The sequence below is a fragment of the Muscardinus avellanarius genome (genome assembly GCF_963383645.1).
Source record: "Muscardinus avellanarius genome assembly, chromosome: 19".
NCBI lineage: Eukaryota > Metazoa > Chordata > Mammalia > Rodentia > Gliridae > Muscardinus > Muscardinus avellanarius.
The window spans coordinates 13,602,566-13,862,658 of NC_137805.1; the positions used below are offsets into that span (position 1 = coordinate 13,602,566).

Sequence of the window (260,093 nt, forward strand, 5' to 3'; positions counted from 1 at the left end):
CGAGGCACGCCTACCTCCCTCGCTCGCTCGGGCAGGACTACGACCCGCGGCCCGGCAGCGCTCATCGCGAGAGGTCGCGAGCTAGGGCTCGCAGTGCGCAGCCGCAGCGCCCTGCACGTGACGCAGTGGCTAATCGCTCGTGGGCAGTTCTCTGGAGCCGGCTCATTGGTCGGGGCCGGCCTTCGCCCCGCCCCCCGGCCGACCAATGGGTGGAGGCGGGGGCGTGCCGTGGGGCGGGCGGCCGCGGCGCGGGGCTCCTTTCCTCGTGCTCCGCGTTGATCCCCGGCTGTCGTCGCCGCCGCCGCCGCCGCCTCCACCGCTGCCGCCGCCGCGGCGATCACCTCTGTCCGACTCGGCCAGGGGTGTGCCCGCAAGGTGAGATCGTCCCTCCTCGCACCGTCTCCAGGTTCCGCCCTGATCACCGACATTGCGCTGCCTGTCGGATTCCTGTCCTAGACAGCCGGTGCGGAGACCCACACGCCGCGCTAGGAGGGCTGGGGCAGGGGGCTTCGTGTCCGAGCCGGGCCTGGAGGACCCCTCAGGACCTGAGTGCGGAGATTCAGGCGCTGGGGTCGCGGTGGCCGTCGTTAGCCGGTGGAGCAAGTGTGTTTTCCGCGGGCGCTGTCGCGGGGCAGTGACAGTGAGGGCGGGGGAGGGATGGGGGTCGGCGTCGTTTCCCGCCAGCCCGCCGCTGTCGCACCGTCTCGCAGGATGACCTTGGACGAGAAGCCTTTCTGAGCCTCGGGCGTCTCAGCACCCTCGGGGAGGAGGGCGGCGATGTCTGGGAGTGCGGGCTGGGGAGACTCCTGCGTCAGCTGACAGCCGAGGTGAACGATGCGACGCGCCAGGCTGCCTTGTCTCCCAAGACGAGGAGAAGGGGTGGGAATGAGGGTGCCACACCCACGGGAATGGCGGCAGGCAAGGATACAGGATCCCACACCTGGGACCCTCTTGCCTCTGGCAAACAGCAAGAGTGATTTGATGTAGGTTCCGGACCGACGTTCCTCTTAGCGAGCAGAGCCCTGTTGGACTGACAAGAGCGCTCAGCTTGTCTTTCCTCTTGGATCTTGGCTTTGGGAAGTGGGGCTAGAGCATTATTCTGTTCCAGAGAATGGAGCTGAGCTGCTTCTAGAAGGTCGGGCAACTGTCACCCCTAAATGCAGACTGGCCTCTGCTGGGGCTTCTTGGTCTCCAGGGCTGGGCGTGAGTGGCGCAGACAATCTGAAGGCCAGAAGCACCCTCTATGGGAGAGAGGGGAGAAGATGCTGGGCAAAGGAGGGGGGCATTTGCTGGGGAGATGAGGGATGGTGGGGTCCTTTCCCCGGTGCAACCTCCTCCCACTGCTTGTGAGAGGCAAAACACCCATATTCATGCTTGTACCTTTGGCCTGCTGCGGGGAGGAAGAAATGAAGTCAGGTCAGTGCTGAGGGATAGGAGGCTGCGCCCTCACCTGACCTCCGGCCTGGACTTGCGCTAAGTACCTGTAAGTACCTGGCCCTGCGGGGTGCTCAGTCCCGTGTCAGGTGCTGGGAGGTAGGTGGCCCCAGTAGGTGTTCCTTGTACTGGTTTGATCTTGAGTGGAAGGCTAGACAGTGATTCTTTTGGACCGAGTGCCTGCTTGATCCAGGACCCAGCCCAGGACGGATGTCGGGGAGGAAGAGGGGAAGGTTATTTGGCCTGCCGGAAAGGCCTTGGGCCAGTTTGGGGATGGGGGTTGAAGAGCAGTTGCGAAGCAAGCGCCCAAGGAAGAGGTTTGGGATATGTCGCCAGCTGCACAACAAAGGTCCAGCTTGAGCTGGTCCTGTGATGCCTGGGGGTTAGGGGAGCGGCCTCTGAGACAGAACTGGTGTGGCTTGGGGGAAGCGGGTGGCAGGTCAGAGCTCCCCGTGGCTGTGCTTCGGCTGACTTTGGCCCTTTCTCCTGTTTGAGCTTGGGCGTGGCGTGGGGCAGCTTGGAGTATCGGCCAGCATTCTGGGGGGCAGGACTGGGATGCTGACAACCTGGGTTCCTGGGTAGCCATCCAGCTGCCCAGCAAAGTAGGTTCAAAGCAGCCTCCCTCTCCAAAGCCAAGAAGAACGTGGGCTGGCAGCTCTCTGTTCCCCAGAGGGAAGGGTTCCCCCAGTCTCCCTGAGAACAAGCAGGAGCCAAAGAAGCCCCCCAGGCTCTTGCCCCAGCTTTTCAACTCCGCCTATTCTGTGACTGCTCGGGGCTCAGCCCTGACTTGTTGACAGCTACCGAAGTGGGGGTGTCATTGATTTTTTATTTTGCCAAAGGAGGGGGGCAGATACACATTCACCACATCTTTCTGAGCCCCTCTGGTTGGAGGGGGCAGGCAGAGAGGTGGTTCCCAGCACTGTGCTCTGTGGGGCCCGGCTGCCCTGGGACCGAGAAGCCGCAGCCCCTGGGGTCCACTCGGAGGGGTTGACCTGAAACGTGCCGCTCTTCCCGTGAAACTGTTGCTTTAGAAACGAGGTCCTCGGGGGTTCGCTTCCGCAGAGGTCCAGGGTGGGAGGGTACATTTCCACAGAGCTTTGCGCACCACCGCAGCAGGCCGCTGCTTATTCCAGTGTGTCAGAGAGCCCAGTGTCTCTCCCATGCGGCCCGCAAGGGCAGAACCTGAATTTGACCCAGCACTGCCACCTCCGGGGGCCAAGTGGCCTGGGGCCACGGTGATTTGGCTGGAGGTGCAGCCAGGCTAGGGTTTACAAGGCGGCCTCGAGGTTCTCCTGGGCACGGCTGCAGTGGGGCGGGGGGTGCTGACGCCCTCATTTCCTGCTTCTAATGAGAATTTATGTGGATGAGAGGCGAGCTCCCAGAGGACAGCCTCTGACAGGTTCTGTGCTGGGAGAGGTCTGGTTTCCCAGCCTCCTCTGGGCCCTGCGGTCTCGCCTTCCGCTCTGCGTTCTCACGGAGGGTAACCGGAGCAGTTGCCGAGTGACTGCTCGGTCCTGAGGCCTGCCACTGCGGGAGGCAGGTGCGGTCCTGCCCTCAGCTGCCTTCCCTTCTCAGGTAGGCGTGGGCAGCTCACTGATGGCGGGAGGGAGGCTGCCATGGCTGGGGAGTGCCCTCCAGGGCAGGCTTGACTGAGAGCCGCTGGCCCTGACCCCCACGTCTGCCTGAAGGGTGCTGCCTAGGCCCAAGCTTGAGTTCCCCTTAGGGTGGCCGTTCATTCATTCGGCAGATATAAACCGCATACAGCTGCTTTCTGCCAGGTGCTGGCAGAGTGCTTAGATCACAGAGACGGGCACAATCACAATTGCTGCCCTTTTTCTCTTTCCTTTCCTTGTGCTGGGGATTGAACCCAGGGACCTTACACTTCTGGACTATACTCCCAGCTCTATTGTGGAGGGCCTCATTAAGTTGCTGAGGCTGGTGGCAAACCTGTAATCCTCTTGTCTCAGCCTCCCAAGTACTGTGATTACAGGAGTGTGCCACCACACCCAGTTTATGTGGTGTGTGTGTGTTATATTTGTGTGTGGGGGGTGCCGGGGCTTGAGCCCAGGGGCAGTCTACCTCTGAGCTATACTCCCAGCCCTGTTTTTTTTTTTTCTTCTATTTTGAAGCAGAGTCTTGCTAGGTTAGTCTCACTACTACTTGAAGCTGGCCTTGAACCTGTGATCCTCCTGTTCAGACTCCCAAGTACTGAGATTAAAAGTATGCACCTCCATGCTCAGCTATTATTTTTATTTATTTATTTATTTATTTTCATGGTATTGGGGATGGAACCCAGGGCCATTCTACCTCCGAGCTACACCCTTAGCCCTATTTTTTATTTCTTATTTTGAAACAAGGTCTTGCTAAGTTGCAGAGGGCCTCACTAAGTAGCTGAGACTCCATGAACCTGGATCCTCCTGTTTCAGCCTCCCAAGTACTGGAATTACAAGTGTGCACCACCATGCCCGGCTCTATTTTTTATTTTTAATTCATTCCTTGTTACTGGAGATTGAACCCAGGGACATTCTGCCTGAGCTACAATCCCAGCCCTATTTTTTATTTCTGTTTTGAAGTAGGATCTTTCGAGATTGAGGAGTCTCACAACTTGCTGAGGCTGTCCTTGAACCCGTGATCCCATCTCAGCCTTCCAGGTACTAGGATTACAGGCATGTGCCACCATGCCTGGAGTTATTTTTATGTTTTTAAATTGGGGTGCTTTACCTCTGAGCTATACCTCCAGCCCTTTTTATTTCTTATTTATTTATTTATTTGTTTGTTTGTTTGTTTTGAAACAGTCTTGCTAGGTTGCTGAGGCTGAACTTGAACCTGTAATCTTCCTGTCTCAGCCCCCCACATACTGGGATTACAAGCATGTGCCTCCACACCCAGCTCAGTTGCTGCCCTTTTAAGGTGGGGGAGATAGATAATAATCCCAGAAATGAGAAAGGGGATCCTGTAAAGAGTTCCAGGCCTATCCTGGGATGTGTGGTAGGCGGGGATGCTGAGGCTGAAACCCTGGTGAAGGTGTAGATGGGGGACTGTCCCCAGACATAGGCAGCCAGGGGCAGGCAGTGGGGTGGGAAGACGGGGAGGCTCCCACAACTGGGTGTAGATGTTTTGTAGAAAGGGGCCCCAAGAGGCTTTGCTCAGCGGCCACTGCTGAGTTTCAGCTGGGCATCTGGAATGCTTCCAGGGAGGGGTGTGTGTGTGTGCCTTGCTGACCCTGGGCTCACTGCTCCGTGGCTGGAACAGCCTTTGCCAGGATGAAACACCTTCTGTTTGGCCTTGATCTCATGCTGAGTCCAGTTTCAGGAGTGGCTGGAAGTAGATGGGTTGGGGGCGACTTCTTCCAAGGCCAGGTGTCCTGGGACCAGCCGGCCCTGAGCAGCCTGGCCGGAGGTGAGCGGGGAGGGTTGCCTCCCTGTGTGCTGGGGCCCAGGACCTGGCCTCCAAGGAAGGGCCGGGCTGGCTCTTCATGCTCCGGCCTGTCCTGCATTCCACAGGCCTCCCGGGACCCAGCTGTGAACACCCTTCCCGGGAGGCCCGGCTTGGGTCTGGGTGGACTTGTCTGACATCAGGAAGTAGGGAGGGAGGTACAGTCACCTCTGTCCCCAAGGCTACTCGAAGGACTCTGCGGTCGTGCCGTCCAGCCCGTCCCCGACCTTGAGGCCAACAGGACTGGCCAAGGTCACTCGTGGTTACTCACCTGCAAACACCTCATTGTGTTTCTCTGAACAAGTAAGGGCAGATTTATCCATGTGGTACAGTTCCATTATGTCCACTAACAAGGGCCGCTCATTTCTTAGTGTCCACTGTCCTGGCCACCCACCCTCCAGTTATCTGCTAAATGTGTCTTGTTCTAGGGCGTCACCCCGCTCCCTTTTCTCTGTTAGCTGCCGGGGTAAGAGCCCAGGGCAGTTGGTCCTGTAGATGTCCTTGCCTTCTTGGTCCGCTGGTGTGAGCTAGTCTAGAGCAGGGGTTAGCCAACGCTCCCTGAGGCTAGATGGTGAATGTTTTAGACTTCGCAGGCCATATGGTCTCTGTCACAACTACTCAAAGTAGTTTTGTTGGGTACAAAAGCTGTCACAGACAACATGTAAATAAACAAGAGTGGCTGTGTTCCAGGAAAGCTTTATTTACAGAAAGCGAGGTGGTGGCCCCAGAGGCTGTGATCTGCCGGTCCCCTAACTAGAACTATCCTTTTTTTTTTTTTTTCCTTGCACTTTAGAAAAAAAAATACAGGTCAGCTGTCCCATGGAAAACGCTGCCCTCTGGGTCTGTCTCAGTGCTTGCTCACAGCATCGTTTAATTTGTTCTTCCGTCCTCTGCGTTTTCAGTAAATGAGAAGTTGGAGCTAGAGCACGATTAGATCCAGGTTAAGCTTCTCCGGCAGGCCTCCTGTCGGCGATGCATGGCTTCTGGCAGCCCCACACCAGGCGGCATCAGCCTGTCAGGCTGCCCAGGGGGAGAGGGCGAAGGACCAGTGCGTGGCGCCTGGTCATGTCGCATCCCCCAAATTTGTGCTCTTCCCCGAGAGCACCGGGCCGTCGCCGGGGGCCTTGGGCACACGTGCGCATCTCCCCTGGTCCACCGTGCCCTCGCAGTTCACTCAGCGTCGCTGCCTCTGAGCGTTTGTTTCTTTAGGGGCTGCAGAATGACTTGGCGTTTCGCCATGCTTTGTTGTTTATTAGCAAGAAACCTCAGGAGAAGAAGAGCTTTCCATCAACCAGAGGACCGTTCACTCACAGATACGGCCAGGGGACAGGCTGATTGCTGCCCCGTGAGGGGCACTGCCTCCGTCAGTGGTGACACGTGAGGCTTTGGTCTGTTTGTCTGGCTTTCCTTCTCTTTTGTGGCCTCTGTGAATGCTCTGATTTTATGAATTCCATCTATTTCCACCAGCTGTGCTCATTCTTCTTCTTTTTTCAGTACTAGGAATGGAACCCAGGGCATCTACCTCTGAGCTTCACCCCATCGCTATTTTTCATTATTATTATTATTATTACTGAGGATAAAAACAAGGGCATTCTACCTTTGAGCTACATCCCCAGCCCTACTTTTTATTATTTATTTTGAAACAGGGTCTCACTAAGTTGCAAAGGGCCTCACTAAATAGCTGAGGCTGGCCACAAACCACAATCCTCCTGTCTCAGCCTCCCAAGTACTGGGATTACAAGTGTGCACCACCATGTCTAGCTGCTCATTTTTCTTTTCGATGCTTAGATGGGCCCAGCTTAGCCCATCAGAGGCTCCCAGGGGTACCTCACACTCCTGCTCTGTGGTGGCCCTTGGCGAGCTAAGCCGGGAGCCTCTGAGACTTGGGCCAGAGTCTGAATGTTGGGTTCAAACAGGGCAAATCCCCTCCCTTTGATACCTTCTGCATGGCTCTGACCCACCACCATCAGGGAGAGCTCCAAGGCTGTGTTCATCTTTTGTGGGCCTCTTCTTGTCCCCCTCCGAGCAGGCTGTTGACTGACCTGTACCCAGCAGTACTGGGTATGTGTCCTGAATGTTGTGGCCCAGGGGCCAGCAATGCCAGAACTGGCCCCTAAGAAATACTGACAAAGTGCCCCTTCCTTCAAGGGCGCCCTTCCTGCCAGTGTCATGGGCGGGGCAGATGAGGCCTATGCTGGCACTTTGGCACCCAGAAGCTTAGCACATGCTGTCAGGGCCCTGGGTCAGCAGGTGGCTGGCAGGAGCCCCAGTTGAGAATGCCAGCTCCACTGGGGCCGCCGGGAGCAGCAGGAGTTTGGGTCCTTCCTAAAGGGAGCCCCTTTCCTCTGCGCCAGCCACAGGCGCATGGGTGGTCCTGACCCTGACTCCCCATCCTCCACCCTCCAGGCTCCTGCTTGTGCCCCTGGAGCATGGGAGGCTGCTGAGCTGAGCTGCGGTGACGGCAGGAGCTGCGTGTCTCACCCCGTGGCAGGGAGGGCGTCCATGGCTGCAGCCAACAAGGGTGAGTGCCCCCTGGCTGGGGTTTGCCCAGGCTCTTCTGTTGCTTGGGGGGCCGCTCCAGCTGCTGTGTGCTGTGTGTGTGCATGTCACTTGAACCCCGCTGTGCCAGGTCCTGGGGGTCACCCTGCCATGGCAGGAGCCCGCTGGCTCCTTGGCTGGTCACTCTGTGAACGAGCATGCCCCTCTGTCTGTGCACCAGTCTCCCTGGTGCTCTGCTGGGGGTTGGGGCCATGTGGGGCTTGTGAGTACTGGGCCTGGGGTGATGGGCAGGGCCACAGACTATGAAAGGGAATCTGGATTTCACCGAGTGGAGAGGGGTATCAGAGGGTTCAGGCAAGGGAGACGCAGTAAGATCTCAGGGTCAGGCGCCTGGGGTGCAGCAGGGACTGTGGGTGTGCCAGGCTGGCCCCCAGGGCTTCTCCTGAGTCCCCAAGAACCCAGGCCGAAGGTCCTCCCACTAAAAGGACTCAAAGCCTCCCATTAAAAGCCTAGGGGCCATGGGTGCATGCCCTAGGTGCCCCCAGGGTGAGGTCTCTCCAGCCCACAGCCCGGCCTGGCTCAGCCCCCTCTCTGGCCTTGGAGCACTCGTCCCAGCTCAGGGACGGCTGAGGGCCTTGATGAGAGTGGGCAGAGGGGAAGAGCAGGGCTTGCAGGGCTGGCCTGGGGGGTCTGAAGGATTATTTTCCTATTGCTGGTGTCCTATCCAAGCAAGGGTCCTATCTGCGGGAGAGGGCCAGGCAGGGTGGCAGGCCTTAAGCCTAATGACCGCCAGCATCCACTTAATCTAGAAAGGAGCCTGGCCAGCGAGCACTGAGTGACGCAGAGGGAGCCGGGGTGGGAGGGAAGGAGAGGGCGTGGTTTTGCTGGGGGCAGGAGAAGCCAGCCGCCCCTGATCCCTCTCCCACTCAGGAAACAAACCCAGAGTCCGGAGTATCCGTTTCGCAGCAGGCCATGATGCCGAAGGCTCCCAGAGCCACGTCCACTTTGATGAGAAGCTGCACGACTCAGTGGTCATGGTCACCCAGGAGAGCGACTGCAGCTTTCTGGTCAAGGTACGTGCACACCTGCTCCATTATCAAGTCAACTCCCTTGGCCCCTCCGCCTGCCTGGCCAGCCAAAGTTCTGGCTGACTTAGACTCTTTGTTAGGGTGTTTAGTACCTCGTGTTTCCTTTGTTGGTGCTGGGGATCTAACTCATGGTCTTGTGCATGCTAAGCACACACTTGTCGGGCATGGTACGTGTGCGTACACGCACGCACACACACACATGCTCCACCGCTGAGCTACGCCCCTAGCCCTTCACCCGTGTTTTCCTCTTGGAGCGCTCCCTTCTCCTCGGGGCCGCACTCACACACCCGCCAGTGTGGCCGCTCAGCTTCTGGGCACTGTTGGTCTCCTGCCTACTTGGAAGGCGCAGGAGGGGCTCTGTTGGTGCTGGGTTGGGGAGGATGTTGACTGGGGCCGCCAGGCTGGTGGATGAGCCCAGGCCCAGAATTGAGCAGGAATGCCCAGGGTTGAGGGCAGAGGTCTGGTCCCTGGAGGCCTCCCTGAGGAGGGGCTTGCTGCTCTGCTCAGAAAGGAGCCCAGGTTTGAATCCATCTCTCTTCACCTCTGACATCTTTCTTTTTCCCCTATAGCTGACAATTTTCCCCAAGGGAAAAAATGGAATGAACCAAAACTTTTAAAAATAGTTCCTTCCCCTCATTGCAAAATCTGCTCATATGTATGAGAGAAAATTTAGAAGAGAGAGAAAAATACGAAGATCTGCTGGGGCGCTGCTTAGTAGTAGAACACCTGCTAGCATGCATGCGGCCCGGTTTCAACCCTAGCACTGCGATCAGTAAATAAATGGAAATTTAAAGGCCGTCACCAGAAATAACCGTGGTTGACATTTTGATACATGTCGTTCAGCTTCTAGTTTTTTTGTTTTTTTTTTTTAGCTTTGTTTCCAAAAATCAAAAAGCTTTTATCACAGTGGACACGCTGTCTTTGTTTGCTTCTGTTATGACCTGTCTCCGCCTGTGTTGGGAAACCGTTTTCTGCGAAATTTAACACCTGTTCCTTCAGGTGCCTTCTTATTGATTTGGCGGCTTCCCCGTCCCAGGCGTTTCGCTTGTTTCTGTTTTTCTGTTAAGTAGGGCACTCATGAATGTTGTTTTGCTGTATCTCAGAGTATTTTCCCTGGAGAATCCTGCAAGTGGTGCAGCTGGGCCACAGGGTCAGTGGAAGGTATAGTCAGAAAGCCCGCTTGAGTGTGGGCTCTCTGCCAGCACAGTGAGGGCTGCCAGCCTTGAGCTTTGCCATGCCGGGACATCAGGCTGGTCCCACAAGAGCTGAAAGCCCAGCAGCCACTCCCAAACTGCCCCATGGGCGGGGCTGTCCAGCCCCATAACTGAGGAGGGTACAGCATGCAGCCCTGTGCCTGCCGGACTAGCACTCCTATAAACCACCCTGCTCGGCAGCCGCCCCGGCTTCTGACCCTTCACACCACTGATTTCCAAGAATGGCTTCTGCCCCAGAGGGACGGTGTTGGTTGTGAAGCACTGTGTTTGGAAAACAGAAACCACTGGGTTCATGAACCGGGCTATTGGGTGTACTGAGCCCTTGAGTGGGCAGCAGGCATGTGTGATGGGTGCCAGTAGGGCAGGCGGGAGCCTGGGCTCTGTGGTTGGTGCCAGGCCTGTGAGCCACTTGTGGACCCACACAGCTGGTGTAGTGTCTGTTTGGTGCTAAGGATAAAACCCAGCGCTTCACCCGTGCAAGTACGAGCTGCACACCGACCTGCACGCCAGCCCCTAGTGCCCTCTATCTAATGCCACCACCCCTCTTCCCCTCTGTGTGTCGCCTGGCATCTCTGTGAGTGGCTGGAGACCAGTGGCCCTGGCCCTGGCGGGTGCCACACACAGTGGGAGTGGCCGAGCCTGGGGAGGCCTCCCTGGTCCCAGTGTGGTCTCCAGCCGGCCAACCCCTGGCCACCCTCCTCTGATCTGTAGTGGGCCTCTGGGGCCCTGAGGCCCTGAGACAGAGCTGAGGATCGTGCCGGTTGTCAGGGGACGCTGCCGTCAGAGGGCTTGGCGCATAGGGCTTGCATTACGGCCCACTTGAGCGCTGGAGGAGTTAGGTTCCTGGGGAAGCCAGTGCCCGGGCTGCAGGGTCATGGTGCACGTCCTGGGTGGACCCGGGGGAGCAGTGAGTGAGGCGCTTCACCCCTTCTGCTGCAGGTCGGCTTCCTGAAGATCCAGCACAGGTACGAGATCACCTTCACGCTCCCCCCGGCACGCAGGCTGAGCAAGGACATCCGTGAGGCGCCCGTCCCCAGCCTGCACCTCCGGCTCCTCAGCGTCCTGCCCAGCCCTGAAGGTGCGTCCCCTCCCGAGCGGGGTGCAGAGCCCTGCCTCCCCCAGAGGCTCCTGGGTGCGAGCGGGAGTGTTCCCAGTGAGGGGCGCGGTGCCTCTCTATGAGTTCCGGGGTGGCCTCCCTTCCTGGACAGGAGTCCATGAAGTACACTGCAGGCCCGCATCTGCCACTGCTCATGGCCCCCAGCCAGAGGTCACTGAGACGGAGGCCTCCAGCCCTCCCTCCTACCTGCCCCTCAAGAATCACGCGCACGCTTGTAATCCCAGTACCTGGGAGGCTGAGACAGAAGGATACACAGGTTCGAAGCCAGCCTCAGCTACTAGTGAGGCTGTCAGCAACTTAGTGAGACCCTGTTTCAAATAAAATATCGGTCTGGGAGTGTAGACCAGAGATAGCCCCTGGATTCCATTCCCAGTACCAAAAAAAAAAAAGTCACCTGTGGGAGCTGCAGGAACTCTGGGCTAGCTCTTGGCACCCCCGGTCCCTGGTCTCCATCCTCCTCCCACCCAGCTGACTTAAGGCCTGGCAGAGCCAGGGTGTCCATGTCATGGTGCTCTGCCCTGGAGCCGGCTTCAGCCCCAGGTCCCCACCCCACCTCTTCTCGACCTCGCCCTTCAGACCCTTGGGCCTCTGCCCCGCCTCCTGCCACCTGCTCAGCTCAGAGCCGCCCTGCCTGTTCTCCAGCATTCCATCTTCCTGGGTATGGAGCCAGCAGGCCCTTCTCTGAGAAGCCTGGGTTGCAGCCATGGTGTGTCCCGAAGGCAGAGGCACTGAGCTTGCTGGACAGGAAGCTCCCGGGCTGTGGGCCTCTGAGACACCGCATGGACACACTTATGAGAGCTGGGGATGGAGGGAGCTGTTGACCGCTCCGTGCCCTGCCTTGCACAGGTTACAGCGTCAAGTGCGAGTACTCAGCACACAAGGAGGGCGTTCTCAAAGAGGAGATGCTGCTGGCCTGCGAGGGCAACCCGGGTGCCTACGTGCGCGTGACGGTGCAGGCGCGTGTCATGGGTGAGTGGCGGGGGGCTTGCTCCTGGCCGGAGCCGGGAGGTGCAAGATGGCCTGGGGGATCCATGCCTGGCTCCCACCCTCGGGCAGGCAGGTCGGGACCTCCCGTCCCTTCACCTGGCCCCCGGGGGAAGGGGCCGCATGCGTGGCGACAGTGGGCACACCAGCCTGCACCCTGCCTTGCAGACCGGCACCACGGCACGCCCATGCTGCTGGACGGCGTCAAGTGTGTGGGCGCTGAGCTGGAGTACGATTCGGAGCACAGCGACTGGCATGGCTTTGACTGAGGCCACCTGCCCGGCCAGCCACGGCCCTCAGCCTTAACCCGCCTGGTGTCCCGACGTGGCTTCCTCGCCCTCCCGGGGCGGGTGTGCAGCGGGGCCCATGCCTCGAGGGCCAGGCCTGCGCCCTCCCCTGCCTTCACCCCCTGCGCCACCACCCACGCTCCTGCGCCCTCCTCCTCTCCGTGTGCCTCAGTCTCCTGCCGGAAGAAATGGGTTGAGCCCCCAAGGAGGCTATCTGAGGAGGGGAGCGGAGCGCCTGGGGTGGCTCCTGGCCCCTCGCCACCCCAAGTCCAGGGGCTCCAGCCAGGGAGAGGAGGGAGTGGGCCGACTCCAATGCCCCTTACACTGCTGCTTCTGCCTGGCCTCAGCCACCTCCCCGCCCTCCCTCTTCCCCACTGCCGGCCTGTGAGTAGGAGGGAGGCCGTCCCAGCCCCACTCCTCAGGTCTGTGTTACTTGGTTTTTAAATGACTGGTTGGGATAGAACCCTAAAAAAAAATAAAACTTTCAGTGAATGCTGCAGGCCAGTGAGTTTTCGTTCTTGGGCCGCAGGATGGCCAGTCCTTCACTGAGGGGCCAAGGAAGGACCTGGGTAAACTCATTCTTTCAGGAAGCAATAGCACCAAGCGGTTATTAGAGCATCAGGTTCCAGAAAGAGCTACACACACAAGCCCGGTGTGTCCTAGTCCCAGTACTTGGGAGGCTGAGACAGGAGGACCACGGGTTTGCAGCCAGCCTCAGCTACTTAGTGAGGCCTTCTGCAACTTAGTGAGGCCGTTTCAAAATAAAGAATAAAAAATAGGACTGGAGGTGTAACTGGGAGGTAGAATGCCCCTAAGTTCAATCCCCAGAGCTACACACAGCTGGTGGCATTTTAGGCCTGGGGCTAGTTGCCCAGACAATTAGCTGGTTGGGGAGGGGTCTCCTGCCCTGGCCAGAGGTCTTAAGGAATGGGGAGTTCTGTTTGGAATGCTTGACAGGGAGACAGCAGCACCCCCTTCTGGCCAGCCCCTGCCCTGTGTGCTGCTGGGAACTTGCCCTCCCGGTACCCAGGCCTCCTACAGGAGTCCCACCATGGAGGCCCAGCACGTGGCGCCAGCAGGCTGTGGCTTCTCTTCAAGCACAATGCTTTATTATAGTCACCTTAGGGTGGGCTGCTGCGTGTCACGGTTGGAGGGAGCTGCCCACATTTCACATTCGGGGTAAAGCCGAGGGTGGTCAGGGAAGGTCCTAATGGCAGTGGAGAGCTGAGCCCATCCCCACTGCTTCCTGCCCCAGCTGCCCTTCCGTGGCGGTGTGAGGGCAAGTGGGTCATTCGCAGGCTGCCCTCGGGGCTCCCCGCTGCCACCTGCACATCCCTTCAAAACTGCCTTCACCCCACCCTGTGCCCTCCCTCCATCAGCCATCCACCGCTGCAGAAGCTACAAGTGAGTCTGGGTAGCCAGCAGCTCCTGGACGGTGCCGCCACACCTGGCCCTCTGGTGTCCGCGCGCATATTCCTGCAGCCCAGGCTCGCTCTGCCCTGTGCCCCGTCTGCCGGAGCTCGTCAGTGAGTGAGCGCTGGTCCTTGCGGCCCAGGCCCTTGCACTACCGACCCCCCTCCCCCCCCCCCGCAGCCTGGCTTGCTTGGCCTCCTCCCCCCAACCACAGTCCAGGTCGGGGTTCACTCCTCCTTTCCATTCTCTTGGGGGTCGCACACCCGGGCGCCCTCCCGCAAGCCTCCCTTCCCCCCTCGGTTCTGGGCCAGGGCTCTGAGCCTCCAGCCAGCGGGCCAGTCCCAATCCCAAACCTGGCGGCCCCCACCCTCCATCCCAAGACCTCGCCCCGGCCCCGTGGGCGGGGCGCTGACGTCGGGGCGGGCGGTCCTCGCGCCCCCGCCCCCCACCAGAAGAGGGCGGGCCCGCGCGTCCTCAGTTGGAGAGGAAGTCGATGGCGGCGCGCACCGAGCGGTTGGTGCTGACGTCCACGGCGGTGACCTTGATCTCGGTGTCGCCGAACTGCATGGCGGCGCGGATCTCGCGGCGCCCGCCGTCGGGGCGGCCGTCGGCCGGCTCCAGCTCCAGGCTGAGCGCGCCGCACTTGCGCACGCCGGGGTCGGTGATGAAGCGCGCGTCCTCGGCGGCGCAGCAGTACAGGTTGATGAGCACGCGCCGCTGGCCGGGGCGCGCCGGGCAGTAGCTGCGCCGCACCTCCTCGCCCAGGGCCACCGACTGCTCCGCCGCCACGAAGCGCTCGAACACGTCGGTGCACCAGCGGCGGCCGTCGCGCACCAGCAGCTTGTCGGGCGGGTGGCGGCCGGCCACGAAGCGGTTGAGCACACCCACGCCGTAGGTGAGCGGCGAGCGCCGCACGCGCACCACGCCCGGCGCCTGGCCGAACAGCACGGCGCCCTTGAGGATGGTGAGCCCCACGTCGTGCGGGACCACCACGCGCAGCCCGCGGGCGCCCAGGGCCGCCTGCACCGCGTGCTGCAGCACCGCGGACTCGGCGAAGCCGCCCACCAGGAACAGCAGCTTCACGCCCTGCACCTCGGGCCGCGCCAGCAGCGCCTCTGCGGGGGACGGGAGAAAGAAAGGCGCTCAGGCCGCCGCCGCCCCCCTGTCCACCTGCACGGTGGGCACCTGGCAGTGGCCACCTGAGCTACATCGCGATGGGAACGGGGCGCCGAGGGCTCCCGGCAGTCCACACAGGCCAGCCTCCAGCGCTGCCTCCGCACCCTTGCCCCGCAGAGGCCGAGGGAGCAGGCCGCGCCGTCACGGGGGGATCAAATGTGCAGGAGTGTGCCCACGCTCTAGGCACTTTGGCGCATTTAATCCCCGGGACAGCGTTTGGGCAACTCAGTACTGTCACCCGCCTCATAAAAGGGGAAGCTGAGGCACCAGGGGCCCTCCCCCTAGCTCCTAAGCACGGCCATCCATTGGCTGGGGTGATACCCAGTGTCCAGAGGATGCTGGCGATCACCCCAGCCAATGGATGGGGCGGTTTCCAGGCACTGATGAGGCCGTGTGTGTGTGTGTGTGTGTGTGTGTGTGTGTGTGTGTGTAGTACTGGGGATGGAACCCAGGGGCTTTCTACCTCTGGGTTGCACTCCCAAACCTATTGTTTATATTTTATTTGGAAACAGGGTCTCATAAGCTGCTGAGAGCCTCACTAAATAGCTTGAGATTGGCTTTGAACCTGCGTGATGCTCCTGTCTCAGCCGCCCAAGTGTGCACCACCACGCCCAGCACGACCGATTATCTTTTAATCAGGGTGAATGGAAGAGCCGGGCCAGCACTCACCTATGTGTTGGATGATCCCACTGACTGTGGGCTGGAAGAGCTCATTCATGGCCTCACACGTCATCCGGAGCATCCCCTGTGAGGACCACTTGACGAAGTTCACACTGCGGGTGGTGAAGGGGACAAAGGCCCCCGAGTCAGGACCCAGCTGCTTGCCGCAGCTTGGTGCCCCTGGCCCTCACTTCCTGCTCCTGTCTCCAGGGACATGTGCCTGGGAGAGGCGCTGGCTGCAGGTTGCGTGTGAAGGCTGGACGCCCCCACCCCCACCCCCGTGGTCCCCACCCGGGTCCCAGGCATGAGGCCCCGGGAGAGGAGCTTCCCCTTGCCTGGTGCAGAGGAGCCAAGGAGCACTTGGGCGAGGCGGGATGGGGCAAGGACCCTCCCCACCTCCCACGGGTCGCCTGCCCGCGCCGTCGGGGCTGCGGATTCCCGGGTGGGCCTGTTATGCTGGGTACTCGCGCTCCTACCCTGATGACTCGCATCTGGCAGGATCTGTTGTGTGGTAGGGATCGTCCACCATCTCGTATGGTACCCTGGACGGTATTCATTCCCCAACAGCAAACCCTGCCCGAGCCAGGCTTACCCCCCCACCCCCACCCCCGCGCACCTGCTTCTGCGCAGGGCGGTCTCCACGTTGTGACCTCGCTGCTTCCGATAGAAGTCAATGAAGGAGAAGGGCAGCGAGATGTTGAGCGCCCCCGAGCGGTGAGGGCCTGCTGTGCGTTTGCGGGCTTCGAAGGCGATGGTCAGGTCCACCCAGGCTGCTGGCCGTTGCCTTTTGAAGGTGGCGATGAAGTCCTCGCCGAAGATGCGGCAGAGCAACTGCTCGAAGGCCAAGTCCACGCCCACTGCGCCGTAGGGCCCGCCTGCAGGGGGGCGCGGCGTGGCAGGGTGTCAGCCGCCCGGCCGCCAGGGGGCGCGGGCAGGGGCCGGCGCCCAGGGCCTGCTCAGTAGCAAGGGCGCTGCTGGCCACTCACCAGAGGCCTTGTACAGCTCCTTCAGGGTGCCGTGGGGCTGCTCCAGCTGGTGCACGGTCAGGTCCACAGTGCCGCCCCCACAGTCGGCCACCATGTAGCGGTCTCCTGTGGTAGCCATCGCAGCAAATACCCAGGCTTGCCTGGAACCCTCAGCCCTGCCCCTCCCCGAGTCTCCAACCCTGCCCAAGGTCCCAAGCCCTGCCTGCAGGGGGTGGAGAGGGGCGTAAAGTGTGGGAGAGAAACAGTTCCAGAGGCTTTGCCATCCACCCGCGCAGCTGCACGGAATCCTTTAAAGGAGTGGGGGTCGGGGGCGCGACTTGGAGTGCGTGGGGGTGCAGGAGGCTGTGCGGGAACAAAGCGGGTGCTAGAGGAAGGTGCAGGCTAACAAGAGTGCTCTTCCCCCGTCCGTGCATGGTTCCCCAAAGGGGCCAAGAAATACCCCCAGTCTCTCCTGGCACCTGCTTGCATCTCTGCCCACAGCTCTCCCACGCCGGACTCCACCAGGAACGTGCGGCTGTGGCGGGACCTTCGCAGCTGCTCTCGGGCTGGGGTTGGGGGCAGCAGGAGAGAGAGATCAGGAGCTACGTGGTTGCCCTGCCCGCTAAGGCCCCCAGAGCACCTGGAGCCAGTGCTTCTGAAACTCCCACCCTGCTCACTGGGGGGGGGCAGCGTGGGGCCCCACACCTAAGCTCTTGTGTGTAGCACTTGTGTTACTTCTGAACACAGGACGCTCACTTAACCCAGGCTGGATAAGCCTCCCCCATAACTAACTCCACTAGGGCCCCCTCAGGTGGCTTCCTCTCCTGTCCTGGACACAGCTGAACTTCTGGCCATGGTGACCCTCTGGCACCAGCATCCCTGGGGCGGCTCACCCTGCCGGAAGCTGGAGTCGATGGAGCGGCGCTCCCCCAGGCGCCCGCCGCCCGGGGTCCGGCCACTCAGGTCCATGAGCTGGTGCAGACGCAGCTTCCGGCAGTACACAGAGGCGGCCTCGGGTTCCAGGGCGATGAGAAGCTGTTCTGCGTTCTCACGGGACACCAAGCCAGCCTGGGGCAGGACCAGGCAGCACCATGGATGCACAGCTAAGATGGCAGGCAGCTGGGGCCCACCTCCTCCCCAGCGCGCCCCGCTCTGGGACTCTTCATGCTGCACAAATTCCGAGCTGCTTTAAAGGTGGATGCCACGGCCAGGCTGGAGAGGGGGCCCCGGCCACAGCCAAGGGTTTGCCCAGCAGGAAGATGGCGGAGCTGCAGCAAGACTCCCCGCACAGGCGCGGCCAGTGCCGGGCTGGGGTGTTAGCAGAGACGCCCAGCACAGAGCACATGTGGGAGGTGGCGGATCAGAGGAGGTGGTGGGGGCCCTCCTGGGCTCACCAGGCTGGTGTCAGACACGCCACAGGCTGCCCAACTCCCATGAGAACGCTGTTCCCAGGTCACCTGCTACAGCAGGAAGCAAACAGTGGAATCCCAGGCACCAGGGCCGGCCAGCGGGGGACAGACATGCTTGAGAACAACGGCTTCCTGCATCCTGCCAGGGATGCCTTTGGCGTGGACTTCGGGACTTGTAAGGTTACCCGGATTCTGGCCAGGTGGGGGAAGGGCGGGGCAGACTTCCTGCCCAGGCCAGCCTTTCCTGAGCTGGCCACAGAACTGGTGAATGGGCAGGGGGTGCCAGGGACACTTGCTTCCATTTGATCCCTGCGGGGGGGACGCCCACTATGCCCCAGATTAGCTCCTTCCTGTGACCTGGGTATAGGTACCTACAGACCTGGTCCCTGGGTCATGCCTGGCCACAGGTGTGGAGAGGTGGGGGCACTGGTATCTCCAGGTGGTTCACATCCAGGCTTGAGAGCCCTTTTGGGTATCCCAGGGTCTGTCCCTCAAGACCCCGGGGACAGGGACAAGCAGTGAGTTTTGTCTGAGTTTTGCTCCCTCCCAGCACCCGTGGGGCCTGAGCCCCCTGCCCCTCTTTCTCCAGACCTGCACCATCTCTGCAGTAGGAAGACCAGCACGCACTGGCCGGAATCCCCTCCCTTAGTTTCCTAGTTCTTTCCCTGCTCAAGCACCTACGACGCTGGGGGTAGAGATGTGAGGTTCCTGACAGAACTGATGTTGGCTGAAGTGGAGGTTCTCTTTTCTTTTTCTGATATTGGGATCAAACCCAAGAGTGACTAGCTACCATCTAGCTCCATCGTAGCCCTTTCATTGTTTTTTCTTTAAGTTTTGAGACAGGGCTGTGCTAAGTTGCCCAGGTGGCCTGGAATTTGCAACCATCCTGCCCCAGCCGCCGGAGCGGTACAGGCGTGCACGGCGCCTGGCTGAAGTGGACGTTCTCCGGGCCCTGCCTGCCTCTGTGACTGTCGGCTGCTGCACAGCACAGCCGCTGCTCTTCTGGATGGGAGGTGACATGGGCAGGTGTCCCTCCTCCGCCCCAGCAGCCAATGACAGACCCATGCAGACCCTTGGCCCGCCCAGTGCTACAACTGTCCCTCTGGAGGTCCTGGAGGACGAGGCTGTGGCCGGCTCCAGAGAGACAGCCCCTTGATCAGTTCTCCTGACCCACTTCCTCCCTCCTCGTTTCTGAGAGCCCATCTTCAATAGACCATGCTCACAAGAGGCCACCTTGGGCTCTGCTTCCAGGAAACCTGACTTAAGACACTGTCTCCACTGGCCCGGGCTGTGTGCCTGTGGTCCGTCTGCTCCGTTCTGCAGGTTCTCCTGCGGGCAACAGCGCTCCAAAATTCCCACAGGGAAGGTGGGGGTGTTTCCAGCGCCTCTGCGGCCGGGGTGGCACAATCCGGCCTCCTGCAGTCCTTACCAGGTAGGCGGCCTCACGCATGAACTGCTTGGCCGGCTGTTTCCAGATGGCAGGCACCGTCAGCACCCAGCGCACCGCGTCCTTCTCCGGCAGCGACGGGCACTGCTCCCTCAGCTCCTGGAGCAGGAGGGGGCGGTGAGGGCGACAGCGGGCTTGGGGGCATCTTCAGCCCTCTGCGGGAGCTGGAGGAACTAAGCCGATCTCAGGGAGGACTGAGACCCTGAGCTGAGGTGGAAGACCCTCCCCCCGCACCTGGGTGGCCTGGGCGGGTGCTGACAGAATGGCGGGAACTAGAGAAGGTGACCTGTGATCTCGACGAGACCCTCCTCCACCGCGGGACGGGGGCAGAGGGAGGGAGCAGGGGCCTGGGAGTCCTGGCCCCAGTACACAGGGATGGGGACTCAGCACACCTGCAGGGCATGCTCCTTGAAGAAGCGAAGGGCGTGGGCGAACACTTCCAGGGCGGGCATCTTCTTCCCATTTACCGCCTCTAGCTGCGTCTTCAAGGTGAGATCCTGGCAGGGGCACAGGGCGGCTCTGCAGGAGGCCATTGCTCCGCCCTCATTTCTGGAAGATCCCTTCCCAGCCCCGCCCCCACGACGCGAGCCCCGCCCACCGCCCGGCCCCCACTCTGGCCCCGCCCCCTCGGGTTCTTTAAATGGCGCCCCGGCCTCCACTGACCCCGCCCTCTCCCGCCCCGGCCTCGCCCCGGGCCAGAACCCGGCCCCGAGCCTGATGGAGGCTCACAGTGGCGCTGTGGATTTTCATCTTGAATTTCTCGAAGTAGAGCCAGTCCCGCGCCTCCTCGGGGTCTATGTCGTGGTAGTAATCTCGGGCCGTGTAGCCGAAACTGTGAAAGGCGCCCTCTGGGGTCAGCAGCAGGCAGGTGGGGGTCTTCTGGTGGGCCACACCCGGGTCCCCACCCTCCCATTTCCTGTGGGGGCACAGGGCGGTCAGTGGGGTTGGCGGCGACCCTCCCTTCGTGGGATTAGGTGCCGGCTCTGTGACTCTGGGCAGGACACAGCCTTCCTGAGCCTCAGCCTTTCCCTCTATAAAACGGGAATGATAATACCTCTGGGTTCCAGAGGAGAGCAAATGAGGGAAGATGGGTTCTTGTGAAGAATCAATGCACTCAAGTCTCCACAAATGCTACCCACGGGCTCTTCCCTGCCCATGGGGCCACTAGTCGCATCTGACTCCCGTTCCTTCTCCTAACCCGTGTTCTTTCAATCGAAAGCCACCTGACTGCTCCTCATCCCCTAGCAAGCAGAAGCAAATCGTCCCTGGTCTGTGTCTGCCCCCCACCCCCACCCCATGTGCCTCTCTGGGAGCCCCGCAGAAGCCTCTGACCAGCGTCCTTCTCCGGACGCTATGCCTGAGCAGAGCCGGGCGTGGTGGCACATGCCCGTGATCCCAGCATTCGGGAGGCAGAGACAGGAGGATCGCAGTTTGCAGACAAGCCTCAGCTACTTAGTGAGGCCCTCTGCAACTCAGTGAGACCCGGTTTCCCATTGCTTTCCTCCAAGCCGTCTCCCAAGGCCGAGCCCCTTCAAGGTCCTTCCAGGCTCCCATGACCACTTCTAGTGGCTGCAACTCCATAGCCACATCCTACCTCAGCCAAAAACCTGACCTTCGCTTACAGAAGCCCGCCCACTGGTTGCCTGGCAAGTCCTTCCCTGCCCCTTCCTCTTCCTTCTCTGATGCCCTGACCCTTCAAGCCAAGGTCAGCACTGCAGCCCTTAGGGAAGGAACTAGGAATCCAGGCAGAGGGAAGAGTGTAAGAAAAGGCTAGAGGAGTCTGGGCATGGTGGCGCACACCTGTAATCTCAGTACGTTTCCACGTAGGAAGGCTGAAACAGGAGGATCACAGGGTTGAAGCCAGGGTCAGCAATTTAGCAAGAGCCTGTTTTCAGATTAAAAAAGAAATCCGGCTGGGGGTACAGCCTGGAGGTAGAAGGCCCCTGGGTTCCAATCCTAGTACCACAAAAACAAACAGAAAAGGCAAGAGGTGTGAAGAGCTGGAGGCGCCAGCTCTAGGCTGGCTGAGCCCCAGGAGAAAACCAGGGATGCTAAGATGAGGCAATGAAGAGCGTCCAGCGCGTGCTGGGATTCTATACAGTGGATTCTAAGTGGAGGAGTGAAGAGGTGAGACCACGTTTGCCTTTGGAAAGTGAGGTCGCTGGTCCCTGTAGACAGAGGGGAGAGAGGGTGGAGAAAGTACACCAGGAGGGAGGCATCGGGCAGCGAGAAGCTGGGCTGTACTCGGGCAGGAGTGGCGGCTATGGAGAAGTGCGTGGGTATTTCAGAGATATTGGGGGGGACGGAAATGCCTGAGCAGAGCCGGGCGTGGTGACACATGCCCCTAATCCCAGCATTCGGGAGGCCGAGACAGGAGGATTGCGGTTTGCAGACAAGCCTCAGCTACTTAGTGAGGCCCTCTGCAACTCAGTGAGACCCTGTTTCAAAATAAAGAATAAACAATAGGGCTGGGGATGTCGCTCAGAGGTAGAATGCCCCTGGGTTCCATCCCCAGTACCGCCAAAACAAACAAACAAACAAACAAACAAACAAACAACCGTGATCATCACGTTCATAGGACAGACATCGTCCCTTCCTGAGTCCTGTGTGCCTGCATGGCCTCAGCTCTGTGTGCTGGTCGCTCTGCAGCTGTGAGTGTCGGAGCCTTTGCGGCCCCCCCCCCCCCCCCCGCCACATGAGGGAGTGGAGGAATGGGAAAATCCGGCCAGGTTCCGGAAGCTCAGATCCCACGTATCTTTGGGTTGTGAGCTTTGTCTGGCAATCCTTTCATTCCCCCGTCAAGCCTTGTGAAGCCCCACCTGCCGCACATCTCCCACCCTGGTCTGCGTTGAGAGCTTTGGAGCTTTGCCTACTGGCTGCAGCCCCAGTTATGAACATTTGAGGGGTCAGGGTCGTGTGGTCCGGAGGGGAGTTGCTATGGATAGGGACTGAAAGTCCCGCAGGGCTTCTTGTATTGAAACTTAAGCCCCATCGTGAGACGCTAAGAGGGCGGAAACTTGATCCGTTTTTGTGTCTAGTGGTGAGGCTTTTAGGAAGTGATTAGGATTAAAATAAGGTCATTAGGGTGAAGCCTCCATGGTTGAATCCTGGCAGCCTTCTAGGGAGAGTGAGTCCAGACAGAAACATGTACACACACATATATATATATACTCCCTGAATACTCCCATGTCATGTCCTGTACCACCTTGGGATTCTGCCCCAAGGAAGACATCCCTAGACGCCTTGTGGCTCCAGAACCAGTACTCAAAGCAAATCTTTTTTTTTTTTGGTAGATACTAGGGATTGAACCCAGGGGCATTCTACCTTTTATTTTTTTATTTTATTTATTTTTAAATTATTTTAGTGGTACTGGAGGTGGAATCCAGGGGCTTTTCTACCTCCAGGCTATACTCCCAGACCTATTCTATATTTTATTTGGAAACAGGGTCTCACTAAGTTGCCGAGAGCCTCACTAAGTAGCTGAGGCTGGCTGCAGACCTGTGCGATCCTCCTGTCTCAGCCTCCCAAGTACTGGGATTACAGGCACACACCACCATGTCCAGCACAGCAAACTTCTTTTCTTCACAAAGCAGCTATTTCACTAAAGTAATAAAAAACAGAGGAACGCAGGGACATTTAAACAAAACTCAACAACCTCGGAATGGATTTTTTCAAACATCTCTTTCCTATCGCTGTGTGACCAGTCAACCACTGGGCCTTTGTTTCCTTATTTTGTGTTTGACATTTGGACCTAAGAATCTGCTCTGGACAATCCCCAGAGGCCCCACGCAGCTTTCAAAGGAGGACATCCATGGCAGCACTTTTTGTAATAGTGAAAAACGAGAGGGAAAAAAAAAGGCCAAGGCTCTCGAGGGGAACAGATAAATCACAGCACATTAGTACTCTAGCGAAGGGTGCGGCTGTTTGAAGAAAATGGTAGATCTGTTTGTACCGACCCTCAACATCTACAGAATAGTGTCACAAGTTTAAAATAAAGCAAGTTGCAGGCTCGATCTGGCAGCACACGTAGGAATGATAGAGAGAAGCCGGGCTTCTACACAGGATGACACACAAGTCTGCAAAGCATTCTATACTTTAAAAAATAAAGCAAGTTTTGTGATAGCATATTATTATCATTATTGTCACCATTATTATTGTTACTGGTAAAGAAGGTTGAACCAGAGGTATTGTACCTCTGAGCTATACCCTTATCCCTATTTTACTTGTTTTTATTTTATTTTATTTTATTGAGGTACTGGGGGTTAACGCAGGGGTATCCTAACTCCGAGCTATACCCCCAGTCTTATTTCTTTATTTTGAAACAAGGTCTCTCTAAGTTTTGGAGGGCCTCACTAAGTAGCTAAGGCTGGCCTTGAACCTGTGATCTTCCTGTCTCAGGCTCCCAAGTGCTGGAATTACATCCCCGGTGCCTTTCTTTCTTTGTTTGGAATACTGAGAATTGAACCCAGGGCGCTCTACCACTGAGCTACCCGCCCATCAGCCCTTTTTATTTTTTATTTTAAGACAGGATCTGGCCGCAGACTGGCCTCGAACTTGCCTCCTGCCTCAGCCTCCCGAGTAGCTGGGATTGATTACCTGCCTGGCTGTCCTGTATTTCTTTCCTTTTTCTTTTTGGTGCTGGAGACTGAACCCATGGGCATTCTACCTCCGAGCTATACCTCTAGCTCTTTCTATTTTTTAGAATTTTTTTTTTTTTTTTTTTGGTGGTACTGGGGATGGGACCCAGGGGCCTTCTACCTCTGGGCTATACTACCAGACCTATTTTATATTTTATTTGGAAACAGGGTCTCTTAAATCAGGTGAGGCTGGCTTTGAACCTACGCGATCCTCCTGTCTCAGCCTCCCAAGCACGGGGATTACAAGCGTGCGCCACCATGCCCAGCTATTTTTTAGATTTTTTTGTCTTGAAATATTGTTTAGCAAAACTACTGAGGGCCTTGCTAAGTTGCTGAGGCTGGCCTTAGACCTGCAGGCCTCCTGTCCTGGCCTCCCAAGTACTGGGATTACAGGTGTGCACTACCACACCTGGCTCCATCGTTTCTTTTTTTCTGATACTGGAGATCGAACCCAGAGGCATTCTACCTTTAAGTTATACCCTCAGCATGATTTTTATTTCTTATTTGGAAACAGACTGGTTTTGAACCTGTGATCCTTCTGTCTCAGCCTCCCAGGTACTGGAATTACACGTGTGTACCACCATGCCGGGATTCACTTTTATTTTATTTATTTATTTAGGTGGTACTGGGGTTCCTGGAAGCCCTTCTACCTCCGGGCCACACTCCCAGACCTATTTTATACTTTTTTATTTTTGGAAACAGGGTCTCTTAAGCCAGCGCGGCTGGCTTCGAACCTGCGCGATCCTCCTGTCTCCGCCTCACAAGCGCGGGGATGACAAGCGTGCGCCACCACGCCCGGCTTCACTTTTATTTTTAAGACAAATATATGTGCATATATATGTGTGTATGAGTGTTTGCGCATAACCCCATCAAAAGGCTTGTGTATTTTATGGTCTGTTTGTTATATCTTAATAAAAAGTTTAAAATTAAAAATAAAGCTCCAGGCTGGGTGTGTCGCTCGGTGGACCTTATCTAGCGTGTGTAAAGCCCTGGTTCCATCCCCAACAGTGCTGAGTAAATAAATTTACAAAATAAAAAATAAAGGCCCAAGCCGGGCGTGGTGGCGCACACTTGTAATCTCAGCACTTGGGAGGCTGAGACAGGAGGATCCAGGTTCGCGGCCAGCCTCAGCTACTTAGTGGGACCCTCCGCAACTTAGTGAGACCCTGTTTCACAATAAAGAATAAAAAAAGTGTAGCGTGGAGATAGAATGCCCCTGGGTCCAATCCCCAGTACCATACCAAAAATAAAAAATAAAAAAAGGCCCGCATTCCTGCAGAAGCTCAGCGTCCAGACCTTCAGCCCACTCTCCGAGCCTTTGTCCCAGTGGGGAGACAAGACTGGGTAGAGGGGGCCTGAGAAAACTCCCCGTCTTAGCGAAGCTTTCTTTTTTTTTTTTTTTTGGTGGCACTGGGGTTCCTGGAAGCCCTTCTACCTCCGGGCTACACTCCCAGACCTATTTTTACATTTTTATTTGGAAACAGGGTCTCACTAAGTTGCTGAGAGCCTCACTCTGTAGCTGAGGCTGGCTTCGAACCAGTGTGATCCTCCTGTCTCAGCCTCCCACACGCTGGGATTACAAGCCTGCGCCACCACGCCCGGCCAGCCCTATTTATTCTTTATTATTATTATTATTTTTATTTTATTTATTTATTTTTGCGGGTCTGGGAATGGAACCCAGGGACATTTGACCTCCGAGCTACACCCCGTGCCCTATTTTTATTCTTTATTTTGAAACCGGGTCTCACTGAGTTGCAGAGGGCCTCACTAAGTAGCTGAGGCTGTCCGCGAACCGTGATTCTCCTGTCTCAGCCTCCTGAATGTTGGGATTACAAGTGTGTACCAACACGCCCGGCACTTTTAGTTTTTATCTTGAGATAGGGTCTCGTTAAGTTGCCCGGGCTGGCACAAAACGTGCCATCCTCCTGCCACGGCATTCTGAATTTCAGAGATTGTGGGTGCACTAGACACCTGATTCAGTGGCTGTCTCTAGACCAGGCCCATCCAGAGGTTTCAGGCCGTCCCTGCCCCCCCCCGCACCCCCCCCCCCTGCCCACAGCCCTCCCTCTATCACCTCATCATGTGGATGGACTCAGGGTCGCTGGCGAAGCTGAAGGCATAGCCGCTGGACGTGGTGCCGAAGTCAATGGCCACCACCACGGAGAAGGGGGCCGGCTGGGGGGACCGGGCCTCTGGCTTCTGCAAGTTCAAGACCCAGCGTCAGCACGCAGCCATCAGGGCCCAGCCCCACTGCCCCCTGGCCTGGCTCCCTTCTGAGTCCTGGAAGTGCCACCTGCTCAGAGGGCAGGTAGCCGGCCCGCCGCTGTGGGCTCCAGGGCTGCCCTCCCAGGTCTGGTTCTCCACCCCTGGATGCTGCCCCCCCACCTCCTCGGCGGCACCTGCAGCCTGGCCAGCTGGGAGCAATTTTGCGCCTGGGGCCGCTTTGCAGCCCTCTTGCTCTTTGTACGGCTATAGTAACACAAACCAGACCCTGTCTGATTTTGTGGCAGAGAAGAGGGGCCCCGGGCCCATGCCGAGTTGTCCTCACCTTCTCCCAGAACAGCCTTGGGGGCCCTGAGGTACCAGGCCAGCTCACCAGGCCAAGACCTTGATGAAAACATCAAACTAGTAGCTTCCAAACTATTTTTTGGCAACACCCCTCCTCTCTTCCAGCTGTGGCGTGCTAAGGCAGGGCTGTGGTCAGCAGGAGGGGGAGGCCCAGTGCTCTGAGGACCTAGGAGACCCCTGCACATGCCTGCGCCCTCCCCACACCTGCCCCAGCCAGGCCAGCCACCGTGGCCCCTGCGGGTCAGCTCAGGGGAACTGACACCCCATTTGGCCCAAGGCCACCCAAGGCTGGCCCTCTGGGTGTGCGCCTGGCATGTGCAGGGGCAGGGCCAAGGTGGCACGTTCCCTCCACCCTCCTCCGTGGCAGCCAGACCACCCCCAACCCCAGTCCCAGAGCTGGGCTTACTGGAGACTGCGAGGGCGTGAGGGGGGCAATGCTGCAGCTCTCCTGGGTCCTCGGGGAGCCCGGCGGGCTGGGCACTGGGAACCGCTCTGGGCTGGAGCCTGCAGGGAAGAGAGAAAGGGCAGTCACCCTGAGTAGTCAGGACAGCGGGCCGAGCCTGGCACCCAGCAGGAGCTTCTCCATCAGTCCTGCTGGGGAAGGGGGCCACAGAGGGCTAGAAGGAAGGACTGCATGGCGCTGCGGGCCTGCAGTCAGCTAGAGGCAGCCTCTCCCCGGAGGGGGACCTGCGTGCCTCCTGGGCTCACTGACTCCTCGCAGCAGGGGAGTTGAGGGGCCAGAGGTGCTCTGTGTGGGGAGCACGGTGTGGCAGCAGAGATGGGCGGGCAAGCTCCTGGGGCAGCAGGGAGGGTGGAGACTGAGGCCGAGAGGTGGTGTGACGCTCCCCTCCGCCCTCAGGTTGGGCCACATGGTTTTAATAAGGACTGGAGGGAGCTCCCCCGCCTCTCTCCCCACAAGGGCCAGCCCCAGCTGTCTGTCTGGGGAGGACCAAGAGGGGAGGGCAGCACCTCCCCCAGCCCTTCCCAAGCCTAGGGATGGCCACAGCACTAGGGAGTCCGATTACCCACCCCCAACACACACACACACACACACACACACACACACACACACGCATGCACGCACGCACACAGCCCAGCTGCACTGGGGGCAGGAGGCCTCGCTGAGACCCTCTTGCAGGCTCAGAACTGGGCTGGGTCTTAAGGATCGAGAGAAAGTGGGGCAGCTCTTGGATGCAGCCCACAGCCGGCCTTGAGGGACCAGGCAGCCGTGGGCTGGACATCCCAGGTGCGGGCTGGTGGCTGGTCACCCCACCCTGGGCTTTGCTAAGGCCCCACCAGCAGTACTGGGGCTGCCCTGAGGTGGGGACAGGGGGGGCTCAGAAAGGCAGAGTGGTCTTTGGTATGAAGACCCATGGACGAATGGCAGGTCTCTCAGGCTGCACTCTGAGCCGAGCAGGGGCCTGTGACCCCTCAGCCACAGCCTGGATGCAGGACTCTAGACAAGTCCCAGCCTTTGCTGGCCTTGGGATAACCCAAGAACACATGTCAGGACCAGGAATGAATGGGACCTGAGAAGTGCCAGACAGGACTGCAGTGTGTCTGGGCGCCAGAGGGGCAGGGCAGGGTAGTCACAGTCAGAGGGCTCTCCTTCCTCGGCCCTGACACCAGCCCTAGCACAAGAGAGCCAAGCTGCTGCTGCTGCAGGAGCCTGGGAAGGGAGGCAGGAAGGAAGGGCCCAGCCCGCCAGGTCTTTGTGAATGGATTTCCTGAGGAGTGTCCCTCCTGCCTGCCTGCCTCCCACCCCTGCAGAGAGCCCAGAGTATGCTCCCAGACTAGGTCAGAGGCACACACACAGCTCCTGCGCACAGAGACCTACCCGAAGGCACACACTACCACATACACTCACACCAGGTCCGGTGCACACACACCTACATAAAGTCACACATGCTCATACAGTTTGTTTGTTTGTTTTTCAGTACTGGGGATGGAAGCCAGGGGCATTCTACTTCTGAGCTACACCCCTAGCATTATTTTTTATTCTTTATTTTTAAACAGGGTCTCATTAAGTTGCAGAAGGCCTCACTAAGTAGCTGAGGTTAGTTTCAAACCTGCGATCCTCCTATCTCAGCCTCCCAACCACTGGGATTACAAGCGTGTGCCATCATGCCTGGCTGTGCATACAGTTCTGTACACCCCCAACACCCATATACACACAGGGGTCCTGTGATCAGATCTGCCCTGTATACACGCCCCCCCCCACACTCACACTTGTGCACCTAGCCCTCTCTCGCATACGCACACACTCACATTCAGTCTTGTGTACCACACCGCACACACACGCATCCACAGATCGGTGCTCAGGACCTGCTCAAGAGCAGGCGTCTGCGCAGGCGCCACAGCCGGGTGAGTGGGGGTGGTCAGGGCAGCGTGGTGGGGTCTTACCAATGTACAGCCCCTGCAGACCCATCTCCGGGACAGCCAGCATCCTTGTCGGCCCTGGAGCTGTGGACAGGGACAGACGAGGAGAATGGGTTACTTGTTCCCTCACTAAATACCCACTTATCTTATTTATTTACTTTCAGCTGGAGTCCTTTGAAGCAAATTCCAGACATCATGTTTCACCTATAAACACCTCAACATATCCCCCAATGGATAAAGACATTCTGGAAAACACACATCACAACACCATGATCATGTCTGATTGAAATTACAGCCATCCCTTCTTCCCGTCTGAAGCCCAGCCCCGCGGCCCAGCTGTGCTCCCGAGAGGCTCTGCTGTGTAGGAATTGGGATCCTCCTCAACGTGTTCTGGTGCCCGCTATGTGCTGGCTGCTGAGGGACACCAGTGATGCCGAAAGGCACGTTCCCTGCCCTGGGGACTCACAGGCTGGTGGGAGACACAACTGTGATCAGATAATAAAACAAGTGATGTGTGTGTGTGTGTGTGGGGGGGTGCTGGGGATGGAACCCAGGGGCATTCTACCTCTGAGCTACACCTCCAGCCCTATTTTTTATTCATTATTTTGAAACAGGGTCTCACTAAGTTGCGAGGGGCCTCCCTTAAGGAGCTGAGGCTGGCCGCAAACTGCGATCCTCCTGTCTCAGCCTCCCAAGTACCGGGATTGCAAGGGTGCCCACCACGCCCGGCAAGCAAGTGCTTCTGAGATTATAAACAATAACAAGGGCTGTGAAGGGGGCAGCTCGATACAATGAGAGAGAAGGGCTGACCTGGGCTCTCAGGCAGCCCCTGGGGCGCAGATTTAGATTTGCTTTTGTATGAAGAGCGACAGCAAATCGTGGAGGCGTTGCACGGCAGGGTGAAGGTGGAGCACGCTCCGCGGCATGTTGAGATACTCCTCTGGCTACCTGGAGAGGTGGGCTGCAGAGAGCGGCACCACGGGAGCCCGGCGGGGCCACTGCAGTTCTCCCGGCTATGGGGGATGCTGGGAGACGGGCTCAGCTGGGAGGCAGAGAGGTTGAGAAGGAGCAGGCTGGCAGGGGATAGGAGGGTCAGAGTCAGGGCTGTGGTTTGACACTAAGAGAACACGCCAAGATCACACGTGTCCTGGAGGGCGGGAGAATTGAATTGGAGATGTACACTGGGGAATCGCTGCCCTGGGTGGCTTGGCAGGGAGTGGGGGGGGGGGGAGCGTGACTTAGGCTGGAGGGGATGGTGGTCATGGAACTGAGACGCCTCCTGTAGTTTCATGAAGATTACAAGAAGAAAGGGGTTTGAGCCGGGCGTGGTGGCGCACGCTTGTAATCCCAGCATTGTGGAGGCTGAGACAGGAGGATGGCGGTTCACGGACAGCCTCAGCTACTTAGTGAGGCCCTCTGCAACTCAGTGAGACCCTGTTTCAAAATAAAGAATGAAAAATAGGGCTGGGGGTGTAGCTCGGAGGTAGAATATCCCTGGGTTCCATCCCTAAAACAGAGAAGAAGAAAGAGAAGGAAAAGGAGGAGGTGGAGGAAGAAGAGGAGGAGGAGGAGGAGGAGAAGGAGAAGGGGAGTGACAGTAGTTCCCTTTAAAAGGTCCTTAGACAAAACCACAGACGTGTGTGTGTGTGTGTGTGTGTGTGTGTGTGTGTGTGTAGTACTGGGGATTGAACCCAGCGGCATTCTACCTCAGAACTATATACCTCTAGCCCTGTTTTATTTACAGGGTCTCATTAGGTTGATGAGAATCTCACTACTTGCTGATATTGTCCTCGAACCTGCGATCCTCCCGTCAGCCTCTCAAGTCCTGGGATTACAAGTGTGTGCCACCACGCCCAGCTTGCAAACACCTATTTTTGTTGTTGTAGTATAGGGGATTGAGCCCAGGGGCCTCCCACTTCTGAGCTACACCCCCAGTCCTATTTTATTCTTTTTGTGTGTGTGTGTGGTACTGAGGATGGAGCCCAGAGGCTTTCTACCTCTAGGCTACACTCTCAGACCTATTTTACATTTTATTTGGAAACAGAGTCTCACTAAATTGCTGATAGCCTCACTAAGTAGCTGAGGCTGGTCTTGAACTTTAGATCCTCCTCAGCCTCCCAAGTACTGGGATTACAAGTGTGTGCCACCATGCCCAGCCTCTATTTTTTATTCTTTATTTTGAAACAGGTTCTCACTAAGTTGTGGAGGGCCTCACTAAATAGCTAAGGCTAGTGCAAACCTGTGATCCTCCTGTCTCAGCCTCCCAAGTGTTGGGATTACAAGCGTGTACCACCACGCCCAGTTTACAGGCTGATTTTACTTCTTAAACTAGAGGAATTGGAGCTTGTGTCTCTGAAGCTCTGGGGGCCAGCTACGGGCAGGAGCCTCCAAACCCTCTATAGCGTTGCTTCTCAAAGCCTGGTCTCAGGCCTGGCAGCTACAGCATCACCCTGGACTCCCCGGGGGCGTTAGACATGCAGGACATCAGCCAGGTGTGGTGGTCACACCTGTAATCCCAGTACTTGGGCGGCTAAGACAGGAGGATCACAGGTTTGCAGCCAGACTTAATGAGTCCTCCGCAACTTGGACCCTGTTTCTGGTGTGCGTGTGTGCGCGTGTGCGTGTGCGTGTGTGTTACTAGGGGTTGAACTCAGGTGCATTTTACCTCTGAGCTACACCCTCAGCCCTATTTTTTATTCTTTATTTTGAAACAGGATCTCAGTAAGTTCAGAGGGTCTCACTAAGTAGGTGAGGCTGGCTATGAACCTACGACCCTCTGTCTCAGCCTCCTAAGTATTGGGATTACAAGCATCTTCCACCATGGCAAGTGAACCCCTGTTTAAAAATAAAATATAGACTAGAGCTGCCGCTGGTGTAGCTCAGAAATAGAATGTTCCTGGGTTTAATCTCCAGGACCCCCCTAACACACACAGGGGAGAGTCACAGGTAATTCAGATATACATTAAAGTGCTATTCGAGTGTCCCTGCAGCAGCCTCAGCTACTTAAGAGGACCTCTGAAACTTAGTGAGACCCTGTTTTTTTTTTTTTTTTGGTTTTTTTTTTTTTTTTTGGTGGTACTGGGGGTGGAACCCAGAGGCTCTCTACCTCCGGGCTATACTCCCAGACAATTTTATATTTTATTTGGAAACAGGGTCTCACTAAGTAGCTGAGAGCCTCACTAAGTAGCTGAGGCTGGCTTCAAACCTGTGCCATCCTCCTGTCTCAGCCTCCCAAGCGCGGGGATTACAAGCGTGTGCCACCACGCCCGGCCTGACCCTGTTTCAAATAAAATAACAGAAAACAGAGCCAGGCGCCGTGGTGCACGCTTGTAATCCCAGCATTTGGGAGGCTGAGACCGGAGGATCGCGGTTTGCGAACAGCCTCAGCTACTTAGTGAGGCCCTCCAGAACTCAGTGAGACCCGGTTTCAAAATAAAGAATAAAAAAATAGGGCAGGGGGTGTAGCTCAGAGGTCAAATATCCCTGGGTTCCATCCCCAGACCCGTTTAAAAAAAAAACAACCCCAAACCAAAACAAAACAACTGGGCTAAGGGTGTGGCTCAAAGGTATAATGCCCCTGAGTTCAATCCCCAGTACCACCCCCCCCAAAAAAAAAGTGTCTCTGCAGCTCAAGAGTCCGCAGACCTCGGGTGCCACTGTCTGTCTCTGGGCCTGGTTGCCCCTAAAGCAAAGGTGGGGGCTCCCCGGGCCGCACCCTTTCTGTAACCAGTAGCCGGATCAGGAAGTTTTGCTAAGGGAACACAAGCAGACACAGAACTGCGCCGGCATGCCCATATACACATGCACTCACCCGTGCTCACGAGAGGTTCACCCAATTCCAGCCCCATCGTGGACAGACCCCCAGACCCCCACACACTCCTGTCCATCTAGGACACCCCTGCATGGCCGGCACCATGGTGATTCCTGTCTCTGCAGTATTGCTGTGCTCCAGGTGACTGGAGCTGGATACCCAGGAACCCGAGTTAGGGGAAGGATGGGCTGGCTGTGGGTATTCGTAGCAGAGCCAGCTGATGCCAAGGGCAAGTAAGAAGGGGAAGGTTGTTGGGACCCTGCGCGCCAGAGACAAGAGCCCAGCTCGGGGTGACGAGTGGTGTGCCGAAGCTGGGCTCTCGCGTCCCTAGTCTGAATTCACTGCCCTCATGGGAGCCTGAGATCGGCCATGGTGGGAGTATTTACACCACGGAAATTGGCAAATACTACAAAGTTAGGTGTTCCCCCTCTCAGAGAGTTGACTCTAACACCTTTAGCAGCGTTCCACTGAATCAAAGTCCTGAGAGAGGGGCTGGCAGCTCTGTTTGTACGTTTTGACTCTTTGGCAGACACATATTGGGCATTTCTTTGTGCCAACCTCTGTGCTAAATGCCGGGAACCACGTTGTTGAATGACCGAATGAATGAATGAATGAATGGACTTTTCTGGACTAAGGCTAATGGATCTGGAAGAGAAACAATTTAGAACTTCCAGGAAAAAGAGACTGAGTCATCACTCTGAGCTGGACTCCACGCCCCAGCCATGTGCCTCTGACCTCTCCAGTGCTCGCAGCGTGGTGTCACAGCTTGTCTTTGAGTGCGTGACACCCAGGGCGCCCCTACCCTGCATCCCAGGGATGGCAAGGTGCTATGATGGCACCTGGCATCACCTCCCTGCACCTCAGTATCTTTTCCTGTGAAATGGGCGGCACAGGGAACTTATGAGGCCCAAGTACTGAAGGTGTCCATGTACCGAAGGTGTTGATAAAAGCAGCCAGACACCTACTACAAGTTCTTTGGGAAGGAGGTAGGGACTGAACGAGATTCGTGTTAAAGGAGTCTCCCACTGATCTCCTGAGAGGTGGAGGCAGAAGGGGTGGCAGTCACGCACACATACACACATGCCCCATGTATCTTTGGGGTCCCTCGCCCTGCGTGCACCCAGAAACAGCTAAGGAGCATGCTGACCGCGGGGCTCAGGGCAATCTAACTCCAAAAGGGGGGTCAGAGCAGAGTCCGCAGCTGGAAATGGCGGAGGTCCCCATAACCCCGCACCCCAAGGGCCCACTCATTTCAGCCAGGGATTCCTATGAGTTTGAGAGTAATTGGATAGGACAGTTTGGTTTTCACAGAAAATAACTCCATTTCCTGTATGCAAACACGCCAAATTCTGGCCCTGGCCTGACCCTTCCCCACCCATAGACAAGACCCCAGCCTCTGCCCACGCGCTGACTCCTAATTCTTGGTCTCATCCTACCCCCAGTCTCCAGATTCACCCTGACCCTGGCCCTGGGCATGGCCAATCAGTCACTGGGGCCCAGGACAGGCTGTGGCCAAGGAGGGACTCACGCCAGACCCTTCCCAGGGTGCTCCTAGCCCATCAGAGAGAACTCCCCGAGGGCCCCTTCCTGGTGGAGCACCTGTGGCCCCTGCTCTGCAGACTGTGGGTTTGCTGGGTTCTGGAACCCCACAAGGCCCAGGAGGACAAAGGGTCCCTCGGCTTTTACATTTCTCCTCACTGTTGGGCGCAAAGTGCACTGCCTTTCCCGGATGGAGCAGGATACAGGCACTTGCATCCAGCCACAGACTGGCCAAGCAACCAGGGCCCAAGGTCAGGTGAGGAGGGTCTCTGGAGGGGAGCCCAAGGAGAGGGGTGCAGACAGACCCGTGGACTAAAGGGGCTGCCCCTGCTGGGCTGGGGTGGGGTGACAGAAATGGCCTCCGCAGCCCCTCCCTCAGCAGCTGTGCCGTCCATACATCCTGCCCCACGCCCTTGGGTCCTCATCCCGGCAGCAGCAGGTTCACAAACAACCTCTGTGCCGCAGGATCCAGCCTCCCCTCCCTGCCGCCGCCCATCACCCTCACTTTCCCTGGGTGGATCTCTCTCCGTGGTCTGGTTAAGAGCTCCTTCCCCCCCGCCTGGCCCCCACGCCAGCTTGCTCCGCAGACAGCTCCTGGCTCCTCTGGGGGCGCAGACCCCACCAACCTGCACCCAAGCTGGCCTCACAAGAAGCCCGAGGTCTCCCAACGCCACCAACCTGCACCCAAGCTGGCCTCACAAGAAGCCCGAGGTCTCCCAACGCCGCCATCCTGGCCGCCCCCTTGCACCCCCCGACCACAGGGCCTGCGGATTCCAGCACTTCCCAACACACACGTGCGTCCAGCCCGTCCCTCCCTCGGGCCCGGCCACCGCGTGCCCACCGCGGGCTGCCGGGCAAGGCCCCCGCCCCCAGGCCCCGCTCTCTGCAGCCCGAGCCTCGGGGCAGCGCGCGTGGGGCCCCACGGCCCGGGTAGGAGCCCGCGCCCGCCTCCAGGGCCTCAAAGCCTCGCGGCCCGCTGCAGGGCCGGGCTCGAGATCTGCCCTCACCGGGGTCAGGAGCGTTTCCCTGGGTCTCGCAGACAGCCCTCCGACGGCTCCCGGGTCCGGCCGCCCGGTCCGGAGCGCGGCCCTCGACGTGCGGCCTCGGCTCGCCCCTCCCCCGGCCGGATGGCCGCGCTCCCGGCCCAGATGTGCGAGGCCGGGCGGGGCCTGCGAGCCGCCTCCGAGGGGCCCAGCCCGGCCCTGGCCAGGGCCCCTCCCTGCGCCCCTCCGAGCCTCCCGCCCCGGCCGGGCGGCGCCTCCCGCTCCGCCTGCAGCCCGGGGGGTGGGAGGAGGCGGGGGAGGGGGAGCGGAATTCCAGACCCCACTCGGCCCCCCGCGGCCCCCGCCCGCCCCAGCCCACCCTGGGGCCCAGCCTCGGCCCGCCCCCTGCCTCCGCCCGGCCGCGGAGGGGGCCGGCAGACCCTCCAGGTCCCGGACCCAGAGCCCTCCCCGGCACCCGCCCCCGGCACACTCCCTAGCGGGGTCTGGGGTGTCAGACAGCAGAGGACAGGCCCCAGGCGCAGCGGGGCAGGGGTCCGCGGGCCGGGGCCCCTTCTGGCGGGGGAACACTCAGAACGGGCTCGAGGACCGCTCAGCCTTTCTCAAACGGGGACCGCAGGCTCGGAGTGGAGACCTGGCTCTGCCCGGCCCCTCCCGGCTCCCTCAGGGGTGCTGGCCCGTGCCCCCCTCCTGGATCTGCAGGCCGAGGCCCCGTGGACCCACCGAGGCTCTGGGCCTCTCCACCGGGCGCCTGGGGGCACCACACCTGCGCTCCCACCTCGCACCTTTGCAGGGCCAGCCCCCCTCCTGGACGGCCCTCCTTCCTCTTCCTCTGCCAGAAGCCCCCAGCTCTGGTCACCTCGCAGGCTGCCAGCCTGCTCATGGCCTCTAGGGACTCAACACAGGCCCATTCTACGTCCGAGCTGCCATTTCTTTCCTTCTTTTCTTTTCTTTCTGGTACTGGGAATGGAACCCAGGGGCATTCCTCCAAGCTACACCCCAGCCCTATTTTTTAGTCTTTATTTTGAAATAGGGTCTCACTGAGTTGCAAAGGGGCCCACTAAGTAGCTGAAGCTGACCGCTAACAGCGATCATTCCTGTCTCAGCCTCCTGAATGCTGGGATGACAAGTGTGCACCACCACGCCCAGCTTTAGCCTTTCTTATTTTTACTTTTTTTTTTTTTAATTTTGAAACAGGGAGCCAGGCGTGGTGGCATATGCTTGTAATCTCAGCATTTTGGAGACTGAGACAGGAGGATCGCAGCCTCAGCTACAGCTACTTACTGAGACCCCTGCTTCAAATAAAGAATAAAAAAAATAGGGCTTAAGGGTTTAGCTCAGAGGTAAAATGTCCCTAGGTTCCACCCCTAGTACTGCAAACAAAAAAGATTTTTTTTTTTTTTTTTTTTTGGTGGTACTGGGGTTCCTGGAAACCCTTCTACCTCCTGGCTACACTCCCAGACTCTTTTTTATATTATTTATTTATTTATTTGGAAACAGGGTCTCTTAAGCCAGCACGGCTGGCTTCGAACCTGTGGGATCCTCCTGTCTCGCCTCCCAAGCGCAGGGATTACAAGCGTGCTCCACCACACCCGGCTAAAAATATTTTTTTTAAACAAGGTCTCTGCTAAATTGCGGAGGCTGGCTTTGAACCTGTGATCCTCCTGACTCAGCCTCCCAAGTGCTGAGATTACAGGTGTGTGCCACCACGCTCTGATTTTCACTGTGCAGGAACTGAGTGCAAGGCTTCACACCTGCAAGGTGACACTTTACCACTGAGTGACAGTCTCAGCCTTCCTCCTTTATTTTTGAGACAGGGTCTTGCTAGGTTGCTTGGTTGGCCTTGAACTTGAGATCCTTCTGCCTCAGCCTCCCCAGTAGCTGGGCTTACAGGTCTGTGCCACCATGCCTAATCTGAGGGCTTTTTCCTCTCCCCCTCCTCTTTTTTTTTTTTTTTTTTTTTTTTACTGAACTGGGAATGGAACCCAGGGACATTCTACCTCTGAGCTACACCCCACCCTAGCCCCATCTTTATTCTTTTTTTTTTTTTTTTTTTTTGGTGGTACTGGGGTTCCTGGAAACCCTTCTACCTCCGGGCTACACTCCCAGACCTATTTTAACATTTTTATTTGGAAACAGGGTCTCCTAAGCCAGCGCGCACGGCTGTCTTCGAACCTGCGTGATCCTCCTGTCTCTGCCTCCCAAGCGCGGGGATTACAAGCATGCGCCACCACGCCCGGCGCCCCATCTTTATTCTTTATTTTGAAACAGGGTTTCAGAAAGTTGTAGAGGGCCTCACTAAGTAATTGAGGCTGGCTGAGAACCTGCAATCCTCCTGTCTCAGCCTCCCAAGTCTTGGGATTACAAGTGTGCGCCACCATGTCCGGCTTTTGAGGGCCTTTTAAATGAGACCAAACCTGGGCTTGCAATATACCAACAGTTCTGCCTGTCAGTGAACTGAAGCCAGCAAGGTGTCCATGGAATCAGCAGCCTCCACTGGCGGCCTTGAGTGGGTGCTGGTGTGTGTGTGTGTGTGTGTGTGTGTGTGTGTGTGTGTGTGTTATGTGTGTGTGTCACTGTGTCACGTGTCTGTGTGTGGCAAGGCTGAAGTGTGAGCCTGTGTGTGAGCAGAAGTGAAGGGCTCTCCCCACACCTCTTGTTTATCTTCTCCCATCCAGGCCCCAAAGCCTGGATGTCTCTGAGAGTGTCACCTTAAACTCCCAGCAAGGGTGTCCCGCTTGCTGCTCCCTTCTCCCCATCTGACTGGGGATGCAGGCTCCACTCTTGGCAGTGTCCAGTCTGACGCGGAGAAGGACCACAGATGATCCCAGGAAGCCCTCATCCACGTTAGAGGAAGTGCCATTCCATGCCCAAAGCCAGTTCACGTGCAGGGTGTGGACAGCGCCCCGCGGAGCCCCTGCCTCTGCCCTCAGTCTCCCTCCTCCTCCTCTCCAGCACCGTTGTGGGCCCACCCACTGATCTCACCAGCTTCCTGCTTCTCCCTGGGTGGGGAGCAGGAGGAAGGATCAGCCTCTGGGCATGTCCTCCCGGAGCAGCCTCCTGCCAGGCTGGACCTCCCTTCTCTGGGCCTCCATCCAGGGCCTTCCCCTTCCCAGGCTGCCCCTCCGTCTCTCTCTAGTGTGTAGCTGGAGAGAGAAATCTGGCTCCCCCACTCCTCCACTCCAGGGCGCCCCAGGGGCCTCCGGAGAAGATGCAAAGGGTTTGAGACGCAGTGGCGCTGGCAAAGCTCTCACAGCCCTTTTCCTTTTCAGCCTGCGGGCTCAGCCTGCCTTCGGGGCCGCAGGACCTTCGGTCTGCCTTGGCTGGTCCCCAGCCTGGGCCAGCCCCTGCCTGGACCTGCTTCTCAGTGTCCTTCCTTCCCTAGCGAGAAACTGGCCTCTTGTGCCCTATTGTGGGTGCTGTGTCTGCTTGGAGAGCCCCCAGCCCCAGGCACCATCAGGTGGGGGTCTAAGGAGACTCTGGAGCAGGGTGAGGTGGCGCAGGTCTATAATCTCGGTTCTTGGGAGACTAAGACAGGAGGAGTGCAGGTTTGAGGACAGCACATTGTAAATTAGCCAGACTGTGTTTCAAAATAAAAAACAAAGCTGGGCGTGGTGGCGCACACTTGTAATCCCAGCTTTTGGGAGGTAGAGACAGGAGGATTGCGGTTCACGGACAGCCTCAGCTACTTAGTGAGGCCCTTTGAAACTCAGAGAGATGCTGTTTCAAAATAAGGAATAAAAAATAGGGCTGGGGGTATAGCTCGGAGGTAGAATGCCTTTGAGTTCCATCCCCAGTACCGCAAAAAGTAAAATAAAATAATAAAAAACAAAAGTCTGAGGGTGTGGTTCACAGGTAGAACCCCTAGGTTCAATCCTCAGTACCACATGCCAAAAAAAAAGATGCCTCTTGGGTTTGGGAGACAGGGAGGAGCAGGATCCCCGCCCGATGCCCATGATGCGGCAGGGCAGCAGGCAGTTTCTGGGCAGAGGAGAAAGTATGTTTTAGTTTTCCCCACGTAAGTCTCTTAGTGATGAGGGGCTGTGAAGAATTTATTTATTTAATTTATTTATTTGCGGTACTGGGGATAGAACCCAGGGGCATTCTACCGCCAAGCTACACCCCAGCACTTTTTTTTTATCCTTTATTTTGAAACAGGGTCTCACTAAGTTGCAGAGGGCCTCACTAAGTAGCTGAGCCTGTCCGAGAACCTCAACCCTCCTGTATCAGCCTCCCAAAAGCTGGGATTACAAGTGTACGCAAACTTGGATCCTCCCGTCTCAGCCTCCCAAGGACTGGGATTACAGGTGTGCCCGGCTCTGTGGAGAGAAGTTTGCGGTCTCCCTTCAACCTCCTGCGTGAGGCTGTGTCCCAGAGCTTGGGGTGCAGGCGCGTGCACACACACACGGGTGCACACTCACAGCCTCGTGTGGAAAGCGTGTTCTTCATCAGCTGACCCTGTCAACTGAACCTCAGGGTGTGTTGGGGCCCGCTGGGGACCCCTCTGCTGCCCCAGTAACCTTTCCTCACTCATCCTTTATGCAAGAGAAAGCTGCACCGGAGAAGTGGGGTGCTGTCCATCCTGACTGGGGCCCCCCGTGGGGCTCTTGCCTGTGTGGTTGCAGGGGGCTGGTGATGAGGGTGGGACCCTAGCACACCTCACTCAGAGGCCCTCTCCTGTTTGGCCCTGCCTGCCTGCTCCTGGGGACGGGAGGTGGGCAGCTCCTGGAACAGAGACCTCTAGAATGTTTCTCTACCAGATTCCTGAGGTGTGAGCTTCCTTCCAGGAATTACTGCGCTTGCCCCGCCCACAGGGACTTCCTCTCCATTGCTCAGGGCCTGATTCTTCTCACTGGAGACTGGAGCAGGAGGAGCCACCCCCTCCCTGCTGCCCGCAGGAGCAGGTGGCCGGGAGCTCCAGCCCTGCCAGGTGGCCCCTGCTGGCACTACTCTCTTGGCAGCTGGTACCTTCTGATTCATAAAAAGAAGCCAGGCAGAGCAGGGCATGCTGGCGCTCACGTGTAATCTCAGCATTGGGAGGCTGAGACAGGAGGATTGCTGTTCGCGAACAGCCTCAGCTACTTAGTGAGGCCCTTTGCATCTCAGTGAGACCCTGTTTCAAAATAAGGAATAAAAAATAGGGCTGGGGGTGTAGCTCGGAGGTAGAATGCCGCTGGGTTCCATACTCAGTACCGCAAAAAGAGAGAACGAGAAGAGAGAGAGAGAGAGAGAGAGAGAGAGAGAGAGAGAGAGAGAGGAAGAAGAAGAAGAAGAAGAAGAAGAAGAAGAAGGAGGAGGAGGAGGAGGAGGAGGAAAGAAGAGGAAGGAGAAGGAGGAGGAGGAGGAGGAGGAGGAGGAGAAGAAGAAGAAGAAGAAGAAGAAGAAGAAGAAGAAGAAGAAGAAGAAGAAGAAGAAGAAGAAGAAGAAGAAGTAGAAGCCGCCACCTCCAGGAATGATGATGGCACATGTCTGCAATGCTAGCAACTTGGGAAACTGAGACAAGAGGATTGCAGGTTGGAGGTCAGCCGCAGTTACTTAGTGAGGCTCTTGGCACTTAGCAAGGCCTGGTTTCAAAAATATATATATAGGGGTAGAAATGTGGCTCAGAAATAGAACTCCCCTGAGTTCAATTCCCAGTAAAACACACACACACACACACACACACACACACACACACACACACAACACACAACACACACACACACAGAAATAAAAAATTAAGAACCAGACATGGTGGCACATGTCGATAATGCCAGTACTTGGGAATCGGAGACAAGAGGGTCACAGGTTCGAGGACAGCTTCAGCAATATAGTAAGATTCTCAGCAGCCGAGTGAGACCCTGTTTCAAATACAAAAATAGAGCCGGGCTTGGTGGCGCACGCTTGTAATCACAGCAATCCGGAGGCTGACACGGGAGGATGGCGGTTCCTGGCCAGCCTCAGCTACTTGGTGAGGCCCTCCCCAACTTAGTGAGACCCTGTTTCAAAATAAAGAATATTAAAATTAAATAAGGCAGGGGGGGAGGTAGAATGCCCCTGGATTCCATCCCCAGACCACCCCCACCAAAAAAAAAAAAAAATAAAGGGCTGGGGGTTTGGCTCAGAGATAGAATGTCTCTGGGTTAAATCCCCAGGCCCCCCCCCCACACAAAAGAATAAATAAAAATTAAACAAACAAACAACAACAACAACAACAAAAAGGTAAATGAAAGACTTGGGTCCCGCTTTCCAGCCGAGCTTCCCCAAGACCTAGAGTACCGTGACTGGGCCCACCTCCAGAAGCCTGTGCTGACCCCTCCCACTCGCAGCCCCCCTCTCAGCGAGGTACTAGGGCTTTGCTTCAGGGGCACAGAGAAGGTTTCTTGGAAGAGGCAGGCCCTGATCCGGGGCCTGAAGTGCGACAGAGTGGGGACCACGCGGAGAAATGCGAAAGGTATCTATTTGGGGTGCAGGAGGTCTGGGCGTGGTGGGCGGGGCCGAGGGTGGGTGGGCGGGGCCGAGGGTGGGTGGGCGGGGCCTGCTTAACGCCGAAAAAAGGCTTGATGGGAGCCCTTTTCTCCCGGTCCCTGCGGCTTTCAATTACAGACCTACCCTGTGTCCTACCCCGCAGGCGTTCCGGTTCTTTGCCCAGGAACCCTGAACCCCGCTGGGTGTCTTATGTTTGAGATCCTCTGTCTGGATTCCTGCCCCGGGAGTTCCGCTTCATTGCCTTGGTCTTTCCCTTTGCTTGGGCGAAGGGCAAAGAAAACGCTGGGGAAGACGAGCTTTCCAGCAGGGCGTGATGGCACGTGCCAGTAATCCTAGTACTTGGGAGGATCGCAGGTTTGAGGTCAGCCTCAGCAATTTAGCGAGACCCTGTTTCAGAAATAAGAAATAGTGTTTGGAAGGCAGAGACAGGAGGATCGCAGATTCAAGCCAGACTCAGAAACTTAGTGAGACCCTGGCTTTTCGATACTGGGGATGGGGCCATTTTACCTCCAAGCTACACCCCAGCCTTAATATTATTTATTATTATTATTATTATTGTTGTTGTTATTATTATTAATTACTACTACTACTACGACTATTTTGTTTTGAAAGTGTTTCACAAGGTTTCTAAGTCTCACTGAATTGCTAAAGCTGGTCTCCAGCCTGCAATCCCCCTGTCTCTGTCTGTGTCCCGGGGTTACAGGCATGTGCTACCAAACCCAGCCTAGGATGCTCTTTTGAAACAGCTGGTACGTGCCTGCAGAGCCTCCTTCCCAGCCTCCTCTCGCCATCTCGCTGCCTGTGGTGTTGATGGATGACTGGCGCTTTGACCTCACTTACCATGAGGTAACAGACGCACCTTCGGATAACAGAGCGGTGAGCCGCGAGGCCCTGGGTCCGGGAGCAGTCGCCCCATGCCAGCCCCAGGCTGGGCAATTCCAGGCTTGTGAATGTCAGAGAAAGCAACCCCCTTGTGTAGGGCACTGTGTTTTGGTCATAATGTAATCCTATCTGGTTCCATCCCGCAGGGAAATGTTGACGAGGCAGTTGGTAGACAGATCTGGAGCGCAGCAGAGTTTTGGGCTGTGGGTAGAGATTTGGCAGTCGTCCTCTTGGAGGTGGAAATTAAAAACACGAGGACGGATGAGCCCTCCCCCCCCCCCCCCCCCCCCCCGTGCAGAGTCTGCGGCGTGACAGAGAAGGGACGCGGGCTGGGGCAGCCACACTGCCCCTCGCACCCCGAGGGAGGTTCTGGCTGGGTCCTCTGCCCCAGCCACTAAGTTCCACCATGGCCGGAGGGCTTCCACCTCCACAGAGCACTTCTTGGTTTTTATTTTTTATTTTTATTTTTTAATTTTTTGGCACCGAGAATGGAACCCAGGGGCATTCTACCTCCTAGCTACACCCCCAGCCCAATTTTATTTTTCATTTTGAAACAGGATCTCACTGAGTTGCAGAGGGCCTCACTAAGTAACTGAGGCTGTCTGTGAACCACGATCCTCCTGTCTCAGCCTCCCAAATGCTGGGATGACAAGCGTGTGCCCCCACGCTTGGCTCATTTGTTTATTTTGAAACAGAGTCTAAGTGTCTGAGGCTGGCCTGAACCAGAGAGCTTCCTGTCTTAGTCTCCCAAGTATTGGGATTACAGATGTGCAAGTGCTTTTGGCGTAATTCTAAGGGTGTGGGGGGCACTGGGATTGAACCCAGGGGAAGTCTACGTCTGAGCTACATGCCCAGACATTTTTTTTAAACTCTAAAACAGGATCCTGCTAAATTGTGACTTTCTAAGTTGCTGGGTTTGAACTGTGATCTTCCTGTCTCAGCCTCTCAAGTACTGGCATTACAGGCATGCGTTGCCCTGCTCAGCTTTGCCTATTTCTTAATGGGGTTGGTGTATTTATTATTATTGAGACCCCCCCCCCCTGTGTGTGTGTGTGTGTGTGTGTGTGTGTGTGTGTGTGTGTGTTTGTACTGGAGATTGAATGCAAGGGCATCCTACCTCTGAGCTGGACATCCCCCAACCTTTTTTTTTTTTTTTTTGGTGGTACTGGGAATGGAACCCAAGGGCATTCTACCTCTGAGATACACCCACAGCATTATTCAATTCTTCATTTTTAAACAAGGCCTCACCAAGTTGCAGAGGGCCTCACAAGTTGCAGAGGCTGGCTGTCAATCTGAGATCCCCCTATCTCAGCCTCCAAAATACTGGGGTTACAAACCTGTGTCACCATGCCCGGCTTTACTTTTTATTTTGAAACACGGTCTCACCAGGTTGCTGAGAGCCTCACTGCCTTGCTAAGGCTGTCCTCGAACCCATGATCCTCCTGTCTCATCCTCCCAAGTGCTGGCATTACAGGCGTGTGCGGCAGGTCTGCCTTATTACTGATTTTTAAGAGTTCTTTGTATACTGTGGATAACAGTTCCTTATCAGATATGTGATTTGTACATATATTCTCTCAGACTGTGGTTTGTCCTTTTGTTCACTTAATAGATTATGTTTTAATTCACTTTTCTCTCTATCAGTAGTATCATCCCAGACCTTCTAACTCAGTTTGTTCCATCCCAGCTGCCAGCAGATGGCTAGACTGTGATTTGTCTAGTTTGGTGAAGCGGGACACTAACCATGGCTATGTGGCTGATGGTGTTAGGCCGCTGGAAGGGAGTCTGGGAAGTGGAAATCGAGTTTTCTTGCCTCTGCAGAATAGGAAGGCAGAATGGGAAGGGTGGGTGCTAAGTGTCACAGGTAGAGCCCTGTGGGTGGGTGGGTGGGTGGGCGCTGACCATAGAACATGGGGCCAGGCAGGGCGTGGGGGCGCACACTTGTGATCCCAGCATCTGGGAGGCTGAGACAGGAGTATCGCGGTTTGAGGCCAGCCTCAGCTACTTAGTGAGGCCCTCTGCAACTCAGTGAGACCCTGTTTCAAAATAAAGAATAAAAAGCTGGACGTGGTGGCGCACGCTTATAATCCCAGCATTTGGGAAGCTGAGACAGAAGGATCATGGTTTGCGGACAGCCTCAGCTACTTAGTGAGGCCCTTTGCAACTCAGTGAGACCCTGTTTCAAAATAAAGAATAAAAAATTGGGCTAAGGGTGTAGCTCGGAGGTAGAATGCCCCCTGGGTTTCATCCCCAGTACTGCAAAATAAATAAATAAATAAATAAATAAATAAATAAATAAATAAGATAGAGTTATAGCTCAGAGGTAGAATGTTCCTGGGTTCAATCATCAGCTCTACAAATAAAATACATAAGTAAATAAGTAAGTAAGTAAATGAATGAATGAATGAATGAATGAGAGAGACATACAGACAGACAGGCAGGGTCTGGCTGCGGCGCCCAGGTTGGCCTCAAGTGATCCTGCCGCCTCAGCCTCTGAGCAGCTGGGACCGCAGGCATGTGCCGCCCGACGCCCAGCTCAACAAGGAATTTAAATCACACCACCTCGCATCCCCCCAGGTCTACTTTCCCAGTTTTGTTCGTTATATTATTATCGCAGTTCCATGTTGGAGCTACTTATAGTTCTGCACAATCTATATTTAAACCTCAGTTCCTCATTTATTGCCACCAGAATTACTCAAGGCCCATCTCTACGAAGCACAATTGAGCTCAGGCCCCTGGCGCCTCCTTTCCTCCTAATTCCTGTTGATTTTCTCTTTCCAGGGCTGTGGCCGAAGTTTATGTTTACATTCTGTTATGAAACTCGAATTAAATCTTCCATGCTTTATCTTCAGATTGATCTGGAAAATTGAAAGCCAACAGGCGCGGCGATTGCATACACACCATTTAGGCAGAAAGGGCTCCTGAGAAGGAGTGCCGGGCGCCCCCACCGCTGTCAGAGCAGGCCCGCCTCCTCCTCACTGGGCGCTGGCCGCCCAGCCGCGCCTCACGAGCTGCTCTGTTAGGTTCCTGGAATAGATGTTGTTGTTTCTGGTTTTCTAATTACCTTTCTCATTTCTTTCTGAGAGAAGAAACAGATGTCGTCTGTATTATGTCACCACAAAGGCTCCTTGCACGCCTACCTGCTCACGCCGGGGGCTCGCTTGCGCGCCCTCTCTCTCTCCCTCTCTCTCTCCCTCTCTTTCTCTCTCTCCCCTCTCTCCATCCCCCCCTCTGCTGAGCACACGCGCGCTCTTATCATGGAGCTGCGGCCCCAGTCCTCCTGTCCCATCTCGTGTGTGTGTCTGTGTGTGTGTGTGTGTGTGTGTGTGTGTGTGTGTAGTACTGGGGATTTAACCCAGGGACAGTCTATCTCTGAGCTATAACCCCAGCCCTATTATTATTATTATTATTATTATTATTATTATTATTATTATTACGGGTCTAGGGATTGAACCCAGGGTCCAAGCACACACTATTTTTTATTCTTTTGTTTGTTTGTTTGTTTTTGTGGTACTGGAGTTCCTGGAAACCTTTCTACCTCTGGGCTACACTCCCAGACCTATTTTATATTTTATATTTGGAAACAGGGTCTCTTAAGCCAACAAGGCTGGCTTTGAACCTGAGCGATCTTCCTGTCTCCACCTCCCAAGCGCGGGGATTACAAGCGTGCGCCACCACGCCCAGTTTATTATTCTTTATTTTGACATAGGGTCTCGTTGCAGAGGGCCTCAATAAGTAGCTGAGGCTGGCCGTGAACCTGCGATCCTCCTGCCTCAGCCTCCCAAGCGTGGGGATTAGAAGTGTGCCCACCATTTCTTTCTTTTTTTTTCCCCTCTTCTTTGTATTTATTTTTAAATATATTTTTATTGGTGCATTGTAGTCAAACATCACAATGGAATACAAGATTTGTTAGGATATCCAAGTACTCATTATCCAATCAACCTTTATCCAATCCCCATTCCAGTTCCTCCCCCTCCCTCAATCCCATGCTTGATTTAGTGTTTAACATTGATATATTTATTTACGTACATCATGTGCTTTGAAGAGATTCCATCTTCCCCCATCCCATCCCTCTGATTGGTCACCTTAATTGCTCCTCCATAGGGCCCCTTCTTCCACTAGATTCCTCCTATTACCCATTTCTTCCTAGTTTTGCATATTAGGGAAAGCATCCGATTTTTTTAATTTTCTGTGATATTTCTCTGTGTATGCCGGTTTGCAAGTTCCGATCCCACACTTGATGGCCCTGGCACCGGCTTGGCCACCTGGTAGACTCTGATCCCAGCCTCACTGGCTCCAGTACCGGCCTTGCCTCCTGGCAGGCTTCCATCCCAGCCATGTGGGCCACAGCACCAGCTTTGCCTTTAGGCTAGCTCCTATCTCGGCTTCGCTACCAAATGTACCAGCTACGGCCTTACCAAATGTCAGGCACTGATCCCGGCCTTGCTGACCCCAGCACCGGCCTCGCCGCATGGCAGGCTCCTATCCCAGCCTCCTTGGCTCTGGCACCGGCCTTGCCTCACGGCTGGCTCAAATCCCGGCCTCACTGGTCCTGGCACTGGCCTCTCCCCTCAGCAGGCTCCGATCCCAGCCTCAGAGGCCCCAGCACCGGCTTTGCCTCACAGCAGGCTCCAATCCTGGCCATCGGCAGGCTCCGATCTCGGCCTTGGAGGCCCCAGCACCGGCCTTGCCTCACGGCAGGTTCCAATCCAGCCTCACTGACCCCGGCACTGGCCTCACCTTTTGGCAGGCTCCGATCCCGACCTCACTGCCCCGGATACTGGTCTCACCCATCGGCAGGCTCTGATCCTGGCCTTGGAGGCTCCAGCACCGGCCTTGCCTCACAGCAGGCCCTGATCCTGACCTCGCTGGCCCCGGCACCGGCCTCACCCCTTGGCAGGCTCCAATCCCGGCCTCGGAGGCCCCAGCACCAGCCTTGCTATCTTGCTGTGCATTGGGTTCTGTTCTCTGCCACTATGAGCATGTCGTCTACAGATGTTCCCTTTTTTTCTTCCTTTTTTTTTGGTGGTACTGGGGTTTCTGGAAACCCTTCCACCTCCAGGCTCTACTCACGGAGACCTGCTATATATATATATATATATATATATATATATATATATATATATAGTGTGGAAACAGAGCCTCTCAAGCCAGCAAGGCTGGCCTTGAATCTGTGCAATCCTCCTGTCTCCACCTCCCAAGCGCAGGGATTGCAGGGATTGCAAGTGTGTGCCACCACGCCCGGCATTCTTCTTCTTCTTCTTCTTCTTCTTCTTCTTCTTCTTCTTCTTCTTCTTCTTCTTCTTCTTCTTCTTTCTTTTTCTTTTTTTTTTTTTTAATATGAGAGAGTAGTACATGTCTTTTGCAAAAGCTGGGACCCCAAATACCCAGTGGCAATGAATTTGTCCTCCCTCCAAAGGCCGAGGTCCACAGTTTCACTCCAGAGAGCAGGCTTTGCTGTTCCACATGTACCCTGGCCTCCCACTCTGCGCAGAGGAGCATGGTGGCCATGAGGGCTGATAACTTCTAGAATGCGCAGTGTGGCGGCCCATCACGGCCATGCGGGGCTCCCTCTGAACCCCCCAAACCCTTTTACCACTTAGCATGTTGTCCAGAATTCCCGATCATGTGTGGGAGGAGCAGTCTACTTTTGGGGAGATTTCCTCAAAAGTTCACGGTGGACTGGACTGGATCCGTCTGCCCCTCCAAATTCTGGTCACTACCACTGCCGCTGCTGCCACTGCCCTCTCGGTTCTCTCTCGAACACCTTTCCCACAGGGATTGTTTTCCAGAATTCCTGAGCATGTGCGGCAGTAGTGGTATACCTTTGAGGATATTTCTTTAAAATTATGAGGTAGAATGGATTGAATCTCTGCCTCTACCAAATGCTGACCACCACTGCCGCTGCCACAGCCATCTCGTTTCTCTTCAGAGCACCCTTTTCACACAGCATGTTGTCCCAAGTTCCCATGGCCATCTTGACCCCTCTCCAATATTTTTCCTTTTTTTTTTTTTTTTTTTTTTTTTTTTTAAAGAAGATAGTATGTGTGGTTTGAAGAAGTTGTGGGATCGAGCACTCAGCAGAATGAATTTTACCTCCCTTCCAGGAGCAGAGGCCCACAGCCTCACCGTGTAGAGCAGGATCTGCTGTTCTGAGCGCACCACGGGCCCCGGCGCAGCACCCCTCCCGCTCAGCCTCCCACCACCACGCCCGGCTTAATATTTTATTTTGATACTGGGGATTGAACCCAGGGGCATTCTAGCTCTGAGCTATACCCGAGCCCTTTTGACATTTTTGTTTTGAGACAGGGTCTGGCTAAGTTGCTGAGTCTCTGCATTGCTGAGGCTGATCTTGAACCGCGATCCCCATCTCAGCCTCTTGAGTACTGGGATTGTAGGCGTGTACCACCAGGCCCGGCTGGCAGTTTATCTTGTTCATGGCTCCTCTGAGGACTGGACACACAACTAAGGCAAGGGTAATTGGAGTTTTCCTGGGGGACTTGAGCAGGGGCTGTGGAGAGAAGCTCTCTCTCTTCTAGCTTCAAGAAAGGCTTGATCCAGGTGCTGAGGGCCCAGTCACCCTAGCTTTCCTGGTCTTCAGTGCTCGGTCCCTCTGGCTCCTCCTAGTGGACTGTCCGAGCAGCGCTCCTCTTGTGTAGTCAGTGGGGCAGGGGTCAATCCACTCACCCTGATGGCCCGAGAAGACCAGAGGGACATCAGTGTATTTTTTTTCTTTTAACTAAAAGAAAAATAAATTTCTTTTGGTACTGGGGATCGAACCTAGGGGCATTCTACCTCTGAGCTGCAGCCCTTTTAATTTTTTATTTTAAAAAAGGGTCTCACCTAAACTGGGTGTGGTGGCACACACTTGTAAGCCCAGCATTTGGGAGGCTGAGACAGGAGGATCAAGGTTCTAGGACAGCCTCAGCTTCTTAGTGAGGCCCTTTGCAACCTCAGTGAGACCCTGATTCAAAATAAAGAATAAAAAATAGGGCTGGGGGTGTAGCAGAGTTAGAATGCCCCTGGGTTCCATCTTCCATCCCCAGCACAGCAAAAATAAATAAATACATACATAAATTTTATTTTTATTTATTATTTATTATTTTTATTTTTGGTGGTACTGGGGCTCCTGGAAGCCCTTCTATCTCCGGGCTACACTCCCAGACCTATTTTATACTTTTTTATTTTTGGAAACATGGTCTTTTAAGCCAGCGCGGCTGGCTTTGAACCTGCACGATCCTCCTGTCTCTGCCTCCCAAGCGCGGGGATGACAAGCGTGCGCCACCACGGCCGGCATAAATAAATTTTTTAAAAACGATTTTACTGAGTTGCTGAGGCCAGCCATGTACCTATGATCCTCCTGTCTCAGACTTCCAAGTACTGGGATTCCAGGCGTGCGTCACCACTCCCAGCAAGAGTGAATTAATTTTGGAAACTCAACCCGCACTCCTTTCTAATAACTTTATTATTTTTATTATAACAATTCTATTTTAAATTTCCAAGAATTATTTCTCACTTCCTTTGCGTCGCTGCCTCTTTTTGTGTTATGAATGCCAATAGCGTTGGAAGCGTTTTAGATATAATGCTTTCCTGTTCCCTGAATTATCCGTTTCTCTGGGATCGGCTTGTTCACTTTGTGTTTAGTTTATTGAACAAGCAGTGAAGTTGGATAGCTTAGAGCCCAATTCAGGAAATGGGCTGTGTGCATTCAGACGCCGCCCTTGGTCTAGATCTGGCTCAGTGAAATTTTTTTTTTTTTTTTCGGTACCAGGGATGGAACCCAGGGGCATTGTGCCTCTGAGCTACACCCCACCCCTATTTTTTAGTCTTTTTATTTTTTATTTTTATTTATTTATTTATTTATTTTGGTGGTACTGGGGTTCCTGGAAGCCCTTCTACCTCCGGGCTACACTCCCAGACCTATTTTTACATTTTATATTTGGAAACAGGGTCTCCTAAGCCAGCGCGCGCGGCTGGCTTCGAACCTGCGCGATCCTCCTGTTTCTGCCTCCCAAGCGCGGGGATTACAAGCGTGCGCCACCACGCCCAGCTAGTCTTTTTATTTTTGAAACAGGGTCTCCTGAATGTTAGGATTACAAGTGTGTACCTGGCTTCTCCTCCTCCTCCTCCTCCTCCTCCTCCTCCTCCTCCTCCTCCTCCTCCTCCTCTTCTTCTTCTTCTTCTTCTTCTTCTTCTTCTTCTTCTTCTTCTTCTTCTTCTTCTTTCTTCTTTTTGGATACTAGAGATTCTACCTCCGAGCTACAACCCCAACTCTATTTTTTACTTACATTTTGAAATAGAGTTTCGCTAGGTTGATAAGAGTCTCACTCCTTGCTGGGGCTGTTTTCAAACCTGTGACCCTCCTGTCTCAGCCTCCCAAGTACTAGGATTACAAGCGTGTCCACCATGCCCGATGCCTTTCTTTCTTTTTTTGGAATACTGAGAATTGAACCCAGGGCGCTCTACTACTGAGCTACCCGCCCATCAACCCTTTTTATTTTTTATTTTAAGACAGGATCTGGCCGCAGACTGGCCTCGAACTTGCCTCCTGCCTCAGCCTCCCGAGTAGCTGGGATTGATTACCTGCCTGGCTGTCCTGCATTTCTTTCCTTTTTCTTTTTGGTGCTGGGCATTCTACCTCTGAGCGATACCTCTAGCTCTTTTTAGTTTTTAGAATTTTTTGTTTGTCTTGAAATAGTGTTTAGCAAGGCCGCTGAGAGCCTTGCTAAATTGCTGAGGCTGGCCTTAAACCTGCGATCCTTGCGCCAGCCATGATGGTGCACGTTTGTAATCCCCGAGCTTGGGAGGCAGACATGCAGGTTCAAAACCAGCCTCTCTGGCTTAAGAGACCCTGTTTCCAAATAAAAAGATATAAAAGTAGGTCTGGGAGTGTAGCCCGGAGGTTCCATCCCCAGTACTACCAAAAAACAAACAGAAAACCTGCAGGCCTCCTGTCCTGGCCTCCCAAGTACTGGGATTACAGGTGTGCGCTACCACACCTGGCTCCATCATTTCTTTTTTTCTGGTACTGGAGATCGAATCCAGAGGCATTCTACCTTTAAGTTATACCCTCAGCATGATTTTTATTTATTATTTGGAAACAGACTGGTTTTGAACCTGTGATCCTCCTGTCTCAGCCTCCCAAGTACTCCCAAGTACGCCGGCCCATTCATTTCTTAATCCTTCTCTTTGGGTTGGTTTTTCTCGGCCGCCTGGGACTCTCTGGTGACAATTAATTCGCCTTTTTTTTTTTTTTTTTTGGTGGTACTGGGAGTGGAACCCAGGGGCTTTCTACCTCTGGGCTATACTCCTAGACCTATTTTCTATTTTATTTGGAAACAGGGTCTCACTAAGTTGCTGAGAGCCTCACTCAGTAGCTGAGGCTGGCTTTGAACCTGTGCGATCCTCCTGTCTCAGCCTCCCAAGCGCGGGGATTACAAGCGTGCACCACCACGCCCGGCGACAATTCGCCTTTCTGAACAAAGGGCAGGGCTGGCTCATAGGGCTCCCTAGGCCTCCTTCAGCCCATGGGCTGTGGTTCCTCTGCCCCCTTTGTCTCATGGGGGCCTTTCTTCCCATCTCCTAAGACAAAACCCAAATCCTTACGTGGGGGTGCTGCCCACCCACCCGGCTGGTCCCAGCCCTTCTGTTAGGGAGGCCTTCCGCTGGGAAGGATGGAGGGAGAGCCCAAGAGTGGTCGACACAGTTCCCGGACCACCAAGGTGATCTGAAAGTCAGCGGGGCTGTGAGCGTGTGTGCGCGCGCGCGTGTGTGTGCACCGCGTGTTCTTGGTACTGGAGAATGAACCTGGGGCATTCCAACTCCAAGCTATACCCCCAGCCTATTAATTAATTAATTGATTGATTGTGGTACCCAGGGTCATTCTACCCCTGAGCTACACCCCCCAGCCCTATTTTTTATTCTTTATTTTGAAACAGGGTCTCACTAAATTGCAGAGGGCTTCACCATAAATTACTGAGACCGGAGCTGGCTTGGTGGCACACACTTGTGGCCAGCCTCAGCTACTACTTAGCGAGGCCCTTTGAACTCATTGAGACCTTGTTTCAAAATAAAGAATAAAAAATAGGGCTGAGGATGTAGCTTGGAGATAGAATGCCCCTGGGTTCCATCCCCAGTAACACACACACACACACACACACACACACACAAATTAGAGGCTGGCCACGAACTTGGAATCTTCCTGTCTCAGCCACTCACACTCTGGGATTTCAAGTGTGCACCACCACACTGATTTTAATTTTTTGTGTTTGAAATGGTGTCTCTAGATTCCTGAGGGTCTTACTACATTGCAGAGGCTGTTCTTCAACCTGTGATCCTCCCATCTCATCCTCCCCAGTGCTAGGATTACAGGTGTGCACCACCATGGCCAGCTGCACTTTCTGTGTTGTTATAATCCGCAGTGCTGGGGTTTGAGCCCAGGGCCTCACGGAGGAGGCAAAACAAAAGTCGGCCCTACCCTACCACTGAGCCCACCCTGGCCCTGGCGTGGTGGTGGTTTAAACGTTCCCTGCTCCATAGCTCTTCGCAGATGGCACCCTGGGGCCTGCAAGTGCCCACACCGCTGCCCACACCCTCGTGGGAAGGATGGAGGGAGACAGGACCCACACGGCGGTTGTTTTATTTCCTATGAGGCTGCCTGCTCTCTGAGTCTCTGGCCCCCAAGCCACAGAGGGTCACCTCCCAGACCTTGTGTCTGTATCACAGGAGAACCCCAGATCCCTCAACGCTCAGGAGCAGAAACCCGGGAGTCCACGCTGCATGAATGGGGACCGCGCGGCTCAGGACGGGCCTGGGAGGCGGCTCAGGAGTGAGTCTGATCCTCGCGTCCCAGCCCCCTAAATACTGGGATTCCAGGCAGGCGCCACCACCACGTGGGGCTCTGACCAAAGGTAGCTAAATAGCCACCACAAAGTTCCCAGCGGCCCTAACAACAGCCCGACACTCCGCTGGTGGCAGGTCGGCTGTCGTGGGCAGCGCCCAGCGGGGCTTTGTCCCGGGCTAGAGCTTTGCTTCTAGTCCTCTCCGAGCGTTTCTCGTTCTCTCTGGGCCAGCGGATTAGCTGGAGTCGGCCCTTTGCATGGCGGCAGTAGAGATACACATGTGAAGGCCGCGTGAAGCATTCCATGGCCCTGCCTGTGTCTCGTCCACGCGATCCACTGGCCGGCCGGGCTGCCTGGCTCAGACCGAAGTCAAGGGCAAGGGAAAGATGCTTCCTCCACCGCACGTCCACACAGGCTGAAGGGCTGGTGCTGACACGCCTCGGCCCACCAGCTGCCGAGGAAGGAACCCTCCGGGTTTTGTTCCTAGGAGGAAATGGCCCCACTCAGGAGGAGCTGTAGGGGCCATGGGGAGGGACAGGGTGATGGAGAACTGACCCTCTGGGCCTGAGGACTTCAGGGTAAGTTGTCACCAGACACCTGCCTTGGGCCACTGTGGGCCACTGTGGCCAGATATCCGGGACCCACTCTGATTTAGGGTTTCATCTCCTATGTTATTTGTTTGTTTACTTATTGTGATACTGGGGATTGGACCCATGGCCGTTCTACCTCTGAGCTACACTCTCAGCCCTATTTTATTTCTGTCTCTCTCTCTCTGTTTTTGGCAGCACTGGGGATTGAACCCAGGGGCATCGTACACCCAATCGTATACCCCCAGCCCTATTTTTTTATAGCCCTTTTTTTTTTTGTGGTACTGGGGTTCCTGGAAGCCCTTCTACCTCCGGGCTACACTCCCAGACCTATTTTTTACTTTTTATTTGGAAACAGGGTCTCTTAAAGCCAGCGCGGCTGGCTTCGAACCTGCACAATCCTCCTGTCTCTGCCTCCCAAATGCAGGGATTACAAGCGTGCGCCACCACGCCCGGCTATTTTTTAGCCTTTTAAAAAGTGTTTGTTGCCGGGCGTGGTGGCGCACGCTTGTAATCCCCGCGCTTGGGAGGCAGAAACAGGAGGATCACGCAGGTTCGAAGCCAGCCGCGCGCGCTGGCTTAGGAGACCCTGTTTCCAAATAAAAATGTAAAAATAGGTCTGGGAGTGTAGCCCGGAGGTAGAAGGGCTTCCAGAAACCCCAGTACCACCACAAAAAAAAAATAAAAATAAAAATAAATAAAAAGTGTTTGCAACCGGGCGTGGTGGCGCACGCTTGTAATCCCCGCGCTTGGGAGGCAGAGACAGGAGGATCGCGCAGGTTTGAAGCTAGCCGCACACGCTGGTTTAGGAGACCCTGTTTTCAAATCAAAATGTAAAAATAGGTCTGGGAGTGTAGCCCGAAGGTAGAAGGACTTCCAGGAACCCCAGTGCCACCAAAATAAATAAATAAATAAATAAATAAATAAATAAATAAATAAATTAAAAAGTGTTTGCAACAGATTCTCACTGAGTTGTAGAGGGCCTCGCTAAGTAGCTGAGGCTGTCTGTGAAACATGATCTTCCAGTCTCAGCCTCTCGAAGGCTGGGATTACAAGCATGCACCACCTCGCCTGGCTTATTTTATTTCATATTTGGGAACAGGGTCTTGATAAGTTACTGAGAGCCTCACTAAATCACTGAAGATGGCCTCAAACCTGCAATCCTCCTGTTTGGGCCTCCCAGCTACTGGGGTTACAGATGTGTGCCATGACACCTGGCACCTCCTTCAATTAAATTAATTAATTAATTAATTAAAAATTTTTGGCAGTACTAAGGATTGAACCCAGGGGCGATCTACCTCCAGGCTACACTCTTTTTATTTTTATTTTATTTTTTACTTTTTGGTGGTTCTGGGGTTCCTGGAAACCCTTCTCCGGGCTATACTCCCAGACTTATTTTATATTTTTATTTGGAAACAGGGTCTCTTAAGCCACCGCAGCTGGCTTCGAACCTGTGAGATCTTCCTGTCTCCACTTCCCAAGCGCGAGGATTACAAGCGTGTGCCACCACGCCCAGCTTATTTTTAAAAAACATATCTTGCCTGACTGGCTTAAGAGACCCTGTTTCCAAATTTTAAAAAAGTATAAAATAGGTCTGGGAGCGTAGCCCGGAGGTAGAAGGGTTTCCACGAACCCCAGTACCACATGCACACAACAACAACAACAACAACAACAACAATAAAAAACAAAAAACAAAACAAAACACCACAGGATCTTGCTGGTCCGGGATAGTGGCACACAGTTGTAATTTCAGCATTTGGAAGACTGAGACAGGAGGGTCATGGTTTGAGGACAGCCTCAGCTACTTAGTGAGGCCCTTTGCAACTTAGTAAGACTCTGTTTCAAAATAAAGAATAAAAAATAGGGCTAGAGGTGTAGCTTGGAGGTAGAATGCCTCTGGTTTCCATTCCCAGTACCACAAAAGAAGAAGAAGAAGAAAAAAAAAAACCCAAAACCAACCAAACAAAGGATCTTGCTAGATTGCTGAGAGTATCACTAAATTGCTGAGTCTGGTCTCAAACCTGGGATCCTCCTGTCTCAGATTCCCAAGTACTGGGATTACAGGCATGTGCCACCGTGTCTGAGATATATATATATATATATATATATATATATATATATATATATATATATATTTTTTTTTTTTTTTTTTTTGAAGCAGGTCTTGCTAAGTTTCTGAGGCTGGCCTTGAACCTAACCTGTGAGTCTCCGGTCTCCCAAGTATTGGAAACTACAGGCATGAAACACCATGCCCGGCATCTCCTTTGGGATCTGTACCTGTAAGTTTGCCCCCAGCATCCAGCATCCAGGTGTCTGATCTTCTATGGCCTCACTTCCCACCAAGACAGACGACAGACAGACAGACAGACAGACAGGGGCTCAGCTGAATAAAATTTGAGTTGAGACATTTAAGTTGCGGAGGTCCTCACTAAATTGCTGAGGTTGGCCGTGAACCTGTGGTCCTCCTGTCTCAGCCTCCCACACACAAGGCTTACAGACAGACGTGTTCCACCATGATGGACTGATGTTACGGAATTTGCCCAAGGCAAATAGCGGGTGGCCCTAAAAAAAAAAAAAAAAAAAAATAGCAGGCCTTTACAAAATGGGCTTCAGTGTCGAGACAGTAGCTCAGCTGGGGTGGGCCTTTCCTCTTCTGCCTCAAAGTGGGGACGAGGGTGTCAGACTGAGGGAAAGAGAGGAATCTGCCTGAGGAGTGTCCCGGATATCCCTGTGTCTTCATCTGCTAGCACCTGCTTCCTGGGAGGCTCTTTGAGTCCCAGATGGCGTTAGGTACAGGGAGGCTCCTTGAGCCGGGCTTGGTGGCGCGCACTTGGAATCCCAGTATTCGGGAGACTGAGACTGGAGGATCACGGTTTGTGGACAGCCTCGCGAGGCCCTTCGCAACTCAGCGAGACCCTGTTTCAAAAATAAAAAAGACTAAGAAAATAGGGCTGGAGGTGTAGCTCGGAGGTACAGTGCCCCTGGGTTCCATCCCTAGTACCCCCCACACACATGGAGGCTCCCCAAAGGCGTGGGGGGGTAGAGGCATTGGCGTGGGTCTCCTGCTGTTCCCCAGGCTGGGCTCCCCACCTTTTCAGTCATCAGAGAAGGACAGAGTGCTGAGCCCGGCATGGTGGTGCACACCTGTAATCCCAGTATTTGGGAGGCTGAGATAGGGGGATCCCCGGTTTGAGGCTAGCCTTTGCAGCCTAGACCCTGTTTAAAAAATAATCAAAGGCCCTGTGGGTATAGCTTAGAAGTACAATGCCCCTGAGTTCAATCCCCAGTAAAAACAAAAACAAAAAACAAACAAACAAACAAAAACACAAAAAAAGCATTCAGAGCGCTTGGCCCTTCAGCCCCCACAGGCCAAGGGGGTGGCGAGGCTGTGAACAGGACGCTCTCACCCGACCCTCCACGTTGCCTGGGAGGAGTCTCCAGTGTGGCCCCGGGTCCCTTCTGTTTGCTGTGGTCCCTAAGCCCAGCCCCTCACTGGAAGCTTTCCTGTCCTGGTATTGCGTAAGGCCTGCAGCTGCCTTCCCAGCCAATCTCTGGGCTGGGCAGAGGGCAGAGGCTTTGGGAAAGAGGAAGCAGCCTGATCCTGGATCCTCTTCTCCTGGGGCAGCAGAGTGCAGGAGCCAGCTGCACCCCGGATGCCCGACCTTCCTTTCTCCTCTGAGCAGGTCCGCAGCCACATCCTCCTGTGCAGAAGGTACTTCCCGGGCCCTGAGCACCAGGCGGGAGGGATGGAGGGGGGCTGGGGCTGGGCCCTGCTGCAGGAGGAGGGGCTTCTGGGTGCGTGTGAGACCCCAAAGCAACCCCTGTGCTTGTAGCCCCAACCCTACCCCTACCTCCTCCCTGCCACAGCGCCCAGCCCTCGCCCTAACCACTGTCCTACCCTACCCCTGCAGCCCCGGTCCAACCTGCCTCCACCTGCACGGTCACCCCAACTATTTATATCTTCCTAGTCCAGCCCCAGTCCATCCACCATCCGAGCCCAGGCGCAACCTGGCTCTTGTCAGCCCTTCCTCTCCTGTCCTTCCACCACGAGCAGTAACTCCTCCTGTCCCATACCTCGAGGGAAGCCCCAATTCCAGCCTGGGCTCCAGCCACATCCCAACCCCGGCCCAGGCGCCCCCTCACCGGGCCCAGATGCCCCTGGGTTCCATCTGCCTGCGGGAGGGGCCCGGGGGCCAGCGGTGATGCTGGGGAGGGCGTCCCCATCGGGGCGTTCAGAGCCAGCTCTCAGATGGAATGTGGCATTTCTGATGCTCACGTCAAAGCCCACAGACATTATTTATGGGTGCCGTGGCTCCCCGAATTATTTGGGGCTTCCATCTGTCTTGAAGATAGGCTGTCCCTGGAGTTGTCCGTCTGTACCCTGACTTCTGTCCGGGCTTTGGGTCAGAGCCTCCAGCTCGCTGTATCCCCTTCCTTCTCCAGCCCGATAGGGAACTTGGGGGAAAGCCGTGGTTGCAGGAAATAGAAACCGAACCCTACCCCAGCCTCGCTGCCCGCAGTGAATCCGCCTGGGCCCTTTCTTTCTTGGCTGAACTTGCCCTCCAGGGTCAGAGGTCATGGGCTTGCGTTCCAGCCTGGTCTCCCCAGATGTCCTGGGCATTTGGTCTTATTTGTAGCAAATATGGGCATCCACAGTGTGCCAGGCCAGAGCCCTTCTCAACAAAGCACGTGCCAGTTCTACGAGGAGGGATGTATTTTTTAATTAATTAATTAATTAATTAATTTATTTATTTATTTGCGGGTCTAGGGATGAAACCCAGGGGCATTCGACCTCCAAGCTACGCCCCCTGCCCTATTTTTTTATTCTTTATTTTGAAACAGGGTCTCACTAAGTTACAGCATGCCTCACTAAGTAGCTGAGGCTGTCCGCAAACCGTGATCCTCTGGTCTCAGCCTCCCAAATGCGGGGATTACAAGCCTATGCCACCACGCCCGGCGGCAGAATTTTATTTTTTGTGGTACTAGGGATTGAACTCAGGGGCATTCTATTCTACCTCCAAGCTACACCCCCAACCCTATTTTTTGTTTCAGCTTTGAAACAGGGTCTCGCTAGGTTGACAAGAGTCTCACTACTTGCCGAGGCTGTCCTCGAACCTGCGATCCTCCTGTCTCAGCCCCCAAGTACTGGGATCACAAGCATGCGCCACCAGGCCCGGATACAAATAGGGCTTTATAACCTTCGCCTTCAGAGCACCCAGGGCTTGGAGACACAAGGATGAGAATTAGAACCTTCCTTGTAGGGACAGCACAGACTCTGTCATTGTTCAAACGAGGGGCTGTCTCAGGTCGGCCAGACTCTGTATCCCCGGTCCGCCTGGGCACTCTTCTCTAAGAATGGAAGCATTCTTCTACCACCAGGGGGCGCTGGTGCCCAATGGGCCAACCAGCCCCAGCCTCAGCCCAGGGGGCCTCTTCCCTGCAGACCAGAGACCAGGAGACAACTTCCTTTCTGGGGCTGTCCCTGCTGTCTTTTTCTAGGACAGTTCTTTGGCTCAAGACTGGCCTTTGGGGTGGAACAGGCTGAGCCAATAGACTAGACTTCAGTAGGATGACCCTGTGCGTGTCAGGGCTGGAAAAGCGCAGGTGATATTTGCCTGATGTGGTTTAGAAGGGTTCTCCCACGAACCGGGCGTGGTGGTGCAGCACTCAGGAGGCTGAGACAGGAGGATCGCGGTTCAGGGACAGCCTCAGCTACTACTTCGTGAGGCCTTTTGCTACTCAGTGAGACCCTGTTTCAAAATAAAGAATAAAAATATTGGGCTAGGAGTGTAGCTTGGAGGTAGAATGCCCCTGGGTTCCATCCTCAGTACAAAAAAAGAAAAAAAGTCCTCCCACATGCTCCTTTCTGGGGTCTGTGTGTCCAGATCCTGCCACCCACCCATGGGGCTCAGCATTACTCTCTCCAGGACCCTGAAGAAGGATCCAGGAAGCTGGGGATGTGACTGCTGGCCACCCCAGGGAGTCTGCCTGGGTCTCTGCTGGCTAGATTTGGCTGTCAATCCACATAAGAATCGGCTGCTTCATCCCAGCTTGATCAAACAGCCTTAAAATATATATATTTTTTCATGCTGGGCATGGTGGTGCACACGTGTAATCCTAGCATTCAGGAGGCAGAGACAGGAGGATCATGATTCGTGGACAGGCTCAGCTACTACTTAGTGAGGCCCTTTGTGACTCAGTGAGACCCTGCTTGACGCAGATGGATCACTGAATCCACCCAGCCGGGATCCAGGCAGGGGCCCCGGCTTGGCTGCCAGCAGCAGGGACCACATAGCTTTCTAGTTTCCAAGGGGTTGCCCTTGGCACCCTGCGTGGTTAGGGCCCCAGGGCCACACCTATCCCCAGTACACACAGCAGGCCGCCCTCCGGCCCCAGAGCCCCACCCAGGCCAGTCTCCAGCGGAGGCTGCAGGTATCTTCCTGGCAGGGGAGCAGGAAGCCACAGGTCTGGGTGACTGGGGGGCAGAGCTCTTCCCTCCAGGCCCAAGTCTTTGCTCAGCCCCCCCACCCCCGCCAGAAATCTCCCCTGGGAGCCAGAAGTCAGCAGCACCCAAGCCATGAGGTCACGAGTTCCCTGTCCCCACTTCCAGCTCCCCGAGCCCTCCTGCCACTCTGCCAAGTCAGCAGGCACAGGGAGGGTTGCCACGTCGGCAACATGCGGAGGGGTGGACGCTAAAACATCCATCGCATAATAAAATCCACGGTTTCAGCTGTCTCTACGTGTGCAGTTCAGTGGCAGCGAGTACCTTCACGATGCCGTGTAACCATCACCATGATCTATTTCCAGGACGTTGTCATTGTCTGCAACACACTCTACACCCGTTAAAAACTGTGGTGGCCCACGCCTGTAACCCCAGCATTTGGGAGGCTAAGACCCGAGGATCACGGTTCGCGGACAGCTTCAGCTACTTAGTGAGGCCCTCTGCAACTTAATGAGACCCTGTTTTGAAATAAAGAATAAAAAATAGGGTGGGGGCGTAGCTTGGAGGTCGAATGCCCCGGGTTCCATCCCAGACCTGCCCAAAACAAAAACAACAGCAACAAAAAACTGACTCCCCATTTTCTTCTTCCCACGGCCTCTGGTAACCTTGACCAGCCTCTCTCTGCATCTAGGGAATTGCAGCTTCTAGATGTTTTCGTCTAAGTGGAACTAGGCAATATCCATCCTCTCCTGTCTTGCTGATTTCACTCAACTTAATGTTTTCAAGGTTCACTTGTTGAGCCGGGCGTGGTGGCGCACGCTTGGAATCCCAGCCTTCGGGAGGCTGAGACCGGAGGATCGCAGTTTGCAGACAGCCTCAGCTACTTAGTGAGGCCCTTTGCAACTCAGTGAGACCCTGTTTCAAAATAAAGAATAAAAAATAGGGCAGGGGGTGTAGCTTGGAGGTCGAATGCCCCTGGGTTCCATCCTGAGTACCACAAAAGGAAAGAAAAGAAAAAGAAAAAAGAAAGAAGAGAAAGAGAAAGAAAGAAAAGGAAAGGCAGGTGACTGGTCCCAAGGCAGGATGGCTTTTACCCAGGTCCTCTTCCAAGAGTCTGAGAGCTTCACTTGGGTGTTTCTGGGTCTCAGCCCTTGGACTCCTGTGGTGGTGCTCCCGTGTGTGCTCCCCGAGGCGCTCCACAGTGCGGGCCCTTCGTGGCCTTCTGTGCATGGTTATACACAGATCTGTGGGATGCGAGTGCAGGGCCCTGTGCACCTGTCTCCAGACACCCCTGCCTCCTCCGCCTCTGTCTGAACACCAGGGCCCGCCACCCGCCCTCAGCCCTGGGTGGTGGGGCCCTGCGCTGCTGTGGGCGACGTGTCCACCATCCCCACCCTCCACAGCAGTGCTCCCGAGCTGCCGAGGACAAGGTGGACACAGGTAGCTCTGGGCGGCCTCGGGGACGCCAAGGGGAAGTTCCAGCCCAAGTGTCAGTGTGAACCTTCAGGCTGAACACCGCAGGCAAAGACCCTTGAGGCAGAGACGGCCGGGAGCTAGAGAGCCTGTGAGCAGAAGACTGGACTCCTGGGTCTGCGAGGAGAGGGAGTGGGGACAGAGCAGGCGCAACGGGGAGCCACAGAAGGTTTCTGAGCAGGGACTTTTTTTTTCAATATTGAGGATGGAACTCTGGGGTATTTTACCTCTGAGCTACACCCCCAGCCCTATTTTTTTAATTCTTTATTTTGAAACAGGGTCTCACTGAGTTGCAAAGGGCTTCACTAAGTAGCTGAGGCTGTCTGTGAAGTGCGATCCTCCTGTTTCAGCCCCCCAAATGCTGGGATTACATGCGTGCACCACCTCGCCTGGCGGGGGCTGACTCTTAAAGCCAGTGTTCTGGCAATCCAGTCAAACCCCGTTCTGGACCCTGGCTGGCTAGGCTGACGAAAGGGAGACGAGCTGGGCAAGGAACACTGGCTCTCGCTGGGTATGCTGGAGCAGGTCCTGGGCCTCTCTGGGCTCCAGCTGCTGCTGATCAGGGAAGCCAGGGGAAGAGAAAGGAACAGCTGTGCCTCTGCCTGGGGGCGGGGCAGCAGACTTGAGGTGGGGCCAAGGGGCACAAAGCCTTCTGGGGCAGGCCACCAAGGGAGGGCATTTCTGGGCACGGCCCGGCTCCCTGCGGACGGCCACCCTGGAAGGCTTAGGAGCCCTGCTTTTTCTCTGGCTGTCCAGCAGGGCAGAAGGGGCACAGGGCAAAGCCCTCAGCACCCTGGGGTGCCCCTGGGAGGCCCCGCGTGCTCAGCCAAGCCCGTGCACCACCTTCATAGGCACCAGGAACCTGCGATGGGCACCCTGCTCTGGCTGCTCCTCCTGGCCTCGTGCTTCCCACCAGGTAAGCTTGGGCCCGGTGTCCGCGTCATGGGCCCCATCCCCAGAGTCCAGCCCTTGGCCGACCGCACTGTGCCCTGCTCACACTTGGCTGTGGAGGTGGAGGGAGGGCGTGGGCAGGCCGTGGCGGGTTCCTCTTGGGGCCTCTGAGCAGAGGGGCTGAGTATGGGTGCGCTGGGGGCAGGCGGGCTTCGGGCCCGTCTGGGGCATCTTTGTGGGGCAGATGGCAGGGCTCCGTGGGCCTGTGTCCCCGCCCTCCTCTCTGCCCCTCTTCCTTTCCTCCCCAGGTCACACCTCATGGGGCGTCTCTAGTCCCAAAGAAATGCAGGGCCTGAAGGGGTCCTGCCTGCTCATTCCCTGTATCTTCACCTTCCCTGCGGACATGGAGGTGCTCCAGGGCATCACGGCCATCTGGTACTACGACTACACGGGCAAGCGGCAGGTGGTGAGCCACTCGGCCGAGCCGCATCTGGTGGAGGCACGCTTCCGCGGCCGTGCGCAGCTGATGGGGAACATGGACCACAGAACCTGCAACCTGCTGCTGACGGACCTGCGGCCCCAGGACGCGGGCTCCTACAACTTCCGCTTTGAAATCAGTGAGACCAACCGCTGGTCGGATCTCAAAGGCACCTCGGTCAGGGTGACAGGTGAGGCCGGAGGGGCTCCCAGCTGCCCTGGGCCCCTCCGGCTTGTGGCCCCAGACTGTCCTAAATTCTCTACAGCGCTCCTTGCCTCAGCTCCAGCTCCTGCCTAACCTCGGCCTTGGCTCCCTGGGCTCTCCCGGAAGAGGAGCTGTGGATGGAGAGCAGCCCCCTGCCCCCCAGCAGGGTTCACCCTCGGCTGGGGTTTCCAGGGGTGGCGAGGGGAGTTCTGACTGCAGGTCTCTGTCCTCAGAGGAGCCCTTGCCGCCCACCGTCACCTCCCCGGTGACGCTCCGAGAGGGCGTGGAGGCGAACTTCAGCTGCTCCACACCCTACGTGTGCCTGCAGGAGCCCGCTCGCCTGCAGTGGCAGGGCCAGGACCTCTCTCGCTCCGTCAGCAACAGCGTCAACAACCTGGAGCCCACCGGCGTCAGCCACCTGGAGACCCTACACATGGTCCCGTCCTGGCAGGACCACGGCCGGATCCTGCGCTGCCAGCTCTCGGTAGCCAACCGTGGGGCGCAGAGAGAGATTCACCTCCAAGTGCAGTGTGAGTGGGGGGCCACGCCCTGCCACACCTGTGGCACCCCAACAGAAAGCAGCTCCTTCTCCAGCCCCTAAGAGCAGGGCCTGTGTCCCCGCGACGGAGCCAGGCACGCCCGGGCATCCAGGGCAGGGCAGGTGCGGAGAGCCCGTTAAGCCCTAAGGGCCATGTTGAATGACTCCGCCTGCTTTGGCTTCGAAGGGGCCCGTCTTGGAGATGGCAGGCACCCCAGGATCCGCCCAGCCCTGGAGGGTGCCGGGAGCTGAGTCTGCCCCCTTTTCTGGCCTGGAGTCACTCACAGTGATGGAGCTCAGCTCAGGGGCCTGGCCACGTCACTGTGTTTACACTGGTTCTACATCCTCCCAGCTCAGTAAAATGGGGGCGATTCTATGTTTTTTAATGGTTTTATTGGTGGATTCTAGTCTCACATCATAATGCAAATCATGTTGACAGTGACATACACACACACAGCACTTGGTGCCCCCTTGGTTATTTATTTATTTATTTTTTTGGCGGTGCTGGGAGTGGAACCCAGGGGATCCTACTTCCAAGCTACACCCCAGCCCTACTTTTATGTATGTATGTATGTATTTATTTATTTATTTTCTGTGGGTCTGGAGATGGAACCCAGGGGCATTTGACCTCCGAGCTATACCCCCTGCTCTATTTTTTTATTCTTTATTTTGAAACAGGGTCTCACTAAGTTGCAGAGGGCCTCACTAAGTAGCTGAGGCTGCGAACCGCGATCCTCTGGTCTCAGCTTCCCGAATGCTGGGATTACAAGCGTGCGCCACCACACCCGGCTCCTACTTTATTTTTATTATTTTATTTATTTATTTATTTATTTATTTATTTATTTATTTATTTTTGTGGTACTGGGGCTTTTCTATCTCCGGGCTATACTCCCAGACCTATTTTATACTTTATTTGGAAACGGGGTCTCACCAAGTTGCAGAGAGCCTCACTTAGTAGCGAGGCTGGCTTCTAACTTGTGCAATCCTCCTGTCTCAGCCTCCTAAACGCTGGGATTATAAGTGTGCACCACCACGCCCGGCTCTATTTTTTTATTTTGAAACAGGGTCTCACTAAGTTGCGAAGGGCCTCACTAAGTAGCTGAGGCTGCCTGCAAACCTGCGATCTTCCTGTCTCAGCCTCCTAAGTACTGGGATTACAGGTGTGCGCCACCATGCTTGGCCTGGGGCACTTGTTCTAGAACAGTCACTGTTCACAGACATCTGGCCACTGGCCCCGTCCACTAGATGAGCCGGCGAGGGCGAGGCACTTGTCTATACAGTGGAACTATCGAAATCTCATTCCTAGCCGGGTGTGGTGGTGCACACTTGTAATCCCAGCATTTGGGAGGCTGAGACAAGAGGATTGGGGTTGGCAGACAGCCTCAGCTACTTAGTGAGGCTCTCTGCAACTCAGTGAGACCCTGTTTCAAAATTAAGAATAAAAATAGGACTAGGGGTATAGCTCGGAGGTAGAATGCCCCTGGGTTCCATCCCTAGTACTGCAAAAAAAAAAAAAAAAAATCACATTTCTATCTCATAGAATTGGATAAAAATGAAAGGAGTTGGCTGGGGTCCAGTGTTTAGAAAAGTGCTTGAGGACCGGGCATGGTGGCACACACTTGTAATCCCAGCGATTGGGAGGCTGACACAGGAGGATCGCGGTTCGAGGACAGCCTCAGCTACTTAGTGAGGCCCTCCGCAACTCAGTGAGACCCTGTTTTAAAATAAAGAATAAAAAATAGGGCTAAGAGGCCTTGGAACAAGAACTAAAAGCCGTTTCTTAGTGCCTTTGATTCCTTTTTCTGAGAGTCACTGTGACATTCCCTTGGGCGCCTGACACTGAGTGGTTGGTCCCTCACCAGCTGGGACCACCGCCACACAGCTAGCAGTGTGGGGCAGCCCTCCCAGACAGGACGAGGCAATGGGGCAGCGTCGTAAAGCAGAAGGCCGCGGAGCCTGGGTGCTGGACACCAAGCCACAGCCACACCTTGCCTTAGCATCGGGGAGAGAGTGCTGAGCAGGAAGGTGTCGGGGAGGGGTGCTCACTGGGGCTGCCTGGCGGACATTTGCTCCAGGCGGCCTTCCTTAGAGCACTTTGGGGGGCAGAGAAGACAAGCACGCCACCCTGTCCCCATGCCCCTGACCCGACCCCCTCTGCACCCTGCAGATGCCCCCAGGGGAGTGGAGATCCTGCTCAGCCCCTCCGGGCGGAACATCCTCCCGGGCGACCTGGTCACACTCACCTGCCAGGTGAACAGCAGCTACCCGGCGGTCAGCTCCGTGCAGTGGACCAAGGACGGGGCGCGTCTCCAGACCGACGGGCGTGTTCTGCAGTTGTCCCAGGTGGCCTGGAGCGACGCGGGTGTCTACACCTGCCAAGTGGGGAATGCTGTGGGTTCTTCAGCCTCGCCTCCAGTCAGCCTCCACGTCTTCAGTGAGTCCCGAGTGTGGAGGGCGAGGAGGGGTCCGGGCTGCCGGGACCGAGGGAGCCTGGCCAGGGCAGGGCCAGGAGCTGGCGGACACGGTGCTCTGGGACGCGGGCATGGATCCCCAGTGTGCCTCCCTACGAGACACATGGCAGCACTTTCCTGCAGGTCGGGGGCCCCTGGTAAGCAGGACAGATGCAGGGCCACTCCAGGGCTCCCATGCATGGGTGCCGTGGGATCTGCAGAGATTGCAGCTGCTTGGCTGCAACCTGGGGCTCTGGTGGTGCTGGCTGGAGTCGCAGAGAGCCCCCAAGCAGTGAACCTGTTGCCCTTGCAGTGGCCGAGGTCAAGGCGAGCCCAGCAGGCCCCATCCTGGAGAACCAGACGGTGACGCTGACCTGCAGCACTCCCAAGGAGGCGCCCAGCGAGCTCCGCTTCAGCTGGTACAAGAACAATGTCCTGCTGGAGGGCGCCCACGCACCCACCCTGCAGTGGCGCTCGGCCACCAGGGCCGACACCGGCGTCTACTCCTGCGAGGTGCTCAACTCCCAGGGCAGGGAGCGCTCTGGCTCTGTGAGCCTGGTGGTCCACTGTGAGTGGCTAGGGCGGGGTGGCCCGGACGCTGCAGGTGCGGAGCCAGGGGGTGGAGCCCCTGCGGGAGCGTTGGGGTCCCTGGAACAGGGTTTAGGGGCCGCCTTATCCACCCGGGTGGCTTTGACCTCACATCTCAGCTCTACACACCTGGGAAAGGGCTTCGACTTCCCCGGGCCTCAGTTTCCTCCTCCTTTAAAAATGTTTTATTTGGAAGCAAATTTATTTATTTTTTACATTTATTTGTTTATTTAGTAGTATTGGGGGTGGAACCCAGGGGCTTTTCTACCTCCAGGCTATACTCCCAGACCTATCGTATACTTTATTTGGAAACAGGGTCTCACTAAGTTGCTGAGAGCCTCACTAAGTAGCTGAGGCTGGCTTTGAACCTGCAATCCTCCTGTCTCAGCCTCCCAAGCGCGGGGATTACAAGCGTGCGCCACCACGCCCGGCTACTTCTATTTTTTTGTGGTACCGGGGATGGAACCCAGGGGCCTTCTACTTCTGGGCTACATTCCCAGCCCTATTTTTTATTTATTTGGAAGCAGGGTTTCACTAAGTAGCTGAAGCTGGCTGCAAACCTGCACCATTCTCCTGTCTCAGCCTCCCAAGTGCTGGGATGGCAATCGTGCACCACCACGCCTGGTTTATTTGGAAGCAAATTTAAATTTAAGAAAAGTTTCACGAATAGTGCAAAGAATTCTGATACACCTCTAATCTAGATTTCCACTTGCTAACATTTTGGCATATATACTTTTTGTGTGTGTGGTACTGGGGCTGGAACCCAGGGACATTTTACCTCTGAACTACACTCCCAGCCTTATTTTTTTATTCTTCATTTTGAAATAAGGTCTCACTAAGTTGCCGAAGGCCTCACTAAGTAGCTGAGGCTGGCCAAGAACCGTGATCCTCCTGTTTCAGCCTCCCAAATACTGGGATTACAAGCATGGGCCACTACACCCAGCAAGCCTATTTTATTTTGAAACGGAGTTTCATTAAGTTGTTAAGGGCCTTGCTAAATTGCTGAGGCTGGCTGAAAACCTGTGATCCTCCTGTCTCAGCCTCTCAAGCACCAGGATTATAGGTGTGCACCACTGTGCCCAACTCCATTTTCTCACCTTTAAAAAGTGGAGCCTATGAGTGGGGTGTGGTGGCTCATGCCTGCAATCCCAGTACTTGGGAGGCTGAGACAAGAGGACTGAAGGTTCGCAGGCAGCCTTAGCAACTTAGTGAGGCCCTCAGCAACCTAGTGAGACTCTGTTTCAAAATAAAAAAAAAGGAAATAGGAGCCCGGGGCCTGGTGGCGCACACTTATAATCCTAGTACTTGGGAACCTGAGACAGGAGAATCGCAAGTTTACAGCCAGCCTCAGCTGCTTAGTGAGGCTCTCAGAAACCTAGTGAGACCCTGTCTCCAAATAAGAAATAAAAGTCTGGCTGGGAGGATAGCTTGCAGGTAGAATGTATCTAGGTTTAATCCCTAGTATATAAAAAAATAGGGCTGAGGGTGTAACTCAGAGGTAGAATACTCCTAGGTTCATTCCCTGATAAAACGTGCACACGTGCGCACACGCGCGCGTGCACACACACACACACACACACACACACACACACACACAGCCCTGATCCCACTGGCGGGGGTGGTGGGAGGAAAGTGCATCTGGCAGGTGCTCAGGAGCTCCCAGGGCATTGTGGGACAGAAGTGTGCAGGGGCACGGGCTGCAGCGGGGTCCAGGGAGTGTTCCGTGTGAGGGTGACAGCCCCCACCCTGTCTCCACACAGACCCACCCCCCGCCCCAGACCTGACTGCCTTCCTGGAGGTGCAGGCGGGGCTCGTGGGCATCCTCCAGTGCTCCGTGGTCAGCGAGCCCCTGGCCGCGCTGGCGCTGTCTCGCGGGGACCTCGTGCTGGCCTCCAGCTCTGGAGGGAGCAGCTACAGCCCGCGCTTCAGCGTCTCGTCTGCTCCGAACTCCCTGCGTCTGGAGATCCGAGACCTGCGCCCGGAGGATGGCGGGAAGTACGAGTGCTCAGCCACCAACTCCCTGGGAAATTCCACCTCCACCCTGGACTTCCACGTCCATGGTAACGTGGGCAGGGACTGCGGGGGAGGGGGGATGGACAGAGCCCCGAGAGGAGGCATGCTGGTCCTGCTAGGACTCCTTCAGACTCAGCAGAGAGGTTGAGCATCCCCACCTCTGAGGTTCCTAGAAGCCAAGGCAAAAAAGAAAATGTGGCAGAGAGCATTATTCCTTTTGCACATACCCTGACTCTGAACTTGGGGTGGGGAGCGGGCTCTTCACAGGCATTTTTTTTTTTATTAAGTTTTTGGAGCAGGTTCTGTGTGCTAAGAGTCTGAGGTGGGGGGCAAAACAGACAAGCAGGATCTTCCACAGCTGGTGTGGATGCTCCCCAGCCCTTCTGGGGCCATGGTGGTCATAGCCAACTGGTCCCGCTAGTTCTTGAGACAGAAACCTGGGCTCTGGCTCTGGGTCCTTCTCAGCTTTGCTGCGACCAGCTACTACCAGTAGAACCCAGCTGGCACTCAAGACCAAGTCTGCTGATCCAGCCCAGCCCAGACTTGCCCACAGGCGTGTGGGGAGAGGAGACCCAGAGGCCGTGAGGGGCGCACCCTGGGCCTCCCCGAGCCTCTTCTTTCCTCCCGCCAGTGGCCCGCCTGGTCATCAGCCCCGCAGCCGAGGTGGTAGAAGGGCAGGCCGTGACTCTGAGCTGCCGGAGTGGCCTGAGCCCGACGCTGGACACTCGCTTCTCCTGGTACCTGAATGGAGCGCTGCTTCTCCAGGGGCCCAGCCCCGACCTCCAGCTCCCCGCAGCCTCCAGCAGTGACGCGGGCTCCTACCACTGCCGCGTCCAGGGCGGCCACGGTGCCAGCGGCTCCTCCTCACCCACCGTCCTCACAGTGCTCCGTAAGTGGCCCTGCCCCAGCACGGCATCCTGCGGGGACCACGCCCCTTCCTTCAGGCCCTCCTGACCCTGGCCTGGGCTCACAGGCCCGGCTACTGTGGGCTCTCCATGCAGGGCAGACTTTGGGGAAAGGAGGCTGGGGCCTCCTCTACTCCCCAAGTTCTGCGCCTCCTTTGTTCCTACTTCAAAGCCACCGGGGCCGTATCCCCACCCTGTGGTCCTGGGCAGACCTGGGATGCTGCAATCCTAGGTACATGCACAGGCCCCATAGACTGAGCCCTCCCGGCTCCCGTAGAACCAAGCCAGAAAGAGGCCCTCAGCCCAGGGCAGAGGACTCCGCTTCCTCCAAGGGCGGATAAGCCGTATTAGCCAGAGGGGCTGTGTCCTTTTGGGGACACTTAAGCTCCAGAAGGTCTGCCCTGTGGCTGTGTGTTCAGGAGGGCAGCCATGTCACCAGAGTTTGGGGTTCTAAGAGAGATGGTGTGGGGCCTGGGCTTTCTTTTGAGCATCCATCTCGGGAAACTTCTAGAAAGAGGTTTTTTAGAGTCGGGGGGGCTGGCTTGGAGATCCTAGATAAGAGACGGGGTGGACACTGGGGCCGGCTCCATGGGAGGTCTCAGGACTGCTGGGAGGGTGCTGGGCAGCAGCAGGGACTCATGCAGGATGGCCACCAGCCCACACAGCACCTCTGTCCAGCTCGGTGGCCCTCCTGGGAGTTTTAGTGCAGCCCCGGAGCACAGCGTGGAGTGAGAGGCGAGGGAGGGATCCTGCTCACTCCACCAGGCCTTGTGCAGTGTGCAGCCTGCACAGCTGTGCGGCCACTCTAGGCACGGACACGCTTCTGTCCAGTGTGTTCTGGGAGCGGGCCTGCGGCCCTCGCGGTTGCCATGGAATGAGTGTCCACACGCTTCCTCCCCACAGACCCCCCACGCCAGCCCACGCTCACTGCCCGGCTGAACGTCGATGCTGCTGGAGCCGGGGCTGGACGGCACGGCCTCCTCCTGTGCCGTGTGGACAGCGATCCCCCCGCCCAGCTCCGGCTGCTGCACAGGGACCGGGTTGTGGCCACTTCTCTGCCATCGCAGGGCGGCTGCAGCACCCCAGGGAGCTGTTCCCAGCGTGTGAAGGTCACCAGAGCCCCCAACGCGCTGCGTGTGGAGATCTACAACCCGGTGTTGGAGGATGAGGGCCAGTACCTGTGTGAGGCCAGCAACACCCTGGGCAGCGCCTCTGCCACAGCTGACCTCCATGCCCAGGGTGAGCAGGACGCTAGGCCGCAGCCACCTCTGCACCCACGTGAGGGGCTCCGAGGAGGGGCCATTTGCGGTGGGAGGAACCACAGGCGCCCCGGGTGACAACAGGGGTCCCCGGGGAAGAACTTTGGGTCCTTCCTCCCTTTGTATATTAGCTTTTTTGTTTGTTTGTTTGTTTAATCCCTATTGCCAAAGTACCTGACAGGAGCAACTTAGAGAAGGAGGAATTTATTTAGGCTCAAGGTTTTATTTATTTATTTTCTATTTTTATTTTTTATTTTGGTGGTACTTGGGGTGGAACCCAGAGGCTTTCTACCTCCGGGCTATACTCCCAGACCTATTTTATATTTGATTTGGAAACAGGGTCTCACTAAGTTGCTGAGAGCCTCACTAAGTAGCTGAGGCTGCCTTTGAACCTGTGCGATCCTCCTGTCTCGGCCTTCCCAGCGCGGGGATTACAAGCATGCGCCACCACGCCTGGCTAGGCTCAAGGTTTTAGAGGTTCAGTCCGTGGTTGGCCAGCTTCAAGACAGAAACGCTGTGGTGGCAGGGTGCAGCCATTCCTCTCAGGGAGGCCAGGGACAGAGAGCATCCCCAAGTCCACACCCCAGTGACCCACCTCTCAACCTTGCTGCAATGGGACGTGCTTTCAACACATGAGCCTTGGGGGGTCATTCCCTCTGCCAACCCAACACCACGCTCAGTATGGGTCAGGGGTTAGGCCTGGGGCTGCGAGGCTGATCTCTGAGGAAAGGATAGGAGGGCTGTCTTCGCCCCTTTACTGCGCCTGGCCCACGCCAACCACAGACTGAAGTCCAAACCCTTTCCTAGTGCCCACTTCTCATTGGTTCCCCAGTGGGTGTGCCCGGGTCTCCTTTTCTCCCTTCTTCAGGCTGGGGGGCTGGAGCCTGGCCCCGGGGTAGGGGCGGGGAAGCCACAGTGCGGCCTGTCCTGAATGAGCCCACGTGTCCTCTGCAGCCACTGTCCTGGTCATTACACCGTCAGACACGGTTCAGGAGGGCACAGAGGCCAACCTGACATGCAAGGTGACCCGGGAAGCTGCCGGCAGCCCTGCCAATTTCTCCTGGTTCCGGAATGGGGAGCTGTGGGTCCAGGGTCCTCTGGAGACCGTGAAGCTGCTGCCCGTGGCCAGAACTGACGCTGCTCTCTATGCCTGCCGCCTCTTCAGGGAGCCTGGCACCCAGCTCTCTGCTCCTGTGCTCCTGAGTGTGACGTGTGGGTGCCAGGCTTGGAGGGCGGAGGGGCCCCAGGGAAATGGGGCTGGCTGAGGTTTGGGTAGGCAAGAGCCTGGCCCCGGCTGTGTGTGCAGAGGCAGGGGCCATTGTGCGGCACCTGGAATGCGGTAGTTTGAGTTTCCCCTGTTCCTGCAGATCCCCCGGACCCTCCAAAGCTGTCCGCCCTGCTGGACGTGGCCCAGGGCCACATGGCTGTGTTCCTATGCACGGTGGACAGTCGCCCCTCAGCTTGGCTGGCCCTGTTCCATGGGGAGCACCTGCTGGCCACCAATCTGGGACCCCAGCTCCCATCCCATGGCAGGCTCCAGGCCAAGGCCTCGGCCAACTCCCTGCAGCTAGAGGTCCGGGAACTGGGCCTGGGAGACTCCGGGAGCTACCGCTGTGAGGCCACAAACGTTCTTGGATCAGCCAACGCCTCGCTATTCTTCCAAGTCCGGGGTGAGTGTCAGTTCTGTGACGATGCAGCCTGGTGGAGGGGTGCTCTGCTCAGACCTCGGGCTGGGGCTGTACATCACAGAAATGTGAATGTTTTTTGGTGTTGGTTAAGGGGGCAGTTTCCCGCCAGCAGAAAGCTTCCTTTTGCCTCCTGTTAGATTTTCCCCTCAGTCCTAGGAATTGAACCACCTCTGTTCTGCAGGGAGTGGAGACTGAGCCTCCCACATGCCGGGCAGACCCTCACCACTGAGCTAAACTCCCAGCGATTCCCTTTTCTTAAAATTTTGAGGCAGGGTCTTACTAAGTTTCCCAGGCTGGCCTCAAACTTCTAATTCTCCTTTTCAGCCTCCCCAGAGCTGGGTTTGTTTATAGGTGTGGGCCACTGTGCTGGGGCCCATACTTTCGCCTGTCACAACTATAGCAGCTACTAGGAGGTCCTATCGATTGTACAAGGCGGCTTGCTTGGTTGGAGCACTTTCTGACATAATTTCTTTTCTTTCTTTTCTTTTCTTTCTTTTTTTTTTTTTTTTTTTTTTTTGGTGGTACTGGGGTTCCTGGAAGCCCTTCTACCTCTGGGTTACACTCCCAGACCTATTTTTATACTTTTTATTTGGAAACAGGGTCTCTTAAGCCAGCACTGCTGGCTTTGAACCTGCGGGATCCTCCTGTTTCTGCCTCCCAAGCGTGGGGATTACAAACATGCGCCACCACGCCCGGCTCATAATTTATTTTCTAATAATAAAATTGTGGCTAGGCGTGGTGGCGCACACCTGTGATTCCAGTATGTGCGAGGCTGAGACTGGAGGGTTGCTGGTTCGTGGCCAGCATCAGAAACTTAGGCCCTCACAACTTAGTGAGACCTTGTTTCAAAATAAAAAATAGCCGGGCATGATGGCACATGCTTGTAATCCAGCATTTGGGAGGATGAGACTGGAGGATCTGGGTTCGTGGCCAGCCTCATCTACTTAGTGAGACCCTGTTTCAAAATAAAAAATAAAAAATGGGGCTGGAGGTATCTCAGAGGCAGAATGCCCCTGGGTTCCATCCTTAGTACAAAGAAAGAAAGAAAGAAAGAAAGAAAGAAAGAAAGAAAGAAAGACAGACAGACAGACAGGAAGGTACTACCCATAATGCAAGGGACAAATAGAAACACAGGCTTCTCTCAAAATGATGAGTAGCTGCAGGTTTGGGACATTTACTTTGGACCTTGGTTCTGTATATCTTTTCTTATTTATTATAAATATTTCACAGGCAGAGAAAGTGAGGGTCAGACTTAGAAGCCGGGGCAGGGGTGTGTAACCTGCAGACCCGCTGACTCTGGACTCCTCACTTCTGGTCCTGCCCGGCTGTGTCTTCCCGCTGCCCCTCCCCCACCTCCCCACCCTGGTCTCCTCTGCTTCAGAGCCAGGGCCAGCGAGGAGCTGCCCTCTGCCCACTCCCCAGTGCCTGGGCTCCTGCGGCCTGGAACCCGGGTGCAGGGCTGGGCTGGGAAGAGCTTAAGGGCACACAAGGGCCAACCACTGCTCCCAACCCCCGGCCACCCACACTGAGTCCAGTTCCTAATCGGGACAGTGGTCCTTGGTGCGCCGAAACCCCTCCTGTTTCAGTGTTTTGTGGGTCAAACCAGCATTTGTCAAGAGCCAGCACCAGCCAGCGCGGGGCTAAGGCCACCTGAGCTTGGTTACTAGGAGGCTCACCCTCTGGGACCAGAGATATGGTTGACGGCAAGACCACACCTCCAGGTGGTGGGTGGAAAATGCCAGGACAGAGCCTGGGCGGGCGAGTAGGCAGCAGGAGACAGGGAGGCCTGCTGCCAAGGGGCCTGGGAGGCGGCCTGGGGGGCGCTGCGGCTCCCAGGCATAGGCGTGGGGGCGGCCAGTGGGTCAGCTCACTCGCCCTCGGCTTCCCCCGCAGGAGCCTGGGTGCAGGTCTCACCATCGCCTGAACTCCAGGAGGGCCAGGCCGTGGTCCTGAGCTGCCAAATGCCCGCGGGGGTCCCCGAGGGGACCTCCTACCACTGGTATCGGGATGGCCGGCCCCTGCAAGAGTCGAGCTCTGCCACGCTCCGCTTCGCAGCCATAACTCTGAGGCAAGCTGGGGCCTACCACTGCCAAGCGCAGGCCCCGGGGTCCTCAACCACCAGCCTGGCCGCCCCCGTCAGCCTCCACGTGTCCTGTAAGGGGGTCTCCCATCACGCTCGGGGGAGGGGAGGCGCTCCCAGGCCCTGACGCTGCCGCCATGACAGAGCCCAGATGAGGCCCCTGGCGGCACCCTGACCACTCCCCACCCGGTGTAGACAGCCCACGCCAGGCCTCGCTCACCACCCTGATGGACACAGGCCCCGGGCGCCTGGGCCTCCTCCTGTGCCGTGTGGACAGTGAGCCTCCAGCCCAGCTGCGGTTGTTCCACGGGGACCGCCTCGTGGCCCCCACCCTGCAAGGTGCGGCAGAACCCGGGGGCAGCTCCGCCCGGCTGCAGGTGGCCGTGACCCCCAACGCACTGCGCCTAGAGATTCACAAGGCGGTGCTGGAGGACGAGGGCGTGTACACCTGTGAGGCCACCAACAAGCTGGGCCGGGCCTCCGCCTCCGCCCACTTCGATGCCCAGGGTCAGTGAGTGTGCGTGCACGTGTGCGCGTGTGTGTGTGCGTGTGTGTGTGTCCAGAAAAGAGAGAAGAGGAGGCAGGAGAGGATTCTGGAAGCCTGGCAGTATAAGGGCAGTCTCCATTCCCACCCTGCCTAAGACCAGCAGTCTTTCTAAGTTTCTTAAAAGAGCCTTTTTGCTTTTTGGTACTGGGAATTGAACCCAGAGGTGTTCTACCTCGGAGCTACACCCCCAGACTCCCTTTTTTGCGGCACTGGGGAAGAAACCCAGGGGCATGCTACTTTTAAGCTACACTCCCAGCTCTATTTTTTATTCTTTATTTTTATTTATTTATTTATTTATTTATTTATTTATTTTTGTGTGTGGTACTGGGGGTGGAACCCAGGGGCTTTTCTACCTCCGGGCTATACTCCCAGACCTATTTTATATTTTATTTGGAAACAGGGTCTCACTAAGTTGCTAAGAGCCTCACTAAGTAACTGAGTCTGGCTTCAAACCTGAGTGATCCTCCTGTTTCAGCCTCCCAAGCGCTGGGATTACAAGTGTGTGCCACCACACCCGGCTTTATTCTTTCTCTCTTTCTTTCTTTCTTTCTTTCTTTCTTTATTTATTTATTTATTTATTTATTTTTTTGGTGGTACTGGGGTTCCTGGAAGCCCTTCTACCTCCGGGCTACACTCCTAGACCTTTTTTTTTTTTTGGAAACAGATCTCTTAAGCCAGCAAGGCTGGCTCCGAACCAACGCGATCCTCCTGTCTCTGCCTCCCAAGCGCAGGGATTACAAGCCTGTGCCACCACGCCCAGCTATTCTTTATTTTTTGAAACAGGGTCTCACTGAATTGCAAAGGGCCTCACCAAACGGGGAGTGGTGGCACATGCCTGTAATCCCAGCATTTGGGAGGCTGAGACAGGAGGATCTCGGTTTGCAGACAGCCTCAGCTACTTAGTGAGGCTCCTTGCAACTTAGTGAGACCCTGTCTCAAAATAAAGAATAAAAAATAGGTCTGGGCTGTAGCTTGGAGGTAGAATGTTTGTGGGCTTCATCCATAGTATTGCCAAAAAAAGGGGGGGGGCTCACTAAGTAGTAGCTAAGGCTGTCCATGAACCAGGATCCTCCTGTATCAGCCTTCCAAATGCTGGGATTACACTACCAGCTCTATTTTTTATTCTTTATTTTGAAACAATCTCAGTAAGTTGCGGAGGGCCTCACTAAGTAGCTGAGGCTGGCAGTGAACCTGCGATCCTTCTGTCTCAGCCTCCCAAGTACTGAGATTACAAGTGTGTGCCACCACACCTGGCTCAGAAGAGCCTTTTGAAGCATGGGATGTTCCATGGATGCCCAGTTGGTAAAACAAATCAGAAAGGGCATCTCAAGGGCACCACAGCAGGACAGGGGAGGCCTCGTTCCCCTTGCTTACCCCCACCTGGGCCAGGGATGAAATTGGGGCCCTCCAGGACCCTGTAGAGCTGCACCCGGGCTTCACAGCACCCAAAGGGGTCCTCGGCTGCACAGAAGACTCCTGTGCATAGACGGGCAGCCTGCTCTACACAGCCTTGAGACCCTCACTTTGTCCCTGTGCCCCCTCTTTCCTCAGCCGTGAGCGTGCAGGTATGGCCCAAGGCCACCGTGCAGGAGGGGCAGCCAGTGAACCTGACCTGCCTCGTGTGGGCTGCCAGCCTGGAGCAGCTCACCTACACCTGGTACCAGGATGGGGACCAGCGCCCGGGTGGCCGCTCCCTCTTCCTGCCCAACGTCACTGTCGCAGATGCCTCCTCCTACCGCTGTGGCGCGGGCCTCCCCGGCCAGGCACCCTGCCTCTCCAGACCTGCTGCCCTGGACGTCCTCTGTGAGTCCGGTTGGATGCAGGGTGGGGTTGGAAGGAAGGATAGCCACACAAGAGATTGGGGCGTAAGGACTGAGCACCCAGCCAGCCAATGAAACACTGGACACAGGGCATTAGAGTTGGGGGCAATGGGGTCAGTTCCCTTCTGGGCAGAGAAGCCATGTCCCCAGACTGGAAAATTGGGCGGCCTCGGGGTGGGAGCCAGGGTCCCCCGCACACAACTCCCTCAGGACCATCGTCAGAATACCCGCTGGGTCTCTGCAGATGCCCCCCGCAGCCTGCGTCTGACCTACCTCCTGGAAAGCCAAGGTGGGCAGCTGGCCCTGATACTGTGCACTGTGGACAGCCGTCCCCCTGCCCAGATGGCCCTCAGCCACGCTGGCCGCCTCCTGGCCTCCTCGACCGCAGCCTCTACACCCAACACCTTGCGCCTGGAGCTGCGGGAGCCCCGGCACAGCGACGAGGGGCTGTACAGCTGCTCCGCCCGCAGCCCTCTGGGCCAGGCCAACGCGTCCCTGGAGCTGCGGCTGGAGGGTGAGGGCCAGGCCAAGGCCAGCAGCGGGAGCGGGCAGTGGTGTCTGGCTGGCCGGCTGACCCTGGTCTCCTGGGTTCAGGTGTTCGGGTGACATTCGCTCCGTCAGCCGCTGTGCCCGAGGGGTTGCCTGTCGCAGCGAGCTGCGAGGACGCCACGGCCCGCCCGCCCACCCTCTACACCTGGTACCACAATGGCCGCTGGCTGCAGGAGGGGCCAGGCTCCTCTCTCGAATTCCCGGTGGCCACGCGGGCGCACGCAGGTGCCTACTCCTGCCAGGTCCAGGATGCCCAGGGCACACGCAGCTCCCGGCCTGCGGCCCTGCGAATCCTCTGTGAGCACGGGACCCTGGGCTGGACGGCCAGGGGAATGGGGGGCTCCGGGGCCCCGGGGAGGGTGGCCATGGGGCTGGAGTGGCCCAAGGAATGGGCACTTGGGGGAACAGGAAAGAGACCTATGGGCACGGCCTGGAGGACTCTGCCCATGGGACCCTGAGAAGGCATCCCCGTTCTGAGTAACCACTTGTCCAGAGGCTTCGGCCTCAGCGCCAGGCCCTAGTGGGTGCTTCAGGGAGTCCCCATCGGTGCCCTGCCCCGCCCCCAGATGCCCCTCGGGATGCCGTCCTGTCCTCCTTCCGGGACTCCAGGGCCGGGCCCATGGCTGTGCTACAGTGTACTGTGGACAGCGAGCCACCCGCCGAGCTGACCCTGGCCCACAACGGCAAGGTGCTAGCCACCAGCAGTGGGCCCCGCGGTTCAGCGGCCGGGGTGCGCCACATCCAGGCGGCCCACAACGTGCTGAGGCTGCAGGTGCGGGACGTGGGTGCAGGCGACACCTATGTGTGCACGGCCCGCAACATGCTGGGCTCCGTCAGCACCACCGGGCGGCTGCAGGCAGAAGGTGTGTGTGTGTGTGTGTGTTGGGGGAGAAGGAGGCTTGGGTTGGGGGTGGGCGCTGTGAGGTGGAGCCCACGAGAGGGGCCGGGCTTCCTGTCCTGGGAGCTGCAGTGCATGAATGAAGGGCGTCTTCTTTTCCTCCATTTGAAGGGATAACGCAGCCCGACCCTGCAGGCCCCAGGACAGACTGCAGATATCTGACCTCTTTCTCCCTCGGCCTGCAGGGGTGCGCGTGGTAGCCGAGCCCGGCCTGGACGTGCCGGAGGGAGCAGCGCTGAACCTGAGCTGCTGCCTGCCTGCTGGCCCTGGGCCCGTGGGCAACTCCACCTTTGCCTGGTTCTGGAATGGCCGGCCACTACACGCACAGCCCGTGCCCACCATCACTTTCACCCACGTGGCCCGTGCCCAGGCTGGGCTGTACCACTGCCAGGCTGAGCTCCCCACCGGGGCCACCGCCTCTGCTCCCGTCAGGCTGCGCGTGCTCTGTGAGTGAGAGGCCCTCCCCCGGCCTCGCCTCCCCACATCTCCCATGCCCACCGCAGGTTCTCCTCTTCTGTCTGTCAAGAGCAAGGGCTTCGCAGGTATGGAGTCCTGGGTAGGAGTTCCAGCTCTCCCGTCAGCTGTGTGCTCAACTGAATGGTTGTATACACTTTTGCATCTGTGCCTTGGTTTCCTTGTCTGTGAAAGGGGCATACGTCCATCCCCTCCTCCTGGGAGGAGTACAAGAGATACAGCACATCGAGTGCCCAGCACGGAGTAGGCTTTTGTCAGTCTTGGTCTCCCACCCTGGTCTTTGCCAGTGCCCACGGTGTATCAGCCAGCTGTTGCTGTGTAACAAGCAACCCCCAACTCACAGTTCTTCCTACTTTGGGGCCAGAAATATGAGCTGGGTTCAGCTGGGCAGTTCTTCTGCTGCTCTCACCATGTGTGGCCACAGTTGTCCAGTGGCTGGACAGTCTGAGGAGGCCTTGTCCTTGGGGTTGTCGTTGGGCCACATGTGCCCAGCAGGCTGGCCTGGGCTCCCATGGGGCTGCGTTTCAGGAGGCACAGTGAGGGCTGCAAGGCCTCTAGCTCTGAAGCCGACTTGTCACTTCTGCCTCTAATGGGTCAAAGTGAGTCACAGACTCAAGGGGGAGGAAATAGCTCCAGCACTTAATGGGAGGCGCAGTGGTCACAGCGCCCCCTCTAGACAGAGGGACGCGTGCTCATTTTCTGCAGCCTCACGCTGTTTCCCTCCCCTAGACCCTCCCAAGACGCCCACCATGACAGTCTTTGTGGAGCCTGAGGCCGGCCTCCGGGGCATCCTGGACTGCCAGGTGGACAGCGAGCCCTCTGCCAGCCTGACCCTCCACCTCGGCAGTCGGTTGGTAGCCTCCAGCCAGCCCCAGGGCGTCCTCAACCAGCGGCACGTCCGTGTCTCGGCCTCCCCCAATGCTCTGCGGGTGGACTTCACGGAGCTGCGGCCCAGCGACCAGGGGCAGTACATGTGCTCTGCTGCCAACGCGCTGGGCACTGCCTCCGCCTCCGCCTACTTTGGGGCCAAAGGTGAGGGGCGGGGCTCTGTCTCCCAGCCACTGCACAGACGCCCCGGGGCTGCCGTCTGAATTCCTGACGCCCCGAGCCTGCTGCAGGGTGGACTGACTGCCTGCAGCCCCTTGCGTGGGGACTCTGAGGGGCCATGAACATCTAGGAGGCTTCCTCTTGGGGGCCACCTGGGCGGGGGCGCTGGGGCCTGCGGCTGCCTCCTCAACGTCTCCTTCATGTTCCAGCCCTGCACCGGCTGCACCGGCTGCAGCAGCTCCTCTGGGTCCTGGGCCTGCTGGCGGGCTGCCTGGGCCTGCTGTTGGGCCTGGGTGCCTACCATGTCTGGAGGTGGGTCCAGAGTGGAGTCGGGGGGCCAGGCCACTTCATCCTATTCCCTTTCCTACCCCCATCCTTTAGGGGACCATCCCCCTACCAAGTTCAGGGCCACGTCCTTCCTGGCCCTCCCATTCTAACTTGGGAATCCCTTTCAGATTAGCCTGTACACCCATCTTGTGGGAGTTTTCTTCTTCCTTTCTTTTCTACCTGTGTTGAAGAAAGGGCTTGGAGAAGGCCGGGGGTGGTGGCGCACGCTTGTAATCCCTGCATTCGGGAGGCCAGAGGACCGCGGTTCGTGGACATCCTCAGCTACTTAGCGAGGCCCTTTGCAACTCAGTGAGACCCTGTTTCAAAATTATTATTATGTTGTTGTTGTTGTACTGGGGGCGGAATCCAGGGGCTTCTGAGCTCAAGGCTACACTCCCTGACTCCACTCTTGCCTATATTTTATTTGGAAACAGGGTCTCACGAAGTAGCTGAGGCTGACTTTGAACCTGTGTGATCCTCCTGTCTCAGCCTCCCAAGCGCTGGGATTACAAGCGTGCGCCACCACACCCGGCTCCCTGTTTCAAAATTAAAAAGACTAAAAAAATAGGGCTAGGGGTGTACCTCGGAGGTACAATGCCCCTGGGTTCCATCCCCAGTACTGCAAAAGGTGGGGGGTCTTGGAGGAAGAAAGTAAGGTGCCCCATGCTGAATAACCCACCCCCCCCTGTGTACAGTGGGGGGGCATAGGGGGCGGTGAGGCAAGGCAGGGGAGAAGGGAGCCTCCCTGACTCCACTCTTGTCTGTAGGCGGCGCTCTCACGAGCTGAATGTGGCCAAGAACTCGGTGGAGATGGCTCCCCAGAAGGACAACATGCAGGTATCCATCGGGGAGGCCCAAAGCCCTGCTAGCCCACAGCGCCACCATAGGACGGTGCCCGGCACTGGGGGGAAGTCGGGCAGGGAGTAAAGGGCACCAGGACCCTCTGGGCGGCAGGGAGAGCAGTGTTCTGAGAGTGGCCGAGAGAAGCCACAGCCTCACCTTATTTGCAAGATTCCTCTATCTTTGTTCTGGCACTTTGTACCAGACAGGCTATAAGGTTCTCTAACAAAAGGCCTACTTCCAAGATTCCTCTGTGTTCTGAGGCTGCGCTCCCCCAGTGGGGACTGCCTGTCACCTGCTCTGGGGTGGAAGCCCGTTTCCCCTCCCTGGGAGATGCCCTTTGGCAGATGCCCCATCTAGCGGGCCAGGACTCTCGATCACAGTGCCGGCCATGCACACTCCTCCCAATCTCCTTGGGACTCCTACCTAGGGCCAGGGATCGGGGACGGCCCTCCTGTGCATGCAGAGTTCTCTGTGACCAGGGTGTTCTTTGTGGAAAGCTCATTGATCCTGATGCAGCCACACGGGGGACTTCGTCCTGTGCTCCGCTCCTGAGCTGACCGGTGACATTCCCTGCCCTCAGGAGGAGGAGGCTGTGGGACGCTGCAAAGATTCAGGCCCGGCGAAGGATGCAGCCCTGGGTCCTGCCTACCACTGTGCAAACAGCACGGTGACATCTGACTGTCTGTGACCTGGCTCCAAGGCGCTTTCCTCCAGGAAAAATGATGGGAAAGAAGTCAGGAAGAAGGAGGAACCCCAGCCTACCCAGGAGGCTGTGACTCCATAGCCCTCTGAAGAGAACTGAGTCGATCATGCCCACATCTCTCTTCGTCTCTTCTCTGGACCTCTTATCTTCTCTTCATCTCTCTTCCAAAGAAGGCACGGCCCCTTGGCGTCTCTCTCGTCAAAGCCCTCCCTGGACTTTCTGGATGGATTGGAACAAAGGAGTATCTGTGTCCTCATAGACTTGCGAAGGCACTTTGTACCAGACAGACTACAAGTCAGGATCTCTAACAAAAGACCAAATACAGTGACTTCCACATGACAGACTCCATTTTCTCTTGCCTTCTAGTCCGGGTGTGCTGTGGCAGTGCAGAGTGCTGGGGCTCAGGATCCTTCTGTCTTGCTTTTCTCCATCCCTGAAAATGTTGTCTTTGACTGTGAGGTTCACAATGGCCCCACCACATCCACAGTCCCTCTAGTGAGGAGAGGAAAGAATGGAAGAGGAAGCGGAAGGCACACACACCCGTTCCTGGCGTCTATAGAACCCAGAAGGGTTATTTGTTCATTCCACTCACTTCCCATTGGTCTAGTCAAATGGTCACTCCAAGCTGCAAGGGAGAGTGGGAAATGCAGTTTTCATTAGGAACCCAGAGTACCTGTGGAACTTGTTTCAAAAGGATTTCCAACTCATGGCTCTTTTGACATTGGTGGGGAAGCCTTCGGTATATTCTGTCTTGGTGTCACTGGCTTCCTGGAGGAGGTAGTCCCTCTCATACAACAGGGCTGAGGAAATCATGTTTAGTGACCTAATAGTGAGGGCGTGCCAGGCAGTGAGTTGCCTGAGCCAGCATCCCTGTGCCAAATCTGGCCCCTGGAAGATGAGGTGTCCCGTTCCCACGTTTCCTCATACCCATCCCGGGGCTAGACCCCGACTTGCCAACTCTTCCAAGCGCAAGAAGCAGACACAGATGTCTTCAGTATCCTTGTTGCTGTTCCAGGTACCTCCGTCTCCTGGACGGAGTGAGTGCCTGCACTTTTCCCGGAGGCCCATGCACCAGGGGCTGGTATATGGATTGAGAGTTGCCCAGAAGGAATCAAGTGCTCCTGGGAAATCAGACACTGAAGGGAGCTGGCTCTCCAGCGGGCGAGTGACTCCCCCTGGGGAATCTGCCTGGTAGCAGATGGTGAGAAAAGCAAAGAGCCTGAAGCTTTAGGATTTGGGCCGATAAACAGGGATGGTAGTGGGGTATCGGTCCAGGAGCTAGCAGGTTGGGAGCTTTGTGTACCCAGAGTTTTGCCTTCCCTTGTTCCAGACCCCATTTCTTTGCATTCCCGTTGTCACACCCTTCCTGGGACCCTATCCAGCACATCTTTCCAATAAATTCCAAACTATGATGTAGCTGGAGTTCTTGCAAGTTAAACTTTCAGGCTGGAGCACAGAAGACCCAAATGCTGTTCTTGGCGAGCATCTCTAGGAAGTGGTCAGGGAGCGCAGATCACGTGACTCTTATCACACACCGATGCCTGCCGCAGTGATTCGCAGCCCTTCCTGCTCCCTGCCTGCCCACAGTGACCGCACGGTGCTTGGCACGCAGTAGGCCAGCACTTGCTTCTTCTACTAATTGTTGTCCTACAGTGGGAGGGTGGGGAGCCGGGGCTAAATCCAGAGGTGGGCCAGAGATAGAGCAGCCCAGATGCACCCAGCCAGACAGGAGGATCACAGGTTTGCAGCCAGCCTTAGCAATTTAGTGAGGCGCTCCACTACTTAGAAAGACTAAGTTTTGGATGGGCGTGGTGGGCACGCTTGTAATCCCAGCATTCGGGAGGCTGAGACCAGAGGACTGTGGTTTGAAGACAGCCTCAGCTACTTAGTGAGGCCCTCTGCAACTCAGTGAGACCCGGTTTCAAAATAAAGAATAAAAAAAATGGCCAGGGGGTGTAGCTTGGAGGTAGAATGCCCCTGGGTTCCATCCCCAGACTCGTCCAAAAAAACACACACACACACACACACACAAAGACCATGTTTCAAAATAAAAAATAAAATAGGGCTGGTGTTTAACCCAGAGGCCCCTGAATTCAATTCCCAGTAACACACACACACACACACACACACACACACACACACACACACACACTACAAATGCATAATCCTTTGACCCAGGAATTCTGCATGTAGAAATTTATTTCATAGATACACTCATGTATAAGATTATCTCTTATAGCACTGTTTGTAATTGAAAGAGTGATGGTTAGTTTTATGTTCTGACTTGACTAGGCCAAGGGATACCCAATCACCTAGTAAAACGCCATTCTAGGTGTGAGCCTTGACCATCACTCTCACTGCTGGACCTCATACGCCTGACCACACAACTTAGAGGACAGTAGATTTGTTTACTCACTGGTTTTTGGAAATTTCAGAGTTCAATCCATGTTAGACCAGATCTGCAGAGCTCAGGGCATGGCAGCAGGAAGGAGAGAGAGAGAGAGAGGAGAGAGAGAGAGAGAGAGAGAGAGAGAGAGAGAGAGAGGAAGAAGAAGAAGAAGGAGGGGGGGAAGGGGAGGGGAGGGGAAGAGAGAGAAGAGAAGAGAAGAGAAGAGACGAGACACGTGGGCTCTGCTCTCACCTCACGGAGGCAGGAAGCAGGAAGCAGAGGGGAAGCAGGGGAGGACAGACCTTACTCTGTCCCCAAGGCCACAGCCAGGGACCTCTCCTTAGCAGAGAGCTGGCTTCCAACATGGCTACCTTGTTTCCGTGTGGCTAGGGGGACACTCTAAATTCAAACCATGGTAGGGTACCTGTGAGGTGTTTCTGGAAGAGAGTAGTACTGAATTTGGGAATATGACTTAGCCCCTCTTGGGCATATAAATGGTCTTTAATCCCTTTCTGTGCCACTCGGTGTCCTGAGTAAAGAAGGTTGCCATCACCAATGAGCGTGGGCATCGTTTAATCCACCCAGGGTCTGGACAGAACAAAGGGGTGAAGGAAAGGCAACCGGCTGTCTGAGCTGGACATGCAAACGGATACACTCACTTTGGAAGATAATTTGAAGCCGGGCGTGGTGGCGCACGCTTGTAATCCCAGCATTTGGAGGCTGAGATCTAGAGGATCATGGTTCGCGGACAGCCTCAGCTACTTAGTGAGGCCCTCTGCAACTCAGTGAGACCCTGTTTCCAAAAAAAAAAAATAATAAAAACTAGGACTGGGGTGTAGCTTGGAGGTAAAATGTCCCTGGGTTCAATCCCTAGTATTAAAAAAAAAAAAAGATAAAAGGAAAAAAAGGGCTGGGGGTGTAGCTCAGAGGTAGAATGCCCTGGGTTCATCCTGACTCTCAGCACTACCACCAAATAATAATACAATAATAAGTACATAAATAAATAAAAATCTGAAGTTCTCACTAGTGAATAGAGAAAGTGCGGGCCACTAAGCCCATGAAAGGCTACTCAACAAGAAAATGAGCTAAGTTCATTCGTGTGCCACCGAGAAATGGATCAGTCAGCGACGGACCACGTGGACGGCAGTGGTTCCAAAGATACTGGAGCTGAAAACTTGAACTTGCCATCATCTGACATTTTAATGTACTTTTTCTATGTTTAAATATGTTCACAGAGCCTTTCCTTTGTATTACAGTCACCAAAGTGTTCTCCTCCTGTACATACTGTTTATAGCCAAGGGTTTACGCTATATTACTCTATGGCCTGGGTGTATGGTAGGCTCGTGTAAGGTCTGTGTAAGAACACGGCATGATGTTCAGACGACAACTGAAATCATGGACTCGCTCGACGACACACTCCTCACCCAGGTGTCTCGGTGTCCCCCTCACAAGAGCAGCACGACAGTGTTGATGCACAAAAGGGTTCATAAATCTCAAAAACATCCTAAAAAAGAAAGGACGCGAAAGACCGTCTGTGCAGATCCATTTACCTAAAGTTCTAGGACAGGCAAAGCTAATCTACGGACAGAAAAGAGATCAGTGGTTATCTGGGGTTGGGAGAGGGAGAGATTGGGTAGAGGCATATGGACACTCTTTGGGGATGATGGAAGTATATCTGGATTGTGTAGTTACACTGGTATATACAGTAATAAAAATTAATCGAACTCTACACTGTGTGTGTGTGTGGGGGGTGTGGCTAGGATTGAATTCGGGGGCATTCTACCTCTGGGCTACACCCTCAGCCCTATTTTGTTTTATATTTGGAAACAGGGTCTTCGAAAGTTGCTGACAGCCTCACTGAGCTGCTGAGGCTGATTCAAACCTGGGATCCTCCTGTCTCAGCCTCCCTGGGATTACAGACGTGCACCACTATGCGACGGGGCTCACAGGAGGCCTTTAGACGCTGGAATCACGTACATGCAGGTTTCTCTCCTTGCTGAAACGTTCACTAACCAAATTACAATTCCATATTCTCAGAATCAAACAGGTTTGCTTAAAAGTTAGCATCCTAGGCCAGGGTGGTGGCGCAGGTTTATAATCCCAGCATTTGGGAGGCAGAGACAGGAGGATCGCGGTTCTCAGACAGCCTCAGCTACTTAGCGAGGTCCTTGGCAACTCAGTGAGACCCTGTTTCAAAAAACAGAAATACTGCTGGGCGTAGTGGTGCATGCTTGTAATCCCTGTGCTTGGGAGGCTGAGACAGGAGGATCGCACGGGTTCGAAGCCAGCCTCAGCTACCTAGTGAGGCTTTCAGCAACTTAGTGAGACCCTGTTTCCAAATAAAATATAAAAAAGGTCTGGGAGTATAGCCTGGAGGTAGAAAGCCTCTGGGTTCCACCCCCCAGTACCACCACCAAAAAAAAAAAAAAAAAAATAGAAATACTAAAAAATAAGGCTTGAGGTGTAGCTCAGAGGTAGAATGGCCCTGGGTTCCATCCCCAGTACTGCAAAAAAGGGGGAAAAAAAGTTAGCATCCTTTGCTATCTGAATTTATACCTAAGACCAAACCAACCATCTACATCATGACAAAAGAGATGATAGAAAAGTCCCTCCCCCTCCTCCGAGCCTGGGAGTCTAAGTCTTTGTACAAATCTGCGCTCTGACCCTGGCCGGGGTCAAAGGGCTGCCCTTCTCCCAGTCTGCCTGTCTGGCCACATTGCCGAGACCCTGGCCTCCGCAGCCCCCCACCCACCAGCATGTTTCACCTAGGGGACAGGGGCTGGCACTTTGAGACTCCCCGTCCCCATCCGCCTGAGGGAACCCAGTGCAGGTAGATAAACCCTCCTCTGGATTCCTGCCCAGGCGTCTGGGGGTGGACCCAGAGCAAGGTAAGTGGAGCCCAGGTTGGCCCCAGGAGATCCGGAGGGGGCGCTCCCTCTGTCCATCACTCACCCCATCCTGCTAAAGTCCTCAGAGAACCCATTGTTCCCGCCCCACGGGTAGGGACGCGGAGGGACGGCGGCTGGCCTCTGTCTGGCAGCCTGTCTCTACCCCTCGACGGCTGGCGCCGCGTGGGTGGCCGGGGGCTTCCTCGCGCACCCGAGGTCGGGTCCCTCGGGCTGGAGTCGGGACTGGCCCCCTGTGCTCAGGCTCTGCGCGAGGAGGTCGACTGGGAGGGTGCGGAGGCGGCTGCTGGGGCGTGGGTCGGCCCCCATCCAGCTGGGGCGGAGCTGGGAGCCCAGCCGGAGTTTGAGTTTGGCGGTGAGGCTCCCAGCCATGGGCCCAGGGTCCAGGAGAGCTCTGGAGTTGCTGCTGCTGCTGCTGTGGTCAGCGCCTGGTGCCCGGGTGCTTGCAGGTGAGGAGGTGGGCAGGGGTGTCCCCCGGCACAGATGAGACAGTAGATGGAGGGTCTGAAACCCTGGGACTGCCTGGCATGGGGACAGTTTGGGTGGGCTTCCCCGAGACCTGCCCAGGGATTCTCACAGGGCTCCTGGGGGCCTCGGGACAGACTTGTCTGCACCCCCACCCCCAAAGCAGAGGGGCGGGCACATTCCTCCCTCTGCTCGTCCTCCAGCCCCTGCTTTCCCCACTTCCCAGCCCCTGCACCAGGGCTAGCGAACCTGCACCTCCAGCCCTGGGGATGGCTGGTCTCCGGCCTGCAGGAAGCCCCCAGGCCCACTGGGTCTCCAAAGCCCTGTCTTGCCCTCAGGACTAGCTGTCCCCTGGCACTCCATCCTCCTCCCGCCCGGATCTCTGTGTGCATTGTTTATAGAGTTGCCTTGTTTGGTTAGATAGTCCGCTTCTCCAAACAGAAGGTGCCTGGCAGTTGCTAGGAAGACGGCAGCCCTGTCTTCCCAGTGTAACCTCCCCACGCTTCCTGGAAGGCGGGTGCTAACCGCCCTTCCAAGTGCTGGCGAGAGACAAGGCCATGAGGCTGGGCTAGCACAGAGGGCTGGGCTGGGCAGCTCTGTGCTGGGGACCCACAGGCACTTGCTCCTGTCCAGTTCTAGCCAGGGGAGGGATGACAGCTGTCCAGTCTTTAAGAACAGCCTCAGCATTCCGCTGCCCTCAGCCCTCAGAGCTCTAGCCTGGGGCCAGGGGTGGCAACTGGACCCCTGGGAGAGAGGTGCTCTATCTGTGCTCCCCAGCCCAGACTGGATACCTTGGCGTCTGGTCTCGTCCACCCAGGCACCTAGTTCTATCTCTGCCAAGGTGCCAGTGGCCAGCAAGAGCGTGCCAGGCCACGTGGGCAACATCCACACCAGTGTCTACAAACTGGACCTTCCAGTGCCTGGAACCAGCAAGATGGCTACGTGGTCATCGGTTAGGGAAGGCTTCTTGAGAGAAGGGAGAAGGGGGCTCTGGGAGCTGCTGCTGTTGCAGGTCTTTGATGCCAGAGGCCCATGAGAAGGAAGGAGTGGGGTGGCCCAGGAGGAGCTGAGTCACCTCCCAGGCAGCCATCGGCCTGGTCAGGATCCCGCCAGGCCTGTCTTTTCTGGGAGATGAGCTTGCCCTAGGGACCAAGTGCCAGAGGGGCAGGGGCGGAGAGCTGGCTGCAGGCCTGGGTTGGGGGTGGCTCCTTCAGGCTTGGCAGAGTGAGAGTTGAAGGGGGCTGGAGCATTCTGGGCATCATCTGAGCAATAAGGGGCTCTGGGGTCCCTCCTAGACCCCCCTCAGGCACACCCACCTCCACTCACCTTGAAGTGACAGTAGAAGGGGGTCTCTGGGCCGGGGTTCCCAAGAGGAGCTTTGGGGGAACACGTCGCCTCTCACCACAGATATCTCACCCTAAAGGCTTCTGCTGCCCAGTCTAAAAATACCCAAGGCTGCCTCCTCCTCCTGTTCCTTGCCCTCAGCCCTGCCGGCCTGGGCCTCTTCCTTGTGACCTCTGACCCCCAAGCTCGACCCCCACAAAGGTCAGGAAGCTCCCAACTCCCCAGCTGAGTTGTTCCTGGCCAGGATCCTCAGCTTCTCTTCTGCCCCCTCCCTGGTGGTCCCAGTTCCCAGGGTGCCCCATGAGTGTCCAGCTTCCTTCTGCAGGCTCAGCTGGGAGCGATGAAGATGGAGCCGGCCCCTCAGGGCCTCTCCTCCCTCACACCAACGACCGCCTCCCAGTGGTCCTCAAGTCTCACGCTGCTCTGTTCTCACCCCCAGGAAACACCCTCGGAGAGCCAGTGACCCCCCACTGGGTCCTGGATGGACAGCCGTGGCGCCCGGTCACCCTGGGAGAGCCGGTCAGTGCCCCGGTCACCCCACCCTGGGCGGGGGTCCTGGCTCCTCTCCCCTTCCCAGTCACAGCGGGCAGGTCACTACCGCCTGAGGCCCCGCCCTCCCGGCGGGATGGTGTGAGCCGGCACACATGGAAGTCATTTTGGACTTCCTCCCCCTCTCCCTCCCTCCTCCCTCCCCCACCCGGCAGACCCCGGTGAGGCCAAGGCTTTCCAGGAGTCTCTGTGAAAAGAACCCAGGGGGAAACGCCGCTGTCCTTCCCCAGGCCCTGCTGCTAGGGGCAGGACCCGCAGCCCCACCGGCTCACGGGAGTCCACTTGTGGCCGAGGGGACAGTGCTCACTCTCCTGGGGCCCACAGGTGCAAGCCCAGCCTGACTGGCTTCTCCAGAACACTCTGCCTGGCCCCCTCCCAGCTCCTGCCCCTCGGTTCTTCCCACCTGGCCCCAGCTGCTGGCGCCACGCATCCGGGTTGTACACCACGAGGCTGGTAGCCGTGGTATGCCCCGCTCACAGAAGGACAGACCGAGGCCCAGAGGGGTTGGAAAACTGTCCATGGTCATAGCTCTGTGGCCGGAGAGCCTGGCTGACTTCAGAGAGGTCCACCCCATTATCCAAGTGAAGCAAGGGGGAGGCGGAGAGGCGGCTGCAAAGGCTGGGGGAGGGGAGTGCAGGCCCTTCTCTGGGGTCCAGCGCTATGCTGCCCTATGCTGTGAGACTGTTCTTGACAGCCCGGGCATGTGCTGGGCTCACCCTTACTGTGGGCCTCCCTCTCTGATCGACCCGGGCTTTGATCAAGAGAAGCCCAGAAGGGCCCTGTTCACCCAGGCCAGGCCCCTGTCTCTGCGCCTTGGCTGGACACATTCACATTGCAGGATGGGGATGGGGGTCACAGCAGAGGGCAGGACTACCAGGCGGGCAGAGAGTGAAGGTGAGAAGGGGCTGCAGGGGGACAGGGACCGTGAATGTGGCCTTCCATCCGGACCGCTGCTTCGCTCCCCGTGCAAACCTTTCCCCAACAGAGCAAGTGGCATTCCAGCCGCATGAGCTCACGGGGTGGGGGTGGGGGGCTTCTGGGGCCTGTGGTCGGGGAAGTGAGGGTGGTCTGCTCCCCACCTGCAGAGGGAAGCCCCCTGCCCATGACTCTGAGCCCCTTGGCCAGCACTGTAACCCGGTGCACTTTGGGATGAAAGGGGAAGGCCTGCAAGGGTGGGGGGGGAGAGCATTCTGAAGATATGGCGGCCCCCCAGGAATCTCCTGGGCTGGCTCCAGCCCTGGGCCCCCAGCCAGGCTGCATAGACGAAGGGGAAGGGGGAGAATTCCCACAGGGTGGAGAAGAACTGGAAAGAAGAGTCAGCCGCCTTGGCCAGTCCCTCTGATCTCCAGCAGAAAAGCCCGTGCCTGGGATGGGTCCCTGTTTACCGTGTGAGCTCAGGTGTGGCGTGGGCCTGCTGGAGGCCACGGAGAGCTCTGGAGGCCGGGCAGCTTTGCCAGAATTGAACGTGGAAGAATAAAGTCAGAATTCCACGGGGCTGGGGGTCAGCAAGATACAGAGAGAAGGGGCTGGGTGTGGCTCAATGGGTCCGCACTTGTGTGACACCCTAGCAAAGCCAGGCAAGTAATGATGATGATGATGATGATGATAATACAGAAACAGGCCCCCGGAGACCACAGAGGCTGCCGGGAGGCCCAAGTCATGGCTACCCAATTATCTCCCACGATGTCCTAAAGACCCCACTGTCGTCCTCTGCTTTTCATGTGCATCTCTTCTGGGCCCAAAAGAAGATGGTGGACCAAAGGAAGAGTCCACAACTGTGGGCAAAGCAGGGAATCTTTCTAGGACCCCTCTCCAGGGAGGACCTGTGTGCCCCTGGCAGGCTTTATTTCTGTTCCTCCAAGTGGCTGTTCGACAGAAAAGCGAACACCCCGGTTTGGGGATATCTTTGCCTGTCCTCACCCCGGGAGACCGGGCAGCTTGGGGGCCTGCTGTCCCCATGATTTTTCTCACATCCTTCCTGCTCCCTGGTGGGCAGGAGGCCCAGGGACCTCCATCCCAGCCTGCACTCTTTCTTGCCCAGACCCTGCAGCTAGACATGGGGCTGGTGGTCTTGGAGGCTGGCGGCCAGGAGCTCCTGCTCGAGCTGGAAAAGAACCGGTAAGTACCAGGCTGGGGGACATCAGGAGCCCAGAACAGATCCGTCTCTGGAGGGACTAGTGCTGGGGCAGGCTGGGGAGAGGCCTTCAGAAGGGATAAAGGTGAGAGGGGAGTCTCATTAGCCCATGGCTGGGGCCCTTGGGGCTGAAGTGGACTGTGCAAGCTGGGTCCACCCCTGTGGGCACATCTAGTGGCCCAACCCAGGAGCAGCTTGACAGCTCCCTGCCAGAGATGCGAGAGCACCACCCAGTGGGCATCCCCAGGACGCGCTGTGTAGCTGGAGTCCGCGGATGGGACGGCACTCCAGGCTGAGTGCAGGGGAGGGCCACAGAGGCTACAGGGTCAAACACATTCAGAGAGGCAGCTTGTGTGGCCTGCCTGGGCGGCTCCATCTGCAGGAAATAAAGCGGGGGGCAATGGATGTGGGGTGTCTCCGCGGGGCCAGATCCCAGAAGGCAATTTTAGTGCTGCGCCAAAGATTTTGAGCTGGCGAATGAGTGTGCAGAACGGGTCTCAGGACGGCGCCCTGCGCTCAGTGGAGTGGGTGTCCAAGACGGAGAGTGGGGCCCTGGCACCGGCAGACTATATTACCAATACGCAGCCCTATTGAGGGCTAGTTTCCTTGCAGGCACCATTCATTCTGAGCTCTGCGTATTTTATTCTCCCTGATGGACTAAGATGGGCTACCATCCCTAGTTCCACCATTCCCAGCCACGGTTACCCTGGGGTTCAATCTCCCTACCCACTAATTGATGTGTGTGTGTGTGTGTGTGTGTGTGTGTGTGTGTGTGTGCGCGCGCACGCGCTGGCGTGTGCGCACCTGCAGCAGGAGAGCAAAGCTGGGGAAGGAGGAGGATGGCTGGGAGATGGAGAAGCGACATCCGGGTCTCGGGATAGTCTGGAAGCAAAGAGGTCAGGGTTCAGCTGGAGTCAAAGATCTTTAAAGAAGAGCAATTGCCTCACGGTCCATTTGGTCTTGAGAAGGTGGGGCTGGGGAGCCCCGCCATGGTGGGCAGGACAGGCGCGGGTGTGGGCAGGTGGGATTTTCTTTTCTCTGGAAGGAGGTGTGAGCATGTGGGGTCTAGACACCTGAGGAAAAGTCCTGAGGATTTGGGATGGGAGGAGGCAGTGGGATCTCAGCAAGAGATCAGATTCTCAGCAAGGCAGGCAGGGGCGGGGGGCCAGGGAGCGCACCAGGTCGTGCCCCCTCCTCAGTATCTCTGGAATCGTGGCGTCATCCTCTCCTGACCTGAACGTCCAGCGGCTCCCCGAGTCTTCCTGTCTATATTCCTGCTATACCCTGAAGGCTCCTTTCCGACCTCTACCTTCTCCCTCTAGCCCAAGGTTTTTCTGAGCAGAACAAAGGGCAGTCTCTTCCGTCCCCTCTTAGGACACGCGGGTGCCTCGACCACAGAGCTACTTAGCGCTGGGGGAAGGTGGGCAGCCACCCGCCCGGGAGGCAGGGCTAAATGAGTGACCCCTAAAACGCCCCTCCCAGCAGGTTGCTGGCCCCCGGATATACAGAAACCCACTACAGCCCAGACGGACAGCCACTTGTACTGGCCCCCAACCACACGGTGAGACGCTTCCTGGGCCCTGAGGGCAGGTGAGGGGTGCTAGGGATGTGCCCCTGAAGTAGCCCATCCCAATCCTACCCCACTCCTCATCTCCTAAGGAGAGGTTGGATCGGCGGCCCCTGCCCCTCCCGCTCCATTCCTGGCTGAGACTCAGGGTGGTCCCTTCATCTCCAGGATCACTGCCACTACCACGGCCATGCGAGGGGCTTCCCCCACTCCTGGGTGGTCCTCAGCGCCTGTTCTGAGATGCGGTGAGCAGTTGGGGGGAGGGGACAGGGCCTGGGCTGAGGCAAGAGCTCCCTCACACCCCCTCACCCCACCCTACCCTAGTGGTCTCATCAGACTCAACGGCAGCCACAGCTATTACCTGCGCCCCTGGCCACCTGGACGCTCCCAGGACTTCTCAACCCACAGAATCTTCCGGATGGAACAGCTGCACTCCTGGAGAGGGGCCTGTGGCCACCCAGACCCAGAGGACCCAGGCGGCATGGCCAACCTTCCTCCTGCCCGCCAGAGCAGGGTCAGGGGTGGGAGGTGGTGGGAGTGGAAATGAAGTGCCCACAGACCCCCCAGATCAGAAGGGGCAGGCCCGCAGGCCGCAGACCAGGGTCACCTGTGCGGACGTGTGTTAACCTGGAGGATGAAGAAGCGCTTTCTAACGAAAGCTTAAAACTGTTCTGAGGTTTAGGGCTGGTGGTAGGGGACTTGGGGCCGCAGCCTGACACTTGGGGTCACTGTCTGCCCTGGGCAGGAGCATCGAGAAGCCCCCAGAAGCCCGAGGTACCTGGAGCTGTACTTAGTGGCTGACCACGCCCTGGTGAGCAGAGACCCCAGGGGCTGGGGGGCTGGACGGGGCCAGCTCAGCCCCTCACTCGCCCCGCGGTTTCTCCATCCCAGTTCTTAACCCAGCACCGGAACTTGAACCACACCAAACAGCGTCTCCTGGAGGTCGCCAACTATGTGGACCAGGTGGGGGGCTGCGGCGCGGCCGTGGGGGGTGCGAGGGGCCTTGTCCCGGCCTCGCACCTAGGGCCACCGTCCCGTGCTCAACCCCGCCCTGCCCGGCTCTCAGATTCTCAGGACCCTGGACATCCAGGTGGTGCTGACCGGCCTGGAGGTGTGGACGGAGCAGGACCGCAGCCGCGTGTCCGCCGACGCCGACGCCACGCTCCGGGCCTTCCTGCGGTGGCGCCGGGCGCTGCGGCGGCCGCACGACTCCGCGCAGCTGCTCACGTGGGTGGCCCCGGCCGGGGGTCGTGGGCGGGCGGGGGTCCGGCCGGCCGGCCGCTCACGCGCTCCGCCCGCCCGCAGGGGCCGCAGCTTCGACGGCGCCACCGTGGGCCTGGCGCCCGTCGAGGGCATGTGCGGCGCCGAGAGCTCGGGAGGCGTGAGCATGGTGAGCGCGGCCGGGGGAGGGGCGGGCGGCCGGCCGGCCCGCGGTGACCCCCTGTCCCCCAGGACCACGCGGAGCTCCCGGTCGGCGCCGCGGCCACCGTGGCCCACGAGATCGGACACAGCCTCGGCCTCCGCCACGACCCCGACGGCTGCTGCGCGGAGGCCGCGGCCGAGCAGGGCGGCTGCGTCATGGAGGCGGCCACGGGGTACGCGCGGCGCCCCCCCGTGGCTCCCCGTTTCCCTTCCCTAACACGGGGAGGGCGATCCCCGCCGGCCCCCGCGCCGTCGGTGAGGCTCGGTGGAGGAGAGCGGGCGGCGGGCTCCCCGAGGCCATCTCCGGGCGCCCCGTCCGTCCACCGGGGGGCTCCGCTGACCCCCGCCCCCCCCCGCAGGCACCCGTTCCCGCGCGTGTTCAGCGCCTGCAGCCGCCGCCAGCTGCGCGCCTTCTTCCGCAAGGGCGGGGGCGCCTGCCTCGCCGACGCCCCGGGGCCCGGGCTGCGGCTGCCGCCCGCGCGCTGCGGGAACGGCTTCGTGGAGCCGGGCGAGGACTGCGACTGCGGCGCCGGCCAGGTCCGCCCCGGGCCGCCCCGGGCGAGGGCGGCGAGGCCCGGCGGGGTGCGCGCTCACCCGCTCCCGCCTCTGACCCAGGGGTGCCCGGACCCCTGCTGCCGCGCCCGCACCTGCTCGCTCCGCGCGGGGGCCCAGTGCGCCCGGGGCGCCTGCTGCGCGCGCTGCCGGGTGAGCCGCCTGCAGGCTTGGCTGGCCCGCGCCCCTGCTGGGGAGGTCCGCTCGGCCGCCCCGCTGTCCCGCCGCCCCCCAGCCCAGCTCTCAGGAATCTCATGCCTCTCTCTCTGCCCTCCCCTAACCGGGCCACCGAGCAGCTGAAGCCGGCTGGCACGCCCTGCCGCCGGGCTACGGGGGACTGCGACCTGCCCGAGTTCTGCACCGGCGCGTCCCCGCTCTGTCCCCGGGACGTTTACCTCCTGGACGGCTCGCCCTGTGCCGGCGGCCGCGGCTACTGCATGGACGGCGAGTGCCCCACGCTGGAGGGGCAGTGCCAGCGGCTCTGGGGGCCTGGTGAGACCACCCCGCGGCCCTCCTCGGGTCGGCCCATTCTACTGTGTGTGTGTGTGGGGGGGTGAGCAGTGGGGTGGGGCGGACGGACGCCGGGCTGCGGCCCTCCCCGGGATGCCCCAGCCCCGCCCGTTGCTCCCCAGGCTCCCGCCCCGCCCCGGACACCTGTTTCCAGGTGGTGAATTCTGCGGGAGACGCCCGTGGGAACTGTGGCCAGGACCGTGGGGGCCGCTTCCTGCCCTGTGCGCCGAGGTGAGCAGCGGGGTGGGCCTCGGAAGTGGGGCCCTCCATGCTGCTGACCCCCTTCCCCCCCCAGGGATGCTCTGTGCGGGAAGCTGCAGTGCCTGGGCGGGGACCCAAACCCTCTGGACCTCGCGGTCCCCCTGGAAGTCAGCGGCGTGGCCTGTCCTGGGGCCTCTGCCTTCTCAGAGGCACAGCACGGGCTGCCTGACTTGGGGCTGGTGGAGCCGGGCACCCGGTGTGGACCTAGAATGGTGAGTCTGCCAGCGGGCCCCTCCTAGCCACTTGAGTCTGGTGGACCAGGACATCGCCCCTCACCACACAGTGGGCATGCTGCCCGCAGGTGTGCCAAGACAGACGCTGCCAGAATGCTACCTTCCAGGAGCTGGAGGGCTGCCTGACCACCTGCCACAACCGCGGGGTGAGTAGCCGGCGGGGGGCGGCCTTGGGGCTCCGGATCCCACTGGACCCTCCTCTCCTCTTCTCTCTGCAGGTCTGCAACAGTAACCAGAACTGCCACTGCCATCCAGGCTGGGCCCCGCCCTTCTGCGCGGAGCCAGGCTTGGGTGGCAGTGTGGACAGCGGCCCTGTGCAGCCTGAAGGTGAGCTGGTGGGGCAGGCGGGCGGGGGGGGGGGGGCAGACTGCCAGAGAGGGGGTGGGGGTGCACCCGCTCAGGACTTAGGCCGTGTCCTCCGCAGGCAGGGATGCCTTCCCGCTGGCTCTGCTCCTCAGCTGCCTGCTGCCTCTGCTCCCAGGGGCCGGCCTGGCCTGGTGCTGCCGCCAGGGGTTCCATCTCCAGCGATGCCCCTTGAGATGCAGGAGGAACCCTAGGTAGGCCCGGAGCGCCCAGCCTGTGAGGGTTCCATTCCTACTTCCTGAGCTCCCTCCGGGGATCCTGCTTCTCTGAGCCCACAGGGGCTGTGGGGAGCTGGGTAGGGTCTCCTGTCTGGCCCCCAGGTGCAGAGAGACCCCTGAGGCAGTTGGAGAGAAGTCTCAGTGCCTCTGGGCAAGCCCAGGGTGCGAGCCCTGCCTCAGCCCTATCCCACGGCAGCCGCAGCCCCTGTCCAGGACTCCCGGGTCTGCTGCTCCCACCCGGAGGCTGCCTCACCTCCACTCGTTTCCCCAGCAGCTGCCCACATTAGTGTTCTGCTGCGTCTCAGGAGGCCTCCCCAGCCTCTGCCCAAATCCTTCCAGCTCCCCCGTGCCAGCTGAGCCCTCCACACCACTGGTCAGCTACGTGCTAGCCGCTCTTGTGTCGGGGGCAGCCTGGAGCCCAGTTCTCTGTGACCTGGGAGGAGGGTTACCTAGTACTAAACACCCTTTCTGGGGCCCCAGGTCCCAGCCTGGCATTGGGAGTGCTCTGGGCCAGCCGAGGGAGAGGTCAGGGTTTGGGCAGAGGGCATTCAGGCAGGGCCAGGGCACCGCCCAGGCCCCCGAGCCAGTTGAGGTGGCTGCGGTCTGGGCAGAGGAGCAAGGCGGGCAGAGCTTGGTGTGTCAGCGTGGCAGGGGCTCTGCAAGGGAGTGGCAGCTGCATCTCCTCACCAGGGTGGGGTCTTGAGGGTAGTGGGTCTGGTTCCATTCAGACATCAAAGCAAGTGTTGAAGCCTGGGGTATTGCAGCCTGGGTTCAATCACTAGCACTGCAAAAGAGTAAATAAATAAATTTAGGTAACCCCCAAAACAGCTCGGCAAGGCCCTGGGAGATGGCTTGGAGTTATCGAGGGCAGCAAGGTAGCCAGCAGCAAAAGGTGCGGGCGGGCACCCCTCCCACAGGGGGTCGGGGCAGCCCTCAAAGGCCCTGGGTGATGTCAATATCTGGAGGGTGCCAGGAGGCTGGGGTGGTGGCAGAGCTTGGGAGAAATGTCAGGGCTGGAGAGAGGAGGAGCCAGGGACCTGGGAAGGCATGGGTCTCTAGTAAGGCCCAAGGGTTTCCCATCGGGAGGGAGGGGCAGGAAGGAGCCAGAGAATGCTTCAGCGTAGAAACGTGGGCACTCAGTGCAGAACTCAGGTGGGCCCTGTGCTCTGGTGCCCTGCTTAGGGTCACTCTTGAACCTCCTGGCTTCGGATTCTCTTGCCCAGGTCCAAAGATGGCTCATGCAGGGACCACCCCCTGGGTGGCCTCCCTGCCATGGAGCTGGGGCCCACCGCCACTGGAAAGTCCCAGGCCCTGGGTGAGTGAGGCTCCAGGGGGGTGGGGAAGGGAGGTGCAGGGTGGGCCCTTTAGATGGGCCCCTCTTTGCTCCTGCCCACTGTGTCCATGCCTTCACCCTTCCCGCCATTGCTCCCAGACCCTGAGAATTCTGCCAGAGCCCAACAGCCACCCTGAGAAGCCTGTGCCCTGTAGCTCTGCCTGATCCCCAAGGTAGGTGGGGACCCTGCTGCAGAGCCCCTTCCCCCTGCTCCGCCACCCACCCCTTTCTCCCCACAGCTCATCAGCTCCATGCCCCATACTCACCTAGGTTTGGGTTAATATGCAAATGAGACATGACCTCTAGGAGGAGAACCTGTTGTCATGGAGACCGGGATGCTGAAAGCCCTGGGGCAGGGGAGGGAGGAGGAGTTCTTCCTGGGTGATGGATCCTCACTGGGGGAGGACAGAGAGTTCCTGCCACATGACTGGCGGCCTGGGCCGAGCCCTCACGGTATGACCCCTCTGCTACTCCATTTCATTCTCAGCAGGTCAAGTCCGGAAGTCAAGATCCTGTCTCTGGGGAGAGGTGGCTTCTAAAATGAGGAGACTTAAAGACAGGTGACCACTGACAGCCACTCCAGGAACTTGGACCGCCGGGGCGAGCCAGCGAGTCGACTGACCTCCTGCACCTTGAGAGTTTCTCCTGCAGCCCCACTGAGCTCTGCCTCACCCATTCCAGGACCCCGATTGGCAGAAGTTGCCTGATGTCCTCACCCCTGAGGGCTAGGGCCTCCTGCATACATTCTCCAGCCCAATAATACATCAGCAAAGGAGCAAAGTTCCTTAGTCCCCAAAGCCCCCACCAGGGAAGGCTGGGTCAGGCTGGGCACCCAGAGGCCTCCATCCTGGGCTCCTGGCTCAGCCTGCAGCCCCCCTTCATAGCTCCCTGCCTGGGGTTGTGGATGGCTGTGGACCAGAAGAAAGAGCTGCTGCCCCAGAGCCCCACTGTCTTGGCGTGGCAGCCAGTGGAGAGGCCTCTCATGGCAGCCAGGATCCCAGGCAGGTGTCTGGGTCTAGGAGAGTGATGCGGAGCTTGGATAGCCCCTTTGCCCTGTCTCTCCTGTCCCTTGGGTGTTCTGTCTCCTGTTGCTTCAACAAAGAGTTGCTGAGTGACGCTGCTTAACAATCCCCTTCCCAAATTGATGGGACTAAAACAAGGAGAAGCAAAATCGTGATTTTGGGGGTGTGAACACTTAGAGAATCTCTGCAATCTATTGCTCCTTCCATGGAGAGGCAGAAAAATGGCAGCCCCAGCTTATCTAGAGATCTGTAATCAATCCAATAAACACACCAACATAGTTGGTTTTCTTCCTTCCTTCCTTCCTTCCTTTCTTTTTTCGAGGAGCTTGACACCTCACCGACACGTCCCTCCCCAACTTTAGGGTTCCTGCCACAATCACCAGTGCAAGGGAAGGCAAGAGCCACTTTGCTCTCATGGAGGCTGCCTGGCTGCCGGTGGCTTCTCAGGTGATAGGAGCTGGCGCCAGTGGCGATGGCAGCATGGTGAGGTAGGCAGCTCTGCATAGATGAGCCCTGACCACAGCCCAGCAGCCGTCTGTAGCACTAAGAAGCTACAGTGCCGGACCCTGGGCTGTGATGAGAGTCACCTTGGAGACGGCTCAGCAGGGAATAAAGGATAGACATCTCCCATGGGGCTGCCACACTGTCTAATATGGAAATATCTCCTGCTGGGGTGTTGGGGGGTATTGGGTTGTGGACTTCCAAATTCTTGTTGCCTGTATTAGCTCTCTTTTGCAGTGAGACAATTAAAATGTAGTGGTTTCTAGCAGTGACAGTTGTCCTCACCGTTTTTAGCAGGTCTGGAGTTCACGGACAGCTTGGCTAAGCGATTCTAACTCAGGGTCTCTCATGAAGCTGGTGTCAAGGTGTCAGCCAGGGCTGCATTCATCTGAACGCTTGACTGGGGCTGGAGGGACCACTGCCAAGTTGGTTCATGCACATGTCTGGCAAGTTGGTTCTGAGTCTTGAGAGCCTCAGTTCCTCCCTGCAAGGCTCAGGGAGAGGGCAGGGACCGCGAGAGACGCGGAACGGCAGAACAAGCTTTATTGAGATAAAACCTGTGCAGGGCGGTCCAGGAAAGGATGGAGCCTCTGTCCTCCTACAGACTGAGGGGTCATGTAGCTTAATCAGGAGAAAAATTAAAATCCTGGTGGGTAGCTCCTAAGGTGGGAAATCGGGGGTCCTTGAGGTGGGAAAGGAGTTATCTAAAGGTCCCTTGTGGTTTAAAGGTCTCCCTCAAGCAGATATGAGGAAGTTTCCGTGAGATGGGGGACTTTTCCAGTAAGTGAAAAGCCTTCATGAAATGGGGTTGCTTTTGCTCTGGCTAGCATCTAACACGCCCCGCCTCCCACAGGCTGGGGGCTGGCTTCCCCCAGAGACAGTGATGGAGAGAGGGAAGAAAAGAAAGAAGTAGAAGCCGTCCTCGGAGCTGACACAGCTAATGTCACCACACTGTAGGTGCTCGAGCAAGCCACCCAGCCTGGCCTGTATCCGAGAGGAGAAGAATTCAACTTTTAAAGGGGTTACCACTGAATTTCTGGACATTTTTAAAGCCACTGCAAAACTTTCAGCTCAAGAGCTAATTGTAACATGAATTATGAGGTCCTTTTTTGTTGTTGCAATTGAACTCAGGGGCATTCTACCTCCAAGTGACACCCCCAGCCCTATATTATATTCTTTATTTTGAAACTGGGTTTCAGTAAGTTGTGGAGGGCCTCACTAAGTTGCTAAGGCTGGCTGTGACTTTTCCGTCCTCCTGTCTCAGCCTCCCAAGTACTGGGATTACATGCGTGCGCCACCTCACCTGGCTCGATCATGAGGTCCTCTCCAGCTTCTGCTTCTAAACATCTTACTCTTTCTTTCCTCCTCCTCCTCCTCCCCTCCTCCTCCTCCTCCTCCTCCTCCTCCTCCTCCTCTCCTCCTCCTCCTCCTCCTCCTCCTCCTCCTCCTTCTCCTTCTCCTTCTTCTCCTTCTTGTGGTACTGGGGATGGAACCCAGGAGCTTTCTACCTCTGGGCTACTCTCTCAGACCTATTTTTATATTTTATTAGAAACAGGGTCTCACTTAAGTTGCTGGGAGCCGCACTAAGTAGCTGAGGCTGGCTTCGAACCTGCCCAATCCTCCTGTCTCAGCCTCCCAAGCGCTGGGATTACAAGCGTGTGCCACCACACCTGGTTTCTCTTCTCATATAATTAACAAGACAGAAACCATCTGGCTTGGGGTGTAGTTCAGAGGAGGAGCACTTCACTAGGATGCTCCAGATCCTAGGTTTGATCCTCAACATGGGGGGGGGGGGAGTAAGAAGGAAACCATCAGCTGGGGATATGCAGCCCTGCATCACATTTACAATGTGGCCCCATAAGATCATGTCATATAGTAATGTTGTAGCCACTGTAGTTTGTGGAAGTACACACTGATGAAAAGTTTACACAATGACAAAATTGCCCTAAAATGCACTTTTCAGGACATATCTTGGTGGTTAACCAGTATATGTTTGTGGTATGGTCAATTCCCATTTCTTTAACTAGTAATTAGTTATCTTTGCTTTTGAGGAAGAAACCCAGCGTCTTCCTCTTGAGTCCCTCTCTTTTCTACTGAAGAGCCCAAGAAGCCTGGGACTTGTTCTGTCTCCAGTGGTCGGTCCAATTTCCAAACAGGTGAGCCAAGTGAGGGTTGTGCATCTAACTTTGAAAAGTGAGATGTCTAGAGGGCACTAAGAGGCCGTCTCAGGTCAGCCCGGAGCGGGTGAAGACTGTTGCCTGGTGTGCCACGGAGATGGTGGAAAGGTTGTGAGGTTTGGCAAGTGTGAAAGGCATCGATCAAGCCAGGTGTGGTGCTGCCAGTCATCTCAGTAGTTGGGAGGCTGAGGTAGGGGTTCACGGGTTCAAGGCCAGCCTCAGCAATTTAGCAGGAATTTGTTTCAAAAAAATATTTTATAAAGGGGGCCTGAGAGCCCAGCATGGTGGCTCATGCTTGTAATCCCAGTACTTGGGATGCTGAGACAGAAGGATCGCAGGTTCGAGGCCAGCCTCAGCAGCATAGCAAAGACTCTCAGCAACTTAGCAAAAATCTACTTCAAAACAAAACAAAAAAATAAAAGGGGATCACACAGGTTTGAAGCCAGCCTTGCTGGCTTAAGAGACCCTGTTTCCAAATAAAATATAAAATAGGTCTGGGAGCGTAGCCCGGAGGTAGAAGGGTTCCATCCCCAGTACCACCAAAATAAATAAATAAATAATAAATAAATAAATATTTTAAAAGGGCTGAGGGTGTAGCTCAGAGGTAGGATGCCCTTGGGTTCAATCCCTAATCAACAAAATAAGATAAAGTAAAAAGGGGGTCTGCAGTGTAGCTTGGAAGTAGAATTCCCCTGGGTTCAAGCTCCAATACAAAAAAAAAAAAGGGAAGGCCCTGATTGGTGGGGAGCATACTTGATTGGCAGCTCCAGCTGCTGCTCCTCTGGCCCTGCCATTCATTACGTTTGTATAAGTGATAATCCCTGAGAGACACAGGACCACTCCAGCTGGTGACTTGGCTCCAGGACTCCCCGTTTGCCTGGGACAGGCTTGGAGGTGCATCTGGGGTGCAAGACTGCCCCCCCCCGCTGGTGCTGGGGATTGAACCCAGAGCCTCATGCATGCTAGGCAAGCGCTGTACCTCTGAGCTACATCCTCAACCCTTTTTTTATTTTGAGAGAAGATCTTCCTAAACTGTCCAGGTTGGCCTCAAACTTATGATCCTCCTGCCTCTGCCTTCTGAGGAGCTGGAATTATAGGCATGTGTCCCTGGAGCCTGCCATCTTAATCTTTTCTGAGATAAGTGTGTTCTAAGAGAGAGGGAGGGAAGGGAGAGAGGGAGAGAGGGAGAGGGAGAGAGGGGAGAGAGAGAGAGAGAGAGAGAGAGAGAGAGAGAGAGAGAGAGATTCTTAGTAGATGGAGACTGGATCTATATTTGTCATTTAAATCGGATGAACAAAACTTCCAGAACGTGGTTGTAACAGATAAACTAGAACAAAAAACATAATTACGGCCGGGCGTGGTGGCGCACGCTTGTAATCCCCGCGCTTGGGAGGCGGAGACAGGAGGATCGCGCAGGTTCGAAGCCAGCCACTGGTTTAGGAGACCCTGTTTCCAAATTAAAAAAGTATAAAATAGGTCTGGGAGTGTAGCCCGGAGGTAGAAGGGCTTCCAGGAACCCCAGTACCACCAAAAAACAAAAAAACAAAAGAAACAAACAAACAAAAAACATAATTACGTAAATGCCAAGAGATTCAAAGATTTGCATACCATTCCCACAAATGATACTTAGCTAGATTGCTTAACCAATAGAAACACTGCAAATTCCAGATACCAAACAGTTGTCACGGGCTGAACTTCAAAGCAGCTTGCCAGGGAACCTGAACATTTCTTTTCCTTCCTCACTCTCTTCCTTCCTTTTTTTTTGTTTTTTTTTTTTTTTTTTTTCTTTTCAGTGTGTGGTACTGGAGACTGAAATAGGGGCATTCTACCTCTGAGCCTCACCCCCAACCTTTTTTATTTTTTGATTTAAAACAAGTTCTCCTTAGGTTGCTAAGAGGCTTGCTATATTGCTGAGATTGTCTTTGAACCTGTGATCCTCCTGTCTTAGCCTCCCAAGACCTGGATTACAGGTGTGCGCCACCACGCTGGCCTGGCCTGCACAGTTCTTATGGTGAAAATCACGTTATCACGGGAATGCTCAGGCTGGGGCGACACTAGCCTTCCCTGTGGGGGAAGGGGCCACCTTGCCTTTAGCTCTGCGCACCTTTGCTGACAGATGAATCTTTCTGTGCCTTGCTTTTGATGTGTCCTGGAATTCTTTTTAGTGGTGAAAGTCAGCAACCCTCCCAAGCCAAGCTGAGGTCCCCTTCTCCAAGGAGGGACTGTTGGGACCCCTGTCAGGTGGCATTTCCTCTCCCTGTCCTTCACAGCCGTCAGACTTTTATTCCACTCGGAATTCTTCCCTTTCTGGCTTCCTTCCCTGGTACCCGTCATAAGCGTTTCCCCCCATAAGCGATTCTGTGTTGGCACCTCTTCTCCGCAGACCTCCAGGCACACAGATGCAGGCGGTGGGCCCCGGGCTGGGGAGCAAGGTCCATGTGGCCCTTCCCAGGCCTGCGTTCATAATTGGGAAGCTTGAAATGAACAGGTCACGGTGCGAATAGGCACACCATAGAAATTAACTAATGCAGTGCCTGAGGGCTTTTCTGCCCCCAGCTAGCTAATTGTTAAACATTCACCAGCCGACCTCTGGTACCTACCCAACAGAAAGGTGTACGTATGCTCACTTAGGGACCCGAAGTTATACTAAATTGGAGACCTGGATTCAATTCCCAGACTGTTCATTACATCATTAGTCATAGTAATGTCAAGCTGGAAACTGCCCAAATGTCCACCAGCAGTGAGATGGACTGGCGATTTGTCATATCACAGTAAATACATATATATGATTGAACCCAGGGGCATTCTGAGCTACACCCTCAGCCCTATTTTTATTTCTTTATTTTCTTTCTTTCTTTCTTTCTTTCTTTCTTTCTTTCTTTCTTTCTTTCTTTCTTTCTTCCTTTCTTTCCTTCTTTTTTTTTTTTGGTGGTGGTACTGGGGGTGGAACCCAGAGGCTTTCTACCTCCAGGCTATACGCCCAGACCTATTTTTTGTATTTTATTTGGAAACAGGGTCTCACTAAATTGCTGAGAGCCTCACTAAGTATCTGAGACTGGCTTCGAACCTGCGCAATCCTCCTGCCTCAGCCTCCCAAGCGCAGGGATTACAAGGGTGCGCCGCCACGCCCGGCTTATTTCTTTATTTTCAAACAGGGAGGATCTCACTAAGTTGCAGAGGGCCTCACTAAATTGCTGAGGCTGGCCTTGAACCTGCAATCCTCTGGTCTCAGCCTCCCAAGTCCTGGGATTAAAAGGTGCGCCACTGCACCCCCACTGGTGTATATACTTTTATACAATAGAATGTAGCAATGAAATTAAGCAACCTATGTACACACATAATGTATCATTCTGAGCGAAAGAAGTCAGACATAAAGAAATCCATACGGTAGGATTCCATTTATACACAAAGCAAAAACAAAACAAAACAAATGTCTTAAACCAGGTGTGGTGGTGCACGCTTATAATCCCTGCACTTGGGAGGCGGAGACAGGAGGATCCCGCAGCCCCGCTGGCTTAAGAGACCCTGTTTCCAAATAAAAAAGTATAAAATAGGTCTGGGAGTGTAGCTCGGAGGGTAGAAGGGTTTCCAGGAACCCCAGTACCACCAAAAAAAAAAAAAAAAAAAAAAAAAAAAAAAAAGAACAACAAAAACCGACTGTCTTTGGCAGAAGAAGCCAGCGTGTGCCTGGTGAGGCGGTGCCAGGGAGGCCAGAGGGTCCGGACCCTGCCCTCTTCTCCAGCGGGCTGCTGGTGATCTGGGAAGGCTTCCTTTGTGAATATTCTTTCTTGACTCGGGTCTCTACTCCCTCCGTGGCTTCTCCCCAGGCCTTCAAACATGTGGATTATGTTGTCCTTAACAAGAACACAAAGTCTTAGCTGGAAAGGGAAGCACAGCCAGCGCTGTTGGCCTTTACTGCCGTTATGGAGGGGCCTACACTTTCTCGCCCTGTGTGGCTGCAAAGTTCCTTAAGCTGCCCCATGGAGAGGGGGTGTAAGCCTCGCTCCTTGACCTGGTGGCTCAGCGGCTTGCTGGGCCCACAGGCTGTGGTGGAAGCCATGGGCTGGAGCTGCCTGACACTGGGTGAGAAGTTTTGCAGCTTCCTCCTGGGTGTCTCTGGAGAAAGCCAGGCACCAGAGAAGCGCGGACCTCGGCCTGGGGGACCCAGCCCCCAGCTCTCCCAGAGCAGCCCCCTCGGGTCTTCCCAAGGGAGGTTCAAACAGTCTTGGGTCTGGAGAGCGCCGCTCCAGGCGCTGTCCACACCACCAGCCCGCGCAGCCCCACGAACACGAGCCCGCCTGCGTGTGAGTTCGTGTCTGCCGGGAAGCTGACGGAGACCGTGGCGGCGACTGAAGCGAACAGGGCCTGTCCTGGAGAGGGGGTGGGAAGAGAGCCCTATTTGACCCGGTTTCTGTATATAAGGAGTTCAGAGTTGGCCCGGTTTGGGGCCCTACCCCTTGGAGAGATCACTTATTAATTAAGTAGTTATCTTATTTGCTTCAATTGTGCAAGAATTTCTGGGTAGTACACACAAATAGATGACCAGACTTTGGCCTAGTCCACAAGGAATTTGGAATATAGCAAGAGTCAGATGTGTGCCCCCAGATCCTAGTCATAAGAACGACAGCGCCATCCCGCCTTCGGGGCTGTTGACTGAGTAGCTTCCCCTTCTGAGAGGGGGAGTGGTGGAACGCAGTGAGATGTAGGGCCCCTGCCCTGTGACTTTTACATTCTGGTGGGGTGACAAGCACTTGGCAGGTCCACAAATAAGTGAAAGAATCGAACAAGATCATTTCAGCTGATGGTAAATGCTCCCCACCAGATAAAAGCAGGCTGATCTGATAGGAAATGATAAGCAGCCAGAGGCTTGGGAGAAGCCACTCGTTGAGGTGCGTTGACCTGAGGGCTGGTCGAGGCCCTGGAGAACCTGTGGGGATTCAGGGTGGGAAGGCGGTAACAGGCTGGGGGCTGGAAAGGGTCCTTGGGCTTCTTTCTTAAGGACACTCACCCTAGTCGCCATCTTCATGACCTGGTCGCCTCCCGATGGTGCTATCTCCTGGCTAATTGTTTTTTAAATATTGTTTTAGTTGTTGTTTTTACAAAGTAGACACTCAATGAGAAGACAGTCTTTCCAAGAAATGTTCCTGAAACACCTGTGTGTTCACATGGAAAGTGCCACTCTTGCCCCCAGCCTCATAACACATTATAAAGCAGATAACAAGAGTTCAGCCAAATTGAAGCAGAAGGTTACATGTAAAAACTAATATGATGGTAATGAAAACACGAGACAAAGGTCTTTCCACTTTTAGCATAAGAAAAGACTTTTTTTTGGCGGTACTGGGTTCCTGGAAACCCTGGAAATCTCCGGGCTACACTCCCAGACCATTTTGTATTTTTTAATTTGGAAACAGTGTCTCTTAAGCCAGCGCGGCTGGCTTCGAACCAGCGCGGCTGGCTTCGAACCAGCGCGGCTGGCTTCGAACCAGCGCGATCCTCCTGTCTCCGCCTCCCAAGCGCGGGGATTACAAGCGTGTGCCACCACGCCCGCCCGGCTAGAAAAGACTTTTTAAACCTCAGGAAAGAGCTGGGCAGGGGGTCACGTGCTCATAACCACAGTGCTTGGGAGGCTAAGACAGAAGGATCCCAGGTTCCAAGACAGCCTCAGCTACTCAGTGAGGCCCTCCACAACTTAATGAGACCCTGTTTCAAAATAAGAATAAAAAATCTGGCTGGAGGTATGGCTCGGAGGTAGAATGCACCTGGGCTCCATTCCCAGTACTACAAAAAGGAAAAAAAAAAAAAAAACGAAAAAGAAAGAAATAAAATAAAAATTTGAAGCCAGTACTTGGGAGGCTGAAACAGGAGGATCCCAGGTTCATGGACAGCCTCAGCTACTTAGTGAGATCCTGTTTCAAAATAAAGAATAAAGAAACTGGGCGTGGCGGTGCCCGCTTGTAATCCCAGCATTTGGGAGGTTGAGACGGGAGGATCGCATTTCGCAGACAGCCTCAGCTACTTAGTGAGGCCCTCTGCAACTCAGTGAGACCCTGTTTCAAAATAAAGGATAAAAAATTGGGCAGGGGGTGTAGCTTGGAGGTCAAATGCCTCTGGGTTCCATCCCCAGACCCGCAAAAAAATAAAATAAAATAAAAAATAGGGCTGCAGGTATAGCCTGGAGGTAGAATGCCACTTGGTTCAATCCTCAGTACCGCAAAAAGAAAGAAAGGAAGGAGAAAGAAAGGAAAAAGAAAAGAAGGAAAGAAAGAAAGAAAGGGAGAGAAAAGAAAAGAAAAAAGTACCAGCTGAAAATATCACCGAGGCGGCAGTGGTGGCGTCCGGACGGCGGTGGGTTCAGGCTTCGGGAGGTGAGCAGCTGCCTCATAAGGAGATGCTTGCCCTCAAGTTTGAGAACAAGCCAGAAGCGGTAGAAGTAACATGCAGATTTTGACGGTGTCTATCATATTTCAAATCCTAATATAGACAAAGTGAAATTGATAGCATTTCTTTGCAATCCTACAAGGAACTTCAATTATTAAAGAGAATGTGCAGGAGTTTTGTTTTTCTTTTCTTTCCTTTTTTTTTTTTTTGTGATACTGAGGATTGAATCCAGAGGCATTCTGCCTCTGAGCTACATCCTCAGCCCTATTTTATTCTTCATTTTGAAACAGGGCCTCGTTAAGTTGACAAGGGCATCACAAGTTGCTGAGGCCGGCTTTGAACCTGTGACCCTCCTGTCTCAGCCTCCCAAATACTGTGATTATAAGCATGGTTCACCATGCCAAGCTTGGAAGGAATTTCTTACAATGTCCCTTTGCTATATGACCTTGAAAATCTGCCTGCATAAAAGGATTCCGTTGTGCATCAGGCTGCCATGCTGAAATGAAATTGTTTTGACTCTTTGTTTTTTTGTTTTGTTTTTTGGTGGTACTGGGGTTCCTGGAAGCCCTTCTACTTCTGGGCTACACTCCCAGACCTATTTTTTTTATATATTTTTATTTGGAAACAGGGTCTCTTAAGCCAGCGAGGCTGGCTTCGAACCTGCGCGATCCTTCTGTCTCTGCCTCCCAAGCGCGGGGATTACAAGCGTGCGCCACCACGCCCGGCATGTTTTGCCTCTTTGAAAATGATTTCTAGGCCGGGCGTGGTGGCGCACGCTTGTAATCCCCGCGCTTGGGAGGCAGAGACAGGAGGACACGCAGGTTCGACGTCAGCCCCGCTGGCTTAAGAGACCCTGTTTCAAAAAAAAAATCCAGCCGGGCGTTTTATTCAAAATAGAATAAAAAATAGGGCTGGGAGTGTAGCTCAGAGGTAGAATGACCCTGGGTTCCATGCCCAGTGCCACAATAAAAAAATTAAAAATAAATTAAAATGATAATCCTAATCCTAGTACTTGGGAGGCTAAAACAGAAGGATCAGGTTCATAGCCAGCCTCAGCTACTTAGTGAGGCTCTCCACAACTTCGTGAGACCCTGTTTCAAAAATAAAGAATAAAAAATCAGGCTGGGGTGTAGCCTGGAGGTAGAATGACCTTGGGTTCAATCCCCAGCAAAACACACACACACACACACACACACACACACACACACACACACGGTAATGCTAAACTTTAGTTCCTTTACACTGGACCAATCCCAGTGTGCTTTTCCATAATTAGGAACAGATCTAAACCTGTAACTGCTGGGGGAGCCTGAAACCAGCTATAAAAACCTTTGCAGATGCAGCTTGAGAAGAGTCCAGAAGCCGAGCCCTTCACTGAGAAGGCCTGTGTGCGGGCGGCGGGTGTGGGTCAGGGCTGCTGTGGCCCGGGGTCCCTCCCTCAGCTCTGCTCCCTGAGGCGCTCCTGGTTGTTTGCCCAGTAAGCAGGGACTGGCTGGCTCCCTGCACGCCCGCCTGCCCGCCCCGCCCAGGCCCACGGTTGGCCAGGGAGGTGCTGGGGTAGACAGGGCCAGCGGAGGGTGACTGTGGGGGGCGGTGGCCAGCGGGCTCTGGGCTGGTCCCGCTCTGCAACAGAGGCGGCTATTGTAGCTCTGAGCTAAGAGGAAAGCCCTGTGGGCTGGGTCCGTGTGAGAGGCCAGTGTTCACGAGTTAGGGCCACACTGGATTTGTTCTGAGACCCGGGCACTCATTTCGATTTTAGACCGGTGTTTCTGGGTGCCGACGGAATTGCTGTACACAGGAAGGGATGTGGGGAACTTTCCTCTGCTCAGATTGACTTGTTTTCACGAGACTTTATTGAGCTGCCATCCACGCTCCGCACGGGTCCCCTATTTCGAGTGGCAGTCGCTGGTTCTCGTGTCTGTGTAGGACCACAGCCACCACCACAGTCCGCTTCAGAGTATTCTCACTCCCAAGAGAAGCCAGGAGAGGAGCAGGCCCTCCTTGTCCTCCTCCCCACCGCTCTGGGTTAGTCAGGGTGTGAACTGGAAAGGGCCAGGCCGGGTGTCTAGGCAGCCTCCTTGGGTGAAGCCAGGAGCAGGCCTCCTGGTTCCTCCTCCCCGCGACCCGCCCGCGGGCTGTGCTTTCTGTCTCTGGGTTTCCTCCCGCGGACAGGTCCTGCCGGTGAAGTCGCAGGATGGGTCATTCTTGTCATACTTAGTATCTGTAGTGGAAAAGTTACCTCCTTGGTTGGTAGCTGTTTCAGTTACAGTGTTGGATGAGGAGCGTCCCTAATCTAAAAACCCAAAATCGGAATAAAGGACTAATTCCAGCATTTGGGAGACTGAGTGGGGAAGATGGCGGGTTCTAAGCCAGCAGCACACAGTAACTTAGTGAGGCCCTCGGCAACTCAGTGAGACCCTGTTTCAAAATAAAGAACAAAAAATAGGGGTGGGGGTATAACTCGGAGGCAGAACGCCCCTGGGTACCATCCCCAGTATGGCAAGAAAATAAATAATAATAAATAAATAAATAAAAATAAAAAAGAAATAGAGCTGCTGGTGTAGCTCAGAGGCAGAGTGCCCTTTGGTTCCATCACCAACAGTACAAAAAAAAAAAAAAGTTTAACTCAAACAATTTTTAGTCAAGGCTGGGTTTCCAGTGGTAGAACACTTGGGTAGAGTTCTTAAGGCCCTAAGTTTGAATCCCAGCACCACACACACAAAACCTTTGAGCCAGGGTGCTGCAGCGTCCGCTCGTAATCCCACACGGGAAGCTGAGCAGGAAGATCCCAGGTTCAAGACCAGCCTGGACAACTTAGATCCTGTCTCAAAAGAAAAATTTTAAAAACAGTCGGCAGTACCAACGCATAGAGCAGATGCTGGCATGCGTGGGGTCCTGGGTTCAATTCCTAGCACCTCCAAAAAAAGGTGCAAGTTTTGGAGCATTTCAGAAGTTGAAGTTTCACATTAGGGATATCCAGCTGGTAAAGTATGCAGACATTTTTGCAAATAAACCCCAAATCTGAAATACTTTCAGTCCAACAATTTTCGGATTAGGGATACTCACAACCTCTACTGCTGTCTCTCCCAGAGTGCTACGCTCCCAAAGGAGGGTCTGCGCCATGACATCTGGACCACAGCAAGCAGATCGCAGGAGATAAGAAAGTCACAGCGATCGCATTTAACCAGATGATCACATCCTTACATGTTGGGAATGACAACGCACCTCACGTCCAGTCACGTGGAAAGCGTGACGGGCTGCAGTGTTTGGCACCATTTGTCTCCATAGTACACAGGGTTTAGGTACTAGGGATTGACCCCAGTGGTATTCTACTTCTGAACTATATCCCCAGCCATTTTTAATTTTTGGTTTTTGAAACGGTGTCTCACTATGTTGCCGAGGCTGTCCTCAAACCTGTCTCAGCAGCTTAGATTTGCTGAGATATACTAGATATTTTTTGTATATTCTTGGTATAAAGACTGTACACTGGATAGTAAAATGGCTGAAGCTGCAACTGATGGCATATCGTTAGGTGACAGTCATGGTAGCAAAATTTGAGACAACTTCTGGGGAAAAAAAAAAAAAGGACAATACCTTGAGGTGTGTACACGCTGGGTGTGAATGTTGAAGGAACGGGGTTACAAAGGAGGCTGCTGCCTGGGGCAGACCCAAGGCTGGGTACTGTGGGCAAGGGAGGCTCCGCCCTGCCTGGGAGCTGCGGGAGGAGCCATCAGACCTGCCCCGTGGGGCTCCAGCACAGAAGTCGAGGGCTCTTCAGGTGAGACTCAGGAACTTGAGGTCCAGTGCACAGGGCGGAGGGGCTGGAGGAGGGTGTGCAGAAGCCTCCAGATATTAGGACCAAAAAACAAACAAAAAACCAAACAAACAAAAAAGGAGTGTGCGACACTTTGCCTTAAGTGAAAAACATTTCATGAATTGCTTTAAAATGGAAGGTCAGCTGGGCGTGGTGGCGCACGCTTGTCATCCCAGCATTTGGGAGGCTGAGACTGGAGGATCGCGGTTCGCAGACAGCCTCAGCTACTTAGTGAGGCCTCTGCAACTCAGTGAGACCCTGTTTCAAAATAAAGAATAAAAAATAGGGCAGGGGGCGTAGCTCGGAGGTCGAATGCCCCTGGGGTCCATCTCCAATATTGCCAAAAAGAAAAGGCAAGTGAACTAAATAGACGCTTCACACACACACACACACAAAAAAAAAGAAATACAAATGGCCAAAAAAATCATTAGCAATCAGAGAGACGCAAATTAAAAGTACACTGAGATTTCACCTAAGCCCAGTCATCAAAAATACAAACAATAATAAATGCTGGCAAGGAACTCGGATACATCGTGGTGGGGTTGCAAATGAGTGCAGCCACCGTGAAGATCAGCGTGGAGGTTCCTCAGAAAGTGAGAATGGAACTACCACATGACCTGGCGATACCACCCCTGGGTTTCCACCCAAAAGAACCGAAACCAGACACCGCAATAATGTGTACATATCTGTGTTGATAGTAGCACAATTCACAATAGCCAAGTTATGGAACCAGCCGTGGCATCCATCGACAGACGAATGGATTGTGAAATCATGGGATATACCCACAATGGGCTTCTACTCAGCTATAAAGAACAAAATAATGCAGAACTTGGGAGGCTGAGACAGGAGGATTGCAGGTTCAAAGCCAGCCTTGGTGACCCTATTTCAAAATAAAGAGCCGGGCGTGGTGGCGCACGCTTGTAATCCCTGTGCTTGGGAGGCTGAGACAGGAGGATTGCACAGGTTCGAAGCCAGCCTCAGCTACTTAGTGAGGCTCTCAGCGGCTTAGTGAGACCCTGTTTCCAAATAAAATTAAAAAAAAAATAGGTCTGGGAGTATAGCTAGGAGGTAGAAAGCCTCTGGGTTTCACCCCCAGTACCACTAAATAAATAAATAAATATAAAAAATAGGGCTGGGGATGTAGCTCAGAGGTAGAATGCCCCTGGCTTCCATCCCCACTACTGAAAAAAAAAATTATGTCTTTTGCAGAAAAACTGATGGAACTAGAGAATCTTTTGCTGAGATCAGTCACAAAAACTAAAGGGTTTGCCAGGTGTGGTGGCGCACGCTTGTAATCCCAGTACTTGGGAGGCTGAGACAGCAGGATTGCAGGTTCAAAGCCAGCCTCAGCAGCTTAGGGTCTCAGCAACTTAGTGAGACCCTGTTTCCAAATAAAATGTAAAACAGGTCTGGAGGTATAGCATGGAGGTAGAAGGCCCCTGGGTTCCACGCCCATACCACATAAAATAAAAAATAAAAAAATAAAGGGTTCTATACTTTTCCTCATATGGGGAAGCTAGGGAGGAATTGGAATTCAAACGGGACTCCCGGCAAAGGCGGGGAAACCCCAGTGGAGTGACGGAGGAGGTCTGGGGGGGGGGAGCTGAGGATGCAAACACTTCCAGTGGGCACAGGTTCAACACAAGGTGGTCAGAGCCCATCCCAGTACACAAGGTGGTCAGAGCCCATCCCAGTACACAAGGTGGTCAGAGCCCATCCCAGTACACAAGGTGGTCAGAGCCCATCCCAGTACACAAGGTGGTCAGAGCCCATCCCAGTACACAAGGTGGTCAGAGCCCATCCCAGTACACAAGGTGGTCAGAGCCCATCCCAGTACACAAGGTGGTCAGAGCCCATCCCAGTACCGGGCGTGGGGAAGGAGGGAGCCCGAGCCGAGCTCACTAAGTGTGGGTGTGTGGGTATCTCCATCGTGCCAAACGTCATCGTGATGTAGGATTACACGCAGCAATTAGGAAATTAATGAAATTTAAAGAGGAAAAAGAATGAAAGGGAAAGGGCTGTAGGAGGATGTCAGACATAGCCTTGAGGGCTTTTATCTGCGTTCTCTCCTTCAGAATTTCTCTGCTTATTAGGATTTTATCCATGTCAACAAGTGACCCTCTTTCTGGGATAGTAACATTTCTTTTTCAGACAATTGGTGCTAAGAAGGAAGAATTGTTCATGGGCACGTCTACAAAGAAAGGTCAGGATTTGTACCCACTACTATATTTCTATTATATTTGCATTAATCTACAAAATCTCAAGTTTTCAATTTTTTGAACATAATTAATATTCAGATATTATTACATTATTCCAAAGTGACCACAGTGGTCTATTTGTTGCTCGTGTTAGGCTTCTATCGGCATTCCACATCTGGACAATGGGACAGATGAGTTCTGAAAGTCAAGACAAGTCATGTGATTTCTTGTTTTGGGTTGCCACTTAAACCTTAATGTTGAGACTTTTAATCTCATTTATTTATAGATTACCTTTTTGGTTAGTTGAAATAATGCTGTCTCATGCTGATCAGAAGAAAACATCAGATCAATTCAAGAGAAACATTTTCTTTTTTTGTGGTACTGGGGGTGGAACCCAGAGGCTTTCTACCTCCGGGCTATACTCCCAGACCTATTTAATATTTTATTTGGAAAGAGGGTCTCACTAAGTTGCTGAGAGCCTCACTAAGTAGCTGAGGCTGGCTTCCAACCTGTGCGATTCTCCTGTCTCAGCCTCCCAAGCGCTGGGCAAGAGAAACATTCTACAAAATAATTTACCAGGATTCTTCAAAAGCCTCAGGAATAAGAATAAGGAGAGACGGAGGAGCTCCCTCAGGTGGGGAACTGATGCAGAACAACTGAAAGCAGCATGCGGCACAGATCAGGTAGCGCCTGGAACAGAAAAAGAACATTAGTGGGAAAACCAGGGACATTCAAATGGTCAGTGGTTCAGTTAACAGTGTGGCACCACTGCTAACTTCCTAGTGTTAATAACTGTACTGTGGGGAAGGCGGGCGGAGGGCCTAGGGGATGGCTAGTCTTTTGCAAACATTACACAACCATAAAATTAGTTAACAAAAGGTTAACAAATTGTAGAGAAAGTTGCTAGTTTAGTTTGGTAGAGGCCAGGGTTGTGGGCTGTATGGGTATCGTGGGTGTGTCTGGGGGCGCAGGTGTGTCAGGTCTGTTTTAGATGTTCAGGCGCTGGGTTCTGTGGCTCCCCAGCCAAAGGGAGGCGCTGCCTGGGGCGGGACCAGAGGGCGGGCTGTCATTCCCTTGCAAAATCTCCTCCTGGCGGGAGTGCGTGTGTCAACACAGACACCTGGGTGTCCCTGTGCCTCTGCTTGGGAGGCGCTAGAAGGGGCCACCTGTCCACCTGGAGCTCTGCCTGAAGCCGCCCTTCTCTGCTCACGGTCCAGCATGGCCGCCTGCGTGGGGCCTGCGCTGCTGCTGCTGCTGCTGCTACTGCTGCTGGGTGAGCACCTGTCTTCTCCCCTGGGTTCTGAACCCTAGCATCTGCCCCTGCTTCTCTGGACAGAAACAGAAGGAAAGAGGGCAATTACAGAAAAAGCAGGAAAGCAGGACGGGGCGCCGTCCAGAGGCCTGTGCTCCCTGACGGGGAATCCCTGCAGTCTGCCCTGCTGCGTGAGGAGCATCCCATGGAACAAACCAGCTGAGACACGCCTCTGCCCCAGGAATTTCTTTTCCCTATTGCTTCCTCTCCCCCAGCTGTCATGGGAGCAGTCTCCCAGCCCCGCGCTCCTCTGCGAGTCTTGGAGTTCCAGGGCTGCTCACTGCCCGGCTCCTCGGCGTCTCCCAGGGCTGCCCCCAATCCACCTGCAGCATCCCAAGGCGGGGTCACTCTTGGGAGTGTGGTGCAGAAAGGGAATCTGGTAAAGGCAGAGGAGATCTTGGTGCTGAGATGCGCTTTGAGGGTGGAGAGGAGCCGAGTCAGGCGCCCCTGGCCAGGGAGACAGGTGAGCAAAGGAGCAGGTGGGCACAGACCTGGGCGGCTCCAGGTGCTGCGGGGTGGGGCTGAGGCCCGGGGATGTGCCCGGCAAGGTGAGAGAAAAGGTGTAAGCATGCCCGCTGCTCTGGGCCTCCTGAGGGGACTGGAGGGCTCACCTCTACCACCTGCCTCCTCCACTCCTGTACCTAGCCCAAGCCCTCCCTCCCTCCCTTTTGCCTGCAGAGCTGATGGCTGAAGCCACAGCAAGAATTTTTATAATCCCTGCCATCTAGTCCCCGGCCCAGAAAGATAGGTGGCGAGTGCCAGAGAGGAGCCCTGCTTGGGCACCCCAGGCCCCCACACCAGTGGGAGGGATGAGGGGCCAGGTGGGGACACTTTACTCAGACTGGGGTGTCAGAAAAGCTTCTAGGTTGGCAAGGGGCGGAAGACGTGGCCAATTAGCCTGGTTTTGCTGAGCCAGGTCTACTAAAAGGGGCCGCCAGTTCCTAACTTGTGGCTAGAGTCACATGTGACCCGTGGCACCTCTGGGCCCAGTTCGCCCTGTGTGCTTGACCTCTGAGGTGTGACTCCCTGCCAGGGGTCCTCTCTGCTCTGGCAGGGTGTGACACCCCGGCTCACACCTTTACCGACCCCCCCCCCCCCACACACACACCATGAACCCTCCAGTCCTGCGGCCTGCAGGTCCTCAGCCAGGCCTAAACCGGCTGGCTCTCCAGAGCCTTTGGGCGATCCGAGGGTGGAGGCGCTGTGGGGAGCCAGGGTTCAGATGCCGAGGGAGGAGTTGAACCCAGAGCCTAGAAGGACTGGGGAGGGAAGATGCCCTGCTACGGTGGGGTGGGGGCAGGAGACCCGGAAAGAGGGAGAACTAGAAACTTACAGACCCTGCCAAAGACCCTCTCTGTGGGCGCAGGGATGGAAGACAGGCAGGAGTTTCGGTGAGGAAATATACTGTTTCCGTTAAGTCCCATTAGCCAACTTCCCAGTTAGCTTTCTTCTCTGCCAGGGTGGGCCCTGAGCAGGGGAGGCGCCCTGTGAGCCCCTCTCTGGACGGGTGGGAAAGCTCTGCAGATGGTGGAGGTGCCCGAGGAGGATGGGACACCACCATCGCCCCTAACGTGTTGCCCCCTAACCGCCGCTGCCCAATCCCTTTGGGGCGCACTTTGTTCCCCCGGGGTTCTGAGCGCCCCTCCGCTTCCGAGGGCGTGCCCGGGTGAAGCCCCACGCGGGGCGCACAGAGCACTGCCGCCCGCCTGCCCCTCCACCAGGGCCGGCGAGATCAGCGGGGAGGAACCGCTGCGTGGACGCGGCCGAGGCGTGCACGGCGGACGCGCGGTGCCAGCGGCTGCGCACCGAGTACGTGGCGCAGTGCCTGGGCCGGGGTCCCCGCGGGGGCTGCCCCCGGGCCCGCTGCCACCGCGCCCTGCGCCGCTTCTTCTCCCGCGGGCCGCCGGCGCTCACCCACGCGCTGCTCTTCTGCCCGTGCGCGAGCCCCGAGTGCGCCGAGCGCCGACGCCAGACCTTCGTGCCGGCCTGCGCCTTCTCGGGGCCCGGCCCGGCGCCCCCGTCCTGCCTGGCGCCCCTGGAGTCCTGCGAGAGGAGCGGGCGGTGCAGGTGCGCGGGGGCGGGGCCTGCGAGGGCGGGGCGGGGCGGGGCTTGGAGGCTGGCCACTCACCGCCCTCCGTCTCGCGCAGGCCCCGCCTCCTGGCCTTCCAGGCCTCCTGCGCGCCTGCGCACAGCGCCCCCGACGGCTGCGCCGGGGACCCGGGCGCCCGCTGCCTGCGCGCCTTCGCCGGCCTCGTGGGTACGCGCGGCCGGTGGCGCGGGCCGGGCTGGGCGCGGGACGCCCCCGCCACGGCGGGCCGGTCACCCCGCCCTCGGGTCCCCGCAGGCACCGAGGTCACCCCCAACTACGTGGACAACGCGAGCGCGCGCGCGGCGCCCTGGTGTGACTGCGGAGCCAGCGGGAACCGGCGCGAGGAGTGCGAGGCCTTCCGGGGCCTCTTTACGAGGAACCCGTGCTTGGGTGAGGGGCCCGGGCAGGGCCCCGCGGGAGAGCCGGGCGCGCGTGCGGCCCCTCCCGAGGCAGCTGGAACCCATTTTAGAAGGAAGGGAACCGAGGCCCCCCGCGGGCTAAAGCCAGTCCCCCAGGACCCGGGATGGATCGGGGCGCCGCTCCTCCCGGCACCTCGGAGGGCCCCCTCCCGCGCACGCTCCCCTCTCTCCACGGTGCTGAGTGGTCTGGCGTTAGGGGACCTGAATTTGAAGCCCAACTTTGCCACTTTCTTGCTGAAAGTCTGTTAACTTCGAAACCTGTGTGTGTTTGTCTGTGAAATGGTGGTATAAGTGTCGCTCTTCCCTGTGGGATGTAGACTGGTTTGCCAGTCACTCTGCGCACAGTTCTCCTTGTTCAAATATTCCTTGACATCTGCCTCCCATCCATCCCGAAGCCATTCCTTGCAGATGCCAGGGGGGTCTTCCTGTGTCTGGGTTTCCCAACCACACCCACCCTGAGCCCTCCCTCCGCAGATGGCGCCATACAAGCCTTTGGCAGCGGGTCGCTCTCAGTCCTGGGGAACCAGCTGGACCCCCAGGGGAACCCTGGGCACCACCTCCTACAGGTAGGTGCAGGAGTCCTTCCATGCCAGGTGGGCAGGAGGCCTGAGTGGCCAGGGAGTGGGCGCAGTACGCTGCCCCAAGGGCTCGCTCTGTCCCCACTCCTCAGGCCTCCTCTGCAGACAGGCCCCTGCTGTCCATGCTTCCAGTCCTGGCTCTCCAGGCCCTGCTTTGACTAGGAGGCGACTTTGGACAGCGCAGCTGACTGCTCACACTGCCTGGGCTACTGGCCACGTCTCTGCCCTGCTGCCCAGTGAAAAGACTGGCTGGCCCTCCCTCCTGCCCTTTGCAGGTCTGAACGCCTACCTGCCTGTGCCCTGGATTGAGGGCCGGAGGCAGGGGGCCTGATGCAAAGCCCCGGGTTTCCCACCAGTAGATGTCTAGATTGTAGGGCCCTTTCTTCACAGGCTTTAAGACAGTTGGATTCTCTCACAGGGGAAGGCAGCAGAGGGTCACCTTTGTAGCAGAGGTCTCACGGGGATCCTCACATCTCCTAAAAACAGTCAGAGACCATCTGGACTCTTGAAATTCCAGGACACTGTATCTACTGCCCAAGTGGGCACACCCTAAGAAATACATCAGAGCGACTTACAGGCAAGGCGCCCACCGCAGCCTTTGTGTCCGGCACCTCGCGGCCAGGCAGTACCTGCCTATTATACCCACTGTGCCCAGAACTAAGTGGGCAGAGCGCTCCCCTTCCGTGCTGTGCGGCTGGCGGCACCCCTGGAGAGGATCCGGTCCACACAGTCCCCAGCTTCTCACTGCCCCCTGGCTGCTTTCCCCATGATTTACCGTGGTGCTGAAGTGCAATAAACGCAGTGCAGTGAGACTGACCTTGTCTTTGGGGAGACAGAGTCGGCCACAGGGCGTGCCCCGTAGGCCTGTGTGACTTCAGATGGCCTCAGGACTTCCTTGGGCAGTGTCACCTCCCCTACAGATGCTGACAGGAGTCAGTTCTCAGGTCCTACTGTCAGATTTTGTCTTTGCTTTTTTCTCTGCTTTCCTACTCTGCTAGTTTTCAGATAAAGAAACTACATTTCCCAGGCTCTGACACACTCAAGCCAATGTGACCCGCCAAATGCCATGGGCAGTGTCCAGCTGCAGCCCTGGGGGCTGGAGGTGAGCTCAGTGCGGAGTGCTTGCTTAGCTTGCTCGAGGATAAGTTCCAGACTCAAACAAATGCGCAGTTCTGCCAAGGAGCTTGGGCAGGAGAGGTGGACTCTGGTGTGGAGGTGCTACGCCTCTGCCTGCTTCCTGGAAAGCTTGGAGACGTGTGTGGTATTGGGAGGGAACCCCGGGGCATTCTACCTCCAAGCTGCACCCCCCAGCCCTAGTTTTTATTCTTTATTTTGAAACAGGGTCTCACTGGGTTGCAAAGGGCCTAACTAAGTGGCCGAGGCTGGCCACAAATCTTGATTCTTCTCTCAGTCTCTCAAATGCTGGGATTACAAGTGTGCACCATCACACCAGGCCGCTCAAAGACTCTTGAGAGAAGAGTTACCATGCCGCTGGGCTTCGCCTTCCCATAATGACTTGAGGTCTGGCAGGAGGTAGGAGGCAGGCTGAGGTGGAGGCTGCCGTGCCCGCTGAGAGACCTCTGTGCCACACAACCCATCCCCAAATGTGGCGAATGTCCTTGCTAACCCAGCTCGCAGCTGCCTTCTTGTCTGGAGGATCACTGCCCAGAAATGCCAGTTAGGCTGCACTCGGCTCCTCTGGGCTGACCGAGGCCGGGGTGCAAGGGCTGGCCTGCCTGCCCCAGGTTGGGACAGTTCTGTTCGCCATGCAAGCTCCAGAGCCAGCAGCACCAGACTGGTTCAGTACTTCAGGATGCAAGAATCCTTGTCTGGGGCTCAGCTTCTGGGGAATCTCAGACTTGGGTTAGTTACAGCTCAACCCCAACACAGGCCCAGGGCTGCCCTGACCAGGACAGGAGCCGGCAATCCTGAGACTGCGTGTGTGCACGGCACCTCACACCAAATCCAGACGGCTGGCTGCGCTATCACCCTAACAGGACTGCTGATTGTACGAAGAGCCAAGTGGCTTGAGCGTGTGCTGAGCACCTGGGCTTGGGCACAGCAGGAGCCCCGGGGTTCAGATGCTGTGGCCTTGCTGGTCTCCCCAGTGGCTCCCCTCCGCAGCCCAGCAGGCTGTCACCGAGGGGTGGGCCGGATGCCACCCATGTCTCAGGTTTGGGGTCGCTCCTGTTAGCAGTCTCTGCAGAGAAAAGCAGCTCTTCCCAAGGACTCATGGGCTGTCCTGGGCAGGACCTTCATGGGCCCAGCATGGATTATGGGCTTCTTCCTGTGGTAGTGGCGTGATGTCAGCTCACCAGGGTCACCTGGAATGGGAGGTATCATGCAGAGCGAAGCTGAGCCCAACCTGTTCTCAATTCATAAAGAAGAGGGGCGGCCCACCCTGCACAGCGCTGCACGAGAATGGCACCTGCACTCGGCTGGGGCGGGGCTGGAGGGCGGGCATTGAGGGCACCCCTCGGCCGGCTCCCTCCAATCTCGCCGGTGGCGTGGTGGTGCAGCTTGTAATCCCCGCGCTTGGGAGGCTGAGACAGGAGGATCGCACAGGTTCGAAGCCAGCCTCAGCTACTTAGGCTCTCAGCACAGTAGACCCTGTTTCCAAATAAATTATAAAATAGGGCTGGGGGTGTAGCCTGGAGGTAAAAAGCCCCTGGGTTCTACCCCCAGTACTACACACACACACACACACGCACACAAAGTATCTGCTAGTGATCCCCATAGTGTGTTAAACTCTGACCTATTTTTAACTCAGAGTAAAATGCTGGCATCAAAAAAAAAAAAAAAAAAAGATGGGAGGGGCCCAGATCTGGTAGCACACTCCTGTAATCCCAGTACTTAAGGGAGCTGAGAAAGGAGGATTGCAGGTTTGAGGCCAGTCTCAGCAACTTAGTGAGGTTCTGTTTTTGTTTTTGTTTTTTTGATACTGGTAATTGAACCCAGAGGCATTCTACCTCTAAGTTATACTTTCAGCCCAATTTTATTCCCCCCCCTTTTTTTTGTGATGCTAGGGATTGAACCCAGGGCATTCTACCTCTGAGCTACACCTCCACCATATTTTTTATTCTTATTCTTTATTTTTATTTTGAAACAGGGTCTCACTAAGTTGTTGAGGCTGGCTGCAAACCTGTGATCCTCCTGTCTCAGCCTCCCAAGTACTGGAATTACAAGTGTGTACCACCACTCCCAGCAAGGCCCTGTTTTAAAATAAAAAAATAAAATGGGACTGGGAGGTGTGATGAGGCTCAGAGCTAGAATGCCCTTGGGTTCAATCCCAGCACCAAAAAAAAAAAAATGACTGCAGATAAAAATAGAATTCTGTGTAGAAGAACTATGTATATACCTTCCAAACGATTGGGAAAATGAAGTGAACGGGATTTATTTGAAAACTAAACTTGTACCATGGTTGCCAGTGGTCTCAAAGATATGCCCACGTCCTAATCCCTGGAACCTGAGAGTGTTATGGTATACAGAGGCAAAAAGTGTCACCTCATATGGCAAAATATGTGATTAAGTTATGGATCTGGAGAGGAGAGGGCATATCCTGGATTATCTGAGTGGGCCCCAAATACCATCACGTGTCCCCTTCTAAGAACCATGCAGAGAACTAGACACAGCGTAGAAGCGGATGCAGAGACAGGCGACTGCAGATCTGCAGCCATGAGCCGATGCATGTCAGGAGCCTGGACGCCGGGCGCGGGGTGCCCAGGGCCTCGGGAGGGAGTTCAGACATCGGACCTCCAGAATGATGAGAACCAACACCTGCTGTGGTAAGCCAGGAGGCTGCCTCTGAGAAGCTGGCAGAGTTGCCTAAGGTTGTGAATTTGGTTTCTGATGCTTCTCTCTAAAAAGGTTCTGTATGCATGGTGTTGCCTCTCCAAGGCTGAGTCCCCCACAACCACTCCCGAGCCTCAGTGCTCTTTTAGGTGGCCGTCACCGTCCTGTGCACACTCTGGGAGTCCACAGTCCTCCCGGCACTAGACCCCTGCCTGGGTCTCTGTACCTGTTGCCAACATTGATACCCTAGCCAGCAGGCGGTTGGGGTGGGGCTGAGGCAGAAAGGCAGGTGCTGGGAGCACTCGTGGATTTATTGGTGGAAACTTCACGGCTCATGAATGCTCCCTGGCTTGGAGCCCAGCATCTAGGTGCAAAGTTGCCATGGAAACCACTCACCGTCCATGATTTCCCAAACAAGTCAGGCTGGACCAAGCTCACACGGCCAGCTCATCGTGTCGCTTCCTGAAGGCCAGGAGCTGTGCAGAACTGTGGGAGTGGCCCCCAGGTGGTAAGCAGCTTGCAGTGAGCCTGGCATGTGTGGAAGAGGCAGGTTCCACTTTGCTGGGCTGTAGCCTGCGAGGGCCTGGGTTGAGAGGTGCTTTGTGAAGCTCCTGGGCCAGGGACAGGTCACCTGGCCCCCAGATGAGCCTACAGAGCAAGGCAGAAGGGACAGAGAAAAGACTGAGATGCGTTCCCACAGGAGAAAATAAGATATGCAAAGTCAAGTGACGAGTTGGGGACAGGAATGACACAGCTCAGAAGGCTGGTCACAGCGGGCCTGGCTGCAGGGCTGAGCTGAGCTTGCAGCGCCCTCCAGGCAGTCACGGGATCATCAGGTTCCCAATCCCTTCTTGTGACGGGGACAGGAGAGAGCATGCCACATGGCTCACAATGCGGAGCCACAGGGCGTGTCTGCTCAGAGGTGACCCATGTAGGTGTGTGGCTACAGGGACTTCAGATGCCAGGACTGGCGGTGCTGGTGGTGACAGAGCTCTCTAAATGATGCCAGCTTGTAATGGAGCTTTTTCTTTTCTTTTCTTTTTTTTTTTTTTTTTTGCGGTACTGGGGATGGAACCCAGGGGCATTCTACCTCCAAGTGACACCCCCAGCTCTATCTTTTATTCTTTATTTTGAAACAGGGTCTCACTGAGTTGCAAAGGTCCTCACTAAGTAGCTGAGGCTGTCTGGGAACTGTGATCTTCCTGTCACAGCCTCCTGAATGCTGGGATTACAAGCGTGCGCCACCACGCCCGGCTGTGATAGAACTTTTATGAAAACAAAATTCAATCCTCCTTGATTTACAGAGTAGTTGCATTTCTGGAGAAACTGACTGTATAGTAAACCAGCTCCTGGTTCACAATAGGGCCAGGTTTTACAAAAAAAAAAAAAAAATTAGAAACAGATTTTTCTATCTACACAAATATCCAGGCCAGACAGTAGAAAGCTGGGGTGGGTGGGATGAGTGTGGGATCAGTTCCTTGCTGGGCGGGGCGGCTCTACAGGTCACTGATGGCTACTTTCAACTCCACTCACTCACTCAGAGCCACACTTCCCCATTAGCTCCATGGTCAAAACTCACTATTTCCAAAATGTCCCCTAGGGGGTAGGATGGTGCACACTGAGAACCCCTGCCCCACTTTAACTCTACTGCCGTTCAGCCCCTTCCCCCAGCCACCTGCCTGCCTTGTCGGTGGCTGGACCCCAGCGAGCTGCCCTTCAGGGGCAGCTTATCAGAACGGCCCCCCAGCCACACTGTGTTAAGTAGGGACCCCCATGCTGATTTTAACCTCTCCTCAAAGCTTACTATCTGACATGTTATTTTTTGTGTGGTACTGGGGATGGAACCCAGGGGCTTTCTACTGCCAGGCTACACCCCCAGACCTATTGTATATTTTTTATTTGGAAACGGTCTCACTAAGTTGCTGAGAGCCTCATTAAATAGCTGAGGCTGGCCTCAAACCTGCACAATCCTCCCATCTCAGCCTCCCAAGTACAGGAATTAACAAGCGTGCGCACCACACCTGGCTTGACATTTTACCTCTTATTGTCACTTATTATTGTGTCTGTCACTAGATGGTAAAGTCCTTGGGGACTTTTGTTGATTTTGTTCATGTAATATCCCGGGTTCTTTGTAATGCCTGGGGCTGTTTTGCTCAGTAAAAATTTGTTGACTGACCAAATGAATCAACCTCGTGGGGTGATGGCGAGCTCACTCAGGCAGGTAAGAGGAGATACTTCACTCCCGGTATCTGCAGTGCTCCGTGCCAGCCACCTAGGACCCAGGCTCCCTCCTCTGCTGCACTGCCATCTTCCCCGCGAGCCCACAGGGTCGGCGGAGCATTGATTGCTTGCTTGATTGTGCTGGGATTGAACCCAGGGGATTCTACCTCTGAGTTACATCCTCAGCCCTATTTTTCTTATTTGGAAACAGGGTTTTGCTAAGTTGCTGAAACTGGCCTTGATCCTGTGATCCTCCGGTGTCAGACTCCCAAGTACTGGGATTACAGGTGTGCGCCACGGCTGCCAGCTGAGCCTTAGTATTCTTAAGACCCTTGGCAGGGAGTGGTGCTTGGTGAGGCCTGGGCATGCGGCTCCACCCAGCTGCCCGGGCCTAGGCAACAGGAAGCTGCCCACTTGGAGGAGATGGCGTGGTGCGCATCTGGCCGGTCTTGGGCAATCGGCTTCTCTGGTCACCAAAACCTGTGAAGGTCTTCTTCCTTCACAGGAAACACAGGCACTCTCTCCTACAAGGTGCAGAAATCCAGACCTGCAGCGGAGGTCGTCTTCACCGCCTTACCACTTCCTCAGCTCCCCACTCAGCAGCAGGAGCGAGATGGGGAGGGCAGCCTCACAATCCCTTCCATGCGGGGCTGGGGAGGGGCTGACCCAGCAGTCCAATCACTGGTCCACAGCACGGTTCAGATCCTGCGGGAGCGGGATCTGTAAACCTAGTACTTGAGAGGCTGAGATAGGAGGATTGCAGGTTCAAGGTCAGCCTCAGTAACCTAGCAAGGCCCTGCTTCAAAACAAAATATAAAAAGGGCTGGGGACATAGTTTGGAGGTAAAATTCCCCTAGGTTCAGTCCCCAGCACCACACACACACACGCCCTGCTGGGCCTGGCTCTGGGGCGGCAAGCCCTCCCTGGATATACCTGTCACAACTATCTTCCAGCCTGAGGGTGGTTTTAAGGCTTCCTTGATAGTCACGGGTTTGTCTTTTTGGTACTACTGATTAACCCAGGGGCATTCTACCTCTGAATTAAAACCCGTAGTCCTTTTTTTTTTTTTTTAAGTTTTGGAACAGGGCCTCCCATCCAAGTACCAACCTGGCCTAACCCTGCTTAGCTCCTGAGATCAGGTAAGACTGGTCACACTCAGGTGGTTCTGTCTTATTCAGCTGCTGAGGGTCTAAGCTGCAGAGGCTGGCCTCAAACTCGGGATCCTCCTGTGTCAGCCTTCCAACTACTAGGATTCTGGGTATGTGTCACTGGCTTCTTAACTGGCTACACATGTGTGAGGCTCGTGTCTCTAACTGGGCTTCCTTACCCACATCTCTCTGTGAGGAGAGTGAGGTGAGCGGGCTCAGCGGGGAGGCTGAGGCCTCCTCTGGCTTTCTCAGGCAGGCAGTGTCTGACGAGTCTCACAGGCCTTTGCTGCTCACCAGCACCTTTCACTGTCTGGACTCTGAGGCGGCCTGGACTTGCACGGCTCTGGACTTGAGGGCTCTCCTCTCTTCCACATTCTGCTTGTAAACTAATTCAACTATTTCTGTGGTGCCCTGCCCCAAACAGCCAGTAATAACACGTGACACCTTCTGTTTCTTCCAACTTTTTCCTCTCAAGCTGACAACTCAGTGGCCACGTGGCTTGCCTCCTAGGTTACTGGACGTAACGGCTTCTGTTTGGCCACAGCCGGCAGGGCCCTCCAGTGTCCTGCACTAAGCCAACGCCAAGTGCTGTAGGTTCTGGTTAGAGTGCACTGTGTCTCAAGGCACGGATCTCTGTGTCAGTAAGCGTAAGCAAGCTAGTGATGGTAACAGGCCCAGTTGCAGTTGACGTTTGTCTCAGCAATGTGAAGACCAGAACGATCGTGCAGGTCTGATTCCAGGGCCCACGTTCCTTCCAACATCCTTGACGTGTGGCTTCTGGGGAGGAGACCCGTGTGAGAGCACTGGTGTTATTACTTCCTTCAACATTTTACGAGTTTGGCCCCAACCTAGCTTGCAAGGGAACTGGAAAATGTTGCTGACCTGTGGATCTAAAAAGAAAAAGTTAATAGGTTTAGTTGAACACACAGCATCTTCTCTGCCAGGAAGCTGGCGGCTTTCAGTGCTCTCCCCCAAAGCTCCAAGGTCCTTCCCAGCCGGGTTGCAGCCATCGGCCCACCTCCTCCAGGCCCACCCTCCCCTCAGGTCCTGGCCCCAGGAACCTGGTGGTGTATTCCCCTTGGGAGTGAGCACCCACTGTGGGCTTCTCCCATTCCAAGTGACCCACCTCCTCCTTCTGGAACTGGAAGCCTGCACTCTGTACCCGGGCTCTGCAACACTACAATCTGACCCTACCCCGGAGGCAGGACCCAAATCAGGCAGGGCTAGACACGAATGCCTTCAAACAAGGCTCCATCAAAAACACAAGAGGATAAGCGGCCACCTCAGACCTCGGCACCAGGGGACGAGGGCTGGGGCCGGGGGAGGGAGGGTGCCTGAGCCGGCCTGCCCACCACATCTGGGAGTGGACTGATGGCCACAGGCCGTCTGGGAAGGGCCCTGAAACCTGTGGGAAGTGAGGTGGGAGCCGCCAGTAGTTTCTGACAGACTAAAAATTGGCAGAGACCATATGCTATGTGTTTACCAAGCTTATTGGATTTGGCTGCTGGACCTACAGATTTAGTGGTCTGGAAGGCCTTTGAGGCTTTGAGGAGCACGTGAGCAGGTGGAGAAGGAGAAAGGGGCAGCAGGAGGCAGCCGGGTAGGGAGTCAGGGAGGACCACAGCGACTGCTCAGAAGCCCCCAGGGCTCCCCACCCGCACTCACTTGTCAGCCCAGTGCTTCTCTGAGGCTGCCAGAAAGCTGGTAACACTCAAAACATCCAAAATGTAAACATAAACCAAAACAAACCAAAATTAAACACTCAGAGCAAAACCACATTTTTACCAGGTCTACTTTTATTTCAGAAGGGAGTTTGTATTATAGTATTTACTTTTATTTATATACAAGTGCTTCACATTTGTTTAAAATGCACAGACCTCTCTTAATTCTCGTTCCTGCTTAAATTAGCTGTTATTTTACAATACAAAAAAATACCAAAAATTGCAGTCCTAAGTGTATGTATAACACCCACAATCCCAGCAATGAAATAGTTTACAATACTTACTCCATATTTACATGAGTGCAACAGATGCTAAATTATACATATTAACTAAGCTTGAATCTAAACCAAACAACAACAAAAAAACACACACAAAAAAACGTAAATAACCATAAAACAAAAACATTTCCAGAGCCAGAATTAGTTCAATGAAACAGGCTTCACTAGTGTTCAGAATGTTTTGTGCAGATTCGATTTCTGAAAGTCGACTCTATTATTGCCTTTGGAAGGGAAGGTGCCAACTTGCCTCCACACTGCAGGGCCCCCGCAGGTAGGACGCGTGGGCTCAGCCGCCGCCGGGCGGGCCGTGTCTCTATCTGGAAGCCTTCCAGAGGAGATGTTTGGTTGCAGCCAACAGGGTAAACATTTCAGACCTTCGCTGGGGAGCCAGGGCTACCCCAGGGGGAGAGGCCTCCGCCTTCCTGGTTCTGCCCTCAGAACAGCCAGTTCTCACAGAAACCACAAGGAAAGGTCTCCTGGGATGGCGGGCTGAGGTACAGGATTTTGTTGTAATTCTAGAGGTTCTTCTTCTCAGTTGCTGCCCTAACATGAGCTCAGGTTAGTGTTTAGTACATCTTGTTGAGTGGGTGAATCCAAGACATGGAAGGGTCAAAGGTGTTCATGAGAACCCACCGTCACCAGGTCCCCACCCCCAGGTGCCCACCAAGTTGCAGGAGCAAGATGGACACTGGAAGGTAAACTGTCTCTTTTCCATCCAGGGTGCTGTGGTCTTATCCCAATTTCCCAGTGCATTCCCAATCTGTACTCGGGCCTTACACACAGATACTCTACCTTCCTTTCAGGGGAGCATGGGCCGTGACAGGCCCACAACTCCTCCTGCCTTTGTAGGTGGCCCTCTAGGGGTGCATGGGCCCCTCCCCAGGCTTCTCTGGGAGGGGTGGGTGGGGGCGGGAGGCCAGGGTTTTGTGAGATCTCCATGGGGAAATGGAGCCTCCCCACCCCAGGTTTCAGTATAAAAGACTGGTTCTTCCAAAAGGTCAAGCCACAATAAAATACAGCCTGAGAACCCTTTTGGAAAGTCTAATTTCCACAGGTTTAGTCTCTGAACTAGAGACTCTCGTTCCCTGTGTCCAGTGTGCCAACAGGCTGCTAGGAGATCAGCGGGCCAAGGACAGCGACGCCCGCTCCCTGCTTCCCTCAAGTGCCAAGTAAGCACCCGCTGCCCTGCTCCGCACAGGTGTTGGACAGACAGGTCCGAAATCCTCTAACGCTGCCAGGTACAACTGAACACACTAGTGCTGAGGCAGCGAGGCTCTTGACCTTTTTACCAACATATCAGGGCCTGAGGAGAAAACCTCCCAGAACGTGGATACCTAGTGTATGGCACAGAAACATGGTAGGTGAAACTCAGATGTCATCACGTTTAATAAAAATACATTAGGATATTTTTCTGCTTTATGTACACTCCGAATGTCTGAACATTCTGGACACTACTGTATAGTTATGTACAGGTGCAAGATCAAGGTTTCTTATGACCACCTGATGCACAGGGGGAGGATGGCGGCCTCTCTTGGTGGCCTGCTCCACACTGACCTCTGCTTCCTCCCTGCCACGCCCTCCGCCCCTCACCTGGAGGACGCTACCACTGCAAAGAGAAGCAGAAGGATTCAGCTGTTTCCCCACTATTAAACTTCTTTTGCTACTTCCTTCCTTCCTTTTAAAAAATAAGCAATATCTTACAGAAAAAAAACAAAAAAACAAAACATAACCAGGGGGCTGGGGTCATGTGCACGTTATCTCAAGGCAGGGGGCTAACACGGGGAAGGGACTTCTTTGGCCAAGGGAATTTGGTCCTTTGAGCAAACAAGGAGCGTCTGCCTTGTAGGAGGACACGCCCAGTCCTGCCTCACTCTCCATGAGGCCTCCCGGTACCTAGAGGCAGAGGGCAGCCGCTGCAGGCATCCTGCAGGTGCTGTGTTCTGGCAGGGTTGTGGGGAGCTCTGAAGAGGAGGGGTCTTTTCTAGAACCGTCCGCGCTTTAACAATGATGTGAAAAGACGCTTTTTGAGGCGAGTTTTACAGTGGAGGTGTTGTGCATCAGTGTTCCAGGGTTCCTCTCCTTGGAAACATCTTCCCAGGAGCTTGTTCATGGGAATGGTTAGTGTTGGGCTAGAGAACGTACCCCTCTAGGCACTGCATTTGAAGGTGGAATGCCGCAGCTTTGCTCTCTTGAGTGTTAGTTTCTCTGAATTCAAACTTGAGCACTGCTGTCCAGAGGTCCATCCTGATCAGGTAATGCCAGAGTTGAAGGTTTTGAAGCAGAAGAGATGGTGGGATCTCTTGATCCCACAATCATTGAGCTGCTGCACAATGCCAGAATACAGAGCACCATAAACGGGAGCCCAACACCCAGGCAGGGCCTGTGGGAGCGTTCCCTCCGTCTGTCCATCATCCCATGTGCTTCTCGCCCTCATCCGCACCGACTGCCCTCTTCACAGCCCCCGGGGAGGTCAGAGGAGGACGTGGGCGGTGCCCAGAGGGAGGGCAGGGCAGCGCCTCCCAACAGCGGGCGGTCCTTGCCTGGAGCCGACTCTACCTCCAGCTGAGGCCCCAGGTCTAGAGCTCCCTGCAGAGGACGCAGAACTACTGCCCTCTGTTCTTTTCTGCTCAAAGGAGACACGCGACCCAAGCAAGAGCCTCCGCTCCTCTGTGCTGCCCTGGCAGGAGGCCAGAGGCTCGCCAAGCCTCAGGCCGAATGACAGAGCTGGGAGGGCAGGTGGTGTATGAGGCCCACACCTTCCCAGTGTCCATTTGAGAACAATAAAAACAGGAGCCGTCACAGTTTGTTTTCCTCAGTCCCTGCGGCTAGGTCCAATGTTCCTTGGGGTGAGAAAATTCTTTCCTGGCTGCAAATTAGACTTTAGAAAAAGAGCAGACTGCCAATGGAAGCTATTTAAATTTTACAAGAATGTAGGAATGCAATTATGTAAAAACTTAAGCTTACTAACTTTCCAATGCTAGATCTATTTAAAGTCTAGGCACTTAGTGTGGTGTGGGGTGTGTGTGTGTGTGTGTGCGTGTGTGTGTGTGTGTGTGTGTGGTGAGAGAGAGAGAAAGAGAGAGAGAGAGAGAGGGAGGGAAAGAGAAAGCAAATGGATTAAGACTAAATTAAGTTGATACAGAACACTGCCTATTACATTTGTTTACAGTCTAGGTAACATTGCTGACCTCGACGTTTAAAAGAGCCCCCTTCTATCTTAGTTTGATATGATTCAAAAGAGATGGACCAATATTAATTCTCAACTAGAAAAAAGCTACTTCCTGGAAGAGAGATCTGCCAAAATTGTGCAAGAGTAAACAGCACATCTTTAAAAAAGATAGCAGGCTGCAGATGAACCGAGTCCATTCATCTGACTAGTTCTTAAAAGACCACGTTGAAGAGCAACTGCTATCGAAGGTCTACGTGTAAACACTCCGTCTTTCATTTTTCGCAGCTGAGCCAGTCCCAGATCTGTCCCCACACGTGAACCTGGGCATCGTTCCGAGCTCCCTTGCCGGCTCCACACCGGCCTCCTCCACAGCCACCGGTCATCCCTGGACCTGGAACTGAATCAGTTATTTCCTATGTGAAAGTAAAAGGTTAGATGCTGGACACAGATGGGAGAAACCATCAAAGAAAGCTTGTGATCATGCAGATGAGTCGGACACTTGGAGGCTTTCCAGTCTTCTGCCCCGCACCGCCGCTTTCCGCCTGTGCCCTCCACTGCAGATGGCTCTGTGGGCCACGTGCCCTGCGCGCGGGTGAGTCCCCGGCCCCGCATCAAATGCAGGTTCCAGGCTGTGCAGGGGGCTGCTGCTTCCGGTTCCTCACTGCTCCTGACTTGTCTTTGTACACTATTGGCATCTGCTGAGAAATGTCCACCAGGGCGCTGGCCACAGCGAGACCTTAGGAGAACCCACAGAGGGGACACATGTCAAGGAACAGCTTGCTTTGTTTTTAAATAATATTTTTACATTTGCATAGTTAAAAGTATACAGGGAAGGGCTTTACTTCCTCTGCCCCTCCCACCACCTTCCCTCCTTCATCTGGATAAACTCTGATTAGTTTCATATTCTTTCAGTGTTTGTTTATGCAAACGCTCTTCTTTCTTCTCTTTTGGAACTGGGCACCAGAGTTAGAGCTATGCATCACTACACCGCTCCCTCCCGACTTTGGACAGAGAAGGCCTGTGAAAAGGGCCGCAGCCACGCCCCTGCATGCCCTCTCCTGCCTGCTCCAAGGGGCAACGTGGTGATCCAGGTCACCCCATACTGCGTGGTTAGTGTAAGCTATTTTCAGATGTACAGAGCAGGCAGTGAGGCCAAGCTGGTATAAGCAAGGCTCTTTAGCTGGCCGGCTAAGTCTGCTCATCTATCAGATCGGGGTAAGAACAGCTCAGCTAGAAGGAGGAGTGAGTGAACTGAGGTCATCTCAGCGCCACCCACAGCCATGCTCAGTGCCGGCTAACTCTCACTCCCCCACCTTTGCTTTAGGGACTCTGGTACTGATCCTCCCTTTTGTATTAGAAACCGACGAACCCACATTCATTACGGAGGTCAGCAACTGGGAAGCTGGATTTCTAACGCTGGGGGAAATAGCCAGCCTAGGCTCAGACTGGCCCTGAGCTCACCTCAGGAGCCAGAGGCAGTCTGCTACTCTACCCCCTGCACCTGCAGCGTGGGCAGGGCGGGAGGGCTCTTAAGTGCCCGGCTGGTGCCTCGCACATAGTGGGGAATCTCGGCCACGGTAACTACTATGGCACAGGGATGGAAGTGTGGCTCACTGGTAGACCACCTGCCTGGCATAAGCTAGCACCACCAGGAGAAAAAACAGTTCACATGAGCAGTTTGATTCCTAGCACTGCAAGGAAAAACAGAACAGTTCACATAACATGGCGGGTATGGAAGGCACCAAGCACAGCCTCATGTCAGGGTGGGTCTTGGGCAGCAAGCAGCTTCTTTAGGAGTAAGGGGGGGGGCGAGGCAAAAGTGGGGCAGGAAAGGCTGCAACACTGCCCACCTGTCACCTGCCCGTGCCCTCGGGCACCCTGCCTGCAGGGAGCACCAGACAATGTTTGCTGAGCCGGCAGTGGCAGCAGAGACAGCCAAGTCCCAGAGGCTGACTTGGGCTCAACTCCCAGTGGCGCTGAGGGGAGACCATGACAGTGTGTCCTGGCCTTGCCATGCTAAAGTCCTCCTTCAAGAGGACTCCACACCCAGCACCCTGCAAGCTGAACAGGGGCCCTTGCGGGTCTGAGGGCCACTGAGGGAACGTGGGGCTCAGGGCTGGCTAGAGGCCCGGGCACGCTGTCCCTGGACTCCAGGCCTTCTCTGGCTACAGCAACCCTGATCGCCACAAGGAGAAGCTGCCCGAGTTGCAGCTTCGTAGGAATGCTTGAGGCACCCTTTACAAAGCACTTCATGATTAGTCAAGACATTTCCACGATGGCATTCCATACTGCCTTCAAATTCAAAACAAGAGAATGTTTTTATAAATTGTAATTCAGACTTCCGGGAAGATGGCGACGGAGAAAAGCGGGGCTTATGAACCCCGCTAACAACCAATCTCTATTACCACAAAATCAGCGCCTTTCATAGCCAGAAAACACCATCAGCAGAGAAACAAAAAATGTAATTACAAGGGACAGAGAAAAAGGGCTGGAAAAACGAGACACCAGAAAGAAACCAGATCGCAGTGCTGCAGCTGGAGTCGAGGCGCAAAGCGGCAGGCGCCATTTTCCCTTGCAGCACCAGGCTCCAGAGAGGAGGGGAACTCAGAACAGAGCTCAGAGCAACAGAGGAGATACGCCGGTCTCACGCCCGAGGACGCGGCAGCAGCGCCTACTGCCAGCGGCAGCGGCGAGCTCACCGGATGGCACAAGACCAACGAACTCAACAGCCCACCAGGCTCCAGAGAGGAGCGGCGGACAGCAAGCCGAGGTGAGCTGCTGTGGATCAGCTGGGCGGGATTCGGCAGATTTCTTGGCGCAGGGAGAATCTAAAGCTCCCAGAGGCTGGGCTCAGCACACCCTGCAGGGACTCAGAGTGGAGCTCAAAAACAGAAAAGAAATACGCCAGCCTCACGGCTGAGGGCGTGGCAGTGGCGCCATATTGCCACCGGAAGCAGAAGCAGCAGTGAATTCACGGAGTCCACTATAGCTCTATCAGCGTACTCAACAACAGTGAGTCAAATTGTGGTCCCTAGAGGAGAAATCCCAGTACTGTACTCCCAGGGACTTGACCCAGTGGGGGAGTGGCGGTGGCAGAGATATCACACCATAGGAGAATGCCCAACCTGGCATCCCCCATGGTCTAAAGCAGCCTCGATTGACTCCCTGGGTCTGAGACTCTGCCATACAACCCAGTAAAGGAGTAGTGGGGACCGAGATACCACAGACTCGAGATCCAGAGCACCTTAAGTGAAGTCGTACTGACCCAAGGGAAGAACCCAGAGAAGGCACAAACTTCCTAAATCATGGGAAAGAGGAATAACAATGGAGCAATGAATGCCCACAACCCCACAACATCAGAACACGATAAAACAGAAATTCAGAGATTTCTAGAAGATCAAATCAGGAAAATAACTGTAGAAATAATAGAGCTGTTTCGAAAAGAATTCAGAGAGAGCCAAAAAGAGATAAAGGATGCAATAAATGAGGTAAAGGCCTCAATTCAAAGTACAAACAACCGATTAGACCACATGGAAAATAGAATCTCGCTCTTAGAAGATGATCATTCAAAAAATGAACGCATAGTTTCTAATTTAGAAAAAAAATCCGACAGCAGGAATCTGACATTGAAGAAATATGGGCCCATTTTAAGAGAGCTAACCTAAGAATAATTGGAATAGAGGAGGGAAAAGAAGGTGAAACCAAAGGGATCAACAATCTCTTCAAGGAAGTAATAGCAGAAACATTTCCAAACATAGAGCAAGAGGTCGATACACAGGTCCAGGAAACTTATAGAACTCCCTTTAGACAGGATCGGAGAAGAGGATCCCCACGCCACATAATTGTCAAAATGACCAATGTGGAAGCCAAGCAGAGAATCTTAAAGGCAACAAAAGCAAAGGGCCAAGTGACATTCAGAGGCAAACCAATTAGAACCACTCCAGACTTCCCAAACCAAGTCATGAAAGCCAGAAGGGCTTGGAGTAACATATTCCAAACTCTGAAAGAAAACAATTTCCAGCAAAAATTTCCTACCCAGCAAAACTTTCTATCAAATTAGATGGGGAAATAAGAAGCTTCCACGACAAACAGAAACTGAAGGAATTTATGTCTTCAAAACCAGCGCTAGAGAAAATACTCAAAGAGATTAACTACAAAGAAGAAATAGGTAACACACACCAGAAGCAGAGAAACAAGATTTTCCATCCAACAGACAACTAAGACTGGTTATCTATGGAGATTCATTATTTATGTTAGTCTTTTACCTATTTCTAAATTGTATTGTTTGCTTTTACTGTTGCTAATTTTTAGGATGTATAGTTGGAATATTAATATACCTTCAGATATAGCATTTTGAAATATTTTATCCCATTCTATCAGTAACTTTTAACTCTGTTTACATTGTCTTTGGATATACAATATTTTTTATTTTTTAGGGAGTTTGTTTACCCTTTTGTTGCCTGTGCCATTGAAATCATATCCAAGAAATCACTGCCAATTTCAATGTTGTGAGGTTTTATGACCCAGATTTTCTTTTAAAAGTTTATAGTCTTAAGATTTATATTTAGGTCTTTTATCTATTTTGAGTTAATATTTGTATATGGTGTTAGGTAAGGGTCCAATTTTATTCTTTTTTATGTAATTATTATTTTTCAACAATATTTAGTTAAAAGATTAGTATTTCCTTCAGCAAATGTTCGTGGAAACCTTGTCAAAAATAACTTGAAAATATATGAAGAATTTTATCTCTAGGCTTTTTATGTTACTCCACTGGTTTATATATCTGCCTTTAGAACAGTACTACACTGTTTCAATTATTGTAGCTTTATATGGTTTGAAATCATAAAATATACATCTTCTAGCTTTGTTCTCCTTCAGGATAGATTTTTTCTGAAAATAAATAAATAAATGTATGATAGTTTCACCTAAAAAAAAAAAAAAAGAAAAAATATTCTCTGGTAAGAAAGAAAGCAAAAAGAAATATTGAAATGTTATCTTTAAGTCATCACAAGCTTGGTATCAGACAAATGAAACTGTTATGTGAGATTATCATCATTAATATTGGATAAATTACTATAAAACTAGATGTCAACCACTAAGCCAAGCATGGGAAGGAGGGATGGGGAAGGAACGTGGTGGGGATCGGGTAGGGGGCTAACTGGGCGATGTGTGCATGTAAGTCTACAAAAGTATTTTCTTTATACCATTATGATGTATGAATACAGTGCACCAATAAAAAAAAACAAAGTAAAAAAAAAATAAATTATAATTCAGTATTTGATAGAAAAGCATAAAAAAAGCTGGGGGTGGTGGCGCACGCTTGTAATCCCCGCACTTGGGAGGCTGAAACAGGAGGATTGTGCAGGTTCGAAGACAACCTCAGCTACTTAGTGAGGCTCTCAGCAACTTCGTGAGACCCTGTTTCTAAATAAACTGTAAAATAGGTCTGGGAGTATACCTTGGAGGTAGAAAAGCCCCTGGGTTCTACCCCAGTACCACAAAAAAAAAGCATAAAAAACACTGGTATATTATGTATACTATGTACTAGTATATTATGTATTAGTAATATTATATATTAGTATATTATGTATACTATATCCATAATACATACTAAGCCATGAAAAGGTTGCTGACAGTTACATGAGAAAGGGTAATAATCTGACCCATACAGTCATCTCCGCTAAATGGCTGTGAGTGTCAGCACAGCAGAACTGTGAGCTAGATTTTTAAAACATCTCCTCATGCTGGGTGTGGTGGCGCACGCTTGTAAGCCCCGTGCTTGGGGGGCGGAGACAGGAGGATCGCGCAGGTTCGAAGCCAGCCACGCTGGTGTAAGAGACCCTGTTTCCAAATAAAAATATAAAAAAATAGGTCTGGGAGTGTAGCCGGAGGTAGAAAGGCTTCCAGGAACCCCAGTACCACAAAAAAAAAAAAAAAAAAACCCAACAACAACAAAAAATCTACTTGTTGTGATAGTGGTTGTTGGGGCTTACATTTAAAACAGTGAAAGAGCAAAAGAAGCGGCAGGAGGCGACAGATAGCACCTGAGCGTCGTGGATCCTGAGGAGGCGGCTGGACGGCAGGCGCCACATGGGAGGACCAGGGGGAGCCCCAACTCAGTAAGGAAGAGGCAGGAGGGAGCGCAGAGCCACAGGCGGCCATAGACCTGGGCAGAGGAAGGCAGCCTGACACAGCCCTGCCGAGAGGCGGGAAGCTGGGCAGGAAAGGGACTCTGCACTTTGCCCCAGGAGGGAAAGGTAGTATCAGGAAAACAGTCTGGGACCATAAAAGCTGGTGGGGTAGTCTCACTGGATCCTTGCCACACCTATGGGCGCTGTGCAGTATCGCTGTGCCGTATCACTTTTATGGTCATCCACGAGAGCTCAGCTCCTTCCCGTCCACCACCCACTCACCTGACTGCCCGGGAGGAGGGATTCCACCCAGGCCTCGTGGGAGCCTCACGAACACAGACAGGACTGCCGCTTTGTTGCCAAAACATGGCTCCAGGGCAATGGGCTTGGGAACAGTCTGGAGAAGAAAATAGGATTACATAAAGCAGCACTCCTCAGAGCTTTAGCTCACCAGGCACTTCTGAGCACCACCGACTTCAGTGCAGAGGAGAGAGTTTTGTCCACCTGGCTCAAACACAGATCTTGAAATTATGGGTATTTATTAAAATTCCGGCTCACCCCCCCTGGCCTTGCCTCGCACTCACAGAGGCTGGAACGCTCACCAGATGGCCCTCCCTTGCTCTGGCCATACCTGGCGCTGGAGAACATGGCTGCCTTTTCTATGTGATTTGCAAAAGTGTCTCCTATATTAGTTTCTATTGCTATATAGCCAATTATTACAGACAACACCCATTTACTATCGCACAGCTTTATAGGACTCCATGAACGTTCCGCAGGGTTCTGTGCTTATAGGCAGAGCTGATGCTGATCCCTGTCTCCTCAGTTCTGGAACATTTGTAACCATTTTCTCACAAGGATCTAAGAAGGCCAAAGTCAGCTGCTGGTGGAGCTGGACTCTCATCTGAGGCGTGTGATGCTGCAGGCCCGCGCGGTCAGCCAGCCACTCTCGCCTTAGAGGCCACCTGCCCTCCCTCCCCTGGCCTCCCCACCGCAAGCCAGGAGTGGTGCGTCGAGTCCTGCTCCGCTTCACATCCCCATGGCGGCTCGTCTGCCACCAGCCAGGAACTCTCCCTGGATCTGAAGGCCAACACCTTGGGACGTCTCACATCTGCAGAATCCCTTCACTGCAGGGCCTAGAGAGGTGTCCACTGAGTGACCGTGGGGCAGGAACCTTAGGGGCCGACTCTGTTTAGTTACGGTGTGTGTGTGTGTTACTGGGGATTGAACCTAAGGGCATTCTACCTCTGAGCTATCCCCCCTAGTCAAATTTTTATTTATTTGTTTTGAAACATGGTCTCACTAGGTTGCTGAGTCTCACTATTTGCTGAGGCTGTCCTTGAACTTGTGATCATCCTGTCTCAGCCTCTCAAGTACTGGGATTACAGGCATGTACCACCATGCCTGGCATTCTGTCTACCACTTACAAATATGCCATCAGTTTTGTCAATTTCACTGAAGAACACAATTCCCAGTGCCTTCTGGCAGTGGCGCAGGCAGCTGACCGGCTGAGTGGAGTAGAGGGGAGTTCAGTTAGGAGGCAACCTCCAGAGCGCAGGAGAGGGTGCAGGCCTGGATAAGGCGGCAGCAGCGCTGGGGGTGAGGCGCACGCCCGGGAAGCGCTGTGGAAGACAGCAGCTTTGCCGACAGCCTAGCTGTCCACGGGGGGACCGAGACAGCAAAAGGAGTAAGGAAGGCCCTGCAGCTCTGGCCCGAGTGGCCTGAGCAGTGGCGGAGACACCTTCTGAGTGTGGAAAATACGCTGGAGGTGCAGGCCTGGGGATGATACCCGGAGCTCAGCTGGGATGTGTTAAACCTGGGACGCCTGCTGAGACGCCCAAGTGGGGAAAGTGAGCAGACAACTGAGCGTGAGTCAGATGCTCGTGGGAAAGGTTTGGGCTCAAAGGGGTGGGTATAAAGACACGGGCCACACCACTGTAAAAGGTGCTGGGCTAGGTCTATGCAGTGGGTATAAAGACATGGGCCACACACTGTAAAAGGTGCTGAGCTAGGTCTATGCAGTGGGTATAAAGACATGGGCCACACACTGTAAAAGGTGCTGGGCTAGGTCCATGCAGGGGGTATAAAGACATGGGCCACACACTGTAAAAGGTGCTGGGCTAGGTCCATGCAGGGGGTATAAAGACATGGGCCACACACTGTAAAAGGTGCTGGGCTAGGTCCATGCAGGGGGTATAGAGACATGGGCCACACTACTGTTAAAGGTGCTGGGCTAGGTCCATGCAGGGGGTATAAAGACATGGGCCACACACTGTAAAAGGTGCTGGGCTAGGTCCATGCAGGGGGTATAAAGACACGGGCCACACCACTGTAAAAGGTGCTGGGCTAGGTCTATGCAGGGGGTATAAAGACATGGGCCACCCACTGTAAAAGGTGCTGGGCTAGGTCCATGCAGGGGGTATAAAGACATGGGCCACCCACTGTTAAAGGTGCTGGGCTAGTCTATGCAGTAGTAGAGCATCTGCTTTGCATGTGTGGCCTTGGTTCAACCCAAAGCCCCGAAAAAATATAGTCAACCAATAAATACAAGTGATGAAGAGGACTGACCTAAGAGCAGTGGGCAAGAGCAGCCAGAGGCAGGCGGTTCCAGGAAGAAGGCCAAGAGAGTCCCGAGGGCGCTACGTGTCGTGCTGCGGGCTCAGTATTGGTCAGCTCTCTGTCTCCCTAGCTATGGAGTTGTTTTTTTCTCCCAGTACTGGGGACTAAATAAACACAGTAGGTAAATGCTCCACCACTAAGCTATACCCCCCAAGCTCTTTTTTATAAACTGTTTTAAGACAGGTCTAAGCTGCCAAGGTTAGCCTCAAACTTATCACCACAACCAGATAAGTTTTTCTATTTCTTTTTATCTCACATATTATTATTGCTTTACCAGGAAAATATTTGCTGAGAATACCAGACACATACTTTATATGTTAAAATCCTCTGAACACAAGACTGCGAAAGGCATGAACCAAGTGGAAAATGAAAGCACAGGAACACCTGATCACCCTGGGGCCACAGCTTATCATTAAAAAGGGCTGCAACAAGGCACTTGTTCTCTCTGGTTTGAGACGCAGGAGAGAGAGAGAGAGAGAGAGAGAGAGAGAGAGAGAGAGAGAGAGAGAGAGAGAGAGGAGAGAGAGAGAGGAGAGAGAGAGGAGAGAGAGGAGAGAGAGAGAGAGAGAGAGAGAGAGAGAGAGAGAGAGAGAGAGAGAGAGAGAGAGTTTGTTTTCGTTTTTTGCGGGTCTGGGGATGGAACCCAGGGGCATTCTACCTCCAAGCGACACCCCCATCCTTATGTTTTATTCTTTAATTTGAAACCAGGTGTCACTGAGTTGCAGAGGGCCTCACCAAGGAGCTGAGGCTGGCCGTGAACCGGGATCCTCCTCCAGCTTCCCAAACGCTGGGATGACGAGCGTGCGGCACCACGCCCAGCGAAGTCTGAGTTTTAAAAAGCCGAGTCATAGGACTTTTGAGTCCCGTTCTCACCTTTATACTACCCCCAATGAGATCAGGAGGCTCTTCATCTGCTTCCAAAGCGACGTTTACAGAGGCAAAGGGACGGCTGGCCATTTGCTGCATCTCTCGAAGAAGTTGCTAATGAACATAAGCAGGCGTCAACGGAATGAGTACCAAGGGAATTTTATTAGTAAGCACTGTAAGTTAGAAATACCTCATCCTTCCCGATGTAATCAAACCCCAAACACCCAAAACAATATTTTAACAGCTGGGTAAAAGTGGTTATGGGTTAAGTATTAGATGACATTAGGAACTGTTAAATTTTGTTAAATTTTGTTAAACAACACCATTGTTGTGTGTGTGTGTGTGTGTGTGTGTGTGTGTGTGTGTGTGTGTGTGTGTGTTTTGTTTTGTTTTGATTTTTTGCGATACTAGGGGTAGAACCCAGGGACTTTTCTACCTCTGGGCTATAATCCCAGGTCTATTTTATACTTTATTTGGAAACAGGGTCTCACTAAGTTGCTGAGAGCCTCACTAAGTAGCTGAAGCTGGCTTCGAACCTGTGCGATCCTCCTGTCTCAGCCTCCCAAGCGCTGGGATTACAAGCGTGCACCACCATTCCTGGCTTCCCTTTTTTTTTAAAAAAACAGATTCTCATTAAGTTGTGGAGGGCCTCACTAAGTAGTGGGCTGGAAGTGAACCTGCGATCCTCCTGTCTCAGTCTCTCAAGTACTGGGATTACAAGCATGCACCACCACGCCCAGCTTTAGCCATCCTTTTTCTTCTTCTTCTTCTTCTTCTTCTTCTTCTTCTTCTTCTTCTTCTTCTTCTTCTTCTTCTTTTTTTTTTTTTTTTTTTTGTAGTACTATTGGGGATGGAACCCGGGGCATTATACCTACGAGCTATACCCCCAGCCCAATTTTTAAAAATTCTTTATTTTGAAACTGGTTTTCACTAGGTTGCAGACAGCCTCACTAAGTAGCTGAGACTGGCTGTGAACCTGCAATCCCCCTGTCTCAGCCTCCTAAGTACTGGGATTACAAGTAGCCATCCTTCTTGAATAGCAAATAAAACATATCTGATGGCCTGGACCACTCAACATTAAAAAATTAAACAAAGTACTACGATTGTTGGAGTCTTCAACTATGATTGTTGAGGCCAGCCTGGGCAACACAGCAAGACCAACCAAACTAACTAACTAACTAACTTCCTTCCTTCCTTCCTTCCTTCCTTCCTTCCTTCCTTCCTTTTGCAGTACTGGGATGAAACAGGGGCATTCTGCCTCCAAGTGACACCGCCAGGCCTGTTTTTTATTCTTTATTTTGAAACAGGGTCTGAGTTGCAAAGGGCCTCACTAAATAGCTGAGGCTGTCCATGAACCGCGATCCTCCTGTATCAGCCTCCCAAATGCTGGGATTACAAGCATACACCACCATGGCCAGCTTAGCAAAACACCCTTTCAAAAAACAAACAAAAAAACTTCTGAGCAAAACATTCAAATAATAAAGAGGATACAATATTACCTCTATGATGATGCCACCCTCACATGGGTCAGCAAAGGGGGTGCTGTGGCCAAGAGGAAGAGGCCCGTATCCTGCCTGGAGCCTACTGTAACCCTATTACAGCCACTAAATGTCTATGAATAATGTTGGGTGCTAGAGAATTGTGATTTTTTGGATACTTCTTATTATTATAAATTTAGCTGATTTTTTTTTTTTTACAATGCTGGGGAATAAATATAGATAAATCTTAAGTCAGGTATGATGGTGCATACCTATAATCTCAGTACTTGGGAGGCTGAGAAAGGAGGATTACAGGTTTGAAGCCAGCTTCAACAACCTACTGAGGTCCTTAGCAACTTAGTGAGACCTTGTTTCCAAATAAGAAATAAAATTGGGCTGGGAGTGTAGCTTGGAGGTAGAATGCCCCTGGGTTTAATCCCCAGTACCACACACAAAAAATAATAGTATAGATACATTTTCATATAGAAAAAGACATGAGTGGATACAGAAAACCAAGTAGTGCCAGGTCTAGGTCTTCTGTGAACACTCCCATTGCCATAACACGACGGACAAGGGACTGAAGGAAGGAACGCTCCCCGGGGCACAGCTCGGCAGAGCATGGGCCCTGGCTCTGACTCGCGTCACATACAGATGTGGAACGCAGCACCGAAAGCTGTAATGAACAGTTTTTATGTTATAATTTTTAACTAAGTTTTCTTATTTGACTTTGTTTATTGTGAATGTCTGCTTGATTTATTACTTTGGGAATAGGCACTGGTAACAAATCAAGACTCATTAAAAATACAACTCACATTAAAAATTAAGAGGTTTCTATTTCTTTCACTAATAAAGGATTTTGAGATGCTTAAATGTTGATTGTGTGTGTGCTGCTGGGATAGGAGCCAGGGCTCAGGACACGCGAGGCAAGCACTGCCCCGCTGAGCTCCAGCCCCTGTGGAAGGCTCTCAGAGCCACGGCCACCGCCGTGAGGGAATCAGTGGTGCTCTCGGTAGCAGTGATCCAGCCTACGGGTCACAGCTGCAGAACCCACTTTAGACAGGGCAGCGCTCTTCTCACTGCTGGAGCTCTATCAATTATCACTTAATACTTAGAAAAGGGAAAAAGAGCTCTCGGGGGATGCTTTCCACTTTATCCACGGAGGCTTACCTCTCTACGCCTGGAGGCCCAACAACTTTGTTTGATCTTCCAAACCACAGCAGCCACCAGGAGCAAAGAGAGGAAGCAACTGTTGAGAGAGGAGACCCCCATTAGTACCCGGGCCCAGACCAGCACCACTGCCACCCACCGCGGACCGCAGGGCAGGCCCCAAACGCCAACCCTCAGCTCCTCCCCGGCCCACTGCGTCTTGTTCACAGGAAGCAAAGTGTGAGAAGACGGTGGTGAGCTGAGCTTCTTGTCCCAACCTCTAGAGAGGACCTGTGGCCTGTAGAGCTCAAGGTGAGATAGAATGGAATGAAAAATGAGTCAAAGTGTCCTAAACAAACTCAAAACATGAGAATCAGAGATGCGAGGCCAGCCCCAGCAATATATATGCTCTCTATATAGAGAGACCCTGTTTCCAAGCAAACAATAAAAAGGGCTGGAGGTATAGCTCAGAGGTAGAATGCCCCTCCCCAGTACCAAAAAAAAAAAAAAAAAGCAAAACAAGACACTGTTACAAGAAAAATAAAGTGTGGCGACAAAGAAGCTTTCTTCAGCTCTCCCAGCCTATATTTTTCAACCCTTCCAGATGTACTGATTTAAAAGTGGTTTATTTTAGCCAGGCATGGTGGCACACACTTGTAATCCCAGTACTTGGGAAGGATGAGACAGGAGGATCACATGTTCAAGGTCAGTCTGAGCAAGTAGTGAAACTCTCATCAACCTAGTGAGGTCCTGTTTCCAAATAAAAATAAAAAAAGGCTTGGGGGTATAGTTGAGAGGAAGAATGCCCCTGAGTTCAAGCCTCAGTATCACATGCACAGACAAAAGGCTACTCATTTATTTATTTAGTACTGGGGATGGAATCTAGGGCATTCTACCTCTGAGCTACACCTCCAGCCCTATTTTTTATTCTTTACTTTGAATCAGGGTCTCAATGAATTGTAAAAGGGTCTCATTAAGTAGCCGAGGCTGTTTGAGAACCACTGTCTCAGCCTGCCAAATGCTGGGATTATAAAGCATGTGCCATCATGCCCAGCCCACAAGGTTTATTTTAATGTACATTTTAATTGACACATAGCTATAACTGTGCTCACCTGTAGGAGCACGGTGGCACCGCAGTTCACGACTGCAGTTCACGACTGCAGTGTGCTCAGGATCAGGTCAGTGTCGCTGGCGTAGCCACCGCCTCAGACATACATCACTGCTTTGTACAGGGAACACTCAAAACCCTCTCTGCTAGCTCTTATCCATCATACTTATCCTGGTGTGCTACCGAAGATTAGACTATTCCTCCCACACAGCTGTGCCCCTAGACCACTGACCACGTTCCATCCTCCCTCAACTACACTTTCCCAGGCTCTGATAACTACTAATCTAGCCCCTCAGCTGCAGCGTCCTCAGGTAAGCGTGGCTTCACTTAATACCCTCCAGTGCTCGGCTTATTTCACTTAATACCCTCCAGTTCCCTCCATGTTGCTGTAAATTATTAACTTTTTATCTTTTTTTTTTTTTTTTTTGGTGCTACTGGGAGTGGAACCCAGAGGCTTTCTACCACCGGGCTATACTCCCAGACCTATTTTATATTTTATTTGGAAACAGGGTCTCACTAAGTTGCTGAGAGCCTCACTAAGTAGCTGAGGCTGGCTTCGAACCTGTGCGATCCTCCTGTCTCAGCCTCCCAAGTGCGGGGATTATAAGCATGCACCACCACGCCCGGCTTAACTTTTTATCTTAAAATAATAACCTTTTATTTCCATTTTGGGTGAACCCAGGGACTTTTCTACCTCCGGGCTATACTCCCAGACCTATTTTATATTTTTATTTGGAAACAGGGTCTCACTAAGTTGCTGAGAGCCTCACTAAGCAGCTGAGGCTGGCTTCGAACCTGCGCAATCCTCCTGTCTCAGCCTCCCAAGCACGGGGATTACAAACGTGCGCTACCACGCCTGGCAACGTTTTTTTTTTTTTTTAGAGAAAATGGGTCCCATGTGAGTGGGAATTATAATGACATTAGTCTTCTCAGTATTAATACTAGAAGAAAGAAATAGCACAATATCTTCTCAATTCTATTGGGAAATTATCTTCAACCTAAAATTCTATATTCAAACTCTCAAATAGTGAGAGTAAAAATAAAGACATTTGAGATGAGGATGTAGCTCAGTGGGAGGGCATTTGCCTCGCATGAAGGAAGCCCTGGGTTCAATTCCATGAACAGGAGGGAGGAGGGAGAGAGAAAGGAAGGAAGGAAAAAAGAAAGTATTTCGGTAGGGAAAGCTCTCAGAAGTCACTCCCATGTCCTTTTTCTCGGGAACCTCCTGGAGAATGTGTTCCAGTACAAGTAGGGTTATATAGGTATACAGGAAGGTACACACGGGAGATATACACAGGAGGTATTACCAGGAAGGCTATAGCCAGGGATCTGAAACAGGCTTCCATACAGGAGGAAGGCACAGGCTCTTCCAAGATGGCAGCTGGCAGCAGGCCTCACCATCACCTGTGTACTTGGGGCAGGAAGCTGGGGGTTCTAGAGCAGACTACCAGAGAATTCCTGCTTATGTTTGACCAAGGTGAGAGATTATTTATTCCGTCAGAGTACAGGTATAAATCAGGGGTAAGTTCAAGGAAACACTAAAAAATTAAAAAACTGAAACATGGCAAATGTTATATTTAAGATAAACAAAGGACGATTCCCTTCCTATCTTTTACGGTCATAAATAGAAATCACTAATTTGGCAAGAATTATGATATGACTGTATCAAATAAAAGAGTTTATCCTTATGCATTTGTGGTGTGGAAAGTTTCTGGGGGAGGCCATGAAGCATAGTAGAGCCTCATCTTCTATATGTCATCAAGAGATTACTGAACTGAAAGGTCAAGAACTGAAGTAAAAGTCAAGGGAGTGGTCGGGTGCGGTGGTGCCCACCTGTGACAGTAGGAGACAGTAGGACTGAAGGTTCAAGACCAGCAAAGGGCAACTTAGCAAGACCCTGCTTCAAAATAAAAAGGGCTAGCCGGGTGTGGTGGCACATGCTTGTAATCCCCACGCTTGGGAGGCGGAGACAGGAGGATCGCACATTGCTGGCTTAAGAGACCCTGTTTCCAAATAAAAATATAAAAATAGGTCTGGGAGTATAGCCCAGAGGTAGAAGGGCTTCTAGGAACCCCAGTACCACCAAAAAAAAAAAAAAAAAAAAAAGACTACCTGAGCATGGTGGCACATGCTTGTAATCCCAGCACTTAGGAGGTCACACCTGCTTCAGATATTTAGTGTGGCCTCTGCAACTTAGTGAGACCCTGTTTCAAAATAAATAATAAACAAACAAACAAGTAAACAGGGCTGAGGTATAGCTCAGAAGTAGAATGCCCATGGGTTCAATCTCCAATACCCTCCCCACCACACATATACAAATACACACACACACACACACACACACACTCACACTCACACACACTCATACTCACACACAGAATTGGTGTAGCATAGAGAAGTAAAAAGCAGCTAGAACAATTTGAATTGGGGGGCATAGGTTAGAAATCATGAAGCAGGCTGTTGCAGCTTTCTCTTATAAGCACTTATTTGTCTTCTTCAATTGTTTCTATGCAGTATTTTGTGTGTGTGCGTGTGTGTGTGTGTTACTGGGAATGGAACCCAGGGACCTTCTACCTCCAGGATACACTCCCAGACGTATTTTTATATTTCATTTGGAAACAAGGTCTCACTAAGTTGCTGAGAGCCTCACTAAGTAGCTGAGGTTGGCTTCAAACCTGTGCGATCCTCCTGTCTTAGCCTCCCAAGTGCGGGGATTACAAGTGTGTGCCACCACCCCGGGCTTTACAGTATTTTTAGAAAAACAAAATTATACTAAGATAAATTATGAAAATAAAAGAGAGAATCCCAGGGGACTAAAAATAAACTGGGCAGTCACTGGACTTATCCCTCAAACAGGATATATGTAGCTCCCAACAGTGAACAATTTATATTAAGCCTCAAATTCTCCCCATATAAAGAGCTAAATTGACTAATTAACTTAATACAAGGTATATACAAAGCTGCCTCCCCAAAGCAGAACATACTAACCACATATGTTCATCAATCATGTTAGACTGAGTTTACGTTATTATAACCGATACCCAACTTTTCAGGTACACATGGAAGATGTGTTCCACTACAAATGCTTGGGATTATTCTTTCATCTTTTATGAGCTTGTACTCAATTATGGAATTGTTTATTTGAATCAAAAGAACAAGTATAGTATTGATGAGGGAAATTACCTGAAGAAGGTCACGAAGAACTGTACCAGGTCCATAAAATTGCTGTGCTGGGAGAAGGCAATCTGTGGCAGAGAAACAGGTGGTAGGTTATGGAGACAGACAGCAGCACCAACTGCCTCATTTAAGAGTCGAGCTGAAAGACTTTCCATTTCAAATAAAAGTGTTTCACTTAGAGCAAAGTACCCCCCCTTTTTATTCTTGTTTGGTTGCCAACCCAAAAGTAGTATTCAGAGGCTTCTGCACTGTACACTGGGCCTCAAGTTCTTTAGTCTGACCTGGAGACCCCTCAGGCTCCTACACTGAAACCCAAAGGAGGCCAGTCTGCTGGCTCCCTCCTGCCCCTGCACCTGAGGCCTACACATGGCTCTGATGCTGGTGTTCAAAGGCCACAGGTCAAGAAATTCAGAAATAAGAAACCAGAAAGGCAGCGTACACCCAGCTCCCCCAGGGCACCTGCAGCAGTTTAGGGACTGTACTGAAGAAGTCTTCTAAGGAAAGTTAACCCCCCAGGAGGTGGGGAAGAAGTTGGAGGGGCCGGCCAGGGTAGAGAAGAGAAGGCCGTGCCCTGAGGTAAAAGGAGAGGCAGGGCCACACCTGGGGATGGGACTGGAGAGGACGCTGTAGCATTCTCACAGGGTGTGGGAACACGAGTGTCTGCACAGCAGGCCTGGGGAGGCTCTGGAGCCTCAGTGACCGTCCTGTCTCCAAGCCTTCCTGTCAAACCTGAGTGAGGGTGGTTACCTGCAGCAGAGCGAGGGCCCGGAAGCACATATAAAGTAAATTTGATCTGTGACAAATGCACAGCCAGGGTAAGAAGATAAGACGAAGAAACCATCCCCAAGTCCTGCGCTCCATTAAGCCCCAAGGTGTCTCTGTGTCCCCGAGAGAAGGAAAAGGATCTCGGTGGAAAGAGATTAGAAGTAAAATTCTCTTGGGCAGCAGCTGAGCCCAAGCCTATCCTAAGAATAAAAAATGGCAGTTTGGGGGCATCGTGTCACAAGCCTGTCCAGTACTTGAGAGGCTGAGACAGAACGATCGCAGATTCAAGGACAGTCTCAGTAATTTAGCAAGACTCTCAGCAACCCAGTGGGGCCCTATTTAAAAAAAAACCAAAAACCAAAAACAAAACAACCCCTCTAAATATGGTAGTTCTTATATGCAACTACCAGAGAACAAATGGTTTCTTTTTCTTAGAGGTCATGTGTACTTTGTCTTCTATGTGATATATATATACAAAGTAGGTACTCAAAAATTTGAATGAATGACTACTGAACGACCTGGGCAAGACCACTGAAAGTTTAAAAAGAGAAAAAAGGGCCTCTATTTAGGCTTGCCTTTGTCTCCACCACCAACTCTGTTGCTCTGAGTGTGTAAGACAAGGGAGGCTAGAACACAGCTGGCTCCCTTCCAGCTGTAGGGCTGCATCGGGACAGCAAGAGAACTCCAGGAATGAGCGTCTGCCACTCTGCGGGCTGCGCCCACGCTGGAGCCAGCGGCTCCACCATGGCAGGCGCGCCCTGGCCAGGGCCCAGCTGCCCCTAATCTTGTGGTGGCAGTTTCTGCACGATGAAGACCTTGAGAGTGTGGGCTGAGAGCCTAAGTGGCCCCAGCTGCCAGGGGCTGCTGGTCTGACCACACCAACTTTGCCTTACAGTGCTGAACGCTGGAGCTGAGGCCAGGAGAAGCCAGCTCTCCTGTGAGAGCTGAGACCTGTCTGCAAACAGCCTTCCACTCCGGCCTTGGCTCCCTAGGCCGGCTCTGGAGGGCACGCGCAGAGTGCCTTCTACTGGATCTGGACCTATCACCTCCTACAGTTTTCCTGTGACACAAAATAGCTTTATTTTTCTCTGTTGCTATTTTTTTTTTTTTTCCTGGTTCTGGGGTTGGAACCCAGGGGCATTCTACCTCCAAGCTACACTGCCCTGTTTTTTATTCTTTATTTTGAAACACAGTCTCACTAAGTTGCGGGCCTCACTAAGTAGCTGAGGCTGTCTGCGAACTGCAGTCCTCCAGGGTCAGCCTCCCGAATGCTGGGATGACAAGCGTGCGCCACCACGCCTGGCTTTGTTGCTGTTGTTTTTTAAAACCAAAGTTCTATATGAATTCTATGTTGAGAACACACTTCTGGACTGGATTCCAGGGGCTCAGCTGGCCACACAAACCACCCACCTAATGCTGCTTTGTGCTGGCACAGAAATCTCACCCAAGCCTTGCCCAGAGCTTCAAGGCCGGCTAATGTCATGGAGCAGGTCCTCCCGGCCGCGCAGCGGACGCTGATGCCCTGCGCTCCGACGCCCGTGCCAACACCGACTGTGCTTCTTTCCTATTTCCTTCCAGCCATTCCTTTTCACCATTACCAAGGTTCCCACTCCATTTTATCATGTTTACAACTCACTTAAAAAGCACAGGGAGCCGGGCGTGGTGGGCACGCTTGTGATCCCAGCACTCGGGAGGCTGAGACAGGAGGGTCGCGGTTCGCGGACAGCCTCAGCTACTTAGGGAGGCCCTCTGCAACTCAGTGAGACCTGGTTTCAAAATAAAGAATAAAAAAATAGGGCAGAGGGTGTAGCTCAGAGGTCAAATGCCCCTGGTTTCTATCCCCAGACCCGCAAAAAAAAGCATCAGAGGACCACTTATTCTTGGCCGAAATAGTAAAAAGTACCAAAAGGCCAATCAAGAAGAGAAATGGTTCCTGGCCCTTCTCTTGTACAGTTTCTCTGCAGAGGCTCCAACTTAAGTAAGGTTTCTTTGGGATTAATTTATTATTGCTAACAATCTTGTGGTTACTTCACTGTCCACCCAAAGTAGGGATCCTTACTGACATTCCACCGTGACAGAGGCCGACTCAGGCCGCCAGCCCCTCGTCCTCCTGCAAGGTGATATAAGAGCCCACGCCTGTGTGAGCTGCTGTGTTGTTATTCTGCGGGTGACGCTGATGGAAAGATGGCAGAAGACAGGAAAGGCATGTAACCCCTTGGATGTGGGGAGGATGTGCCTGCTGTGCAGGGCAGAGGAAAGCACGAAGGGTACCACGCCCTCTGAAGGCCACCAGCCAGCCCCGGAGGAGCCGGGCCTCTCATGGCAGCGCTGGGGCGAAGGCGGGTGGCTCCCTCTGTCCCCTCACCAGCGGGCTGGGCAGGTGGGGGAGAGGGGCTCTGCCCTGATCTCTGAGATCTCTGACAGCCAAAAACTGTGCAACAGAACAAAGCCCTGACACCTACCCTAAGCTCTGGTCCCAACAGTCCTGTGTCCACCCAGCAGACACGCAGTCTACTGCTGATTAACTCTACGGCGCGACCTAAGACGGAAACCAAAAACAGTCCTCACCTCCAGGAAGTCTCTGCAGCCTGAAAAACAGACAGGCTGTGGCTGTGGCGAGGGGCGGAGCACCTGCTGCAGGAGGTGTCTGAGGGCCGTCAGGTGGGCCTTGCTCCTGCCTTCACCCAAGGAGGCTGCCTAGACACCCAACTCGGGCCTGGCCCCTTCCCGTTCACACCCTGACTAACCCAGAGCGGTGGGGAGGAGGACAAGGAGGGCCTGCTCCTCTCCTGGCTTCTCTTGGGAGTGAGAATACTCTGAAGCGGACTGCGGTGGTGGCTGTGGTCCTACACAGACACGAGAACCAGCGACTGCCACTCGAAATAGGGGACCCGTGCGGAGCGTGGATGGCAGCTCAATAAAGTCTCCTGAAAACGAGTCAATCCGAGCAGAGGAAAGTTCCCCACATCCCTTCCTGTGTACAGCAATTCCGTCGGCACCCAGAAACACCGGTCTAAAATCGAAATGAGTGCCCGGGTCTCAGAACAAATCCAGTGTGGCCCTAACTCGTGAACACTGGCCTCTCACACGGACCCAGCCCACAGGGCTTTCCTCTTAGCTCAGAGCTACAATAGCCGCCTCTGTTGCAGAGCGGGACCAGCCCAGAGCCCGCTGGCCACCGCCCCCCACAGTCGCCCTCCGCTGGCCCTGTCTACCCCAGCACCTCCCTGGCCAACCGTGGGCCTGGGCGGGGCGGGCAGGCGGGCGTGCAGGGAGCCAGCCAGTCCCTGCTTACTGGGCAAACAACCAGGAGCGCCTCAGGGAGCAGAGCTGAGGGAGGGACCCCGGGCCACAGCAGCCCTGACCCACACCCGCCGCCCGCACACAGGCCTTCTCAGTGAAGGGCTCGGCTTCTGGACTCTTCTCAAGCTGCATCTGCAAAGGTTTTTATAGCTGGTTTCAGGCTCCCCCAGCAGTTACAGGTTTAGATCTGTTCCTAATTATGGAAAAGCACACTGGGATTGGTCCAGTGTAAAGGAACTAGAGTTTAGCATTACCATTTTTAAAGTACCGTGTTTACATAAATTTCCGAGGAAAGAATTAAAAGTTCCACAGTGACTTTGCTTTCAAACCAGAGGCTCCCAGGGAGAAAAGCTCTGCCTGCACTGAAAGTCGGGCTGAGGTTCCCGAATGGCCTAAACTGCGCCATTTAGACGTTTTCCTACTCTCTTCCTCCAAGTCTCTCCATTTTCACTGAACTCGTACGGCTGCCGACTGTGCGTGTGTGTGAGCGTGTACGCTGGAGTGTGTATTTAAGAGCCATATTACACTGAGAAAGGCCACCGCTCTGGAGAAACAGCAAGGAGGCGCCTGTCTGCTGAGAGCACGCCCCCCACCCAGGAATACGCGGCTCCGCGCTCTGCACAGGCCCGGCCGGACCTCCCAGGTGCTCCGTGTATACCGCACTGGGTGAGGACCCACACGCAGCGCAAGGTCTCATCACAGCGTCTCTAAGTCCCGTGGGCATTCTCTCCACCAGACTCAAAGACACGCCTTTCCTCAAACTTACCTGCCTCTTCAAGGACAGCCTGGCAGGCTCAGTGGTGAGCTCGCCATTGCTGGGCTGCTGAGCGGGCACTCCTGAAGGCAGCTTTCCTGCACAGAGCTGACACACTTAGCGACCCAGCCAGGTAAGGAGCACCCCGAAACCAGGGAGAAGATTGGCATCTCTCTGCTTCTAAAAAACTAGGACCTTTGCAAGCAAGTGCGGGAAGAGCTCCCTTAGAAAGACAGCTCTAAAGCCATGTCAGAGACTTTTAGAGGGCGGAGCCTATGGGGACGGGGAGGAAAACACCAGACATGGGCACGGGGCGGCAGGGCCACCTCCACACAGCCTGCCGTGAAGACAGAGCCCTCCACTGGTGCGGGAGACGGCAGCAGCCCAAGCCAAAGGCCTCACTAAGGACCCAAAACACGTATTAGTTTCCAGCTGGGAGCAGCAAACCTCAGAGTTCAAGTGGATTCAGACCAGGATGAGGTCAGTATGACAGCAATCTCAAGTTAAAGGAAGCCAATCCATCTAGGGCCCTAATCAAGCAGTGTGCCCAAAAATATTCTAACAAAAGGTGTATAACTGGATAGTATCAGATGTTTTCAAACTGATAATTGTACCAAAGTGCCAGAGACATTGCTTGGTGGTAGAACAGGTATCTAGCATGCTTGAGGGCCAGCAGGGAAGGAGAGACTTGTATTGATAAATCTTAGAGCCCAGGCTCTGTGGGGTCACAGACATAATCCCAATCCCCGCCAGCCCTGTTCCAAGTGCAGTCTATGGCAGGAAGAATTTTAAGATGACCCTCGACATGCACTCAAGATTCCCATCCATGGTGTACACTCCCTGTGTTTTCCTCTCTTCTCTGTGGGTGGGCCTAGTAAGATCAGATGAGCCCTCTTTAAAGATTTAAAGTTCAGAGTCAGAAGTCAGCAGAGAAGTCTGTCTGTTTCTTTACTATTCTTTTTTTTTTTTTTTTTTGAGGTACTGGGGATTAAGCTGCTCAGGGGCACTCTACCACTGACCTATGTCCTTACCCCTTTTATTTTGAGACATGTTCCTGTTAAGTTGCCCAGCCTAATCTTAAATTTGCAGTCCTCCTGCCTCAGTACCCCAAGTAGCTGGGGATACAGGCATGTGCCATCAAACCTGGGGTTTCCACTGAGGTTTCAGAGTCCTTACAGTATAGAAACAAGTGCTACAGAAGACACATGATTTACAATTTTTTTTCTAGCATATAGCGTATCCTTTTATTGTACTGGCAGGCCTTTTCTTTTCTTTTGTGGTACTGAGTATTGAACCTGGGGCATTCTGCTTCTGAGCTAAACCCCCTGCCATTTATATCTCTATATCTATATCTAGATAGATAGATTTTTTTTTCTTCAATTTGAGACAGGGTCTCACTAAGTTACAGAGGGCTTGGCTAAGTTGCTGAGGCTGGATGTGAATCTATAATCCTCCTGTCTCAGCCTCCCAAGCACTGAGATTACAGGTATGCACCACCACACTCAGCTTAGCAGGCTTTTTCATGAAGCAAAACTTTTGGTTTTGATGTGGTTTGTTTGATCAAAATTTCCTATCATGTTTTTGGTGTCAAGTCTAAGAAACTTTTGCCTAGCCCTAGAAAGAAAAGATTTGTTCTTACTTAAAAAAAACTTTTATAGCTTTATGCTCTGCATTTAAATCTGGGGTCATATCACACTGACTTTATACAAAGCACGAGTTGTAGGTGGGAGCTCATTTGCTGCCTGTGGTCGTCCACCTGCTTCAGCACTACTTGTTGAAGGCCGTCTTACCTCCATGGACCGTCTCTGTGTCCTTGTAATTAACCACCAGGGCACCTGTGAGTGGGCCTACATCTGGGTTGTGTAGATTAGCCCAGCCCACTGATCAGTATGTCTAACCTTCCACCAGTGACCACAGTGTTTTGGTTACTGTGCCTAAATAGTTAGCTTTAATGTTGGTTAAAATGACTCCTCCCATTTTATTAAGAGCATTCTAGAAGTCTGCCTTTGTACATAAATTTTGAAATAAGCTTTTCTAGATTATAAAAAACTTGATATTTTAAAATATTTTTCTTTTTGTGGTAAGATTTATTTATTATTTATTATTATTATTTTTTGCAGTACTAGGGCTTGAACCCAGGGACATTCTACCTTAAAGCTATACCCCCAGCCCAATTTTTTTTTAAATTTTGAAACAGGGTCTTACTAAGTTGTAGAAGACCTCACTAAGTAGATGAGGCTGGCCGAGAACCTCTGATCCTCCTGTCTCAGCCTCCCAAGTACTGGGATTACAGGAATGTACCACCACACCTGGCATGGTAAAAATTTTTATTGGGGGTGGAAGGTTACTAGGAATTGAACCCAAGGGCATTCTACCTCTGAACTATATCCTCAGCCCTTTTATATTTTGAAAAAGAGTCTCACTAAGTTGCTGAGGCTGGCCTCGAACTTTAGACCCTTCTGTCTCAGCCTCCCAAGTACTGGGAATATAGGCCTGAGCCAAGCACCTGGCTTACTGTAAAAATTCTTACCATAAAATTTACAGTTCTAACCTTTTTTTGTAGTAGTGAGGACTGAACCAAGAGGCGCTCTTCTAGGAAGCTAGATCTCCCCAGTCCTTTTTACTTTTATTTCAAGAAAGCTCTCACTCTTACCCAGGCTGACTGTAAGCCTTAAATCTTCCGAGTAGCTGAGATTACAGGCCTGCGCCATCGCCCAGCTTTCACCCTCAGGACGAGGCCTCACTGTAGTACCAAGGAAGCCTTCACCTCCAAACTCAAGCTGTTCTCTTGCTACAGTTTCCCTGGGAGCCGCCACCAGGCACACCACCAGGCCCAGCTTTATTCTAACCTTTTTTGTGTGGGTCTGGGGATAGAAGCCAGGGGTATTTGACCTCCAGGCTACACCTCCTGCCCTATTTTTTATTCTTTAACAACAGGCCTCACTGCAGAGGGCCTCACTAAGTAGGTGAGGCTGTCCACAAACCCCAATCCTCTGGTCTCAGGCTCCCGAATGCTGGGATTACAAGCGTGCACCACCATGCCCAGCTGACCATTTTTAAGTTCAAAACTTGGTGGCAATAATCACATTTACAAATTTATAAAACAAAACCCATGTTATACTTCTAAAGCTTTTTCACCGTTTCCTGGAGAAACAAAGACAGCTGCTCAAGTTTTGCAACAAGAAAAAAAGGCCTGAAGATTTCGCCCCTGGGGTTCAATGTGACAGCATGGATTCCGGGTGTGCTGAGGAAGAGCAACACTGCTGCAGGCTGGCGGGCTGACGGGAGAGCAGAGAAGGGAAAAGAGAAACGGGGAGGGGTGTGGCCCTCGCCAATGAGAAGCTGGCTGAGGACAGCAGCAGAGTGCACAGGAGCAAAGGCAGGAGGACGAGCCATGGGCAGACCTCCACACAGCAGGGCAGGGCATGGTCACAAACACATAGCCCCCTTCCTCTCCTTTATCCCCAGAGGGGAAATGCTGGCTGTCGTGCAGTCTCAGGCATGAAGACATACCACCACTGTAGCCTGGCTGGGCAGCACTGAGCTGCTCCAAAGTTGAAATGCAACAGCCCCAGTCCAGGAGTCAGACTAGCAGGACCAACTGCAACCCAGTCCTCCAGTGTGCACCCTGACCTCCACATCCACCCAAAGGCAGCAGGAAAGGGGTAGGAGCCGAGGCAGGCTCAGAGGGCAGGATCACAAAGCTCCAGGCACACGGGCTTGGGCAGCAGGGAGCGCACTGGCCCCTGGAAAGGGAGACAGCGATAGTGGCAGAGGCTGCAGCAGGCAGCGCAGACCCTCCTAAGGAGCCTCAGGGCACAGGTGCAGGGAAGCCAAGGCAGGAGAGGCTCTGCAATCTGCACAGGAGCTGGGGATCACACCAGGTCACCAACAAGGCTGGTGTTCTTACACGCCACCGCATCCTGCCTCTGTCACACCCATCAATCCTGCTCAAATGCTGATAGTGTTTGGGGAAACATTTGAAGGAAACCCTCAGATGTCCTTGAGTTATAAGTGGTTGTTTCTACTTCCTTACGCATTCCAGATGGGAGCTCTTGGTGCAACCCTACTTTGAATGGCACTGTCAAGAAACAAAGGAGTACACGTGGAATTACCAAAGCTGCCCAATGCCAACTGCCTTCAGTTCTAGTCACTAGGGAGGTATGATTTCCTAGTGGGAGACAACCTTCCCAGGACATCCTTCTCTACACTACTCAAGTGCTCAGCAATCCTCTGCCACAGGTCTTACAAACACAAGGCAACACGGTACACCTCGTTACCAGAAGTCCCAGGTTAGAGACTCTGGTATTCACTACAGCAACGTCACCGTAGTTGCATGTATGAGGCCAAAACCCACGTCTTACCTGAATTTTGATGGGCCAGGTAAAATTACTGACATAAACAAAGAACGTGATATTGGGGTGGTTTCGAAAATCAAACTTCTCATTAGAGAAGCTATCTTTGTACTCCTTAATGTTGGTTTTTGAAACAACAGGCATTTCTTCTCCAGCCTGAGTTCCAGCTGTTAGGAAGAAAAAAATGAAAATAAAAGATTATAGAGAGAAGGAGGATGAAATCAACTCTTGTTAGTAATAAGGATAAGCCGGGCGTGGTGGCGCACACTTGTAATCCCCGCGCTTGCGGGGGCTGAGAAAGGAGGATCGCACAGGTTCGAAGCCAGCCGCTGCTACTTAGTGAGGCTCTCAGCAACTTAGAGAGACCCTGTTTCCAAATAAAGTATAAATAGGTCTGGGAGTGTAGCCCGGAGGTAGAAAGCCCCTGGGTTCTACCCCCCAGTACCACTAATAATAATAATAATAATAATAGTAATAATGATGATGATGATGATAAAAGCACTTACTGAACTCTTTCACGGTCTCAAGCATGAATCTCTCTTAACCGTCACAAAGCCCCCATGATCCTCACTTATAGATAACAAAGCTGAGGCTCTAGGGAATTCAATGGCCATGGCTGGCAAGGAGTAGAGCTGGGAATCGACACAGGGCTGGCTGATTCAGGAGCCCGTGCCTTAACCCAGCTGGGCACCACGATCCTGACCCAGTACCAGGGACACTGCTTCACCCCTCGCTTTCTAACCAGCAGTGGCCTCAACTCGAAGGGGGAAGAGCTGGCCTGGGGTCACTCAGTCCCCCACTCTGGTACCAGCTCCCACTGCATTTAACCTGGTGTCACTCACTTATTCCAAGATGGCGTTTCCACTTTTCCACAGTTTCCTCCCTGGAGCTAGGACCTCCAGGGAGCAGAAAGACTCACAGAATGGATTACTGTCCACACCTCCTGAGCCTGAGGACTAGGGCCAGGTAATCACATCTGCATTTAGATGATCATTGCAGTTCTTCCCATGTTCAGACACGAGGCCTTTGTCCAAATATTTTGATAAATCAGACTTTTTCTTAAATGTGTTTCCTCATTGCAGGTGTCTGAACTTTTTCCATATTCTACACAATAATCTTTTTTGTGTGTGCTACTGGGGATAGAACCAGGGGCATTCTACTTCCGAGCTACACCCCCAGCCCTATTTTTTATTCTTTATTTTGAAACAGGGTCTCACTAAGTTACAAAGAGCCTCACTAAGTAGTGGAGGATGCCCGTGAACTGTGAACCTCCTGTCTCAGCCTCCCAAATGCTGAGATTACAAGCATGGGCCACCATGCCTGGCTACATAATCTCTTAAGATTTGATAAACTGGCTACATAATCTTTGAAGATTTGATAAGCCCTAAAGTGATTTGCAAAGGTTATGTTTTTATTCTGTATAAGCGTAACTGACACATGTATTGACCAAAAAATATTGTTAACGGTAATGATGATGAAGAAACCTGATTAAGGTTTAGAGAATGAACCACGTTTTCAGCCCTACACCAGGTACTTCGTTAATTGACTCATGGAGTCCTCACAGCATGCCACAGAGCAAGGTGTTTCTACTACCCCATTTCATGCATGAGAACATTGGTTCAGAGGGCTTAGGTAACTTGCTCAATAGCACAGTACAGGTAAATAACAGGCAGAATTAAAGTCATGTCTATTTCCAGTTATTAAGTTATGTAGTAGATATCTATCTAAAACACTACATCAGGGTCATCACATTTTTTTTTTTTTTTGGTGGTACTGGGGTTCCTGGAAACCCTTCTACCTCTGGGCTACACTCCCAGACCTATTTTTATATTTATTTATTTATTTATTTATTTATTTATTTATTTATTTATTTATTTATTTATTTATTTTGCGGGTCTGGGGATGGAACCCAGAGGCATTTGACCTCCGAGCTACACCCCTGCCCAATTTTTTATTCTTAATTTTGAAACAGGGTCTCACTGAGTTGCAGAGGGCCTCACTAAGTAGCTGAGGCTGTCCACAAACCGCGATCCTCCTGTCTTGGCCTCCCAAATGCTGGGATTACAAGCGGGCGCCACCATGCCCGGCTTATACTTTTTTATTTAGAAACAGTCTCTCTTAAGCCAGCATGGCTGGCTTCGAACCTGCGCGATCCTCCTGTCTCCGCCTCCCAAGCGCGGGGATTACAAGTGTGCACCACCACGCCCGGCTCATCACATTTTTTAGTGAATCATATGAGATAAACAAGATAAAAAAAGGCTGTGCTTTTAAAGCGTGGTTTAATCCCTAAAGTATATGCTACTGGTATGTACTGGAACCTTGTTTTATTTGATATGTTTCCATTTCTTGACACTAAGAGCCACTGGAATCCCCCTGAGCACAGCTGTAGGTGAGGACAGCAGTGCAGAGCAGGACCACCGCAAGGCCGAGTGGTGAGGGGCAGGGGAGCGACCACCGAGGCTGCACCACACTCGACACCGGCAGCTGCAGTCGGGCTTGATCTGCAAACGTACAAGGTCAGTACTGTTATGCTCACTTCATAGGGGAATAATTCTGAAGTCTAGGGATGGTTTTTTTTTTTTTTTTTTGTAGTAATGAGGATGGAACCCTTCTACCTCTGGGCTACACTCCCAGATCTATTTTTTAATATTTTATTTGGAAACAGGGTACCTTAAGCCAGAGAGGCTGGCTTCGAACATGCACGATCCTCTTGTCTCCGTCTCCCAAGCACGGGGATTACAAGTGTGCGCCACCACACCCAGCTAAGGATGGGTTCTGACCTAGTCCAGTCTTACAGCTACAAATGGTAAAGGTGGTCCTCAACCCATTCGTCTGTCTGAGAGCCCTCTTTCCTGCCGCCTATGTTACTGTTCTCATGTGGCACCTCCTCTACCATCTACTCCAGCTGTATGTTTACCTGAGAAGCTGGCGGCCCAGGTGATGTTGAGGTTGAAGTTTTTGGAGGCATTGATGAACATGTCCAAATCCCTGTTTTGCTGATGAGTGGTACCGTAAATAGAAAACTAGTTACAACACCTTGCAGATTTTAAAATAAGGCAATAATCAGATTTCACTCTTCTCAACTGCCTGAACTATAGAACATTTTACAATGTCTCAAGACAATTTTATGCTTATAGGAAAGTTAGAAATATACATATTTGAGAGAGGGAAACATATATATAGAAAAAGTGTGCACATGCCAGAGAGTTAGGCATTCTATCTCTAAGCTACACCCCTATTTGAATTTTTTCTTTTTAACAGCATCTTGCCAAGAGTCTCATTACTTGCTTAGGCTGTCCTTCAACCTGTGATCCTCTAGTTTGAGTGTCCCCAATACTGGGATTACAGGACTGGGCCACCACGCCCAGCTGACTGGTGTTAATTTAATAAGGCATTTCTTTCTGGGCCCATTTTGAGAAGGTAATCTACGCCCTGCTGTCTGCTCTCCAGTGATGACGCTCACCTCACAATCCCCTCTGTATGGAGCAAACCAAGCACCTTTAGAATCAGTGTCAAGCTATGCATCAGCTCCTGGTAAATCCTGGTAAACACCGTTCTTGCCTTTGGGTGGAAAGAACATAAACTACGGGCTCAAACATTCCTTTCCTGTGCCTCTAAAGATCATCCTGAGTGTCCCCCACGACGCTGTTGCCAAAGCGGCACTTCTATCCATTAATGGAAGAGAAGGGTCCACACAATTTCAAAAGAAAACAACTCAAAAACCTTACCTCATCAGGAGTAGCCACAAAATTGATGGCTGTGTAATAGCGGTCATCTTCCTGGGAGAGGCTAAATGTGAACTGATAGTCAATAAGAAGAGTATCTAGAAAAAGGAAAAAATGCTCATTTAAAGACTGAAACTAAACAAAACAGACTAGGTCACAGGAGATACAGTTGCTTTCTAATAATTCAATTGCTACTAAAAAACTCGGACTCACCTATACCCGGGTTTTCAAAGGAAATCAAGTTCCTCAGCAGTATCATATTGTTTGAGTTACCCACCAAACCTTATATGATGATCCTGGTTGAGATTTTGGCTCCAAACTAACTTATTTACAAATATTAACTCAACATCTATACATGCTAGGTTTTACGTTCAGATACAAAGATATATATCAATGGTGTAAAAGAAAAAGATTTGATGGAAAAATGATTCACTTCATATCTAGACAAAGAATATATGGTTTGGTCATTTCATTCCAGCAAAACAGAAAGCACACAATGTGGTATACATTGAGAGATGGCTTATTGCCAAAATTGGTATCATATGATTTTAAAAAACTATTGTACAATTCAACAAGAAAAACTTGTTTAAAAATGAGCAGCTGTGATATTTGTTATAAAAAGTATATTAGCCGGGCGTGGTAGTGCACACTTGTAAAGCCAGCATTTGGGAGGCTGAGACCTGAGGATCGCGGTTCGAGGACAGCCGCAGCTATTTAGTGAGGCCCTTTCAACTCAGTGAGACCCTGTTTCAAAATAAGAAATAAAAAAATAGGGCTGGGATATAGCTTGGAGGTAGAATGCCCCTGGGTTCCATCCCCAGTACCAATCAATCAATCAATAAATACAGCCTAAAACAGTATCCAAGGCAGCCCGTTCAAGTCAGGACAAATGCGTGGTGGCTCTTTACCCCCAGAACGCTTACTATTCTCCAACCATGGTGAAGGAAACCATACAGTGTGGCTGAACTGCTGCACTTCTAGAAATGAGAATTACAGAAATACTTACAGTAACATGTTCCTTTCAGAGGGTTTCCCTGGTATCGGTTTTCAACCTCACATCTAGAAGAAATAAAATGAAATGATTTCCACAATGGATTCCTTTACATAGACTACAAGTAGTTCTGAATCATAAAAAATACATTCTCCACTGTTATTCACCCCACAGGGATTAAAGGGAGTTTACAGGAATGTTTATGCTGATGGCCCAGCCGGTCAGACCACCAACTAGATAAAAATAATGGATAAACATTTGCCACGGCACAGGCAATAAATCCAAATCTATTAAATCTAGAGCTTCTATTATAATGAAAACATTTTCGCTTTTGTATGAACTACATATTCTTCTAGAACTACAGTTAAGACATTTTTCAAATATTCATTTCTTACTTCTTTCCTGCTCTCCCTGAAGGAACTGATTCTGTTCTTTAAACACACGTGAGAGAAAACTAAAAAAAAACCTTTAATGAGTGCCAGTCTGAAGGAAAATGAAAAAAAATCATTTCTTCATTTTTCTTCATTTCCCCTTAGATGCCATCTTCAAACAGGCGTGAAGCCTGAGGAAAGGTGGGCAGCTTTGGTGACACACTTCTCCCAGGTGAGCAGCAGGGGACGGCGCCCTCATGGAGGGCGATGACTGGCATCTGCTTACATCTCCCTACTCCGGAGAGACGCCAAGGTCCCTCACCAGGTGTCACTGTAAGTCTGTCCTGTATCCCCTAACAGAGGGGACCACTGATTAATTTTGTTCTATCCCATTTTTCCCCTAAAAGGATCCTGTATCAAAAAGTTAAATTTAATCTGTGATTAGATTTTTGTCCAGTAATTAGTAGTCCTATATGTTGACATAAAATATAAAATGCAGGCGAGGCCGGGCGTGGTGGCGCACGCTTTTAATCCCCGTGCTTGGGAGGCAGAGACAGGAGGATTGCGCAGGTTCGAAGCCAGCCGCGCTGGTTTAAGAGACCCTATTTCAAAAATATAAAAAATAGGTCTGGGAGTGTAGCCCGGAGGGTAGAAGGGCCTCCAGGAACCCCAGTGTCACCAAAAAAAAAAAAAAAAAAAATGCAGGCGGACCTGTCCCTAGTTGAATGCTGTCAATGTCTCATTCGCTGGTGGCACCATACATTCAATAAAAAGTTTAGCCAGCTTGTATCAGCGGAGTGTTTTTCAAACTACACACTTCTGCCTGAATCTCTTTCTGAGAGTGCTTCCTGAGGTTTTCCAGAGGGGCAGAGAGGTAATCGTGATTGGCGGACAGTCTCTCTTGCTTCACCTCAGCAGGATCCTCATGGCAACTCTTGCTGGTGCCCCTACTGACAGCTGGGGAAACAGACCTAGCATGGTTTGGTGATGTGTCTCCAGAGCACCCTGCTGGGTGGAGGCAGAGCCAGGTCTGACACTTCAAGTCTGCATCCTCATGGGCGGAGGCTCTGGGCCTCCCCTGAAGATGTTCAACACACTTCACCAAGAAAGAGCTAGAGCAGGGAGCAGGAGCATCATCTCCATTACCAGGCTAACAAGCAAGGTGACCAGCACAGGAGGTCAGGCTCAGCACAACACAGGAAAACGTGACTGCAGAGCCGTTGAGGAATTACTGCGGGTGATGCCCGGGCTGGGGCGGGCCTGGCTGAAGCAGGAAGGGGAAAATGGCCAAGTCATCAAGGCAGCAAGATGGGCGCAGCAGGGGGCGCTCAGGGCAGGGTTCAGGTAGCTTTCCTGCCCCTGCCCTGCCTGGTGGCGCACAGAGGTGGTACTCACAGCTGGCACTCGTCCCCCTTGACGCCCTTGGTGGTGCAAAAGCACTTGCCCGTGTTGGTGTTGCACAGCGACGCGTGCCCGTTGCACTTGCATGCTGGGGGAGGAAGAGGGTCGCAGGTCACACCTGGCTTCAATGCCTGTGACTGTCAACTGGCTCCAACGTCCCCCATCCCCACAGAAGAGAGAATCTTGTCTGAATTGGGTTGGTAGAAGTACAGACTGAATGAGAGCCCTGAGTAGGTGAGAGTGACAGCAACATGGAAGGAGCCAAAGTCGACAGACAGGAGGAAGGGAGCTGGCCCCCGCCCGGCAGGAGGCGATGGCCAGCTTGGTGTCTGCTCTTTCTCCATGTGGGTCTTTCCCTTTTCAGTGAGTGCTTAGGAAGCACCTTCGCGTACTGGGTGCGGGGCTCTGCCTGGTGATTGTGCTCTACTCAGCAGGGAGTCTCCCCAGAGGTACCACGGTTTGAATCACACCACAACTCAGAAGTGGGGGACTCCCACGGCAAGAGCAGCGTTCCTAAGGCCCCCACACTCACTGCCCTGGCTCTGCCCTCTTCTTTCTTTTACAAAAACAGCTCTCTCATCCCTTCCTGGGTCCTCCCAGCACCTCTACCCAGCTCACCCGACAGGTGAGTACAAGCTATGTTCTACTCCAGCTGAAATAGTGAGGTTCTTGGGCTCATTAGCTTCATTTTACATCTGATTTTCTGTGAATAAATTAAAGACACTGGCTGGAGAAAGGTGTGCTTTTAAAACAAATCCTGGGGAGATTAGAAAAAAAAATCACTCCAAGAATTCTGTAAAATGGAGCAGTGTAGAGTTTACCAGGGGGATGCTTGGGTCAGCATCACAAGTGTGCGGCTCGGGCTCTGTTGCCTTCCGCTCAAAGAGAGGCGCTGTGGACCAGTCTGCGTCTGTGAGCAGGAGGCTGAGCCCTGGACTTACGCTGACATTTGCCTCCGTTGGTGGGGTCACCGTAGAAGCCAGAGATGCAGGTCTCGCAGTGCCTGCCCGTGGTCAAGTTCTCACACTTCTCGCAAATGCTCTGGTTGATGCACTTGCTGTGGCCGTTGCACTGGCACGCTGCAAGGGACAGAGTGTCAGGGCCTCTGCCACCACAGCACTGGGTGGAGCAAGTGTGGCCAGACGGCCTGCATCTACCTCTACGGTCCCCACTGCCTCAACTAGCTAGGGCAGGTGATGAACCCCTACCGATCCTGCTACTAGAGAGACTAAGGTAGAGGGATCACTTGAACCCAGGATTCTGAGGCCAGCCTGGGCAGCACAGCAATACTCTGTCTCAAAAACAAAGACACAGCAACACAGAATTCATCAACCTGGCTGGCTAAAAACTAGTTTGAGAAGATCAAACTGTCAAAAAACCAGAATGAGTTCGGAAGAGTTTCATCACTTATGAAATAGTTTGATAAGATGAAAAATATAATTTCAGTTTTTTTGTATTTGTTAAGATTTGCTTTATGGCCTAAAATTTTTTTTTTTTTTTTTTTTTTTTTTTTTGGTGGTACTGGGGTTCCTGGAAGCCCTTCTACCTCCGGGCTACACTCCCAGACCTATTTTTGCATTTTTTTATTTGGAAACAGGGTCTCCTAAGCCAGCGCGCGGGGCTAGCTTCGAACCTGCACGATCCTCCTGTCTCTGCCTCCCAAGCGCGGGTATCACAAGCGTGCGCCACCACGCCCGGCCTAAAATATGTTTTGGAGAATGTTCTTTATGCTGATGTATTCTGCAACTGTCTAATGAAAAATTATTTTTCCAGTATTTTTTCTATATAATTTAGAATTTTGTTCACATTACTGTTCAATTTTGATTTTTAAACTTAGGTCCCTTAGAACCTCATTCCATATCATTACATTAGCTCAGTATACCCAACTCCTGGTCAATGTTGATAAACCTACATGGTCAATTATAAATGCAAATCAACTTAAAAAATTCAAGAGTACAAGACAATGTTCAACCTTCATATACCACCAGGATAAACATGCAAAACAATTAACCTTGAAAAGAGGGCTAATGTAAAATATATGAAAATGAAAAATACTAATTTTAGTGTATTCCAAGAGGCCTGAATTACTCACTGCATCCACAAAAGGAAGCAAGCTGTGAAAAAAAAACTCAAGAGATTTAGAACCCTTGCGGAATATAAAAAGATATTTAAAAAAATTAAGACACAAGCCGTGCATAGTGGCGCACACTTGTAATCCTCGCGCTTGGGAGGCAGAGACAGGAGGATCGCGCAGGTTTGAAGCCAGCTGTGCTGGCTTAATAGACCCTGTTTCCAAACAAAAATATAAAATAGGTCTGGGAGTATAGCCTGGAGGTAGAAGGGTTCCAGGAACCCCAGTACCACTAAAAAAAAAGACACAAAACTAAAAATTCTCAATAGGTTAAGTAGGAGAATACACACAGCTAAAAAGTTCTCTGAAAGATGATGCTATAAACTAGGCTTTAACAAACCTGAAACCTTTGATGAAATAGACAAATTTGTAGAAAAACAGATTATCAAAACTGACTCAAGCAGAAATAGAAAATCTGAACAGACGTATAACAAGAGTTCAAACAAATAATTTAAAATTTTCCCACAGAGAAAGGCCCTAGCCTGGATTCCTAACAGGTAAAAATATCAAAATTTTAAAAAGGAGCAGAGTGTGGTGGCCCACACTGGTAATCCCAGTGCTTATGAGGCAGAGAGATACTGGGTTCTAAGAGAGCCCCAGCAATTCTCTAAGGCCCTTAGCAATTTAAGTGAGACCGTTTCAGAATAAAAAACAAGATCAGGCTGTGGGTGGAGCTCAGAGGTAGAATTCTCCTCAGGGTCAATCCCCAGTAACACATAAAAAGGTTCTTGTTTATTTTTTGTATTTTTTTTTTAAGAAATTTATACCAATAAACTAACACTTCCAGTAAACTGTGATGGAAGAGATTTTACTTTTAATTTTTTTCAAACAGTTGTCATGATGCATTTTTGTTTTGTTGGGTTGTTGACTTTTTTTTTCTTTTTATGTGGTGCAGGGAATTGAACTCAGAGACATTTTACCTTCAAGCTATACCCTCAGCCCTATTTTATTTTTTATTTGGGAACAAGTTCTTGCTAAGTTGCCAAGAGTTTAATTGCTGAGGATGGCTTCGAATCTGTAACCCTCCTGTTTCAGCCTCCTATGTGCTGGGAATACGGGTATGGGCCACCATGTTTGGCTTTTCTTTTTTGATACTGGGGTTAAACCCAGGGTATTCTACCTCTGACCTAGACCCCCTTCAACTCTGGTCCAATTTTATTTGATTTTTTTGGTAGTACTGGGGGTGGAACCGAGGGGCTTTTCTACCTCTGGGCTATACTCCCAGACCTATTTTATACTTTATTTGGAAAGAGGGTCTCAGTTGTTGAGAGCCTCACTAAGTAGCTGAGGCTGACTTCAAACCTGCGTGATCCTCCTGTCTCAGCCTCCCAAGCGTGGGTATTACAAGCATGTGCCACCAGACCCGGCTATTTTATTTTTTATTTTGACACAGGGTCATGCTAAATTGCTGAGGTACTGAGACTGGCCTTGAACCTGTGATCCTTATGTCTCAGCCTCCAAAGGACTAGGATTACAGGTGTGAACCACCATGCCAGCTGCCATGATGCATTTTTAAGTAAAAAGAAAACTATAGAACAATGTGTAATATGTTTAGTATGCAAAACAGTGTTTTATGTTTCAAACATATAAACTGGTGTATGAAGAAATAAATGTATATATCAAATCATCAAAAGTGCTTATCTATACACACAGTGGAGAGAAGCGGAACTCCAGGTGTAATTTTGTACACATCTGCAATACATTATTTCAGCTAGGTGTGATGGCACACTCCTATAACCCAATCCATGGGAGGCTGAAACAGGAGGACCGCAGGTTTTCAGAGAGCCTCAGCAATTTAGTGAGAACTGTTTGAAAATTAAAAATTAAGTCAGGCGTGGTGATGCACACTTGCAATCCCAGCATTTAGGAGGCTGAGACAGGAGGTACGTGGGTTTGCTGCCAGCCTCAGCTACTTGGTGAGGCCCTCTGCAACTTAGTGAGATCCTGTTTCAAAATAAAGAATAAAAAATCGGACTGGGGGTGTAGCTCAGAGGTAGAATGTCCCTGGGTTCAAGCTCCAGTACCACACACACACACACACACACACACACACACACACACACACACACAAAATTAAAAATTAAAAATAGGGCCAGAGAGCCAGGCGTGGTGGCACAGGCTTGTAGTTCCAGCATTTGGGAGGCTGAGACAGGAGAGTCATGGTTCACAGACAGCCTCAGCTACTTAGTGAGGCCCTTTGCAACTCACTGAGACCCTGTTTCAAAATAAAAAATAGGGCTGGGGGTATAGTTTGAAGGTAGAATGTCCCTTGGTTTCATCCCCAGCACTGTAAAAGAAAAAAAAAATAGAGCCGGGGTATAGTTCAGAGGTAGAATGCCCTTGCATTTAATCCCCAGTACCAGAAAAACAAAACAAACAAACAAACAAAAAAGGCTGGGTGTTTAGCTCAGAGACAGAACACCTTGAGTTCAATCCCCAGTACCATAAAAAGAAAAATTAAATATATTATTTTATGACAAGTTAGTAAAATAATGTACTTGAAGTTCTCGATATTTTTTTAACACTAAAATATTTTTCACATGACACTATTTTTCCTAAAAGGCCTGATATTTTTTTCTTAAAGGAAATCCACATAACTGTTGTAGCTCTCAAGGCTGTATTCTTTATAAACAACACACCACAGAACGAAGACCTGAACTGGGCATCTTACCTGGACACTGGATGAAGGACCAGTTGTACCTGCTGTCCTCCAGACACATGCTGGAGTTGAGCAGGGGCTGCGGGTGGGTGCTGCCTGCGGAGGCCTGTGGGAGCGGCCGCACTGGTCCTTTGTAGGAGCCCTCCATGCACTTCCCTTTCCCAGTGTTGCTGGGGTCGGTACACCAGCCACAGCCGGGCTGGTCCAAGCACTGACTGCAGGTGCAGTAGCCTGAACAGTTCTCAGCTATGGAAACACAAGGTGCAATTCGCCATCACTGGGAGATCTGAGTTCATGGTACTGAATTTATCTGTTCTTTAACAAACTTACTTCTGTGAGTCAAACTGACTATTCCATAATGAACACTGAAAAGAGATCATGAATTTAAAGAGCCCAATATTTTGCCTAAGACATAACAGGGACCCCCTGCCTCCTGTCTCAACCCCAGGATGCTGAAGGCAGAAGGGACCTCAGAGGCGCTGGCGACGCTGACTTTACGACTTAGGAGCTGAAGATGTACAGACCTGGTGGGGATTGAATACCCTGGCCTGAGGCTGCGAGGCTCGTTTCTATACTCTGTGGTCTACCCTAGGTGTATGCGACTTGTTTATAGGTGTCATCGTGCCCGATTCTCTATGCAGGTTCTCCTCAGGCAGTACTAGCTCAGTGGCAACCTTGGGACTTGAACAGGTCAACCCTGATCGTCTGGAACGTGTTCAAAGGCTGAGAACACTGCCCACGGCGAGCGCTGTCACCCACGCAGGACCCTGGGAGTGCCTGCGCTCCCTCTCACACTTACGGGGGCAGCTGCTCATCGTATACCACTCCATACACTGGCCGAAAGGGAAGGAGGCCACGTAGGCGTTGGAGTCCACGCACTGCCGCATGTTGCTGCACCACATGCACTCGGAGCTGCTGCTGGTGCACTCCCCGCACGCGGTCCGCAGGGCGCATGGCGTCCGGCATTGCTTGGCACTGTGGTTTGCTGAAATTAAACCCAACACGGACACTCAGATCTCCCACTAAGTCAGCTAAGGTCAAAGACTCTTCAAATGGGAGATGGCACCTGTTAATGTGTCACGGAGTCAATTCAGCCACTACAACATGCAGAGAAAGCAGAAAACACTGGACACCATGTGCTGCCTGCCCAAATGTATTTGGGGAAAAAACTTCATACTCAACGAGCAAGGAGGACAAAGATGAAGGCATAAGGGGACTCTCTCAATGAAGAGTGAACCTGGAGACACTCACGGGCACCTGGGAGCCACTTCAGGGCTTTTGCAACTCATCAAGATTCGTCCACTACTATGTCTGTAATTTGGTGGGGAGGGTATTCAACATCCATTCACTCGCCAAGTGGGGCGTGGCGACTCACTTGTAATCCCAGCATTTGGGAGGCTGGGTCAGGATTGCAGGTTGGTGGCCAGCCTTAGCTACTTAGTGGAGCCCTCCACAACTTAGAACACCTTTTTCAAAACCAAGAATAAAAAAAACAGGACTGGAGATATAGGTTGGAGGTAGAATGACTCTTTGTTCAATCCTCAGAAGTGCAAAAAAAAAAAAAAAAGACTGACCCAAACATGTAGGATTAAAGGCTGAACAGCTCCCAGCAGCAGATTTTAGGAGGACCCCTAGAAGACTACGCATTATCTTCTACGCCTCTCTCTTCCTGAGACAAATCACAGTTCCTTCCTAAAACTGGACAGATCTAAATCCCCCCAAAGCAACCCCCTCCACTTCCTGCTTGTGAGCCCTGGCGAGAGCAGCAGCTGGCCGGGAGGGGAGCTAGTCCTCGTGCTGCAGTGCCTGACCCTGGGCTGCCTTTGCGAGTCCTGCCTTTGCGAGTCCAGTCGCAGCCCCACAGATATAAACCTGTAAGCTCCTCAAAATGCCAGGCCACTTTGCACCCACATGGCTTTGGTGTGGTCCTGGTTTCTGTATTTTTTTTTTTTTTTTTGGTGGTACTGGGGATGGAACCCTTCTACCTCCGGGCTACACTCTCAGACCTATTTTTCAAATATTTTTATTTGAAAACAGGGTCTCTTAAGCCAGTGCAGCTGGCTTCGAACCTGCGCGATCCTCCTGTCTCCGCCTCCCAAGCGCAGGGATTACAAGCACGCGCCACCATACCTGGCTGTATTATTTATTTCTCCTTATTGCTCCCACATCATTTTCTACCAACTCCAAGAAACTTGTCTTTCCAAGCACTTTGCAATATCTTTTTTGTGGACAACAAACCAATCAATCTCAGTGTTAACTAGAATATTAGGTTCTTAAGCCGGAACAGTGGTGCATGCTTACAATCCTAGGACTTGAGAGGCTGAGACAGGAGAACTGTGGGTTCATATCAGTCAAAGCCAGTCTCAGCTACTTAGTGAGGAAGGCCCTCTGTAACTTAGTAAGACCCTTTTTCAAAATAAAGAATTAGCTGGGCGTGGTGGCGCAAGCTTGTAATCCCTGTGTTTGGGAGGCGGAGACAGGAGGATCGCGCAGGTTCGAAGCCAGCCATCCTGGCTTAAGAGACTCTGTTTTCAAAAATAAAGAAAAGTACAAAATAGGTCTGGGAGTGTAGCCTGGAGGTAGAAGGGCTTCCAGGAACCCCAGTACCACAAAAAAAAAAAAAAAAAAAATTAAAAATAGGGCTGGAGGTGTAGCTCTGAGGTACAGTGCCTCTTTGTTCAATACCCAGAACTACAAAAAAAAAAAAAAAAAAAAAAATTGCTGGGTTCAATCCCCAGTACAAAAAACAAAACATTTGTTTCTTAGATTAATGCTAGTTATTTCTGGTTTTGCTCATGGTTCAAATCACTCAAAGCCATGGACTATTTCCTTCTGTTTTTAAAGACGATGGGTTATGCTTGTGCTTGAAATAAGAACTCCATCTGTTTTATGACTTTCTTCTATCTCAACAGTTCCTCAACCCTTACACTTCTCTATGAGTAAACTTCCTGGAGTACCGAAGTCGCCGGAGTACTTACCAGGCCTTTCACAGATGCTGCCATTGAGTGGATTGATGCACGTCGCAGCCTTCAATCCCCGAGTAATAGGTTCTGACAAGATCCCACAGAACCCAGCATCACTGGGCTCAGAAGGCATCCACTGCAGTAAAGTGTTTGTAAACGGAGACATATCTTCCCAGCACCAGTAGGATACATTGATCTTCCGAAGGCCAACCCATGGGGTTAAGCTGAGCTTGGGCTACACAGAAAACAGACAAATCCATGAAAATCAATCACCAATGTCTTGATCAAAACACGTATCTTGATTAAAAGAAAAAAACACACTAAGTATACCCCACAGAGATAAGAAAATTTACTGTTTAGACTTAGCCAGGACAGTTTAGTATAGATCGATACTTTAATATAGCCATTTTACAAAGGACAAATATATAGCTCAAAGAAGTATTAAAATTTTCACAGAGATCAAAAGCAAAGCAATAATCAGGTTCCAAAATTTCTTTCTTTTTTTGGTATTAGGGTTTGAACTCAGAGGCATTCTACTCTGAGCTACATCCCAGTCCTGTTTTAATTTTGAGGGTCTCACTAGGTTGATTCCTATTTTAATTTTGAAACAGGGTTTTGCTAGGTTGATGAGAGTCTCACTACTCACCGAGGCTGTTATCATCAAACCTGTGATCCTCCTGTCTCATCCTCCCAAGTACTAGCACACTTCAAAATTTCTGCATCCTGCCAGGTGTGGTGGCGCACGCTTATCACCCCCGCGCTTGGGAGGCAGAGACAGGAGGATCGCGCAGGTTCGAAGTCAGCCGCGCACAATGGCTTAGGAGACCCTGTTTCCAAATTTTAAAAAATGTAGGCCGGGCATGGTGGCGCATGCTTGTAATCCCCGCGCTTGGGAGGCAGAGACAGGAGGATCGCGCAGGTTCGAAGCCAGCCGCGCTGGCGTAAGAGACCCTGTTTCAAAAATATAAAATAGGTCTGGGAGTGTAGCCCGGAGGTAGAAGGGCTTCCAGGAACCCCAGTACCACCAAAAAAAAAAAAAAAAAAAGTAAAAATAGGTCTGGGAGGGTAGCCCGGAGGCAGAAGGGCTTCCAGGAACCCCAGTACCACCCCCCCCAAAAAAAAAAATTCTGCATCCTATGACAAATACTATAGAGATGGTGACACCAAATCAGGTTTAAATATTTATTCATACATTAAATCATTTTACCCATATTACAAAATAACGGTAATGTGCCTGTCCTCAGCTCATAACCTAGGCCTGCCTGGACCGAGCTTGTCCAGATGGCTCAAGGTGCCAGCTTGCAGCACAGGGCACTGCTTTGTACTTAAATTTTCTTCCCCAGCTTTACTGAGGTAAAACTCACAAAAGCCATGTTCATTTAGGTGTATGATGTTTTGGTCATGAATATTTGCCCCAGTCACCCTAGCAACTGCCATTGTGTTCTCTGCTTCTATGAGTTACGCTTTTGCAGACTCTACATTTCAGTGAGGTCATGTTACATTTCTCTATGTCTGGGCTTATTCACTTTGCACAGTATATTCAAAGTTCACTCACATGGACAGAAACGGCATTTCCTTATTTTTAAGGATGAATAATATTCTACTCTGTATATGTGTGTGCATGCAAGCACACAATGTATAACCACATTTTCTTTATTCATTCAATTTGACACTATGACTTATACAGAATGAATGCCTGGGATAGCTTCTGTTTCTTCCTGAAATATTTATCTCATCACAATTAAAAAGATTTTTTAAATGAAAGTATAAAGTTTAACCCCAAGATGAAGGATACTACTCATTTCAGAAGTTGAAAAACAAAATGTACAGTGTATTTCCAATTTTTTCTTTTTTGCAGGTCTGGGGATGGAACCCAGGGGCATTCGACCAGCAAGCTATATTCCCTACCTCAGAAAAATTATTGGTATGATAAACAGCTTGAGATGTTATGAGCGGTCAAAGGTGTTCTTTGCTTCTAATTGTAAAACAAAAAGTTGCTTTGAGACTCATCCTCTGGCTTTACTCACACACATCCACTGTTGCTTTAAGACAACCTTGTAATGTCTAAAATAGTTAATTTGTCTATGGATCCCAAAGAAGCTTTCTCTATAAAGTCTGATTGCTCTTTCAGTAAAACACGCAGTGTACATGAAACCTGCATCCCCTGTGTCCTGTGAATCGGCTTTACCCTTAGGTCTCCAGTGCACTAGACACTGACACCTATCCTTTTTTTTTTTTTTTTTTGGCAGGTCTGGGGATAGAACCCAAAGGCATTTGACCTCTGAGCTACACCCCCTGCCCAATTTTTTATTCTTTATTTTGAAACAGGATCTCACTGAGTTGCAGAGGGCCTCACTAAGTAAGTAGCTGAGGCTGCGACCTTCCGGTTTCAGCCTCCCAAATGCTGGGATTACAAGTATGCACCACCATGCCCTGCTCCTATTTTTTTATTCTTTTTTTCTTTCTTCTTTTTTGGTGGTACTGGGGTTCCTGGAAACCCTTCTACCTCTGGTATACACACACACACACACACACACACACACACACACACACACACACATATATTTTTTTTAATTTGGAAACAGGGTCTCTTAAGCCAGCATGGCTGGCTTCGAACCAGCGCAATCCTCCTGTCTCTGTCTCCCAAGCGTGGGGATTACAAGCATGCGCCACCACACCCGGCTTTATTCTTTATTTTGAAACAGGGTCTCACTGAGTTGCAAAGGGCCTCACTAAGTAACTGAGGTTGGCTTCGAACTTGAGCAATCCTCCTGTCTCAGCCTCCTGAATGCTGAGATTACAAGTGTGCTCCACCATGCTCGGTGTATTTCCAATTTTGAAAGGAAAAATATGGAAGCCTATTGAAAGATGCCACCACCCACACCATATAAAAATAGCCAGTGATGCATGCCTGAAATCCCAGTACTTATTAGGCTGATTTAGGAGAATAGGAGGTTCAAGGCCAGAGTGCAGTAACTTAGCAAGACCTTGTTTCAAAAATAAAAGGAAGAATAGGGCCGAGGGTATAGCTCAGTGGTAGAATGCCCATCAGCCGGGCATGATGTCGCAGGTCTAGAATTCCAGTACTAAGGATGCTGAAACAGGAAGATTACAGGTTAGCAATGAGGGTAAGGCCTCTTTGGATTTGGCCGTGGCCCTGCCTTGAGCCCATCTACACGAATTCCTCCCATCTAGTCTTCGCCAGCTATGCAAGCACAGCTGCTGCTCACTCGGCCAGCCATTCCCCACCTCTCGCATGCACGTGAGAAGACCCACAGGCAGGGAGCCCAGCCCACTCTACCTTCCCAGTGCAGGCCTTCCCTCTTTCAGAGTCCCTTCTTCCCAGCTCTACCCACCAGCTGCTATCATTTCTTGTTCTCCCACCTGGGCACTAGAGAACAGGTCACAACTAGACTCAAAGCTGCAGAAGCACATTACGCTTTAGTCACACAACTTTCTGTGTTATTGAGAGGCCGGAATAAACCAGACTGCCGAGAACCTATCAGGGCTAGAAACACTGGAGGAAGGGGCCAGAGGGGTACCAGTGGCAGCTGGGATGGCAGGACCTTCATACCCATAGACATGGCCTGGAGAGTCCCCAATAGAGACCCAGCATGGCGGGCCCGACCCACATCCTCAGGGAGCTAGGGCACACAGGTGAGGTCAGCTGTCAGCCAAGGACAGAATGCTGGGCAGGCACTAGCCGGGCCAGCATGTGGTGGTGAGGAGAACAGAAAAGGGATGGAAGAAGCCAAAGAAGTTTGTGAAATTTTAATAAATTATCAAAATATCATGAAATGCCCCGTCTTCCTGAGGTGAGCCCCCTGAGGATGCATTACCGTGCCTGAGTGTCCACACTATAACAACTTGCACTAAAAAGACTAGAGAGGAAAGGAAAGCCCAGGCACCTCCTGCTGGTCTCACCAAGGACAGCTGCCTTCGGCTACTCATGCTCGACAAGAGGATCCTGGTCCCAAACCTCGGGAACTTCGGTGAACACTGCAGAAAGGGCTCTGGCCTGTGAGTATCTGCTGAGGGCGGGATCACAGCGCTCAGCCATGGGACTAGAAATCAATGAGGTGGCTGTGGGATATTGACTACAAGCCGCCGAGAGCCTGGCAGCAGGAAGAGCACTCCAGACTGAGCTCGGAAACCTCGTGTAAGAAGATGCCCTCTCCTTTTGGGCGATCCGAGTCTAAGAGAGACCCAAAGGAATGTGTATTTCTTAGTGGTGCTCGTCTTATATACTGCAATAAGAGCTTAAATCTAAAGGATTCAGGAGGATCATCCAACCTAGCAAATTAGCTGTGACCCCTCCCTCTACATCCCAGTGGAATCTAGAGAGAAAACAGGTAGGAACATATCTATTGTCTGTGCACATATGCAGACCTGGTACTGTTCATCTCACTTATAATTACTCACATATCTTATAATACCTTCAATTAACAAAATATAGGGCCCTGGCAGTGCGTCTGCGCCGAAAGAAGCTGCTCCTCCTGCCGAGCTCAGCACACCCACCGCCTTCGTGGACAGCCTGAGGCCTTGCACAGCAGAGGGTCCTGCAGACATCAACTCACCATGTTCTGTGGTGGCTGCATCTTCTGCAGTTGCTTAAGGACAAATTCCACCTTCTTCGGGGTTGTGAGAGAAGCCAGAAAGGCATTGTGGTTCCTACAGTACAACTTGGCATTGTCGTAATTCTCTTTGGCAGTAGTAATCTTCAGACATGAATTTCCAACCAGATGCCAGCCAAGGCCACAGATGTTTTCTTTCAAAGGGGGGAGAGAAAAAAGAATTTAGAAATCACTCAGAACGACCACACTACTAATTCAGATGACTGAATACGTAATGATCCTGTGATTAGACTCCCAGGTGCTCTGCTAGGATGTGGCAGGGGCCAAGCATATAGCTCAGTTGGTGGAGCACTGGCCTTGAGTGCAGGGTGTAGTAACGGTGTCAGACACATTACCAACTTCCAAATACAGAACACAGCAAGTTCAGAGAGTCCTAATTCCTGGCTCTCAAGAAGCATATTCTGAGGCCAACTTTCTTATGTTCTTAGGAAAACCCCCGTTTGGTGCCAATTGGTACATTGCCTCTTGAAGAACAATTAGAAATAAGACTAATATCCTGACTGGAGGACAGACAAATGAATAGGCATACTGAAGGGGGGGACTGCAAATGTGGAAATGAGCTGGGGAGAACACTACAGTCTCCAAATGCTGCTGTTTGCACGGCAGGAGATGAGAGCTACAATCTAGTACACAAGGCATCCCAAACATTGGGCGAGGAAGATCCTTGTTGGAGAAACCCCAAAGTGCTAGGACCGCAGCACACAAGGCCAGCTCGTGAGCTGCTGTACCCACACAAGGCACTACACGGAGGTGAGGGATGCTCTCTGGATGACCGTTAAGGAGCCAGCAACCCTGTCAGAACCAAAGTTCCCGGAGAAGCCATCCACTACGTTCATGACCCACAACAGCCACTGAGGCGGCTGGAAGGCGCCACGGCAAAGGGGTGATCTGAGAGCAGATGGACTTGCTCCCAGTGTGGCCATCACTGGAGGTAGTCCTGGCTGGAGATGGCCCCAGCAGGTGCTGCTAACACAAGTGTCTTGCCTCTCCTCTCCTCCTCCTCCGAGAAGGCCCCTCGGCAGGTGCTAATAACTAAGCCCAGTGGTCACTACCAAGCATCATACACTGGTTAGTACCAAGCATCTTCATTCCTGGCTACTGGCTGCTGAGACTGTGGAGTCCTCGTCCAGGATACGACACCAAGGTAGGGGTGGAGGGACACAAGCAGGCTCAGTGATACAGAGCCCTGCATCACTTGATCCTCCAGAGTCCCCAATGACTTTGTTTCATTGGATATTAGAACTAAATCCTTAAGCAATGTATTTTAGCTTAAAAAAAAAAAGAAACAGAAGTGGCAACGGGGATGAAGAGACAGAAGACGCTTCTCCCTCTGTGAGCTTCAACCCAGGCTGCACAGCACCGAGGCAGGGGACTGAGGGTAGGGCCCGCGCAGGAACACCCCGAGGCCTACCAGGCAGGGCGATGCACTCCTGATTCCGGGGCTCCCACTGGCAGTTCTGGTCCAGGGCACAGCTCCGGCAGCTGGTCTTCTTGTTACAGTAGTACATGGGGTTATCCTTGGGGCAATTCTCATACTTCCCAATGGAGATCTAGAACACGATGGACAAGTTTTATTTATATTTGCAGAGATAACTCACAGTGATGCCCAACAGAACAGAACAAAATCTAACTGAGGAAATAAACTGCCAGTCCACAGGCAAGTTAGGACGCAGGTGAAGCCGCCTGCCGGGGACACACTGCAGTGGAAAGTTCAGTTCAACGGCATGGCGTTAACCGGTAGGAGGCGGCCTCTCGCTCAAACACCACTCTTCCACCCACTCATCTGTAACATGGAAATGTCAAACGTGCTGCTTTCCAAAGACCCCACTGCTATAGGTTTATGAACTCTATTAAACTGAAAAAAAGGCTTATAAACTGTCAAAAACTATAAAGCTGGGTGGTCTTATCTTCTTTAGTCCTTTATTATAATATAAATTTCTTAAATCATACATGGTGAGCCCTGAATTTATAGTGATCTGAGATATAAGATATTTTGCAGTCTATCATCTCCCTGGTTCAGGGTGGCCCGCTAAACCAATCCTTCTCCTCGAGACCTTACAGATTGAGTGAGCTCATCATCGGTCCAAGCCTCAGAGCGAGGGCCTAGTACTTAACCACAATCATGACCAGGGACAGCTGCCCTTAGACAACAACCCCTGCACCGGGCGAGACACTTGGATCAGGATGCACAGGGCATCCCTTCCTAAAGAAAAACCTGACCAAAAGTGAAATAGGAATCTCTATCCTATGTTAAAGGAGCTCTGGGCATCACTTATGCCATACAATTAACCTGCGCCTCAGCCCAGCAGGATGTTTTTATCCCTGCGGCCTTAAGACATGGCCTGACCTGGCCTTCTGAGCAGCTGTTGTTCAGAGCGACGCAGTGATCATTGCACCAGTGGCATTCATTGGTGTTGGCCGTGCAGCTGTAGCAGTCTGTGTGCTGGTCACATCTGTCATGCTCAAGAACTAGGAAGAGAAGGAAAACTCATTAACTGTGACAGCTTCTGGTAGGTGAGATCTGAGACAGGGGAAATGTCATAGCTGTGGTTGGGAAGTAAAATGATGAATGAAACTAGAAGAAGCCGGGTGTGGTGGTGCACGCTTGTAATCCCCGCGCTTGGGAGGCTGAGACAGCAGGATTGCACAGGTTCAAAGCCAGCCTCAGCAACTTAGTGAGACCCTGTTTCCAAATAAAGTATAAATAGGTCTGGGAGTATAGCCCGCAGGTAGAAAAGCCTCTGGGTTCCACCCCCAGTACCACAAAAAAACAAAAAACAAAAAACAAACACCGCAAAAGGCTTTGCACATGTGAGTACTACATAACTGGGCTAGTAGGGTAAACATAAGAGGGGTCTTACGCAGCTTCTTCCTAATTCTGATAAAATAAGAATCTATCCCACTTAATTTTAAGAGAAAAACATACTTCTTTTGGAGAAGCATTCTGATTTCAACTTCTTTGCTTGCTCTTCGGTTGCAAAGTCCCAGGAGACACACTGAGCTGCCTGTGCGTCCCAGGTGCAGCGGATGCCGGGTCCTGCCGCCATACACGCGGCCTCACTGCGGTGCGCGTTGCACTGCTCCGAGGTGAACAGCAGGACGTCACTGAGAAGGAGGCTGTTGAAACCGCCGAACACGTACATGGTGCTGAGAGAAAAGAGGAGGGGTTGCCTCAGTACACAGCAAACACGGGCACACTTTATGGACAACTGTCACACAAATGGGGGGGGGGCGTGACTGGGTGTTGAACCCAGGGCATTCACCTCCAAGATACACCCAGAGCTCCTCTTATTTTCTTTTTGAAACAGGGTCTCACTAAGTTGCCAAAGGTCTCACTACATTTCTGAGGCTGGCCTCAAACCTGCAATTCCTCTTATCTTTCTGCCTCTCAACTACTGAGATTACTCAATCTGCCAGGAAACCGATTAGCCAATTTGCAGGGAAAATTGCAAATAGCTTGTTGACTAAAACAAACTTCCACAAACCAAATAACATAGTCCCAAACAAAGGGAAACATTACAGGTGGGGATCCTATGGATAAAAAGAAGCTTTAAAGACATTTAACTACTTACAATTTAATGATTTAAATCTGGATTTGAACAAATTAAATTTTAAAAGCATTAAACATGCTGGGCGTGGTGGCGCACGCTTGTAATCCCCGCGCTTGGGAGGTGGAGACAGGAGGATCGTGCAGGTTTGAAGCCAGCCATGCTGGCTTAAGAGACCCTCTTTCCAAATAAAAAAGTATAAAAATAGGTCTGGGAGTGTAGCTCGGAGGTAGAAGGGTTTCCAGGAACCCCAGTACTACCAAAAATATATATATGTATATATGTCTGGGAGTGTAGCCCGGAGATAGAACTACGGGCATCCAGGAACCCCAGTACCACCACAAAAAACAAACAAATAAATAAATAAATAAATAATAATAAATAAACATCATTTTTTAAACAATTATAAGGATATAGGGGTTATGTTTTTGTTTCTTTCATTTCTTTGGTACTTAGGATTGAACCCAGGGATGTTCTATATCTGAGCTACACCCTCAGTTCTTACTTTATTTTACCTTAAAACAGTCTTGCTAAATTGCTAAGACTAGCCTTAAACCTTCCAGCCTCCCAAGCACTGATTACAGTGTGTGCCATTGCGCCCAGCAAGTTGTTATGGCATTTATTTATTTATTTATTTATTTATTTATTTATTTATTATACTGGGGATTGAACCCAGGATATTCTACCTCTGACCTACACCTCTTTTTTTACTCTTTATTTGAAACTAGGCCTCAGTACATAGCAGAGGCTGGCTGCAAACCTACGATCTTCCTGTCTCAGCCTCTCAAGTCCTGGGATTAAAAGCACATGCCACCAGGCCCTGTGATCTGCCAGGACGGTTGATGCAATGTTCATGAAGAAATAAAGTAATTCGCCTGCTCTTCCTCAATTTAATCCAAATCAACAGAGTACTAACTGGGGCAGAAAGACTGAGTGGCAAAGTATTTGTTAGTATATTTGGAACCTGCATGTTTCATTATCAACAACAAAATGAACACCGGATTGCGCGCGCGCACGCGCGCGCGTGTGTGTGTGTGTGTGTGTGTGTGTGTGTGTGTGTGTGTTTTACTGGGGGTGGAACCCAGGGGCTTTTCTACCAGACCTATTTTTATACTTTTATTTGGAAACAGGGTCTCACTGAGTTGCTGAGGCTGGCTTCGAACCTGTGCGATCCTCCTGTCTCAGCCTCCCAAGCGCAGGGATTACAAGCGTGCGCCACCACCCCGGCTCAGGTCGCATTTTCAATGCCATAATTGGCTCGCTGAGTATTACATGAAGCACGCAGTATGCAACTAATCAGCCTGTTGCTTAAGCGAGGAAAACCCTCCTCCTCCCCGCAGAGCTGCTGTTCTCAGCAGGGCTCAGTCTCTGGGGAAGGGAGGGGAACAGCTTGGAGCAGCTGAGCGGAGGAACAGCTGCATCTGCTGCAGCCCCAGGCCTCACACCCTCTTCCCTCCTTCCCCTCCCTCAAACCAGGATCACGCCGGGCGTGGTGGCGCGCGCTTGGGAGGCAGAGACAGGAGGATCGCGCAGGTTCGAAGCCAGCCGCGCGCGCTGGCTTAGGAGACCCTGTTTCCAAAAATGAAAATATAAAAATAGGTCTGGGAGTGTAGCCCGGAGGTAGAAGGGCTTCCAGGAACCCCAGTACCACCAAAAAAAAAAAAAAAAAAAAAAAAAAAACCAGGATCACGAGGACAGCGCAGCTGACCTAGCACTGCAGACCAAACAGCATGAAGAGGTGTGGCTGAAGCTTCTCTTTGCTATGTTATTTTGATTCACGTTGTAACTACATTTTATGGTAAATGGCTAACTTCTATGAGTCTGTATAAAACCTAAGAATGAGTTAGGTATGGTAGCACACACCTGTAATCCCAGTACGTGGGAGGTTTAGACAGGAAGAATGCAGGTTCAAGGACAGCCTTAGCAAGTAGTTAAAACCCTCATAAACCTCATGAGACCCTGTTTCAAAATAAAAATAAAACAGGTCTGGGGGTATAGCTTGGACATAGAATGCTCCTGAGTTCAATCCCTAATACCACAAAAAAACAAAACTAAACTAAAAAAGTTTCACTGGAAGATTCATTTGTCTCAGAGTTATCATCACTGTATTAACCACTATTTAGCAAATGCTTAGCATGTACCAACCCTAAAAAACCAAGAAAAACACCGGCCAAGGTGAGGAGAGCTGAGTTTGACAGTCCCAGGCAAGTGACGTCTGAGTTCCTGTTGCTTCCCAGTTGAAAACCTCAAGAGGCACTTCCTAAGCCGGGCGTGGTGGCACACACTTGTAATCCCAGCATTTGGGAGGCTGAGACTGAAGGATTGTGGTTCACGGACAGCCTCAGCTACTTATGGAGGCCCTTTGCAACTCAGTGAGACCCTGCTCCTATTTTATTTTTTATTATGAAACAGGGTCTCACTAAGATGCTAAGATGCTGAGACTGGCTTCAAACATGTGATTCTCCTGTCTCAGCTTCCCAAGTATTGGGATTACAGGCATGCACCACCATGCCCATCCAGAAATTCTTATCTACATAATTTTTTTTTTTTTTTTTTTTTTTTGGTGGTACTGGGGTTCCTGGAAGCCCTTCTACCTCCGGGCTACACTCCCAGACCTATTTTTACATTTTTATTTGGAAACAGGGTCTCCTAAGCCAGCGCGCGTGGCTGGCTTCCAACCTGCACGATCCTCCTGTCTCTGCCTCCCAAGCGCTGGGATTACAAGCATGCGCCACCACGCCCGGCTTATCTACATAATTTTGAGAATATCTAATAGCATGAGTAAATCCTGCAAGTAACATAGAAGTCTGATTCTATCCTTTCATATTTTACTTGCTTTTCATTTAAACACAAGAGAAAAGAAACAGGTGCCTCTCAAATTACCTGTTGTGTAGGACTGCTGAGTGGCCAAATCTGTTGACATCATGGTGGAGAGCAGGTCTGGGAAGCACTGACCAGCGGTCACAAGCTAGGAGCAAAAGAAACGCGTTCAGAGGTCACTGCATGCATCCACGGGCATTGAGAGCTGACGGTCCCCAGGTAGAATATGGCAGCAAAGGCAGCTGCTTAGGATAGCCTCGCGACTTCTCGGCACTGCTGTGACTTTTGGGTAAAAGGCAGCGGCAGCACCGCAGCAGGGCACGAAAGCAAGGCAGTCATGTGGCATCCCGGTCGGTGTCACGCTGGCGACACTGGCATGGCCGTCCCTACTGCCTGCCCGGTTCTCCCACCCGGAGGTTGTTTGTTCTTTATTTTGCAGTGCTGATGACAGGCAAGTGCTCTAGCACTTAACTTTATCCTCAGCCCAAGGGAATGTTTTCTTTATCGTAATGCGCTTTTTAGTGCATTAAAATCTCACATCATAATGTAAATCATGTTGACAGTGACATACATGCACACAGCACCCGGTGACTCCCCCTCCTCATTTTCCCCCTTCCCCATACAGAGTACTGAGATTGTTGTTGGTATATTCGCTTATGTACACATAGTCAATGATAGTATTTCCATTAATGAGCCTCAGTCTTCACCCCCAAGGGAATGTTTTCTAACTTAAGAAAATTTTATATTCTAAAGCTATGTGAGGAAAACCAGCTCCCTGCGTTGCTCCATCCTGCAGACATGTCACTGCACCTGCCCCACACTTCTGCCACTATCCTCCCAGATCCTGCTCCTCCTCCTCAATTCCAAGCCCTGGCAGAAGGCATCATCTACCATGGCCACACCAGATACCTGGGAGTAAGAAACACTTGCATCTCTCTAAAACTGCACCTATCAATCCTCCAATGTCGAGCTCCATCCCCACGGCCATAGGCACCACCTTGGTTCAAAGCCTCACCTGGACATCGGCAGCAGCCTCCTGTATGCCAACATGCCCCTTCCCAGGCCCTCACTACAATGGCACTCCGCTCTCTCTACAGATCTTCCTAAGACACGCATGCTTCCAACACGTCCACTGCAAGCTCTTCAAGGGCCCACTCTCCAAGAGCTGAACGGCCTGGCCAGACAGCTGCTGGCGTTTCTAGCTTTATTGCACATCACTGTGGCCTTCTGTGCTGGTGAGAAGCACACAAAGGTAGCAGCTCAGGGCCCTAGATTTGTGCCCTGGCCTCTTCCTGCCTCTGTGTCCTTGCACACAGGATTCCTCTGCTGCCAAGTCCTGCCTAACTTGACCTGGACGGTGCCCCATGTTCCTCAGCTCCTCCAGGGAAGGGGGCCTCCCCTGCTCTCACCCCGTGCTGCAGGGACACTCAGAGGTGCACTCATATATTCCTTTCAGCCATGAACATCCTGAAAGCGAGTACACTGCTCACCTCTCTGCCTCCTCCACCTTTAGGCTAAGATCAGTAGCTAGCATAGGAATGCTGCTAAATGTGGACAGGTGAAAGAGAATAGTCAAAATCACAGAGGGAGGGAGGGAGGGAGGGAGGTAGGGAGGGAGCGAGAGCGAGAGCGAGAGCGAGAGCGAGAGCGAGAGCGCGAGAGAGAGAGAGAGAGAGAGAGAGAGAGAGAGAAGGGCCATTGCAAAGGGTGGACAGGAGAGGGAAAAGATGAGTCACTGTTTAACGCACAGAACTTCAGTTTCATTGGATGGAGAGGTTATGGAGATGAATGGTACAGCTGGATGCATAGTATCAATATACTTAATTTCACTGAACTATATACTTAAAAGATTAAAATGGTAACTTTTCTGTTATCTGTATTTTTTGGGGGGGATGGTACTGAGGATAAAATTCAGGGGCCTTCTACCACCGGGCCACACTCCCAGACCTATTTTATACTTTATTTGGAAACAGGGTCTCACCAAGCTGCTGAGAGCCTCCATTACTAAAGTAGCAGAGGCTGGCTTTTAACCTGTGCGATCCTCCTGTTTCAGCCTCCCAAGTACTGGAATTACAAGCGTGAGCCACAACGCCCGGCTCTGTTATTTGTATTTTTTTTGGGGGTGGTACTGGGGTTCCTGGAAACCCTTCGACCTCTGGGCTACACTCCCAGACCTATTTTTTTATATTTTTATTTGGAAACAGGGTCTCTTAAGCCAGCGCAGCTGGCTTCAAACCTGTGAGACCCTCCTGTCTCCGCCTCCCAAGCGTGGGGGTTACAAGCATGTGCCACCACACCCAGCCTCTGTTATTTTATTTTACTATAAATAATTTTAAAAAAATGAATGCCTGCCATTTATACAAGAAAGCACTTGGTATTGGTTTTTGCGTGAACAAATACTTCCCTCTTCTGGTCAAGTACATTATTGCACCAGTAATAGTGTGAAACCAGCTTTCTAGGAAATAGAATAAAGCTAATGTATACTAAACCAATTTAATGCAATGCTATGGTTACAACTATATAATACTAGTAATTAAGGCATGTCTAACAAAGGAAAGACTCAATATCTCTATTCAGCCTTAAAAATTAACATTTAAGCAATCAACAAGACTGACTTCAAAAAGAAATAAATAAAAAGTAATGCCTTTTAAACAAAGAAACATAAGCTTTAGTCCAAGGAAATATGAAAACTACCATTTGGACACTTTTAAATGGCCTGATTTGAACTGGTGATATCTTCAGTTTCTCGAAATGTTCTTCAGAGACAAAAACATCCCAAAGCTGTAATGACTCTGGAAAACTCACCGATGTCGTACGCCATGAAATCGGAAGAGAAACACTTGGCGCCGTGGCTCATGGAGGTGTCATTGTGAGTGTTCCCTCCAAATACCAGCATGGTTCCACTCACTATGACCGCCGTGTGCAAGTAACGGAAAAACCGGCTGTCCTTGAGTATGGTCCTTTGCAGTTTATTCAAAAATAAAATATGCAAGGTTAGTTTTTAAAGGATATTTATCTATATGCTAATGTAACATAACCATTTTATTAACTCAGACACAAGTGTGTAAAAACTCCCACACTTTCCCATATACATAAGTAACTCTCTCAACAAATACATAACACCTTAAAAACCTATTACAATACTGGCAAAATATTTTAAGACATCAACTGTATGATCATATCCATGGCATGGTCTCAAATATAGGAAGACATACAAGAAGAAAGAGAAACCATTGCTTTGTAATTACATGACATCATAACTCAAATCAGCTTTTCATTTGCTGAACTTAAATACTTTTCACAGGCTAATCTATAGTTCCAGGGACGGAGAGTTCTACTGATGTTTGAGAACATGGAATGATGCCAGTGCCTAACTCCAAAGGTGACGTTTCCATCACTGAGAAGGTTAAAGGACGAACATATCTTGACTGTAGGTACAGCTCTTGTGAAGCCCTGCGTTTAGTTACAAAAGTGTGTTCAAATTCAGCTATGTACATTAGTCCTTACGATGCTCAAAAGACAGAATTTTACAGTAGTGCTCAGCATACAAAAACTGCCAAGTGTCCCTAAAGTGCCAAGCATTTTCTAACCATCTTATTACAGATCTATAGAGTAATGACACAAAATAAATACGAGCTACGTTATTTCCTAATCTATGTACGATGCTGAAAAGAATTATCAGCCACATCTAAAAACAAAAAGTATAATGCAATATTTTGTCAACAATTGTTTCTATCACTTAAAGTAAAAACTCAAGAAAAAGCACCTACCACATTTGGGTATCCACTTCGTATCTGTAGAGGTCATCTGCAAGCCTGTATTTATTGGCGCTGAAAGCCTTGTAGCCACCATGAACATACAGGGCCCTGGTCCTGGGATCATAAACACTGCTGTGGCCGTAGCCCCCTTGCACGAGAGCACCCTGGGTGTGTAATATACTCCATGTGTTCTTTTCTGGTTAGAGAAAAACCATCAACAAATATAACAATCTCTAATACTCAAAACCTCAATATCTTCAGACAAGAGAGGGAATTTCAGGAGAGCTGATGCATGTAATTTTATCATTTTATTTTTTAAAAGAAGGTTGCCAAAAACTTGTAAAAAGCCCTGTGACCAAATTCTAATCTGTTCAATGGTCTGATGTTTTAATATTATCATACAGAAAAAGAATTTTACTAAATCTAAAAGACTAAATTCACTAAATGTTTTATTCCAATTAAATAAAGATTTAATTCTCTGTAATCTTTAGTGACTAACATACTAATGTGCCTTAGAGACCTATTTTTAAAATTTATTTTATTATTATTATTTTTGGTGGGGGTTCCACTGGGGGTGGAACCCAGGAGCCTTCTACCTCTGGGCTATACTCCCAGACCTATTTTATATTTTATTTGGAAACGGTCTCACTAAGTTGCTGAGAGCTTCACTAAGTAGCTGAGGCTGGCTTCGAACCTGCGCGATCCTCCTGTCTCAGCCTCCCAAGCGCGGGGATTACAAGCGTACACCACCACGCCTGGCGAGACCTATTTTCACAAGATATTATAGCTGATAATCCTACTATACAATAATAGTTCTAATAAAATTTAGCAAAGGAAAGATTAATATATTTGAGGGGTACTGGGGATTGAACATAGGGCTTTCTACCACTGAGCTACATCCCAGCCCTTTTTGTTTTTTTTGCTTTGAAAAAGGATCTCACTAGATTGTTGAGAGTGTCCCTACGTTGCTGAAGCTGTCCAAGAACAAGATCCTCCCACATGTACTAAGATCACAGGTATGTGCCTCTCTAGCCAGCTAGGAAAGATTAACATTAAGAGGTGATCATACTCCTTTACCTATCTCTAAAGGTCCTTTCTCATAGTACTTTTTGTTTCAAACTGTGTGTGTGTGTGTGTGTGTGTGTGTGTGTGTGTGTGTGTGTGTGTGTGGTACTGGGGGTGGAACCCAGGGGATTTTCTACCTCTGGGCTATACTCCCAGACCTATTTTATATTTTATTTGGAAACAGGGTCTCACTAAGTTGCTGAAAGCCTCACTAAGTAGCTGAGGCTGGCTTTGAACCTGAGCAATCCTCCTGTCTCAAGCCTCCCAAGTGCAAGGATTACAAGCGTGCGCCACCACATTCAGCCTTGTTTCAAATTATTTTTATTTAAATTTTTTTTCTTGTGATACTGGGGATGGAACCCAGGGGCATTCTACTTCCAATTTACATCCCCATCCCTACTTTTTCTTTTTTATTTTGAAACAGGGTCTCAATGAGTTCAAAGGGCGTCACTAAGTAGTAGCTGAGGCTGGAAAGTGAACCACGATCCTCCTGTCTCGGACTCCTGAATGCTGGGATTACAAGCATGCGCCACCACATCCGGCTTTTATTTAATTTTTAACAGCCAGAGCATTCAGTGCCATCTTTGGCTCCTTGCAAACTGATAAACACACACACACACACAATTTTTTCCCCCTTTTTCTTTTTTTTTATGGTATTAGGGATGGAACTCAGGGGTATCCTACTTCTGAGCTATATGTCAGCCCTATTTTATTCTTTTATTTTGAAACAGGGTCTCACTATGTTGGGGAAGGCCTCACTAAGTTATTGAGTATGGCCATGAACCTGTGATCCTCCTATCTCAGCCTCCCAAGTATTAGGATTACAAGTGTATGCCACTACACCTGGCTTGAAAGAAATGTATATTATGAATGGACCTTATTATCTGAATTTCAAGTTGGGCATGGTGGCGCAAGCTTGTAATCCCAGCATTTGGGAGGCTGAGACTGGAGGATCACGGTTTGCAGACAGCCTCAGCTACTTAGTAAGGACCTTTGCAACTCAGTGAGACCCTGTTTCAAAATAAAGAATAAGGGTGTATTCATTCGAGTCACCCCTCCATGCCAGTCTGGTATGGAACTGTACCTATCCTCTGTATTTCTATCTTTCTAATAAACTTCTTTAAATCTTAAAAAAAAAAAAAAGAAAGAAAGAAAGAATAAAAAATAGGGCTGGGGGTGTAGCTCGGAAGTAGAATGCCCCTGGGTTCCATCCCCAGTACCAAGAACAAAAAAAGAAAAAAGTCTGAATTTCACTGCTAATAAGTCAATGTTAATTCCATTTCAAGATAAAGTCCTATAATCATCCTAACAATAATGACAGAGGTATTAAATTTGATATTCAGAACATATCCTCTGGAAAATATATACCTACCCACGTCGTATTCCTGCACGCTGCTTATATAGCCGTAGAGTGGGCAGTGACCGAAGATGACCAGCATGACCACCCGGCCAGTGTTGAGAGTAACGATGTGTGCGGAGTGCCCAACCACGGCGTACTGCTCCTTCGCCTTAGGTGTAAGCAATACCCAAGATTCGTTATGAATGTGAAACACTCTCAGCTCATTGGTCACATTGCCTGTGGAGTCGATTTTTCCTCCATACATGTAAATTTTATCCTGGAGGAAAACCATAAACAGGACTTTAAAATAGTAAGTTTCAATTCTGACAAAAATGATTAGTTCAAACCTCAATATTAGTTTAGAAACTATTAATGTGCTTTTCAATAAATGATTAGGAGAAGGATAGAAAAAAGAACAAAGTAAAATAAGTCATATTCTATATTTCTACAACTTCACCACTTTTCTTGGACTTCCTCACAGATCTTTTACAGAATAAAATTACTTGGAAAACAAAGTTGTCTCATCCTACCACAGACCTTAAAAACAAAACAATGAACATGAGTATTCAGCCACAGGACAATGTGGCTCTTCTTGGCTAAGCTTGCCAATGGGCATAAAAGCTAACCCACACTTTCTAGTCTACATTTTTAAACTACTTGGTGCCATAATCATAATAATTAGGTACAATAAGAATCCATCAAAATCTCCTGGGTCAGCCAGGTGTGGTGGCCCACACTTGTAATCTCAGTCCTGGGAGGCTGAGACAGGAGAATCCCAGGTTCATGGCCAGCCTCAGCTATTTAGGGAGGCCCTCTATAATTAGTGAGACCCTGTTTCAAAATAAAAAATAGGGATGGGAGGTGGCTTGGAGGTAGAATGCCCCCAGGTTCAATCCTCAGTACTACAAAAAATAATAATAGTAATGATAGCCGGGCATGGTGGTGCACGCTTATAATCCCTGCACTTGGGAGGCTGAGCCAGGAGGATCACGCAGATTCGAAGCCAGCCTTAGCTACTTAGTGAGGCTCTCAGCAACTTAGTGAGATGCTGTTTCCAAATAAAATATAAAATAGGTCTGGGAGTGTAGCCCAGAGGTAGAAAGCCCCTGGGTTCCACCCCCAGTACCACAAAAATAAAAAATAAATAAAAAACAAAAAATAAATTTTGTGGGTTAAAAAAACTTCAGTTTCTACTCACAACTTAGCCAGTTATATAACCCCCACCTGCAATAGAAAGTCTGCCCCAATTAAAAGCCGACATTGAGTCTATTTTCAACTACAGAATACATAAAGTAACTGAAAAAACATTGAATTTCTTGCTTTGTGTGGAGTGAAACTATCTTTACCTGATATAATGCCAAAGAGTGACCATATCTAACAACCACATTGTTCACAGAATGGTTTAGTGGAAGCCATTCCCTAGAAGTGAGGTCATACCTACAAAACAAACAGATGAAATTTTTATCTGAATGACAAAACAGAATTATCTTGTACTCTGACATTTGTGATATAATCCACACTGGAGATGCTCATTAAACCTACCGCAGATACCACAGCACCTGCCACCTCCCCAAATACACCTGACACCTGGGCTCACTGGGCATGTGAGAACCCAGGAAAGGGAGTGGGCTACACAACCCTGGAACAAGGAAGAGGGGAGTCTCCAGAGTAATGCCTCCTGAAGACCTCGTCCACAGTCTAAAACATCTGGAGGTTGGGCTACTTACAGGGCCTCACGAATGCACTGGCATTATTTTTCCTCAATAGTCTTTTTTGTCTTAGTTTACATGATCTGATGTAAATAGAACAAAATGATGACATGTACTAAATGTGAATAACACAAATTCATATTGCCTGTAATTCTGTGTATTTTTGGAACAGACCACATTTTTAAAAATACACAAAAAAAGATGGCTATGGTAGCTTATGCTTGTAATCCCAGCATTAGGGAGGCTGAGACAGGAGAATCAAAGGTTCAGCCAGCCTTAGCTACTTAGTAAGAAACTTAGTGAGACTCTGTTTCAAAACCAAAAAAAAATTGGGCTGGAGATGTAACTCAGAGGCAGAATGCCCCAACATTCCCAGTACAACACACACGCATACACACACACACACACACACACACACACACACACACACACAAACACCAAAAAAAAAAGATTTATTATGCATTAGTGTAGTGTTATTTAACAATTAGTTAAGTAGCTAAACATTTATTTACTCTTTGTTGTTTTTTTTGGTGGTACTGGGGGTGGAACCCAGAGGCTTGCTACCTCTGGGCTATACCTCCAGACCTATTTTATATTTTATTTAGAAACAGGGTCTCTTAAACCAGCTGAGGCTGGCTTGGAACCTGCGAGGTCCTCCTGTCTCAGCCTCCCATGTGTGGGGATTACAAGCATGCGCCACCACGCCCGGCTCATATATTTACTCTTAATAAAAATGATTATCTATAGTTATTTACTTTAGTTTCAAAATTATACACAACTTACTTTTGGACAGTCTCTACTAACTTCCTACTTTTGAAAGTTAAAAACCTTAGCATTCAAAATTCTAATCCATTTCTCTTTTCCCAACTTTTGTTAAAAACTTTGCACACTGTCCATGTTCATAACATCTACATTCAGCTCTATAACCATAATTCCATAATCACTTAGTACTGAATCATATTTAAATGAGGCAATCTACTCACAGTCCTCTTACCACAAACTGTCCTTCTTAAGTTCTTCAATTCTTTTTGTGTATGTGTGTATGTGCATACCACACACACAAGTGTGTGGATCTGGGTACTGAGCCCAGGGCTTTCTACCTTGGAGCTACACCCAGCCCTATTTTATTTTATTTAAAAACAGATCCTCAATAAGTTGCTGAGAGCCTCACTAAGTTATTGAGGCTGTATTTGATTCTGTGATCCTCCTATCTCAGCCTCCCAAGTAGTGGGATTACAGGTATACACCACCACACCTGACTTTACTTTTTATTTTCAAACAGGTTCTCACCAAGTTTCTGAGGGCCTTGATAAGTCGTTTCAAACTTGTGATCCTCCTTTCCAAGCCTCCACACCTCGCTCTCTTCAACTCTTAACTGGCTGGATTTCACTGTCCGATGGTGCTTTTGAAAGTAGTACTCAGCCAGGCGTGGCAGCGCACGCTTGTAATCCCAGCACTTGGGAGGCTGAGACAGGAAGACTGCACAGGTTCAAAGCCAGCCTCAGCTGAGTGAGGCTCTCAGCAACTTAGTGAGACCCTGTTTCCAAATAAAGTATAAAATAGGTCCGGAAGTATAGCCTAGAGGTAGAAAGCCCCTGGGTTCTACCCTCAGTAACACAAAAGAAAGAAAGAAAGAAAGAAAGAAAGAAAGAAAGAAAGAAAGAAAGAAAGAAAGAAAGAGAGAAAGAAAGGAAATCATAAACTTTTTTTTTTTTCCAGTACTAGGGATTGGACCCAAGGGCATTTTACCTCCAGGCTACACCCCAGCCCTGATTTTTATTCTTTACTTTGAAACAGGGTCTAAGTTGCTGAAGGCCTCCCTAAGAACCTATGCTCCTCCTGTCTCAGCCTCTCAAGTACTGGGCTTATAAGCTTGCACCACCACACCCCCCGGTCATATGCACTCTTTTATCTGTGTTTTGTCATGTTTATGACAATCTCCTTGCTAGCTTTACAGGTGAATGACATCTTGTCTGGGTATAATATTTGTGGTCCATCCTTTCAGAACCTTGCAGGTAGCTATTCCTTTAAATATGTCTGGATTTTTTTGTGTGTGTATGTGGTACTGGGAGTAGAACCCAGACAGAGGCTTTCTACCTCCAGGCTATACTCCCAGACCTATTTTATATTTTTATTTGGAAACAGGGTCTCACTAAGTTGCTGAGAGCCTCACTAAGTAGCTGAGGTTGGCTTTGAACCTGTGTGATCCTCCTGTCTCAGCCTCCCAAGCATGGGGATTACGTATGTCACCACGCTCAGCTAAATATCTTTGGGTTTGAATGCTGCTATGGAGAAATCTGAGGTCAGCCTATCTAGAAGCCTAAAGAGTTCTCAATCATTTGGAACCTGCTCCTTTTTCTTCCTTTCTTGTCTGTCAGTCTGCTTCCCGCTCTTTCTTTCTCTCAAGACTTTCATTTAAATAGAAATGACTTAAATCCACGTAGGAAAATGTTTTTACAAAATGTACGGAATACCACTGTAACAATTTTTACAATTCTGAGTATAGCTACCAACTACACATATAAACCTTCCATGTGAAGTGTATGTTGAAGAGAGAAGGCATCAACAGAAAAAGTACAGAAAGTCTAGAGGTGCTCCAGTTGCGTGTCTTTCTAGCATGGAGGCGTCCAATCCGTATCTTAATGCACTTCCCCTCCTGAGTCAGTGTGTCACCCAAGTCCTTGCCAGGACACTTAGGACCTGGCAGGTCCCATCACCAGCCTTAGGGGAACTCCCAAAGACACACAATAGGCAGTCATTTTTTTTTTTTTTCACTCACAGAAAGGCAAATACAAGAACAATATTGAAGAAATATAGCATAAGAAATACCAAGCACCTCCAGGCATGGTGGTGCATGCTTGTAATCCCCGCACTTGGGAGGTGGAGACAGGAGGATCACGCAGGTTTGAAGCCAGCCGCACTGGCTTAAGAGACCCTGTTTCCAAACAACAAAAAAAAAACAAAATAGGTCTGGGAGTGTAGCCCAGAAGTAGAAGTGTTTCCAGGAACCCCAGTACCACCACCAAAAAAAAAAGGAAAACAGAAATAGTAAGCACCAAAAAATTCTTCTATGAGGCTGAGTCCAAAATAATGGAATGTCAAACAACTAGATGTAAGACCTGGACGAGTAGATAAGCAAAGAAAAACTGAAGGGATTCAGAAATGGGTGCCTTCCACAGAAAGTTCCACACGATGTCTCCCTCACAAGACCTCTGACCAATGGCCATCACGCCACAGGACGCATGTCTACCGCCCATGCTTGCTACCCCAAGGTCCACAGGAAGGCCCTGCAGAGCGGCATGAGGCCAGGCCGCAGGAAGCACAGAGCTGCCCACACCAAACAATACCCTGTCCTTGCTCCTAAGAGCTAAATAACTCAATCGAATCAGGTTTTCTCACTGAGAAACGGTAAGATTTTCTTGAGACACCTTCTACTATTTCAGTCACTTAATCCGCTTGTCATTTTCTTCAGGGACAACAATTCTGCTTATATTGGATGACTTACTCTCACAAGTTTTGATTTTCTCTAATTTTTTCAACCTTTTCATCAGTATTCACTGGAATCATCTCAATCTAACAGTTATTCAATTTCAATCTAGGTCTTGCTGAATCTATTTCTATCTCCTTTGGTCTACAATCTCATCTTATTGTTATTATCTCATCTTTTAGCTCATTTTTCTGAATTCAGATTCTCATTCATTAAGTTGATCTATAGCACAAAAAAACTGGAAAGAATCTCCTCAAAATTATTTTTGTGGCTGGAGGGGTGTGTCATCTGCTAGAATAAATACCCAGGCTCCTCTGCTCTCCTCTGAGATCTGTCTGAACGTCCACCCCACTGTGCAGATCAGTAAAGCTGGATGGAAGCGCTGGCCGCTGGGCAGCAGCTGCTCGGTCATCTTCCCCATCCTCACCTGCTCCTCGTTGCTGGCAGTTATTTCTCCTGCTCCTCAGTGTACACAGTAAGATACAGCACCCACTCAGTGTGCATCCTTCTGGATTTGGAGCTGTGGTGACTTTTCTGGTTCCCGTGGGTCTGTTTTAAAGTTCACTGTGTTGGGTGATACTCCTTTATTTGGCTGTCTGTTGCTCAATTTCTTACTTAAAGAAAAAACTTTTTTTTTCTCAAGGTAAACATATTCACTAATGAAAGTTCAACCGACAATCTTAACCCGGAAGACCAAGACCCGGGTTAAGATTTTGCAAGAGGATCACTGGGTGATGTAAAAGAGAAACTGCTTTTTAATACCACTTAGAAGTTTTGAGTTAACTGGGTTTGGGGAAGAACAGAGAATAAGAACAACTCCTGAAATATGCTTATTTAAGATTATAAATGACTATAACATTTTTGTTGAAATTCCAGAATAATTACTTTTAAAAGGAACTGCTATTGCTGAGCATGGTGGCACATTCCTGTAATCTCAGTACTTGGGAGGATCACAGGTTTAAGGTCAGCCTCAAAAACTGTGAGGGCCAGGCGTGGTGGGCACGCTTGTAATCCCCGCGCTTGGGGGGCAGAGACAGGAGGATCACGCTGGTTCGGCCTCGCTGGCTAAAGAGACCCTGTTTCCAAATAAAAATGTAAAAATAGGTCTGAGAGTGTAGCCCGGAGGTAGAAGGGCTTCCAGGAACCCCAGTACCACCAAAAAAAAAAAAAAAATTTGTGAGGCCCTCAGCAACTTAGTGCCCATGGTGTGCTCTGGAGAAAGAGTAAGGCTGGCGGCACAGTGCCGAGAATAAAAGCAGCAGAGGATCAAACCCAACCTGGGAAGGTAAACCCTGGTCAGATCCAGAAAGCCATAGTCTAATGGGAAGACAGCAACGAGCTGTAAGAAGGCAGTGATTCATGCTTTTTGAAATACCACCTGCCAGGCGTGGGGGCGCACGCTTGTAATCCCAGTCCTTGGGAGGCTGAGACAGGAGGATTGCAGGTTTCAAACCAGCCTCAGCTCCTTGGTGAGTCCCTCCACAACTTAGTGAGACTGTTTCAAAATAAAGAATAAAAAATAGGGCTGGGAGGACATAGCTCGGAGGTAGAATGACCCTGGGTTCAATCCCGAGTACTGCAAATAAATAAATAAAACATCACCTAATTCATATTTAGAAAGTGGATTAAAAGGAAGGAATGGAGACGTACAAATTTGACAAGAATCTACTTCTGAAGACTTTACAGAAAATAATGGCAGGCTGGGCATAAAAATAACATAAAATGCCTTTGGTGACAAAGTTAATTAGGCTTGAAATGAGTTTACGGTACAAGGAGGTCAAGTATCAAAATGGCTCCTAGATTTCTTGGCTCGAGAGAGGGGAAAGGTGCCAGGTGCGAGTGTAAAAATCACATAAACGGTAACAAATCTGGCTCTTAAAGCGTCTAATACTGTGCTAGAGGGCAGCATCACTTTCACAAGCTTGCTCTCACCTTTTCTCATGGTGACAGCACCAGAAGCGGAAAGGTTTGGGTAGGTTTTAAAGGCAGTGCTAACAAGGCTGGCTGGCAACACTGTGGCCACAGACACTTGAGCGGGCCCCATCATCTCCCACCACCTGGTATTCAGACGCACGCACACACCCTCTCTCTTTCAGGGTGAGCAGGATCAAGGACTTGCTTCTAATCAGCAGAATAAGCAAAGAGCAAAGATGATGGGACATCATTTCTGTCATTCACTCTGCAGCAGACTTGGTCGAGGCTCTTCTGTGGCCTGATGGATTAAGCAGCCTCTTCAGTGAGCCTAAGTGACAAGAACTGAGGGGAGCCGCTAGGATCTGAAGGTCGCCCCTGGGCATTGGGAGGACCTTCCAGCCGACAGCCAGCAGGAAGCTGGGACCCTCTTACAACACAGGAAAGTGCTTCTCCAGGGCATGAATGCGCCTGGAAGTGAATTTTCTCAGGGAAGACTCTAGATGAGAAGGCAGTCATTTGATATCTTGAATTTAAAAACTCCTGATCAATAGAAACTGTCATATAAGAAACTGTCAGCTTGTTTTAAGCTAAGTTTATGGCAATTTATTATGCAGCAAGAGATAACATATATATACATACACCAATATGGGGTAACATACACCAATATGGGTGTCAAAAAATAAGAAGTCAAGCCAGGTGTGATGGTGCATGCTTATAATCCCAGCATTTGGGAGGCTGAGACTGGAGGATCGCAGTTCACAGACAGCCTCAGCTACTTAGTGAAGCCCTTTGCAACTCAGTGAGACCCTGTTTCAAAATAAAGAATGAAATGCTGGGTGTGGCGCACACTTGTAATCCCTGCGCTTGGGAGGCGGAGGCAGGAGGATCGCGCTGGTTCGGAGCCAGACTCGCTGGCTTAAGAGACCCTGTTTCTAAATAAAAATATATATTAAAAAAAAAAAAAAAACGTGTCTGAGAATGTAGCCCGGAGGTAGAAGGGTTTCCAGGAACCCCAGTACCACCAAAACTAAAAATAAAAATAAAAACATAAAGAGGCTGAGACTGGAGGATCACAGTTTGCGGACAGCCTCAGCTACTTAGTGAGGCCCTCCGCAACTTAGTGAGACCCTGTTTCAAAATACAGAATAAAAAATAGGGCAGGGGGTGTAGTTTGGTTGAATGCCCCTGGGTTCCATCCCCAGATCCACAATAAATAAATAAATACATAAATAAAAACAAAAAAATAGGGCTGGGGGTATAGCTCAGAGGAGGAAGAATGCCCCTGGGTTCCTTCCCCAGTTCCAAAAAAAAAAAAAAAAGAAGCAGCCAAGGATGATGGCAAGATATCTGGCTGAAGTAAATAGAAAGACGGAGTGGTCATTAGTTGAGACAGGAACACTGCCCGAGGGGGAAAACAGGCGATTCTGAACATGTTGAATTTGCTATTCCTATTACACAGATGAGGTGACAAGCAAAGACCTGGAGATACAGGGTCCAGGAAAAGGCTAAGCTTCAGATCTAAATTCGGAAGTTACTAGCATAACGGCCAAGATACTACATGAGATTACTGAGGCGTTTCCTGGGATGCAAGACTTTTCAGTGCTATGATAATGACATAGCCTAGGAGGTGCCCACGCTAATGAACTGCTGGAAGAGGGGTAGACTGGAGGCCAAGCTTAGCCTCTAAATAACTATGGAGCTCTCTCTGGGCTGTCCAGCAAAGGAACAGAGACCGACCACTGTCTTTCCCCCAGTGGGAAGGGGTAAGTTGTCGAAGGAGCTCTGCGTCATTCCCATCTGCTGTAAGATCCCTGGGTGCTATCTGTGCCCGGTCCTGGTGCTGGCAGACAACTCTACTAAAGAAAAACAAGAAATGCTTTCAATCTGTGTTAAAAAAGAAAAAGCCTAAAGAGATTTTAATTTAATAATAAGGAAGATGTTCTAGGCAAAGAAAATAGCTTGAATCTATGGTATGAAGAAAGAAGAGAACCTGGTGGAAGAACGACTAACTGGGCTACCACAGGGTCTCACCAGGGGTGCTACCTCCGCAACGATGGAGACTGTGAGCACGCACTGGAGCCGGGCGCGGGCGCGCGCTTGTAATCCCAGTACTCGGGAGGCTGAGTCAGGAGGATCTGAGTTTGAAGCCAGCCTCAGGTACTTAGTGAGGCCCTCCGTAAGCTAGTGAGATCCTGTTTCAAAAATAAAGAATAGCCGGGCGTGGTGGCGCACGCTTGTAATCCCCGCGCTTGGGAGGCAGAAACAGGAGGATCGCGCAGGTTCGAAGCCAGCCCCGCGCACTGGCTTAGGAGACCCTGTTTCCAAATAAAAATGTAAAAATAGGTCTGGGAGTGTAGCCCGGAGGTAGAAGGGCTTCCAGGAACCCCAGTACCACCAAAAAAAAAAAAAAAAAAAAGAATAAAAAATAGGGCTTGGGATGTAGCTCAGAGGGAGAATGTCCCTGGGTTCCATCTTCCTGTCTCAGCCTCCCAAATACTGGGATTACAAGCATGCAATGCCACGCCCAGCTCTGAACCTGTGCGAATTCCCTCTTCAGCCTCCCAAGCGTTGGGATTACAAGCGTGCTCCACCACACCCAGCGAGACTCCTGTTTTTTATGTTTCAAGTGTGTATAGTTGCTCACTGTAGCACTTTTATAATGGCTGCTAAAATCTTTTTTTTTTTTTCCGTACTAGGGATGGAACCCAGGGGGATTCTACCTCTGAGCTACACACCCCAGCCCTATTTTTTTTATTTTTTATTTTGAAACAGGGTCTCACTGAATTACAAAGGACCTCACTAAGTAGTAGATAAGGCTGTCCTCGAACTGTGATCCTCCTGTCTCAGCCTCCCAAATGTTGGAATTACAAGTGTGCGCCACCACACCTGGCTCATCAGTGTCTCTTGATCACCTTTTCTCAGTCAAGATGAGATTTTCCTGGCTTTAGCATGAAAAATAAATTTCCATTGAAATCTGAACATTTTGTGTATCATGTCTTGAGACTCCAGAACTTCCAACAGTTCTGTTGGAGCAGGACTCCTCTGACATCGTTCAGCAGGATGGGGAAATGGACAACTTAATGCTGGTAGGTCACTGCGGGCATAGGTCCAGGTTCCCCATGTGGTCTCCACGCACACTGCAAGGACGGCGTGAGGCTCATTCCCACCTGGTGGAGAGGGAAGCTCCAGCCCCCCACCTGGCTCTCTCTGCCATCACCCTAACAAGGGATGGGGCACTTCAATACATCCTGGCAAGGGTGGAAATCCAGGCTGTTTGCAGACTTTGCTGGCACATTCGGGGGTGGGGCCACATTCCTGTGGCACTTGGCTGGAGTAAAGGAGATACTGTTAAAAGCTCTGTGTCACTGAGCGCGGTGGCGTACACTTGTCATCCCAGCATTTGGAGGTGGAGACCAGGGGATCATGGTTCCAGACAGCCTCAGCTACTTAGCGAGGCCCTTCACAACTCAGTGAGACCCTGTTTCAAAAAATAAAAAGACCAAAAAATAGGGCTGGGGGTGTAGCTTGGAAGTACAATGCCCCTGGATTCCATCCCCAGTAACAACAAAATAAAGCTCCATGTCAAGCCGGGTGTGGTGGTGCACACTTGTAATCCCAGCATTTGGGAGGCCAAGATAGGAGGATTTGGGTTTCTGGACAGCCTCAGCTACTTAGTGAGGCCCTCCGCAACTTAGTGAGATTCTATTTCAAAATAAAGAATGAAAAACAGGACTGGAGGTGTAACTTGGAAGTAGAATGCTCCTGGGTTCAATCCCTGGTGGCGCATACCTATGAGTACTTGGGAGGCTGAGATGGGGAACTCAGGTTCAAGGTCACCCTTAGCAGTTTACCAAGACCTTGTTTTCAAGATTAAAAGCCAGGCATGATGGCACAGGCTCATCATCCCAGTACTTGAGAAGCTGAACTCGCAGGTTCATGGCCAGCCTCAGCTACCTAGTTAGGTCCTCCACAACTTAGTGAGACCCTGTTTCAAAATAAAGAATAAAAAATCGGGCTGAAGGTATTGCTCACAGGTAGAATGCCCCTGGGTTCAATTCCAAGCACCACCCCCACAAAAAAATAAAAATAAAACAAAAGGGGCTGAGGTATAGCTAAGAGGTAGAATAACTTCCAAACAAACAAAAGCTCCATCCTGTTAGGGGATCTCTTTCCTGGTCCTCACGCTGAAGAGAAAGAAAATCAGCTTTTCTTAGGGCCTTTTAATGCTATGTACAAGAACTTGTCCGCACTTCCAGACAGACAACTTCCTCACTCAACATCAAGGCTGAGATACAAAAGGCAAAAATAAGTAAGTAAATAAATAAATAAACAAAAATTAGAGTCCCCCAGAACTCACAAGCACACCAATCCCCATTCTGGGTCCTAGCCGACGGTACCCTCTCCTCTCCCTTTCAGTCTCCTCAGGCTTGCTCTATAATGTCCAAGGTTTTTAACTGAACTTCCTGGGGGGAAAAAATCCCTTTCTAGTTTTTTCTTTTTGTGTTACTAGGGATTGAACCCAGAAGCATCCTACTTTGAGCCACCCCCCCCCAGCACTATTTTTTAGTCTTTATTTTGAAACAGGGTCTCAGTCAGCTGCGGAGCGTCTCACTAAGCAGGTGAGCTGGCCGTGAACCGCGATCCTCCTGCCTCAGTCTCCTAAGTATTGGGATTACAAGTGTGCGCCGCCACGCCTGGCTCTTCATTTCTTATGATTAAAAAAAAAAAAAAGAATACCTGGAGCCAGGAGGCATGGTGGCACAAGCCTGCAATTTCAGTACTTGGAAGGCTGAGACAGAAAGATATCAGGTTCAAAACTTAGTGAAACTGTTTCAAATTTTAAAAAAATGAAAAGAGCTAAAAGGTAGAAAGCCCTGAGTTCAATTCTCAGTACCAAGAGAAGACCGTGTTTATATTGTTTCTAAAGCACTGACTACTCCATGTGTGTCGGCATCCTTCAGGTCCTTCGTCACCATGCTTCCCTCGCCCAGTTTGGCAAGCCTGCCCTTTCACACTGTGGCTCCCTTTCTTAGCGTTTTAGCTCGCTTTGCACCCGTTTATGATACACTCTTCTTTGTTGTTCTTGTGTGGCACTAGGTACGAAGCCCAGGGACATTCTTCTTCCGAGCTACACCCCAGTCCTACTTTATTTTTATTTTGAAATAGTGTCTCACTACTTGTTGAGGCTGGCCTCGAACCTACGATCCTCCTGTCTCCGCCTCCCAAGTTCTGGGATTACAGGTGAGTACCACCACACCCAGCTTATGAGTACACTGTTCTATTTTGAATGCTTTCATATATGAAGAAACTTTTTCTACTCTTCATTCTCTTTCTCTTCTAGGAACTTTCTGAGACTTTTCCTTGGTTTCTGATGTAAATCAGCTTCTCCCTGTTCCCTTGCAGGGAGCCGGTGTAGGGTAGCTCTTCTAACCTCCCAGTTCTCAAACGCACTCCTCCCTCTGTCGTTGCGCGTCATACTCCGACAGCAGCTTACTGTTGAGATCGCCGGGCACTGCTCCCTTGCGACTGCTATCTGGATCTTCTTTTACTTTTCTCTACCGACCCGTCCAGTCCAATTGAAATTCTATCCCCAACATTTCTTCTCAATGTGGAACTTCCTCCTGCAAAGAGCCTTTGGCTGCTTCGTTCTGGGGTAAACATGACGAACTGCTCCAGGCCCTTCGAAGTCGGCCGTGGGCCACTGAGCTCACTCTGCTCCTGGAATCTGCGAGCCTCCGATACCAGCTGTCGCTCCTAAACTGGCCCGCCGAGCCGGGAGCCGTTCTAGAGCCCACGGTCTCCACAGCGCCCCTTGCTCACTCCCACACAGAAGCAAACATGACGTGGACCTGGTAGCTATCAGTGGTCCAGCCCCACCAACTCGTGAAGAGACCTTCAGACCGAGAGACTCATGTTTTTAAGGGAGTTCTGTTTTGTTTTCAGACTGGGGACTAAATCCAGAGGCACTCTACCACTGAGCTGCATCCAGAGAACTTTAGTTTATGTATATTTGTTTGTTTTGATACAATATCTTCCTTAATTGTCCAGGCTGGCCTGGAACTTGCAACTTCCTGCCTCAGCCTCCCGAACAGCCAGTATTATAGGCATATACCAGAGGTCATGTGTTATTGTAATATTACTATACTAATAGTCTGTGTAGCCAGGCATAATGGTGCACGTTATAATCCCAATAACTGAGAGGCTGAGACAGGAGGATCACAGGTTTGAGGACAGCTCCAGCAATGCAGTGAGACTCTCACCAACTTAGGGAGACCCAGTTTCAAAATAAGTAAAATAGGGTTGAGAGTATAGGTCAGAGGTAGAATGCCCCTGGGTTCAATTCCCAGAACCATAAAATAAATAAGCAAATAGTTCTGTGCATTTTAACGACTATATATGGAAGGATTCAGGAATAATACCACCCCAACCATGTTACCAGAACCCCTCCAAGACAGATGCTGGCCTTCTACAAATTTCATTAGTAGAAAAGGCCTATAAAAAATGTTATATTATAAAATCAACATAAGTCAGGGCTCACAAATTTCTTCTAAAAAAATCAGTCTCCATAGCTAATTCAACTGCAATAATGCGGCAAATGAGCAATTTCTGCCAGCAAAATGAGCAGCAAAGGCTCAGCAAACAAACCTTGACTCTGAAAAGTACCAGGCAATGGCAGGATTTCTACCAGCAAACTATAATTTCAAACTATATGGAACTATTAGTTAAACAACATACTCCCCTGGATATGTGACTTTACAGAGCTAAAGCAGCGTGTCAGAAAGATCGTGGTGAAGGATGACTTACTACTCACCGCGACAATCCTTTGAAGCTCACAATTTCCAATATTCATGACATATCAAAAAAGTTTGGAAGATTATTACCAAAATATTAACAGAGATCTTCCTCAGAGTGGAATTATTGATGATTTGTTTTCTATTTGCATATCTATATTTTTTAATTTTCAAAATGAAAAACTAAGCTTCTTCCAAAACGATTAAAACAACTTACGCTAGAACCATGTTGTAATCTGAGTGGTTGAACATATATCCTCCCACGACCCACATTATATTTCCATTGACCACAGCTTTATGAGATGCTCTGGGGAGCTTTAAGTTAGAATATTCCTCTCGAGTCCAAAATGACTGGTTAGCTGGCACGGGAACCGAACATCCAGGACCTAGTAGAACATAATAAATTAGCTTCACAAAAGACAGCCTGAAAGCTTACTGCATTTCAAGTTGTAATCATCTAAATGTAACAAAGGATTAAAGAACACTTAGTTTTTCCTTTAGTACAGACATATCAAACAGATCTCGATGTTTTTAACTTACTCAAGGTTTTGACCAAGAGGAATCCCTAATAAAATTAAAAATCACATACTTCCTCCTAATGATGACTTAGCCATATGCAGGTTTGAGGTTTTTCATTATTGAAAAATTTGCTTAAACAGCTCTTAGGGGACAGGCTGCAGAAAGGAATTATGAAGTCAATGAAAACCTTAGGGCTAAAATGGAACAACTAGATCCGCGAGTGATAATCAAAGGCATCCATCTTCTGGTAGAACACGGAACCTAACAGCTGCACGAGCCAGACGCCATTCCTGGGAGAGGTGGCTTCTGCCTCAACATCTGCAGGGTGGAGGCTCCGAAACACTCCAGCTATTATCCTCAGTATCAGCCCACCTCAAGGACTGACGCATTTAAACATTTAATGCGCAATTCCGTCAGAGTGAGAAGGGTCAAGGATGGGGTGAGGACCGAGGGATCACGGCGGTCTCCACTCGCCCCGGGAGGACAAAGGGATCACGGCTGTCTCCACTCGCCCCAGGAGAAGCCCAAAAAGCACCTCAGCATTTATCCCTAGAAGTGATCCCATGAGATGGCCCTCTGGGTTCCAACGCACACGGGGCCGGGTCTGCTCTGAACTTGGAGAAAGCTTCTGAGGAAGCAGCCTAATTGGCAGCTCTTGTCCCACCTCCCAGCTTTGTCCTCGCATGGCTGAGACCAATTTTCCAGCTTGCATGAGTGAGCTGCAAAGTTTGCCAAACGTCTCCACAATTCTGAGGACACCACAACCACAAAGGTGTGAAATGGAAAGATGCGGAAGCTGGGTGGAGGGTGCAGGAGCCCAGATGCCACCCGGTATCTGAGTAACACACTCCGTACAGGGACTCAGAATAAGGCCCATCACCCTTTATGAAACTGGGACAGTCTGCGAATGGGAAAAAAATGCAAAAAGAAAGAAGCTCCTACCCTGCCATTCGGGGAAGCAGGAGCAGCCCCTGCCGTCGCTCGAACTGCAGATGCCGCGATGAGGAAAACCACAGTTGTGTGGACAGTGAGGAATGTCGCACGAGTCACCTTTCCAGTCCTCAGAACACTCGCACTCAACAGCGCTGCTGCTGTTGCTGGCCTTACATTCTCCTCGGCCTGAGCAATTATTCGGACACATGTCAAAACTAGAAAGACAGGGGAAACTGAGTCAACACAAAGCAACACTTGGGTGGTGTCAGGACTTCCTCCTACAAGGTTACAGGGTGTCACTGTTTCTTCAGGTCACTCAGGAACATAACCCCAGTGCTCGCCATCCGCCTGATGGGCCCTCAACACTGCAGAGCAAGGGCCGGGTGCAAGCGTCAACATCAAATCAACTGTGCTGGACTCTCAATAGACATAAGAATAAAAGACTAAGAAATTACAAGGAAGCGGTCATGGTGGCACACGCTTGTAAGCTCAGTACTTGGGAGGCTGAAGTAGGATCACAGGTTTGTGGCCAGCCTCAGCAACTAGTAAGACCCTCCACAACTTAATGAGATCCCGCTTCAGAATAAAGCAGGACTGAAGCAGGGTTGGGGGTGTGGCTTAGAGGTAGAATGCCATTGGGTTCCATCCCCAGTACCGCACAAAAAGAGAAAGAATACGAGAGAAAATATTTGTGCAAAAATGTCCAGACGGGGCTCTTCAAGGCTAGGACGACTATGCTCTTCTTGGTAGCCCACTTGTGAAGAACTGTATAAAACTGACGATTCACATCTGCAAGCATGGAAAGGAAAAATATAAAACAAACTGCCAATGATACACTTGCAGTACACATCCCTCTGGATGGTCTCTGAAAACCTGTAATAATCTAACATTATTGCTCATACTGGTGTATCTAAAATTTCTTAGTAATTTTACTCATTTCAGATGAAAGAAAAAGGCCAGTTTAATGTAATATTTGAGTTTAACTATGTTTCATAATAACATGCCTTCAGATAACTGTAGGACAGTTTGATACAATATAATTCAAAGTTTAAAATGGGGAGGTAAATATATCATGATACTTTAAGTACATATTTCTTCTACTACTGAATAAATGACAACTTCTAACATCTGTTATATTATAGGAAGCAAATCTCTCCTCCTCTGATGTTCTTAGCCATTAGCAGGAAAAAGTGCCTTTCTCCTCCAGGAGAAGCTCAACAGTAGTTAACACATGGTTGAAAATGTGAAGTGAGAGTGTGTGTGTAAGAGAGACAGACAGACAGACAGACCGGCAGGCAGGCATGCAGGCGGGCATCGAACCTGGGGCATTCTACCACCAAGCTACTTGAAAGAGGGTCTTGCCAGGCTGATCAGTCTCTCACTAGTGGCGGAAGCTGTCCTGGAAACTGATTCTCCTATCTCAGCCTCTCGAGTGCTGGGATGCAGGTGTGCGCCACCACACCCGGCCCCATCACTTAATGACAATATATTTGGCATTTTCACTCTAGTTTCCTCAATTATAAAATAAGTAGGAAAATTGTAATAAGTGTGCCCATCTCACTGAGGTTTATTTTTTTGGGTTTTGTTTTTGTTTGTTTGTGGTACTAGGGGTGGAATGCTGGGGCACTCTACCTCTGAGCTACACCCCCAGCCCTATTTTCCTTTTTTTTTTTTTTTTTTTTTTGTGGTGGTACTGGGGTTCCTGAAAACCCTTCTACCTCCGGGCTACTCTCCCAGACCTATTTTATATTTTTATTTGGAAACAGGGTCTCTTAAGTCAATGAGGCTGGCTTTGAACCTGCGCTATCCTTCCTGTCTCTGCTTCCCAAGCGCGGGGATTACAAGTGTGCGCCATCACACCCAGCGTTTCATTCTTTATTTTGAAACAGGGTCTCACTGTGTTGCAAAGGGCCTCACTAAATAGCTGAGGCTGTCCATGAGCCATGATCCTCCTGTCTCAGCCTCCAAAATGCTGGGATCACAAGCGTGCACCACCATGCCCAGCTTTCACTGAGTTTTAATTAGGACTTTATGTGAGAAAACCCATGCAAACTGCTTACAGAAACACCTAGCACACTGTAGACCTCAGTCCCCGACCCCGGCAGTACTGGGATTTAATGCAGGGGGCTGTGCCTTTGAGCTACACTCCAAGCCCTCTTTTTCTTTTTAAGACTGGGTCTCACTAAGTTGATGAGGCTGGACCAGAACTCCAATCCTCTTGCCTCAGCCTCCCAAGTCACTGAGATTACAGGTGGGGGTAGCTGTGCTCAGCTAGTCCTCAATATTTTAACCATTATTTTCAAAGCATATTGTTTTTTCAATAAAATCACAAACATTAGATTTAAACATCTTACTTGTAAGTGATATTAAATCCAGTCAGATTATAAGCAGCATCGCTAAAAAAATGCAGCAGGGCATAACCTGATGTTGCAGTGACTTCAGGGACGGTCTCGTTGCCGTCTCTCTCAGGAACAATGAGGCCACTGAAATGGAAACGCACTTCTGAGTGGGGGAGCACAATCACAGACATCAATTTGAGGAAGGTGCGAATTCAGAACTGGAATTCATCTTTACAATTTGAAGCAGCACACGCAGGCAGGGGGATGAATTCCACCTGTGTTGACTCTGCTGCCCAAAGTGCTCCTGGGCCCCGCAGCAATGCCAAGCAAATCAACGTGTGGGGCGCTCTATGGCCTGGGATGGCTTCCCAACTCTGCACAACAGAAGCTTAGGTGTTTGGAATTTCGGCTAAATTTCAAAACTTTCTTACATACTTTATCACTCTTCTTTAGGAAGTTCATACTTAAATCTGTCACAAGTCAAACATTAATACAATCAGTATATTAATGTCTATTACCAGTTACCAACTTTCTACACATACTCTTGGGCTTCACTTACAGCCACTCATGAGAACAAGTACAGCCTTCAACCCATTTTACTGTTGCTGTTGATATGAAACTCACATGTCTGCTCCTCAAATACACAAGCCAGGTGAAGCATAAGGCATGTACTACCTGCACGGCTCGTGTTCCTGAAAGAGCTACTGGCAAGCTGACTGGAAATACCTGGCACACAATAAGGGTTCCACGAGCGCTGACTAGTTAGTGAAGCAGCAGGGAAACCCCAGTGAGTGCCACCACTGAGGACTGGCATTGGACTTAGTGCTGATGCTTTGTTCAAGGTTGGGATGCCTCTTGCAGTAACCGAAGGCGTGTTTCAAAGGCTGGCATAAAGCTGCATGTGCCCAACACCTGGCCAATGCCGTGTTACGTGCTCAGCATATCCTATCTTCGGTCTGCCCTTTGGCCTTGGAAGTGAACCTTGAAATCCCAGAAAGTGGCTTTGATCCTCAGCTCAAAGGACAGAGAAGCACAAGGGCACATCAGTCCCTGGTCTCCAGGCTCTTGAATCTCGTCCTACTGCTCATTTCCTCCATCACCCATGTGGGACATCAACCAGACTAGCCCCAAGAGAAGAACAGAACAGATAACTCTTAATCCAGTTTCTTTTTCAATTTCAAGGAAAGAAAATGTATGAAGAACGAAATTCAGAAACCAGTTGCACTTGAAAAACTGAAAATTATGGTTCCCTAAGGGGATGTGCCTTTTAGAAAAGTACATTTTTAAATCCTCCCATGTGAAAGGAAGAAAAACAGGGACAATTTTGAATTCCCATGTGGTCGAAAACATAATAAACAGCACTGCTACTTATTGTTAACAAAAGCTGAAGTGCCAAAACAATTCAGAACACCCCACAGAGTTGGTGAAATTGTTTTGTTTAACAACTAATGTAGAAATGCACTTGTCGGAAAAGGACACACAAAACATAACTGAAATGCTCCTCATTCTCAGCAGGTAACCAATGTTTGTTATGTGTATCCTTCCTAAGTTTTCCTCATCCACAATAGTGGATATATAAATATATATACACACACCCGCACACATATAAAGGCCTATGCAATGAGCAACACGCAAGAACAAGATGTGTGTGGTTTCTGATTTAAATTTTTTATAGAAATATTATTACGCAGTATATTACTTACAAAAAATTCTGAAAAGATGACCTTCCATGAAGAAGGTCTTCCATGAAGAGCAAGCAGGTAAACATGATAGTACTATCACAGCTTCACACATCAGAAAATGGAACAGAAAGGTCAGGCAGTATTCTCAGAAACTTACCCATTAGCCACAGAAATCAGGTCAGAAATAAATGTATTATGTGACAATAAAAGTGAATCCAACAAGTATGAAATACAGGAGTAGATTTAAGTTAGAAATCAAGTAATGATAACCTAGTACGTCTAGGCCAAGCTCACCTAAAGGCAGCAATCAGGGGTGCATAAATTGAGTCCCCATCATAAACATACAAATGGTCCCAACTACACTCTGTAGCAAAATGATTGAAACGAAGTCTCATTATTCTATTTGGCCTGAAAAAAAAAAAAGAAGTTATTTATAATAGCCATCCTAACCATTAAACATTTGAGGAAATAGAGATTTTAGAAATTTACAATGAGAAAAAGAAGTTAATAACATAACAGCATTCCTTCATTCGTCAACACATGTCTACCACGACTATGTGTAAGAGGTCATTAAACATGGGCGGGGAGCAGAACAGAGGCCCCACGGCTCTCTGGGCTGACAGTCCATTCAGCGGCCTGTCCTTCGCGGCCCCTGAACCGGCTCTCCGGCCGCCACCTCTGCATGTCCTTGTTCATCCGAAGATTCCACACTGCGTCACCTCCCAAGCACGCCTGCCAGTTCTCTAGCCTTGCTGCCCTCTGCCTCCCAGGGCTCTCCCTGGGAACACCCTGGTCCAGAGGAAACATCTATCTGCTCTGCTCACGTTGACTCCAATGCAGCTAAGCTTTCTGTGACAGCCACACTGCTCAGCAGAGCTCTGGGTGTGATCTCCGCTCCCACTGCATAGGCAACCATGCAACTCCCTCTCACCATCCCCAACTCTCAAGGACTACTTCAAACCACTTAATCCCACCTTCCCACTTATGCTCATCTAGACAAAACCCCAGAAATCCACATGTTCCAAAACAAACAAACAAACAAACAAAAAACCCTCTCCTCCCATTTCTCAAATATTTAACATTCCCCTCATCCGCAACTTTCCTACGCATACTGAAGTGGCACATATATTACAAAACAACAAAATCAAAAAGCCCTGGTTTAGCCGTTGAAGAAACAGCAAAATGCGAAACAATATCACTCATCGCACTAAATTTCTTTACACGTAACAGGCCTTTTCTCCATAGAAAGGACATCTATGCTAACATGTAGCAAGCTTATAATTATTACTATTAGAAATTCACAAAGAGTATTTCCTGGTTTCATTTCTAAAACACTAAATATAGATAGATACTACCCACATAATAAAAAGCTACACGGAATCCTCAAAGTTTAAGAATGTAAAAAAGAACTAATCCCAGTACTTAGGAAACTGAGACAGGAGGATCTGGGTTCACAGCCAGCCTCCGCTACTTAGTGAGGCCCTCCGCAACTTAATAAGACCCTGTTTCAAAAATAAAGAATAAAAAATCAGGCTAGGGGTGTAGTTCAGAGGTAGAATGCCCCCAGGTTCAATCCCCAACACCACCAAAAAATAAATAAAATAAAATAAAAAGGTCCTGAAACTAAAAACATTTGAGAAATGCTGCTTTAAAAGTGAACCACAAAAAGCCAGGCGTGGTGGCGCAAGCTTGTAATCGCATCACTTGGGAGGCTGAGACAGGAGGATCACACAGGTTCAAAGCCAGCCTCAGCTACTTAGTGAGGCTCTCAGCAACTTAGTGAGACCCTCTTTCCAAATAAAGTGTCAAATAGGTCTGGGAGTATAGCCAGAGGTAGAAAAGCCCCTGGGTTCCACTCCAGTACCACACACACACAAAAAGTCTACCACACAGCCAGGCATGGTGACACACAGTTGTAATCCCAGCATTTGGGAGGCCGAGACAGGAGGATCGCGGTTTGTGGCCAGCCTCAGCTATTTAGTGAGGCCCGTTGCCACTCAGTGACACCTGTCTCAAAATAAAGAATGGAAAATAGGTCTGGGGGTATAGCTTGGAGATAGAATGCCCCTGGGTTTCATTCCCAGAACCAAAAAAAAAAAAAAAAAAAATCTACCACATGCGAAGGAAGAAGAGGGCATAACTGGAGAGACACAGGAGGTCCACAGGAGAGGACTTCAACCAAGAGTGACTATTCTGATTTTTCTAAAATTGGGTACTTAGAAAAACAATACAATATTATAAATTTATAATGCTATAAGCAAACCATTAAAATACTTCTTAACAGTTTTTAACAATTACAGTTGAAAATTCACAAACTTATGATGTGTAGAATTCATTTGCGGCATTAAATCAACTTGAAATTCAAATTAGCAAGGAAAAGTAAGGGGCTAGAGGTATTGCTCAGTACTAGCATGCATGTGGCCCTGACTTCAATCTCCAGGACCCCCCAAAATTAAGAAAAAATAAAAGAAAAAATAAAAATCAACTTACTCATCAAATAAAAATATTTAGGTACTTTTTGCTACAAATTGGTTAATTTATTTTGTAGGAAAGGTAATGCCACACTGAGCTCTACTCTAAAACTATAAAAACAAAAAATAAAGTCAACCATTACTACTTACTGTCCTTCAATAAGCCAGGTGCACTTCGTTTTATATTTATAATTTCCAGGTCCATCTGTTACAAACCCAGAAGGTCCAGTTAGTCTGTAATTTAAATTAAAAACAAATATCAGTAAGAATTCCATACATTAATAGCTTTCTAATTTCTCATTACAAGTTAATAGATGTGATACATTAATGTATACTATAGTAGAAAATGACTACACAAGTTCAAATATTTGCCACACACATAAAAAAAGATGATATACAGACATTAGAACAGGGATGAACAACAACAACAAAACCTCAGTCTTTCAAGCTGAGATGGGAATCTGCTACTCTGTACCATGAAAATGATCACAACAACTTATACATATGAGTTTTCAAAGTGCAAGCCCACAGTTACACTTACAGGCCAACGTGCCCCAATAGCACACTGGACAGCATACTTGTGGTGGGCAGGCACCGCAAACCACGGCACACAGCTGACCACCCGGCCACAGGCTGCTTCTGCGGTGCACCTGCCGCACCTGCCTCCTCACACCTGTGCCGTGCCTGAGCTTCCAGAGAGCTTCTAGATCTTGCCAAAATGATAGGTATATCCTGGCAACTCATTAGTGTTCTGACTGCTGTGAATTCTGAGGTCTGAATAGATTCTAATGTCTTGACTGTCTGCATTTCCTCCCTTGCCAGGTAAGATTTCATATTCTTTGCCCACTTTGCCACCAAATTACTTTTCAAGTTAATGTTGAGGAAGGAGCTAGCTCTTTTGGTATAAAAAGATACCTGCCCTATGTATGTTAATATACAATATTTTCTTTTCTTTTCTTTTCTTTTTTTTTTTTTTTTTGGTGGTACTGGGGTTCCTAGAAAGCCTTCTACCTCTGGGCTACACTCCCAGACTTATTTTATACTTTTTTAAATTTTGGAAACAGGGTCTCTTAAGCCAGCACGGCTGGCTTCGAACCTGCGGGATCCTCCTGTCTCCACCTCCCAAGCATGGGGATTACAAGCATGCACCACCACGCCCAGCTACAATATTTTCTATAAAAATACATTTTTATCAAATTACTTTATGTCTAGACTCTTTAGCTAATGTATGTTTTAACTTATTTTTATTTTTTGGTGGGACTGGGGATGGAACCCAGAGGCATTCTACGTCTGAGCCATACCCCTAACCCTATTTTATTCTTTTATTTTGAAACAGGATCTTACTAAGATGCTTCTGGCTGCACTAAGTTGCTAGGGCTGGCTGCAAACCTGATATCCTCCTCTCTCAACCTCCCAAGTACTAGGATTATAACTGTGCGCCACCATACCCGGCTATGTGGAAATTTTTAGCATTTCAAAAGGATGCCGTTTCTTTCCTCAATGCTATTTCCAGGTCATTTCCTCCCTCTTCTATCAGTGATGTCAGCTTCTCTGAAACAGACGTTCTCCTCTGTATCTGCTTCTCTTACTTCTACTTCCTCAGTCAGCCACTGACATTCTAGTTACTCCTCCTCATGCAATGAAGATGTCAACACATCACTGGCTGTCTTCAATTCATCTGCATCAATATCCAAGATGCTGCCCGGCGTGGTGGCGCACGCTTGTAATCCCAGCGCTTGGGAGGCTGAGACAGGAGGATCGCACAGGTTCAAAGCCAGCCTCAGCTACTTAGTGAGGCTCTCAGCAACTTAGTGAGACCCTGTTTCCAAACAAAATATAAAATAGGTCTGGGAGTATAGCCCGGAGGTAGAAAAGCCCCTGGGTTCCACCTCCAGTACCACAAAAAACAAAAACAAAAGGTCTGAGAGTATAGCCTGGAGGTAAAAAAAAAAAAACCCTGGGTTTCACTTCTAGTACCACTAACAATAATAATAATAATAATAATAATAATAATAATAATATCCAAGATGTTCTATCCTAAACTCAGCCTCTCCACTTTATATGTGTGTGTATTACTGGGGACTGAACCCAGAAATGCTCTCCATGAGCTACATTGCGAGCCTTGCTCCCACACCCGACCAGTCTCCCTACTCCTTAACTCACCCTCTCCCCACAGTAGCCACCCATGCCTCTGGCCCAGCTGAGGCCACTAACAGCACTCCCACCAAGATCTCCACTTTACGCCTACGTCCAGCTCATTTACCCTTGCTCCCTTCCCACAAGTCCTCAGCCGTGGGGGCTGCCAATCAATCCCTGAACTTCTTCACTGTTCGTCACATACCACACACACATTTCATTTTCTTACTTGGTCAACACTCTATTACAAGGCTCAGATCCTGTAAAACGTTCAACTTCCTTGCCCTTCTCTCCCTCTGCTATATTGTCCTGATACAGGTGTCTATGTGCCTTATTCCCCAGCATCCATCCCACCCCAAAAATGTTAGCTAAGCCAATCATGTTTTCCTATGCCGCTTTCTGATGACTAATTTTGAAATGTGAATCTGCTAAGATTAGATTCCAACGCAACTGGCAGAAAAACTCAAACAGCAGTGGCTTAACTAAAACACAGAATGCCAAGGTGACAATCCTGGGCACGTAAGGCATCTTCAGCATCATCATGGACCTACTGCCGTTCTACCGTGCTGCTCTGCCAACCTCCACACGCAGTGTGTCTCTAGAATCCAAGATGGAGGCTCAAGCTCCAAGGACTGCAGCTGCGCTCCACCCAGCAGAAGGGGGGGGACACCCTCCAAGTCAAACATGACAATTCTACTCAGATCCCATTATTAATACACACACACACACACACACACACACACACACACACACACACACACACACACGTAGAGGAAAGCAGAGAAAGGTAGTCATTATCCCAGATGATCATTTACCCAGAGAAAAGACAATTCCTTTACTACAGAAGTGGAGAAAGTCAGCTGGGTGTGGTGACATGTGCCTGTAATCCCAGTATTTGGGAGGCTGAGCCAGGAGGGTCAAAGGCTCTTAGTAAGCCTCAGCAACTTAGTGAGGCTCTCTGCAACTTAGGCCCTGTTTCAAAATAAAAATAAAATAGGGGTGGGGGTGTCGCTCAGAGGTAGAATGAACTAGGTTCAATCCCCAATGCCATACACACAAAAAAAAGTGGAGAAAATCAATGAAGGATAATTACTAATCTTTGCATATCACATAACAGACATATAAAGGAAAGTTGGGCAGATGACATCTAAAAACTATTTTCTCATTCTTCAGGAAGAGTAGTAGACAGGCCACCTAGATCCCATCTTGCCCCTTCAAGGAAGGACCTGCTGCCAGGTACAGCAGGGAGTCTGGTCATCGGCAGTTCGTGCTTCCGGGGCTGATTTCCAGCAGGGAAACCTACACCGCAGGGCCCTGCACTTCAGTCCAGTGAGGGCCTGCATCACAGCGCAGCCTCTTTTACCCACTTCTGCTTCGGTAACACTGTCCTCTCATTGGGTTACAATCAACTTGGATCCCAAATCTGACATAGCAATGCTCCCCAAACACCAACCTGTGGCAGACATCCAAGAACAGACCATCTTTCTTTCTTTGGACTTTGCAATGGCTGGATTTTACAGCTCGAAGATCTACAGCCATTATAGTACAGGCCTGATTCCAAAAACCAGACCAAGGATGACAATCAAAGGAGTGCAAAGGTTCCTGGAGAACAGTACCAACCACCCACAGAACCACCTTGCAGACTTCTAGCATTCAGGAGGCGGAGATCGGAGGACTGCGGTTCACCTCTCCAATGCGGGGACTGCAAGCCTGCGCTACCATCACACCCCGCTATTAAGCTTGTTTGACAATTAGGATTGCCTATGGACTTCATGTGACAATCAGTATCACTTTTAGAAACTAAATACATTATTCTTATTTTAGGCATTTAATATCTGTAAATATATACTTACATAATTCTATAGATAATACACATATATGATCACAAAAAGACTTTGTTGTTGCTGCTGCCGTTATTAACTAAATAACATTTCTCTTTTTTTCCTGACTTCCCCAATTACTCCCACCCACTCCCAACCAAGATAGACACCTACCAAGCATTCTTAACTATTTTTCTTCACATCAACAAGCCTATAATAAATGCATGGTTTTCTTAACACAGTTTTGATTATGTATATTAATTACTATGTAAACTTGTCTGCATCTTTCTTTTCTTGCCCAAAGAAACCTTGAGGGACTCTCTCCAATAAGCAGGTATTGGTTGAATTCATTCTTTTGCAGGTAGCTAACCCATGGAGGTATCTATCTCCTACCTTTCTTCCACTAACATTCCTTTTGTTTTCAGTTGGTTGACATTATAAGCATTGCTATAATAAGTATCCTTCTACATACAAACTTACTTGTATTCTTTTTTCTAATAATTGGGGGATTATTGAGCCAAGAAAAATACGAATTTCCATTGTTAACCAGGCTGCCAAAGATTTTTAAAAGCTACAATTCATATTTACGCCAGCAATATATGAGAAATGTGCTCCTCCTATCAACCCAACCCTGTGCAATAGGTGTTCTTGTTTCTTTTATAAGTTTTCCGGTTTTTCATTTGAAATTCCGTGTTCTAGTGAATGACCAAGTGGTTACTGAAAGTTAAAAGCGGAAGGCCATGAGTATCACCCTGAAATCTCAGATCTAGTTTCAAAGCATCAGTGATGATCTAGGTGTAGATGTGAGTACTGCCTGTGCACAGGGGAAACCTAGTTCACCAGCAGTTGAACCAAGGCTTCAAACTGAAACATAAGGGTATTTCAGCAACATAAGACCAGATATCAGAAACAAACTCCTTGCCTTTACTAATTTTGTGCCACAAGAGTAACACGGCTATTATCCCAATACTTGAAAGGCTGAGACGGAAGGATCGTAGTTTCCAAGCCAACCCCAGCAACTTAGACCCTGTTTCAAAATAAAATACAGCTGGGGACGTAGCTCAGAAGTAGAAAGCCCCTGCGTTCAATCCTCAGTAGCACCAAAAAAAAAAAAAAAAAAAAGAACTAAGGATAATATTGTAGTAGAAACAAATACAAGGTGGGTAGGGCTATTTTCAAAGGAGGCATCTTCCAAGTATTTCTAACTTACTTGTATTATTACCTAATAACGTGGACTGTAAAAGCTCAACTTTTTCTACCTATTAAGATTTTTTCCCCCTGGGTTCCACCCCTAGTAACACTCACTCACACACATTCTCACACACACACACACACACACACACACACACACACACACACACACACACACATATTCTTAGCCAAGTGAGGTGGCACAAACCTGTAATCCCAGTACTTGGGAGGGTAGGACTGGAGGATTGCAGGTTCAAGGACAGCCTCAACAATTTGGCTAGGCCCTCTGCAACTTAGTGAGACTTATTTTAAAATAAAAACAAAAGAAGACTAGGAATGTAATTCAGAGGTAAGTAGAATGCCTCTGGTTTCAATCCCCAGCACCACACAGAAAACGGATTTTGTTTATGGTGAAGTACTCTGAACACTGACACACTTTAACCAGTTTCTTGGACATTTATAAAAATAATCTGTTATAGGAACCTAAAGCCCTGCTTCTTTATATACACATATCAATTAAGTAAAATGAAAGCACTCTGAATTCCTTTTACTCTTTTACCTACTAAACCTAAGACACTCAGCATCGTTTTAGGTACTAGAGACTGTGCTCATGGTGCCTCCCAAATAGCTCCTGACATTCTACAACTGATAGACTCCCTAACGCTGTTTTTAACTTTATTTTCAGACAGGTGTCCCTGCGTTGCCCAGGCTGCCCTGGAACTCTCCTCCCTCCGGCCTCGGCCTCCCAAGTAGCCAGGATCACTAGTGTGCACCAACCATAGCGAAGGCCCGTTCCACGGCTGCTCTGGCACACTCCTCACGGTGTTTTTGGTTTGTACATTCAGCTCTTTGGCTGTGTAAACTCATGGCTAGTCCTGTGCCTCAGATCTTTAACCAGTGCTGCTTCAACCCCCATTCTCCCCAGAGGGAGAAGGTTGAACCTAGCTTCCTCTATACCAAGCTAATCCCTGGCCCTTTAATTTTATTTTTATTAATTTAGTGGTTCTGAAGAGTGAACCCAGGGGCATTCTACCTCTGAACTATACTCCTCACCCTGCTGTGAAACAGGGTCTCACTAAGTTGCCCGAGCTAGTCTCAAACCTGTGATCCTCCCAGTTACTGGGATACAGATGTGCACCACCATGCCTGGCTTTTTTTTTTTTTTTCTTTCTTTCTAATTTTGAGACAGGGTCTCACTAAGTTTCCTGGGCTGTCCTAGAAACTTGCGTTCTTCCTGCCTCAGCCTCCTGAGTAACTGGCATTACTGCTGCTTCAAACTGTGCCTGGAATATTCTATAAAACTATTTTTCATGTTTATTCATCAAGTTTTCAGGTTTGTTTCTTCTAAACAAGTCTTGGTTAGGTTTTATTTCTTAACCTAATGTGATAGTATTTTACAGGCACAATGTAATCTCACATTTAGTATAATGACTGCTGTACTGATTTGATTCCTTCCAAATTTTTTTAAACAACCTTAAATGAGTAATTTATGTACAACAAAATGCAAACACTTTAAATGTATAATTTGATAAGTTCTAAAAAATGTACATGTGTAACTATTCTCAAACAGAATACAAAACAGCTCCATTATCCCCTCCAAAGTTCCCTCACACCACTTTGCAGATAATGTCCCAACTTCTGCCCCAAACACTGGCTATACTTCTATAACTCGGGGTCAGTTTTACAGAACTTGACTTTATGGAATCATAGAGACACTTTTTTTTCCCCCTTTTTTGCAGTACTGGGGATGGAACCCAGGGGTATTCTACCTTCAAGCTACACCCTCAGCCCACTAAGTAGCTGACGCTGTCTGTAAACTGTGATCCTTTGGTCCCAGCCCCCCAAATGCTGGGATTACAAACGTGCACCACCACGCCTGGCTCTCTCTTTCCTTTCTTTCTTTTCCTTTCTTTTCTTTTCCTTTCCTTTTTTAACAATTTCTAAGTTGCAGAGGGCTTAAATTACTGAGGCTGGCTTCAAAACTGCAATCTTCCCGTCTCCTGTCTCAGCCCCACAAGAACTGGGATTACGGGTGCGCATCAACAAATCCAGATACCATAACTGCTTTATCCTCCGTCTTCATAACTATGTGAATTATGTAGTTTTCAGCTCTAGTGATTAAAGTTGCTAAAACATATGCAAATCTTTCTTGGACATGCATGTATATTTCTACTGGATAAAAACATAAAGTAAAAATGCCGGGCCAAAGTATTTCCTAAGTGATTATACCATCTTACACTCTCTTCAGGGTCTGAGAGCTCCATTCAGTCTGTGTTGATGCCCATGCTTGGTATGCTCAGACTTTTTGTTTGCCATTTCTGGGTATGTTTGGTATCTCATGGTTTAAATTTATATATCCCTGTTAATTAAAGATTTTGAGCATCTTTCAGATGTCTATTGCTCATCTGTACATACTATCTTGACGTGTGTTCTTACTTTTACCCATTTTATGGGATTTTGTCTTAAGAATCTTCATCTATTGTAGATGTTAGTCCTTTATCAGAGATATTTTGCAAATATTTTCTGTAGTCTCTGGCTTCTTGTTGTGTTTCCTAGCAATGACTCATTAAAGGAGAAGATTTTATTTTTTACCAAGTCCATTTTTCCATCTTTCTCTTTTATGGTTAGTGCTTTCTGAGGCTGAAGAAAACCTTGCTTATATCAAAGATGGAAGACTTCTGCATCTTGCTTTCTTTACAATTGTAGAGTTATAAGCTTTTACACTAACGTCTTCAGTTCAGTTCGGTTAATGTGGTCAAGATTCGCCCACGAGCCACGTGGATGCCCGAGTTACTTGCTGGACAGGTTATGCTTTCCTCACTGAGTATCTGCTTCATAAAAACAAACAAAACCAAACAAAAATCCAACAACTAGCCAGGGAAGTGTGGACCCACTTTGGACTCTCCATTCTGCTCTGTTCATATGTCTTTCTTCATGCTAATAACTTCACTGCTCTAGTTTCATACAAAATCTTAAAACAAACCAGTATGATTTCTCTAAATCTAGGCCCTTTATAACCCAATTTTAGAGTTTGTCAAAATCCATAGAGTTTGTCAAAAAAAAGCGGGGATTTTGATGGGGACTTTATTTAATCTCTAGATAAATTTGGAGAGAATAAACATCCCTCCAACCTATAAATGTTATATCCTCTCATTTATATAGAACGTCTTTAATCTCTCTCAGCAACATTTTGTACTTTTTAGTGTGCAAGTCTTTTATACCTTTAACCCCCATTTTATACTTTTAAAGTTTCTGAGGCTGGCCTCAAACCTGCAATCATTCTATCTCAGCCTCCCAAGAACTGGGGTTACAGACGTGCTAAGTTGTGTAGGCTGGCCTTGAACTTGGAGCCCCCTGCTTCAACCTCCTGAGCAGTGGGATTACAGGCTCCGCCACACTGGCTGTGCCCACCCTGCGCCTGCCTCGGGTCACTCTGCTCTGGCCTGCTTTCTCTGTTGTTTGGGTTTGGCAGGTCCTTCTGTTCCAGATGCTTGACTGTATCTTCTCTGCTACAGCTACTTTTCTGGGGGTGAATGAGTGCCTGTGGTTTTGTTTGTTTGTTTGTTTTTACTGGGGACTGAACCCAAAGCCTTTCTACCTCTGAGCTATACCTCCAGTCCTATTTTATTTTTAATTTGAAACAGAGTCTGACTAAGCTGCAGAGGGCCTTGGTGAGTTGCTGAAGGTGGCCTCATACCCATGAACCTCCTGCCTCGGCCTCCCAGAGCTGGGAATGCCAGCATGCACCACCAAGCCCAGCTTGTTCTCTTTCCTATTAGTGTTTTTCAGTTCTAAAATTTCCACTTGTATTTAGAGTTCATATTTCATGTTAGGATAGATTTTTTTCTGAAAAATAAATAACTGTATGATACTTTCACCTTAAAAAAAAAGAAAAAAATATCCTCTGGTAAGAAAGAAAGCAAAAAGCAATATTGAAATGTTATCTCTAGGTCATCAAAAGCTTGGTATCAGACAAATGAAACTGTTCTGTGAGATTATCATTGTTAATTTTGGATAAATTGCTATAATACTAGATGTCAACCACTAAGCCAAGCATGGGAAGAAGGGATGGGGAGGGAATGGTGTGGGGATTGGGTAGGGGCTAACTGGGCGATGTGTGCATGTATGTCTACAAAAGTTTTTTTTTTTTTTAATCCCATTATATGCATGAATACAGTGCACCAATAAAAAAAATTTTTAATAAAATTTCCACTTGGTTCTTTCTTTTTAATTTAATTGCTAATTTGGTTCTAATTAATTTCTTATGGTTTTTGCTTACATTTTGCATTTTAAAAATTTGTTTCATGATAGTTTCTCATTAATTTTGAAGCATTTTTATGATGGCTGCTTTAAAATCCTTGTCCAAAAATTCCAAAATCTGACTCATGGTATAGTGGCTGACTGTCTCCTGACTGTCTTTTCTTATTCAGGCTTTGGTTTCCTCTGTGGTTGGTATGACAAGTGATTTCCTATCATATCTTGAACATTCTATCAAAGTAGGTATCTCTTAGTCAAACATGGTGGCACACACTTGTAATCCCAGTATTTACACATGTAATCCCAGTACTTACACTTGTAATCCCAGTGCCTGAGAGGCTGAGACAGTAGGATTGCAGGTTCCCGGCTTGCCTCAGCAACTTAGTGAGGCCATCTGCAGCCTAGTGAGACCCTGTTTCAAAATAAATGAATAAAATAGGGTTGAGGGTGTAGCTTGAAGGCAGAATGTCCTTTGGTTCCATCCCCAATACCCCCCCCACACACACACACACCATAGCTATCTCTTACATGGCTCCTGTTCAATCTTTATTTTAGCAAATAGTCAACCTTCTTAGTTCTATATGTTTGTCTTGGTCTACTTCTATGGTCTATTACTTCAATGACAGGTCAACTTTCAAAGCCTTTACCAGGTTATTTCCCAGCTTTGTTCATCTGGTGCCACTGGGCTCCCCTGGTCCCTGGAACTGCCCATGGGAGCAAGAGAGTTGAGCTGTCAGGCATATCCTGGTGGGAGAGGAGCGTAAGGGCCCTGGGTTGCTCCACCCCTGCCAGCTTCCCCAGTGTCTGAAGGGAAAGGCAAGCCAGCAGGCAGAGAAGATGAGCCTTCCCAGAATGGGCCACTTACTGCAGGCAGGGCCTCCTGTCAGGCCCGCCCACCTGCCTGTCTGGGTGGAGGGAATGAGGCCCGCATGGCCATGCTCCAATCCGCCATCTTCTGTGGCTGTGCTTTGTACAGCAAGTGCCACCTGGTTTCAACAAGCAAGGAAGGGGAATCTCACGTACACAAAGACAGGAGGTTTCCCAGACGGACTCTGACTGCAGCTGGGCGTCTCCTGTGGACCTGAGGAGGAACATGGCTGTCCTGCCACTTACACATGCAGCCAGGGCTGGAGTTCCCAAACGAGACGCCTCTTGCCGTTATTCTCAGGCTTGCTGGATGTTTGCAGAGGAACTCCAATCATTCAGGGGAGGAATCAGCCAACGTGGACAATGTTCTGTTACTGGGTTGGTGGGTCAGGAACACCAGGTCCACTTGTGGACCTTAGCGGGGCAGGAGGGATTCAAGATGCTCCCTGGTTGTGATGTTCTTTCAGCCCTGGGCTCCCAAACCAGCTCACCTTCTCACAAACTTCCAAAGTTTGCCTTTGGTTGTCTTTTATATCAATTGTAAGATTTACAGTTGTACTTAGCAGGGAGGAGCAAGGAAAAAATAGGATGGTATCATCTCATCTATACCAAGCCTGCTCCAATTATCTATTTTTTCTTTTGATTTCCAATCAATTCTTTTGTTTTTACATGTCTGGTTGCTTTTTATTCAATGCCAGGCTAAATTTTATAACAATATAAATATTACTACATGGAATGATAATACTCAAATATGTGAATAAATAATATAAACTGTTGTCACAAAATATATAAAAATTATAGATAACTTGGAAGCAATACTCGATTTTGTTTCCCTCCCGATTTACAATTGCTACTAGTAAGCAATAAAGCTGGAAGGAGATCTCTTTAATCCAATCGGGTGAGGCATTTGAAAGCTAGGCGTCAGCCTTTCTGACAGATCTATTCTGAGCTCACCCTTAAGCAGAGTGTAGCCTGTTCTTTGGGGTGCCCAAAAGCTTGGTGTGATACCCAGCGTCCTTTCTTTGCAGGTCCTAAACACCAACATTTTCTCCCCAGCCCTGAATGACGACCCAAACTCTATTTAAAATAGGTAAGCTAACTGGGCATGGTGGCGCATGCTTGTTATCCCCACGCTAGGGAGACCAAGACAGGGGGATCGTGCAGGTTCGAAGGCAGCCTCAGCTGGCTTAAGAGACCCTGTTTCCAAATAAAATATAAAATAGGTCTGGGAGTGTAGCACCCAGAGGGAGAAGGCCCCTGGGTTCCATCCCCAGTACCACCAAAAAAAAAAAAAAAAAAAAGTTTAAGCTCTGCCACTACTTTCTCCCTAACATCGTAGCTGTACCCTTCAAAATACCCATCAACCACCCCAGGAAAAGCTGTTTCAAAATGTGCCCTTGCTTGGACACCTGTGACCCACCGACTCCGGGGTGATGCAGGGGGATCACTAGTTTGAGGACAGTCTGGGCAACACACCACCAACACCCTACTCAAAACAAGTTTGTTTTTTTTTAAAGCTGGCCCCATCCCACTGGCCTTACTTTTTCTCCAAAACTTTGCTCTCTCATGTCTCTTTCTCACTTGCTTGCTCTCCAAGGCCTTCAAATAAATTTAAAAAATATTTTCCAGCTTTTTAAATTGTTCTCAGTTGAAGAATTGACTTAGAAAAAGCTATTATGCCACTGACAGATAGAAATGGAACTCTCCCCAATAACTTGTCTTAGGATATTAATGATGTTCCAGGCTCATTCCTGGAGAATTCCTGGCCCCAACATGAAATGAGCAATTTTTCCAAAGTACCTAGAGTTCTTATAGTAGAAATTACGATTTAGAAAACACAGTCTGACACTGTGAGCGTTCTACATTACCAAGGTTGCTTTCTAGAAGTTTTCAGTACAGAAAAGGAAACTAGCCAGTGTGGTGCTGCATACCCAGAATCCCAGTTCTTAGAGGCTGAGAAAGGAAGATGGCAGGTTTGAAGACAGCCTCAGCAAGTAGTGAGACTCTCATCAATCTAGCAAGATCTTGTTTCAAAAATAAAGAATATGCCAGGCGTGGTGTCACACACTTGTAATCCCCGCGCTTGGGGGGCGGACACAGGAGGATCGAGCAGGTTCGAAGCCAGCTGCGCTGGCTTAAGAGACCCCGTTTCCAAAAATAAAAAAAGTACACGCCGGGCGTGGTGGCGCACGCTTGTAATCCCCACGCTTGGGAGGCTGAGACAGGATGATCGCACAGGTTCGAAGCCAGCCTCAGTTACTTAGTGAGGCTTGCAGCAACTTAGTGAGACCCTGTTTCCAAATAAAATATAAAAAAGGTCTGGGAGTATAGCCTGGAGGTAACCTCTGGGTTCCACCCCCAGTACCACCAAAAATAAATAAAAAATAAAAAAGTATAAAATAGGTCTGGGAGTGTAGCCCAGAGGTAAAAGGGCTTCCAGGAACCCCAGTACCACCAAAAACAAAATAAAAAATAAAAATAAAAATAAAAAATAGAACTGGGGGTGTCGCTTGGAGGTAAAATGCTCCTGAGTTCGATACCCAGTACTAAAAAAAAAAAAAAAAAAAAAATCAAACAGGCCAGATGTAGTGACACAGGCTTATAATCCAAGTTAATTGGGAGGTTGAGACAGGAGGGTTGCAGGTTCAAGGCTAACCTCAGGAACTTAGTGAGAACCTTAGCAACCCAGCAAGACCTGTTTCAAAACTAATAATAGTAATAATAATAATAGGCTAGAAGTAAAGCTTAGAGGTAGAATGCCTCTGGGTCCAATCCCCAGTACCCCACACACAAGCAGCAAAATGTTATTAAGTCTAGTGAAGTAAGTAGTGAAATGTTATAAAGTTTAGTAAGACAATGAGAAAAAATTAACACTACACTTACCAAGCTGGAGAAGATGCTGACAGTACAGATTTTGACAGTAATCAGTTAAAGAGAAAATTGGAAGCAAGAAATGGGAGATGGAAAAAGACAAGTTCACTGGAGGAATTTTGTTGCAAAATAAACAGAAATGAGACAACATCTGGAGCAACCACTGGGATCAAGACAGGAGTTTTTAGCTCTGACATATTATAATCTACAGATAATTATTAGAATCAATAAAAAGGCCGGGCGTGGTGGCGCATGCTCATAATCCCAGCATTCGAGGATCGCGGTTCGCAGACAGCCTCTGCTACTTAGTGAGGCCCTCTGCAACTCAGTGAGGCCTGGTTTCAAAATAAAGAATAAAAAAATAGGGCAGGGGGTGTAGCTCGGAGGTCAAATGACCCTGGGTTCCACCCCCAGACCTGCCAAAAAAAAAAAAAATCAATAAAAAGGTTTCAAAAAGGCAGACAACAAAGAACATACAAAAAGTTACACAGATCTCCATATGCCAGGAACATGTGGAGATGAAAATGCTAAAAGATATGATTTACAGCAGCATCAAAAACTATTAGCCCGGCATGGAGGAGCAGACTTTAATTTCAGGACTTGGGAGGCTGAGACAGGAGGACTGCAGGTTTGTAGCCAGCCTTGCCTACTCAGTGAGGCCTTGTTTCAAACTAAAAAATAAAATAAGGAAGGGGATGTAACTTGGAGGTAGAATATCCCTGGGTTCAATCCACAGTCCCACCACCACACACACAAAAAAACCTAAACAAAGGTATACACCAAGTCCATAGTCTAAAAGACTCAACATTATAAAGTTTGGCAATAATTCATTTCTTTTTATACTGAGCTAGAGATTGAGGACTCCACCAATCATATTCTCAAGATATTTTTCTGGTCATAACTAGGCAAGGCAATTCTAAAATCTATACAGAAATGCCATGAACTAAGATCAGTCAAACAAACTTGGAGAAAGAAGTAGAAAGATTTAAAACTATGTTACACTCATTAAGACAGTACAGTAGTAAAGCACAGCATAGAAAAACCAACCAGGAGGAGGCGGGGACAGGAGGATCACGCAGGTTCGAAGCCAGCCGTGCTGGCTTAGGAGACCCTGTTTCCAAATAAAAAGTATAAAAATAGGTCTGGGAGTGTAGCCGGGAGGTAGAAGGGCTTCCAGGAACCCCAGTACAACAACAACAACAACAACAACAACAACAACAACAACAACAACAACAACAAAGAAAGACCAACCAGGTGACCAGAAAGGGTTCCAGAAACAGACCCTACATATACAAACACCGGACTGGCAACAGAGGCAGCGCTTCAGAACAGTGGGGAAAGCAAACTTGTCAATAAGTGAGGCCGGACAAGTGAGTCTGCATAAAGAGACTGACTAACAGGGGATGCAGGTTCATAGCCAGCCCCAGCACCTTAGTGAGGTTCTCGGCAACCCAGTGAGACCCTGTTTCCAAATAAGAAATAAAATTGGGCTAGGGTGTAGCTTGGAGATAGAAGGCCTCTGGGTTCAATCCCCAGTACCAAAAAAAAAAAAAAAAAACTAAACTAAAAGAAACCTGACTCCAACCTCACACTACACACACACAAATTAAGTAGATTTTAGATTTAAATATAAAAGACAAACACTGAAGTGTCCACAGAACAATACAGAATACCTCTATAACCTTGGGGAAGGGAAAGATTTTTTCAAGATGACACAAAACACATTCTCCACAATGGGATAGAAATACTGCATTTGACTGCATTAAAATCGGCAACTACATGCAATATGCACTATAGGTCATTCCAACCGCACAGCTGAGCCTGAGAAAAAGTAAAGGAAATCCCCAAAGGAAAAATAATGGAAGACCTGAAAAGCCAGAGCAGTGAGCATGTCACGACCCTCCAGGCTGTCACTCCCTGGGACCCAGGAGCTGTCAGCCTCCAAAACTAGAGATCTGGCCTAAGTGCCACAAGGAACAAGGCCAGGCCCACAAACACGGAAGGTGGGCCTGAGTCTTGGTGAGGAAGAACTTGTAAGAAGCTAGAAAAACTATAGCTAACGGAAGCTATTTCAACATAGGCACAGGATAGGAGAAAATATTTTGTAAGAATCCATTGCCAGCAGGCGTCTAATCGCGGTTTTTGGACAGCCTCAACAGCTACTTAGTTTGCGGACAGCTTCAGCAACTAGTGAGACTTTAGGCCCTTAGCAACTCAGTGAGACCTGTTTCAAAATAAAGAACAAAGGCCAGGCATGGTGGCGCACGCTTGTAATCCCCGCACTTGGGAGGTGGAGACAGGAGGATCGCGCTGGTTCAGAACCAGCCTCACTGGCTTAAGAGACCCTGTTTCCACATAAAAATGTTAAATAATAGGTCTGGGAGTGTAGACCGTGGGAGTGTATCCCGGAGGTAGTAGGGCTTCCAGGAACCCCAATACCACCAAAAAAATAAAGAAAGAAAGAATAAAGCCGAGCATGGTGGCACACGTTTGTAATCCCAGCATTCGGGAGACTGAGACAGGAGGATCATGGTTCGTGGATAGCTTTGGCACTTAGTGAGGCCCTCCACAACTTAGTGAGACCCTGTTTCAAAATAAAGAATAAGCCAGGCATGGTGGCGCATACTTGTAATCCCTGCGCTTGGGAGGTGGAGAGAGGAGGATCGCGCAGGTTTGAAGCCAGTCTCGCTGGCTTAGGAGACCCTATTTCCAAATAAAAATATAAAATAGGTCTGGGAGTGTAGCCCAGAGTAAAAGGGTTTCCAGGAACCCCAGTACTACCAAAAAAAAATAAAATAAAATAAAATAAAATAAAGAAATAAAGAATAAAAAATAGAGCAGGGGGTGTAGCTCGGAGGTCAAATGCCCCTGGGTTCCAGCCTCAGACCCGCAAAAATTTAAAAATAAAATAGAGTAAAGAATAAAAAATAGGGCTGGGGAGTATCTCAAAGGTAGAATGCCCCTGGGTTCCATCCCCAGTATCACAAAACAAACAACAAAAAAAACATTTTTTAAACATAAAAGGGGTGGGATGTGGCTCAGTGGCAGCAACTTCCTAGTTCAACCAAGAAGACCAAAAAAAAAAAAAAAAAGGATAAGATACAATGATAAAAACAAGTTAAAGAAAGCCATAAAGGAAATGTAATTGCAGATCTGTCTCACTATCACATTGCCAAGCCTTCTGATCAAAATCTTTGCATAGCTTTCAATGATGACTCTAGCACTTCAAACCCCAATATTAAAAAAGGAAAAGTATAGCCAGTTTGATCTTTCATTCATAGGGAAAGAACAATTCACACAGGAGATGTTCTATTTGCAGAGAAATGCTTACAAATAGCTAAAAGCAGCTATCATTTTATCATCTAGCATGGAAATAAAAAATTCTAAAAAGCAATTTAAAGCACAAATGCATAAATATAAAACATTGGGAAAAAGTAATAGCATAAAATAGAGTCAAATTATATATATAGTCTTAAAATTAAATGGGTCAGACAAAATGGCATACACCTGTATTTGGGAGGCTGAGACAGGAATATCACAGGTTCAAGGCCAGCATGCAGTAACGTTAAAAAAAAAAAAAAAAACTTGTTTCAAAATAAAATACAGAACCGGGTGTCGTGGCACACGCTTGTAATCCTAGCATTCAAGAGGCTGAGACCAGAGGATCGCAATTTGCAGACAGCCTCAACTATTTAGTGAGGCCCTCTGCAACTCAGTGAGACTCTGTTTCCAAATAAAGAATAAAAAATAGGGCAGGGGGTGTAGCTCAGAGGTAGAATGCCCCTGGGTTCCATCCCCAGACCCGCCAAAATTTTTTTTAAATTAATTTAATAAAATAAAATACAGGGCTAGGGGTGTAGCTCGGTGGTACAACATCCCCAGGTTCAATTCCCAGTACTGTAAAAAAAAATTAAATGTCATATTTTTATGTTTCCAAATCACGTTTTCCTTATGTAACTCATTTAAAGTACATAAAACAGCATATACGACATGTTAAAAAAGGGCAAGTCGCCAGGCGTGGTGGCGCACGCTTGTAATCCCCGCGCTTGGGAGGCGGAGACAGGAGGATCGCGCAGGTTCGAAGCCAGCCGCGCTGATGTAAGAGACCCTGTTTCAAAAATATAAAATAGGTCTGGGAGTGTAGCCCGCAGGTAGAAGGGCCTCCAGGAACCCCAGTACCACCACAAAAAAAAAAAAAGGGCAAGTCAATTTTTTCTTTTTCTTTTTTTTTTTTTTTTTGTGGTACTGGGGATAGAACCAGGGGACATTTTACTTCCTAGTGACACCCCCAGCCCTATTTTTTTTAATTCTTTATTTTGAAACAGGGTCTCACTGAGTAGCTGAGGATGTCGGTGAACCCTGATCCTCCTGTCTCAGCCTCCCAAATGCTGGGATTACAAGTGTGCACCACCATGCCCAGCTATTTATACTATTTTTAGAATATACATTAGTCAGGCCAGTTGCGTACACTTGTATTCTCAGTACTTAGGAGGCTGAGACAGGAGGATTGCAGGTTTGCAGTCAGCCTAAGCAACTTAGATCCTGTTTCAAAATAAAGAATAAAAAATAGGGCTAGGGGTGTAACTCAGAGGGAGAATGCCCCTGGGTTCAATCCTCAGTACCCCCCCCAAAAAAAATCAAACGCACATTAGACCCAGGCATGGTGGCACACACCTATAATCCCAGTACTTGGGAGGCTGACAAAGATCACAGGTTCAAAGTCAGCCTCAGCAATTTAGGGAGACCCTATTTCAAAATAAAAAGGGATGAGGGTGTAAATGAAAGGTAGAAAGCCTCTAGGTTCAATCGCCAATACAAAAAAAAAGGAAAAGAAAAACCCTGCACATTATATGCTTATTTATTTTGTAGAAATGGAGGTTGGCCCAGGGCCATTCTGCCGCCAATCTATGCCCCAGCCCCCCTTTTTTTGTGGTACTCGGGGTGGAACCCAGGGGCTTTTCTACCTCCGGGCTATACTCCTAGATCTATTTTATACTTTATTTGGGAACAGGGTCTCATTAAGTTGCTGAGAGCCTCACTAAATAGCTGAGGCTGGCTTCAAACCTGTACAATCCTCATGTCTCAGCTTTCCAAGCACTGGGATTACAAGAGTGTACCACCATGCCCGGCAGCCCCAGCCCTTTTTTATTTTCTGTTTTTTGTCTGTTTATTTTTGGTGCTAGAGATTGAACCCAGAGGCATTCTACCTCTGAGCTATACCTCCAGCCCTATTTCCCTATGTTTATTTATTTATTTATTTATTTATTTATTTATTGAGAGAGAGAGAGAGAGAGAGAGAGAGTGTGTGTGTGTGTGTGTGTGTGTGTGTGTGTGTGTGTGTGTGTGTGTTATCAGGAATTGAATCCAGGGGCATTTTACCTCTGAGTTATACCTCTAGCCCTATTTTAAAATTTGAAACAGGTTCTAAATTGTGAAGGACCTCACTAAGTAGCTGAAGTTGGCTATGAGCCTGTGATCCTCCTGTGTCAGCCTCCCAAGGACTGAGATTAAAGCATGTACCCCAGCCTCAGCTTTATTTTTTATTTTGAAGCAAGTCTCACTATTTTTCTATGATCTCCATAAATTACTGAGTCTGTCCTCGAACCTGCAATCCTCCTGTCTTAGCTTCCCAAGCACTGTGATTACAAGCATCGGCCACTCCACCTGACTTTATTTTCTGTCCCCCCACCCAGTACTGGGGATGGAACCCAGGGGTATTCCACCTCCAAACTATACCCCCAGCCCTATTTTTTATTCTTTATTTTGAAACAGGGTCTCACTGAGTTGCAAAGGGCCTCACTAAGTAGCTGAGGCTAGCCGCAAACTGCAATCCACCTGTCTCAGCCTTTCAAATATTGGGATTACAAGCATGCGCCACCACACCTATTCCTTTTTTTTTTTTTTTTTTTTGTGGTGGTACTGGGGTTCCTGGAAACCCTTATAACTCTGGGCTACACTCCCAGACCTATTTTTATACTTTTTTAATTTAGAAACAGGGTCTCTTAAACCAGCGCGCCTCCCAAGCGCAGGGATTACAAACGTGCGCCACCACGCCTGGCCTATTCTTTATTTTTAAAACAGGGTCTAAGTCGCGGAGAGCTTCACAAAGTAGCTGAGCCTGGTTGCGAACCTGCAATCCTCCTGTCTCTGTCTCTCAAGTACTAGGATTACAAGCATGTGCCACCATATGATCCAGCTCCTTTTTTTTTGTTTTTTTTTGTTTTTTTTTTAATTTTGGGACAGGGTGTCACTAAGTTGTTTGAGACAGGGCCCCAAACTTTCAATCTTCCTGCATCAGCCTCTCAAGTAGCAGGGGTCACAGGCTTGAGCCACTACACCCAGCTTTATCATGAAATTCTGACTGTGCACACAGCTGTCTCTCACTACTCACACATCTGCAAGGCAGGGCACAGTGCCCCCCACAGTAACCACTTAGAGGCTATCTAGGAATCGAACAGGTTGATGACTCACAAGGAAAGAAGATAGCAGGTATGACTGGGAGTGCTGGCTGCTACAGATCATTAAAGACTAGCCTCGGAGGTAGAACCTGGATAAGTAAAAAAGAAAGAACGAATGTGGGATGGTGAGAAAGAAGGACTTCCAATTTAGCAAAGATGCAGAAATACTATAGAACAGAAGGATTTGGTTAGAGGAAAAAAGCATGTGTGTCAAAGAGTGGGCCCTTCTGCTGAGTCATTTCACAGGTAATAACAGGAGCTTTCAAAAGACAGGTTTCTGGCCGGGCGTGGTGGTGCACGCTTGTCATCCCCGCGCTTGGGAGGCAGAGACAGGAGGATCGCGCATGTTCGAAGCCAGCCGCGCTGGCTTAGGAGACCCTGTTTCCGAAAATAAAATAGGTCTGGGAGTGTAGCCCGGAGATAGACGGGCTTCCAGGAACCCCAGTACCACCACAAAAAAAAAAAAAAAAAAAAGACAGGTTTCTGGGTGATACATGTCTGTAATTCCAGAAACTCGGAGGCTGAGACAGGAGGATCAAAGGCTCAAAGCCAGATTTAGAAACTTAGGGACATCCTGTTTCAAAAAAGGGGAGACTGGCTGGGCGTGGTGGTGCACGCTTGTAATCCCCGCGCTTGGGAGGCGGAGACAGGAGGACAGCACAGGTTCGAACCCAGCCGCGCTGGCTTAAGAGACCCTGTTTCCAAATAAAATATAAAATAGGTCTGGGAGTGTAACCCGGAGGTAGAAGGGCTTCCAGGAACCCCAGTACCAGCAAAAAAAAAAGGGGGGGGTCCCTAATACCAAAAACAAGAAAGGTTTCTGAGGGGAAAAAAAGTGACACGTTTCTGGGATACTAATACGACAAACTGTGGCATGGACTCTAGAGGTGTGAGGTAGTTAGGTTGCAACAGAGGTAGGTCAGCAGTGAGGCTCCACGCCAGGTTTACCAGGCAAGGAGCAACGGGAAGGACACTTAAGACTTCGACAGAATAAACAGGTACAAAGAGTCAAGGCTTGCTCCTAACTTTTTATCTTTGGTTAGCTCATATAGGATTTAAAAGTGAAATAAGAAGCCGGGCGTGGTGGCACACGCTTGTAATCCCAGGAGGACCGCACAGCTTCAAAGCCAGCCTCAGCTACTGAGTGAGGCTCTCAGCAACTTAGTGAGACCCTGTTTCCAAAAATGTATAAAATAGGCCTGGGGGTATAGTCTGGAGGTAGAAAAGCCCCTGGGTTCCACCCCCAGTACCACAAAAAAGAAAAGTAAAATAAGAAAGTGCAAAGAAAAAGACTACTTTTTCAGTAAGGATAAGAAGTCTAGCGTTGGACACAGTTCAATATGAGGTGCCGGCAAAACCTCTCAATGAAGATGCCCAATGAACAGGAGATGACAGAGAAGTGCAGAGGAAATATGAGAACAAAAGATACACAGAGCCGGACGTGGTGGTGCACGCTTGTAATCCCCGCGCTTCGGAGGCTGAGACAGAAGGATCTTGGTTCACAAACAGCCTCGGCTACTTAGTGAGGCTCTTTGCAACTCAGTGAGACCTGTTTCAAAATAAATAATAAAAAATAGAGCTGGACATGTAGCTCAGAGGTAGAATGCCCCTGGGTTCCATCCTCAATACCACAAAAAGGAAAAAATAAAGATATACACAGACATGAAGACATACATTTCAGTAAAATCACTTTTTATTTAAAGACATAAGAAATATATTGTAGGCCGGGCGTGGTGGCGCACGCTTGTAATCCCCGCGCTTGGGAGGCGGAGACCGGAGGATCGCGCAGGTTCGAAGCCAGCCGCTCACGCTGGCTTAGGAGACCCTGTTTCTAAAAAAAAATATAAAATAGGTCTGGGAGTGTAGCCCGGAGGTAGAAGGGCTTCCAAGAACCCCAGTACCACCAAAAATAAGAAAAGAAAAGAAAAAGAAATATATTGTAGAATCTCATTCCTTCATTCAACAACTATTTACTGAGCATATATATTTCAGACACTATTCTAAGCTCTGGAAATGTAAACTGAACAAAACAGATAAAAACCCCTACCGTCATGGAACTTAGAGATTACCACGGAAAATAGACAAGCCGAAATTGGGCTCATGAACCAAAATTCAGGGCTTTAGGTTAATACCACTTATTACCTACAATAAAGGAAGAAAATTGTTTACCTTTTTCTTTAAATTTAGCTTCCAGAATTTTCATTTCACTAATTAGGTATTTATATCTCTGATCAGCAGCTAGATAGATTCAACCAAATCAAGACTTTTTTAATGTTAGCTTTCCTAATGCAAAAATCTATTTTCTTTTCTTTATTTTTCAAAATGTTTGCTGGAATTAAATCAATCCTCTCAAAGTAGGATCATAAAAGGGTGAGAGGACTCAAGAAAACTGAGAGGCCAAATGGTACAAAAAAGAAAGTGAGGTTTAGAAATCAGACAAGGTCGAAGTTCAAATTCCAGTTGTGCCCAAGCTGTATGACCCTGGACGAGCTATCGCTCACTATTCTCTCTTACGGCTGGTGTAGCTCTGTGGGAGACACACGCTGCAGAGGAGGCACAGGCCCTGGGCTCCAGTTGATCCGTCTATGAAATGGGAATAGCTCCCCTCTAAGAATTTAAAGAGTAATTTTTAGAAGGCTTTTGGCATAATGCCTGGAAAAAACAGAGAGATGCTAGAGAAATGGTGAAACTGCTGCTGTGACCACTACTGCTGCTGCTCCGGCTTGTGCTGGCACAAACAGATGCCCAACAAAAGCGTCTTTAAGTAACAAGAGCCAACCGAGTAGACAGACTTCTCCACCCTCCCAATTTTTTCCCCCCAGTACTGGGGATGAAACTCAGAGGCACTCTGCCTCTGAGCTGCACCCCCAGCCCTATTTTTTATTATTTATGTATTTATTGGTTGGTTGGTTGGTTGGTTGGTGGTACTGGGAGGTGGAACCCAGGGGCTTTCTACCTCCGGGCTATACCCCCAGACCTATTTTATATCTTATTTGGAAACAGGGTCTCACTAAGTTGCTGAGAGCCTCACTAAGTAGCTGAGGCTGGCTTCGAACCTGTGCAATCCTCCTGTCTGAAACAGGGTCTCACTGAGTTGCAAAGGACCTAAGTAGCTGAGGCTATCCATGAACCATGATCCTCCTGTCTCAGCTTCCCAAATGCTGGTATTACAAGCATGCGCCACCACGCCTGGCTTTCTCCCAAAAATTTTATACAATAGAAACTTTTAAAAAGTAAATGTGCCAGGAGGATCACGCAGGTTCAAAGCTAGCCGTGCTGGCTTAAGAGACCCTGTCTCAAATATATAAAATAGGTCTGGGAGTGTAGCCCGGAGGTAGAAGGGCTTCCAGGAACCCCAGTACCACCAAAAAAAAAAAAAGTAAATGCAAGCCGGGCATGGTGGCACACGCTTGTAATCCCCGGGCTTGGGAGGCTGAGATGAAGGATCATGCAGGTTCAAATCCAGCCTCAGCTACGTAGTGAGGCTCTCAGCAACTTGGCAAAACCCTGTTTACAAATAAAGTATAAAACAGGTGTGGGAGTGTAGCCCGGAGGTAGAAGGCTTCTGGGTTTCATCCCCAGTACCACCAAAAAAAAAAAAAAAGTAAATGTATATTCATTACATACACACACACACACACACACATATAATCTCTCTATTCTCAAATTTGATGGGGGCATGTCTACCCTCTACAGAAAATTTCCACTGTAAGCCGGGTGTGATGGTACATGCTTGAAATCTCAGTACTTGGGAAATTGAGACAGGAAAATCACTGGTTCATGGCAAGCCTCAGCTCCTTAGTGAGGCCCTATGCAACTGTTTGAGATACCGTTTCAAAATAAGTAATTTAAAAATAGGGCTAGGAGCTGGTAGTGGTAGCACATGCTTGTAATCTCAGTACCTGGGAGGCTGAGACAGGAGGATCTCAGGTTAGCAGGCAGCCTGAGCTACTTAGTGAGGTCCTCCACACTTAGTGATACCCTGTTTCAAAATAAAGAAAAAAGACTGGGGGTATAGTTCAGAGGTAGAATGCCCCTGGGTTCAGTACACACACACACACACACACACACACACACACACACACACGGTGGGTGTTGGGCTGTAGAATGGCCCTGGGTTCAATGATGATGTTGCAAGAAGGAAAAAATGGTCACTGAATTACAAAGATTCACATAAAAGATGAAAGTGATACTGCCTAACAAATCATCCCCAAAGATTCTATGGTTATTTTTGTTAAAGTGTTATCATTAACCTTATCATCTATAATTAATCATTTCTATAGCACCTGCCATTGGGAAAAAAACTGATCAAAAACCGTACAATAATTCAACATGTATATATACATATATACATACACATATACAATATATCTATCAATAGATAGATACTGGGGAGTGAACCCAGAGGCATGCTACAGCCCCAGCACATTTTATTTTGAAAAAGGATCTCACTAAATTCCTGAGGCTGGTCTCAAACCTGCAATCCTATCATCTCAGCCTACCAAGTACTAAGATTACAGGCATGTAACACCATGCCCAGATAATTCAACTTTTATACAATCCTCAGAGGTTCCTGAGAATTTAACAGTAACATGTAAAAAAGCAGCGTGGCCAAAGTGCTGGCACACAGTGTGCACTCAGTTATAACTTCAGTGAGAGCTAAACCTCTATCATTAATTCCTTTCAATGAATGAAAAAGACCCATGACAACAGTTATAACACAGATTTACAGAACTAAGAAATTTAAAAAGCACTTTCATTTGATGCTATTCTAAGCCAGAAAGGTATTCATTTAACATTTTTTTCATTTAATAAAAAAAAAGGACCGGGCGTGGTGGCACATGCTTATAATCCCTGCACTTGGGAGGCAGAGACAGGAGGATCGCACAGGTTCGAAGCTAGCCACACTGGCTTAAGAGACCCTGTTTCCAAATAAAATAAAATTTTGTGTGTGTGTGTGTGTGTGTGTGTGTGTGTGTAGCCCGGAGGTAGAAGGGTTTCCAGGAACCCCAGTACCACCAAAAAATAAAAAATTTTAAAAAAAGATTTAGCTGGGTGCAGTGGCATATGCCTGTAATCCCAGTACTTGGGAAGATGAAACAGGAGGATTGTAGGTTCAAGCCCAGCTTCAGTAACTTAACAAGACGGTTTCATGTTTCAAAATAAAAAATAAAAAGGACAGGGATATAGCTTAGAGGTAGAATGCCCCAGTACCCCCACAAAAAAAGAGGTTTGTAATAAATCAAGATTCATATTTCTAACCAAGTGTGGTGGCACATACTTGTAATCTCACCATTTGGGAGGCTGAGACAGGAGGATCTAGGGTTTGTGGCCAGACTCTGCTACTTAGTGAAGCCCTTTGCAATTCAGTGAGACCCTGTTTTAAAATAAAGAATGAAAAATAGGACTGGGGGTGTAGCTCAGAGGTCGAATGTCCCTGGGTTCCACAACCAGTAGCACAAAAAACAAAAGATTCATATTTCTATAATTAAAACAAACATTTAACTCTTCACCCCCCAAAAAATCAACTGGAGCCTTTTTTGGGGGGTGGGGGGTCCTGGAAGCCCTTCTACCTCCGGGCTACACTCCCAGACCTATTTTTACATTTTTATTTGGCAAAAGGGACTCTTAAAGCCAGCACGCGCGGCTGACTTCGAACCTGCGCGATCCTCCTGTCTCTGCCTCCCAAGCGCGGGGATTACAAGCGTGCGCCACCACGCCCGGCCAACTGGAGCCTTTTATAAAAGATAAGAAATAAATAAGACAAGAGAAATAAATTCCTACCACTTTCCCAAGGGAATTCTACCTCCAAGCTATACCCTCAGGCTTATTTTCTTATTTACTTATTTATTTTTGCAGTACTGGGGATGGAACCCAAGGGCATTCTACTTCAGCTACACCCCCAGCCCTGTTTTTTATTCTTTATTTTTGAAACAAGGTCTCCCAAAATTGTGGAGGGCCTCACTAAGTAGTTGAGGCTGGCCCCAAACCCTAGATCCTCCTGTCTCAGCCTCCCAAGTACTGGGATTACAAACATGTGCCACCAAGCCCGGCTTTTATTTTTATTTTGAAACAGCACCTCACCAGGTCAATGAGAGTCTAATTACTTGCTGAGACTGTCCTTGAACCTACAATTCTCCTGTCTCATCCTCCAAAGTAGTGGGATTACAAATCTGTACCATCAAACCTAGCTAGTACCTTGGGTTGTTTTTTTTTTGTTGTTGTTGTTGTTTATTTTTGTTGTTATTGTTGGGTGTGTGGTACTGGGGACTGAACCCAGGGGCATTCTATCTCCAAGCTATACCCCAGTCCTATTTCATTCTTCTTTCTTTCTTTCTTTCTTTTTGCAGCACTAGGGATGGAACCCAGGAGCATTCTCTCTCTGAAGTATACCCCCAGCCCTATTTTTTATTCTTTATTTTCGAAACAGGGTCTCATTGAGTTGCAAAGTACTTTACTAAGTAGCTGAGGCTGGCCACAAACTGGGATCCTCCTGTACCAGCCTCCCAAATGCTGGGATTACAAGTGTGTACCACCATGCCGTTTATTCTTTATTTTGAAACAGGGTCTCACTAAGTTTTTGGGTTTTTTTTTTTTGGGGGGGGGGTCTGGAGATGGAACCCAGGGGCATTCGACCACCGAGCTACACCCCCTGCCCTATTTTTTATTCTTTATTTTGAAACAGGGTCTCACTGAGTTGCAGATGGCCTAAGTAGCTGAGGCTGTCTGCGAACCGCGATCCTCCGGTCTCATCCTCCCGAATGCTGGGATTACAAACGTGTGTACCACGCCCGGCCTCAGTAAGTTTTAGAGGGCCTCACTAAGTTGCTTACTAATTTGCTGAGGCTGGCCACAAACCTATGATCCTCTTGTCTCAGGCTCCCAAGTACTAGGATTACAAGTGTGCGCCATAGCACCCAGCTACCTTCATTTTTATAAATGCAAAGTCCTGCTAAGCATAGAGGTACACATCTGTAATCCCAGAACCTGGAGACTTAAACAGAAGAATCAGAGTCAAGGCTAGACTCAGCAACTTAGTAGAACTCTTAGGTAACCTTGCAAGACATGTCTCAAAATAAAAAATAAAAGAGTTGGGCATGGCAGCCCACACTTGTAATCCCAGTACTTGGGAGGCTGAAACAGGAGGATCATGGGTTTGTGGCCAGCCTCAGCTATTTAGTTAGGTCTCTGCAACTCAGTGAGACCCTGTTTCAAAATAGAGAATAAAAAATAGGGCTGGGACGCCAGGCGTGGTGGCGCACGCTTGTAATCCCCGCGCTTGGGAGGCTGAGACAGGAGGATCACACGGGTTCGAAGCCAGCCTCAGCTACTTAGTGAGGCTTCCAGCAACTTAGTGAGACCCTGTTTCCACTGAGTTCCACCCCCAGTACCACCAAAAAAAAAAGGACTTTAGGTGTAGCTCAGAGGTCAAAAGCCCTGGGTTCCATCCCCAGTACTGGGGAAAAAAAAATTAAATTAAATTAAATTAAATAAGGTAGGACTGAGAGTATATAGCTCAGAGTTAGAATGCCTCTGGGTTCAATCCTCAGTACCAAGGTAAAAAATTCAAATTCCAAGCTGGGCATGGTGCCACAGTGGTGCATGCCTACAATCCCAGTACTTGGGAGGTTGATACAGGAGAATCATAGGTTCCAGACCCATCTGGGCAACTTAGCAAAACCTGTTTCAAGATAAAAATCTAAAAAGGGCTTGGGGTGAAGTTCAGAGGTAGAGTGCCCCTGGATTCAATCCCTAGTACAAGAGAGGGGGGGAAGGGAGGGGCTGGCTGCAGAAGCCATTTAATATAATGGTACATTAGCACCAGTCCTAACTGTGTACCCAGGAAAGAGCAGTGACATCAACCAGTCCCAGCTCAAAGGGAGCGTCCCTTCACTTGCATGGGACAGTGTCAGGAGCACCTGTTTCCATTACAAATGACTCTTCTCTAGTTCTCTAGACTGAACATGTGAACAGAGACCTGTCTCTCTCCTTGGCAATACCTCATAGGTAGATGAGTCCTACAGAAAAATGTCAACTGCATACCCTGAAAGCGCCCCAAACTCAGTCTCTACAAAACGGAACCAGTCTTGGACCAGGCACCTCCTGTGTCCAAGTGCCTGTTATCATTCCATCACCCAAGGTAGAATCTCGTTTTCCTTCCCTCACTCCAGCCCTCTTTCTTCCCAAGAGCAACCCAGATTCAATGAAAGACCTGTCCCATTTACCTCTACAACACCCTACCTATCCCCCATTCAGCCTGCCTATCTCAGGCTTTCAGAAATGCTTGCCCTAAACCATGCCAACAGATCCCACTTGGCTGCCCACCATCCAAAGTCCACCTACTCCAGACATTACAGATTGATCTTGCCAAGAATGCCCCTTCCCACCTACAGATCACTGCCCACCACAGTGCCCCAGATCCTCAGAATGTGAAGAAGCCTCCAATCATTCATTCACCCGATCTTGGGAGCACCTCAAATACAAAATGCTCTGGCCGCATCTCCAAGGCCATTCCGACACTGTCTCCAATCTAAAAGCCTATAACATCATGAACACAAGAGTAACCTGTGCTCTCCACTGCTCTTAGGAGGAAAAGTCAAAATTCTCAAAGCGACTACCAAGTGTCCATGCAGCTTGGCCCCGGCCCGTCTGTCCAGTGCTGCCCGGCTCTCCTCTGCTCCAGCCTCGTGGTCACCTTGCCAGGATCCTACTCATCTGCAAGCCCCTATATATAATGGCCTCCCTTCAATCCCTCTCTTCAGGTGGCAGAACATCTCACTCCTCAGATCTCATTTACTCAGCAATTAACCTTGTCCTATCCCAAATGAAGTCAAGTCCCCCTACCTTCACTGCCACAGCCTTAAGCAAAATTACAATACATTGGCTGTTGGGTTGTTTATTCCCAAACTCCAAAGTAAGCTCCCCCAAGAAAAACTGTGTCTGTCTTGTTTCCCACTGTATCTCACTGTCTAAAAACACAAGCGCTGTCAGGTATGTTGGTTCATGCCTATAATCCCAGTTCCTTGGGAAGCTAGGTCAGGAAGATCACAAATTCTAACCCAGCCTGATCAACTTATCAAACTCACTCTCAAAATAATACATAAAAGCTGGGTGTGGTGGTGCACGCTTGTAATCCCAGCATTTGGGAGGCTGAGACAGGAGAATCGTGGTTCAAGGTCAGCCTCAGCAACTACTTAGTGAGGCCCTCTGCAACTCAGTGAGACCCTGTTTCCAAATAAAGAATAAAAAACGGGGCTGGGGGTGTAGCTTGGAGGTAGAATGCCCCTGGGTTCCATCCCCAGTATTGGAAAAAAAAAAAAAAAACATAAAAAGTGATGTGAATATAGATCCTGTAACAGAGTGTCCCTGAGTTCAATTTCTAATACAGAAGGGAAAACAAAAGAGGAGCCCTCAATAAATATGTGCAGATTAATAGAATCCGTAAATCAGAACATTCTAAGTAAGTTACAAGACAAGCCCACTAAGCACCGCTCCTGTAGTCACTTGGTTTCACCATCCATAAATCAGCTCTTCTCCTCAGGTTCTCTGAGTTCCTTAGGAGATTTAAGACTCTTAATTTCACCATCCCAAACTTCTCCCTCACCACTCCCTTCTACACAGGCACTAGCAAAACTTTATTTTCTGGCCTCTACAACTTTGTCTTCTTCCTTCCATCTGGGATTTTTTTCCCCCAGCTCCACATTTCCAAATTCTACTTAGCCTTAAATGCTCAAATCCAGTATTACCTGTGATGGCCGCTGTTATCATTCCTGCCTGCACTGGCACAAAACAGTTATCTAATGAATACTTTATTTTTCTATTATTACCTCCTCCTCCTCCAAGTTGTCCTTGCATCCCCCACCCCTAGTTACCGCCTTCCCACCCTGAATCCCCACAGGTTCTCCAGGGCCTCGACCAGCCCTCAGGTCAACGCACCTCAATGAGGCTTCTCTCAAGCCTCTGGCTGCTTATCATTTCCTATCAGATCAGCCTGCTTTTATCTGGTGGGGAGCATTTACCATCAGCTGAAATGATCTTGTTCTTGTTCGATTCTTTCACTTATTTGTGGGCCTGCCAAGTGCTTGTCACCCCACCAGAATGTAAAAGTCACAGGGCAGGGGCCCTACATCTCACTGCGTTCCACCACTCCCCCTCTCAGAAGGGCAAGATAGTCAACAGCCCCAAAGGCGGGATGGCGCAGTCGTTCTTATGACTAGGATCTGGGGGCACACATCTGACTCTTGCTATATTCCAAATTCCTTGTGGACTAGGCCAAAGTCTGGTCATCTATTTGTGTGTACTACCCAGAAATTCTTGCACAATTGAAGCAAATAAGATAACTACTTAATTAATGAGTGATCTCTCCAAGGGGTAGGGCCCCAAACCGGGCCAACTCTGAACTCCTTATATACAGAAACCGGGTCAAATAGGGCTCTCTTCCCACCCCCTCTCCAGGACAGGCCCTGCTCCAATACACCACCTCTTGGGAGCTTCAAAAAGCTACTGGTCCTTGGATCCCCAGAATCTCCGCATCCTTCCCCTTCCCTTCTATCTCCAGCCAACAAATCTCTCCCATCCTACCCCTTCCCTTCTATCTCCAGCCAACAAATCTCTCCCAGGGCCCCGCGTCTCCAGAGCACTCCACATCTCCAATCAGTCGGGAAACTCACGAGGACAGAGCCGTGGGGATGTCAGAAGGAGGCGTCAGGTAAGACCCGGCTCGCTCGCCTTTTCCTTGATGCCTCCTTTACCTGAAATAGGCTCAGTTCCACAAACTGGCTCGGAGACTCTTTGGGACCCTAGGATTCTTCCAATCGAGCCCGCAGCTCCCACATTCCTTTGGGGTCTCCCCGCTCCTGCCAAGCACCTTTCCTCCTTCCACCACACCACAGGAAAACCCCAGGCCAGAGACGACGATCTCCCCGGAAGCAAATGGCCATCCAACCCGGCGGCCTCCCCACTTGGTGTCCCGCATCGGCCTCTGGCCTGGAGCGGTCTCGGGCGCCCCTCGCCCCCAGCGCCCCACTCACCTGAAGCGGCCCCCGCAGTGCTGGCATTGCTCGCCCACCCAGCCCGCGGGGCACACGCACTGGCCGGTGCCAGGGTTGCATCGGCCGCCGTTGACACAAGGCCGGTCGCACTCCTTGGCCTCGGCCGCCGCCGAGCCCGCCGCCGCCGCCGCCGCCGCCGCGGCCTCGGCCTCCCGGGGCAGCAGCAGCAGCAGCAGCAGCGGCGGGAGCAGCAGCAGCAGCAGCAGCAGGCGCGGCGGCGGCGACGGCGGCCCCGGGAGGCGCAGCCCGGCCCCCAGCCCCGGCCTCCCAGCCCCGGGCACGTCCCGCTCCCGCCGCCGCCCGCCCTTCGCGCTCCCGGGCGCCGCCGCCGCCGCCGCCGTCCTCCTCCTCAGCCTCGCCTCAGTCGCCGCCGCCGCCGCCACCATCTTCCCGGGGCTGAGTCGGCGCCCCGCGAACACATACACACACACCGCACGGCCGGCTCCGCTTCGCCTGGCCGGGCGGGGCGGGGCGACGCGGACGGTGGCCCGGGCGGCCAATCCCGAGGGCGGGGCCGGGCCGGGGCGGGGCCTGGCGCGTGCGTGCTGCGTGCTGCGTGCGTGCGTGCGTGCGTGGGCGGCCGCGCACGCCGGGCTCCTCCCGCGGGGGCCGCCGGGAGTTCCGGGGCTAGTGGAGATGCCCAGCCCGTCCCAGCGCGCTAGGGCTGCCCTCGCGCTGGACCGCGGCGGGGTCGCGTCCTCGAAGTGCCCCCTTCCCCTTCCGCTGCCCCGTTGCCGCGCCGGCTCGTGGGCTGTGGCCCTCCCGGACACCCCGACATCAGGCGCTCCCCCTGCCCAAGCCTGCTGGGCGGAGAGGGGCTGGAAGGCTGTGGTGGGTGGTGTTTTGCAGCATTCGGGGGTACTGCCTATCATATCAGTAAACACCTAACAGACTGAAGACGTCAGAGATAGGCCTACCTTGATAGCCTCCGCCTTAACCTCTCTGGGAGGAGTTTGGGATTACCTTGCACCTCTCTATTTGCCCTCCAGACCTAATCATATGCTCTCAACAGAGGGGAGTCTAGAGTTAACTGGACCCTCAGCCTGCACAAGTCAAGCTGTTGAGTTACCTCCAGGCATCCCAGCAGTATAACCTTGTTTGAGGCTTACCCCTGGAATCCCGTGTGAGCCTGCGACCCCACTTAACCACCTGAAGAACATGGTGGGAGTGACGCCTGTCGTTTCCAGCTCTCCGCATTTGGGGGTGAGGGGATTGAGAAAGGGACCCAGTGGCACCCTGCCACTAAGCTACGTCCCCAGCAATTTTTATTTTTTGTGACTGGCTGGTCTCCAACTTGCAATCTTCCTGCCTCAATCTCCCAAGCAACTGGGATTACAGACATGGATTATCACACTCAGCCGGCTCTGAGCTTTAAAAAGACCTGTCAGTGGGAGGCCAAGACAGGAGGATTGCAGGTTCCACGGCCAACCTCAGCAATTTAGGCTCTCAGCAACTTAGTGAGATCCTGTTTCAAAATAAAAATATAAAATAGGACTGGGGGTGAAGCTCGAAGGTAGAATGCCCCTGGGTTCTATCCCCTTTACAAAAGAAAGAAAGAAGAAAGATTTTTTAAAAATGAAATCTAGTGAGGTAGAGCAGATTAAGAATTGATTAAAACAAACCTGGTGACACATGCCTTTAATCTCCATACTTGGGAGGCTAAGAGGAGTATTGGAATTTCAATTCCAGCCTTGACAACTTTTTTTTTTTAAAGTACTGGGGATGGAACCCAGGGCCATTCTACCTCGAAGCTACATTCCCAGCCCTATTTTTTATTCTTTATTTTGAAACAGGGTCTCACTGGGCTGCAAAGGGCCTCACTAAGGAGCTGAGGCTGTCCACGAACCACGATCCTCCTGTCTCAGCCTCCCAAATGCTGGGATTACAAGAACGCGCCACCACGCCCGGTTCCTTGATGACTTTTTTTTTTTTTTTTTTTTTTTTTTTTTTTTTTTTTGGTGGTACTGGTGTTTCTGGAAACCCTTCTACCTCCGGGCTACACTCCCCAGATACCTATTTTTTATATTTTTATTTGGAAACAGGTTCTCTTAAGCCAGAGAGGCTGGCTTCAAACCTGCGCGATCCTCCTGTCTCTGCCTCCCAAGCGCGGATTACAAGCATATGCCACCATGCCTGGCTCCTTGATGACCTTTTGAAACCACGCTTGTAATCCCCGCACTTGGGAGGCAGAGACTGGAGGATCGCGCCGGTTCGGAGCCAGCCATGCGCGCTGGCTTAGGAGACCCTGTTTCCAAATTTAAAAAAAAAATTAAAAATAGGTCTGGAAGTAGCCCAGAGGTAGAAAGGCTTCCAGGAACCCCAGTACCACCAAAAATAATAATAATAATAATAATAATAATAATAATAATAATAATAATAATAATATGGGAGCCAGGCATGGTGGTGCACAGTTGTAATCTCAGTACTTGGGAGGCTGAGACAGGAGTATGGTTCACCGCCAGCCTCAGCTACTTAGGCCCTCTGCAACTTAGACCCTATTTCAAAATAAAGAATAAAAAAAATAGGGCTGGGGGTATAGCTCAGAAGTAGAATGCCCCCGGGTTCAATCCCTAGGACCACAAAAAAATAAGTAAATAAAATGGTACCGGACAAAAAAAAAGAGGGAGAGTGAAGATGAGGACATAACACCATGTTTTCCTAATATTACAAGTCCTGGGTTCAATACCTAGTCCTGGAAAAGAAAAATAAAAAATAGTGCTGGACATAGTGGCACATGCTTGTAATCCCAGCACTTGGGAGGCTGAGATGGGAAGATCGCGGTTTGCGGCCAGCCTCAGCTACTTAGTGAGGCCCTCTGCAACTCAGTGAGACCCGGTTTCAAAATAAAGAATAAAAAATAGGGCTGGGGGTGTAGCTCGGAGGTGGAATGCCCCTGGGTTCCATCCCAAGTACTGCAAAAAAAAAAAGACTATGGTTATATTTAAATAGCTAACATATAACTGGTCTCGTACACAGCACACACAGTGAGTTCTGTGCCAGTTGTCCACGGCTCCTCTTGGGAGGTCAGCATGACTCTGGAAGCATCTTTGTTTTCACCCCAATGCCTCATCACCCAGGTTCTGTGACTGTTCTACCTTATATCTCCTGCCTCCTTTTTCTTCACTAGTCATTATCCAAGTGAACACTTCTAGGCCACCAGAAACTTGAACTCCATTAACAAAAAATACCTGGCCTTTGGTCTGGAGTTGCTGTAAGTCAGTCTCTAAGAGTCCTCGCTGTCTAAGTCACAGGCATCGGCTTGGATGCAGGGGCCTCTGCCTGGCTTTGTTGTTTAGCTCAAGATGGCAGCTCTCTGGATGGTCTCCTGTGCCTCTGATTTATGTCACCACTGTCATCACTTTCTGTATCTTTGTCTCCTGGTCATGATGTGGATAGGTTTCATAATTCTTGGCTTTTACTCATGCCGTGTCTTAGGTCAACACTAGGGCTTGAACACACTCTGTCCCAACCAAAACTCATGTTAAGGCTTGGCTCCCACTGTGGCCTCATTGGGAGTGGGCCCTAGCAGATGGTGGGCCTCGGGGGCAGAGCCCACACAGATGGATCAGCGCCTTCATCACCTGAGTTCTTATTCTCCTGGAACTGGATTGGTCCCCAGGAGAGCAAGTTGTCAAAAAGTGTTTTCAACTTCTTTGGCGCTTACCCACGCATGCACGTGCGCTCGCTCTCTCTCTCTCTCTCTCTCTCTCTCTCTCTCTCTCTCTCTCTCTCTCTCTTTCTATATAGTATATTAATAACTTATTTCTAATATATATTTCTAATATATTATATATTAATAATATATTTCTTGTATATATGTTAATAATATATTTCTGATATATATTTACTTACTTATTTTTTGTGTGTGGTACTGGGGATTGAAACCAAGAACATTCTACCTCTGACATACACCCCCAGGTTTTTTGTTGTTGTTTTTGAAACAGGGTCTCGCTAGGTTGCTGAGGGTCTTGCTAAGTTGCTGGGAATGATCTCAAACCTGGGATCCTCCTATCTCAGCCTCCCAAGTACTGGGATTACAAGTGTGTGCCACGACACCCAGCCCCTCTGCATTATTTAAAATATTATGAGCCAGAAGTGGTGGTACACTCTTGTAATCTTAGCACTTGGGAGGTTGAAACAGGAGGATCACAGATTCTTGGCCAGCCCCAGCTACTCAGTGAGGCCCTTTGCAACTTAGTGAGACCCTGTTTCAAAACAAAGAATAAAAAACAGGGAGCTGGGTATGGTGGTGTACACTTGTAATCCCTGCACTTGGGAGGCTGAGACAGGAGGATCGTGCAGGTTTGAAGCCAGCCTCAGCTACTTAGTGAGGCTCTCAGCAACTTAGTGAGATCCTGTTTCCAAATAAAATATAAAAATACATCTGGAAGTATAGCCTGGAGGTAGAAAGCCTCTGGGTTCCACCCCCAGTACCACCACCAAAAAAAAAAAAAAAGAGCTGGGGGTGTAGCTCAGAGGTAGAATGCCCCTGGGTTCAATCTCTAGTTCAAAAAATAAGTAAAGAAAGAAAGATATTTTAATAAGCCAAATGTCTTTTTATACATTACATGAAACCAACAAATTCCCTGATTATAGAGAACTCTATAATTATAGACTATGGTTCTATAATTATATAATCAATTCTCTGATTATAGGTCAGGATCTCACCTAACAGGTAAGGTACTGTGTAGTCTGGGAAAGAGGTTGATCCTAAAAGCTTGAAAGCCATACATTTGGGAGGCTTCTGGGTAGGAATGAAGCTCAGGGGTATCCCATGTGGGAGATGGGTCAGCTTACAACGAAGAGACCCCATGTACCCTTGACAGACTCCAGGAGAAATTGTATAGGAGTCCTTGATCTGAGAGCAGAGGGCTAGCCCCCTAAGCTGTTGGCAGAGCTCCCTGGAGCCTCAAGAGACAAGACCTCCACAAACAGGAAGTGGCCTTTCTGTCAGCTCAGGGGACACAGCCCAGCCTCGAGCTCATAGCTTGGTGGCACATGCCTGCAATCTCAGCATCTGGAAGACTGAGACAGGAGGATTTCAAGTTTGAGACCAGCCTCAACTATTTAGGGAGACTCTCAGCAAGGAGTGAGACCCTGTTTCCAAAAAGAAAAAAACGGGGCATGATGGCATATGCCTGTCATCCTAGTACTTGGGAGGCTGAGACAGGAGGATCACAGGTTCACCGCCAGCCTTAGCTACTTAGTGAGGTCCTCTGCAACCTAATGAGACCCTAAATCAAAGTAAAGACTAAAAATTAAGTCTGGGACAGTAGCTCAGAGGTAGAATGCCCCTGGGTTCCACTCTTAGTACCACCAAAAAAAAAAAAAAAAAAAAAGAATTAAAAGACCAGGGGTGTAGGCAGTAGAATGCCTTGAGTTCAATCCTCAGTAACACAAAAATAAATAAGTAAAATAAATAAATAAATAAATAAATAAATTTTAAAAAGATTTGAGACTCGAGCCAGGTGTGGTGGCGCACGCTTGTAATCCCCACACTTGGGAGGCTGAGACAGGAGGATCGCACAGGTTCAAAGCCAACCTCGGCTACTTAGGTAGGGTCTCAGCAACTTAGTGAGACCCTGTTTCCAAATAAAGTACATAATAGGTCTGGGAATATAGCCCAGAGGTAGAAACGCCCCTGGGTTTTCATCCCCAGTACCAAAAAAAAAAAAAAAAAAATGTTTGAGACTCAAAATTTCCATTGGATGAACTGGACTCGTGCTCCCTCCCCCAAATTTCTACAGTAGAGAAAAAAAGGTTTTCCTGTATGTAGATCAGACATCATGAAAACAGTACTATTGTGCAAAGGGAACTGGCCGTGCTAAATGTGGCCATGGAGGACTTCAAATGAGAAGTGCCCAAACTGAACTCATTCTTTTGGATAAAAGCCTTCTAGAATTTCTCATAATTATAGATACCCTATGGTATACTTTATTTATTTATTTATTTATTTATTTATTTATTTATTTATTTTGGTACCAGGGATTGAACCCAGAAGCATTCTACTTCCAAGCTACACCCCCAGCCCTATTTTATTCTTCTTTATTTTGAAACAGTCTCCCTAAGTTGACAAGGGCCTCACCAGTAGCTGGGTCTGGCCTCAGATCTCCAACCTGCGATCCTCCTGTCTCAGTCTCCCAAGTCCTAGATTGCAAGTGTGCATGGTGGCTACAGTATACACTTTTTAAAAACTCTTTGTTGAAGGATAATATACAACATACATGCAGGAAGGTGAAGAGATCATATAGATACAACCCAGTGAGTATTCCCAAAGTAAACATACCCCAAAAAACAACACCCAGATCAAGACATAGAACACCATCAGGATCCCTCTTGCCCCCTCCCCTGTCGCTACCTCTACAAGGTGACTACTCTCTTGGTGTGTGTGTGTGTGTGTGTGTGTGTGTGTGTGTGTGTGTGTGTGACTGGGGATTAAAGCCGGGGCATTCCACCACCGACTTACACCCTTAGCCCCAATTTATTTATTTATTTTGGAGGGTCTGGGGATGGAACCCAGAGGCATTGTACCTCCGAGCTACACCTCCATCCCTATCCCTATTTTTTATTCTTTATTTTGAAACAGGCTCTCGCTGAGTTGCAAAGGGCCTCACTAAGTAGCTGAGGCTGTTCTAGAACCACAAACCTCCTGCCTCAGCCTCCCAAATGCTGGGATTACAAGCGTGCGTCGCCACACCAGGCTCCAATTTTATTTTATTTTGAAACAGGCTCTCACTAGGTTAATGAGAGTCTCGCTACTTGCTGAGACTGCCCTCAAACCTGTGATCCTCCTGTCTCAGCTTCCCAAGCACCAGGATTACAGGCGTGCACCACCATACCTGGCTCTCTCTTGACGTCTTACGCCATAGATTCGTTTTACCTGACTTTTGAAATGCTCTGTATAAATGGAGCCCCACAGTGTGGCTTCCTGTGCCTGGCTTCTTTGACTCAGCATATTTGCGAGATTCGTCAACAGTGTTGTTTGTATGTAGTGGGTCATTTATTTTCATTGCTGCATTCTATTGTATAAAAATATATATGCCATGATATGACAAATTGTTGATCTATTCTACTGCTGGTGGACATCCAGGCAGTCTCCAGTCTGCGACTACTATGAGTAATGCTCTGAATAGTCTGAGAATTGAATACAGGTCTCTAGGTGAGCATCTGTACACATTTCTGTTGGGTATATGCCAGAGGTATGCTGATAAACGTTTACCAACCAGCTCGCCGGGGCAGAAAAGCCCTCACACACAGCATTAGTTCATTTCTACGGTGTCTGTGTGCTTACCATGGTGTATTTCAAGCTACCAATGTCCTGGCAGCTACACGTCCCTGGCAGCAGAATTAGGAACAGAGACATGGACTCTGCTCTCTCAAGCCAATGGGATCCAGGCTCAGCACTCTTGTGCCTGGGAGGTCTACTGAGCCAGTGGGATTCAGTCTCGGGGCTCTGTGTGCCTGGGAGGTCTACTGAGAGGCAGATGCCAAAACAGAATTCGACATGCAAGAGATTTATTGGGGGAAATAATTGTGAAGGCTAAAGGGAAAGGAAGCAAAAACAGCTAAGGAGAGGGTTTAGACTGGTACAGAAATCCAACAGCTGTGAAGGAGACATTAGTTAAAAAGCTGCCAGGCATCGCCAGACCTGGTGTACATGCCTGTAATCCCAGTCACTGCAAGGCTGAGACAAAAAGATCACAGGTTCAAGACTAACCTCAACAACTTAGCAAGACTTAGCAATCTAGTCAGAGCCTGTTTCAAACAAACAAACAAACAAACAAACAAACAAATAATAAAGGCCCTCCACAACTTACTAAGACCCTGTTTCAAATTAAGAATAAAAAATGGGGTTGGGGTGTAGCTTGGAGGTAGAATGCCCCTGGGTTCCATCCCCAGCACCGCAAAAATGGGGGGGGGGTGGAGGTATATGTCAGAGGAAGAGCACCTCTATGTTCAATTCTAGGTACAAAGACAATTTTTTTTTTTTTTTTTTTGCGAGTCTGGGGATGGAACCCAGGGGCATTCGACCTCCGAGCTACACCCCCTGTCCTATTTTTTATTCTTTATTTGGAAACCGGGTCTCCCTGAGTTGCAGAGGGCCTCACTAAGTAGCTGAGGCTGTCCGCGAACTGCGATCCTCCAGGTCTCAGCCTCCCGAATGCTGGGATCACAAGCGTGCGCCACCACACCCGGCTTAAAAAAAAAACAATTTTTAAATAAAAATAAAAAGTAAGCCGGACGTGGTGGCCCAGGCCTGTAATCTAGCATTTAGGAGGGTGAGACAGCCTCAGCTACTTAGGTCCTTTGCAACTCGGTGAGACCATTTCAAAATAAAAAATAAAATATAGGGCTGGGAGTGTAGCTTAGAAGTAGAATGCCCCTGGGTTCCATCCCCAGTATTGCAAAAATTAAATTAAATTAAAAATTTTAAAAAAGGACTGAGAAGCCCAGCACAGTGGCACACACTGAGACAAGAGCATCACAGGTTCAAGGCCAGCCTCAGCAACTTAACGAGACACTCAGCAATTTAGTAAGACCCTGTTTCCAAGTAAAAAATAAAATGGGGCTAGAGATTTAGCTCAGAAGTAGAATGTCTTTGGGTTCAACCTCCAGTACCAAAAATAATTAAAAAAATATATATTTTGTGGTACCAGGGATTGAACCCAGGAGCATCCTACCTCTGCATTATACCTGCAACCCTATTGTTATGGTGAAATATGTTGCGGTATGGGAATGCTATGGATTTGGGGAAACTGTTCCCGGGGACCCCGGTTAGGGTCTCGGACACAATTTCCCTCAAACTACAACAAAACCCAAAACAACCAAAACCAGAAAAACAGAAAAACCGTGGGTTCTTGTCCTGAGCTAAGGATAAGTATACATAGCTCGGACACTTGCTGAAGATTTAAAGAAGTTTATTAAAAAGATAGAAATACAGAAGATAGTTACAGCCCCATGCCAAAATGGCATGGGGGGGGGTCCAAGCCAATTCACCACCCCAAAGATACAGCATGTGGACCAGACTTTTTATACCCATGACCTCCATCTTGTTTACGTAATTCTGATTTAGTAAATGTCCCTATAAGGTACCTCCCCTTACCCCGTAAAGTACCTCCCCCAGCAAGGTGTGGCAAGGTGTCTCCTTTCAGGAAGGTTGAAGGTCTATTCTAGCTGGATTATTATGTAGATCTGTCTTTAGAAAGAGGAAGTCCTAGCTCCCCTCTCCTACTGACTTGCTAATTACTTTTAGCTAAGCCAATCTAAGTTTCAATAGCTGTGATTCAATAGCTGTTTGCTTCCTGACTTAAGCCAAGCCTTTCTCTCTCCAGGTCTGCCATTTTGACACAATTATTTCTGAAATATATCTATTAGTAATCAGAGCTTTCTCAAAGCTTTCTAAGCCATTCCCAATACTGGTACACCTGTTTTATGTTTTATTTTGAACCAGGGTCTCACTAATTTGCTGAAACTAGCCTGGAACCTGCAATCCTTCCAAGTACCGGGATTACAGGTGTGCACCACCATACTCAACTATAAAAATAAATTTTAAAGAAAAAGGCTGAGAATATAGCTCAGTACTAGAGTGCTTGTCTAGTCCATGGGAGGCCCTGAGTTCAAAAGCCATTAATAAAAAATAAAAAATAAAAAAAAACCACCTCAGACCACAGTACAGTTCCAAGAAGGGCTGTCCCAGGCCAGTGGCGTCCTGGAGCCAAGGTTGCCAGCTGGAGTTGTGTGTGTCCCTCAGGAATCAGTATGGGTGAGCGCACAGCCAGAGGAGCAGCAGCTGGAGCCGCCACTCGGTTACCCCATGGCCGATCTGAGCAGAGCCTCCACAGCTGCCACACCTGGCGAAGTCACACCATCCCCACGGAGACCGGAGCTGGCTTCCCACTGTCCACTGCAGACGGCTACTTTTCACAAGCACAACCCTGGCTTGGCCGACGTGTTTGGAAACTGGACTGAGCATTTGAGACAGAGTAAGTCCCAATTTTCTTGGGTCATTCAGTAGAAGAGAGGGACTCAAGAGGGAGACACTGGGTTTCATCCTAATAAATGCCCTAATTGTTAAAGAAGTCAGAGTTGACCACACCACACACATGTGTTGATAGCCACCAGGATATGATCTGAGAAATGTAGTTAGACAATTTTTTTTTCTTTAGCGGTACAGAGGAATTCTACCTCCAGGTTACACCCCAATCCTATTTTTTATTCTTTATTTTGAAACAGGATCTCACTAAGTTGCAGAGGGCCTCACTAAGTAGCTGAGGCTGACCGTGAACCTGGGACCCTCCTGGCTCAGCATCCCAAGTACCGAGATTACAAGTGTATGCCACCATGGCCAGCTTATTGTTAGGCAATTTTGTCAGTTTGCAACATCACAGTGTATACCTACACAAACTATATGATTTACTGTCATGGGACCACCTGCATAGATGTGGTGAATGACCATATATCCCCAATAGGTAGTTTCTGTCTTATTTCCCTTTTTGTTTGTCAGTCTGTTTTCAGTGTTGGGGATCAAATCTGAGTTCTCACACTGCTAGTCGAGTGCCCTTCCACTGAGCTATATGTCCTCGCCATGATGATTTCTATCTTATTGATTATAAGACAAGAATATAAAAATGATGCAAGCGAGCCTGGCGTGGTGGCGCACGCTTGTAATCCCAGCATTCGGGAGGCTGAGACCAGAGGATCGCGGTTCGCGGACAGCCTCGGCTACTTAATGAGGCCCTCTGCAACTCAGTGAGACCTTGTTTCAAAATATAGAATAAAAAATAGGGCAGGGGGTGTAGCTCGGAGGTCGAATGCCCCTGGGTTCCATCCCCAGACCCACAAAAAAAAAAAAAAAAGAAAAGAAAAGAAAAGAAAAGAAAGAAGCAAGCTGGTTAGAAATAGAAGCTGGAAAAGCCCTCATAATCCAACTTAGAGTTAGTGATGCTTTTTTTTAATGTTCACAATTTCGTTGACACTACCTTTAAAAAATGAAGTTGAGTTCCTCTGTAATACAGGCCAGACTTAGTGACTCTCTCTAACAAATACAATGTGGTGATATTATACTGTGACCTGAGGTAAGGTCATACAAAGAATAGCTTCTACCTGTCTTTCTTTTCATTTCCTTCCCCCATTCCTCTCTCTGGGGGAAGCCAGCCACCAGCCCTTGAGAGCACTCTAACAGCCTGCGGAGAGGTGGGGAGGAACCGAGGTTTCCACCAAGAGTAGAAACAACTTGTCAGACATGTGCATGAAGCAACTTGGAAGTGGTCCCTCCAGCCCCCGCCGAGCCTTGGATGAGGCCCGCCCTGGCCAACATCTTGATGACCTCATGAGAGACCCTGAGTCAGAATCACTTAGCCAAGCTGCCCATGAACTGACTGGTAGAAACCGTGAGGATAATAAGTTCTTGCTGCTGTAAACCACTACATATTTTTTTCTTGGTACTAGGGATTGAACCCAGGGATATTCTACCTCCAAGCTACACTCCTAGCCCTAGTTTTTATTCTTTATTTTGGTGGTACTAGGGGTGAAACCCAGAGGCTTTCTACCTCTGGGCTATACTCCCAGACCTTTTTTTTTTTTTTTAATTTGGAAACAGGGTCTCACTAAGTAGCTGAGGCTGGCTTCGAACCGAGCGATCCTCCTGTCTCAGCTTCCCAAGCGCAGGGATTACAAGCATGTGCCACCACACCCAGCTTATTCTTTATTTTGAAACAAGGTCTTACTAAGTTGCAAAGGGCCTCACTAAGTAGCTGAGGCTGGCTGCAAACCAGGATCCTCCTGTCTCAGCCTCCCAAGTACTAGGATTACAAACATGTGCCATCACGGCCGTCCTTTTCAAAAATTTTTATTTTGAACAGGATCTCTCTAAATTGCTGAGGCTGGCCACGAACCTGTGATCTTTCTGTCTCAGCCTCTCAAGTACTGGGGTTACAGGCATTTGCCCCCATGCCCAACTAACCATTTTGATTTGTTAGAGAATTAATACAGGCAACAAGAATTTGGAAGTTCCTCTATCCACACCCTAACACCCTGACAGGAGATATTACCACGGAGACAATATGGCAAACCCCATGAGACATTTCCATTCCCTCATTCTGGCTTTGGCTCACAGAAAATCCACCCCCTCTACAGGATGACCCCATCAAAGTCCAGTGACCTAGTGCCATGGAAGCCCTGTTCCTGGTGCCTGCTGGAGGCCCAGCGACAGTGCTGCTGGAGCTGTGATCAAGGTCTTTGCCGCCTGCACAAACGTCCCCATCGAACGTTGCTGCCAATGCCATTGGCACCAACTCCCAGTATCTGAGAAGCCGCTGGCAACAACGCAGCCTTCATTGCAGCAAAGCGGCTCCGCTTTCCATTGTGCCGTGACTGTGGCAGGAGTCCCAACATGGGGGAGGGGCGCAGTTGACCCTGTTTGCAGTGTCTGACCAAAGCCTGGCCTGTGACTAGAGGTGTGGCCCAGATTGCAGAAGTCAGATCGGCATATCAAAAATGGCTCAAAGAACAGGGCGAGATTAGCTATGAACCCAAGCAAGCCCGGGCCAAGGGCACTGAGTGTCCAGAGAGGGCAGCAAGAAAGCAGACCTGCAGGCGGTCTGTGAGTCCAGTCGCTGGCTTGGGCCGCTTTAGCCTGTGCCTTTCATACACACTTCAAGGGAAACACAGTTTTAGTTGCTGTTGTTGTTGTAGTAACAGAGCTGGCAGGGCTCAGGTTCCTCCATCCATCTCATGCTGGCATGGAAGCTTGGACAGTTTTATGTTAGCTTGGGTTCCTTCAGAAGAAGGCCTGATGTGATCCCAGGAAGTGGGAATGGAGTTGGCCAGGGAAGGCGGTCTACCCAGGGTGTGATAACAAGCTGGTTACTGCTTGAGCAATAAAAGCTTGATTCCATGAGGGAAACTCTGGGAAATGAGGTAGGTCTCAGAGTAGAGATGGGGTTGGAGGATTTGGGGTCCAGTTGTCCCGTGGTGTCCATGGGGACTTGGTTGTGCGACCCCTCCCCAAAATACCAAAACCGGTGGCTGTGCAAGTCCTTTGTATACACAGTCATAGAACACGCCTTCCGCCGGGCGTGGTGGCACACGCTTGTAATCTCTGCACTTGGGAGTCGGAGGCAGGAGGATTGCACAGGTTCAAAGCCAGCCTCACTAGCTTAAGAGACCCTGTTTCCAAAATATAAAAAATAGGTCTGAGAGAGACCCGGAGGTAGAAGGGTTCCATCCCCAGTACCACCAAAAAAAAAAAAAAAAGAAGAAGAAGAAGAAGAAGAAGAAGAAGAAGAAGAAGAAGAGGAGGAGGAGGAAGAAGAAGAAGAAGAAGAACACGCCTTCCAGCAGCCCAGCTGCCCTTGCTTGGACCTCTGATTTCCTCTCGGGTCATGATGGACCCCCTCCTGTTTCTTGCCCCTAGGAGCTCCTGCACCTATGCCGGCTCCTACAAATAAAAAGAGTGCAAGCCAGGTGTGCTTGTGCACACTTGTAGTCCCCGCGCTCGGGAGGCGGAGACAGGAGGATCACGCAGGTTCGAAGCCAGCCTCACTGGCTTAAGAGACCCTGTGTCCAAATAAAAAATTATAAAAATAGGTCTGGGAGTGTAGCCTGGAGGTAGAAGGGTTTCCAGAAACCCCAGTACCACCAAAAAGAAGAAGAAGAAGAAGAAGAAGAAGAAGAAGAAGAAGAAGAAGAAGAAGAAGGAGGAGGAGGAGGAGGAGGAGGAGGAGGAGGAGGAGGAGGAGGAGGAGGAAGAGGAGGAGGAGGAGGAGGAGGAAGAGGAGGAGGAGGAGAAGAAGGAGGAGGAGGAGAAGAAGAATGCAAACTGGGCATGGCGGGCACACTTGTAATCCCAGAGTTTGGGAGGCGGAGACAGGAGAACCACAAGTTCTTAGCCAGCCTCGGCCACTAGTGAGACCCTCCACAATTTAGTGAGACCCTGTTTCAAAATAAAGACTAAAATAAGGCTGGGGGTGCAGCTCAGTGGTAGAGCACTTGTCTAGTGTCCCCAGGCTCTGGGTTCAATTTTCAGCACTGCAGGGGCAGGAGGGAAGCAAGGTATGCTAATTCACCTGTAATAAGCAGAGTGATATATGCAAGCCTTTCATCCTTTTGTATGAAACATTGACTTGTTTTACTTTTCCTATGAAATATGTGAAGGAACAAAAGCCTTTGGCTTGAAAAATAAAACAAAATAAATTGGCATAGTATTTGCATATAACCCATGCACATCCTCCTACACACTCTAAGTCTTCTCTAGAGTGCTTATAATATCCAATACAATGCAAATGTTATGCAAATAGTTATGCTATATTATTCAGAGACTAATGACAAGAAAGAAGTCTGTACACGTTCAGTACAGATGCTATTTATTTTTTCTGAATGTTTTGGATCCACATTTTGTCAAATCTGCGAATGTAGAACCTGTGGATATATACGATTTACTGTAATTATACATGCTATTATTAAAGCAAGAGGATTTTTATACTCAGTTTTTCTGTTGCTGTGACGGGGGCAGTGGGCTCGACCTAGGACAGATATAGTTCTTGAGGCCACGCCCCACTTTGCTACATCATCTAACACATGAGGTTTGGGGTGACATTCCCTTTCCAAACAGTAACAAGAATGTTAATGACTGAGAAGGCCAATGCAGAGATTAGGATCCTGGTTGATTCATCTTTTCTTTAAGATTCGGGGTCTCACTGTGTTTACCAGGTGGGCCCCAACTCCTGGGTATAGACAATCCTTCTGCCTCAGCTTCCTGAGTATCCGGGATTGCAGACACATGCCACCATGCCCAGCTTCTGACTGATCAATCTTTGTGTGTGTGTGGCTTTGAGGACTGAACCCAGGGGCATTCTACCTCTGAGCTACACCCTCAGCCCTAAACTTTTTTAATTTTTATTTTTGAAATAGGGTCTCCCTAGCTTGCTGAGAGTCACTATTTGCTGAGGCTATCCTCAAACCTACAATCCTCCTGTCTCAGCCTCTCAAGTACTGGGATTGCAAGCGTGCACCACCACACCCAGCTCTGACCGATCAATCTTTTACTTGTTTATTGGCCATTTATTCTCTCCTCTATGAACTGTACCTTTATCCTCGGCCCATTCTCTATTGAGTTGCTTATCTTTTATTTATTTACAGAAATTACATATATTCAGATACTAATTCTTTCTTCATTGTATGTGTGACAAATACAATTTTCAGACTGAAGTACATTTCCTGTGTTTGTGGTGTTGGAGATAGAACCCAGGGATGTTCTCTCTCCAAGCTACACCCCCAGCCTTATTTTAAAATTTTTAAATTAAAATTTTTTTTTGCAATACTGGGGATTGAACTCAGGGGCATTCCACTTCTGAGCTACACCCTTAGCTTATTGTTCTTTATTTTGAAACAGGGTCTCACTAAGTTGCAGAGGGCCCCACTAAGTAGCTGAGGCTGGCTGCAAACCTGCAATCCTACTGTCTCAGCCTCCCAAGTACAGGGATTACTAGCATGCGCCACCACTCCTGGCTAAATTTTTATTTTGAAACGGAGTCTCACTAGGTTGATGAGAATCTTACTACTTGCTGAAGCTGTCCTCAAACCTGTGATCCTCCTGTCTCAGTCTCCCAGGTACTAGGATTACAAGCGTGCACCATCATACCCAGCACTAGTCATTTTTAAACTTAAAGCCACCTGGAAATCACTTACATAATGATGCAATATAGGACTCCAATATTTAATTTTTATCACAGGAGATGTCAAACACACAAAAGTAGAGAGAAGACTACAATGAACTCAACACTTAGCTTCAATAATTAAATGAATTTCAGGAACTTGAATGAATTTTGGAACTGCAGTAAACTCTTACTTTCTCGCACAGTGTCTTTGGGAAGAATGTCTGGGCCAGTTCTGTGGATTGGGGTGGCCTAGGCAAGTGGTTCTGGCCCAGGTAGTTCGTGAGGCTGCGGTCCAGTTGTTGGCCTGAGCTGCAGCGACTTGAAGCCCTCCATGGAGCTAAGGGTCTGTTCCATAACAGCTTTCATCGACAGCTGGTGAGCTATGGGTGGGAGGCATCGGTTTCATTCCATCTGGACCTCCCTATTGAGTTGCTGAAGTGTCCTTCCCAGAGCAAACCTGAGCAGGCTGGGAATGGTAAAACTCTCCAGACCACCTCTGCCATGTAGGATTCACTAGAAGTGAGCCAAGAGTCACCATTCTCAAGGGGAAGGGTGTTGGGCACCACCTCCGTTTCCTTTTCTTTTTCTTTTTCTTTCTCTTTTTCTTTCTCTTGGTGGTACTAGAGATTGAACCTAGGGGCATTCTACCTCTGAGCTACACTTCTAGCCCTTACTCTCTTTCTTGCTTTCTTGCTTTCTTTCCTTATTTATTTTTGCGGTACTGGGGATGGAATCAAGGGGCATTCTACCTCTGAGCTACACCCCCAGCCCTATTTTTAATTTTTTATTTTGAAACAGGGTCTCATTGAGTTGCAAAGGGCCTCACTAAGTAGAAGCTGAAGCTCTCCACAAACCTCAATCCTCCTGTCTCAGCCTCCCGAATGCTGGGATTGCAAGCGTGCACCACCACGTCCGGTGTCTCTAGCCCTTTTTTATTTTTTATTTTTGTGGAACTGGCGATTGAACCCAAGGGCATTCTACCTCCAAGTTACACCTCTAGTCCTTTTTTTTTACTCTTTATTTTGAAATAGGATCTCACTAAGTTGCAGAGGGCCTCACAAGTTGCTGAGGCTTGCCGGGAACTCACGATCCTCCTGTCTCAGTCTCCCAAGTACTGGGATTACAAGTTCCCACCGCTTGAAGAGAGGAATGTCAACAAGCTAGTAGACATTTTTTAAACCGGGTAAAACATAGCCAGTCTTGTTACACCTGTGTCTCCTTCCACTCTCCTCTACCAACTGTATTATTTTGAAGAAAATTCCAGACTTCATATCATTTTGGTAAATACTTCACTCTGATTTTCCAAGATAAGAGCTCTTGGTTTGTTTTGGTTTTAGTGCTAAGAATTCAACCCAGGGCCTTGCTTACACAAAACACACACTCTACCACTGAGCTACATCCCAGCCCCATTTAACATTGACTGAGATACTTTGATCAATGAGGGATGAAAACCCCTCTGTTTCCCTCTTTTTCCCTCAGAGCAATAATTGTGTGTGTGTGTGTGTGTGTGTGTGTGTGTGTGTGTGTGTGTGTGTGTTCTACCTCCAACCTACACTCCCAGCCCTATTTTTTTTTTTTTTTTTGGTGGTACTGGGGATGGAGCCCTTCTACCTCTGGGCTACACTCCCAGACCTATTTTATATTTTATTTGGAAACAGGGTCTCTTAAGCCAGCGAGGCTGTCTTCGAACCTGTGCGATACTCCTGTCTCTGCCTCCCAAGCACGGGGATTACAATTGTGCACCACCACACCCAGCCCAGCCCTATTTTTTAGCTATACTCCCAACTCAAATTTTTATTCTTTATTTTAAAACAGGGTCTTAGCCGGGTGTGGTGCGCACGCTTGTAATCCCCGCGCTTGGGAGGCAGAGACAGGAGGATCGCGCAGGTTCGAAGCCAGCCGCGCGTGCGCTGGTTTAGGAGACCCTGTTTCCAAATAAAAATGTAAAAAGAGGTCTGGGAGTGTAGCCCGGAGGTAGAAGGGCTTCTAGGAACCCCAGTACCACCAAAAAAAAAAAAAAAAAAAAAAAAAAACACAGGGTCTTAGCCGGGCGTGGTGCGCACGCTTGTAATCCCCGCACTTGGGAGGCGGAGACAGGAGGATCGCGCAGGTTCGTAGTCAGCTTCTCTGGCTTAAGAGACTCTGTTTCCAAATAAATAAAAAAAGGTCTTGGAGTGTAGCCCGGAGGGAGAAGGGCTTCTAGGAACCCGAGTACCACCCAAAAAAATAATAAAAATAAAACAGGGTCTTACTAAGTTATGGAGGGCCTAAGTAGCTGAGGCTGGCCTCCTGTCTTAGTCTCCCAAGTACAAGTGTGTGCCACCACACCCGAGTCCTCAGAGCAACAGTTCTAAGACGCAGTATATGTACCTTTTCTTTTCTTCTTCCTCTTCCTCCTTCTCCTTCTCCTTCTTCTTTTTTTTTTTTTTTTTTTTTTGTGTGTGTGTGTGTGTGTGTGCGTGTGCGGTACTGGGGATTGAACCCAGGGACATTCTGTCTCTGAGCTACACACCCAGCCATATTTTTGTATCCTTTATTTTGAAACAGGGTCTCACTGAGTTTCACAGGGCCTCACTAAGTAGCTGAGGCTGGCCACAAACCACGATCCTCCTGTCTCAGCCTCCCGAATGCTGGGATTACAAGCATGCGCCACCAGGCCTGGCTATCTGCACTTTTTCAAAAGGTCCTTTGGGATTAAGATCAGCCTTCCTAGTGACTGTGTTGACTTTCCCGGTTTCCCTGTTTTGGTCACTGACCCTCACTCCTGTTCTCCAGCGCAAGCTCGTAGGCAAAGTCTTCACACAGCCTTTGTGTTGCATTATACTTTCTGGAGAACCCAGGCTAAGACACAGTTATTGCCAAATTAGGTCGATACTTAGAATTCGATTCATCTGTCTGTTAAGTGGGTAAGTTTAATTTAAAAAGAGATGACATAAAAATTTTAATACAATTCCTCAGTCACACTAGGTCACATTTCAGGTGCTCAGTAGCCACGCTGGCTACTGTGTAGAACAATATAAATAAACACCTTTTTTTTTTTATGGGTCTAGGGGTGGGACCCAGGGGCATTGGACCTCCAAGCTATACCCCAACCCTATTTTTTATTCTTTATTTTGAAACAGGGTCTCACTGAGTTGCGGCGGCCCTCACTAAGTAGCTGACGCTGGTCATGAAGCATGATCCTCCTGTCTCAGCCTCCTGAATTATAGGATTACACGCATGCACCGCCACGCCCAGCTCAAATACACACCATTTTTATCAGCACAGAAAATTATACTCTAATTGGCTTAGAGCCATAATTTCATTTTAATTCCAGTATTTATAGTTTCTGGAATTTTGTTCTAATTCTATAATCCTTTATACACTTAATAGCTTGAATTATTCTTATAAAGAATAACATTTCACTGTCAGCTATTTAGTTACACTGAAATATGGTTTATACCAGAAAAACATGATACATGCTTATTTGCCTTTACTTAATAGCATTCAAAATAATAAAGGAAGCTGGGCATGGCGGAGCACACTTGTAATCCCAGTTCTTGAGAGGCTGACACAGGAGGATCACAGGTTTGCGGCCAGCCTCAGCTACTTAGTGAGGCCCTCTACAATTTAATAAGAGCCTGTTTAAAAATAAAGGATGCCGGGCGTGGTGGCGCACGCTTGTAATCCCAGCATTCGGGAGGCTGAGACCTGGAGGATCGCAGTTCGCGGATAGCCTC

At 50.6% G+C, this 260,093-nt stretch overlaps 6 protein-coding genes across 9 annotated transcripts; 4 read left to right on the forward strand and 2 right to left on the reverse strand.

Moving 5' to 3' along the window:
- Positions 1–7,350: 7,350 nt before the first annotated feature.
- On the forward strand, positions 7,351–12,040 carry ADISSP (adipose secreted signaling protein; the record flags this gene model as incomplete). 2 transcript variants are annotated; one of them, XM_080716745.1, is made up of 5 exons in its annotated part: positions 7,351–7,390; positions 8,299–8,441; positions 10,610–10,748; positions 11,634–11,756; positions 11,940–12,040. In XM_080716745.1, 5 exons carry the CDS (start codon positions 7,372–7,374, stop codon positions 12,038–12,040), a joined length of 525 nt encoding a protein of 174 aa, XP_080572871.1. The 2 variants fall into 2 exon arrangements, with proteins under 2 accessions (XP_080572871.1, XP_080572870.1); XM_080716744.1 differs by having other exon boundaries at positions 7,372–7,399.
- A 1,905-nt stretch (positions 12,041–13,945) lies between these two features.
- Positions 13,946–28,779, reverse strand: HSPA12B (heat shock protein family A (Hsp70) member 12B; the record flags this gene model as incomplete). 3 transcript variants are annotated; one of them, XM_080716787.1, is made up of 12 exons in its annotated part: positions 13,946–14,586; positions 15,317–15,420; positions 15,924–16,182; positions 16,294–16,398; positions 16,752–16,838; positions 17,166–17,340; positions 19,111–19,224; positions 19,521–19,625; positions 19,858–20,044; positions 25,840–25,964; positions 26,740–26,837; positions 28,737–28,779. In XM_080716787.1, 12 exons carry the CDS (start codon positions 28,777–28,779, stop codon positions 13,946–13,948), a joined length of 2,043 nt encoding a protein of 680 aa, XP_080572913.1. The 3 variants fall into 3 exon arrangements, with proteins under 3 accessions (XP_080572913.1, XP_080572912.1, XP_080572911.1); XM_080716786.1 differs by having other exon boundaries at positions 19,111–19,227; XM_080716785.1 differs by having other exon boundaries at positions 19,111–19,227; positions 26,710–26,837.
- A 33,841-nt stretch (positions 28,780–62,620) lies between these two features.
- Positions 62,621–82,040, forward strand: SIGLEC1 (sialic acid binding Ig like lectin 1; the record flags this gene model as incomplete). The annotated part of the gene is made up of 21 exons (XM_080716012.1): positions 62,621–62,669; positions 62,953–63,312; positions 63,560–63,856; positions 66,032–66,298; positions 66,628–66,882; positions 68,663–68,962; positions 69,547–69,804; positions 70,724–71,059; positions 72,034–72,291; positions 72,447–72,749; positions 74,661–74,921; positions 75,043–75,354; positions 76,946–77,197; positions 77,459–77,728; positions 77,809–78,060; positions 78,330–78,626; positions 78,847–79,107; positions 79,865–80,167; positions 80,392–80,494; positions 81,277–81,346; positions 81,933–82,040. 21 exons carry the CDS (start codon positions 62,621–62,623, stop codon positions 82,038–82,040), a joined length of 5,172 nt encoding a protein of 1,723 aa, XP_080572138.1.
- A 5,680-nt stretch (positions 82,041–87,720) lies between these two features.
- Positions 87,721–109,860, forward strand: ADAM33 (ADAM metallopeptidase domain 33; the record flags this gene model as incomplete). Its single annotated transcript, XM_080716423.1, is given in 29 exon segments — positions 87,721–87,807; positions 88,633–88,767; positions 89,345–89,360; positions 89,485–89,690; positions 91,762–91,826; positions 93,325–93,403; positions 93,578–93,654; positions 93,734–93,923; positions 94,155–94,220; positions 94,301–94,372; positions 94,476–94,636; positions 94,715–94,799; positions 94,862–95,004; positions 95,191–95,536; positions 95,680–95,875; positions 96,016–96,124; positions 96,189–96,366; positions 96,456–96,533; positions 96,606–96,714; positions 96,812–96,944; positions 98,192–98,283; positions 98,401–98,414; positions 98,416–98,460; positions 98,462–98,474; positions 99,186–99,306; positions 99,686–99,811; positions 104,385–104,495; positions 106,271–106,382; positions 109,717–109,860. Coding segments are annotated over 29 exon segments (3,309 nt in total).
- A 5,749-nt stretch (positions 109,861–115,609) lies between these two features.
- GFRA4 (GDNF family receptor alpha 4) lies at positions 115,610–129,121 on the forward strand (the record flags this gene model as incomplete). Its single annotated transcript, XM_080716424.1, has 10 exons — positions 115,610–115,664; positions 117,425–117,770; positions 117,851–117,960; positions 118,048–118,182; positions 118,686–118,777; positions 119,864–120,050; positions 124,253–124,342; positions 125,307–125,523; positions 126,927–126,993; positions 129,044–129,121. 10 exons carry the CDS (start codon positions 115,610–115,612, stop codon positions 129,119–129,121), a joined length of 1,377 nt encoding a protein of 458 aa, XP_080572550.1.
- A 2,607-nt stretch (positions 129,122–131,728) lies between these two features.
- On the reverse strand, positions 131,729–241,104 carry ATRN (attractin; the record flags this gene model as incomplete). Its single annotated transcript, XM_080716318.1, has 29 exons — positions 131,729–131,853; positions 137,531–137,645; positions 140,738–140,845; positions 143,377–143,455; positions 147,647–147,708; positions 156,827–156,984; positions 159,735–159,813; positions 160,546–160,640; positions 161,549–161,601; positions 163,300–163,393; positions 164,247–164,384; positions 168,108–168,341; positions 168,895–169,080; positions 171,074–171,293; positions 175,636–175,826; positions 177,104–177,242; positions 178,040–178,161; positions 178,619–178,839; positions 182,124–182,208; positions 184,866–185,020; positions 185,831–186,014; positions 188,256–188,499; positions 189,569–189,659; positions 202,341–202,509; positions 203,585–203,790; positions 205,930–206,058; positions 207,891–208,004; positions 210,218–210,301; positions 240,698–241,104. The coding sequence occupies 29 exons, from the start codon at positions 241,102–241,104 to the stop codon at positions 131,729–131,731; spliced, it is 4,287 nt and encodes a 1,428-aa protein (XP_080572444.1).
- Between the last annotated feature and the right edge of the window lie 18,989 nt (positions 241,105–260,093).